Genomic DNA, 243,663 nt, shown 5'->3' on the forward strand with positions numbered 1-243,663 from the left:
TCTGCGCGCACGGGCGCGTGGCACTCTCTGCCCAAGGTCCGGGGACTTTCCCCTAGGCGCAAACAAGGAACTAGTCCTCCGTGTGTAGCCTAGGAAGCAGGCCTTCAGCACGAACCTCCTCTTTTCGCTCGCGTTCAAGCCCTTTATAGCGCGAGGAGGAAATTTATTTTACGGTTAGGGTGAGGAGATTGGTGGCGTAGCACTTAAAACCACTTCCCGGTATCACCTTCTAAGAATGCAGGCTTCTGGAGACATTCTGGCTAACCGAATACCTTTACAGGGATAAGGAATGAACTAGTTTCACAAATGAACTAAGTTAAGCCCACAGACCTATGCAAATAAGGCCTGGCCCCGCCCACACGCTAGGTGGGCGTGACCTCCCTGGGAGGCCCGGGGTGGGAATAGCTGGGGGACGCGCCTGCGTGCGCGTGCACGCGTGCGTCCGACCACGCCGGCGCCTCCCGCGTTCTCCCCCTGTTGGCCTGCGATGGCGAGCGCGGTGTCGCTCGCGGGTACGCTGGGGCTGCTACTTGTGTCAGCGCTGCCCGAGGTGCTCGGAGACCGCCGCAGCCCCGACCGCCGGGCCCACCCAGGTACCAGCGAGGGCTGCTGGAGGGAGGCTGGGACTGCCCCCGGGCCCCAAGCCCCAGCTGCACTGACCCGCCTCTGCCCTCCTCCTCAGGCGACGCCGCCCAGGTCGGCCCTGGGGCCGCGGAGCCCGGGCGGCACTCGCCGCCGTCCAAGAACCAGCGGGAGCGGGCTCGGTCCGGGCCGCTGCCCTTGGGGGCGCTGTACACCGCGGCCGCCGTGGCTTTTGTGCTGTACAAGTGTTTGCAGGTGCGGGACGGCCAGGGGTGGGGATGCCCGGCCCTGAATCTCGATGAGGGCGCCATGGTGCCGAGAACAAGACACGTTTTCCCGTCATTCAGTAAAATGAAGACAGGAGTTCCCTGACTTTCCAACATGATGGGGTTAGTTAAAGCATCCAGCGAGGTAATGGATGTGAAGGACTCTTGGTTAATTTTAAATAGTAACCATCACATTTAATCCTTCCAACAATCCATTGAAGAGGTTGTCACTTGCTCAAGGTCACGCAGAGATAGTGACTGGTGGCGCTAAGGTTTGAACCCAGCAAATGTCCATACTATAGTAAGTACGGTTCCTCGTGAGTTTCCAAGCTTGGCACGAGCAGTTGATTACTGTAGCCAGAGTTTTTAAGAGTTCAAGTAACTAAGTAGTCTCAAGTTATCCTTGGGAAGGAGGCCCTGAAATGTGAACTGACAGTACATTTTGGTTGATTAAAACTGTTGAAATGGAAAGTAGTACCTCCCAGGGCTTTCTCTTCAGCCCTGGCCCTATCACTTACATTGGGAAATAGAGGACTGAGCCAATTTGGAGATGACATGAAACTAGGAGGGCTAGCTAATCATGATCCATAGTAGACTTAACAGGCTAGGATGAGGGGCTGAATTTAATGGTGAAGTTTTACAAGGATAGATAAATTCTATTCTTGGACCCAAGTATAGTCTGAAAGAAACTTAATTCTCTTGAGGGCACTGTTTTAAAAGCATTGTTGTGGTTCAGTCACTAAGTTGTGTCTGACTCTCCGACCTCATGGACTGCAGCGTGTCAGGCTTCCCAGTCCTTCACCATCTCCCAGAGTTTGCTCAAACTCATGTCCATTGAGTCGGTAATGCCATCTCTTAAACCAGAGTAACGGAGAAGGCAATGGCGCCCCACTCCAGTACTCTTGCCTGGAAAATCCCATGGATGGAGGAGCCTGGTGGGCTGCGGTCCATGGGTTCACTAAGAGTTGGACACGACTGAGCAACTTCACTCTCACTTTTCACTGTCATGCATTGGAGAAGGAAATGGCAACCCACTCCAGTGTTCTTGCCTGGAGAATCCCAAGGACGAGGGAGCCTGGTGGGCTGACGCTGTGGGGTCACAGAGAGTCGGACACGACTGAAGTGACTTAGCAGCAGCAAACCAGAGTAAAGCACCCAGAGAAAACCATGTCAAATGAGCACTGACTGAAAAACATTGGTGCTGTTAAATCAGAGAAGACAGGGAGTTTGACCGTTGCCTTCAAATTCCTGAGGGGCTGTCATGTTGAAAAGATGATTTTGGAAGGCTCTACTCAGCACCATGAAAAGAAGATATGCGATGGATTGTGTCTGGCTTTGTGTATAAACTAAACCAGAGCTTTATCAAACAACAGAGCTTCTCCTCCCTGGAGGTGTTTTAGTAGATTGAACAGCAACCACACATGGGGGGTACTGACATATTGCTTCCTGTCCTGAGTGAGGAGCTGGAATAGATATGATTATGATTCTCTGAGATAAAAAACCCCACTAGCTTTGTCTATCTGAAATTATCCTTGGCCTTTATCTGGCTTTGGAGACTGAGGTTATTGAGGTCCTTGTTGCTGCAGTACCCCCCTTGCCTTTTTCCACAGCGGGGGAAAGATGAGGCTGCTGTTCTCCAAGAGGAGGAAGGCAAGAAGGATTCATTGCAGTCAGGTGGGTTTTGCAGAGGTCTGTGCTTGGTGGGGGATTAAGGGACAGCAGAAAGTAAGTAACCGTTGCTCTTTCCTCCCATACCCCCAGAGCAACAGCTGGCCCAGCTGACACAACAGCTTGTCCAGACAGAGCAACACCTGAACAGTCTGATGGCCCAGCTGGACCCCCTTTTTGAGCGGTAAGGAAAGCAATGACCCTGTGGCTAGAGAGAACTTGTGGTGGGTGGGAGAGGTGGGGACAGAGATGGGGCAGCCTCTGAACGGACATGTCTGCAGTGTGACTACCCTGGCTGGAGCCCAGCAGGAGCTTCTGCACATGAGGCTACAGACTATCCACCAGCTGGTACAAGACAGCAAACCGAACAAGGGTGTGGAGGTTCCAGAACCAGGTACAGGGTTGGGAGGTGACAGTCTGCTGGAGGTAGAGACAAAGCCTCTGAAACTGGAACATGCCTGATCTCCCCCCTCACAGAGGCCAGCATACCCTTTGCCGAGGACTTCTGTATAGAGGAGGATGAGGAAGAGGCTGGTGACAGTCAGGCCTGGGAGGAGCCCCTAAATCGGAACACAGGGACAAGGAACTTAGCTCCTCCCAGGGAAACGGAGCCCACGCTAAGGAGAAGATGCAGGAAGTCTGCAGCACAGGGCCGCAGTCACAGCCCCCATTGGAGAGAAGGAAAAACAGTGGATGGTTTAGTAAAACAGAGTCTGTTCCTGTGACTGGATGCTCCTGTGTGCTTTTTCCATTCCAGCTGTACACACACAGACACACACACCCACACCCACCCCCCCTTACTAGGTGCCTAAGAACAACCAGGCCTTCTTGAAAAGCTTCCCTTATTAGGACTTAAAGAGGCCGCCTTCCAGTGCAGGAGCCAAGAAGATAGAGGGAGCTCCAGTTCTTTTATTTGTATTCCTGAGGCCACAGTCATGCCAGCCTTGAGGGCACAAAAATCCCTTTTCTCGTATCGCATAGCTGAGACAAAATGGCTTCTCCAAAAAAGAAAAAACTTTACTGAAATTCGGTGGGAAAATAAATTATAGAAACTATATACAACATAAAAACAGCCACACTTGCAAAGCTGCAAGCTTGATAAACAGCTGTCCACAGACACAGCACCAAACTTATCAGCCCCAGATCCCCTCCTCTGTATTGGCTGGTTCAGCTGAGTTGGACTTGGTGTCCTGATCTTTAAGAGCTGGTCGGAGGACATGGTGTGTCTTGGTCTCAGGCAAACACAAAATGATTCTTCTTAAACCATGAAGAGTCTGTGTTTTGTTAGTGAGATTCCTTTGTACCCTGATTCTGACCTATCCCCATGGTATCCTGGACTCTGGAATTTGTAAGATTCCTCTAGTTCTTCTGGCTGCTGTGGAGAGAAAACAGTTCAGGCACTGGCATGAGCACTCTATTCCGACAAAATCACCTGGGGTGTTGGACAGGGTCGTGCTTGGGGGGTGGGGGTGGGTTCCAGATGTGAAATAGGCTCAGAAGTGCCATCTCCAGCTCCTGGGCCTCACCACAGCACTCTTCCTGGGGGAAAACAACTTACCTGATGGCCAAAGTCAGACTGTGGTACCAGTGCGACAGCTCCTCCTGGTCTGTGGACATAAGCAGTAGCTTCTCATGGGGAAAGGACAGCTAGAGAGAGATCACCTCTTAGCACATGGCTCAGAAAGGTCCAGCTTTAAGCCAAAGGCCCTGCTATTTCCATGGCAGTAATTTAGGGCTGAAGTGAGAACCAGGTATGAACCCCAAGCCCTGGTATCCTCTCAATGCAGGTGACTCAGTTCCTATGAGGGGGGCTTAGGCCAAGGAGATGAGTGGTACACAGGCGCCTGGTATAGTTTGGGCCTTTCCTACCCTGCCTAGGGCTCTTGCCTGTTACTTACGCTGAGCAGTCCACCACAAGGGCCTCCTGAGTGGCCAAAGACCCTGTGGAGTTGACACTCGGCCATGGGGTAGAGGGCCCGGCAGGCAAAGGTGCCACTCTGCAGCAGATGCAATGGGGGTCGAGGCTTGGCCATGAGGAGTGCATCAGAGAAGAGGAAGAACATTCGGGGCCGAGGCTCCCCTCGGGGAGGCACCACCAACAGCCATCCCTGGCGTAGGAACCAGCGACCTGAGAGGTGGGAGATCGTTATTCTGGTGCAGCTTCAGGAGTACAACCCACAGGATAAAAGGAAAGAGGCTGAGAAAATGAGAGGCGGCTGGTATGTGCTGGCAATAGAGAGGATGGGGGTGAGAAAAGGGCAGTTTGCAGACTGAGGGGAAGCATGCACATGGACTACCTGAAATAAGTCCCTTTGCTTGCCGTCCACTCAGCAGAGCCTGGACACGCTGGAGATGCTGTTCATTCTTCTGTTTCTGAGCGATGGTGTGGACTCTCTGGGCAGTCTCACTTATCAGCTGGGCAGCCCCTAGAATGATATTCCACGCCCCACTCCCAGCACAACTTTGACTTTGGGTGAACGGTGGTGGTGAAAGGCTAATCCAGACAGGACTAGGGTCAGAATCTAATTTCTGGAAGAGTAGAGGCAGGGCAATAGGAACATTGTATACACATTATTGGAAGACTGGGGCATATCATACATGGTTGGAGGCCAGAACCAGAAAGGGAACAGAAGCAATCTCCAAGAAATGCTGTGGAAGAGCAAGAACATACATACTTGTGAGCTGTTTGTGGTCAGGGCTGTTGGGACTTGTGTTTTCAGCCAAAGCAACAGCAAAATTCTCATACCTGGAATTAGAAGTCTATGAGGGGGAAGTAGAGCTAGGCACAGTTTCCTCTGCCTGACACAGATCACCCCCTGTACAAACTTCCACTGGGGAGCCAGGAAAGACCTGCCTGTGGCTGTTTTATCCCCCTCTTCCATCTGGGACTCAGAACCTGGGTTCACTCCATATGGCCCTCTTCTATCCCACACTGAACAGTCAGGGAGGCAGACCAGATCCCAAGGTGAAAGTTAATCAACCCAAGGAGGATGCTGCAAACAACGACTATAAGTTCTTAACTCATTTCCAGGGGCAGAAATGCTAAGCCTTTCATCTTCAGAAACCTTGTTAGTAGCCTTATCACAGACCCCTCACTTCAGCTTAAGTTAAACAATCCCAGCTAAGGGCCTGAGGCTGCACAGCCCAGGTACTCCTGTGGGTTCACATTTACTCTTGCAGAAAATTGTGAGGAGCAGTTTGTCCCAGGAGAGAGACAGTGGGACAGATCCCATGAAATCCCACAAAGACAGAGCAGCCATCATACAGACGCAGAGTTCTCAGAGAAGTCGGCTGAGTCTGGGTGAGTTCACTCACTGCTGGAGCCTCTGCAGAGGCAGAGGGAGCAGGTCCTGGAGCTGAAGGCCAGCAAACTCAGGGCGGCCTTCCTGAAGTCGCACAAATCTCCGGAAATGTTTGTTCTTCTTTAGTTGCTCCTAGAATGACGAGGAGAGGGTTGGCAGCAGGGAGAGAAGCCCCCTCCTTATACTGCATTCTTCTGTGTACACATCCCAGGTCCTCAGGAAGCTGTATGCTCCTGAGAACCCCGACTCCCTACTGGAAACTTAACATAGAGCTGGGCACCCACAGGGCTCTATAAATGCAAGAACAATATGAATGAAGTTTGGGTCTCCAGATAAAGAGGAAATGTACAAAGGACAAGGGGAAGGACTTGAAGTTATCAGGTTACCTGCAGGATGGTCTGGGACCTCTCAACATTGGCAGCAAATTGGGTGTAGAGCTCCAGGTGGTTGCAGAAGCCTTCCAACCCCTGTCCCCAGCGCCCTCCTTCGAGGTAAGGAAGCAGCTGTCTGTGCGGGTAAGGACAATAAAAGAGCAGCCCAAGAACTACTCAAGCACCACCTCTCTTAATTCTCATAACCCTGCTCCGGAGGTAGTACAGCCCCTTTTTGTGGGAGGAGACTCAGTGGATATGAATCTGAGCAAACTCGGAGATGGTGAAGAAAGGGGAGCCTGGCGTGCCGTAGTCCGTGGAGTCGCGAAGATTCCCACACGACTTAGCGACTGAACAGCAAGTGGCTGGAGAACTGGGGCAGATTAAGGCGCTGGGCCAAGGCCACAGGGGAGGTAACTGGCAGACTCTGGATCTCCCCTACTCTGAGCTCTCTGCACTGCCAGAAGCAGGTCTCCCCGCTTCTCTCCCCACTCCCCTTCTACTCACTGGCTGGCGCCGTAAATGAGTTCCCAGGGCCCAAAGAGGGCCTGGCGCTCCGGTGGTCGCAGGGTGCCTTTGGCTCTCAAAATTGCCACGAAGTACTGCGGAAGGAGAGAATGCCGGTATGTAGTCCGCAGAAAGAGAGGGCTGGTGCCAAGGCGCCGCTGGGTCACCGACCTCGCAGGCACGCTCCCTCTCCCTGGGGTCCCCGCCCCCTACGGGAGACGGGTCGCACCGTGGCCACCAGCCCCAGCTGTTCCTGGTAGCGCCGCTCGGTCTCCAGCAGCTCCCGCGCAGTGCAGGAGCGCTTCCGCTCCCAACGGGCACGCTGCTCTTGCACGGGGTACCGGGCGCCGGGCGCCGGGCTCTCCATGCCGGACTGAGGCGTCGCCGCTTCCGGACGCAGCCCGCCGGAGATTCAAATCCAAACGGACCCGGGGGCGGGCCCTTGGGGGAGTGCGCCCCCTGGCGCCTGGAGGCTGTGCGCAGGCGCGGGCGTGCGCAGCGGCTAGCTAAACCGCACCGGGTCCGCGCAGGGCGGCGCTGCAGGTATGCGCCTCCTGCCAGGGCCGGGCAGGGTGCGGCAAGTGGGCGGCCCTCCTTTGAGTGGCTCTAAGTTGGGACAGCAGCCGGGACTTTGGGTCAGGATGCTTGGGGTTTAGACACTGGCAGGGTCGCAGTGTCCCACCTGTAGAATTGAGCTGCTGTCGTGGACCCGTGCCAAACGCTGGGGTCCAGCGGTCCCCAGTCCTTTCATCATTAGGAATCCTCACGGGTCACCAGGTTTTGAATATTTTGGCCGCTGGACAAAAGCTCCTCGGTTTTAAGTCACTAACTCGTTTTCTCCTTTCATACTGATCCAAAGCCTGATCGCCAGTTAGCTGCAGGTCAGCAAATGTCAGTAACTAACGTGGTGGGTCGGAATTGCTAATTCTGGCCAAAGGTAAAAGCTTGCAGTTGATTAGTCTGTGTTACCTAGTCAGAGTTAAAAGGTACTATATTTTCCTTACTTAGTTAGGTGTTTGGAAAAACTGGCTGTAGGCCTGAAGGGTAAATTAGCAGCGCCATTTTGTCAGTACGTGTGAGATATCTTAAAATGTGCCTACTCTTATGACCCAGCAATTCCACTTCTAGTAATGCATCCTAAAAAAAACAGATATGCAGACAAAAATATATATATATATACTAGCATGGGTGGCGAAATGTTTGTGACAACAGAAAACTGGAAGTCACTTAAATGCCCCATGATAGAGAATTAGGTAGGAAAATTATGGTACAGCCATTTGAAGGAATAATATGAAAGCGTTGAAGATGATGTAAAAAAGCCATTAGTTTTGGGAAACACATAGTATATTGCCAAGAGGAAAAAAACAGGCCGTAAAACTGTAAATATGATCTATTTAGGTATAATCAGGGAAGCCTGGCGTGCTGCAGTCCATGGGGTGGCAGAGTCAAACATGACTAAGTGACTGAACAACAACAAAATGTATGACTAGGAGGATAAACAATCGAAAGGTAGTTGTGGTTTTTATCTCTGGGTGATGGGACCACAGATAATTTATTCAACAAATATTTATTAAGCACCTAAGCTGTAAGAGGTACTGGATCACTAAGGTTAAAGGGGTGAATGGGATAAAAAGGGTGATTTTTTAAATTCCCTTATACTTCTCTGCTTTTCCCAAGTTTTCTGCTTGAGCATGCATGTGTTACTTTGTAATTAGAAAAAAAAAAAAAAAAAGTGCTATTAAAAACCACAGTGTTAGTTAGAAACCTTAGGCCCCATTACTACCACTGAGGACTCATAGGAATCCAGGCCCAAAGCCAAGAACCAGGGTATTGTCAGGGTTCTGAGGTCACCTCTAGCTCTCTGACATTATAAGAATTCTGAGGAAGGAGAAATGCTGGACTTGGGTCAGGGAAAAACAACTTGAAGGGCTTGGTGGAGGTAAGAGAGTTTGGGTCAGACTGTACCTTGGACGGGTCACAGGGGAACTGGTGATACCATATAAGGTGGAGCACAGGTTCACTGTCTCAGGTGGATGTCGGACAGTCCACACTAAGAGCTGCAGGGTGGAAGGGGACAGGTCATCTCATGATAACTGGCATCACCATGAGCCCAGGTGATGAGAACAGAGCAGAGACCCTGGGGGTGCAGTTGGTGATGAGGGTGTCTGCGTGTCCTGCCAGTGTGTGAGTGTACTTTAGGTGGACGGAAGAGGTAATGGGAATAGAGGAAACTGTGAGCTCAGGTGGGGAAATCATTCAACTTTTGAGGCAGAGAAGGGCAAAGCTGAGCAAGACACATTGAGGACACTTGGTGACAACTGATTCCCTAGAGACCAAGTGTCCCACAGAGCAAGTCAGGCACACCATAGTCTGCCTGGAATTGACTCAACCTACAGTCTCCCCTAAAGCTAAAGGAAGGGGCAGGGGACAAGGAAGAGCATCGGAGAGCAGTCAACAACCTCTCTATCATTTAAAATTTATTTTTTTTTTTAAATAAAATCCTGTGGCATGTAGGATCTTACTTCCCAGACCAAGGATTGAACCTACACCCCCTGCATTGGAAGGCGGAGTTTTAACCACTAGACCACTGGGGAAGTCTTTCTATCCTTAAAAAAAAATATATATATATATATATATATATATATATAATTTTTTTAATTTAAAAAAATAAAAATAAAGGAGTGAAGGTGATTCTTTGGTGGTCCAGGGGTTAGGACTCAGTGCTTTTATTGCTGGAGCCCGGGTTCAATCCTTGGTCAGCGAACTAAAATTCTGTAAGCTATGTGGCACAGTCAAAAAAAAAAAACAATTTTTTTTTCTCTATCATTTAATTACCCTTAACCTCCGCTTTCAACTAACTGGCTGCTGGAGAAGGTCTCAGGATGCTTTAACAATAACCACCAGCCATTCCACAGAAATCAAATGCTTTGGGACTTCCCTGGTGGTCCAGTAGTTAAGAATCCACCATGCAATTCAGGGGACGCGGGTTCGATCCCTGGTTGGGGAACTAAGATCCCACATGCTGCAGGGCAACTAAACCTGAGCAGCAACTGCAAAGGGTGCACACCACAACTAGAGAGTTCATGAACCCCAATGGAAGATCCTACAAGAGGCAACAAAGACCCCACGTGCCACAACTGAGACCCAGAGCAGCCAAATAAATCAATATTGAAAAAATATTACATGCCTCTCATGCATCAGGTCCTATGCTAGGCATGAAGATGGGGAACAAGAGAAATGTGACCCGTGCTCGTGAATGCTTTTAGTCCAGCAGGAGAGACACGGTAAGGAACCACCACAAAGTGAGACACGCATCCAAAGGAAACACAGGCTTCTGCACGTGCAGGGGAAGGGGCTGACCCTAACCCAGGGCCAGGGGAGCTTCGCAGAGGAAGTAACATGGGAACTGAAGGGTGCCAGAAGGATAAAGGGGACAGAGCTTGACTAGGCAGAGCAGGCAGTGTGGGTGAGGTAGAAAGAGAAATAGCACGGATAAGGGATTGGAGATAACACACACACACACACACACACACACACACACGTGATTCAAGAAACTGCTAGAAGTTTAGTAAGACTGGAGCACAGATTGCAAAGGAAAGCGTGATGAGAGAGAAGGCTGGAGTCATAGACACAGGCTATAGAGGGAATTTATATTAGTAAGACTATGTCACAAATAATCAGTTCAAAGTGGCTTAACAATAATTTATTGGCTCATGTAACTGAAAAGTCCAGACGCAGGTTACAGTCCAGATACGGGCTCTAGGGTTAGTTAAGCTCCAAGGACTGCTTTCCACAGTCCCTCTCTATCTTCCATGGTTTTATCTTCATCTTAAGGCTGGCTTCCATTGAGGTTACAAGGTGGCTGCCCACAGTTCCAGAGGTTGTGTGCTTCCTTATCCATGTTTGGACAAAGTGAAAGTGAGCTTCCTCTGTCATCAAATATTTGAAACATAGAGCTTCATTCTGATTGGCCCCACCTAGGTTCAAACCCATCAAGGAAAACAAGGCAATGGCAGGCCTCTGAAGGCCATGTCAAATACTATGGACTTTATCCTAAGGGCAATGGGAAACATTCAAAGGTCTTAGAGCGTGAGATGATATGTGCATTTTAGAGAGATGACCCTGGCTAGCTGGGCTCAGCAAGACCCATTAGGAGGTAGATGTAGTTATCCAGGTAAGAGGTGATGGAATTTGTAGACTAGGATGAAACACAAGGATGAAAAGCTTAGAAGGTAGAATCCATAGGGCTTGATGACAATGTCAGAGGTGAAGGAAAAAATTAAAGAAAAGACGGAACCAGGTTTCTGACTTACACCACTTGGTAGAGGGTAGAAGAAGTAGCTTTGGGGACAGAGGAATTTCGCTAGAAGCCTGTTGAATTTGAGATATTTGTGGGAGATCCAAGTGGGGACATCCATTAGGCAGGTGGTTACATATCTGAGATGAGCAGAGTCCAACCTGGGGATACTTGGCTGTCATCAGTTTACAGAAGCCATGGGAGTAGATGAAATTGCCTACAACATGAAGAGAGAGATAGACAGAAGGCATGAAGTTCTCCAACACATCACCCTGTGTGTTCAGTTCCAAAATGGCTGATGGTACAGTGGGCTAAATGGTGACCCCCATAAAGATAAGTCCATGTCCTAACCCTTCGAACCTGTGAATGTGACCCTATTTGGAAAAAGGGTTTTTGTAGATGCAGTTAAATTAAGAATCTTAAGATCATCCTGGATTATCCTGGTGGGCCCTAAATCCAATGATAAATGTTCCTATAAGAGACAGCCAGGGCCTCTTTCACCTTCTGAGATGGCCCACACTCTGTGGAGTGTGTTGCCTCCAAGTAAACCTACTTCTTACCTGTCAAATAAAAAGAGAGAGACAGCCAGAAGAAGATGCACGGACAAGAGAAGGCCACGTGAAGTCGGAAGCACAGATTGCAGTTATGCAGCCACAAACCAAGGAATGCCTGGAGCTGCCAGAAGCTGAAAGAGGCCTTTGAACCTTCAGAGGGAGCAGGGGCCTACCAACACCTTAATTTCAGACTCCTCTCCTTCAGAACTGTGAGAGAATAAATCTTGGTTGCTTTAAGCCACCCAGTTTGTGGAAATTTGTTACAGCAGTCCTAGGAAAATAATATAGATGGTGAGGTGGGCTCGAACTACAGGGCAGTCCCCAGAGCCCCAGAAGGGCTGTGATTTGTCTTTGCTTCCGGTCTGGGGAATAGGGGGATTTTTCTCCTGCTTTACCGGTAAATAGCTCCCTTCTCTGCAGCCGTGGGATAAGCAGAGACATGGCTCTCGATGTCTTAAGACACAGACCCTAATGACCAAAGACTTGACCTTAAGCCACCACAGAGAAGTGTGTGCCAGACCAAGGCAGGAGAAGGGGGGTGACCTAGTCAATCAGCCCTGAGTACACTCTGTCCCAACCTAGGGAGATGCAGGAAACAAGACTCGGAGCTCAAACCTGTTCTAGAGTTTGGCAGACTCCCAGTTGCACAGGCTCGCTCCAGGATCAGAGTCCACATTCCCCACCCAGACCAGAGACACAGTCACACACAGAGACGGAGAGCTCAAGAGACAGCACCCATGGAGAATGGCACTTGGGAAATTAGGGGGCCGGGGCACAGGGCTGCACCTCGATGTAGATCTGGACCCTGAAATACTAAGAAAAACAGCAGAGACGGAGGGGAGGCGTGTGCAGACAGCACAGAGAAGTGTACAAGGAGACCCTGACAGAGATCTAAAACATACAAAGATGCAGACATTCAGAACATTTGGAAAGGGGATATGAAATAAAACTATGATTGGTGTTGGAGAAAATTCTAGATATGCAAACTCCAAACTTCAGGTAGCATGGTGTTCTTGTTCTTTGTCCTTCCCATGACCTCCCCCATCTCAGTTAGATTAGTCATTATCACCTTCTGTCTTATCCAGGCCTATCCAATTTAGATATTATCATGTACCTTCCATGTGTCTGGGTCCAACCACGGTTCTGACAACACAGCTGCCCAAGACAATGAGCTAGCTGACCATCAGGAGTGCCTGCTTGGATTGCCATGGATGGCTCTTAATTTAGCTCCAGAAACGGCAACCTAGACTGGTAAACTGACTACCTCCTGAGATGACTGCTTGGAGCACAGCTGTTGTTCAATCATACAAGTTTTGGCATACAGTATGACAGTCACTCTGACAAGGCACACAGTTTAGGGTGCTGTAGAAGTGTGATGTCCTACTCCTGGAATAATTGTGGTTTGACATACACAGGTCAATGTCACTGGGCTCCCTGAAGGCAGGGAAGCTATCTTAGTCTGGTTTTTCTTAAGCCCTGGACAGTGATCTGAAAAGAGAAAAATGATCAATGATAAAAGACTGTTGAATATAAGATGGACTCAGTCAAATACTGGACCCTGTCCTTATGAACCTCGAGGCTATTAGAGCAGATATAATGTCATAAATCACCTTAATATGAATTGGATGGTAAGCAAGATTATTAGGGCAGGCAAAGAAGTGTGGTGGTTCAGAGTCACCAGAAATCTCTTCCTGTGGTGTAGAGTTGGTCAAGCAAGACTTCCTGGAGGAGGTAGCCTTTGATCTGAGTCTTTTTTTTTTTTTTAATTTGGAGTATAGTTGATATACAGTGTTGTGTTAGTTTCAGATGTACAGCAAAGTGAATCAGTTATACATACACATATATCCATCCTTTTCCATACAGTAGTGTGCATATGTTAATCCCAACCTCCTATTTTATCCCTCCCCTATACCTTTCCCCTTTGGTAAGCATAAGTCTTTTCTAATTCTGTGAATCTGTTTCTGTTTTGTAAGTAAGTTAATTTTATCTTTTTTTTTTTTTTTTGGATTCCACATATAAATGATATCGTGGTATTTGTTTCTCTGACTTACTTAACTGTGACAATCTCTAGATACACCCATGTTGCTGCAAATGGTATTGTTTCTGTCTTTTTTATGGCTGTGTAGTATTACACACACACACACACACACACACACACACACACACACACACACACACACACACACACCCCATCTTCTTTATCTACTCATCTGTCAGTGGATATTTGGGTTACTTCCATGTGTTGGCTATTGTAAATAGTGCTTCAGTAAACATTGGAGTGGTGCATATATCTTTTTGAATTATGGTTTCCCCCAGACGTATGCTCAGGTGTGGGATTGCTGGATCATATGATGGTTCTATTTAGTTTTTTAAGGAAGCTCCATACTGTTCTCCGTAGTGGTTGTATGAGCTGAGTCTTGAATAATAAAAGGCATTTCCACAGAGCAAATAGTAAAACCATATAACACGGTAATGGGTATACAAGCACTGATCCAGAGTGGAAACTGGATGGGACGCTCAAGTGGTGTCCTGGAGCCTATGCTGGGCCAAGCATTACTTCCTTAGACAAGAACTCCTAAGGCCAGGGGTGTCCCCAGAGCGGAGTGGGGTAGCAGGAGCACCCTGGAGTCAGGGACTAGTTACAAACCAGATTATAGATGTTCAACATATCTAATTATGCAACCGCAATGGTGTACATACCTACTGAATATGAGCCCCAGAGAAGAATCTCCTGAGATGGGCTTCCTGTCTTCTGGTTTGTCGAAGTCACTGGCGTCTTACTAAAATGTGAGCTACGGAACAGCAGAGGCTGCTCTCCAGGTGACTGCTGCATCCCTAGGGCCTAGAACCGAGCCTGGAGGACTGGAGAGGGCTCACCAAATGTTACGTGACCAGGCAGACAGGGAACCCCCAGCCCATTCTTGGGGTCCTCTCACTCTTCACCTCTTTGCACCCACTTTCCCCCTCTAATCCGTGCTCCACACCACCTCTCAACGTAATCTAGTGTGAGATACGGATTCTGTCACTCTCCTGCTCAAAATATTTGATATCTCTCTTTTGCCCAGGATCCCATCCCCCCCCCCCCTTTTTTTTAACCAATTGAACTGCTACTTCTTTAAACCCTGATCAGATTTTGCCAACTTCTGTGTTACTTTCTGAGGAAGAATTCATCTCTGTCCTCCAATTATGATAGTTTTGCCCTCACTCACCAGACAGTGAGCTCCTCAGAACAGGGACTGTGTCTTGTTTCCATATCTCCAGCCTGACATAATTTGGCTAGAATATGAGGGAGAGTAGTAGGAAATAAGATGGAAAAGTCTCTTGGGTAAGATTTTGAAGGGACTTGAAGTCAGCTGGAGGGAGAAGGTAGGTAGATGCAAGATACTTTGCAGAGTATGGGAAGCCAATGAAGGTTTTTGAGCAGAGGTCTAATATGATGAATATTACATTCAGTTTTAACCCATCAGAGACTCAAGAATATATGCAGCTGTCCATTCATATTCAAATTCGCATCCCAACTACCCATCCATCCACTCTCCCATCCCTAGACTCCCCCGGGAGCTTTCCCTATCCCTTTCCCTGCTCCCTGGCCCAGCCAGGGATGTATATATGGGCAGCTTCCCCTCTCAGCCAGGGGATGTGGGGGCCCCAGCTGCCTGGGGCTGGGAAGCAGGCCAGGGTTAGCTGAAGCTGGCTGACTAGCAGTCGGGCGGTGCCAGGGAGAACCTGTATAGTGCCAGGTGGTGCCGTGGGTTCCAGGCTGAGCCCATGACCCCGATAACCTGCTGGCTGGGCACACACCTGCCCCTCACTCCACCCCATTCCCACCTTGCTATCGGGGAGGGGGCACAGGGCCAGTTAGACCCACAGGACTTTGGCTCCATCTCCAAAAGGGCCTTCTGTGAGTCAGCCTGCTCCCCTCCAGGCTTGCTCCTCCCCCCCCCACCTCCCGTTTCCGATGCACGTACAGCCCGTACACACCGTGTCCCAGGACACCCCACAGTCAGCCGCATGGCTCCCCCGTGCCCCAGCCCCCGGCTCGCTCTGTGGATCCCCGCCCCTGCCCCAGGCCCAGCTGCGCGATTGCTGCTATTCCTGCTCCTTCTGGTGCCTGCCCATCCCCAGAGCCTGCTCTGGATGCGGGGTGTGCCCACCGCGGGAGGAGATTCATCTGGGGAAGATGAGCCACTCGGTGAGGAGGACCTGCCCAGTGAAGAGGATATGCCTGGAGAGGAGGACTCACCTGGAGAAGAGGATCTACCTGGATTGAAGACGGACGCAGGAGAGGAGAATTCTCTGAAGTCAGAGGATCTGCCGACCGTTGAGGTACCCAGGGACACTCAAGGCCCCCAGAATAACGCCCACAGAGACGAAAAAGGTGAGTGGTCATCAGCTCTGCAAACCTGGCCTCCAGGAGGTTGGTGCTTCCTCTCATTAAACCCCAGCCCAGGGAGGGGTTATTCAGGGAAGAAGAGGAGCCTGTGCTGACAGTGATTTTTCCCAACCCCAGGAGCTCCTTTGCCACTAACCCCTTACCCCCTTTTCAGAACTCGATGAAAAGACAAAAAAAGGGGGGGGGGGGACACGGAGAGAGGTAAGCAGGAAGAGACAGAAAAGCAAGGGGGAGGCTGGGGAGCAGAAAGAGAGAGGAATGTGGAGAGCGAAGTATGAGGAGACAGAAGAGAAAGGATGGGGGGTTGGTACCAGAGGAGGAGCAGGAAGGGCTTGTAGGAATCACCGCATCTTCAGGCTACAGATGAGGAAAGTGAGACCTCGGAAGAAGGAAACAGCAGGTAGAGGAACCTGGTATCCTGATCCTCAAGCCAGGAACTTTGGAAAAGGAGGTGGAGATCAGAAAGGAAAGGGAGAGTAGGGAGGAGGGATTTCTAAAGGAGAAAGATGGTCTACTAATCTGGGCCTGGGAATGAGGTCTCCACCCATTTACAGACCCTATGACAGTGGTTGAAAGCGGGGCTAGCAGAACCTTTGTGTGCCCATCACGCTGTGGCATTTTTATTTGGCTGCAACCTATTGTGCGTGTTTCTGGCGCTTCTGTTACCTGCTATGCTTTTGTTAAGAATCCGAATTTGTGAACGCTGCTAGTGAGGAAGACCCGCCTCTTTTTGGCCGCTGGGGAGGGACTGGGCTCGAAGATCAGTCTCTTTATTCTTCTCGTTTATGCAGGGGATGGCCACAGTCATTGGCGCTATGGAGGTGAGACACCCACCCCCTACACAGACCCAATCTGAGCACCCAGCTCTGCTGATGCTCGCACGCGCATCCCTCTAACCCCGCATCCACGTCTGCCAGTCCCCGACATCACCCGCTGCCTGTCCCCCGCCCACCCCGACCCCCGCATCCTTTATCTCCGTGTCCCTCCGGGATGCCTCCTGACTCGACCGCATCACTTTTTCTACTCCGCTTCCCTAAAAGTTCCTGCTCTTGTCTTCAAACTTCCTGTGCACACTTGCCCACTCCAGGCGCTCCGCCGTGGCCCCAGGTGTCCCCAGCCTGCGCTGGCCGCTTTCAATCCCCGGTAGACATCCGCCCGGAGCTCACCGCCTTTTGTCCAGCCCTGCGACCCCTGGAACTCCTTGGCTTTGAGCTCCCGCCACGACCAAAACTGCGCCTGTGCAACAACGGCCACACCGGTGAGGCGGCCGCGGGCGGAGCCCCAGGGCAGGGGCGGAGTCTACCTGGAGGTTTGGGGACGGGGATTGGAAGTGAGGCTGAGGGTGGGCGGGCCCGGCTCACCTGCTTCTCACCGCACAGTGCAGCTGAGCCTGCCTTCCGGACTGAAGATGGCCTTGGGTCCCGGGCAGGAGTACCGGGCCCTGCAGTTACATCTGCACTGGGGGGCCCCAGGTCGCCCGGGCTCGGAGCACACGGTTGATGGTCACCGTTTTCCTGCCGAGGTGAGCGCGCAGCTGTCCGCGAAGGGTCCAAGTGGAGTGCCGGGTAAGGGATCTCGCCGACTCCTGCCGTGTCTTCTCCAGATTCACGTGGTTCACCTCAGCACTGCATTTGAGGAATTTGACGAGGCCTTGGGGCGCCCAGGGGGCCTGGCCGTCTTGGCCGCCTTTCTGCAGGTACCAGCCCTAGACACCCCCTACCTCTGCTGCTTTACGCCCTCGGGCTCAGAGTATCTTGCCCCAGAAACTCCCATCCCCGCACCTGGCTGTCATCTTCATTCACTCATTAATTCTTTCATTAACGCCCACTGTGAGCCAGGCTCTGGGCCACAAAAAAGATCCTGAAACCGTGGATCCTGTCTCCCCACAGCCAGTGAGGGAGGCTGACAGAGTAGACATACACACAGGACACATCGTCAAAGAGGTAGTCAGGGAAGGCCTCACAGAGGAGGTAAAACTTGAAGCCTTCGCTAGTGGGAAAGAAAGAGAGATACTCCATGCAGAGCCAAGAACACGAGAAGACTCAGAATATGGCCCATTTGGGGACTGGCAGATGTGGGGAATGGTCAAAAGGGAGAGTCATTTCTCTAATACCTTTATAACCCATAATTTCCTCTTTGCAAAATGCACTGAGTCTAGAGAAGCATTTGACATCTTTGGACCTGTACTGATCAAGGGTACAAACACAATGATTAGAATAGGCTAGTAGGAAGGAAGGATGGTGAGACAGCTGTGGATGGTGAAACATCTGTTAGACTCACTGCCTTCCTGATGATTCATTAACACCAGCCTCACAGCACTGCAGAGAAGCACCTTGGAAATAGTGTGTCCTGGGTCCAAAAGTCAAACTCATTAATTATTAAGGTGAATGCAGAGGTACCATGAATACAAAGGTTATTGGGGTTGTCTGTGGCAGGCCCATGGAATATGTATAGAGTTAGTGATAATCGAGCCTGGAAAAGTAAGTAGAGCCCATCATTGAGCCTTGTATCCTAGTAAAATGGCCCAGCATCCTCCTCCTCCTTGAATTTGCCACTGAAAATGAGTCCACCTAGTTAGGTCAGTTTGCAAAGTAGAAGTAAATGGATCTTGAGTAATAATACATAAGATTTTGTGTTTCCCAGCATTCTCAGAGCTGGGGAATGAGGGAGGATTATGGGAATCCACATCACCTACAGGCCTCCGGCCTGTAGATACAGGACTCTAGATACATGTATTCATTTATCTTGCACTGTCATCTCCTAGGAAGGCCCAGAAGAAAACAGTGCCTATGAACTGTTGCTGTCACATTTGGGAGAAATCACTGAGAAAGGTCAGTTTGTTTGTCTGGCTCCTACTCTTGATACCGTTGTCATAAAGAACCATCCTTGGGGAGCCTTAAGTCTGAGGATGGAGAAGGGCTCCCTCCCACAGAGAAGGGGGTTGAAGTGTGAACTGGCTTACTGTGACCTTGATAATAACTATGAAGCTGAACATAGCAAACAGGCAAAGCAAACTGCTGCCCACAGATTTTTTGTTTAAAAATCAAACAGAAACCATGATAAGATGAAAACCAAATAAAACCAAAACACAGTGTTTGAAGCTCCAGGGGTTGAGTCTGGAGAGCTAAAATTTTTCTGAGAACTATTACTCCTTTGAAGCATCAAATATTTGATTTTATTTTTTAAAATAATCTTATTTATTATTGGCTGCGCTGGGTCTTCACTGCTGTGCAGACTTTTTCTAGTTGCAGCGAGTGGGGGCTATTCTGTAGTTGCCGTATGCAGTCTTCTCACTGCAGTGGCTTCTCTTCTTGTGGAGCACGGGCTCTAGGGCATGCGGGCTTCAGTATTTGCAGCGTGCAGGTTCCGTAGTTGCAGTTCCAGGCTCTGAAGCACAGGCTTAATAGTTGTGGTGCGCCGGCTTAGTTGTTCTGCAGCATGTGGGATCTTTCCCGGGCAAGGGACTGAACCTGTGTCCTCTGCATGGGCAGGCATTCTTTTACCACTGAGCCACCAGGGAAGCGCAGCATCAAATATTTTAAATTTGTAAATAATGTTGTTGGAAATCTTCTTTTCCTTCTTAGTCACTCTAGCTCATTTTAAACCTCACCCAGCTGGATCTTACGTTTTGCTAAACTGAAGAAAATTGTGCCTTTTGAGCTTTTGTGTCTGTCTTTTATAGTTATAGGTATTTATTTACAAATTATTCAAATCACAAATTATTCAGAAAATTACTCATTTTCTCTTTTGATTCACTCTTGGCTTACATCTGCATTCCAGCGTGTTATCACAGTATGCAAAGTAAGAGTGAAGACCCAGAAGGAGGGCCAGGGGAGCAGTTCTCTTACTCTGAGCCCCAAAGCCTTTTACTTGCTACTGAGTCATGTCCTGTGCTGAGTTATGGGAAGGGATACATTCAGTGAAGAAACAGTTTCCGGGAGTTGGGTCAGCTTGGTTTCTGGGATTTAAAAACGTACCCCTCTACCCCAGAGCTTTGGTGTGTGTATGAGGGGAGGTCAAGAGAGGTTGGACCCCAGCACACATCCTCTCCACAGACTCTGAGACTTGGGTCCCAGGACTGGATGTATCTGCGCTGCTGCCCTCTGACCTCAGCCGCTACTTCCGATACGAGGGGTCTCTCACCACACCCCCCTGTGCCCAGGGGGTCATCTGGACTGTGTTCAACCAGACAGTAAAGCTGAGCGCTAAGCAGGTGGGGCTGGGGTATGGTGGTGACACTGGGGATGAGGATGCAGAGAGAGATGAAGGGCTGTGTGGGGGCAGTGGGGGACGGGGCCAGTGGACCCTTTTGCTTCCGTGTCATGAGCCCACCCCCCACTGTCTGCTGACCTCCCCAGCTCCACACCCTCTCTGACTCCCTGTGGGGACCTGACGACTCTCGGCTACAGCTGAACTTCCGAGCCGCGCAGCCTTTGAATGGGCGAATCATTGAGGCCTCCTTCCCCGCTGGCGTGGATGGCAGCCCTAGGACTGTTGAACCAGGTGCCGCTTTGTCTACTGATGCTGGGCCCCCCTCCAGCCACAGGGCCCTCATCCTCTCTTGTCTGTCACTGGTGGTCACAGGCCCCAGCTCTAACATCTGCTTTTTCTCTTCAGTCCACCTGAATTCCTGTCTCGCTGCTGGTGAGTCTGTGCCCCCTCCCTTGGCACTGTTCAGCCAGGGGCTAGTCAGGACCACCACTGCTACCTCTGCGATTCTGCAGAACAGACTCCAAGCCCAATACAATAGTGCTGGATCAAGGTGGGGCTTACCCTGTCATCCCCAGAGCAAGAGTTGGTCAGAATGAAGCTCAAGAAAACCCCTCCAATCCTCCTTCCCAAGCAACCTCTTTTGTCTTTAAGGAGGAAAAAGGTGCTTTTTTTCACCCCTCCTTGTGTCCCCACCCCATCCCTTAGCTGGCCCCTGCTGCAGACAGAGCTGGCGGGGTGGGGTGCAGGTGGAAGCGGCTCTGAGGGAATCCTCCAGGCTCTTCTGCACCCTCTGAGGCAGTCTCTTTCCTCCTCCCTCCAGGTGACATCCTGGCCCTGGTTTTTGGCCTCCTCTTTGCTGTTACCAGCATCGCCTTCCTTGTGCAAATGAGAAGGCAGCAAAGGTATTATACTGACCCTCTCCCTCAGGCCCAGCCCCCACCTCCCCAAGTGGAGTCCAGAGCTGCTCCATGCAAATTGCATGCAAATGAGCTCATCCCCGGTGAGATTTCTGATTAGGCTTCCCTGTTGTGTAGACACCCAAGTGAAACCAAAGGGAGTGTTAGCTACCACCCAGCAGAGGTCACAGAGACTGTTGCCTAGAGGCCTGCCAGTTGAAGAATATGCAGAGAAGCTGGTCAGAGGAATCTGAAGGGCAGCTGAAGACTCCGTCCTGTTCCCTATACCACTTCCTTTTAAACCTCCAAAGATTATTTTTAAAAATGAATATTTCTAATAAAACCTGTGGAAAGCAAATCCTTGTCTCCTAAATCAAAAAGATGGTGCATTCATTTCCTACTGCTGCTATAACAAACTAACCCAAACTTAATGGTAATGGAAATTTATTCTCTTAGAGTTCTAGAGGTCAGATGTCCAAAATGAATCTTATGGGCTAAAGTCAGGGTGTCTTCAGGGATGGTTCCCTCTGGACACTCTTGAGGGGAGAATATTTTCCTGCCTTTTTCAGCTTCTAGAAGGCAAGCATTCCTTGGCTTGTGACCCCTTCCTGCATCACTCCAATCTCTTGCTTCCATTGTCACATCACCTACAACTGCTTTGAACCTTCTTGCTGCCCTCTTATAAGTACCCTTGTGATTATGTTGGGCCCACCCAGTTAACCTAGAATAATCTCCCCACCTTAGAATCCTTAACTTGACTGCCAAGTCCCTTTTCCCATGTAAGGTGACATTTCACAGAACTAGGGTGTGGACATCTTTGATGAGGCAGCAGGAGTCTGCGTAACATAGATGTCATCAGGAAGCGGGCAGAAATGACCTAGTGTTGCAATGACCTTGTGTCTGTCTGTCTATAGGGCAGGCTCAGCCTCTAGGCTTAAAATCAGCGAGGCTCTGGGTTTTCACGCTGCTCCAGTAAAACCAATGGAGTTTTGTGGTTTTGCCTCAGCTGTGTTGCGCCCAGCCACCTGCTGGAATGGGGCAGTGCCGCGGACGGCAGCTCCTCTGCCCTGTGGGGAATGAGGGCCAGGCTCCTCTGCCCCACACAGCCCGTTCACAACCCCTCCTCGGTGACCCTCATGCCCCCATCCCTTGGGTTCACTCAGAGCTCCTTCCCGCTTCACTCTTCCCCTGAGGCATCCTCTCTGCCGTCTCCACTTTGGAAAACTACCACCACTGCCAACACCCAAGAAAGGCTTAAAGGCCCCATAATGCTGGTGACATCCGTTTATTGGTGGGGTGGCAGCTAGCCTGGCTGGGGCAGGGCCAGCCCTCAGAGGTTGTTGAGCTCCAGCAGTGTCTGGTCGAGGGTCTGGTGGATCTCCACGTTCTCCTCCTTGGCACTGGCCAAGGTCTCTGCGAGGGGAAGCAACCCGTGAGCAGGGGTGGGGAGGGGAGGCATGGACAGGGGGTGTGACGAACAGACACGGAGTGGGTTGGAGGCAGACAAAGACACAAACGTTCAGGGATCTGAGGACCCCTTGGGTGGGACAGAGAGACGGACTGACCAAGACAGGGATGCCTCACTCAAGGCTTCAGGGCCATGGAGGTGAAATGGGAAGGCCCGAGTCATAAACTAATTTACCCTCCTTCTTTAGAAGGTTCAAGAGAGTTGGAAACAGGAGGAAAGACAAAGACTGAGCCAGGAAAGGGAGTGTCAGACAAACTCGAGGCAGAAAACAGACCTGCAGCGAAAAGCCCCCATGTGGCTGGCACCCGGCGTCATTCCAGACGTCATCCCGGACCTGTCACAACCTTGCACCCCTCCCTTGCACCTCAGCAGCCCACTCCCCTTCCAGCCATTCCTTTATATCCTGGAATCTCAGCTGAGCGCTCCAAGGGCAGTGACATGCCTGGGTTTGCAGAAGGGCGTGTATCTCAGAGGCCCCAGAAGGCCCGCGGTGACTGACACAGTCTAACGTGCCCACCTGCGGCAGTGAGACTCATGCAGAGGGGGCTCTGGGCTGGGCCTCAGTGTTTTGTGGGTGAGCTCAGTGTGGGAGGGAGTCACAAGATTAGGGGTGCCCATAGGAGCCAGGGTCTCAGCAGTGAAGCAGTGCTCTTTAGAGGGCAGGAAGACAGCGTGGAGACCAAACGGAGTTTATTAAGCAGCAGAGAGTGGTGGAGGCCGGCGGGGAGAGGGAGGAGTGGACGGATATAGTAGGATGAAGCAAGTGCCAAGACGGGCAGCGGATGTGGCGGGGGCTCTCCGAGGCTGCACCCAGCCTGGCTGTGCAGTGTTGCCAATTTCTGCTCCTCCTGCTGGCCCTGCTTCCCAGAGAGAGAATGGAAAGGAGAAGAGAGAGGGGGCCGAGGGCCGCACTGGTGAGAGGCTCAGAGGGAGGTGATGTCGTTGAGCGCGTTGTCCAGCTCCTCACTGATGGCCTTGTACTTCATCTTCTGTGCATAGACTTCATCTGGTGGGGGTCCGGGGGAGGGGGGCCAGGCGGGAGTGTGGGGAGAAGGAATGGAGGGAAAGCGGAGTGGAAGGAGAGAGGGTAATGGAAAGAGAGAACAAGAATCAGAGAGAGAGGTGGATGAAGATGGAATAAGGGAGACAGGCCAGAGAACAGGCTGGACAGCCATCAGGGGCCCCTCCTCGCCTCTCTGTACCCCTGTGTCTTTTGTCCTTCTCTGTACCCCAAGTTGGTGCTTCCCCACGGAGCTCCTGCCTCCCCCCAGGGACCGGGGGACACCGTGCTTTGCGTAAGCAGGAGTGCCTGCTTCAAAGGGAGGACACTCAAGCTAGAAAGGCCTAAAGTTGGAGAGAAAATTGAGGCTTGCCTGAGAGGGCTGGAAGCAAGAGATGTGGGAGTGAAATAAAAGGGAAAGACAGTTTTAGGCACAACATTGTTGATAAGAATGAGAAGTAGCTACAGACTAGCAAATACCTGGATATTTGTTTTCATCAAATCTAGCTTAGAATAGTATTTTCCATTAATGTTTTCACAAAAACCTAGATATTAAACCAAACAGCTCTCTATTTAATCAGGAGGGTGTTGTACTTGGAGGTAGTGTTATCTAGATCAGTGCTACTCAGAGTATGGTCTGAGGACCAGCAGCATCTGCACTGTCAGGGCGCTTGTTAGACACAGATTCAGTCCAAAGTCAGCAGTCATTTCAGAGTAGGACCCAGGAATTTGTATTTTTTAAAAATTCTCTGAGGGGATTCTCATGCCTACTCAAGTTTGCGAAGCACTGGAGTTGATGGGGCTACATCATCTATCTACTTGGATGGGAGGCACAGACTGCCAAAACCTGTGGAGTCCTAGGGGGTCCAGTCCTCATTTACTGCTGGCAAGTCTCATGGGATAGGAAGATAAGTCATGGGTAGTACGGAGCTGTTGTGAAAGTCTCGGGGGTACAGAGGAATATGCTTTTTACCTTCCAGGTCATCGATGGTTTTCTCCAACTTGGCCACCGACCTTTCGGCAAACTCTGCTCGGGTCTCAGCCTGGGTGTAAAGGCAAGATGGGGAAAAACGACAGAAGTGTAGGCCCTCCCAGACACCATCACTTAAGTCAACCTTCTGTTCCGCCCCTGTGCCCAATTCCCTGCCACAGGGGGTCTCTGGTGGAGACTGGGGGGCTTGCGGGCCATTCGGACTGGAAGGACTCTCACCTCCTTTAGCTTCTCCTCCAGCAGTTTGATCTCCTCTTCATATTTATCTTCTTTGGTGGAATACTTTTAGGGACAGACACAGGCCATCAGTACAGCACCCCCGCAAAGCCTTCATTTCTCCACGGAGCCCCACAGGCGACTCCTGGGCCTGTCTCCGTGGAGCCCCGCGCTCCGCCCGCCTGGCCCGTGGCCTCCCTCCCCTGAAGGGCCGTCCTCACTGCCCCTCTGCCCCCTCTACCTTATCCGCTTGGGCTTCCAGGGATTTCAAGTTGTTGGTAACAATTTTCAGCTCCTCCTCAAGGTCCCCACATTTACTGCAGGGGGGTGTGTGGCAGGGCGGGGTGTGAAGGCGCAGTGGGGGAGCGGTGGAGGGGGCACAGCGGGGAAGGGGTGGAGGAGAGAAGAGAAGAGCAAAGTCGTGAGAGTGACAGCTGGCAGAGTCTGGAAGCCCCAGGCCCGTCCCGACCCCCAGCAGGTGGAGAGAGCGCAGCCTGAGGTGGAGGGGAAGGTGAGCCGAGAGAAGGTGCCATTGGCCAGAAAGGTCCAGAGAGGTGACTACCTCCTCCTCTGAGGCCATCAGGGACTTGAGGGCCTGATCCATGGTTCGAAGCTCCTCCTCCAGCTGCCTGGCTCGGCTGGGGGCAGCGGGCAGGGGTCAGAGGCAAGACCCGTCCCTGGGGTCCCCTGCTTGGGGAAGCACCTCCCCGCGGCACAGAGCGCCCCACAGCCCGGGCTCAGGCCGAGGTTCACTTGCCACCCGGGGGTGTCCTTACCTCTCAGCCACCTCAGCTCTCTCTTCAGAGCGCTCCAGCTCTCCTTCCAGGATCACCAGCTTCCTGGCCACCTGTGGGGACGGGGGAGCGAGGAGGAGATCCCTGGTGAATGATTGGGAGTGTCTGGGGTTCGGGTGTGAGAACAAAGTGGGGCAGGACGGTCACCTCCTCATATTTGCGGTCCGAATCCTCGGCGATGTGCTTGGCCTCCTTCAGCTGCATCTCCTGCAGCTCCATCTTCTCCTCATCCTTCATAGCTCGGTTTTCGATGACCTTCATTCCTCTGGGAGGCAGGGCGAGTGGTGGGGGTGCAGTTAGGACCAGCAGGGACAGGCTTCCGGCTCCTTCCCCGCCCCACCCTCTGAGGACACCCCTGCCCACCTCTCGCTCTCATCAGCTGCCTTCTCAGCCTCCTCCAGCTTCTGCAGGGCTGTGGCCAGACGCTCCTGCGCCCGGTCCAGCTCCTCTTCTACTAGCTGAATGCGGCGGTTCAGGGAGGCCACATCTGCCTCAGCCTGTGAGTCAAAGGTCAGAGGTCAGAAAGGCTGTGTCTGCCTTGGATGAGGATCAGAGAGGCATCAGAGGATGGTTATGCTTGTCAGAACAAAGCTAAGCTTTCTGGCCTCCAGACATTCAACCTATTTTGTTTTTTTTTTTCACCAAACCATCTTCTTCGCAGATCCTATGCTCCAGCCCAAAACATGCACTCTTGGACAAGCTCCATTCCCCTGCTGCAGGGCCTCTTCTAGCACTGTGCCCAGTCTCCAGTGGATATCTGCACACAAATCCCCCCCGGCCTGTCTGAGAGCACTCCAAGTGCTGGGATCAGGTCTGAGGTAGCCCTGACTCCTCAGCGGAGTCTGGCCCAGGCAAGGGGTGGGAAAGAATCAGGCCAACCAGGCCACAGTGCTGCTAAAATCCGCCAATCACAGAACCAAGCTCCGTGATGTCACTGGCTGCCAGGCAGACTCACAGCAGGAGGCTTAGGCAGACTCACAGCAGGAGGCTTAGGCAGCAAGTCTGGCTAAGGAACCCAGGGCTGTAGCAAGAGGCTCTTTGCCAGTGCTGGATGCAAGTGGGGGCAGTGCAAGGGCAGTGTGAGTGGCAGATCTGCCACTGATCCTGCAACATAGAGGCAAAATCGTGGAGGTTTTGGAGATGGTCCATAGAAATGGATGATACCTTGAGAAAAAGAGGACGGAGCAAGAGAGATCCCAAAAAGGCAAAGGAGAGAAGCAGTGCAATTTGGTGTTAAGAGCATCCGCTCTGAGTGAGACTGTTGTCTTTGAGCTACTTGTGTGACCTTGGGTAACTTATTTCGTCTCTCTAAGCCTTGGTTCCTCCTTTGCAGAATGATCTGAGATAATGCAGTGCATCTAATGCTGGATTGGTAACAGACCATCAGGGAGGTTAAAAAAAAATCCAGGTTCTTTAGCTCCATGCTAGAGCCACTGAACTGAGATCTCCAGGGCAGGGGCTTGGAAATCCTTCTATCTTTTTTTCTTTTTTAAGCTTTCAAGGGATTCTGAGGAGCCTGGCAGGTGGTCGCAGAGTCAGACACAACTGAGCGAGTATCACTCACTCACTCAAGGGATTCTGATGATAAGCAATCTTGGGAAATAGACAAATAACACAGAGAAAGCACTTGAGCACGTGCCTGCAGAGTCCCCATCCCATAAACGCTAGCTCATGCCTTGTCTCTCCCTCAAAGACAAAACATAGAGACGCTGAGGTTCAGGACTGGAAAGAAGGGACCAGTGCAGGGGAAGAAGAGAGTGAGAGGGGAGAGACGGTGGCAGCGCTGGGGGTAGGACGGGGGAACAACACCATATGTAGAAAGTGGTGTTGCCCTTAGACTCCAGGTGCTGAAGGCCACCTAGAGGGACAGGAGCCCATCCCGGGCACAGGGCCGGATGACTCAGTGTGGAAGGATTCTGGGGACAGCACTGGGGGTTGGGAAGAATGACTCTGAGGAATCCTGGAGGTCTAGGGAGAGGTGAGACTCTATAAAAGGGAAACTCTCTCTGTGGTCACGGGGTAACAAGCGACTCTGGAGAACCTGGGGAGTCCTGGGGCCTGCAGAACAGGACTGACTTGTGGCATTTTGTGCTTCTCCAGTTTTCCCCAGTTATGGACGCTGCTCTCTTAGCCACAGGCCAGGCAGTGCCATCCCCACTGCACACGCGGGAAGCAAGAGAGGAGGGAGAGACTGAGGCAGTGCACGGGTTCAGTGCTGTGTTCAAGGTCACAATGAGTCTGGGCAGCGCTTCCTCTCCGCTCCTGGCGCTGCTGCCTGCTTCCCCAGCTCGGTCCCTGTCCTCCCCGCCTCCTCTCCAGCCCCCACCCGGCTCCTTGGGTTTCCAGTCCTGCCTCCAGCTGCACTGGGCCGTAGTTATTTATAGAGTGTCAGATGCCCAGGGTCGCCTTCACCAGCAGCTGCAGGTCAGTTCCCTTCCAAGTGCCAGGGTGGGTGAAGAACCAAAACCAAAGACTGGAGGTCAGAGAAACCAACCTTGGGGGCAGGGGGGGATGGGGAACATGGATAATGGTCAACACAAACAGTAATGTCATTTCTGATCTTGCATGTTCAGACCATGCTTATGCTAATCCCCCCATCCATCCAAGTTGAAGCCTCATTTTAACCTTAATCCTGGGTGGAAGGCAAATGGGGAACAGGAGGCAGAGAAAGTACCAGGTCCAAAGTCTTGTGGCCATTCTCCTACCTCAAGGTGGGGGTTGGGACTGGCAGGAGGTGGAGACGTCTGGTTAGGAGGTGTGGGGCAGGCAGAGAAATCTCAGAGTGAGCAGGACTTGCCGAGGTGGCTGCCCTGGCATCTGTGGCCCTGTCCCTCTGCCCTGTGGCCTGGCATGATCTCGAGGCTGACAGCTTAATGAGGGTAAATAAGGGAGCGACAGAACCTGAGCTGGGGCCCTAGCGCACAGCAGGGCCACTGGAGCCAGAGGTCAAGGCCAGGGAATTTCTAATGGCCCCCCAGGGGTGTAACTCAAGTCAGGGCCCATCTTTGGACTCGTCTTCCCTCCCTCTGCCCACAACACCTACACCCACAGCCCACACCCCCAAAATGTAGCTGCAGTCTTCTCTCCGTGTTCAACTGGAGGATTAGTTGAGGTGGAGGGTAAATTCTTGTACCACCCACCCCCACTATGACTCATTGTTTGATCACTGTACATTCTAAAAGCTGGAAGCCAACGGAATTGCAATGCTCTGTCCTCTGGGGGAAGTGGTAAGTGGTTTTGATTTACCCACTGTCTTGAATTATTTGTGCCAGGTTGCTCTAGCCTGGGTTCCTGCAAGGAAACCCTTTCAGCCCTGGTGAAGAAGGTCCCCGCCATCCCCGTCTGGGACCCCTGGCAGTGCACCAGTTCCCCCACAGCCCAGGTCCACACTCACGTCAGTGGCTTTCTTCTCAGCCTGCTCCAGCTTCTCCTGGGCATCCTTCACTGACTCAGAATACTTCTCCACCTCGTCCTCCGTCCCTTTGAGCTTTTTCTGGAGGGCCTGCTGCTCCTCTTCCAGCTGGGAGAGAAAACCCTCAGTCAGCCAGGCCCAGGCCCAGGCCCGAGTCAGGGGTGTGTGTGAGGGGTACTGAGATATTTAGAGGCTGTCAGAGAGGAAGAGGGACATCTGAGGACAGCGGGGGACAGGGCAGCCAGGGGTGTGTGGGGACCTGGTGGGAGTGGAGAGAAAGCTCCCAGCCCCAAGGAGCAGGCCCATCAGGGCTCCAAGGGCAGGAGTGGAAATGTGGGGACTGGGGCTCCCCAGCCTAAGGTGGGTGGAATGAAGTGTGGGTCTGGCGAGGGACCCTCCGGGGTACTGTGAAGGCCCAGCAGCCCCCACGCTGGACGGTAGAGAGCATTGCAGACCAGGCCAGTGGCTGGGGGGCATAGGGCAGGGCCGCCCCTGCCCTCTTTGTGGGGTGGGGCAGGGGCTGCGCCGGGCCTGGGACCCCCCCACCTGCTTGCAGCGGTCCTCAGCTTGCTTCTTGTCGGCCTCGGCCTGCTCTGCGCGGTCGATGGCATTCTCCTTGTCCAGTTTTAACATCTGCATCTTCTTCTTGATGGCGTCCATGGTTGCGGTGGGGGACCGGCCGGCGGGCGGGCAGTGCGGACCGGGAGAACTGGGCTGGCCTCGCGGGCTGGGCGCACGGGTGGCGGGCGAGGAGCACCGAGCGGGACTGGGATGTCCCTGCCGCGCGGGCGCCTAAAAGGCGGGGAGGGACCGGGCGGAGCCGGGGGCCAAGACCCTCCCCCACTGCGTCCCAAACCTTGTAGGGGCAGAAGCGCTGCAGGGTCGGGGGGCGCGGCCACCCCCTGCGCCCACCCCCTGGGGACCGCCCCCGCGGGGCCCCGCCTCTCGCCTCCATCCCACCCCTCTCCTTCCCACCCCCACCCCGCCCGCAGCCGTCGGAAGGGAAAGGAGGTGGATAGTCCGCTGAAAAAGCTGGCGCGGCGGGGCGGAGGGGGGGGACTGGGGCTGGGGGCTCCGCGCTCCCGCTGAGTGACAGCGCGGCGCCGTGGCAGCTGCGGCTGGGGCCCCGGGGCTATTTCGGGGCTTGAGCTCACGGCAGCTGCCGGCCCAGGGACCCGAGTGCAGAGTGTCCCCCCCTCAACTGCGGCAGCCGCTGCCCTTAATTTAGAAGTTTCCTGTAAATCCCCTCGGATTAAATGTCTCTTGGGAGGCGGGGCTCCTCTGCCGCTTCAGTGCCTCAGTTTACCCTGAGTTCCAGACTCTGGCCTCGCGTTACCGACACGGCAGTGACAGCGATGAGTCTCACCAGGGACCTGGGGAAACTGAGGCAGGAGGGGAGCCCAGGAACCCGGTTGCAGCGCAGATCGAGGCCGCGTTCGCTGTCCCCGAGGGGGGCCTGACCTCTCTTCCCCTCGCTCCCCGCTTCCAGCCCCTACCCCCTGCTCTACTGTCGCCCGGCCGCGGATCGCAGCCCCGCGCGCCCGCCCCGCCCCCCACGTGCCCCGCATATTTTCCACGTGGCTTCTGCCAGGCTCCCCACCCCCATCCCCACCTCCACCCGGGACGCGTCCCTGCTGGGGACCTCCCCCGCCCCACCGGCCTCCACTCACCCCCACCGCCCCCGCTTTCCCCTGGCTGCCCCGGGCGCCCTCCCTTCTCCTCCCTTCTCCCGGCGGACTCTCCTCTCTTCCCCTGTGAGCCAACTTTACGCTGAAATTTCTTTTCTGCCCTTTTTTGGGATGTTTCCCGGGGGGAGGCGGGGCCAGGCTGGGGCGAGGAAGGCAGGGGCAAGGGTAAGAGTTCTGAGCGGCTGGGCGTCCGGAGCCGAGGCTGGGGGGAGCTGTCCCCCCCGACCGCGGGCGCCACAAACAGCTCTGGGAGCCGGGGCCCAGGGTCGGGAAATCTGGGGCACGGGCGTGAAGCTGTTTGTTTTTGTTTTCGTTTTTTCCTCGGGGTGGGGGGGGGGGTGGAAAGGAAGTGGAGAGCTGCCTTGGAGGGGGGAAGGGGAGACCAGGCGGAGGAAGCCTTGTTCCCCAGGGGCAGGCGGGTGGGAGGCCTGGCTTTTGCTGGTGGGGTGGAAGCCGTGGGAACCCTGGGTCCCCGGCTTGGGCGAGGTCCGGGCGGGGAGGTAGGGGGCGGGGAAATGTATAGATCTGCTTAGGCCGCTGCTGCTGCATATGGACTAAACTGACTCCGTTTCCCCCAAACTCTTAAAAAGTCGCTTCTAGCCACCCTGTAGCCAGGGTCAAACCCTTGGGAGTCATTAAGAGCTCCTCTGTCCCTCACTCCCCACATCCCCTTAATATCCTGTAGGTTCTTCTTCCTCCACATGAGGAAGACTTCCTCAGACTTCTCTGGAGTTGCCTTGGGCCTGTATTACCTCCTGCCTGAGTCTGTTGTGGTCTTGCTCCTGGTTCCCCAACTCTCCTGACATTGTTGCAGAAAAATCTTTTTTAAAGTTGATGCGAATAAAATAAAATAAAGTTGATGCGAGTGGGACCCTAAAATCCTTGCCAGTGCCTCCCTTGGCCCTCCCTCTTTTGATGTTAAGAATCCACATCTCTTAATATGGTATACCAGGCCCTTTGTTTTGGCTCCCGCCTGCTTCAGCTCTAACCTACCTCTTTCACTCCCAGACTCACCCCCAGTGCGCAGACTTGTACTTGTGTAGCACTCATGCTGAGGTCAGTGCAGGAGCAGGACATCGCCAGACTTTTCTTTTTTTTTTTTTTTTTTTTTTTTTTTAATATTATTTTATTAGTTGGAGGCCAATCACTTTACAACATTTCAGTGGGTTTTGTCATACATTGACATGAATCAGCCATATAGTTACATGTATTCCCCATCCCGATCCCCCCTCCCACCTCCCTCCCCACCCGACTCCTCAGGGTCCTCCCAGTGCACCAGGCCCGAGCACCTGACTCATGTATCCCACCTGGGCTGGTGGTCCGTTTCACCATAGATAATATACATGCTGTGAGGGTGGGATGTTTTGAAAGAACAGACTTTTCTTAAAGCTGCCACCTTTTAGCATCCTCTTCCCCCTCCCTTCCCCTGGCTGACTGCTGGTGGCTGTAAAGACAGACCAGGTGTCAACTTTTCTGAGAAGGCTTCTCTATCCACTCCTGCCTCCCACCCTTTCCACCTCAGAGGGGCCTGTTTTTCCTGCAGGCTCCTAACTAACATTCTCATCCCTGTTTGCTTCTCCACCTGTCTGTGACCCCTCCAGAGAAGGGATTCTGTTTCAGTTCTGAGTCCCCACTGTAGCATAGCATCAGGCATAGGGTTGGCACTTGATAAACATTTGCCAGGTGAATTTTTTGTGCACCAGGTTCAGAATACATGAATATACTTTGTGGATGACTCATGGTCTAGTGGGGGCAATTCTCAAACCTTTTCATTTTAGAACCCTACACTCTTAAAAATTGAGAGTGGGGTTTGAGGATTGAAAAAGCTTTTGTTGAAGTACGTTATATCTATCAATACTTATCATATTAAAACAAAAAATTCAGTGTTTGTTAATTCATTAAAAATAAAACAAACTCATTACTGTGCTAACATACGTTTAATGAAAAATAACTATAGTCACATCCCCAAATTAGAACATGGCAGTTGTTTTACACTTTTGCAAATCTCTTTAATATCTGGCTTAATAGACAGCTGGATTCTCAAAATCTACTTGTGCTGTCTATCTGTTGCTATGTGTTGGTTGTTTGAAGTGCTCTTTATGAAGAAAATCTAGTCTCACACAGATACGTAGTTGGAAAAGAGAATAGAATTCACTGACCCTTGAACATGACAGGGGTCTGTGGAGTTGCAAATCCATACCTTAACCCTCTATTTGCTTGCTTCCTCCATATACATGATTCTGCATCCCTGGATTCAACTAACCACTGATCATGTAGTACTGTAATTATCTATTGATCCCCATGTAAATGGAACAACCCATGCTGTTCAAGCGTCAGTGGCATGTGTAACCTTTTTGGGCAATTGTGGATATTCTTTGATACTACATCAACACTTAACTATTCTCTTAATGGTTAGCTGCAGTGAAGAACCTGACCGTATCAATAACCTTCCTGTACAATGTTTCATTAAAATCCATTGGTCTGTATTGACTTTGGATCATTTTTTTTTTTTTTTTTTACTCAGGAATAATTTTGTAACAGCATGTATGCATTGGTCATTTGGAAAATGATTCACTGAGCTATGCAGGTGTTCCAAATGTCAACACATTTCGTTACTTATTATTTAAAAAGTCCTGATGGTTTCAACAGAAAAGCTTGTTTTAAGTTTGGGGAAGCCATAAAGCTCATGGTGGCAGACATAAGTTTTCTAAAATTTTAGTTTTCACTTGAAACTTTGAACTGTATCATTGGCAACAAGTACTGGCAGGTTTTTCCTTGAAGTGACACCTTCTGTTTTTGAGAAGAATCTGCCAGCTACCCAAGTCTGTCAGTCATTCCTGCAGGTAAACGTGGTCTATGAAAAAAAGCAGCTAGTTCAGCTCCAAGAACTGTCGAGGTGCTGTCCTTGAGACACCATCCTACTTTGGTGTGCACCAGAGAAGTTCTACACGTGCTCCCCAGTTGATCACATGGAACAGTGAAACACTTGTTCCTGCAGCACTAAGATTTCACAAAATGAATATTTTTTGCTGCTTCCTCAAGGACATTCTTCAGTAAGAAGCCAGCATCTTACATTGTCAGTACCTGGTGGTGAAGAGTACAGTGACTATGGTAGTTTGGGCTACTGCCTTGGTTTGTATTAAGGCAGCTTACCCACCAAATGTTTTCACTGTCAGTGCAAATGCTGACACCCTGAAAAAGGAAAACAATGTCTTAGCATGACTATGAAAGTCATCTTTTTTCTGTTTATTTTTCACTGTGCTGGGTCTTCATTGCTGCGTGGCTTTCCTTGAGTTGCGGCGAGCGAGGGCCACTCGTCCTGCAGTGTCTGGGCTTCTCATCGCAGTGGCTTCTCTTGTGGCGCACGGGCTCTAGGGTGCGTGGGCTTCATTACTTGCGGCATGTGGGCTCAGTGGCTGGGGCTCGTGGACTCCAGGGTACAGGTTTGACAGCCGTGGTGCAGGGCTTAGGTGCTCTTTAGCGTCTGGGGTCTTTCCTGACCAGGGATCGAGCCTGTGTCATCTGCATTGGCTGGCAGACTCACCACTGAGCCACCAGGGAAGCCGCCATAAGGACCCCTGAAAGGATCCTGGGCACCCCCAGAGGCCCGAGGGTCAACCGCATTGTAAGAACTGCTGGTCTAATAGGTATTTGGGTCTCTCCCCAGAAGGCTCCCTGAGGCATCAGTATCGAGAGGAACGTGATTGGTCACAGTTCCTGAGGATATGGCAGGGAAGCGGTAGCAGGAGTCAGCAGCTGTCTGGGCTCTTAGCTGGAGGAGTTCAGACAGTCTGGACTACCACTTGTTGGGGAAGTGGTAAAAGGGATTTGATCTCTAAGGTCCTCAGTGATGCCAGGACATTGAATCTGGGGTTAGGGGGCCACAGCCACACAGACTGAGTTGCCAATCTGCGTCAGAGAGGTGATAATACGTCTCTGTTTTCCAGTGCTTAGCCTGGGCCTGGCTTAGTAAATATTGAATGAATTAATCACAGGTGACACGAGTGATAGTAGGAAGCTGGCACCTCCCATTATGGCTACCCTGGGGAGGACAAAGTCATTCTACTTTAAACCTACTGTAATGGGGTAGGAGTAGAAGATGTCATGCCTTTAAGGAGGTGACATGAGGTGAAGAGTAGCAGCAGACTGGGTGGTGTTTGTGTTCTACTTGGAGGGAGAAGCAAGGAAGTAACATGCTGAGCAATAGGGCTGGCTGGAGAATCGCACGTGGAAACGGGCAGAGCTGAGAGGGCTGCCAGGTGGTCCAGGCAGCGTGGGTAAGGCAGGTGGTCCAGGCAGATGTGGGGGGAAGTGGAAGCACACGGCACCCCCCACCTCGCCCACTCAACCTCCAGGTGAGCAGCTGGCACAGGGCTCCCAGCACCTGCCTGGCCATTAGGGGAGCTCTGGCCCGATGACGCGGCCTCACACTTGGGTCTGGCTCTTTCAGTTCCTTTGTGGTTCTGTTGTGGGCAGGAGTGGCAGCAAGGCCTGGGAGGGGCTGGAAGCGCCCAACCCGGTCAACGGTTGAGCCTCCCCAAGGCAGCCTCAGGTTGGAATTTTGGCCTGTTAACTGCATCAGCCAAATCTGGTCATAGTTCTCTTAGGCTCAGACACTTGTATCCATAGGCTTGTGTTCAGCAAAGCTGCTTCTTGAAAATTCAGACTTGGTGAGGGACTAGATTTGTTCATGTGAGCGGTGATGAAGAACAGTGTCCCTGGTAGCCACGAGGAGCACTGGCAGCTGCCGGCCCAGGAAGAGAAAAGTGACACTCGGTGTGGCGTGGGCGCGGCCGGAGAGGCAAGGGACACCAGGAGCGTGAGCGCGCAGGGGCAGCTTCCTGGCCAGGAGGGCTCTCGGGCTCTGCGTGGAGCGGGAGCAAGGGGCCTCGGGCAGACTTCTGAGCCCATGGAGCTGGGCCACAGCACCCCACCCCATTCTCTCCCCGCCTGCCCTCGGGGCGGGTGCCTCCTCATGAAGGCAGGCCGAGGCTGCAGGCAGAATCACCTTTATTGGAGCATGACCTGTTTGGGGCTTACACCCCCGGCCCCACAGGTAGCTGGGGGTGGGGGTGGATAGTATAAAAAGGGATGAGTGGAGTGGAGGCTGCGGGGACTGGCTGGAAGCTGCTGGCAGGGTGGCGCGGGCTGGGGCCCTGGCAGGTTCAGACGGAGGTACAGCAGCGTTAATAATACTCTGGGAACGTTAATACTCTGGGGAGGGGCAGGCACTTGGGGGCCCTAGGGCTTGAAGGCACTTGGAGTCCGGGAAGGGCCAGGGAGCGTGCGGCTTGGCAGGCACTTGGGGGTGCTGGGGTTGGGCCGGCTGGGCCCGCAGCCCTGGAGGCTTTGGTAGTGAGGCGCAGTCTCTGGGCTGGGTCTGTGACGCACACCAGCGGCTGTCTAGTGCTCGTCTCGCAGCTCTGAAGGTAGGAACTTGTACTGCTGCTGCCGGATCTGCGCCAGCTTCTTCCGTGCCTCCTCCAGCTCCCGTTCCTTCCGGAGCATCTCTTCCTGGGCAGCAATGATCTGAGGGACAGAGATGAGGGACTCGGTCAGTGAGTATGTGCCTTAGGGTCTGGGGGAGTGGGGACCAGGGCAGGCATTGCAACTGCCCCGCTGACGTCCCTCAGAGCTTACCTGGGCAATGCCCCCGACCATCTTCTCCTTCACCACCACGGTCTCATTCTCCTGTTCCTCGAAGGCTGCTGCCTTCTGGGCTGCCTTCACTAGGTTGTCTGAGGCTCGCTTCACTGCGTTGCCGGCAGCCTGGGTGGAGAGAGAGAGCAGGCAGTGTGAGGTGAGAACTTGGGAAGGTCCCCGATGAGCAAGGCCCTCATCTCCCTCGCAGAAAGCACGCTGGGGGTGACAGCTGAAAGCAGCGCAGCTCAAGGCACAAGAGATGGGCCAGGGGGCCTCACCTGAAGCCGCTTCATTGCCTCAGAGTCCTGGTCGGCCTTGACCTTGCAGGCTACGAGGAGCTGGGCTGTGGAGGCGGCGACCTGCTTGGCCGATGAGATGAGCTTCTCCTGGCTGGCGTGGCCTTGGACAGCTGCATTGGCTGCCTCACACAGGTTGTTGGTGGCCGCGGCCACCATCCGGGCCTGAGGCAGGGAGATTAGGTTAGGACGTGCCTCCAGCCCTGGTCCATCCCCTCTCCAGCCTCTCAAGTCCCCGAAGTGCAGAGGGGCACACGGGGAGTTGTGCACTCACAGCAGAGATGAGGCCCTGGGACCACTGTCCATCATCCAGTGCGTTGGCTGGAATGGCGCCCACCTGCGGAGGAGAGCAGGCATCCGCTCAGATGTGTGCCCTCCTGAGAGCCTCCCGGAGGAGACCATCATGCCATGTGGAAGGCAAAGCTGCTGGTATCCAAGTCCTTACCTTCCCCTGGGCCACCAGTTCCCTCTGGGCAGCTGAGGCAGCCTTCACCAGGGCGCTGGTGGCTGCTGCGATGGACTTGGCAGCTTCCAGTATCTGCTCCTCAAAGTTCAAGGACTCGTCCGCCTCCTGCAAAAAAGAGAAGTGGCAGAGAGAGATGCAGAGTAAGAGGAGGCCGAAGGAGCAGACATTCTGAGCGGAGGGGAGGAGAAGGGAGCAGGGCTGACCTTGGGTTTGGCCCGGGGCTTCAGCTGCTCCAGCTTCTTGGCCGCAGCCTCAATGGCAGCCGCGGCTCCTAGGAGTTCGTTCTCAGCAATGACTGTGGGGTCCTCTGGGTCCACCCATTCTGTTCCTGGTGGATGAAGCGAGGAGGGAAGGGGCTAAGGCAGGGCAAGGAGATCAGGAGCAGCGGGCAGCGTGCTTACTGTCCCCAGGCCCTGGCATCTGTGAGGACTCAGCGGAGGCCATCTCTGAGCAGCCTCCTGGAAGCAGAGCTCTCCCCAGAACAAGGGTTTCCCTTCCCTGCCTGCCCCTGGTCGCCCCTCACCCTTCATGGCCTCAGCAGCCTGGATGAGCTCAGTGACTGATCCAGCCACGCGCTTTGAGTGCCCCGTCAACTGCTGCTTCAGTTCTGGGCTTGGCTTCTGCAGGGTCTGGGGAAGATGGGGCAAGGGCAGAGAGCAGCAGATCTCAGCTTCTACCTTGACCCCTGAAACAGGGCAGACCCGCCCCCTCCCGCCACCCCCACCCTAAGCCTCTCCACGCCATAGTCTGGAACAGCACACAGCCTATCCAGGTGCACGCCAGACATCACACTGCATGCATGGTGAAGATAGTGGGGTTGTGCGTCACTCACCGGCTGACAAGTAGCCAGGAGGATGAAATGAGGAGAAAGAAGAGATGATGAGGTAGAGTGGGGGCGGTCAGGTGGGAAGAGAGGAGACAAGAAGAGAGGAAGAGATGAGTGGGAGAACCAAAGATGCTAAGACCGATGGAGCCCCAGCGGAAGGGAGACGTGGAAACAAGGACAGACTTGGAAATAGATGGTGGGGCGGGGAGGAGATCTGAACCAAAAGTTAGAGTGCAGGGCCTGAGGCCTGTGTATTCAGGGAGGCTGCTGTGAGGAGCAGACACCAAAGGTTAGAGTGCGGACCCTGAGGCCTGCGTATTCAGGGAGGCCGCTGTGAGGAGCAGACCCCTCCGCCTTACCAGCAGCACGTGGTCCAGCAGCTCCAGGTAGCCATTGGCACATTCCCGGCCGAAGTGTAGGGCTCGGAGCCGCACGTCTGGAGCCACTTCCGGGTGGTAGGCGGCTTCCTGTAGCACAGAGTATACGTTAGCCTTAGGGTCCCAAAGAGCTCCTAAGTCCCTGCAGGTTCTCCCCTACCGTGCTGCCCTCAAACTGCCTCACACTTCTGCCTCACCGCTGGGATTTCTACCTTGCAAGCCCGGAGCATATCTGCAATAGCACGGCGACTCAGATTGGCTGTAGCAATGACATCCTCCTGGCGACAGGAGTTCCCAGCGGCAACGGCCTTGGCGGTTGCCATGGTGATACCCTTGGTCATGCGGATGAAATCTTCAGGGGTAGAAGTCTTGGCAGGTGGCTCTGGGGAGCAGAAGACCTATTGGGGTAGAACAAGAAGAAAAACTCCACAGTGAGTGAGGCTGTGAGATGATGCAGCACTTGTGTGACTGGTTCATTCATCGGCGTGTTCCGTCAACAAGCAGCCACTGAGGAGTTATCGTAGGTCAGCGCTTGGAGACTTTCACACATTCACAGCTGATACAATAGAAGGCAGCTGGTCCTCATTTCTGACTAAAGTGATCGGGGAAAGTGTACTTGTTTGAAATTAAAGAAATACTTTTGCGCTGGCTTTTCATTCCTAACGAGAAGTCTGAATGTGGTGAGTGGCGAAGGTGGGTAAGGAGCTGGGTCTGAAGGATACGGATAACAGGAGTGCTCTGACATAAGTGGCAGAGCACAAATAACCAGGCTGTCAAGTGTGAGAGAGGACTGAGGAATGTTCCAGCACAGGGATGGCAGAGCAAAGGCTGCTGGGACCCTGGATATCAGGACAAGGAACTTAGACTTGTACACAGTAGGTAAAAGGTCATGAAAATATTGTGCCCTATGTGTTCACCCAACAAACTCAGTCCCGCTGAAGACCGGCTAGGTGGGAGGCTACGTGAGGTGCCGGGGCGCAGTGGGGGACAGGGCAGACGAGGTCCTTGTCCTCAGGGACCTTACCTTCTGGTTTTGGGCACAAATGATAAATAGGCGAACGAGCAGGGAAACTACACTGTGAAGGGAAGGGGGAAAAAAAAGTGTGCGCTGTGATGAGAAGGAAAAAGGAAGTTCTTTTTCAGAAAGGTGGTCAGGGAAGCCTCTGGCAGAGAGGATGTTTAAGCTGAAGCCTGAAGGATCAGAAGGGGCCGGATGTTCAAAAAACTAGTAAAGAGCAAGAGCAAGAACAAGGGTCTGCAGTGGGCGGAGCTGGGAATGCAGGGGCCTGGGCCCTGGCCAGGAGGAGGGAAGGGTGAGGAGAGACTGGGAAGGCAGCAGGGGCCCTGGAGCCTGGAAGGCCGTGGTAGGAGAGCGGACTTTACCACAGAGGCCAGGGCAGTCACAGGAGGGTCGTAAGCACTGACGTGACATAACCTGGTTTATATTTTTAAGAGCTTATTCTGGGAATTCCCTGGTGGTCCAGTGCTTAGGGCCCAGCACTTTCACTGCCATGGCCCTGGGTTCAATCCCTGGTTGAGGAGCTAAGATCCCACAAGCACCCCCCACCCCAAAAAATTATCCTCTGTGTAGAGAGGCTTGACTGTGGAGGGGGAGGTGAGTGGAGAAGCAGGGAGTTTCCACGGACACTGTCACATAAACACAGCTAAGGCCTGGCGATGGTCTGGACAGGTGCTGGCAGCAGAGGTGGGAAATGAGAAAATGAGGTCTCCTCGGAAGGACCACTGAAAGAACAGCTGATGAGCTCAGATGTGGGGAACAGCGAGAGAAAGGTGTTAAACGGAGCTTCTGGCTTCAGCAACCGAGTTGCTGAAAGGTGCTGTTTAGTGATACGGGAAAGAGGAGGGACTGAATGATCAGGTTTGGGAAGTAGAAAGGAATTTCAATTTGAACATCTTTGAGGAGAAGTGAAAACAGAAGATGAGAAAGACAAATTTAGAAGTTAGAAAGGTGGGGACGGCCCCAGTGGTCCAGTGGTTAAGGATCTGCCTGCCAGTGGAACATGGGTTGGATCCCTGGTCTGGGAAGATCCCGCATTTGGTGGAGGAACTAAGCCTGTGCACACAACTCCTGAGCACAGCTGAAGCCCATGCGCCTAGAGCCCGTGCTCCACAACAAGAGAAGCCACTGCAACGAGAAGCCTGTGCGCCTCGAGGAAGAGCAGCCCCTCTCGCCATAGCTAGAGAAAGCCCACGTGCAGCAAAGAACACCCAGCACAGCCAAAAAATACGTTAAAAAAAAAAAGATGGAAGTGACAAAGCCTGAAGCAAGAAGGCCGGGCAGAAGCCTGGCAGAGTGGTCACAGTGAGGGAGCGCTGCCTGTGGGCTGGGGAAGGAGTGCAGGGGGGCGGGCAGGACCTGGCGACGGCCGCAGGCTGTGTGTGAGGCAGTGAAGCCAAAGGGGCCTGGGAGGCGGCCTCCTGGACCGGGAGGCTGTGGCCACGCTTGGCGGGAAGCAGCACGTCAGGAAGAGAAGCTGGTGGGGAGGCACCGCGTCTCGGTGCTAAGGTCAAACGGGAGGCTGAAAATGACTGAACTCAGAACTGGAAGTCTACTTGTCAGAGAACAATGATGAGAGGGTTGAATCTGCCAAAAAGGAGTAAGAGGGCGATCGGTGCAGTTCCAGGAAGGCCTCTAAGATTTACCTGGCTGAAGGTGAGTGCAACTATAGAGATGTGGGCGGCAACAAAAAAGCCAGTGTCACAAAGACCAAAGGAAGAAAGGCTTCCAAAGGGAGGCTTGTTAGGGGGTCCGCTGTTTTGGAAATGAAGAAGATGCTGAAGATGAAGGCCAGGAAGTGGCAACTGAGAGGCCAGAGAAAGTGGGGGGTGACGAAGAGGGTAGGTGTCATGTGCCCAGGAGGAAACAGGTGAGCAAGGGCAGAACGCAGCACGCACAGGAGTCTGGCGGCGGGGAGGAGGCCGAGTGTGAGTGTGTGGGCGGCGCGTGTTCGGTCCCTCCAGACGCCGCTCTCCAGCCCCAGTCCCGCTGCACCAGACGCGCGCTCACCGCCAGCTCCTGCCGGATGTGCTCCGTGGTGGCCTCCAGGGCGCGGGTGCCCTTGGTGGCCTCGTCCTCCACAGCTTTCACCGTCTTGAGCAGGGACGTCACGTTGGTCACCATCACCTGCGGGCACCAGAGGAGGGAGGGCAGCCCCGTGTGAAGGGACGGGCAGAAGCACTCTGGCCCGCGCCCCTGGCAGCTGCTCTCCTTTCCTCCCACCTTGGCAGAGCTCTTGAGCTGCCACACGGCAGGGTCATCGCCGACTTTGCCAGCCGCGGCCTTGGTGGCACTGATGAGGTCTCCCAGCGCCTTGGCCACATCTTTCACGGCATTGATCAGCACCACCTGTGGGCGAGAGCAGAGGCTCCGGTCTGTGGGAGGAAACGGGGGAACAGGAAGTGGTTCTGGCCAGAGTGAGGCGTGTGGGGCGGATACCTGGGTCTCTGGGTCCTCAGCTCCCAGGCTGGCTGCACCCAGCTTGACCACATCGGCGAGGCGGGTGATGGTGGCCACGGAGGACTGGGCTGCCTGTGCCAACTTCTCCTGGCTCCCAGCTGCGTTCTGCACCAGGACCTTGGTGTCTTCCACCAGCACCTTGGCGGTCTTCAGAATGCCCTCCCTGAGGGACGGCCCAGCCCAGTCAGCCCTTCTCAGGCCTGCCCAACCCCGCTGGCCCCCCACCGCACAAGGCCCAGTCCCGCCTCACCGGTGGTCAGCGAAGGTCTCGGCGCCCTCGCGGTTGAGAGTGCCGGCAGTGGCGAACATGATGGTGGTGTCCAGGTCGGCGATGATGCCGGACACGGCGCTGGCGGCTGTGATGCAGGCCTGGGTGCCGCGGTTCCCAGCCTGGAGCGCGGCCAGCACGTGGGAGACCTGCGGGAGGCGAGCGACGTGGTGACCGGGGCAGGGGCCCCGCGAGGGGACAGGGCCCGGGTCTGGGAGACGGGGCAGGGGAAAGGGCTGGGGAGCGCAGCCCGCAGGCCGTGGGGACGGGCTCGGTCACCTTCTCAGAGACTCTCCGGGCACACTCTATGAGCTCCTTCTTGGTGTAGGCGTCACTGGGGCTGCACTGCAGGGCGCCTGCCTTGGTGACCAGGGCGGCGCAGCCGTGCCCCAGCTCCTGAACCCGGTGCTTGATGTGGGCGCCGATCTGCGGGAGGTCAAACAGCAGGTGCTTTTTACGAGGGGATTCGGGGATGTCCACTACACTCGGAGGAGGCACTAAGGCCTAAAACACGCACAGAGGACTAAAGCGCGAGTGCGAGTGCCCTGCACGGACTTGCCCTGTTCCACAGCCGTGAGTCAGGAGGTCTCCTCCCATACACGGGAAACACTAGCCTGTGGGCACCAGCTGTGGGGACCGTGCTAATCAGCGCAGCGAGCAGGAGCGGGAGAAGCCCTCATGCTGGGCTATCTGAAGCAGAGGCCATGGCTTACGGGTTGGCTTGTGTGGTTGTGGAGGGGTTTGGGTTGGGGATTAGGTGTGTCATGCTAAGATCCAATTACTTGCTTTCTTGGAAAGCCAGGGGCTTAGGGAAGGAAGTGCTTCAGGGCTTTGCAACATGGAAGAACTAGGAAGGGATCAAAGGCGCGCAGCAGAGCCGAGAAGCAGCCACAGGCAATCAGGGCCAGCAGGGGAAATAGTGGTAGCCCAGGCAATCTCTAGATCCTGGGCTACTCCTTATCCCTGTGATGGAGGCTTTGATCCCACCCTTTATGGAGCCCTGATCACTCTTTCATGGAGCAGCCCTGAGGATGAGTTCCCCTTCCTATGAAAGACCCAAGTGGCCGAGGATGGGACACTCCCAGAGGCTGACATCATGGGACAAGGGGCACGCCTTGGGTTTTCTGTCAGGGGCAGGGGGAAGTTACCTCTTCATTTTCAGCAGCCACAGCTGCAGGTTTGGCCTGGGAGGCCAGACGGCCATAGTCACTGGTCAGCTGGTTAGCGAGAGGACCCAGCTCCTCAGGGCTGGTGTTTGACTTGGTTACCTAGTGATAGGAAGAAGTGAATTGATGTCCAAACTCAATGTCCAAACTCTCCCAGAGCAGGCCTCTTATACTCTCCCAGACTCACCATCTCCTGGACGGTGACAGCAATGGCCTTAGCTGTCCGCACCATGGTGGTCTGGTAATCCACGAAGGAACCCTCTGGTTCACCCATTGGTCCTTCATCTAGCTGAGGGGGAGAATGGCGGAGTGGAAAGATGGTGGGCTCAGGGACAATGGTCCACAGGCACCTCCGTCCACAGGCACCTCTGTCTACAGGCTCCCCAAGGCTCCAACCTGGTTGATGGCCTGGGTGATGGAGTCCACCATGCCACCGACGACCCCGGCAGCACTGGCCGCCTCGTTGAGGGTGGTTGTCAGGTCCTCCACGGCCTCTGTCATCATCTGCACAGCCTCCTCCAGGGCTTCCTGGGTGTGAGCTGCTTGCTGTGGGGCAGAGTGAGTGAGGTGGGGCAGGGAGAAGTGGTTCCTGCTCCTCCTCCTGCAGCAGCGGCCCCCAGCTCAGTACCTTGGGGTTACCGCCGGCTTCCTTGGCTGTGTACAGCAGCTGCAGGGCAGACTCGGCCAAGGTTTTGGTCTGGTCCAGGAGCGCCATCTGCTGTGGGTGGCTCAGGGTTTTGGAGGCAGCACCCACGGCAGCCAGAGTGAGCGGCTCAAAGTACTGGGCCATCTGGGACACCTGCGGCAAGGGGTGGGGACGGGAGTCAGCCCGGGCGGGGACGGGAGTCAGCCTACCCAAGCCCACGTGGTAACCCAGGTACCTTGTGACCCAGCTGGGAGGCTTCAGCCCGGGCAGCGCTGGCCAGCGGCTCAATAAGATGGGAGATCTCCTGCACCGCAGTGAGCATCTGGGTGTGCAAGGCCTGGGGAGGAAGTGGACTTTAGCCCTGACTGTGACCCGCACAGGACCCCACTCTTCCTTCCACACCCAACCGACCCAGTACCCAGCATGTTCCATACCGTCCATGTGTCTATGAACTCACTCCCAGATCCCCCACCTTCCTTAAGCCTGCCCTCCCTCCTCCCCTTACCTCCTGAGAGATCCCCTCACGGGGAGCGAGCTGCTGGCTGACCGCAGCAAGAGAAGCCTGGTCAAGATCCCGCAGACAGCTGTTCAGAGCTGCGATGGCTGTCTCACACTCCAGCTGCCCTGGAGCCTTGTCCCTGCAGACGTATCACAGACTCCAACACCAAGTGCACGTCTTGCACACAAGGCTGGCCCAGTTTGCCCTGCACCCCCAATCTTGGGCCACAGGTGCCCTCCAAAACTGGCCCATCTCACCACACCACAGTGCCCATCCCACTGTTCTGGCAGAGGTGTGCGTCCCCCAGGGCAAGGTTTTCCACCCTCCCCCTACCTCATGCTTGTAATCAGCTTCTTGATGGAGTCCGAGACAGTGCGGGAGTGGCCGGCCAGCACGGACCAGCGAGGCGGGTCCCGCGGATTGACGGCCAGGGCGCGGGCCGTCTGAATGAGGCCCCCCGCGCTCTCCAGCATCGTCTTGGCAGAGACCACAATGGGCTCCATGGCAGCCCGGCCCTGGGGAGGGGGAGGCAGAGGGTGGGTCTCAAGTCTCCTGGAAAGAGGAAGAGGTGGCCGGCGGTCCATGCTTGCACCTTGCCTCACCTCGGGGCTGATCTGGGCAGGAACACTGGAGAACTCGGGGTTGGACGCAAAGGCGCTCAGATTGTCCACGGCCTCCAGCAAAGGGGCTGTTGCCGCTCGGCACTGGGCGCGGTTCTCCTCTGTGAAGGCCCCGTCCAGCGCCTGAGGCGGGGTGACAAGGGGGAGCTCAGGAAGCACTGCAGACAAAGGTGGCGAGGCCCAGGTCTCCCTCCTGAGCGCAGAGGGCTCGGGCGGGGCTGGTGGTGACCAGGGGGACTGGGTGAAGGCCTCGCGGTGACGGGGTGTAGGGGTCGGGCGGGGGGGGGGGAGACTGGACGGTCAGGGAGAGGTTGAGAATTCAAACGCTGGGAACCTTGATGGTCTTGACAAGATTGGCCGTGCTGTTGGCCACCTCCTTGGCTGACTGTACAAACTGGCGCTTGGCGGTGGGGTTGGCGGTTCGGGCAGAAGCTAGGCGGCAGCTGTTACACAGTGCAGACGTGTGTTTGGCCACAATGGTGGCTGCGGAGAGCACCTGAGAGAGAGATGTGCGAGAGCCATGTGAGGGCAGGGGCCGCGTCTACACGGGAGCAGCCCCTTCAGCTGGGGGATGGACAGCAACCTTTCGGAAGTCTCCTTAGGAAAGACAGTCATCGGAAAGTCAAGATCTGGGAGACAGATACCCAAAGATGCGCAGGGTCTAGGAGAAAGGAAAATGAAAAGCCAACACACTACTGGAGAAATCGTTAACAGGCTCAGGAGGAGGGTGAACTCAAACCTCCATGGAGAAGTGGTGAGCTTGGCAGTAATGGAAGGAATGATGAAAACACAGCCAGGGAAGACAACGACCCAGAGAAGCTGTGGGAAGGTCAGCGCTGGGGCTCCACCCTCCTTCCCCACACGCCCTGCCTCTCCTCCCGCCACGGGGGTGGTCTGTCCCGGCTCAGCAGTCTGTCCCAGGCTTGCTCACAGTGACTGCACCCCCAGGTTACCTGGGCCTGCGTGCAGCCAGGCTCCCCCAGACTCTGGCAGGCCATCTGAATCGCCTGGTTTGCTCGGGCAAACTGTGTGGGCTCCACCAGCCCCTGCTGTCCAGCTTGGCTGTTGGGGTCAGACACGCCAACCAGATACGCAGCCTGGAGGGAGAGAGGAGCGGGGTGAGGAATAAGGAACATTTCTGAGGGAGGAATGAACAGCCACGTGGGGACAAGGGGAGCAGGGGTAGGTTCAGTGGCCGGGGCTCTACGTGAGTGGAGACACATCAGCAAGCAGCGATCATACTATAAAAGAGGGAATAACCTCTCCTGTTTTGTTAAATGTGTTCAAACATTTCAGAAGATTAAAAAATGGAAAGAAAAGAAGGAAGAAGCACAGTAATGTTTTATCAAAATTCAGTTCACATGTTTATGTGTTTGTATGTTGGGTCTTAAGGTAAAAAGTAATGCCTCTTTTAAGTGTTGGTAAAAAAAAGGTTTGAAAGATACACTCACACACACACACAAAGCCTCTTTTAGAGATAGTTCTAATAAAACTGTGGGTGGTGTTAGGCTAATTAACACATAATACCTCCAAGCTTCAGAGATTTGGAAAGGGGGAAGGCATGGTTGCCAAAAACTGTTTCTGCTTGGAAGATCATCATTCTTTCTTCACCCAACACATGGTAGCTTTGCATTTTCTTCTTCATGCTTTTCCAGAAATACATCAAACCATATAGAGCAGGCCACCCAACAGAACAGGGCAGAGGGAGGTAGGGAGACTGAAGGAAAGGGGCTGAGAGGATGAGCTCTCAAGTCAGTTTGTTTTAAGGATTCATATACAAAAGCAAACTACTCTGAGCCAGTGGATCGTTTTATCCTTCATAATGTAGAAAAAGGCAAAGTCAGGTGGTGACTCAAGTAAGAGGGAATTTAGCCTCTGGTACTATTCTAATAGTGTAATTACATGCGGACTTCCCCGGTGGTCCAGTGGCTGGGACTGTGCAGTTCCACTGCAGGGTGCGCAAGTTTGATCCCTGACTGGGAAACTAAGCCAGCATGCCGTGTGGCTCAGCAAAAAAAAAAATACTAATTATATGAAAATAACTTGCTACCGAGAAAGCTGGGGCCAGATTCAGTGGCTGGACAGTGTAATCACAGCTGAAAGCCCCAGGGCTCAGCGGGAACAGTGATCAGAACTGTTGCTGTTCTATGCTTGCTGACAAACACCTCTACTTTGGGTGGGGAAGATCCCCTTTTCCACACGGCTGGCTTTGCAAGCGTAGCTTTCTCTTCTGTGCGTGTGCCAGGCTGCGAGGAGCTGGGGTAGGGACAGCAGGGCAGTCCCAGGGACCACCCCCGGAGAATAACCTGCGCAGCCGCCTCAGTGAAGCCGCAGAGGGCCTTGGAGGCTGTGGCGACAGCCTCCCCGAACTCCGGCAGGTTTCCGTTCTTGGCATTTTGGGAGATGCCGGTCATGGCCTCACCCAGCACCTGGGGGACAGAGGGTATCGGGAGAGTCAGATCTTGTCCTCAGAGGGAGAGGGCAGCCCCTGGCTGGCTTATCTTCCTACCCTCTCCCCTCCTCGGGAGGGGACTGGGTATACCTACCTTTGAGTTCTCCATGACGCTGTCCAGACAGCCAAAGTAGGACATGTCATTGATGGGCTGGACTGGGTTCTCCAGGAGTTCCCGGACCGTCTGTCGGGTGGGGGAAGGGGAAGCAGCTGGTGGTGAAGTGAGGTCCGAGACGCCCCTCCCTGCCCTGAGCCAAGAGCCCCTTCCTCAACCTCGACCCCACTTAGCCTGCCCAGCCCACCTCCAACTCCCGCAGGGCATTGTCACACTCCTTCTGGCCCGGCGCCTGCTGGGTGCACATGGTGATGAGCTGGTTGATGCTGTCGGTCACTGCCCTGGGAGGAACGGGAAGCCGAGCGAATGAGTGCATAGGTCATCACTTCTGCGTCCTGCTCACGTAGGAAGTAAGTCTCTAGCCATTTCTTTTTTGTCTGGAACAATTCCTGAGCCAGAGACTTCTTACGAAACGTCCCCTCCCCAGTCTGCTTAACATGCAAGGGCTTGGTTTCCCAGCTCCCACTTACCGGGCAGCTGCAGCCAGCTGACTCTTGAGGGTTGGGGCTGCAGGGTCTGTGGACAGGGCCTTGGCAGCGAGAAGAAGTTTGCTTGAAGACATGGAGATACCCTTCAAGTTGGACACGACCTGGGCACGATCCTCCTGGCTCTGTTGAGGGCAAGAAGGTCAATGCACTGTTCAGTCTTTTCCTGTCTGTCTCCAAAAGGGATTCCCTGTCCCAGACACCCAAGTACGGCTAGCGCCTGGGGAGGGGAGGGGGCCAAGAGCAGGTCAGGACGCCGTGGTCACAGAGATGCCTCTGACCCTTGCACCGGGCCCAGTGCCCCTTCATACCGGAGCCTGGCCCGCCATCTCCACGCCGGCTTCCAGGAAGGTGCTGAAGTCCTGTCCAAATCGACCTGAGGCTCGGGCCAGGTCCTGAGGGGTTCCCCGAGAGGCCTGCACCAGCTCTGTGGCTGCCTGATTCAGCCCGGCAGCGGCTTCATTCAGCCGGCTCTGAGCCTCCTGAAAGGTCCCAGTGCTGGGGGGAAGCTGCAGGATCAGAGAGAGAGTCAGGAGCAAGGACGGGAGGTGCCGTGTGGGCGAGCCTGGTGAAGGAGCTCGGGGAGGCGGGCACAGGCCTGGGGGAGCGGTGGGGGAGGGGTGCACCCGGGGAGTTAGGGTGACGGGGTGGAAAACTGGGGTCCTTTGCCCCGTGTCCCCTCACCCCCTCCTCCTACCGAGTCACTCAGGAGCCGCTTGCTGGCATCTCCCACCGCCCTCAGAGCATTGTCCACATCTCGCTGGCCAGGCAGGCAGCTGACGCAGCGGTTCAGGGCCTGGGTCACAGCTTTAGCCACCTGAGGGGGGGAAGGAGACAGGGTGGCCAAAGCAGAAACAACGGGGGGATCCCCGCCCGCACCCATGGGAGCCTCTGAAAGTGAAAGCGGAAAGGGGGTGCTGTAGCTGAACAGGCCAGAGTATCAAGTTAGGGTACCGAACTTCCCTAAATGCGCTGTTTGGCTAGGCCCAGGTCTCACTTTTGCTGAGACTCTTCTACTCAGACTGAGAAGGAAGGGTGAAATCCAGACAAGAGTCGCAACGCTGATGAGACACCCCCTCGAGACAGCCTTCTGAGGGGGTCGGGGGAGAGGGAGCAAGCAGCCCCGGCCCAAAACCGAACCTGGGCAAGCCGCTGCTGGCTCTCAGGGTCCCCTGGATGGCCGGCTGCTTTCTTTGCCTCCTCGATGAGGCTGCTGGCCTTGTCCAGGACATCGCTGGCTGTGTCGAGCACAATGGCTTGCACCGCAGGATCTGATGTCAGGGCAGCTACGCCTCTAGCAGCTTGGGCCAGTGACCGCAGCCCACCAGCCACATCCCGAGCTGCAATGCCTGTGGAGACGATGAGAGAGAAAGGAGGGAAAAGGCACCTTTACTGCCAAGCCCTGATGCTGGGGGCTTCCTGTGTCACCCCACCCCTCCTGCAGCTCCCACTTCCCCTCCTGCCCCCAAAGGCCCCATCCTGGCCCCGCTCATGTACCTGCGTAATTCTCATTGCCCTGGGCGACCTCCCCCAGCAGCTGGGCGATGGCGGAGCTCACGGCTTTGGTGCTGTTGCCCAGGTCCTGGGCACATTTCTCCATCTAGGGATGACAGGGAGACTCGGACTCAGCCACAGGAGGAACCGGGAAGAGAGAGCTTGAGAAGCTACTGAGAGTCAGCAGGCAGTTTCAACAAAGGTTCAGGGCAGCTCTGGTGAGAAGGAGACTTCAGATCTCACAAACACTTACCGTCTCCCCAGGCAAGGGCTTCAGCTTGCCGTCTCGAGCAGCTGCCTTCACTTCCTGCAGATCTCTCTCCAGATTCTGCACCACACTCAGAGCAGAATCCATTTCCAAAGGCCCACATGCTTCCTGAGCCTACAAACACACGGGGTGAGGGGGGAAGAGTTCGAGGGGTAGGCGGCACACAGGGTCTCACTCATGCCTCAGGTTAGTTATCCATCTGAGGATAGCCTGAACAGGTTCTCCATCATCCCAGGACACGCCCTTCATCTTCCAAAAGGACAGCCAGCTCCCGTACCTTCTGGGCAGCAGTACGGAGCTCAGCCAATGCGGTGCCAAGGTTTTTAGCACACTGACTCAGCTGCATGGCCGACGCCTGGTCCTGAATCGTTGGCACAGAGGCCTTTGCGGCTGCCACCATCTTCCCGCCTGGCTGTTGGGGGACAGGGGGGCACGTGAAGCACACCACATGCCCTCTGGGCGTGGGTACAGGATGGGTGAGGGTCAGGATGTGCTGAGCACTGGGGTTCGGTACAGCGAGAGAGACCACTGGCAGAGACTTAAACTGACGAGATCTAGAGGCCCTGAGCAGAGTGGGAAGGGTGTGGTCTGAGTGGTCAACGAGGAGGCCTTGCCTGCAGGAAGCTTTGGCTGGCGGCGATGAGGGCTAGCTGAGCACTGGGGCTGTCAGGCTGCGCTTGGCTCCCGCGGACGCCCTGCACCAGCAGTGGAATCTGCTCTGCCACAGCCTGTGGGTGAAAATGTCATAAGCACCACCTGCCCACAGGCTGGGGGAAAGTCCCCACCTCCCGTGCCGCCTCCGGCGCCCCTGTGCTTCCTGGCGTCTCACCTTGCAGCTCTGTACCAGCAGGGGCTGGGGGCCAGCAGAGGCCTTGGGGGTGGAGGTTGCGTGTTGGGCTGCCGCGATGGTCTGTGTAGCCGAGGCTGCAGCCTGCTTGGCTGCGTGCTTTGAGGACAGAACAGCAAGGACAAGGCTCAGACATTCCTGTTCCCCGTCCCTGGCTTACCCTGCCCCTGCTATTCCTGAGGAAATAATAACTGTTGGCACCGAGGATGCCAACACGCACTAAGGATGCCAGGCATGTCCCCGCACACGCCTCCTGATTTCATTCCTCCCAGAGCACCAACACGTGCCTACGTCCCAGCCTCACCTCAAGGCGCTGCACCAGCTTCTTCTTGATGGCGTTCTGTGCAGCGGCGTTGGTTGCCATGCGGAGACCCTCCGCTGCCTCCCGCAGCCGCTGCTGCTGCTCCTCACTGTCTGGATTGGCGGCTGCTCCCTGAGAGGTGGCGAGAGACAGTGACCACCCAGGATCCCTGTGGATCCTAAGTAAGCGCTTCTTTGACGTCTCCATGCTTACACTTTTTTTCTTGAAGTCACTTCTAACCACCCCCACTGAAAGGTAATCATGGTTGAGACAAGCTCCCTCAGGTGGGCAAATGGGGAGTCGTCTGGGCCCTGGCTTCCTTCTGGGATGCTGAAAGCCCTTCCTTAGGCAGGGCTGTTTCTGCTTCCCCCCGGGGAAGTGGCCATAGCTCTTCCCCACTCCCCACAAAATGCCACCAGCAAAGGGGAGTGAGCAGGGCTCCTGGGGACGAGGAGGACACGGTTTAGAGCAGGGATCTCAGAGCACTGGAGCAGGGGCCCCGGTTACTCTGCAAAGGGAAGAGTCCGGTGTCCAGGGACCCAAGAATCTTCTGGCGCTCCTGTGTCCCACTGCCTGGCCCTTCTCTGTGCTGCTAGCAAGGGATTCCTGGGACCGAATGCCCGTGTGCAGGCATGCAGGGAGCAGGCAGGCGGTGGCCGCACAGTAGGGAACAGTCGGAACCCCAGGCCCTGGACTCAGAGGAAGCAGAGGGGCACGGTCTGTCTGTCAGCAAGGACTCTGCGGGTCACGCTGGCTGAAAGCCTGGCGCCATCCGCTCACTGCCGAGAGGCGCGGCTACTTCCTCAGTGCTCCTGTATTTGTTCTCTTGTATCTTCTGCTTTTCCCAGGTTGCTCCCATAAATGAGGGTGATTATCTAGACCCTTTTACTTCCCACAGGGCCAGTCTGGCGGGGCTGCACAGAAGGCTCCCCACCTTGGCAGCCTCCACCATCTTGGCTGTGGCATCGGCCAGGATCTTGGCGGCACTTAACAGCTTGCGGGAATTCTCCAGATCACTCTCCCCCTCGGCATCAGCCTTGATGGCGTTCACCAGGTCAGAGGTGGCTTGGGCGAGGATGCGGGCCTGTCGTACCATCTCACCTGAGAGCATAGGTACAGTCAGCAAACAGAGCCAGAGACGCTGAGAGGGTGTCAGGGTGGGGAAAGAGATGCAGACAAGGTAGATGAGGGTTTTAGGGGCAGTAAGCAGATGCTGAAGTTCTTGAATTGATTTCCCTGGAGTTATTATTTTCTGGGTTCAGGATTTTGGAAAGGGAGAGATCTCTTGGTGAGTTTTAATGCAGACAGGGGTGATGGGGGTGGGGTGACAATGCGGAAGACAGTCTCCAGTGGGTATTTTCCGCAGTCTTAAGCGGATGAGGCTCTTTGTGAAGGATTTTGGGAGTGAGGGAGTGGAGGTGGGACAGCTATCTCTTAATACTGCCACTTTCCATCTATTTTTGTGGATACTCTGGTATGATCTTTAACTGCACCAAGGAAGGCAGGGCAGTAATTTTATTCCTAACAAACGGGGAACTGGAGGTTTCAGAGACTGAATGCCCAGCCCCGTGCTGAGTCCTCAGGGGGCTGGTGGCAGGTCTGCAAGGAAGAGTCCAGCAGGCTCAGAGAACCTCATCGGGGTTCTTTGTCTTCCCAGGGGGCGTCCTTACCAGCATCACCCATGGAGCTGAAGATGTTCTCGGTGACAGTGAGGATGGTGTCAGTGGCCTGGTCGTAGCGGCCAGCAGGCCCAGTCCCTGTGGCGTGGGCCCTCACGTGCTGCAGCAGCTCATTCAGGGCCTGGGTGACAGCTGTGGCCGCCGCACCTACCCCCCGCAACAGCTGCGCATCCTCTGTGGCGGCCTGGGAGGCGGACACACAGCCCTCCACGGCCTTGGCCACGAGTCGCCCAGCCTCCACCAGCTGCTCTTGGCAGACTGGGGAGCTGATAGTAGGAGCCACCACCTGCGGGCAGAGTGAGTGTCAGAGACGTAGGTGAGGGAGAGCAGTCGTGAGGTGTGGTGTCTGGTTCTGTGGTGTTCACAACAGTGACCAGGTTGGGCAATGAGGCCTTGGGGGCCAGAGGGATTAGATGAGAGGCTCTAGGGTGCATGGAAGCATCACCTCTTGGCGCGGGCTGGCGCACCTTCGGGGCTCACCTTGGTACAGGCCACCAGCTGGGAGGTGGACAGGGCACACTGTGTCGCCGCAGCGATGACCTGGGTCTGAAGCCCTGAGTCCTCCGTCCGCTGGGCCACACTCTTGGCCTTGAGGACCAGGGCAGCTGCGGCGCTTGCCACGGCCTTGGCTAGTTGCATGAGCACGTCCTGTGAGAAACCAGTGGTCAGCAGGGCCTGTGATCCAGCTTGGGGTCCAAGGGCCCTTCTCAGAGGCGTAAGCTGTTTCATTAGTCCCCCTGCCTCCAATCACAGAACTGTGTGCAGAAGCAACCAGAACCTACCCAAGCCCCTGCCTCGAGCACCACGTAGGACAGAACCCCCACCAAGGAACAAACCCACACCGAGAGGAACGGTACACCGAAGGGAGGCGGATACACTCGGCGGCGATGGGGAGGGAGGGCAGGCGGTGCTGGTACGACAGGATGGAGGGGGGTCCCCCCGCCCCCAGCATTTTTTCTCTATTCCTTCTCTGTCTTTGGTTGGATGCAGTCCCCCTGGCGTCTCGGGAACAAGTCCCTGTCCGACCCTCCGGGGTCCTGCCTGCGCCACGCCTCCCCAGCTCCCGTCGTGCTCTGCCCCCCGGAGGCCAGGGCAGGGGGCAGAGCGAGTGTATGCGGCTCAGAGAGGACAGAGCTGGGAAGGCCCAGGCCAGAGGCCGTTACCGTAGGGGGACCGGGGGGAGATGGAAACCCAGCCCCGCTGGGTGCACAGATCTGCATGGGAAATCCAGGATGACAAGTCAGCTGAGGAAACTGGCATGGGGTGGGAAGGGGGGCGCATCCTCTGGGTATGTGGTTAAAAGGACTAGAAGGGGGGTCAGGAGGCCCTCAAGTTGGGGTGAGGGCTACATATGGGGAAGCCTGGGAAAGATGACAGTGGCCAAAAAAAACTATCTCCAGTAAGGGCCAACGGTGAACTAATAGGTTAAGTTGGGATTCAGGGGTTCTGAATTCTTAGCCCCCCAGAAACAGACTGGGGGGGTGCCAGTGTGATTCCTGGAAAGAGGTTCAGGTTGGCTCTGAGGGGTCAATTTATAGTAGCTGGACTAGAGCTGGATTCAGGATCAGAGGTCACCTCCTAGAAGCTGGGGTTCTGGGGGCTGGGTGAGTCACCAACCTGGAAGTGGGGGTCAGTGTCACTTTCCCCAATTTGTTGCAACAGCTCCCCACTGGCCTGGCCCACGTTCCCAGCTGCTTGCAGCAGGTTCTGACGGGGCTGTGGAGAGTGAACACCGGTCAGAAGCTGCCCCGTCTCTGCCAAGATGACCCCGGGTCCTACACACCCATGGTTCCCCATCTCCACCCTGCAATCCCTGGGCTCGGAGCCTCTCCTCTCCCTCGGGCAGAGCCCTGGCCCCTGACCTCGGCACTGGCCGGCTGGGCGCTGCGCAGCAGCTCCGACACCGCCCCCGCCAGGCCCTTTGCCGCCTGCAGCAGGGGCCGGCCGCTGCCGCCTTCGTCCTCCAGCAGGGCGGCGAGCAGCTTCACGCCACGGGACATCTCCGTCAGGTTGGAGGAGATGGTGGTGACCGCACAGCCCACTGCCGTGTAGTCTGTCTCAGCAGGGTCCCCTTGGGGGAGGAGGAAGACGAGACCAGTCACAGGCAGTGAGTCACACACACACACAGACACAACCACTCACCCCCCTGCCCCCGACACTGAGGGAGACGCGCACACACAGCCCCTTCCATGAGTCAAGGTGCAGTCACATCCGAGCCAGTCACACTCACGCCTGCACACACTCGCCCTCCCACCCCCGTCATCCAGAGAGCTCAGCATCCAGCCTACCTGCGGTCAGGTTCACCACAGAGGCAGTACCGGCGGTGATGGCGTCTACCTGGGAGTGGATTTCATGCTTGGATTCATCCATCTTATTCTTACGCCAGGCCTTTGAGGCCTGAGGGAAAGAGAAACCAACCTCAGGATTGGCTCTGCTCCAGTCAACCCCAGCCCTGGTCCCTGGAGTTCCAGCTTCAGCACCGCTGGCCCTCCCCTATCGCACACTCACAGCGTCCTGGCCCAGAGGGGGCAGAGTGTCGAAGTCATCCAGGGTGGCCTGGGCGGCCTGCACGGCCTGCATGCTGGAGTTGATGGTTCCAGTGAGTGCCTGCTGGGCTGACGTCTGTAAGACAAGAAGAGTAACAGGGAGCCTCTAGAGAGAGGAGACAAAGGAGAGCCTGAGGCCAAGGAGAGGAAAACTCATCGGGACACAGGAAGAGACCGCCTAGCTCCCAGCTAGGCGCAGCAGAGGAGGGTCCGCCCGGAATTGCGGCCGCAGTGGGGCGCTCTTACCAAAGGAGGCATGTGTCCTCGGTGCATCTGGCCACTGGTAATCTGCTGCTGGGCAGGCGGCATGCTGCCCACCTGGAAATTTTCAGGACCCGAGGCTCCGGAGCGCATGATGGCGGGCAGGGCCACGGAGCCGTGCTCCACCTTCCCCACCCGGTTATACTGCTGCTGAAGCACGGTGGACCTGAAGAGCAGACGTTCAGGGAGCGCTCCGAGGGCCTCCGCTCATCCCCTGCCCACCTGCTCCACCGCCTCCGCCTGTCCTGTGCTCCGGGGGTGCGTGAGGCCTCATCACAGCCTGAGACTTACAGAGCCATCCTAAGGACCCCCACCCCCCAGTCCTGGGGGTCATGCCTTGCCTGCCCGAGGAATGGGGTCAGCCCCGCTCCCTTTGTACTTTTTGGGGGACACTGAGTCCTCCAGCATAGTAGACTCCTCGTCTCCCTCCAGCCCAAAGTGATCGCCTCCGCCTGTCCTGTGCTCCGGGGGTGCGTGAGGCCTCATCACAGCCTGAGACTTACAGAGCCATCCTAAGGACCCCCACCCCCCAGTCCTGGGGGTCATGCCTTGCCTGCCCGAGGAATGGGGTCAGCCCCGCTCCCTTCGTACTTTTTGGGGGACACCGAGTCCTCCAGCATAGTAGACTCCTCGTCTCCCTCCAGCCCAAAGTGATCCTTGCTTTTTTTCTGTAGGAGAAAAAAGGAACAAGTATCAAAGAAGAGGGAAGTGGAAAAGGCAGCCTCTTCTTTCCCCTCAGCCACCTTCCAAGCCTGGGTCCCAGTTTCTAGAGGACCCTGCGGGGGGCAAGGTACAGTAAGAGACGGAGGCGGCGGGGGTGCGGGAGGCGGTGCTCACCTTCTTCAGGATGATGTCAATGTAGCCAGCGATGAGCTGAGCGATCTGCTCCCCCTCGGTCGTCTGCACCGAGTAGTAGCCATCTTGGTAGTCCCCGAAATCCTAGGGGGGCAATGGGGCGGGGCTCAGCGGGGAGGCCTGAGTCAACCCGGGACAGGAACAGGTGGGGCAAGAGCCCAGGGCTGAGCTGTTGAGGCTGCCCTCCTGTGCGAGCCGCCTCTGGGACAACAGCCCTTCTTCAGTCTCCGAGTTCTCTATTTCCCTTGGGGGGAAATACTTCATTTCTAAGGAGTTTATCCTTTACCCTACACAGTTTCAAATACGTGACATTTAGGCAATCTCTCTTCTGTCACCCTGATGATAAAATTGGGAGGACAGATTCATCATTAAATGACCAGAGTGAAGGATGAGCACGAATAACCAAAGTGGAAAAATCGCCTCTGCTAATTCCCTTCCCAGCGGGGCACTTCCTCAAGGTGGGATCAGTCTTCAATTCGTGAAGCCGAAACAGGAAGCTAGAGGCCGGGCTACTCTAAGGAGTTGCTGCTGAAAGAAGGGAGGCTTATTTTTCTATCATCTTTTTCTTCCCTCACTCCAAGTGGCCTGTGATCTCAGCTTGCTGGTTACAGTTTGGTTCTGCTGATTTTTAAAAATGTTTCATTTTAGCTTCTCTCATTCTCCAGGACAGAGTATCTCCTCTATTCTAAACTCCAAGTTCCTATAATAGCTCCAAAGTTCTCCTTTGTTCTGGAATCACTTTCAGGGTACCTAGCCCTGCACAGAGGGGCTGGGGAGAGCTCTGCGGCTGCCCCTTCTCTGGGAACTACACAGCCCTTTGTCCCCCAAGACCCCAGCTCACCAGGGTGAAGCTCTTCGGAGACGCAGCCCAGCGTTTGATGTTGGTGAGGTTCCATTCCTGGATCACCTCCTTGGTCTTCTCATCCACCCGCATCACACACTCCTTAGTGATGCCCAGAAGCCTGGGCACCAACTTGTTCTTTCCTTTCATCTTCTCCTGTGAGGCAGAGGTCGTGGATGTTATTAGTCAGGGGGTCAGATCCAGACCACAAGGGGGTGCTGATGGAGGCAGGAGACATAACTGGATTGTCTATGAATGGACCTGGACAAGGCCACACTAGGATAAAGGGAAAGGGAGGAAAAACGCAGGGCCGGCGGGGAGTGCTGACAAGGGGAAGTTTTCACAAGGGACAAAATGAAACTCTTGGGGAATGGCAGAAAATGTGACTCAGGGCAGGGCTAGAGACTCAGAGAGCAAAGGGTGAGAGCAGAGGTAAGGGTGGGCAGGGAGAAGGGTCCGCAACCCACCTTGACCAGGAAGAAGGAGACGCCGTACGTCTTGAGGGAACGGGCCAGCTTCACATACCGTACCTTGGCCTCAATCTCACTCATCTGTCCACAGTTCTTGTGTGCCTTCGAGTATAAAATGGGGAAACTTTTAGCAAAATCTGAGTAAGATGACACAGCAGACTAGAAGTTAAGTTGGGATGTGAACTATGGTAGGAGAGTATTATGGGAACACAGTAAAGGTTAGGGGAGGCAGGCTATGAGAAATGAGAAGGTGACGGGATGCGTTGATATAGAATATGCGGAAGCACTGGTTCAAGAAGCGAAGGATACAGTTAAGGAACTTGCAGATGTTCTATAGATGTGAAGGAATAGTTAGGAAGTAGAAGGTCAAACAGAAGGCCTTTTGGGCTGAGGATTCAAAGAACTGAGATAACACCTTCCGTCTGTACAAAGATCTGCTCTTCACAGTGATTCCCTATCAGTCCTATTCAGGGAAGAGAGTTATCCCGTGTTAGAGGGAAAGGAAAGAAAACAAGATTATTGAACTGAGGTCCACAGCAGATGCAGTGACGCAGCCCAGGCCAGAAGCCCAGGTCTTTTGCTTTCCTGGTGCGAGAGAGGTAGGAGAACAGCTTGGAGGGTGGAAGCAGGGCAGGGGTGATGAGCAGAGGTCCATTCAGTCAGTAGGATTAGGCAGCAAAGCTCCCAGGTCATCCCAAACATGTCCCTTGCCCCCATTCACCTGGAAGATCTTACGCTCTCCCTTCTGCTTCACATACTCCTTGGGCAGGAAGTCCTTCAGGCTATACCAGAAAAGGGAGGGTCAGCATGTAGTGGACAGCATCAGGGCCATGTGGGCCACGGACTGTGGGCCTGGGGGTGTGAGGAGATGTCTAGGACAGTGTTATCTTTGGGGAGAAGGAAGATTCAAGGCACGAGAGTCTAGATTGTCCCTGAAATTGAAGTGACTTAGTACTAACTCTTGAATGCAGCCTGACTCTCTACAGAGAAAAAGACTGAGGGAACTTGAGTTGGAGGCTCATTTCTTGGGGAAAAGAAAGACTAGATCACAACTTTAGGGAAACAAGAGCAGAAGGGGCTCACTAGAAGGATGACCATGCTTGTAGGAAGCTGAGAAACACCAGTGGACGAGACCTATGAGACTTCCGAAATCTGAGGTTCCCTGTGACAAAAATGTACCCTGTTTGCCTCTGGCTATTGCAGCACAATTCTTCAGAGACTCTCAAAAAAGTGACATGCTTGCTTCAGAGGCAGGGGGCAGGGGCAGAGTCTGGACTACTTTCACATTCCACATGCGAAGAGACACGTGGAGGAGGGAGGCTGAAAAGGCCGCATGGGGGTCAGGCCCTGGGAACTCAGAAGAGGAAGCAGGGGAGAAGGCCTGGGACGGAGACAGGCGCCCTGTGCCAGGGCCGCAGGGGCAGGGAGTCCTGGGCCCTGACAGGTAAGGGGTGAGGGTCACTCACTCGAGGAAGCCGGCCTTGTGCTTCTGCTCATTGTGGGGCCCGAACTGGATCTGGCACTGGAAGCCAGCGAACTCACAGGCCTTGTCGAAGGAGACGGGGTGGGAGCCGTTCAGGATGTCGTCTCGTGCCTGAGGAGCACAGAGGAAGGCGACAAATGCCGTGTGGGGGGTGGGGGCGCCCCGCCACGCCCCTGCCTCTCTCCCTGCGGCCCACCACCGGGCCCCCCCTACCTGCACGTAGAGAAGGTTCAGCTGGACGGGGTCGCGGGAGTCCACGTTCTGGTCTGAGTAGAAGAACTTCCTCCGGAGCAGAAGCGTCTCGTGCTCCTCCACCCCCTGCTCCCTCAGGGTCCGGCCGTGGTCCAGCCAGTTCACTGGGGCACAGAGGGTCCCCTCAGTGCCCGGTCCCTGCAGCCCTTACACCGTCAGTCTTGCATCTTTTGCTTCTTCATGTCCCACCCTCTCCCACTAATACGTTCCGTTCCATGAGTGTAGGACTTGGTTTTGGCACAGATGCAGCCCCAGTGTGTAAACAGTGCCTTGCAAAAGAAGACTCAGAGAGAGACGCCCCCGTGGTTTGGGATGCCCCGCCGGCCCCCTTGCTCACGCTCGTCATCCGTGTGCAGCTTCTGCTTCAGCTTCTCCATCTTCTTCTCGTCTCGCAGCAGGGTCTTGTCCTTTCGCAAGGTCCCCGTCACCTCCTCCTTCTTCTCTTCCATAATCTCTCGGACCAGCGAATACTCATCGTGGTTGGTGATGCCTGGGGGAGGCGGCGGGTGGGTCGCAGCCCCGGCAGCGGTCTGAGGCCTCCCTCCGAGCCCCCGCCCCGCGCGCCCCTTACCAATGCGGGCACAGATGGTCATGAGCATGTCGGTGACGGTCTTCGAGTCGTCCACCATGACAGTCTTCACGGTGCCATCCAGCATGCGGATCTTCAGGGGCCTCTGTTTCTTCCTGTACTCCATGGTGTCCTGTCGGTGCAGGAAGAGGAGGGGCCCACTTTAAGCTAAGGATATTACTTTCCTTTCAGGCAGCCAGAGAGGGAAGGAAAGTAGATTACTAAAAGGAAGACTGTGGTGGCTTGCTTGAAAACAGGGTATTATGACTGCTTGTATTAGCATGGGAGAGCTCGAGGACAACAGATATGGGTGCTGAATAGGAGGCAGAAGGAGGGAAGTGATGGCAGAGGGTACTGGTGGTCCTTGTGAAGGGATACTCACCCCATTTCGGAGCATGTAGTAATCCAAAGCTTTCCCGGCCTCCAGCCATATACCCTTTTTGGGGTCATCATCTGACAGAAACAGCCCAAAGTCGCTGGCTAAAAGAGAAGATGGGTCAGCTTAGGCTTATAAAAACCCCAGTGGAGTTGAATGCTACACCACGACCCCTTATTATTTTCCCCGTGATCCTGGGCCTAAAGAGGAGGGCGGGGGCCAAGGAACACAGACCCGAGAGATGAGAAGACTTGGGGCCCAACAGTCATCTCCCAAGGCCAAGAGCCTGGGAACGAGAAGGGAACAAGGGCTCCCGTCCCAGGCACCCGGGCAGTCAGACTCACGAGGGCCAGCCAGGGCCTCCGGGATCCGCTCGCGGATGATCCGACAGGCGTCATACACCATGGTAGACGGCTCGAATTGCATCGTCTTCACCACATTCCCAATGCTGATCTTCAGCGAAAGTGCAACCATGGCGGCGGCTTCTTCTCTCCAGCCTGGCTACACCTGGCCCATGGCATCAGGGCATTAGAATACACCCTCGCTGGAGGAGAGGAGCCCCCCACATGGAGACCCAGGAAAGGGAGTTGCCAAAGCAGAAAACAGTGAACGTGTTTTTGTTTTATTTAATGATGTTAAAGAGTGAAAGATGAGCTGTATCAAAAGGACCAGTCTTAGGTGTCTGGGATCTCTGAAGGAGAGGCTGGTCTGCAAGGCACAAAGGCAGGTCTGAAACAGTGTTACCCGAGGACACCGCCCCACCCCCAGCACTGGAATCTGGGCCTCCCTTCTTTCTTCCAAGTGTTCCTCTCTCACCCTCGTCCCTGCTCACCTCCTTTCCCAGTCCTGTCTCCGCCCTATTTTCACCCCTCCTGGTTCAGTCTTTTTCTCTCTGTCTCTCACTAGATCCTTCTGGCTTCTCCCTGTCTGGGATTTCCAGAGCGCTGCCCTGACTCATCATGTGATCTTTCCTCTCACAGCTTTAGTCTCTTTCTCTGCAGAATGAAGACGTTATATTAGATCATCCCCAAGGGCTCTTGAGCCCTGCAAACACGGACTTGAGCTGGTCTGGCAGGGAGGCCCAACACTGCAGTTAAAGCCATCCTGGCTTACGCGTCTCCGCTCCCCAGTAACCTGACATGCTGGGGGCCTCCTGGAGCAGCTTGGTCCACATTTGGCTCCCCCCGCAGTCAAGCCAGAATCATGGTTTTTCTAATCCAAAGGGATCTCAAAAGTGATCTAGTCAACTCTTTAATTTTGCAGAAGGGGAATCAGACTGGATATGTGTGTTTCAAAGCAGCTCAGAGAGAGAGCCCAATCCCTCTTAACTCCTCAGGCCTTGCTCCTTCTAGACAGCAGGTTAATACCCAGTTCTCACCGTAACTCCTCCTATGCCCTGTCCTCTTCAGTAAGTCCTTCTCAAACACTGCCCTCCAGCTCAGCTGCCTCTCCTGGCAGTCTTCCTCACAACTGGGGACACCAGTCCCACGCAGCCCTCCCCGCCCTCCAGGCTCCACCCTCCATGGCGGTGGCAGGTGGCGCACAGCGCACCAGAAAGTCTGCCTGGCAGCTGATGATGAGACCGGCTCCGTCCAGGGATTGGTGCCTCTTACCCAGGCGAGGTGAGCAGGTCCAGGCAGCCCACTCCCCCTCTGCAAACTGCCAGCCCCAAGGGGGAGAAAGCACGGCTAGAGGGAAGCTTGGAAGCGGAGGTCGGGGTCTTAGAAGTTCTAAGAAGGTAGGAAATAGAAGGCAGCAGCTGAGAACCAGGGAAGCTGGGAAGGGGTATGTTTTTGGATGGCGAAGAGATGAGGAGAGATTGAAAATCTAGGTAGAAACAGGAGACAGGAGGCAGATGTGGCCAAGGTCTGGATCAGGAGTGTGACAGACAATTTCTGACCTTATAAATAATCTCGAGTCTCCAAAAAGAAGAAACCACAGCTCGCCCTCAATCCTTACTCCTGACAAGAGGGGACCCCCCCACTCTCCCCAGTTCTAGGTCTCTGCCCCCCTCCCCATCCCTGGCACACCTCTCCCGATTGCTGGACAGACCTGGCTGCTGGGTCGCTGCAAGGCTGGAAGGTCTGTCAAGCCGAGGACAGACTGAAAACACCTTCCAGCCTCAGCTGAAATTGCACATCTCCCCCCATTTCCTCCGGACACACGGACACCCCCCTTCCTCCTGAAGCACGGAAACCTCTGGTGAGACCCCGATAAGGGAGCTGACTCATGGCTACCCTCACTTTCAGGCTGGTCCTGAGTGGACACCCACACAGCTACAAGTGGGTGAAGGAGCATAAGCAATCAAATGAGCTGGGGGCAATGAGAGCACAGAAGTGGGCCCCTGGAAGTTAAGCGGAGAAGCTACCCAATTCCTGTTCTGGCTGGAGAACTTTGCTCCCCTTTCTACTTTCTGTCACGTTTTATGGAACAGCAACAACCTCCCCCCTCTGTCCCCCTCCCAGAGACCTCCTCCTCCCTCAAGACATTCCTGAGATGCATTCCAGAGGAGTTGGGCAATTGGGGGGGGGGGGATAGAGGACAGAGGTCAAATCCCAGCAAGGAATGGAATGTAAGTGTACTGGGGGTAAGGAATTTGGGGGACATAGAGAATATAGTCAGAGCAGATACCCACAAAGGGAGCTGCAGAGAGACAGGGAGTTACAGAGAGGGACAGAGGGAGAGAGAAAGCTGAAGATAGACTCAGAATGTAAGAGGGTTGGGGGGAGTAACACTTAAGTCTGTTACCAAATTTGGCCTCTGAGTCTGTAACCGCGGGGAGGGGGGAGGGCTGTGGGTGAGACTGACATATCCGGCCTCGGGCTGCGGCAGGCTCACTTAGGGCTGGACTGGGCAGCTGAAGGGCTGGACCTGACCTCCCCAGCACAACCCTTCCCTACCTCCATCCTGATCCATGCATGTGCATTCTCCCTAAATGCACCCCAGCCTATGCACAGAGCTCTTTCCCACAAAGTTACTTATAGTCTCTACACACACACATTATCTCAAGCACACAGCCCCTACACAGCTCTACCACAACAACGTTATCTTCTCATAAAGACTCCACCTCTGTTGTCAGGCACACAACACTCAGCCCCAACGTCTCTCTCGTGGGCATTCTCCTTCCAGTCTTCCAGGGAGCAGTTCTGACGGCCTGCTGGGGGAAGGCCCTGGTTCTGTGGCTGGGAACCAAGAAGGGTAAGCACTCGTGTCTGCCCTCAGCAGAGTGGATAGCTACATACAGAGTTATAATAGAAGGCAGGATGAGGTAAGAACCAAGCAGTACGTGCTCATGGGAGAGATCCCTTTCAGGCCAGGGAAAGGGGACTAAAATGTCTCCGTGAAAAGTGTCATTTGAAGTCAAGATTTAAACAAATAAAGATAATAAAAAAAACAATGATCTATCTTTTATTGACGATATGTCAATTGCTTTGTGTACACAATTTCATTTAATCCTTACAACAACCCTGCAAGGTAGGTGAGGTGTCGTTATTTCCATTTTTACAGATTAGGAAACTCAGGCTCAAAGAAGTTAAACACTTGCTCAAGGTGCTTGTCCAAAGTCACACAGCTAATAAGTTGTGAAGTCAGGATCCAAACCCAGGTCTTTCTGACTCCAAAGCCCAAGCTCTCTCCACTATTCCAGCCAGCCGGAGATGAGTCAGGGGTGGCATTCCAGGCAGAGAGAATAGCATAAGCAAAGGTGGAGAAGCAGGAAATCACGGAGGAGCATTCAGGGAAGTGAGGAGCAGGCTGGTTGAAGCACAGGGTACCTGCAAGTGAGCAGTGATGGGGAAGTCAAGGTTAGGATGGAAAGGCAGGCGTGGACGCAGGAGGATGATGCGGGATTTCCACCCACCAGAGGGCAACAGGAGGCCAAGGGAGGCTGTGATCAGAGAAGGGGCGCAAGCAGAACTAGACTTCAGGAAGCTCATTCTGGCAGCTACCTGGGAGGTTGGTTATAAAGACCCCGCACAGGCACAAGTAGGAGGCAATGAGGCCAGGGTTAGAACGGCGGAGAGGAGGACGTCACTCATCAGAAATCTGAAGAGGTAGAATCAACAAGATCTGATGACAGGCTGAACTCAGGAACCGGGGCACCAAGTGAGGCTGGAGGCCCACAGCTTCCAGTCGTCAGCAGGTACTCAAGAGTGCCTGAATTTAGGTAAGGTACTGGCGAGCGGGGAAAGAAAGGACAGGAGGAGGTAAGAATGCAAACATGAGGCTGCCTTAGGGGATGCAGTTAGCAGTCAGGTAGGGGCAGAAAGGATGGGCTTAGTGACTACTATCAGACTGGAAATGGGGGAAGAGAAAAATGCAAGGACAGGCTAGAGAAGATAACAGTAAGAAAAATATGGATATAATCAGCTACTGAATCAGCTTGGGGGAAGAGGAAGAATAATTACGTGGATGGAGGCTAAGACAGGGAATGAGGTCAGAGACCAGGTCAGGCTGTAGGAGGTTGAAAAGAGATGTGTGGTCAGTGGCTAAATCAGGTTAAATGAGTAGGATGGGGGACAGGGAAGAGATGCTGGCAGTGTCTAAGTAAAGATGGAGTTGAGGGGGATGGGCTGACGCCAGTGACTGGGTCAGGCTGGGTAGGGGACAGTGCTGTGGTCAGTGGCAGGGTCAGGCTGGGAGTGAAAGGGGGTGTGGTCAGTGGCCTGGTTGGGCGTGGGATCAGCAAGACCCAGTTTCCTCTTTGGGTCTCATTTCCTCTTTTCTGTTAGGGGAGTGGGGGAAGGGGATCTATAACTGGACCAAGAAATTAGGAGGCTTAGAATCAGGGAATGGCATATAGCAGGGACTGTGAGGACTTGGCAATAGCGTTGGGCTGGTGGTGGGGTATTTCACAGATAACCAGGAGGTATGCAGGTGAATGAGCGGGTGAATATGGTGGGAGAGGGCTTTAAAATGATGGGAAAGCTCAGGTGTGGATGAGGATAGATGAAGGTGGGATGTGTGGATTAAGAGGTGGAAAGGGAGGCAGAACTGAGGCTGAGAAGGTAACATGAACAGCATGGGAGAGCTAAAGGCAAGGAAAGTATTCTGTCAGTGGGTATGCCTGAGGGTGTGAAATGCAGGGCCAGGGAGGAGAGTTGGAGAGGAAGGCTTAATTTCGAGGGACTGAGGGACATTGGAGGCAGAAGGGTTGAACTTTCAGAGAATTAGGCCATCCTCTTCTTGCATGGGAACAGTTTCCTTGGTCTGCCTCCCCCTTAATCATCAGTCCCTTCTCCCCCAGGCAGTCCGCCACTATTACTAAGCCCTGTACATGTCCTGGGTCCCTAACTCTTTTCTAACTCCTACCTTGTAAACAACAGGATCCAAGAACCCCTCCCCCTCAACTGCGGCGGTCACAGTAAGAGCCTGAAGCTTAGAGAATACAATTAAACTGGAATCCCTGATGCCAGCAATATTCCAGCTAGTCCAGAACCCTAGCCTGAAATTAGTTTGTCATTTCCCTGGGCCAAAGAAGCCTTCCCCACAAAACGAGGGCATCTACCTTCTGCCAGTCTCTTAAATATCACCTGCCTGAGGTCAACTACCCTGACCTCAAGTACAACAGGGAAAACTGCCTGAAATTTATAACATTAACGCTGACCGTAATGTCTCCTGATTGCCAGTACTGGATTTGACAGGGATCCCTGTCCTACCACATATATGAATCCAATCCCTGGTCCCTAATTTTGATCTAATTTTTACCTGTAGCACCAACTCCGGACCTTTAACCCTAAATCTTCATCCCTAAACCTAAAGTTCATTTGTCACTTGATTCCTGATTCACCCCTTTCTTGTTTATCGCTTGTCCTGGCTATGTTAACCTTCTCTAATCCCCAAAACTGGACTTCTAACCTAGTTCCTGTCGTTGACCCTTACCCTGAACTCTGACATAATTTAACCTGAACCTGAACTCTAACTGATGTTGGTCGTTACAGAAAACAAAATAAAGCCCTTAATCCAATCTTCACCTACACAAAACGCACCTCACACTAACAAATCTAAAATTTAACCCCAGCTTTACACTCCTAAAGCTAACCTTAACTCCTAAAGCCCAACTCCACTTAATCCCCAACTCACCCGTCCCTACTCACGTACCCATCAGCTAACCTCAAAGCCGGTCCCCGCCCTGCGCCACAGTGCCACCCACTCCTCAGCGTCCCCCAAACCTACCCCAGGCCGAGGACGGCTCCAGGAAGGGGCTGGCTGCCGAAAAACGGCCTATGTAACTCAAGAGCACAAGCCGAGACACACCGGACGCGGACCTCTCCAACAGGACCCGAAACAGACGCCGAGGTCAGGGGCCCGGCCCGCCCGCCTCCCAGGCCCGGCGTCGCGGCCCCACCCTGAGGCCCCAGTTCGCCCGGTCCGGCCTACCTGCGCTGCCCGGCTCTGTGCCCCGCCCGCCGGCCCGCTAACCCGCTCGTTCTCCCGGTGGCTCTCGGGCTGCGGCCTCGCCCTCCCTTCGACACTCTCGGCCACTTCCGTCCCGGGAACGTCCCCCACCCGCGGGCGGCGCCCTGGGCCCGCGCTCTATGGTCGCGGGCACTGCAGGAAGCTGCTCTGGCCCCAGCTCTCGATGCCCGGGAGCCCGCCGACGACCGGCAGCCCCTCCCCAGCCGGAAGCGAGGGTGCGGCGCAGTCCCGAGGGAGCGCCCGAACTGCGCCCCTGTTCCCTTTTAGGCGCTAATCGGTCCTTTTTCTAGCCCGGGGCGGAGCCGCTTCCTCAGAAGGCCCGCCCTCAGGGCCTGCGGGGGCGGAAGGCACGTCCCGTTCATTTGCATAGCGCCCTGGACGTGGCGCCTACCGCGGCCGCGGCGGCGTCGGGGTGGGTGGGGGGACTCCAACTCCCCGCACGCCTCGCGGGGAGGTGCGTCACTCGTGTTCTGTTGGAAGTCTAGCGGGGAGCGGAGTCTGGGAGGCGTGTCCCGGTTTCAGAGCCATCGCCAGCAGCTAGGAGGACAACGCCGCTGGAAAGCCGATAGGTGGGGCCGGCTGACAGTCGGTCGCGGTTACGCCTGGTTGGGGATAGGGCCCGGGTGGCGAGGTGAACTTCTGTGTTTCTGCGCATCTTTTCCTTAAATGTCTCATATGGAGCTGGCGCTGGACCCGGGTGACCATGACCTGCTAGGCTTCCTGCTAGAGGAAAGCGGAGGTTTGGGTGCGGCGCCCGACGAGGCCTTGGCGTCTCCGCCGGATTGGGAACTGCCACTTTCTGAGGTGAGTGGGGGAGATCTGGGTCGGGGAGGCGTGAGGCGGGTTGGGGGGGGGGGTGTCCCTGAGGCAGGGGGTGGTGATGATCAAAGCCTGTTAATCTGAATCCTGTGCAGTCTCCGAGCGATTGGGACGTGGAGGATTTCCTGAGCTGCCTGCCGAGTCCCCCAGCATCGTTGAACGTTTTCAGCAGCTCTAATCCCTGTGTTGTCCTGCATGACCACACCTATTCTCTCTCACAAGAGCATGTCTCCATAGATCTAGGTAAGCCTGAAATAAGTGAAGTTTGGGAAAGGAGAGGACTCCGGAGTCTGACTATTCATATTTTCCCTTTTGCAGATAATGAGAGCTATGGAAACGAGGGGGCTCAGATGACTCCACTGCGTGTGGAGGAGCCGGCAGATCAGGTACTTGACTTGATTTACGGGAGGGTTATTCCCTTATTGCGCGGGTCGGGGCTGTATTCCGCGTTACTTTCTGAAATCTCTTTGCAACTCTGCTGCCCACCTCTCCGGAACCGCAGGAGTTTTCTAGGCTGATACTGACTGAGGAGGAGAAGAGGCTGTTGGAGAAGGAGGGACTTACTTTGCCTGGGATGCTTCCGCTCACTAAAGTAAGTCTCCCATTGTGGGGACGGGGGTTGGGAGTTCCAAGTAGGCCAGTTCTGTTAATTTTGTAACTTGAAAAGGAACTGAGGTGAGAGATTAGCACATTTGTGAGTAGGAAGCTGGAGCATGTGGTTAGTATACTACTTGCAAGGACAGATCCTGGTTTGTAGGGCTTGTATAAATTTTGGTGTTCTTTTTAACTAAGAATTCAAAATTATCAGGGTAATATTAGTAAAGGGATTTGGAAACTACTGTACAAGCACTTTACTGTACAAACTCTGATACTTATATTTCACTGGTTTCATGCTAATTTACCTGTAGCTGAATAGTAAATTAAGTATTAGAGTTCATCAAGGCTGGGTTAAGTAGTATAACAAGAATAAATGTAAAATTTGGAGTTTCAAGCAATGAGTGGCAACTTCACATAAAGGGTATTGTGATACTATGATGAAATCAATGTCCGTTAACAGAAAGGTTAACTGAATTTTAATTTCTTAAAAATATAAGTTGAGGCAATTCCCTTGCAATCCAGTGGTTAGGACTCTGTGCTTTCGCTGCTCAGGGTCAGGGTGCAATCCCTGGTCTGGGAGCTGAGATCCCACAAGCTTCGAGGCGTGGCCAAAAAAAGTACAAGTTGAGTCAACAGTGTGATATGGCTACTAAGGAAGTGAATGGGGTTTAGCAGCTGTATCATCAGATTTAGTTGTTGTTGTTGTTATTTGGTCACTAAGTCGTGTCCAACTCTTTGCAATTCCATGGACTATGGCTTGCCAGGCTCCTCTGTCCATGGGATTTCCCAGACAAGAATACTGGAGTAGGTCGCAATTTCCTTCTCCAGGGGATCATCCGGACCCAGGGATGGAACCTGTGTTTCCTGAGTCGCCTGCATTGTAGGCGGATTCCTTACTGCTGAGGCACTGGGGATGCCCAGTTGTATCATCAGATACCATTTATCTAATAATGTTGCCAGTTGAAGGGCAGTAACCATCTTGTTTTCCTTTATATTGGCCAAAAAGCTTCTTAAGTTTTGAGCCTATTATCTTTGACAGATATTAAGAAGATGCAGTCCATCCTGAGAAGAGATAAGATGATGAGTTAAATTTTTGCCCAGTTTGTTTTTTAAACACTGAAGAAATGTGAAGTGCTTTAAAATAGCTGAAGACCTTTGTTCTCTTATGGCCCCAGAGATTAGGTGCTGGGTAAGTCCAACAGGTAGAAAAAAACAGAGGTAGATGTTGGCTCATGATAAGGAAGTTTTTTTTAAAATTATTGTTTAATAAAATTGTTACAATGGTTTGGCCTGTGAGGGCATTAACACCTGGTCCTCAGAAGCATTCAGAGTGCCTATTGATCAGGGAAATTGTAGAAGGAATTTTGACTTTGAGAAGATTGAACTCAGTTGCCTTCAAACTCTTTGGTCTAATGTTCCTCTGATGGGATCCCTTTTCCTGTCTTCTCCCAGATGGAGGAACAAATTCTGAAACGAGTGCGGAGGAAGATTCGAAACAAAAAGTCTGCTCAAGAGAGCCGCAGGAAGAAGAAGGTGTATGTGGGGGGCTTAGAGAGCAGGTATGAAAGGGGCTGGACTCGGGGGCGGGAGAAACAGGTAATTGGAAGTGTGAGGTTTTTGAAGGGAGGATGCAGGCCATGTCCCCACATCCTTGTTATTCCTCCAGGGTCCTGAAATACACAGCCCAGAATCTGGAGCTACAGAACAAAGTACAGCTCCTGGAGGAACAGAATCTGTAAGCAACTCTTTCACATCAGGCTTTTCTCATCCCTCCCACTTAATACTGTCTCAGTCTTTTTCCTGCTCCATACTTCATTTCTCACCGGGCATCTCTCACGTATAATGTCTGATGCTTGGTCTTCAGTGGGTCTCTGATTCCATGAAGCTCACAAGTATGAAGTATCAAGAAGGAAGAGAGGAGTAAGACCTCATGTGGCAGATGGCGTTTGATAGTAGATAAAATTCTGGGGTGGGGGTGGGGAGCATTCTAGGCAGAGAGGACGCAGTCTCTAGTCCAGTCTGGCTGGAACCCTAACAATAGGTGAGTTGGGCCAGAAGACAGAGAATATAATCCCCAGTGAGGCTTGTGTACAGAGCTAATCAGGCAGTGGAGAACCACTGAAGGGGTTTGCAAAAGGAGTTTTAAGTCAGGGCAGGTGTGTGTTTGTGTTAATGAGGTCTGGTATTTTGTTCACAGAAAGAGATCACTCGCAGAAAGTAAGAGGATCCAGTGCGCACGTGGAGGGGGTGGCCTTCACAGGAGGGTTTTGTTGTATGGCAAGGTGCCAGGCTGGGGGTGCTCACTGTCCACTTCTCTAGGTCCCTTTTGGATCAGCTGAGGAGACTGCAGGCCATGGTGATTCAGACAGCAAACAAAGCCAGCAGCGGCAGCACGTGTGTCTTGGTGAGGACGGTGACGGAAGGAGATATTCTTCTCTCAGCTGGCAGGGAGAGGGGTGCGACGCAGAACCCTTCTTCATCTCTTTCCTCCTGTGTTTCTTCAGGTTCTGCTCTTCTCCTTCTGTCTCCTCCTCGTACCTGCTATGTACTCCTCGGACGCAAGGGGGAGCCTGCCGGCTGAACACAGAGGTGAGGGCCACGAGGACGCTACTAAGGACGGGCTGGGGAGAGCCCCAGCCGCCCCTGATCAGGCTTTGTCTCCTCAGTATTGTCCCGTCAGCTTCGGGCTCTTCGCAGCGAGGACCCCCGGCAGCTGGAGCCACCTGCCCTGCAGTCAGAGGTACCAAAGGACAGCTTGGACCGTGAGCTCCAGGCTCCTAGCAACTCTTGCTGCCTCTTGCATCTCATGCCTCAGGCTCCTAGAGCAGAGCCTCCCCTGCAGTTGCCACTGCCTGATGGTTTCTCAGAGTGCTCCTGCCCAGATTCCAAATCTCCCCTGCATGCAAATCTCACAGGAGAGGAAGGATGGCTCCCTACTCCCAGCCCCACATCTGTTATCTTGCAGGGCAGATACTCAGGCTAGATGTGAGGATGTGGGGGGGCCTCCGTCAGTCTGGTGCCCCCCAGTTTGTGTTCAGAGGAAAGGGAAGGGGAGAGGGCTAGCCTCAGGTCCTGTGCCCTGTCAGGAAGCCTGAGGACTCAAACACACCACACTTACTGGTTTTCTGGGTCTTTTATTTGAACCTGTGTATGTCTGTCACCCCATGAAAGGGCCTAGGAGAATCAGATGACCTCCCTGAACACTTCATGCAGTGAGGGGATGGGGTGAAGAAAGAAATAAATAAGTGATTCTCACCCTCAACCCCTCTTTACTGGCGCGGTGGGTAGGTAGGAGGGAGGGCATGATTGTCCCGGTGGCTCAGGGTTGCAGGAGACTGGGGGTGGGGTGGTGCAGAGGAAAAGTCAGGCTAAAGGCTGGGCTGTCAGCGCCCCCTTCCACAGCTCACACGGCTCACTCTGGGCTCGGCTTCGCTGTGGCTGCCTCTGGTCCCTGTTTGGGCCTGGTGCACGGTCCTGTGCCCCGTCTGGATATCGGCCCAGAGGCCTTTCGATGCTGCTGCTGCTGCAGGGCCAGCTGCATGGCCCAGATGCTCAGTGGCCGCATGTAGGCCAGTGAGCGGAACACCCGCCGCTGGCAGTAGGCCTCCGGGGTCTGGAAGGCCAGGCCCAGGCGCTCCCACACAGTACGATAGCAGCCTTCAGCTGTCCGGAAGCCCTCCCAAGTCAGGCCCTGTAAGGGAGAGAGGGAAGTCATTACTTGGCAACCCTTGAAGAGCTATTTCAGCTGGACAGATGGAGATAACAGGGTCTCTGCCCTCAGGGAGTTCCTGGCCAGTGGGGGAGATAACTTTGGCTTACAGGCAGAAGCCTGAAGACAGGCAATAGCATGCATGCCAAGGAAGGGGAGGCTCTCTGGATAGATAAGATAGCATTGAATTAGGTTATCAGAAGCCTGAGAGCCAAGGTACAGATGGCAGAGAGCCGGGGAAGGGAGTGAGTTACCTCTTGGATCATGGTGGCTGCCAGCCCGTAGACCACGCCCACCCAGACTTCATCAGACTGGACGCTGGATGTGTCAGGAACACCATGGGGCCGCATGCCATTCACAGCCCCCATGACCCCTCCTGCAAAGGCCTGGACGTTGAACTCGAAGATCGTTTGGAGAGCACGGACCACCTGCTGGGTAGGAAACACCTAGAGGGACAGGGAAGAAACATGGTCTTTTATACTTGCTTCCCACCCCCAGGAAAAACCCTTTCTCCAGGACTTCTCCTCCTAGCCTCTCACCTCACTGTCTCCTTCTCCCAGGCCACTGGCCCTTAGGAACCACTGGCCAGCACACTGGTCAGACATGATGCTGTAGGACTGAGGCTGCGAGCTGCAGTCGTAGTTGTAGTAGCGGCCTGGAGAGGAGGACAAAGTGAGTCTCCTGCCTCCCAGAGCCACCTTGCGATTCTTTAGGATCCCCCAGCTCACCATTCCACAGCAGCCGATCATAGGCTTCCTGGCCCCGGCTAAGGATGGAAGAAAACTTATTCCGGGCCTCCTGTGCCCCACACAGAGCAGCCATCTGGACCATCACAGCCACGGCCGCCAGCCACAGCCCTCCGCAGTAGGCGCTGATGAGGGACACGGGTTGGGGGAGTTAGCCGGCCATTCCAGCCACCTTCACACAGTGTCCTAGGCACAATGAGCCCACAGCCCCTCGATGCCCAGTCCCCACCGCAGGCCCTGGAAACCCCTGCCCCCCAACCTGGGGCCTGTGGTGACCCATCCATCATAGGTTTGGTCTGCATAGCCTCCATTCTCGATGAGTCCATCATGGTCCTTATCAAACTTCATTTCAGACTCCATCACGGCCTAGAGAGGGATGAAGATACTGAAGACCTAGATACTAAGAAAAGACCCCAGTAGCCAGCTGGGCTTTCCGCAGACACGCAGACCACTGCACACACGTCCCTCACCAGACACACAGGCCACATGTCCCTCAGGAAGCACTGGTCGCCCGTCAGGTGATAGTCCCGATAAACCTGCAGCACGAACTTCAGGTTCAGGTCCTTCCAGTCCCCAGTGTCGTGGATCTCGTACGCGTTGACCCGGAGCCATGGCTCGTCATCTGGGGAGGCGAGGAAATCCGGTCATCGGCACTGCGGGCCCAGGTGGAGGGCGCAGAAACCGAGCAAGAGAAGTGCCCTTGTGGCGGAGGGACTTGTACCTGGGTCCCCAACATCATGGGGGATGACATTCCTCCGCTTCACCGGTGCTGTGATCCCACTCATCAGGAACCGTCGCTGCGTCAGGTCCTCCCTGAGAGTGGCCAGAGCTGGGGGAGCAGATACACAAGGGGGGGTGCGGGGCAGGGCATGGGTAGGCTTGGGGTGGGGCACAGAACTGTGTGTGTGACTCGAGGGGAACCAGTGAGCAGGATCCACATGTCTGAGTGGAGGAGGTGCCAGGGACCACCAGGTTCAGGGCTGTGGGGAAGAAGCAGGAGGGGCACAGAAGGGGCCCTCACCCATGTCATACTGCAGGCTGAGCTCAAGTTTGGGCCAGAGCATGACGAGAGCGAAGGAAGCATAAAAGTGGACGTCGTATGTGTTGTACATGCGGTATTCCTGGCCTGGAGAAACGACGCAGAGAACGCCGTTGCCAGAACGCCTGCTGCTGCTTCCTACTGCCCTGCCTAGCCCCCCTCTAGAACTGGCGGGCAGGGCACCATCACACTCCACGTTCTAGCCCGTGCCCTGGGACAGGCAGAACCCGTCCTCCTGCCCGGCGCAGGGCAGACTGGCCTCGTGGGCACACACCACGCCCCCGGCAGCCCGTACCTTCAAGGTAGGCAAACCGGCCGTACTCCCGCAGCAGGGGGCGCAGCTGACCCATGCCGCCCGCCAGCTCCTCTGGCAGGCAGTCTTCAGGAACTTCCAGCCATACTGTGCCCCCGTCAGCCAGGAAGTAGAGCTCATTGAACAGTGCAGATTTGTACCAGGCAGGCAAGGATCTGGGGAGGCAGGAGGAGGGAACGGTCTCATGAGGGTGGCGCTTCCAGGAAAGGAAGGATTCTGCGGTTCGTGGAGTAGGGGTCCCAAGTGAAACCCAGACCAGTTCCGTTGACGGTGGTGGTGGAGCGTGAATCAAGCAGTCTTAGTGAGAGTGTGAGGGCCTGGGAGAAAGGCAAGGGATGGGCTGCACTGGCACCTGTCCTCCAGTACCGGGCTCTGCCAGGCCGAGATCTTCTCTTCCCAGTCGGCATAGTGGCTCAGGGCATAGTGACTGAGGGCGGGCGCTGCATCACCGTCTGGGCCAAAGAACCTCGTGTACCGCCTGGGTGGACAGAAGGGGAGGGATGAGGACATGGGCTCCGCTCAGAGCCCCAGCACCATGATCCGTGCGTGCTCATTCCCGTCACCTGTAGTAGACCTGGCCCTTTGCTCCAAACATGATTCTGGGCATGTCCCAAGCCAGTGAGAACTCGAAGCGGTGCCGGCCTCGCGGTGGCAGCTTGCCCGAAACACACACAGCCCCAGCGATGCCCACTCCTTTCTGCGAAGGGAGGCTTTTTCCTGAGAAGCACAGAATGAGTGAGGACCCACTTTGGCCACAGGAATCCCTGACATGGGAAGAAGGCCTGTTGTTACCAGGCCTCCCAGCCCTGTTCTGGAGACAGGGACATCCTCTCTTCCCTCCACCTCCCCGGGAGACCCCCGTCACCAGCGAGGGAGTCCAGCTGTCCATCCAGAAGTAGATCCTGCCACACCCGCTGCCCAGCGCTGTCAGGGTCAAAGGCTGTGAGGTGGGTTACCGTGGTGTCTGCCTGTCGGGGGGTCAAAGGCTGTGTGAGCAGAAGCCCCATGGGTGCGTGGCTCCTGACTAACGCCCCTCTACATCTTCCCGCCTCCACGCTCCACAGGGTCGAGAGCTATGGTGAGGGTGCGACTCAGGGGTTGTGAAGAGACCACAGTGGGATGGGATTGGGCTCGGGCCAGGCCGAGAGCAGGGCTGCAAGGCAACGCTACAGGGCAGGCTCCTCCGTACCGAGAGTCGCGCAGCCACAGCCATGGTGTAGGGGTTCGGGGGGGTTGGGTGATGCAGCAGCAGCCCCCGTACAGTCTCCCCATCACGCTCCAGGCAGAAGGGCTCATTCCACAACCCCCCGGCGGCATCGTCTTCACCACCAAGTCCGTTCCGCATGGAGAACATGATGGACACTTCCAGGGCTTCATCCCCTTCATTTTCCACATCCCACACAAAGACTCCTACAGGCAGGCTGCTGTCCTGGGAGCAGAAGGTCAGACTCAGATGGTCCCTGTGAAGCCCTTCTGGCCCCACTTCCCAGGATCAGTCCTTGGCACCGAGGAGCTGACTCAGACACCCGCTAATATAGTGTCTTCCACTTGCATCTCCCCATACTGCCTGGCAGGCTGTCTACTAGGAGACAGAGACCAGTCGGGTGGTGGTCCTAGGAAACCGGTGTGAAGTTCATGCCCCACCCCCTCTCTTGCACAAGTCATGACACTTGCAGGGGAGAGAGATCCTGGGGAAGGGAGAGCACAGAGGAAACCGAGGGGGAGCCTCACCTGGTAGTCATGGGGCAAGATGGGTGTGACCTGGCGGCAGGTGAGGGTGACGTTCTGGCCAGGCAGCTGATAGACAGTCCAGGCTCTGGGATAGAGGGCGTGGTAGAATGCAAAGTACCCACACAGACCCCAGTTCCAGCTGCGCAGGGCACTCGGGCGCTCCACCGACAGGACTTGCTGGTATACCGTCTGTCCTCTCCGGCGCAAACACACTGTGAACTAAACCAGGAAGGTACACGGGTTGGAATGGGGTAACAGGGATCCCAAATAAGACCCCTCTCCTCAGAGCAGCTCCTCCCCTGCCAGACCCCACAGTGGTGACCCGCGCCCCACAGCTTCACTCGGCTCCCACAGGCCGTCCCCCTACACTCAATGAATCGCTGCAAGCCGTGCCTTCTCCATCTTTCTCGCTGCTTGCTCTCCCTTCCCATGGCTCTGGTCTTAACTGCCCTAAGACAGGCACGCACCATCTCTGCCCCAACCCATCTGGATTTCAGACTGATCTTTCTTACAGAGAACTCAAGATGTGTTAGTCTGTGTTTGTAATGTTTCAATGACTCCTGTGGCCCTCAGGCTAAAATCTAAACTCACCTACCTGGCTTTCAAAGCTTCATTCTTGAGGTGGCCTCTCCCCGCCCATCAGATTCATGACTTGTTCAAGCCCTTATATTCTGGTCATATCAAATACTGTTCCTTGAGCACAATACATTTCCTCCTCCATGCTTTTGCTCGTGTTCATTCTCCATTTGGTAAAACCCCTCATGCTTCAAGGCCTAGATCAAATGCCATCTCTCCCCTCAAGCAGTGAGCCCTTCTCCTGTGTGTCCCCCTACCCTTCTAGTCCAGCATGTGATAATGTGTTTACATTCTGACTCCCTGACTGCTCTGGAGGGTACAGGCTGTGAGGGGTTAATATTTCCTCCCTTGGTTCAAAGTACGCCTAATATCTTTAATGCATACATCAAATAATTTTTTTATGTTGTTGGAATAGTAGGTAATGGTTAACATTACAGGCTTGTAACCACAGAGAAAACTAGTTCTGAATCCCAGTGCTTCCATTTACCAACCATGTGACCTTGGGCATGGTACTTAGTTGCCTCATGTGTAAAATGGGCATAATAATGGTACTTCCCTTATAGGACTGTCTTTACATATTAAATATTATATAAAAAAAGAGTCATGATTCTGGAAGGCATTTGCCTCAGGATACCTCAGGGATGAGCCAGAGAGGAAGCCTGGTGCCTTGGGCAGGGCTGGTGAACCTGAACTAGGAAGGGCAGTGTCATTAATAGGATTCAAGGTCTGCTAGTTATTTCTCCTTTGAAGATGAGCTGGAGGCCTCCCTCAGACAGGAAACAGGAACTTGGTGGACAGCTCAACATGGGAGGGCACTAGAGAGAGATGATGAAAGGTAGCCCACGTGCCTCTGGCAATCAAAGGCCTAGCAGTGACGAAGTGGCTGACGGCTGGCAGATCAGGGCAAGCAGTGGGTGCTCTGGGCATGCATCTGTTTCCCTGTGCATTTGCAGATTTTTGGTTTGTTTTCCCTTCTGATCTTTCAAGCAGGTTAAGTGATCCTGGAATTGTCTGACTCTCTGTGGCTGGGGACAGGCTCAACCAGTGGAGCTGGGGCAGCAAGGCAGGTAGGAGGCATTTACTAGAGAAATAAAGGGCACGGGGTACCTTTTCTCTTTCAAGGAACATGAACTCTGAGTGTCTCATTCCTATAGTACACCCCAGCACAGGGCTTGGCACACAGAGCGCATCCTAAAGATACTAGATGGAATCATGGACATCTCTAACTGCCACATCCTGCACTAGCCAAGAGACCCTTCCTGCCTGGGAAGTATTGTCCGGGACCTCTGCTCTACCTCCTGCCTCTTACTTGGTTAGCAATGACTGTCTGGTGCTGGTACATTCCAGGATTAAGCTGCCAACGACAGAACTGGCCTCTCCAGCCTCTGGTGATAGTGCCTCCCCCAATGCCGCCCAAGGGACAACCTAGAGAAAGAATCAAGATGTTAGAGGGGCATGGGAGACGAAAAAAAGCCCATTTATCACTTTCTAGACTATAGAGATGGGTTCCCCTAAACCTGGGGCGGGCGGTCAGGGGAGAATATCAAATTCACACGCTGTGCACTTTAAACTTATACAGTGTTCTATGCTAGTTATATCTCAATAAAGCTTGGGTGGGGGGAAACTCTAGGGAATGGGTCAGTGCAATTGAAAGAAGCTGAAGGCTTCTTTGCCTAGCTCCAAGTGGGCCTGGACGCTGCCCTCTCTGACTAGGCAGGGCTGGGGTGAGGCTCACCATAGATCTGTCTCAGGGGCACAGAGTTGATGAGGTCGATGAAAGGTTTCTTCTTTTCCACCTGGGTCTTCCGGTACCACCACTGCAAGTACCTGAGGGTCAGGGCGGGGCTGCAGTCACCTCTCGCTCTTTGGACGGCCAGCCGGGACTTCCCACATTTAACTGTTCCAAGGACCCACTGCCTTCACTTCCAAACTCCTCTCGACTTCTCTGTAGTTCAAGGCCCTCTTATCTTCCCAATCACCCCTGGTCATGGCATGGGGTTATCTTTGTTCTCTTCTCTACTCTCCTTAGAAGGAGCCTTCTGATCTTTCCTCACCTCTAACTCCACCACTGGTTTAATGTATTCCGGGAGCTTCCGTCTGAGGTGCTGAAAGGGCCAGTTAGTTTCCTGACTTATATTCACCCCCACCCCATAAACAGGCATAGGCTGCTGCGATAACTTTCTTCTTTTTGGAAATGATTTTTCTTCTGATTATGAAAGGTGAAAATCTGGAGAATGCACTAGGTGGAAGGTGAAAAAAATCCTACCCATATACATTTGGGGCCATTTTCTTTTAAGTCTTTTTTTTTTTCCCTTGTCCTTTTTCTGTCTCTCTTTTTAAGCTCAACATTTAAACTGTAAGCTTTCTAATTTGTTCTCTTATTATATCCCAGAAAAGCCTTCTAAAAACCCCAACATATCCTGGTCTTATCACAGTTCTGTATCCAATAGGCAAATGATTCTGTTTGGGATTCAAGGCTTTGACATCTGTCTCAGCCTATCTTGAGAGAGAGAGAGAGAGAGAGAGAGAGAGAGAGAGAGAGAGAGAGAGAGAGAGGGAGAGAGTGTGTGTGTGTGTGTGTGTGCGAGTTGCTCAGCTGTGTCGGACTCTGTGTGACCCCACGGACTGTAACTCTTCAGGCACTCTGTCGATGGGATTCTCCAGGCAAGAGTAGTGCAGTGGGTTGCCATTTCCTTCTCCAAGGGATCTTCCCACCCAGGGATTGAACCCAGGTCTCCTGCATTGCAGGCAGATCCTTTAGCATCTGAGCCACCGGGAAAGCCCCAGCCTATCTTACTTCCTACAGCTTCCATTCAGAGTGAGTCCTCACTAAGCAACCCCTTCCTGCCCGGCTCTCTCCCAATTCCACTTTCCCCCCTCGCCAGTTCTTTTATTCCCCTTGTTCAAGCACACTGCTTATAACCACGTAATGGGTTAAGTAACCCTGCTGAATCTCCAGTTTCCTCATCTATAAAATGGGGACACACGTGCCCTTCCTACCTCAAGGGATGGTTGGAAGGGCACAATAGATGCCCTTATATTGGCACATTTGTGCCCTTCTAAGGTCACAAATGACACGACAGGAAAGCTACAAAGTGGAATATCCGTGTCACATGTTATCATTACTTGTACGGACACTAGCTCAGCTCCCAATCAGACACTGTCCTTTTACTCTAGTGTTCCTCATGTGGGTCTGACATGCTTCTCAGTTCCCTGGGGAAAGGGATAGTGACAAAGACTTGTTGCTTATTACCCACAGCTTCAAGCACAGGGCAGGGCACCTCTCTGCAGTCAACAGGTATTTGCTGGATTTATAAAGAACATATGTACGAACAGTGGAGCATAAGAGAAATGAACAGGGACGGAGCAAGTGGAGGAGAAATATGACTAAAGAACAGGGAGGGTACGTTCTGGGAGTGACAGGAGGTGGAGGGAGGACGAACAATGAGATGGTGGGAAGGCAGCTCTTCTTTGCCAGCTTAGAGGAAACTGGACTTTGAAACTGGTGGCCAGAAAGGATTGCCAAAGGGAGGGAGGGCAGAGCTCCGATTAGGGCGGTGAGGGAGAAATGCAAGATGTGAAGATAGCAGAACAAAGAAGTATCTAGCGCAGAACAAGCACTCAGTACATATTTACTGAATGAATGGATTCTGGCTGAAAGGGAGAGCATCCAAAATTGAGTTCTTACCAATCTAAGGCCAAGAGAACTCTGTCTTGCTGGGGCTCCTGGTCAGTGCACCCCCAAGTCAGCTCCCTCTTAGGGCCTACGTTTCTCTCACACCATTGAGCAGCTGCTATTCCTGATCTATTTGTCCTTTTCCATGACTTCAACTTCAACTTATTCATTCAGAATTCTTCTCTCACGCCTGCATTCTCCTCAGTGCAGGACTTCATCTCATCTCAAAACCCCTGTGTCAGTGATCCCCACCCTGTGCTGGGATGCGGAGCTGAGTCCAGGCGGGTGAGGACAGCTTCAGGCATCTGTGATTCAGCTTATACTTAGGGATGGAGGGGCTAAGATGCCTATGGACAGGTTCTTGATCTCAGTGTTCCCACCACATGCACCCCAAGGTGCTTCTCTCAGTACCTTGGCCCCAGATCCTGTTTTGACCCAAAGCCTTTTAGGGTCAAAACAAGACAAGTCAGTTTCAGAAGCAGACTGGAGGAATTACAGTGCTCTGGTACAGGCCACCCAGAGGAACTGTCAAAGGAGTCAGACACCCAGGCGGCAACAGGCCCTCCCCACTGCCGAGGGCTTGGGTTAGGTCCATGGGCTCTCCACCCCAGCCCCACAGCGCTGACCGTGGAAGAGAAGGAACCTCTACTTAAGAGGCTGTCAAAGCTAGGTTTCCCATACCTGAAGCCTCCCTCCACACTGCTGTGTTTACTGGGGCAACTGACTCAGGGTGACCTCAGGGTGACGCTTTCTGTCCTCACAGGCACCTGGCCCTGTTACTGGGTCTTGGTCCCAACACTCAGTGAGGATCCAGAGGAGTCCTACAGCCCAGGATAAGCTCTCAGCCTGTCTGCAACCCCTTGCTGGGGTGGGGGACCAGGAAATCCTCTGGAAGATTATAACTAATCTCTAGGAACACCTAAGGCAGGGCCATTCTGGTCAAAGGTCTTCTTTGCTTTTTATATCAGGGGTCATCTATTCCCGAATAGAGTGAATATTACCTTTTATCACCCTCTCCTTAGGGTTGAGAGCAGGCAGGCTCTCAATCAATCCCTGGAGCCAGAGTTTGAGGAAAGAAGCCAAAGGGTGTTGGGACTGTTAAATGCTGTGCCTAAGTGAGGTTCAATGAATACTCCAGTTGCTTAGGAGGATCTGGAATTGAGAACCTTCCCCTCACAGAAGACAACATTGTATCAGTACAGAAACCACCAGAGTATCTTTCCTACCTTGTCACAAAGTATAACTAATCCCAAAGGGCAGTCTTCAGAGAAGAGAAAGCACTTGAGAGGGAGCCTAGATGTGTAAGGCTTCCTCCAAGGCTCAAATGCCCTTTCTTGCTAAAAAGGCAAGCTACTGGAAGGAAGTGAGTTGCAAAGAGACCTGACCTGGTCTCACCCTCCAAAACTACGGGCTTAGATGATGGGAATAGGGGCCACCTGAGCAGGACAAGGCACCCTGCTGCTTTCTCACCCTTTCCTGCCTCCTCTGGAACAAAGTGAGGTGCAAGATCCTCTAGGCAAGGGGATCGACTCACCTCAAGCCCATGCCCAAGTGCTTCATCAGGTTGCTCAGCGAGATGTCGTTGGCATTAAAGGGTTTCCTCTTCTCTGCAAACTCGTGAGCCAGGCAGATGCGCCAGCCAAAGGGAGGCACCTGGTAGCCCTTAGCTTTCCCCTCGTAGGAAGCCATCAGCTGCCCGGAGTCCTCCGGACTGCTGTAACCCTGTTCATGCTGGGGTTGACTGTCCTCAGGGATCGGACAGTCTGTAACCTGCACAGCCTCCGTGCCATTTTCAGGGCAAGAAGCCTGTGGATCCCCTTTGGCACAGCTGGTCTGCTCCGAGGCTGGGACTCCGGTTCCCATATTCCCTGGATCCTGGGTCTCCAGGACCTCGGTGGCTTCCGTTCCCGAGCTTTCTGGTACCAAGTATCTGGCCAGCCAAGCCCAGATGCGGGCGTGGATGGTCGTTAGGTGTTGTCTCGGAGAGCCGGCCACTGGGGAAAGCTGAGGCGAGCTGACGTCTCCGTGCAACCTGGTAGCTGTTGCTGCTGCGGCAGCGGCGGCGACAGCAATAAAGCCGCCACGGTCTCACCCTCGGTTGTCTCTCTGGGTCCTGGGCGGGAAGGATCGGGCCTCGACGTCATTGGGCCGCGGTGATTAGCTGGCCCGGCAAAAGGGCGACTGGGCCCGCGGAGAGGGGAGGAGCCCCGGGGCCGGCCCTCCAGGCACCGCCCCCGGGGCCGGCCAGGGAGTTCGCGGCAGCCCAGGCCCCGTCCCCGGGCCGCGGCACCAGGCCCCCAGTGGTGGGCGCCGGGCCCCGCCGGCCGGTGTCCGGGGCGGCGCCCGCGCCCGGGTACCAGCCCGTGGGAAGGTGACCCAGGGCGGCCGGCCCCCCCGAGCCCCTTCCGGCCTAGCCGGCCCGGCGCTTCCGGCCGGAAGGGGCTCGGGGGGAAGTCCCGCCTCCGCCGCGGCCGCAGCCACGCACTTGGCCCGGGCCCGGGCCCGGAGGGGCGGGCGGCCGGGGCCCTCGAGGCACCGAGTGCCCTGTTTCAGCCCGGCCCCCCGTTTCGATCTGAGGGGTATCCGGGCTTGGGCGCGGGGCGCCGGGCGGCCGGGGCCCCGGGCTGGGACGTGGAACCTCCAGGGAAGGGGTCGGGGGCGGCCCGGGGGTCCCGGCGGGGAAGAGGGGGAATGACCTGGCGCCATAGGGGCGGGGGCTGGGACCCCAAGCGGCGCCGTCTCCCTCTGCGGTGCCCGGTCCGCTGCCGCCGCACCTGCCTTCCGCCTTCCCGCACCCCAAACCTGGGCGCTTCCCTCTGACCCCGTGGTGCTGAACGCCCGTTCCCTCGGTCCTCGCCCCCAGGCTCGCCCGAGACGCCCTTCGCTGCCGTGGTACCGACCCCTGACACCCCTTGTTTCCTTCTAGATCCGATCCCGGAGCTGCCATGATTGAGGTGGTGGCGGAGCTGAGCAGAGGTCCTGTGTTTCTGGCAGGGGAGGCCCTGGAGTGTGTGGTGACCGTCACCAACCCCCTGCCCCCGACGGCCACTTCTGCGTCCAGGTGGGGACTCTGGTACTGAGGAAGGCGGCCCTGCGGGGAGGAAGCCTGGGGTCTGTGGTGCTGAGCCAGGGCTCAGGCTGTGCTGTGGCTGCATCACCACCACCTTGCTCATTGTGCCCTCATCGTGGGGAAGGGCTAGTTAACAGAAGGTGCGGGTGACATAGCCGTCGGCTCGCCTTTCCTCTCTCCTCCCCCGGCTACCCATGGCACACTTCTCTTTGTGTAATGGTTTCTCTTTGGGGTTCCGGATTCTCTGATCCAAAGGACAGCCAGCTCACTGCGTTGGTCTTCTCAGTGTGGTAGGGAGTTTGGGAGAGCGTTGTTGAGGTCAGGAACTGCCCTCTGATGCCCTCTTTTCCCCCTCCCGTAGTGAGGCTCTGGCCTGGGCCAGCGCCCAAATCCACTGCCAGTTCCACGCCAGTGAGAGTCGAGTGGCAGTACCTCCGCCCGACTCCAGCCAGCCGGATGCCCAGCCCGAGAGCCAGACTGTCTTTCTTCCACACCGAGGTTAGAGGCGGGGCTTTGGCTTCAGAGGGGGACGGCATCATTGTTACCTACGGGTGAAGTTGTCAGATTGTTGCGGTGGGTCGTTCCAGTCTGTCCTACTGGGGATGTGGGAGTGTAATTATTGCTTTGGGGGCGTAAAGCTGTTCCTGTCGCAGCCTGAGCAAAGAGGGGTGGCTTAGTTAGGGTTGCCCCCACTTGCTGTGCTAGCCTTCTCCAGTGCTAGGCAATGCGGATATTACGTTGCAGTCTTCTGTTTTTTAGGTGAGAGGGGTCAGTGTATCCTGTCCACTCCACCAAAAATCCTCTTCTGTGACCTGAGGCTAGACCCTGGGGAGTCCAAATCATGTGAGTGACTGCCCCCTGGCCCCTGGATTGCCTTCTATGGCTCCTGGAGGGAGGATTTCTCCGGCTCCTTCCAGCTGCCCTGACTCCTGCTTTCCCACCAGACTCCTACAGTGAAGTGCTGCCTGTGGAGGGACCACCCTCGTTTCGGGGTCAGTCAGTCAAGTATGTCTACAAACTGACCATCGGCTGCCAGCGTGTCAACTCACCCATCACTTTACTCAGGGTCCCTCTGAGGGTTCTTGTGCTCACTGGTAAGCAAGGGTTCCTGGAGCGAGGGGCTGGGGAAGAGCCTCACCAAAGCAGTAAGGCTCTTTAGAGAGCTTGTGAAAGGGGCTGGAGGGAGGCTTCCTGATCTTAGTCAAGGTGTGAGGGAGTTGGGGAAATAAAGTCCTGGAGTGCAGGTGAGATGCCTGCCCCTCAGTTGTGGCGCCCTGTACCTTCAGCCCTGTTAGGTTGGCGTCTAAAACCCTAACCACTGCCCTTCTCTCCCACCACCCCTCCACTCACTCTCTCTCTAGGCCTTCAAGATGTCCGGTTTCCCCAGGATGAGGCTGTAGCCCCGTCCAGCCCATTCCTGGAGGAGGACGAAGGTGGGAAGAAGGATTCGTGGCTCACCGAGCTCGCTGGGGAGCGTCTCATGGCCGCCACGTCCTGCCGCAGCCTCCGTGAGCATCCTTCCAGAGCTGCCCCGCCCCTTCCTCCCCCATAGTGCTCCTGTCTCAGAGCCAGACTCTCCTAACCGCCACATTCTTCTGAGGACCCACAGATAGCTCATGATTATAAAGGAAGACCCACCTCTTGGACTCCCCAGTATGGACCCCAGGCTTACTCTGTTCCTCTCTCCCCAGATCTGTACAACATCAGTGATGGCCGAGGAAAAGTTGGGACATTTGGCATCTTCAAATCTGTATACAGACTTGGCGAGGACGTGGTGGGGACCTTAAACTTAGGGGAAGGAACTGTAGCTTGTTTGCAGGTGAGAGAGGAGCAGGAGCTTTGGGGGAACTGGGCCTGAAGGGTCAGGGTGGAAGGAGCGGGCCTGCATAAAGACAGGCGGCATGGAGAGGTGGGCATCACCCAGGGCCCTCTGGGGAAACAGCGTGCGGTTGGGCTGCCCTCCTGCCCAGAGTCGGCGTGTCCCTGCGCCTGCCTGCACACCCTTGTCTTCTTGATCGCAGTTCTCGGTGAGCTTACAGACGGAGGAGCGTGTGCAGCCTGATTACCAGCGGCGTCGCGGGGCCGGAGGTGCCCCCTCGGTGTCCCACGTCACTCATGCCCGGCACCAGGAGTCCTGCCTACACACGACCAGAACCAGCTTCTCTCTCCCCATCCCGCTCAGCTCCACCCCAGGCTTCTGCACAGCCATTGGTGAGACCCTGACCATCGCTGGGCATCGCTGGGGCCGAGGGTAAAACGCGTGCTTTGGTACACTATAATGGACCCTGGTTCCTAACACACACCCAGAAGTTTCCACATCCATCCTCTGACCCTTAACACTTCCTCAGACCTTCAGCCTGTTTCTTGGGTGCACGGACCCCTAAATGCTTAACAGCTGCGCAGCTTTCCTCTCCCCCTGCCCACTGGGACCCTGTGGTGCACTTATGTCGGATTCTGCAGAGCATTTGCTTCAAGCTACCAAGTCCTGACTGTCCCCCACTTGGGTTCTTAGGTACTTGATGCTCTTGTCCTTATTGTCACATTTCCAGTGACAACACACTAGATTTCTTCAGCGAAATCCTCTCTCCTGGCTCCCTGCCCCATGACCTCCCTGCTCTTCCTGAACACAGGGTTTTGTTTTTTGTTTTCCAATTTGCTAACCACATTCTGTCACTGGCTTTTATTCCTGGCCTCTCAATACTTCTGCCTTTATCTTTTACCCCCCACCCCGCAGTGTCCTTGAAGTGGCGTTTGCATTTTGAGTTTGTCACCTCCCGAGAACCTGGTTTGGTGCTCTTACCTCCCATGGAACAGCCCGAGCCCGCCACCTGGACGGGGCCTGAGCAAGTGCCCGTGGACACCTTCAGCTGGGACCTGCCCATCAAGGTGCTGCCGACAAGCCCCACCCTGGCCTCCTACGCGGCCCCCGGCCCCAGCACCAGCACTATAACCATCTGACCCTGGCCCACAGCCTTCTTCAGGATCCTGAGAACTCAGCCCCTGGGCTCTGGTAGGGCCCGTTGTTTCCACCTGGGGTCCAGTGGCACAGATAACGAGAGGCGGGCTTTCAGCTGGAGCGTTAACTTATTTATTCAGAATAAATCGGCAGCTGCTAGTGGTTTCCCTGGAAGTGGCAGCAGCAGTGGGCGGTCAGCAGCAGGGCAGTCAGTCGCGTTTAGCTGGAGTGGGGAGCTGGCACAGGGGTGTTAGCTGAGCCCCACTCTGGGTCGGGCCCTCCCCCTTTGCAGGGCAGCCGAGGGTCAGATTTTTGCACGAGGGAGAACTGGCATGTTCCTGCCTCCTGGCGTACCTCACAGCCCGCAGGGAAGTCGATAGGATGCTGGGACCTGGGGAACCGAAGGACGGGAAAGGGTCAGGACAGGGAAGGTCCACCTGTGTCCCCGCCCCGCGTCCTCTGCCCAGCGCTCCTCCCGTGTCTCCCCAGTGCCCCCGGCTCTGCAGGATTTCTCTTGCCTGCCATATATGGATTTTTTCATTTCATAGCAGGAATAGTTTCCCTCCAGATCCACCTAGCTCCCCTCACTCTGTAACCTGAAGCCTCTCACCCCTTCTTGTCGGTACCGTCAAGTTCAGCCTCTAGCTGCTTCTCCATTCATTCTCACATCAGAGCAGTCTAGTCACACCCTGGCCAGCTCTCCGTCCCTCACACTGGAGCCATTCTCTCTGGCCACCTTTGGTCACTCACGTGTCACAGCAGCCCACACCGACCGGATGCAGACAGGTGCAGTGGAAGCAGTCCTTGCGGAGCCAAGACTCGCCCAGGGTGAAATACTTCCCCTCATAGTGGCAGGGGGCTGGGGAAGAACAGGAGATGTTAGTGCCGGAGCCGAGGGGTAAGGGCACGCTGCCCCCACGTGTGGCCTCTTCTGCGTCCCAGCGCCAGGGAGTCTGGGTTTGCTGCCAGGGGACCATCTCAGAGCCCTTCCTCCCGGTGCCCTCGGCATGCATCTTTCCTTACGCCTCGTCCAGCTTTACCTTGAGCTTGGAAGTAGCACTTGCTGTGGACGCCCGGGTGCTGGAGGAGCAGAGATACCACCAAGCAGATGACCCCCCAGCCTCCCCGCGTTCCCGTAGCCTGTCCCGCCCAGAGCGTCCTTGGGGCCATCCCGGCAGCACAGCTCTCTCGGACCCTCTTGGTTTCCGTTCCAGCTGCTCTGGCCTCGTCTCCTCGGCTCTCCTCTGTTCCTCTCTTTGAGCCTTAGCGTCTGTCTCTCTCCCCTGGGCGCCTGTCTCACACCATCTCCGTGCCCTCTGTTCTCGCAGGCTTGGGGATGTTTATAAAGTGAGGACCCTGGCCCCCTGCTGAGTGGAGCTGGAAAAGCCGTAACTCTGTTTCCTGGGGTGAGGGCATGAAAACAAGAGGTCTAGCTTTAACAAGCTGTGAGAGCTGATTCATGCCCCCGCACAGCCAGGGGGAGGAGGGTGGCCGGGGAAGGGGCGCTGGACTCGGCACTTCCCCAGCAAGGAGGGGGCGGGGTGAGGGCCCCCAGGTGGTCCCCAGAACTCTCCCTGGCCTGGAGAGAAGGAAGCATTCCACCATCTCCCCCCGCCCCGTAATACACACACACACACACACTCTCCAGGGGTGTGTACGCTGGGATCCCTGCCTGGACCGGAGGGAGGCATTTCCTGGGGATGGCTAATCCTGTGCCCCAGCCAAACCAAGGAGATGCAGTAGGGTGCGACGGCCAGAGGCTCCAGGAGAGCAAGCGGGCACCTGGTGTGGAGAATGTTTCTCTCAGACCCTCGGGCAGGGTCTCCTTGCCATGTCCTAGAGACATGGCTGCCCCTCAGAGGCTAGGGGTGGGGGGCTGGGGGCAGGTGTCTCTTGTTTTTTATAGGCATCCCAGAGATAAGACTATCCATTGTTCATCACCCCAAACACACAGCAAATAAAAGATCTCGCCATACCTGGGAATGGTTCTTTTCAAAGAGGAACATCTCTAAGTACCCTCACGGTATGGGTCATTCCAGCTTTCACAAGGGAGGCCCCTCTTTTCTCCTGTACGTTACGGAATGAGGATTTAGGAACGTATCCTCTGACATCCTCTTTTGGATTTCCTGTAGGTTCTGGAGAACCTGAAGAGAGGTGATTAAGAGCATAGGTTGTAGAGTCAGACTCTGGATTTAGATCCTAAAGAGCTGTGTGTCATTGAGTAAGTTAGTTCACCTCTCTAAACCTGTTCCCTTATCTATAAATTGGGATAGTGATACCAACTCATAAGATCATCAAGAGGATTCCGTGAGATAATGCATGTCATGCTCCTAGCGCTGTGCCTGGCACATAGCCCTCCGGAAAGAGTAAACTGCTGTGGTTGGTGCTAGACGTTCCATTCTTTGAGTGATGTGGAGTCCTGTGTGCACGGCCCGCGGCTTCTGCTGGGACTGCTATAGACTTCTTTCACTTGCACACATATGCTCCTTGCAACCTACCACTTCCTTCAAAAATTACCTCCAGGATGGTTTTGGTCCTTGTGTCCTTGAAACTCTAAATGTCCACTTTGAGAAACAGTGTTGCTGATAAGCCTCCTTTTCCTAGGTCAGTACCCCCACTTCTTCCCTGGGAAGACATATCCTTTCTCCATCCTTCCAGCTAACTATGGGACTCCTGCTTTTTCTCATAAGGGTTCTGAACAATTTCTTCCCATTCTCCTGTGAACTCAAGTTTTCCTTTCTGACGAGGCTAATGCCGGCCTTTGGTATTAATTGCCCCAGCCACACCGGATTTCTTTCACTATTTCACACTCCGAAGACCCCTGTTCCAGCAATCACTCTCCTACCTACAGGGTCAATCACTTTGGCATTTATTCTATTCTCCTTCTAAGTCTCCAGTTACATTTACCTCTAGACTCCCACTGTAACCCAGGGGTTCCAATCCAACTACTTCCGGCTGACTTCTAGAGGACTGCCCTTCCCCTCACCTTGTCACCATTCAAAAACAGCTTCATCAGTCCTCCGAATTCCCTATCCTTTTCCAAGAAGACAGCTTACATGGCTGGAGATGAGGACTGTACCGCACCTTCGCCCTAGTCAGGTCTGATACACTTTCCATCTCAGAGGAGCAGCAAGAGGGGGAAAAAAAAAACAACAAGGGAGCAGGATGCCCAGATGTAGGCTGGCACGTGGGAGGCATGACCTTGGAATTCTCTGGGCTGGAGCAGGTGGGTGCAGAGGCTTGACCAACACAAGGGCCCAGAAATCCTGTCAGTGGCCAGTAGTGCTGCTGCTGCCTTTGTGGGGACACCAGCTGACACTCTTGATGCTTGGACCATAGACTTCCTTCTGCTCCTGAAACCTAGAGCCAACCCCATGGGGAGTAGACACTAGTGAGAGAGCTAGAGAGCTTGAAGGGAGTGGTGGTCGTGCTGTAGGCAGAGGGGACCCAGTGGGGGTTGGTGTGTGTGAGGTCACGGGACAGGGGTGAGTTCCGGCCTGTAGTGAAGAGGTAGGCAGGCATAGAGGGGCAGGAGTAGGGGGCTGCTTCTGCAGGAGTCTGGGGCGGAGACAGGAGCCCTCTTCAAGAAGTTGCGGGGTAGGTGCGTGGCGGGGAGGTGTTGGTTGAACCGGTTTCTCGCAAGCCTGCTGGTGTGCGGGCTCGTGCGTGCATCTGTGGAGCTTCTCAGGACCAGGGCCACCATGCGCGCGTGCGTGCATGCCTGGGGCATGGCTGGCGGGGATGCCAGTTGTGGGGGGCGCGGCGGTTGGCTTTCGGGCCGGGAGCAACGGCTGGCTCGCGCTGCCCACGCGGGGACAGAAAAACATCCGCCGGAGGCCCGGCCGGGCGGCGCTCCAACCGCGCCGGGCAGGTGCGCGGCGGGAGGAAGTGAGCGCATTCCGACGCCCCAGCCGGGCAGGACCGGAGGGACTGGCAGCGGCCGCGGGGAGATTCCGGGGCCAGCGCCCCAAGGGGCGGCTGGGAGTGAGGAGCCCGGGGAGGGTCGTGTAAGCGCCGCGAGAGAGCTGGGGGGAGGGCCCCGAGGGGTCGGGGTCTGGGGTTCGCCCAGGGCTTGAACACCTAAGAGACGCCCACCGCCGGCCCCCGCCAGCCGAGGGAGAGGGGCCCCGGGGAGGAGGGCCCGGGAAGGGCAGCGAGGGGTGCGGGGCTGTGGAGCGAGAGCGCTGCTGGCTGGGGCGAGGGACAGGCTCGCCAGAGCGTTAGATGGAGGACACCCCCCTCCACCCCCGGTGGGAAGGGCAAATGGGCACCCCCAGATGCCGGTGCACCCCGAGAGTGAGAAGAAGGTTAGAGACGAGTGGGAGTTAGGGCTCTCAGGGTCCCATGGTGACCTTGACTAAGGCATGGAGATAAGGAGTGCGGATTGGCCTCCTGGGTAGTAGAATCCATGGTCACAAGTAATAATGAGGAGCTTAGAGCCGAGGTTATCTGTGTCCAGTGCTACTACCATCTTTGGTCTTCGCCAAAGGGCTAGGCATTGATCCTCTAATTTTTATAGTCATTTAAAATTGCATGGCTACATTTGCCAGACAGCTTAAGTTATTTGAATTTTTAAAGCTAGAAAAGTTGAAGAATCTGATTCAGTATTTGATTTAAAACTCAAAGGTCAGTTACATGGGATCGAGTCTTTTCCTTTGTCTTGCTTTTGCGCCTCATTCCTGTCACCGGCATGTGGGAATCCTTGTGTTGTTAATGCCCCAGTTCTGTGTCAGTGGCATAGAACTTCTGCTTTTCCTGTCCCCCATCTTATGGTCTTTATTCTTAACTCTAACTTTTGTCTGTGCAGCCCTTTAACCTGCACTATATAGCCTAAATCCATTAAAACACTTCCTTGGCATTCAGTACAGAAAGACAAGTAACAACTTTACCATGTATGTTAGGTTACTTACTATCTTCTGGGGATGTGTGTGTAACTATAAAGTTTCTATATTTACCTTGTGGCTGATAAAGAGAGATAGAGCTAAAGTTGTGTTATTCAACAATATTTCCATAAACATAGCAATTTATTAGTCTGATTTGTCTTCTAAAATCAACTCTACAGTGTCAGAAACTTACACTAATTCTATCATGATCTTTTATTTTATCCTGGGCCAAAGGCAATTGCAAGGATTAGGATCGTTGTGACTTATTTTAAAGATCCTTAAATTCCAGTTACTTTTGGCCCCAAACAAGGAAATCTGGGTCGGTTAGTTTTTTTTAAAAGAAAACAGTTTCCTACTTTGGGCTCTGTTCCTCTCTCTCGTGCTGTTTCAGCCCCAGCCCCACCTTATTCCCAGTGGCTTTTACCTTCATTCCTTCTTTGCTCTGCTGGGCGTCTTTAGAGGAAAACTTCACACCAACTTCCTCTACCATAAATTCTCTCCCTCCTCTCACCTCTACACTTCTCTTTGCCAACATACACTGCTACTTCTTCATTGATTTTTTTTTTTTAAAGCCTACAGCCCTTTCTGGCTCTTTTCCATCTTAAACTCTAAACTCTCTCGTACTGAAAATCTTTTTCTTCCTTTCTCTTTGGTAAAACCTGGGATTTTTAAAGGGTTAGGCCTTATTTATTCTGCATGATCCACTTCTGTCTTCTTTCCTCTTCTATCACCTTTTTCTTACTCTAAATTCTGTACACTCTTATTATGCTTACTTTCAGCACGGGTTCAGCCCTCTCCTTGTGACTAAACATTCTTCCAGTAGATATAGCACACGATTCTTTTTTCCCCCATTTTATTTCCTGCAAGAAAAAACAAAGTTTTCAAATTCACTTCTACTTCGGTCTCATCCTCCCACGTTTTGCACCCAGAAGCATGACTGGGCTGTTACTGGAAAGTCCCCTGAGTGACCACTTCAGCTTGGCGTTGTGCTAGGCAGTGTATAGTGCATTTCATTAGCCCGGTGCCAGATTCCTAAATTCCTACCAGTAACAGGTGTTATCGTGTGTGTGTGCGTGAATGTTCTCATATACATGTACATACCAAAGTACACAGACAATAGAACCATAACTCAGTATGTGGCTATGAATATGTCTACTCAGTATATTTTACATTATGAGCAAGCCAAATACATTTGGGAGTGAAAGATGAAAGTGGGTAGATTCATAGCTAGGATAGAAGGTTAAGAGACAATATCCTTTGCCATTCTATATTCAGATGAGGAGGAGAGGAATCATTCTTCTGGAGATGAAGGGACAGTTTGGAGGCGACTGAGTTTCAAGAGTTGAGAGACATGACTTGTAAGGCTGTGGTGAATGGCGAGAGGATGGGATGAAGGGGCCAGAGTCCCAAGAATAGATGGTTTTTATACCCAGCCAACTCATATTCTCTCTGGCAGAGAACATAAAAGACTCTTTGGTTGTAGTACCAATTTCAACCATAGTCAGGTTTTCATTGATAACCTATATTGAAATTGCCCTGTGTTGTCGCTGTACCATTGGAACTATTACCAAATTTTTCTTTTTAACTTTTTCTGCTTACGAATTGCTATGTAAATGATATCCCCTACTGCTAATAATTAACCCCCAGTTAAACACTGTTAATTCTGATTGAGTTCCTTATCTATTTAGATGGTTTAATTTTTCATGCTTGTCCCACAGTCTACTTGTGATAGTAGTAACCTTTGAAATTCCATTTATGACTTTCATTTTTATCTCACTTGTAAATTACTCTTTTCTTAAAGTTATAGACCCAACACTAGATACTGAGAAGGCATCTACTTCTTTATTATCTCTGAAATATGACCAAGGAGGTCTTTGCTTGACTGTCTCTACTGCATGGGATGGATTACTGCCATCTGCAGTGGAGGCGGCCCATAATGTGCTCAGCTAGCTTTAAGTTACTTGTGTTGTTCAGCAGAAGTCTGCTTTGCTAGCATCTCATCCATTCCCACAGTTCTGCTCTTTGAAACAGTATGGGGAAATTGACTTATTTTTCAATGCAGCAGCTCTTTAAAAATTTGAAATAGTTTGTTTTTTGTTAGCTATTTAAGCTTTTTTCCTTTCCTCTCACACAGTTCAATAGAACTTTTCTATTATGATGGAAGTGTTCTCTCCCTGTCCTGCCTAATCAGTAGCCACTGGCCACATGTGCCTGTTGAACACTTGAAATGTGGCTAGTGTGATTGAGGGCTGGAGTTTTAAAGTTTAGTTAATTTCAATTTAAATGGCCAGATGTGACTCTCCTGTTAGTGTAGCTCCAAACTCCACTGCCCTTCTCCAGGGGATCTTCCTGACCCAGGTAACGAACCTGTGTCTCTTATGACTCCTGCACTGACAGGCGGATTCTTTACTACTGGCACCATCTGCGGGTGCCCCCCCCCCCAATCTGTATTCTTTTTAAACCACTATTTAAAATAATCATTTAGGGCTCTCAAGTGGTTTCCAGGGGATCTCATATAAGTCTCTGTACCATGACCTAAGAATATGTAGGTAACACTGATCTCTGTGGATTGGGAGGTGATGGGGTTGAGGGGCAGAATATCCTTTCAACCGTGGCATTACTCATGCTTTGGGCTGGATAACCCCTGGCTGCAGGGGCAGTTCTGTATACTTTAGGATGTTCAGCAGCATCCCTAGCCTCTACCCCCTGCATGTCAGAGGTACCTTCTCAGATGTGACAGTCTAAAGCATCTCCAGACGTTGCCAAGTGTTCCCTGGAGGGAAATTCTGTCCCCTGCCCCTACCACATTCAGAACTACCATGCTAGAATATCAACTTTCAGAAATTGATCGATGGTGATACTTTTTCTCCTCAACTGCTGATGTGTTTGCTTAGCCTGAGTTTTCAAAAGTGTGATCTTTGTCTTAGGAGGTAGCTTCTTAAAATTTCAGGTTCCTGAGCTCGTCCTATATCTCCTGAATCAGAAACGCTTGAAGCAGAGTCTGGAAATCTGATTTTTATAAGATACTACCCCCCCCTTCCCCAAAGTCTGGTAATTCTTATGCCCTAGGCCTGACCCTCTGTGGCATAACTGCTGCATTACCGGCATTTTTTCCCTGCAAGTCTTCCTGGTACTTCAGCTTTTCTTCCGCTCTTGGCCCCACAATGCCAACACAAATAGGGAGGCCTCAGGTTACTAGGACAACCAGGGCACAGGAAGCCATAAAGTCTCAGTACTCCCACAGGCATCACAGACCGGCTATGCCAGCTTGCTTTCTCCTTAGGGACTCGGTCCTGCTTCCTAGTCCCCATCCCCAGATTACCCAGACTGGAAGAAACACAGGCCTAAGCCACACACCCTGATTTTGCAGACCTCATGGTGGAATATGGAATGGATGGGATGAAGAATTGTGAATGAAGCTTTCTTACTAACAATGATATTCCAGGTCACCTTGGTGATAATTAAATTTTGTTACCTGTGAGAATTACATTCCCCTGAGAACTGATGAGATTACAAGCTTGGAGTCAGGCTGCTTCCATTTATTTGTATTATTTATACTTGTTTCTTTGGAACTTGAGTCTTAGATCTTTTTGAATCCCTAGCTAGATGTTTTCACAGTTTGCTTTGGGTTAAAAGATTTAGCAATCTACTTCTGATACACTGGCACCAGCTAATGTTTCAGTTCAGTTCAGTTCAGTCGCTCAGTCGTGTCCAACTCTTTGAGACCCCATGGACTGCAGCATACCAGGCCTCCCTGTCCATCACCAACTCCTGGAGCTTACCCAAACTCATGTCCTTTGAGTCACTGATGCCATTTAACCATCTTATCCTCTGTTGTCACCTTGTCCTCCTGCCCTCAATCTTTCCCAAGATCAGGGTCTTTTCAAATGAGTCAGCTCTTCGCATCAGGTGGCCAAAGTGCTGGAGTTTCAGCTTCAGCATCAGTCCTTCCAATGAACACCCAGGGCTAATTTCCTTTAGGATGGACTGGTTGGATCTCCTTGCAGTCCAAGGGACTCTCAAGAGTCTTCTCCAACACTGCAGTTCAAAAGCATCAATTCTTCAGTGCTCAGCTTTCTTTATAGTCCACTCTCACATCCATACATGACCACTGGAAAAACCATAGTGTTAACTAGATGGACCTTTGTTGACAAAGTAATGTCTCTGCTTTTTAATATGCTGTCAAGGCTGGTCATAACTTTCCTTCCAAGTTTAGTAAGAAAATAATGGTTTCCAGATAATGAATGTAGGTTCTATCTACACTTTATTATAAAGCTAGTCATTTGTTTCAAGGAAGACCATCTGATTTGATTAACTCTTTAAAGCCTTGAAGAAGTGCAGATCTCCTTTTAGGTAGATGCTTAGAAAATGCTGATTTGATCTGGAAGTGGAGCTGGCCACCTTTGTGGAACATTCCTGGCAGGCCAGAGCAAGAGAGAATAAGGGGGGTGGGGGGGGCGGGAATAAAGTAGACTTGAGAGCTCTTCTCAAACAATTGAAGGACTGTCCTGTGGAAGAGAGCTTAGATTTACTTGGTTTAGCTTCACAAGGTGGAATAAGGACCTTCATTTCGGATGACAGTGATGGGGAACCAGTTTTGACTTAACAGGGAAGAACATTTGAACAGTTAGAGGACCTCAAGTGGGAGTGAGCTGAATTGTTAGCAGTGAATTATTTGTGACTGTATTGCTTGCATAGAGGTTAGATTACCATTTGCACAAGATTTAGATGAGATTTTGGAAATTAAGCTGGATTTGACCTGTAAAGAGAAACAGGTAGATTTATCAGAAGTCAGTTCATCCTTTCTAATTTGATTCTGTGGTAACTATTAAAATCATTACTGTTTTTCTAGACATCTCTGCCTAACTTACCCCCTTGAGTCATTGAATATTAGAGTTGATAATAGAGCCTTTACAGATTTCTCAAATGTTGTATCCTAGTCCTCTTTTGATTCCTCAAGAATGCCTCAGAGTTGTAATGAAGTGGCTGGGAGGTATAATGAAGGAGAGCTGGGGCTCTGAACCTTGTCCCTATGTGAGGAGCAGGAAAAAAATCCCTGAAACTTAAAGCCCTGATATTCCAGGTTCTTCATTTTATTGACAGAGAAAAAGATATGGAGCAAGGAAGTATATTACCAAATATCACACAGCTAATAAATTTCAGTCTTGGAATTGAAATCTAGCTCTTCTAACTGCAATCATTGTTTTTTTCCACTCTACTAGTCTACCTTCTTAAAAATTCAGTAAAGTTTCTCTCCATTTTTCTGACCACCACTGTAATCTAGAGTGTTATTTCTTTAGATCTACTCCTCTATTAGCCACTGAACTAGTCTCCCTGCTGTCCAGGGTCTCTGTCTTGTCTCTTATACTCACTGTTGCGATGTTATTCTTCATGAAACATTGTCTTCATCATGAGATTTCTCTGCTCAAGAACCCTTATGTTGCCTGTAAGAACTTCAGAGCCTCACACATAGTTGGCATTCTTTAGAATCCTTGTTCAGCCAGATGAACTTGAGCCCATTCTCTTATTAGTAATAAATGGGCTATGTAATAGATTAACTGAGTCCCACCCTGTCCATAGATTCCAACTTTGGTAAGATTTTTGTGTACATCTTTAATCAGAAATGACGAGACAATACAAAAGAAGTAGAAGATCACAACTCAGGAAAAGCATGTTGTGTAACAACATGTATAATATAATCCAATTTATATGACACATACATGCATTTTTTAATATAGAAAATGGGATATATCGAAATTGGAAAAACAACACCACCACCAACAAACTGGTAACAGACATTAACTCTGATGGGGGGTGGGGATTAAAAAAGGATGAGGGGTAGGGGAGGGAGGTGGGAAACTTAAAATATGTATTTCTCCACGGAGGAAAGCCTCACAGGATGGATGGGAAACCTAAGGATCCAGGCTTGGAACTGACAAGAGAAAGAAACTGCTTGGTTGTCTTGCCTGGCTCCACTGCAAGCCATGTCTTTGCCTCTTGCATCACTCTGAAGGAAATAAATTTCCATGAGATTGTTTGATTGGCCAAGCTTAAGTCAAGGGCCATCTATGGCTCCATCAGGATAGAGAGAGAAAGGTCTAGGGGAAGGAGTCCCTAGGATGTCCCTTGGTTTCTGGCAAGGGAGGTCCGACGTTTCATTTTGTTCTCCCGACAGGGCTTTGCACAGAGCAGAAGCGTTAATCGCTGGACAGGACACGAGTGTGCTGTTAAGATGCTGGAACTAGAAATGACGAGAGTTCATTGGATGCAGCCACCCTCCCCCACTGCTTACCTGTCAGTGCATCCAGGTCCTAGACCTGCCTTTTCTTCTGGTTCAGCCAAGCCCCCTGGTGTGGTTTCAACCTTTGCTAGTGGTTGAGGGGCACTGAGTTAAGGGGATGGGGAAGCAGAAGGGTGAGGGAAGGCAGGCGGAGAGGGAAGTCGGCAGATTTACTCTGCTTTCTTCCGTTTCTCTGTTTGCAGAGAGAGCCTTTTCAGTGACTGACAGTTAAAAAAAAAAAAAAGACCATAATAAACGTTTGTGAGCCCACTTACAAATAAAAACCTCATCCCTCTGGCTGTTCTAACAACCTGCTCCTCTGATGGAGAGGCTATTCTTCCACTGTGTGCCTCGTAGAGTGTGGTCAGGGAGGCATCTCTGTCCATCTGCCTGCATGCCTGTGTGCTGCCCTCTTTGGAAGGTCCAGACGCCAGAGTACAGGCCAGAAGTTCTTTGTTTTCTCACAGTGGGAATTCTTTACTTTTGAGGCTTTAACCTGATAAAAAATACCTTTATTCCCTTTTTAACATGGGCTTCCCTGGTGGCTCAGCTGATAAGGAATCTACCCGCAATGCAGGTGACCTGGGTTCGATCCCTGGGTTGGGAAGACAGATCCCTTAAAGAAGGGAAAGGCTACACCCCAGTATTCTGGCCTGGAGAATTCCATGGACTCTATAGTCCATGGGGTCGCAAAGAGTTGGACATGACTGAGCGACTTTCACTTTCACTTTAGGCCTGACTTTTTGAAAATTAACTCCAGTTAATCACAAGAGGGTGTACAAATTCACACTCTTAACCTCTGTGAATTGCAAAGCAAATTCCTTGATTTTCTGCTGGTAAGAGAATCTGTTCCTCTGATGTTTCAGAGGCTGATGGATCAAGGATACTCTTATCCTACAATGGACTGATTAACCTTTGTAGTGACTTGTTGGCCAGCCACTATTGATAACAAAAAAGACTTAACTCCTTAACTGTTGTAAAGTAATTATTTTTTCAATTTTATTGAAATATAATTTACATAGAAGATGCGCCCATTTTATTTATTTTTTAATTTTATTTTTTGGCTTAAAATTTTTTGAATTGTCTATCAGGTGAGTTTGACAGAATTATTATTAACTTTGTGACAAAAGCATGCTAGTAATATCTGGTGGCTCATAGCCAACTTTTAGTGACTATAGTCTCTTCATATAATTACTCACAGTAATCCCTTTTACATAAGCATCTTAAAAACCTGCTTCTCTCACTAACCAAGCCTGCCCAGTTAGAAGAGTTTTAAAAGGACAACAGATCTTTTTAAACTACAGAAGTAATACACATCTGTGAAAAATTCAAACAAGATGAACCCATTTGAAATGTGTGATCAGTGAGTTTTGACTGGTATCTGCATCTGTGTAATCATCTCTGCAGTCAATATGTAGAACATTTCTGTCACCCTCCCCAAATCCCCCTTTGCCCGTTGCAGTGTCTCTCTCTGCCCCACCCCAGACATCCAGTGATCAGATTTCTCCGTAGATCAGTTTTGCCTACTGTAGAGCTTCGTATAAATGGAATCGTATGGTACATATCCTGTATGTGGCTTCTTTAATTCAGCGTTGTTTTTGATATCCATGTTTCTGGGTATATCAGTAGTTCATCCCTTCTGTTGTGGGGTAGTATTTCATTGTTGAATATTCCATAGTTTATCCATTCACCTGTTGATGGACATTTGTTTCCACCTTCCAGTTTTGAACATTCCCATACAAGTCTCTGTAGATATGTATGCACTTTCCTTCGACAGATACCTTGGAGTTAAATCTTAGGTCCTGTGGTAAGTGAATGTTTAACTTGATAAAGGAAACACTGCCAAGTTTTTCCAAAGTGGTTGTACGATTTTATAGTTACCAGCATTCTGTGAAAATTCCAGGTTTCTGCATCTCCTTCAGCACTTGGTATTGTCAGTTAAAAAAAGATTATTTTAGTAGGCGTGCAGTGGTATCTCAGTGTGGTTTTAGTTTGCATTTTCTCAATGACTAATGATACTACACATCTTTTCATGCGCTTGGTTGCCACCTATCTTAAATTTGGTGAAGTCTTCTTAAATCTTTTGCCCATTTAAAGAATTGGAATGTTTGGCTTCTTGTTATTGCATTGTAACAGTTGTTCATATATTCTTTTTATTATAAAGGTTTTAAAATAGTTTGGGTACAAGTCTTCTGTGAGTATATGAATTGAAAGTATTTGCCCATGTTAATGACTTGCCTTTTTTTTTTTTTTATGGTATCTTTTGAAGAGCAGAAGTTTAAATTTTTGATGAAGTCTAATTTCTTACTTTTTCCTTATCTAGTTAGTCCTTTTAGTGCCCTGCATAAAAATTTTTTGTTTAGACCAAAGTCACAAGGATTTTCTCCTGTGTTTTCCTCTATATGTAGAAGTTTTATAGTTTTAACTTTGACATTTGGGTCTGTTTATGTTTATGATCCATTTTGGTCACTTAGCTTTGTCCTCACTGCACAGCAGATGCAGTAGGAAAGGAAGAATCTAAAATAAAGACCTCTCTCAAAAACTGATGTACTCTAGAACAGAATTATTAAACTTTTCTCCTGTGTCTTGTCTTCTTCTAATATTGTGTACTATCTGTTCACTAGTAAAATATGTATCATCACCTGCTGTGTGAATCGGGCACAGAGATACATTAGTAAACACGCTAGACAACGTCCTTGCTCCTCAGAGTTCACGTATTAATGGGAGAGGCTGTGTTTTAGTGAGTAGCCACTGCATGGCAAAGTCAAGAAAACATTACTGCCTCTCTCTCTGATTCCCCAAGTATTAGATCCTTGGCAATAAACTTATTATATGATTGAGCAAGAACCTCTTTCCACAAAGGGTCACTGATCTGTAGAGGAAAGGGAATCTCAGGCTGTGTACAGCCTGCTATAATGCAATACAGGAAGCGGCGTCGCAGTACCGGATGGAAAATCATAAGTGGGCTCGTGCTCCTGGTACTGCTAAGGTGCAGTGACTGTGCTTAACGTTATCTCCCTTGGTTTAAGCTAAACAGTATCTTGGAGTATCTTTGTCTCCAGTCCTACTTCTGATGTCTTTGCCAAAAGAGTTCAGTAATTGTATCTTCAAAGGACTCCTCAATCTCTTTCCTGATAACCAGAGAGCCAGATATCTTCTATAACGAACCATTCATATGTTCTTTAAAACTAGGCATAGTTTATTTGTGTTAACTGTTTCACCATTGCTCAACCCCCGCAAACATCAGTAATAATCACTGCTTACTATGAACATTTATAAACTAGTACTAACCCTGGATAACCAGAGAGGAAGTGGTGTTAGTCCAGAGCGGAATGAGATCGCTGTGGCTTGTTGTTGTTTAGTCACCCAGTCATGTCTGACTCTTTGCGACTCCATGGACTGTAGCACGCCAGGCCTCCCTCCCTCACCATCTCCCGAAGTTTGCCCAAGTTCACGTCCATTGCATCAGTGATGCCATCCATCCATTGCATCCTCTGACACCCCATTCTCCTCCTGCCCTCAATCTCTCCCAGCATCAGGGACTTTTCCAATGAGTTGGCTGTTCACATCAGGTAACCAAAACACTGTAGCTTCAGCTTCAGCATCAGTCCTTCCAATGAGTGTTCAGGGTTGATTTCCCTTAAGATCGACTAGTTTGATCTTCTTGCAGTCCAAGGGACTCTCAGGAGTCTTCTCCAGCACCACAGTTCAAAAGCATCAATTCTTTGGCACTCTGCCTTCTTTATGGACCAGTGGCTTAGGCTGATCTTTAAAGAAGAAACAAATCTTGAACTAGACCTGAAAGGTAAGTTGGAATTTGGCAGATATGAATAAGGAGGGTTGATTAATTTGGATTAAAGGATTCAAGAAAGAAGAGATTAAGGACCAGCACACACATCGTGTGTATCATCAGTCACCTTCATCTATCAATAGCAGATGTCTAGACCATCGTGACCCTCGTTCTTACTGAGCCTGGACACAGCCCAGTAAGACTGGAACTGGATAATAAGTGGGGAAATGTACACATTAAGTGGAGAGAAGCATCAGTGAAAATGTTTGACCCTGGAGGTTAAGATGTGGGTCATCTCCATGTGGGACAGGGAAGCCCTTGGTACAGAGACTGTGAAGGGTTCCTGTTGCATCTGTGCTGAAAATACAAGCATCTGAGAAGTGTGATAGGCTTTACAACGAGGCTCAGGAAGGTAGTGCTGGGAAAGACAGTGCGATTTCGTCTGCCAGAGGGTGCTACTCAGGCTATTTCTAGGTTCAGGATGACCCAGGAGTTGTACCAGCCAGCAGAATATGCAGCAAACAGAGGCAAAGGAACGCTGTCCTAAAGATGCAGGAAGCCAGAGGATCATCTGCTCAAGGAGTTCACCTCTACCCTGCTGCTACGAAGTCCCCTTCCCATCTAGCATCCAGATCCATCCCTGATTAGAGAAGCCGGGTGAGGCAACTGTGTGAGAGATGGAGATATTTTCATTCAAGAGAGTCTCAGCAGTATCTTTGTCATTGCTCAGTCGCTAAGTCGTGTCTGACTCTTGCAAACCCGTGGACTGTAGCCCACCAGACAAGAATACTGGAGTGGGGTGCCATTATCTGCTCCAGGGGATCTTCCCCATCAAACCCGTGTCTCCTGCAGGCCTGTGCACGTGTTTCCGAGAGGGGCTGGTGCGGCCCATCCGAGGGAGGTTAGGATGGATGCTCTGTGCACTCAGGTGCAACGGGACTGCCTTTCCATGTGCGCCTGCAACATCGCCACCAGTGACTCAGCCCTGGGGCACCCATCTCCAAGGGGGAACCAGACAGCTGGAACACATCCGCTCACCTAGCCTGGTCAGACACGGAGGACAGAGCCCTGGGATCTGCTGTTTCCCCTGGCATCTGCCTTTGATCTGATCTGACTCACCTTGAGGAGCCCATTTTTTGAGGAGTCATATCCAAATTACTTGGATTTTGTCACTGACTCATTTTCTCACTTATTCTAATACTAACTGAGTCTTCTATGCCATACAGTGTGCGGGGCGCTGAGGATATAACCTTGAGTAAGAAATAAGGGAATAAGCACAAGTAACTATAATAAAGTTTGAGCAATACTAGGTTTGGAAAATATTACTGAGAAAACACAGAACATTACTGGAAAACACATATTTTGGGGGGGATCTTGTCCACAAAGGAAGCAGTGATGTTTACTCTGTGACCTTAGGAGAGATTCTGAGGTGATCCAGTGAGAGGTGGGAAGAATGTTTCAGGAAGAGGGAACAGTATGCGCAAAGGTGACAGCTATGTAAGGAATGTTCAGTGCATCTGGAGCCTAGACGGGGAGGGAAGGGATGTGATGTGAGATGAGGCTGAAGAGATAGGCAGGGGTGTGCAGTGAAATCCATGAGTAGGTGTTTGTAGTTCATCCTTGCTCTACACAGAGGAAGGACGTTGCCAGCACTGCATTTTGGCTGTTTTACAGAGGACTGGAGAGGATCAACACTAGATGCTGGGAGACAAGCTGAGGGGCTGTTACATCAGTCCATGTGAAAGATGGTGGTGGTTTGGACTCTATAGGGTAGAAGCAATGGGGAAGTGGGTGGATTTGAGGATATATTTGAGGGTCTATCCAGCAAGACATGGATTTGGAAAGTAAGGGAAGTGGAGAATTCAAGGATGAATTGGGTTTTTGGTTTGAGCATGGGAGTGGCTGAGAGTAAAAGAACCATCCTTTCTTTTACTGAGTAAAAGAGCACTGTGGTGGGAAGAAATCTGGGGAAGAAATCACATGTCAGGTTTTGGACATCAGAGTTCAAGGTGCTTGCAAGGCCATCAAGTGAAGAGATGCAGTATACAACTGGATATGTTCATTTAGATCTGTCAGAAATGGACTGGTGATTCATCCTTAACATGTAGAAATGGTCATTGGATTTATGACTATAGATATAATTGTAGACAGAGGGTTGGGTAGAGAAAACCCAGAGTAGAGCCTCAAGAAATGCTAATTGACCCGAGAGAAGGAAGAGTCAGAAACTGGGAGAGAACTGCCTGTCAGTTGGAAGAAGCTCGCAGTGTGGTGTCACAGAAGGTGTGCTATTATAGTTTACTCTAGAGACGTGTTAGCATTTGGCTGGACTTGTGATGGTGCTGAAGCTACCTATGATGTTTGAAGGTGTAGGTGGCCGACAGAGGACCAGAGGAGCACAGCTGGAGCTTCTTGGCTGCCTCAGTGACCTGGCAGCCTTCTCCCTGCCAAATCTGAAGAAACCTGAACTCCGGGAGATAGCAGGGACTCAGGAGAAGGAAATCATTCCCACACAGATGTGTTCCTCTCAAGGCTCTGCCTTTAACCTGGTGAGACGTTCAGAAGAATCAGAGTGAATCCCAGTCAATGGACCTGAGACCTCCCACAGATTTTGTTGCGTTTCTTATCACTTTCTAGAATTGTATTCTCATGTTTTTCTCTGTCTTCACCACTCTGATTCTAATGCCCAGTTGGTTCCCCTTGATTCTTTTTTTTTTTTTTTAATAATTTTATTTATTTATTTTGCACACGGGCTTAGTTGCTCTGTGACATGTGGGATCTTCCCAGATCTGGGATCAAACCTGAGTCTCCCGCATTGGCAGGCAGATTCTTTACCACTGAGGCACCAGTGAAGTCCTCGCCTTGGTTCTTGATCTTTAGTTTAGTTTAGCTAGCTTGCCCTTTCTGAGAAGTAGCCTCCAATATACATACTTCCCTTTTTTAAGAAAAAATTATTTTATATTGGAGTATAGTTGACTCACAATGTTGTATTAGTTTCAAGTGTACGGCATTCACTTATACACATACATGTATCCTTTTTCAAATTCTTTTCTCATTAGGTTATTAACAGCGAGCAGAGTTCCCTGTGCTGGACAGTAGGTACTGTTGGTAGTCTATTTTAAATGCAGCAGTGTGTGCAGATATACATATTTCTAATAACCCCTCTGCTTGGCTGGCCAGCCCTGGAAGGCACCCCCTTAACGCACCCCTAATGAGCAGTCACCCGGGCACTGCCCAGCTTCATAGGCCGAGGTGATGTAGGTGTTTCCTTTACCCTCTCTGGGGCGCTGGTGGCTCTGGGCCTTGACAGTTCTACTCTCAGTCATCTCCTTCTCTTGCTTGACTGAAACATATTTATTATGTTAAAGTGGTTCTACCTTTCAGTGAAGCTTGGCTTTTATATCTGTTATTCTGGACTCGTATCTGGGCCGAGTCTTCATTTCTTTTTTCATTTATTTCCGCTCTGATCTTTGTGGGGGGTGGTGGTGTGCTCTTTCTAACTGCTTTAGGTGCAAGGTTAGGTGGGCTCAGTCTTGCTCATGGCCTTAAGGCTTTTGACGACTTTTCCTGTGTAGTGGTATTCTATGGCACTTTCTATCATATGCTTTCTTTCCTGCCAGGATTATTCAAAAATTGGCCCCAAATTGCCATCCTCCTATTCCAAAAGTCTATAACCTCTATGTTCCATGTACTGGGTCTGAGGGATGCTTGTAACCCTTAGCTTATTTCAGGACCTATGATCTATACATACTCTGGGTCTAAATAATGAATCTATAAGCCAAGTGGTGGCTTGCAGTTTCTATATAGAACCTTCAGGGAAGAAATCTGATTGGAAGGGGAGGGAGGCAGTTAAGGAGATTTGTTTTGAAGCTGAATCCATAACAGTAAGGTGGTCAGCCAACTAGGACCAACCACCAGAAAAATAAAAAACAGAGTTATGATTAATAAAAATATATACTTTGTTCATATAAGTGAGTTTTATAAATAGAGAATCTAAGGCCTTTAAAAAATATTTTGTTGGCTAATTGTTTTGTTTACTTAGTTTCTTTCTTCTCCAAACAAAGTATGATACCATTATCCTGAGAGTTTTAAACACATGCTTTGCTGACCTCTTCTATTTGTGTATTGTTATTTGGTTTACTTTATGGCATGGAGGAAGGAGTTTACGGCCATTGATGCCAACAACTCCTCTTCAGATCCTCCAAACAGTCTTCCCCTTGGTGAGTTACACTTTAAAATTCTAATCCTTACTGTTGCGCAATATCAAAATGCCTTGTATATGTAACAATGACAGCATACTAGCGCACACCCAGGGAAACAAGGTCACGTTCCTCCTGATACTCAGGTGGTAGATGCCATGACTGTGGATGAACTCACCGAGGAAATGATTTATGGGGAGAAGAATGCAGACAGCGGCAGGCCAGTGCATGGGGGTAGTGTGGAGGGGACGACCACAGTCCCCAGGAGGAAGAGGATCCCCAGCACGGTGAGTGATCAGTGGACACTGAAACGGAAGGATGACTGGGAGGATGAGCTGCGATGGAAGCCATGGTAAGAGATTTAACAAGAAGGTGATGCTGACGGACAGTGCCAAGTGTGTTTGAAGTAGAATGGAGGAACTTGCTTCATCTGTAAAGTATGAACTTCACTGGGCTCTTCCTCCTCTCAACTATTTATAAAAATTTTACACTAGATGATTCAGTTCTAGTCAACAAGTATTTATTGAACTGCATACTAACTGTGGTGGGGTTGTATAAAAGAGGCAGAAGGTGCCCTAAAGTAATATGTCTTTTTTTTTTTTTAAAGGTTATTTTTACTTATTTATGGGCTGTGCCAGGTCTTAGTTGTGGCATGCGGGATCTTTAGTTGTGGCATGTGGGATCTAGTTCCCAGACCAGGGATCGAACCCACACTCCCTGCATTGAGAGCTCGGAGTCTTAACCACTGCACCTCCAGGGAAGTCCCAAACATATGTCTTTATAAATAAATCTCCTGGTTAACTTGTAAATTAAAAACTCCATCAATTTTGACTGGTGTATTGGTTAAATGCAAACTACAGACATAGTTCAGTGACATTTAAATAACATCTTTTGATATCCTTTCATCCCTATGATACCTTTTTTTTTTTTTAAAGAAAAGCCCTCATATAATTTTTTCTTACTACAAAAGTGACACATAATCATTGAAAATTGTTATACATAAACTTATAAATTATAACATAGTATCCCCCCAAAATAGTCATCCTTAACATTTTGATTTATTCATCCCAGGTTTCTACTAGGTATGTACATGTGAGCATGTTTAATGAAACTGGGCTCATTGCATACATTTTTCAACTCTGTTTTCATGTAATGATGTATGGTGAACAATTTTGGTGTCATACATCTCTGAAACAGTGTTTAGTGGGCTGAGTGGATTTTAATGTTTGAGTATAGTATACTTTTAAAAATTTTTATAGGAGTATAGTTGATTTACAATGTTGTGTTAGTTTCAGGTATAGAGCAAAGTGAATCGGTTACACATGTATCTACTCTTCTTTAGATTCTTTTCCCATTTAGTTCATTACAGAGTATTGAGAAGAGTTCTCTGTGTTATACCGTAAATCACTATTAGTTACATACTTCATGTTTTAATGTATTATATTATACTATTATATTAATAGTATTGTATATATGTCAACCCCAATCTCCCAATTTACCCCTCCTCCCTCCTTTCCCTCCTGGTAACCATGAGTTTGCTTTCTACATCTGTGACTCTGTTTCTGTTTTGTAAGTAGTTCATGTGTCCAGCTGTGTTTTAGATTTCTCATATAAGCGATATGATATGATCTTTGTCTGTCTCTGTCTGACCCACTCCACTCAGCGTGACACTCTCTGGGACCATCCATGTTGCTGCAAATGGGACTGTTTCATTCTTTTTACGGCTGAGTACCTGTAGCTGATTCTGAGAAGATGACGGTCAGTGGTGGTTTGGTGGATGGTGCGTGGATAACCTCTTGGAGACACAGCCACTGTCCACCTCGCCACCAGCGGGTGAACCCGTGCATCCTCCTGCTCTTTCAGAGACTCCTAGGGTTAGTGCTCCAGCTCACTTTCCCTTCTAAAGCCTTCAGTTTTCCTGGGCACATATGAATTTAAGAATTCTCTACACTCCTGGGTCCTCAGGACACTCAGCCTCCAGCATCCTGCACCCCCATAATAGCACATGTACCATCCCTGAGAGGCTGGCCACTGGAGCTCCGGACAAGGCAGGCTGCCCAGGCCCATCACTGGATGGGCCACATCCAGTGGGCCCACTAGGTGTGTGCCTGGGACAAAGCAGGGCCCCCAAACAGATTTGAAGGAAATGATTTATATATATATATATATATATATATATATATATACATATATATATATTTTTTTTTTTTTTTTTTTTTTTTTTTTTTAATGTGCAAGCAGTTACTCTGGGAAAAAGTCAAATTTATTGTACTCAATATTTACACTTACATTGTGTTGTATTATAAGTATAAAGGATTAACTTTACTTTCATTGATTTTTTGGCAGGTGGAATACCATAGTCTAAATTTTAGTTTCTAAAGACCCTAAGCTAGCTGTATGCAAGTCCATTCTCCTCTTTAATTTATCGGAATTTTAGGAGGGGGGAGGATATTCCTTGTCCTTGTCAGCAGCCTTTTCCCCATATTATCCTGAAGACAGGGAAGTAGTCAGTCCATAATGCTTCTTCCTCTCTCTTTCCCCCAATTCTTTTTCTCTCTTACTCTTGTGTGTTCTTTTGGGAGAAGAGGAAAGTCAATTCTGTCTGCTCGTTCCTCTGTGTAATTCAGTCTGAACCTGTACCAATAGCAGTGGGCTTTGAATTTAGCAATGGTGACATCAGGGTCTTTGCTCTCGATAGCAGTCAGTTCACTTTTGGTTTAGCTGCCACATGTCATGTTCAGCCAGGAGAACAGAAACTACTGTAAGTATTTAAATTAGAAGGAATTTCATCCAGAGAACTAGCTATACAAGTGAAGGAAGACCTGGGAAGTTATTCAAGGGAAGGCAAGGCAAGCCAGAGATTAGCAACAGCAGGAATCTTCTGTCATCCCTAGGCTGGGGAACAAGGATGAGTTAGAAGCTGGAACTCGGGAGCGTCTACCTGAGGGCAGCAGCAGCACCGGGAACACACAGCTTCTGCAGGAGATGCTGGCCAAGGTGGAAGGAGAAGGGGAGGCAATACTCTCGCGCTCTCACTTCCGACTGAGTTCTGTTCTTCTGCCAGTGCCCTTTGTTGACGGGATTCAGCGGGGACTCCAGGAGCCAAGGGCCCAGTCTGTGAGTGTCAGACTTGCTGGAGAGGGGGCGGCGTGGATCTGATAAGAAACAGGCCAAGGACCAAGGGGTGGGTAGGGCAGGAACGAGCATATCAACACTTTGCCACGGCAACTGGTGTTTGTCCTTCCTGGTCAGTACACTTCTTGGGGGGGTGTGGTCAGGCAGGGAGCTATATTCTGACTTATTTTTATGTCCTCTGAAGACCTCTCAATAAAATATTTGTTATACTGAACCAAATTTAAACTAGAGTTTCTAACTCCTGGTCACATATCACTGACTGGCTCCTCTTCTTAGGCTTTTCAATGAAGAGATGAAAATTTTGAAAACCTTTGCACATTTGTTATGAAAACAAGCAGACACATTCTTTTCAAAGATTTCACCTTTCCAGAATATGACCTCAAACTGCTGATGCCGGGGTCTTGTTCCTCTTCTCTGGGTAAGAAATATCTGTAATGATTACATAATAATGAACACGTATATCGTGTTGTACAACTTACAACACACTTCTACATTTATTTTCATCGTGAGTAGGTTTTAATCTGGGGATCCTGGAATCCGCTTATTTGTCCTCTGTCAGATTACCATAAAGTTTGGGTTTGAAAGGAAAACAGCAGGGTTCTCTTCTTGTTTTCTTCTGAATCACAGGTACTGGACCATCTTCTTGCCCTCTTGGATAGACAATCTGGTTACTCTCAGTAGTTGGTGGGTCAGGTCCTCAGCTGCTGTTTGGTGGGAGAGACTGGCATCACATTACCGCTCCATCTTTCTCTCTCAGATCTAGCAGGTGTTTGAGGACAGTGACTGTCTCATATACTCACATAGAGTCTCTGCAGTCATATATAGCACACCTGTTGTTTTTAGAGCCCTATTCTCATCCAAATATGTATCTATGCTGACCCTTGAATAATGTGGGTCTTTTGAGCGCCAACCCTGCAGTCAGTCTAAAATTCATGCATAACTATATAGTTGGCCCTCCGTATGTGGTTCCTCATCTGTGGTTTCAACCAACTGCGTAGTACTGTAGTACCGATATAATTGAAAAAAAAAATCTGCGTGTAAGTGGATATCATGGCATGATACTGAAAAATAAGTTGAATAGTGTTAAGCAATCAGAATAGTTTGGATTAAACATTTCATTTAGAAAACTGACATCTAGCACAGACTGCTTCTGAGTGTATGCCTGTCGCTAAATGTCTGACCTTCCAGGATTTGCTTTATCTGCGCAGATACTACTCCTTCCTCTTACAACAGTGAACTGTCTCTTCCTGACTGCTTTCTCTTAGCTTAAGGCTTGTTAATCTGGCGTCCTTTGGCCTTCAAGGGTTTCAGAAGATCCTGGGTCCATGTGTCCCCAAAATGATAATGCAAAATTTTGTGTGTAATATGTTTATGTGCCTTTTTGGGGAGGGTGGGGTGAGGAGAGAAAGTGTCCATGGCTTTCATCCAGCGTTCTGCCCCCAACCTAGCTCTGTCTTCTTTCTTTATTCTGCCTAAACCGTCAACTCCCAGTTCTTTCCCTCACTCAGAAGATAGCTTTGCATCTTCATCTTGGAATGCAGTTGCATTCTTTCTTTCGTATAACTTTTCCTTCACTTCAGCATTCTGTAGAAGATATTGAGTTCCTATTGCCCTGGAGTTGGTGACGAGGGTCTAAAAATGAGGACAGAGAAACACTAAGCATCACACATTCTGGAGAGAGCTGCTAATCGCCTGGGTCAGTCACCTTCTCGAGGTAGCAGAACTGGTCCTGGTACCTCTAAGCACTAACCCCACCCATCCTTCATCACCTCATCACCTCACCTCGTTTCCAGTCGGTGCAAATTGTACGATGACTCAAGGGAGGGAGTCATGAGCCTAGCAGCCAGTACCTCCCCCTTCTTTTGCCCCCCAGACCAAGCAGGAGGGTATCAAAGAGAGTCTACAGAAAGAGACTAATTTCTGTTTCCCTGGCTAGACTCTCTGTTTGGACAATGGACTTATTTAGCTCTGCATTTATCTAAGAAGAAAGGCAATTAAGTGTGGACAGACAGAAGGGGCTTAGCAGCAGAATAGCCTGCCTTCCTCCTGTTTGTCTTAGCATGGGAATGTGAGTTTCTTGTGGTTCTGGGGACATGGAGGAAGGTAGCTGGACTTGAGCCATTCTGCTGGTAGTCCATGCAAGAGGCTCCCTGCTGGACAGGGCTAAGAGGGTTAAAGGGGCAGGATGGTCTACACTGGGGCACAGCTCAGTGGAGGCCTCGCAAGTACCGTAAGAGATCTGGCATTTTGGTGTCTGTCAAACAACAAGCTGGGCTGGCCTGTCACCCACAGCCGACAGTGGTTTGTAGTAACGATTACCTAGAGGCTAGATCCCCTTCTAGAGAACCTTCTAGAGAAGCAGAAGAGAAGATGGAGAAGCCATAGGAGGGAACAGGCTCTCCACTTCAGGCTCCTTCAGCCATGGCTCAGGTTGGGCTAGAAGAGGGAAGGACATGATTTCTGTGTTGGATCTGAGACTGGAGTTTAAATGAGTTGGGTTGGACCAAGCTTTCACATAACTAAAAGGGAGCAGAGAGACGTGGAATCCGTTTGTGCTGTTGTGAGGCATGTCAAGGCACAGAGGAAGACTCTTATGGGGTGGGTGTGAGTGTTTATACCCATCTGAGTTCAATGCTCAACCAACAGTTACATTGATCTATCACTAAACCCATCCCTGAATCCACTGTCCCATCTTCCCCTGCAGTCTAAGAGGAAATAATTCTTTTCCTGTAAAGTGAGTTCCTTCACCTGTACTCTTGTTTATTCATTGAGAGAACATTTATTTGATGTCTTAAATTTATTGCCAGTGTTGAGGTACAAAGGTTGAACATGAAGGAATTCTTTCCCTTGTGGAATGGACATATTAGTGGGGTAGAGTACAAGGTAACTACCTGCTGTAAAAACAATGTATTAAGGGTTATTAAAAGGGGCCTGGAAGGTCTCAAAGAAGAATAGTAGTCAGAAAACAAAAGAAGACAAGACATTTCAGGCTGATGGAAAAACAGTGGGTATGGACTACATGGACTGTGTCCACCTGGGGAACAACAGACGGCTCTGTGTGTTGGGAAGGTAGACTTGGCAGCAGACGAGGATGGGGAGAAAGGCAGGAGGCAGATCCTGATGGGCTGACCTGCTTGTTCTCTATCCTGTAGATGATGGTGCTTCTTAGCAATGGTATTGCCCCGGGAGGGGTGTCATGGACATTTGTGGGTCATTTTTCACTGTGATGTGATAGAAGGTGGGTGCTACTGGCATTTCAGTAGTTAGGGGCCACAGATGCTAGACTCTACAATGTGAGAATAGTTCCACATAGTTAAGAATATATTGTTTTAAGGTAGATATCTGCTTATCTCGCTAGGTCATATATTTTATGAGAGAAGTACCTTTTTTTTTTTTTTTTTTTTGCCACACTACACAGCATGTGGGATCTTAGTTCCTGACCAGGGATCAAACATTTGCCCCCTGCAGTGGAAGCCTGGAGTCTTAAGCACCAGGTCACTAGCACAGTCTGAGAAGGACTTTTATCCTGTTAATCTTTGTACTTCAACACTAGCAATCTGTTTTTGATGTCAAATGTGCTAAGTTCAGCATAATTTTTGAATCTGGGCTATTGTTACTAATTCTAATATTGATGTATAATCTAGTACATTTTTTAAATGATATGGTTTCTAATCTTACTTCTTTTAAACCCTAACTTACTCATTCCGTACAATTAGGTACAAGAAACTGAGTGTTTCAGTAAGTCTTCTGTATTTCATTATAAGCTATTGTTTTTTATGTCTCTTTTGTATTAGATTTAGGGCATTGTAATGGTGTTTTGAAATTATGTGTATAGACCACTTATGTATTCCATTCTAGGATAGTAAGGGTGCTATTATTTAAAATGTTTACTAGAAGAAGGGGGACTTAGGTCTGATAGGATCAAGAGCCACTATCATTGGTAGCCATTGGTTTCCAAAGTATTGTTTGAAGCCACAGAGCTCAGATGTTTTGCTCACAAGCTCCCTAAAATAGCAATAACCTCCTCACACCACTTTACACTGAAATCTAACATTTACTATTCAAGTTAACAGGAGACAGAAAATGTTAATCACTTCATAAGTTGAGGACTGATTGTAATCATAAAAAATATTTCATGATGATTTGATGAAGTAGATTATAACTATCTTATGGAATAATGCATGCCAAATATAAAATAAGTTACTGGATTTTTTATCCATGGATATTTTTCAGTGTATCTGCATTTTTTGGTGGCCCATAAAACTTTCCAATTACATTTTTTTTAAGTCAGGTTATTGAGGTATAATTTATAGATGGTAAAACCCAAATGTGTGCTCTGGTTACTTTTAAAAGAAAGTATGTCACTAATGTATTTTCCTTTGGCTATGCCAATTGTAGGAAATCCCAGAATGGGCTTAACACCCCATTTCTAATGCCAGGTTTTACCCATAATAGAAGTCTGTATCTGGTGGGGAAGACAGGAAGCCCCAGTAGTTTAAGGCATTAGCTAGCCTTTACATGTCTCCCTAGACCAATGTGTTCATTTATATATCTGTTTGTTGGGTGTATTGACACTCTAGAACAATTCATCCTAGTAAAGTTTGGTGGGGTGAGGAACAGGCCTTTCTTTTGTCAAGTGAGGGAAGGACTGTGTGAGTACCAGTTCATTCTCCGGCAGGTGAATTTTTGGCAACAGTACGTGTGCAAGACGAGGATCTGGAAATGAGTTCCCTTGAAACCATCTGTACATACATGGCCCGTGGAACATCCTTCTGTTCTCTCCCTGTTCGGAAGCTTCTGCCCAGAGGTTCAGGGCCCAGGAGCTCTGTCTGAGAGAGCGCCAAGGGCAGAGGGTAAGGATTGGGGGCTCACCTCTGCTACTTCACCTGGGGCATCTGGGCTTCTTTTCTGTTTTACATTTAAACTTGTGTTTGAAGGCAGGGTTTTGCTGCTAAAAACAACACTTTGCAAAGCACAGCTTCCATGGAGAATCAGAGATCAAAGTGCATGGTGACTTCTCCTGACAATTCTTAAATGGCTTCTTAGGAAATCACTGGCTCTCCATGAAAAAAACTACTCTTCTGCACCATCTTTTCACAAAATTTGTGTTTGTGACCCTCACAGTATGTACCATTTCAGCTTTTAGGATACATATCCTGATAGGTAAGTTAGAAGCCGGGATTTGATTTGAAACTATTTTAAAACATTTAACTTAGAAAATTGTGTGTAAACTCAAAGAAAAACCTTTGACCCTTTAAACAATAATAGCAGCTGTTTGAGAATATTGAATATGATGAGAAGGTGACCTCAAAGTCTAGAACCATGCTGTATGGAGGGGCAGGGGAGTCAGGAGGGGGATGGGAGTGGGCCACATGAGCAACAATGGGGGTTTGACTTGTTTTCCGGATTGTCTCTTTCCCTCACTGGGGCTATAAGAAATAATGTAGAATTTTAGTGAGGTCTTTTTTTGCCTTTAATATGTTTCACTATTATTTTTTTTTCTTTTTTGGTTTTTCACTGCAGCCACAAGGCGTGTGGGGTCTTGTGGGATCTTTGTTCCCTGACCAGGGACTGAACCCACACCCTTGCAGTGAAAGTGCGGAGTCCTAACCATTGGACTCCCAGGGAATTTCCACCATGTTTCTTTTTTTATACTGCCTCTCCTCTCCCTTACTGAAATGCTGCATTTGCAAATGCATCTTTCCTGTCTTGTTTTATCTTACTTTCCATAACTGCTCTCTGTCCGCCGTTGGCAAGTTCCCTCAGACCTGTCTTGTGTGTAAGCAACAAGCACGTATAAGTCAAAGCCTTTTTCCGCAAGTGAGGTTGGTTAAGCAGAGAAAAGACGGCAAGGTGTTTCATTTCTCTGGAATCCTATGGGCTTGGAGGCACAGTCTGGTGTATAGCAAGCCAGAGAGTCCAGAGTTAACTGTGAAATCAGGTAAGTTACAAGTGTTACAAGTTCAGTACTAAACCGGGAGTCTGTTTGGGGCATCAAGGCTTAACACGGAGATTGTCATGAGCCCGAATCCCATGTTGGTCTCAGAACTCAGCAAGGGTCTTGAGGCTCCTTTGGCCAGAGTGTGACAGGCCTCAGGATTTCTTCGTGCTAAGAACAGAGCAACTTGGAAACTACTGTAGCTTCTGTTGCTGTTTAGTTGCTAAATCATGTCTGACTCTTTGCGACCCCGTGGACTGTAACCCACCAGGTTTCTCTGTCCATGGGATTTCCCAGGGAAGAATACTGGAGTGGGTTGCCATTTCCTTAGTAGTTAAGCTAATTTGATGCTCCATAGTTTAGTTCTGGATCAGATACGAGTCGTTTCGGCTGGCCCTGTCCCAGGAGAAATTATAGAGGGTGTCTTCGAAGTAGTATGAGACATTACCAACCCTCCAGAGAGAAAGTTGACTCCTAGCTGGGTGCTCCTCAGGCCAGCAGGACCTTTAGGCTTCCAAGGCTTTGTATGATTAGCAGTGTGACCACCAAATAGTCAAAATCTTATTGTCCATATCAGGGAGAACATAATTAGATGATTAGACTCTATAGATAATCAAAGTTCTCATTTATCTAACATTTTTGGCCTCTTCCGGCAAATGAAAAAACAAAAACCAAAAAATTTTCACTGGATGTTAATTAGAAACAGCATTGCGGACTTCCCTGGTGGTCCAGTGGTTAAGAATAAGCCTTGCAATGCAGGGGATGTGGCTTGGATCCCTAGTCAGGGGATGAAGATCTCACATGCTATAGAGCCACTAAGTCTGTGCTCTGCAACTACTGAGCCTGCATGCCCCAACTAGACAGTCCATGCACTGCAAGGCAAGATCCCTCATGATGCAGCAAAGATCTTGCATGCTGTGACTAAGACCCAAGGCAACAAAAAAAACAAATCAGTTTTTTAAAAAAGGGGAAAAAAAAAAAAGAAACAGCATTAGCAGTTAACTTTATTTCCCTGCCAGTCCCACTTTCTAGTCTTAGTGGCAAGTTGGAAGGAAGAGTGAAGGGGCAAGATGCCTGAAATGATATATCATGTATTTGAACTCATCTGGAGAGTCTGGGCAACAGTGGTGTCTGATCCTCCCTCACCTGGGTCTGCTGGTGTTCTAGAGACTCGTCTGGGTCTTTGGTGGCCATTACCCTCTGAGCACTGCTTCACCTCCTAAGTTCCATGAGTCAGCAAATATCTGTACAGAGCCCACCTTAGAGACCAGGAAACCTGTATTCTAGTGTCTGATCTGCTATTAAGAAGCCACATAGGGGACTTCCCTGGTGGTCCATTGGCTAAGACTCCGAGCTCCCAGGGCAGGAGGCCCAGGTTCAATTCCTAGCCAGGGAGTGTAGTGTAGTGTACTGTTAGTCACTCAGTCGTGTCCGACTCTTTGCGACCCCATGGACTGTAGCCCACCAGACTCCTCTGTCCATGGGATTCTCCAGGCAAGAATACTGGAGTGGATTGCCATTTCCTCCTCCACTAGTCGGGGAGCTAGATCCCATATGCCATGCTAAGAGTTCACATGCTGCAACTAAAGATCCCACATACTGCAAGGAAGATGAAAGATCCTGTGTGCCTCAGCTAAGACCCTGAGCAGAAAATTTAAAAAAACCCAAAAACCATGTAGGGTTTGGGGAGAGGGGCAGGAGAGGAAGCTATGGAATTTCTCTCTCAGAGACTCAGTTTTCAATTATCTTTAAATGAGAGGAGTGAACAATATATTTATAAGATTCCTCCTAGCACTGAAATTCTGTGATTCTGGCAGAGGCTGTGTCATTTGGATTTGCTTCTCTGATTAAAATGTGTGTTGTTGCTTGAAAAGTATTTGGTTGATTGTATGTGAGTTAGAGTCATGTCTTCTTCGGGTTGTCCCATTACCCGTTTGTCTGGTCTATCCTTCTTTTCCTTGCTCAGATAGGATGAAGTTTCTTTGCACTAACAGTGTCAGGCGCTGGAACTGGAGTTACATGTCTGTATTAAAGAGCTATCCAAAGGTTTCCATTTCTACTGGCTTGAGGGCAAAAGAGGTTGTTGGGGGGCTTGCCTTTGGCCTCTGAGCCCAAGGGGTTCCAAATGAATGCTCCTCAAAGGTGAGCCTGTATCATTCAGCTTTGTGCATTCACCCCCATAGCTTGTGCAAGGCAAGCTGTTCAATAAAGTAATATTGTACCTGAGAATAAAATGGCATTGTTCTTTAGTTCCGCCCCCAAACCACTAGGTGTCGCCTCCACCTCAGAGAAACTGGGCCCCTCCTCCCCCTGCACAGCCACCCTTCTGGCTCGTCTCCGGGAGCTCTCAGCTTCTTGGCTTTGTGATTGCTGGAGAAGTGGCCTGAAGCAGGAGATGCCCTGTGGCTCTCGGCAGGGGGGAGGGAAATGGGTTGATGTGCATCTCCTTAAAGACAATTTGAGGAAAACTCCCTAAGGTCCCGTGGTAGTTCCTCCCAGCAACCGTGATTTCACCCCTCCCAAGCTGGTCCTCGCAATCAGATCAGCTCCTCCAGATCTGGGGTGTCTGGGGTGAGCCTTCCACGCTGGACGCTTAGGAGGGAGGGTGGAACCCGAAGGGGACACGGTGGGCTTCTACTGCTGGAAACGCTCTGCTGAGTCATCCCCTGAGGTTTCCTCGGGTGCGAGCCTGGGCCGTGAAGGGAGACAAAGAGAAGAGGCTGTTCTGGGGTCCTGCCCAGGAGCAGATGGTGCGATGGAAGCCCCGTGGGCTGTGGTGGCCTCGGAGGACCCGGGAGCGCACGGACGGGGCGTAGGGCCAGCAAGAGAGAGATTGGAGAGTTGAGCCTTAAGGAAAAGGGCGACTTGTGGACTTCGTAAGGACTCGGGAAAGATCGGTCCTTGGGACGCCTTGGTCCTGGAGGGGCCTGCTCTTCCAGGGAGCAAGCATGTTTTGCTGGTGCCGGGGAGAGAGCGTTCCCGGCAGTGAGAAGGGTGGTGTGGCCCGCTAGGTGGAGGACAAGTGAGGATACCAAATACGTGGGGGTTCCAGACTTCTTCCTGAGACTGGAGTGTCTGAGGGACTCGGGGGAACTGAGAGAGGAGACCCCAAGAAGAGCGGGATGCGCGAGGGCCGTGTGGAGAGGCCCCGGCTCCCGGGAGTGCGATGGACAGCGCGCGCGGGGTGGCCCGGGGGGCCTGGAGGAGACCCGGCAGGCCTCGGAGTGAGGGGACGCCCGGAACCTCGCCGGCCTGGGAGGCCCTCGCGCGGCGCCCCCGGGTGGGTGTGGGACCTGGGAGGGCCCCGGCGGCCGGGCGGGGGCCCGGGGGTGCGGGCCGGGGGAGACAGCAGGCGCCGGAGGGTGGGGCCGGGCGGGAGAAGGAGGGGCCGCGGGGCGGGGCGGGGACGGCGCGGGGCGGGGGCGGGCGGCCTGCCCGGGGAGTCGCACTCGGCCGCCGCCGGCGCAGCGAGCGGAGACGGCCGGGCCGCGGCGACCTGACCCGGACGAGCGGCGCGCCCGGGGGCCCCGGCAGGGGGCGGGAGGAAGCGCGGGGCTGCGCGGGCCGCCCGGGCCCAGGAGAAGCGGAGCAGAGCGGCGCTGGGACACGGGCGGGGCCGCCGCAGCTCCGGACGGGACCTGCGCCCTGGGCCCGTTAGTCCCAGCAGGAGCTTCGGGAGAAGCCTTCTCGGGGAGACTCGCCCCTGCCTGCCTCCCCCGCCGGCCCAGGCCTCGCTTCGCTCCCCGCCGCCCATGTCCCAGTCCTTCCGCCGCGCCAGCCCCCTCCCACCTTACCCCCCTGGTCCTCCTCTCCGCAGCCCTCTGCCCTCCTAGCCCCTTGGGCTGTGAGGCGCCCCCAGGCCTGCTCTCGGTGCCAGCCTGCCCCGCACCCCCACCCCGTCCCAGTCGCGGACCCCCGTTTCCTTCTCAGCTCCAGATTCACCAGCCGACTTCGCCCCTCACTGTCCACATCCCAGTCACAGGCCCCCGCGGCCCCTCCGGCCCCCTGCCACCCTACCCGTAGCCCTCCTCAGCCGTGCCCGGGGCCGCGGGACCCGGTCCTCACCCGCTCCCCGGGGCTGCCTTCCTCCGCCCTCTCCCTCGCCCATCGCTGCCCCTCTCCCGAGTCCCAGCCCCGCTGGCTCACCATCACTTCTCTCCCGGCGGTCTTCCCCTGGTTCCAGGCTGGGTGGCGCTGGGGCCTCCCCCGTGGGCCCGCCTGGCCCCGGCTTCTGGGGGCGGTGGGGCCGCCGCTCTCTCCCCATGGCACTGCCATCTCTCCTGCTGGTCGTGGCAGCCCTGGCAGGTGGGGTGCGCCCTCCCGGGGCGCGCAACCTGACGCTGGCGGTGGTGCTGCCGGAACACAACCTGAGCTACGCCTGGGCCTGGCCGCGCGTGGGTCCCGCTGTGGCCCTTGCCGTGGAGGCGCTGGGCCGCGCGCTGCCCGTGGACCTCCGCTTCGTCAGCTCGGAGCTGGACGGCGCCTGCTCCGAGTACCTGGCCCCCCTGCGCGCTGTGGATCTCAAGTTGTACCATGACCCCGACCTTCTCTTGGGCCCCGGTTGCGTGTACCCCGCGGCCTCTGTGGCTCGCTTTGCCTCACACTGGCGTCTTCCCCTGCTGACCGCCGGTGCTGTGGCCTCTGGGTTTTCAGCTAAGAGCGAGCATTACCGAACCCTGGTGCGCACTGGCCCCTCTGCTCCCAAACTGGGTGAGTTTGTAGTGATGCTCCACGGGCACTTCAACTGGACCGCCCGTGCTGCCTTGCTGTATCTGGACGCCCGCACAGATGACCGGCCTCACTACTTCACCATCGAGGGCGTCTTTGAGGCCCTGCAGGGCATCAACCTCAGTGTGCAGCACCAGGTGTATGCCCGTGAGCCGGGGGGCCCTGAGCAGGCCACCCACTTCATCCGGGCCAACGGGCGCAGTGAGTGTGGCCGAGGCTGTGTTAGGGCTGGGGAGGAGGGTCGCGGTGTCCCTGGGGCTTGGCACTGGGAGGCTGTAGATGGAGACGGGTGTTGAGGGGCTGATTGATGCTGGTGGTTGGGATCAAGAAGCAGACGTGGATGGAGCCCCTGGGAGAGGCCCGAGGCATTGTATTGGGGCAGGGGGTTGCTGGTGGCCGTTCACAGGTAGATGTGAACAAGGAAGAAGATAGCATGGAGGGTGAAGCTTGGGTCAGGGAGAGTGTGGGGCTGGGGGAAGTTGAATCTGGAGAGCAGTGTGAGTGCCCCGGACTAGTGAATGTAGTTGATGGTCACTCCAAAATGTGTGCCTGTCTGTGAGCAGAGACTTCTCAGACTGGGCTGCCAGGACCCTTTGGAGGCATAAGAAGAGTGAGGACTCTGTTAATGGGCTTTGAGGTACAGCAGATTTGGTGGGGAAAGACAGGTAAAGCCCACACTGAGAGAAATTCTGAGCCATCAGTGGCTTTGAGCCTAGGGAGAGGCAGGGCAGAGTGGGGGAGTGAGGAGGTCGGGTGGGAGGCAGACGGCAGGGCTCTGGGAAGAGGAGGGGCTTGAGGGATGTAGCTCCCTTCCTTTGGAGCCTGGAGTCAGGCTCTGACTTCTGCCAGATGGTCCTTATGGCCCCAGGGTACTTATGACATAGACTCCCAAGGGGAGGGATGGGGGACATCTGGTGGGTGGTTGATAGGTCAGGGCCTCTGTTCCTCGCTAAGGACGGAGATACAGCTGGTCAGATGGGGCTGTTCGGGGTCCTGGCCCCTCTCTCAGGGGGCCCCTCTCTCATGTACCTGCTCCCAGTTGTGTACATCTGTGGCCCTCTGGAGATGCTGCATGAGATCCTGCTGCAGGCGCAGAGGGAGAACCTGACCAACGGGGATTACGTCTTCTTTTACCTGGATGTCTTTGGGGAGAGTCTCCGCGCGGGCCCCACACGCTCCGTGGGCCGGCCCTGGCAGGATAATCGCACCCGGGAACAGGCCCAGGCCCTCAGAGAAGCATTTCAGGTATCATCTGAACCAAACTCGAAGGAAGGGGGAGAGGAACTTTTGGGGGAATTCTCTTTCACAAAACCCCACAGAAGCCCCAGCAATAGGGCGAGAATTGTAAACTATGAAGGTGAAATGGATAGGGGATTTTCTAGCCTAGCCTCACCTTTGTGGCTCTTTCTCTATGTCTGCCAAGGCCACCTCTTAAGATCCTGGAATGGCTGGCTTTCCTAAGTACCAATGGTAGATATACTGTCAGGGAGAAAAGTTCAGGAGAAGACTTAGTCCCAGCCCCTAGGAGGGCTTCCACCCTTTCTGCAGAGGTGAGGCATGATTGCAGTACGGTTAGATATAAGTATGAGATAGGATGTGATTACGGGTCCTGGAAGAGATGCTAAGAACATGAGTGGTTCAGAGGAGAGAGTCACTGTGGGCTGGGTTTAGGGAAGGCTTTTTATAAAGGAAGCAAGACTCTATTGTGACTTTAAAGACAGATGTTGTTTTCCTAGTTAGAGTGGGAAAGAGGATCCAGGCAGCTAAGAGAAAAAGACAGGAATGGATCTGTTTGAGGGTTCAAGGCAAACTGACCTGACAAGAAGGAGTGGTTCACTTGGGGACAGATTATAAGAAATAATGTTGAGGGGTAGCCTCAGATTAAGAAGAGCCCTGAACCTAAGACTGAGGTGCTTGGACTTGAATGGCCAAGTTTTCGAGTTTTTTCGGTGTGTGTATGATGAGAAGTATACTGACAGAATTCAGGTTGGATTGGAAGAGGAGAAGACTGGACGCAGTGAGACCACCTGTATGTAACAGGTTAGAACGAGGCACAGAGGTGTGGCTTGAACTGTGATGATGCGTGTGTGCTCGTTTGTGTCTGACTCTTTGCGACCCCATGGGCTGCAGCCCGATAGGTTCCTCTGTCCACAGGGTTTTCCAGGGCAGGAATACTGGAGTGAGTTGCCATTTCCTTCTCCAGGGAGTGAAAGAAATGGATGTGAGAAACAACTTGTAGGGAGAACTGACATGACTCTGTTCACGTCTCTGCTCAAAACTTTAAATGACTGATTTCCCACTGAATGAAGTCCTGACTCCTTATCATGACCTTTAAGATTTCCTACAATCTGGTCTCAACCCACTTTTAAAATCTTAACTTTCCAGTACTGCTGAGTACGTCAGCGGCTAGACCTCTCTCAAACCCGAGACCAAAAGCTGCCCCTTGTCTTGATGCTCCCTGCTTCTTCTGTTCACAGGGCTCTTCCTGCCTTCACCCCAAATCTCTGCCTGTTAAAATCATACCCATGAGCTGCTCCCCTCTCCTCCCACCAATTTTTCACTGATTTGTGTGCATAAGTATTTTTTTAAACTTATTTATGCATAGCCCTCCTTTTCCCAAAAGGATTTGAGGTGGCATATGGGATAACCTTAAGGTCCTTTCAACCCTTAGATTGTTTGACTCTAAGTAGGTATGTATAAGTGCTGGACTTGTTTGGCCACCTTCTCCAGTAAGTGAGGTTTTAATATGACTGTTTTTTTTTTTTTTAATTGGAGGATGGCTGCTTACGATATTTGTGTTGGTATCTGCCACACATCAGTAGGAATCAGTCACAGGCATACATGTGTCCCCTCCCTCCTGAACCCCGCTCCCATCTCCCTTCTCAGCCCACCCATCTCGGTGGTCACTGAGCGCTGGGTTGAGCGCCCCGTGGCTGTGGCTGTGATTTTGTATTTGGTTGTGTCTGACTGTGAATGACATATCTGTGTGCACTGCTGAGCATGAGTTTGTGACTGTCACACGTGAACACAGGCAGGGACAGGACAGGTTTTGTTGATGCTATAACTTTTGCCTAAAATGACCCTCTCATCTTTTGTCTGTCTGAATAAGGCATTCTTTAGGACTCTGATCAGTTATCTTCCCTTCTGGAAACAATCCCTGAATCCTCAGGCTGGACAGAATTTCCCACTCTTGTGACTAACTTTATCTCCTCTGAAACTTACTCTTCAGCCCATGTTTGATTCATTTGAAGACTGACTCATTCTATTAGAGTTTACTGAGCACCTGTTATGTCCCAGTCACTGTGCTAGGTACTAGTATACAGCAGAGGACATAACCGATATAGTCCCTGCCTTTTTGGAGTCTACATTCAGTAGAGTAGACCAACATAAACAAATAAGCAACAATACTAGCATAGAACAAATTGTGATGTAGTATGGTACTTAAAAAAAAACGAATGGAGTGGTTTGAGAAGAGAGTGACAAGGGAATTGTGCTTTAGCTACCGTGGTCAAGGAACGTCTCCCCGACCCTCCCAGATAGCAAGATTCCACAGCCTTCTGGGCCACATTTTCTTTGTGGAGGGAACAACTTTCTCTCTTGTGAGAGAATTTCTACCAGCCAAGAGGCCCCAGCGTTTAGGATAGGGGAGGAGGGATATAGTCCACTAACAATTAGTTATAGACAATTGATCTTTGAACATTGTGGGAATCAGGGACACCCACCCCTCCATGCAGTCAAAAATCTGAGCATCACATTACAGTCGGGCCTCCCCATCAGAAGTTCCACGTCTGTGGATTCAGCTGACCATGGATCATACAGTCCTGTGGTCTGTGTTTACTGGGGGGGAAAAAAAAGCCGCATTATCAGTGGACCCATGCAGTTCATACCCATGTTGCTCAAGGGCTGACTATAAATTAATTCTCAGCTCTCCCGCTCACTGTAGGCGTTATTCAGACAGAAAAGCAAAGAGGGAGGTTTTGTTACAGTACGAGAGAAGAGGCAGTCAAGAACATGCCGAAGGGACAATCAAGGTGGTGAGGTGGGGAGCGGGGGTGATGGGGTATCCTCTGACAAAGCTGTTCTTAGCCTTTTCTGATCCCAAAGCCGGGCAGGGGGTTAGGGAGGTTGTGTGGTCAGTTTCAGACAAGGATGAAAGAGCAGAGAGGCCTCACCCCAGACATACCTGGCCCACTGTGGTCCCAGACTGGGCTAGCCTGGAGAAGGTGGCAGCAGAGATGAGGAGTCCCTGATACAGATGTCCACAGCCTTTCCAGGTGGCTGTCGTGCCCGAGGAAAGGGTCCCAGCTCGTGCCGGATACTAGCTAGCGTGGGGGAGAGGACCCTAAAATTAAGTCTGTTGCTATGATTTTTCTCCCTCATAAACCATAGCTGCTAAAGGGCAGGGATCATGCTTACCTGTGTAGTCTGTGTGCCCAGCACATGTTTGCTGAGTTAAATCAAGGTGTGTGTTGGGAAGAGGGGGACAGAGTCAGGAATTCTAGATAGAAGTAAAGCTGGCAGATACTATAAACTGAGATGATCAGTCAGGAGAGGGGAAAGATAAGTAGATATGGTAGAGCTAAACAAGTGACTTAGCTCTAAGGACCCAGAGCCTCTGTCTGGACATTTTTGAACATTGGACAGACTGGCCCAGAAACCCAGGCAAAAAGCCACCGCCTAGGTGACCAGCGTGAGACTGGGTTACAGAGCGGGGACTCCAGCATCTAGAATGGACGTCAGCACTAAACCAAGGGCTGTGTGGGGCAGCATCTCCTCTGGAGACCACCATTCTGTCCATTGATTGGGTTAGGTGTGGGTGGGCCCACCGGCTGGGCCTGGGGTCTGCTGCGCTTCCACGTTTCCTGAGTGCCCTTCGGGCTTCCATCACTGCTGCACTCACTTTTGGCAGCCTTTGCTTGTTTTTTTTTTCCCCAGCTGGAGTCCCCTATGAAACGGGACAGTGACCTACCTTTACCTTCTCTCTAGCCCCTGAGCAAGAACAGCAATTCTTCGGCGGTTCTTCTGCTTCTCTCTCTCTTTTTTAGTAGCTAGTAACCACAGCAGAAGAGTCTAGCAGAGCAGTTTTCAATGTGTGGTCTTGGGATCCTGGGGGCCCCTGGAATCCTTTTATGGGGACCATGAGGTCAAAACTATTTTAAAAATACTGAGATGTTATTTGTCACTCTCATTCTTCCATGATTGTACAGTGGAGTTTTCCAGAGGCTACGTGATGTGAGATGATGTCATCACTCTGGCAGCTATAGAAGGTGTGCTTGTGTATTCTTGCGCTTTAGAACTTTGTCAGTTTTTATTTCTCCTCTGGTAAATATTGATAGATGTAGTCCAAATTACGGACTCCTGGGGGTCCTCCGTAATTTCTAGCAGTGAGGGGTTGTGAGACGAAAAGCATTTGAGAACTGCTGCTCTAGCAAACAAACCAACCTAGGGAATTACTTTTTAAAACAGCACTGGAAATCTATCATCAGCATTGGTATTGAAATATAAATTGTGTGAAGCCTGATCTTTTCAAGGTTTTTTTTGGTAATGTTTAAAAAATTGTATTTATTTATTATCTTTGGCTGTGCTGGGTCTTCATTGCTGCGAGTGGGCTTTCTCTCGCTGTGGGAGTCGGGGCTGCTGTTGTTGTCGTGTGCAGGCTTCTCATTGCGGTGGTTTCTCTTGTTGAGGAGCACGGGCTCTAGAGCGTAGGCTCTGTAGTCGTGGCGCATGGACTCAGCTGCTCTGTGGCACGTGGGGTCTTCTCGGACCAGGGCTCAAACCTGTATCTTTTGCATTGGCAGGTGGATTCTTAACAACTGGACCTCCAGGGAAAGTCCCTTGAGTCTTTTAACTATCTTTTTACATTGTCAGCCATGTCCTACCTTTCTGTTCTTATTTTATTCATTGAATACGTGTTCCTGAATGAACCCTTCCAGCCCCACCCTCAGTCTCCCTCTCCTTTTTAATTCTGCCCGACAGTGGGAGAGTATTAGCAATGTGTGGTCAAGCATCCACACACTCCAGTAAGAATGACTACCTCAGTAGGCAAACTCTAGTCTGTATACTGAATATGTGTTATGAACCGACTTCACTATTTCGTACCTGGAGTGAATTGATCTAGAATAGATCATAAGTAATATATCTAGTATCTCTATGGTACTTAAGGGATTAAAGACACAGATTAACACAATTGCTAGAAATGACTAGTTTTAACCTACCATTTCACAAAATACATTGATCTGCAGTCTTTCCCCAAAGTTGTCATGCCAGTTTTCTGACCAAGGCAGAGAGGCTAGTGATTGTGGAGGCCCGAGGTGCAGGCAGCGGCCAAGAAGGGGGAAGTGTGTGAGGGCGGTGGGAGCCAGGCAGGCACCCCCGTGGAAGATGGAGAAATGCTGACTGTGGCCAGGGAGAAGGGTGCACAGCTAAGACCACACGTGTCACTGGCTTACCTGTGAGGTGTGTGTGGGCGTGGGCCCGTGTGCTTTCCTTGTGACTCATGCCTTGTGGGACTAGGTTGGTATGCAGGGCAGCACTGCACACAGTGGGTGTCCTACACACGTTAAAGGGATGGGCTCGTGGCTTTTTGCAGAGGGAATCACTCTCTCAAAGTATTTCCCCCACTTGTCATAGGACCTGAAATCTCTTTAGCTCGCTGGGTGGAAGCGCTGGGCCAACATTCTGCTGATAGCATTAGCAGCATTAACACCTGAGCCGTTGCTCAGGGTTGTCCTTGCCGGTAACAGGTACCCAGAGGGGAAGGGACCGAGGAGCTGTGAGGGACAGCAGGGGCTTCAGGGAGATGAAGAGCCCGTCTGGTGGGTGGAGCTGGCTTTGTCTGTTTCTTAGTCTCCACGTTCCGGGAACCATCCACAGACATGGTTCTATCTATCTTGTGTGAGGAGCGCCCCCCTTCTCCCAGATGTATTAACCACACACACACACAGTGTTTAGTATCCTCTCAGCCTTCAGGGTCACCCACGTACGTTTTATATCATGTGTATTTCACCACGTTTCTCTCTCCTGCCTCCTGTCTTCCCCTAATTCCCATCTTGAATTCTTTTCACTCTCCCATGTGCTGTGGGTCCAGACGGTATTGGTCATCACATACCGAGAACCCCCGAATCCTGAGTACCAGGAATTCCAGAATCGTCTTCTGATAAGAGCGCGGGAGGATTTTGGTGTGGAGCTGGCCCCTTCCTTGGTAAGCAGATCTCTCTTTCCCCGAGAGTCAGGCCAGGCTTTGAGGAAAGGCTCTTCTCCCCTACTCAGAATACAGCCTTGGCCACAGAGCCAGCCATCCTGTGGGGTTCCATCCTGACAGCTTCCATCTGGGTTTTTCCCTTCTGCCCTGGCGAGGCAGGGATGGCCCTTAGCTATGGGAGGAGGGGAGAAAGCGAACCAGGAGGAGGGGAAGAAGGAGACCCCAGAGATGGGAGGGGGCTGGAGAAGGGGCCTGGCGGGACCTTTGGAGAGCGCTGCTGAGGTTACCACCCCCAGATGAACCTCATTGCTGGCTGCTTCTACGATGGGATCCTTCTGTATGCCGAAGTCCTGAACGAGACCATACGGGAGGGAGGCGCCCGGGAAGATGGACTCCGAATTGTCGAGAAGATGCAGGGACGAAGATACCGTGGTAATGGAGAGGGTTGGATGAGGGCCGGAGCGCGGCTGGCAGGCTCAGCAGTGGAGCGGGCAGAGGCAGACAGACACCAGGGGCAGGAGAGAAAGTCAGCTGGGGTCAGAGCACCCGGCTGAGGTGGACACGTGCTAGGAACGGGGGCAGGGGCGGACGGCCAGGTAACTAGAGGGCTTGGGAAGATAGGAGAGGGGCCAAGGGCAGATCTCCAAGTCAGGGGTGCTCCTTTCTGTCTTAGGTGTAACTGGACTGGTCGTTATGGACAAGAACAACGACCGGGAGACCGATTTTGTCCTGTGGGCCATGGGAGACCTGGTTTCCGGGGACTTTCAGGTGATGGGGGAGGAGGCAGGGAAGAGAGTGTGGGGCCCACAAGCCCAGCTTTTAGGGTTCTTCCGGGGGCAGAACCAAAGGCATTGGAGGCAGGGCCTTACTTTCTCTCCTGGAGCTGCATGACGGTGGTGGGGGGAGCGGCAGGCTGGGGAGAAGAGCAGCCGAGGGGCTGGGGATCGGGGGAGGAGGCTGGTGGGAGCAGGCCCGTGGGCCCCGTTCTCTCCATCCTCACAGCCTGCAGCCCACTACTCGGGAGCCGAGAAGCAGATCTGGTGGACAGGACGGCCCATCCCCTGGGTGAAGGGGGCCCCCCCCTTGGACAATCCCCCCTGTGCCTTTGACCTGGACGACCCGTCCTGTGATAAAAGTGGGTGTGTGCAGGGACTGGGAGCAGCCCTCCTCTCTCTGCTTTCCGTCCTGCATCTCCTGCTCATGCCCGCCTGCCCCGACTCTCAGCTCTGCCTCCCCCACCCCCTCCCTCCTTCTCTACCTCGAGAGATGGGTCTGCTCCCTGCACCCAGGAGCCTCGCCCCCATCTGGCTCACAAGGCCACACACAGTTTTTCTCAGGGACCCCCCTCTCCCCTTCAGCTCCACTTTCAACTCTGGCAATCGTGGCGCTGGGCGCAGGAATCACCTTCATCATGTTTGGTGTCTCCAGCTTCCTCATCTTCAGGTGAGTTCTGCGCTTTCCGCCGACAGGCCCCCTTAGCTGCAACTCCGCTGCCTCTAGCCTCTCTTGTCAGTTGTCTTTCAGCCCTGGTCTTGTTTCCCCCTCCCCGACTTTGGTTCTAGACGGGGTGCACTAGCCTAGAATTAGTGACTTTGAGTGGGATCTTCTATGGGCAAAGGTGAACTTTCCACGGATGCTTCCATGGCACTAGTGGTAGAGAACGCACCTGTCAGTGCAGGAGACGTAAGAGATGTGGGTTCGAGCCCCTGGAGGAGGGTATGGCTACCCACTCCAGTATTCTTGCCTCGAGAACTCCATGGACAGAGGAGCCTGGTGGGCTACAGTCCATAGGGTTGCACAGAGTCGGGCAGCATTTTAAGAAGGTACTTTCTCTTCAGCCTCTGTGTTTTTACCGAAGCACAGGGCTTGTGTCCGACCCACAGAGAGCGCTTCGCTCTCTCTCTGTCCTGTCTCTTGGGTGTGACAACTGCAGCCTCGAGAGCTGCCGGGAAGTCCCCGCCACCCCGCAGCTGGCTTCTGGGGTGGTAGGATCGGGCTTGCCAGTCAGCTGAGGGGTGCAGTCCTTACAGAAAACTGATGCTGGAGAAGGAGCTGGCCAGCATGTTGTGGCGCATCCGCTGGGAGGAGCTGCAGTTCGGCAATTCAGAGCGATGCCACAAAGGTGCAGGCAGCCGCCTCACGCTGTCGCTGGTGAGCCCTGGTCTCAGCTGTCCCCCCGCTTCCCTCTGAGTGCCTGTCCTTTCGTCCCCTGGACCTTCCCCAGCACATCAGCCTGTAATGATAGCGCCTGCACTGCCACCACCTCCTAACGCTCCTTTCATCCTTCCGCCTCCATGATGCCCTTGGCCCCAGCGGGGATCCAGTTACGGCTCGCTCATGACAGCCCATGGGAAATACCAGATCTTTGCCAACACCGGTCACTTCAAGGTGAACAGTCATCCGCTTATTCTGGTCCCCACCATTTCATCCTGTCTCATCCGCATCCTTCACCTCTTCCCGTGGCCCTCTGCCCCTCGCCAGCCTCCTCTCTCTGTCTGGCTGAGCTCCTGGGTGCTCCCACAGTCCTCTAGTCTTTCCCAGCACCCGGAGGCTCCTTCGGAGGTTAACGTTCCTCTTCCCCTTTCACTCCCACCCTCAGGGAAATGTTGTGGCCATCAAACATGTGAATAAGAAGCGCATCGAGCTGACCCGGCAGGTTCTGTTTGAACTCAAACATGTAAGTCACAGTGTATGGATTGAGGGCCCAGGATAAACACGGATGTGGAAGGGGAAGGAGAGGACTAGGGAATGGTAATACTGGCTGGGAGGGCAAGTGGGTCATTTATAAATGACTTTGAGTTGTGAGTACAATTAAGAGAAAGGTCCTCTCCTGTAGTGGTAGATTTCTGTATCTAATTTTTAGCTCTTTTAATTCTCTTTTCTTCCTTTCTTTTTTCCCCCTTTGGCTAGATGAGAGATGTTCAGTTTAACCATCTCACTCGCTTCATTGGCGCCTGCATAGACCCTCCCAACATCTGCATTGTCACCGAGTATTGTCCTCGTGGGAGTTTACAGGTGTGGGATCTAGGTGGGGATTATGGGGGCAAGGGACGCAGACCCAAGATTACATCAACTGTGCGGGTGACAGTGGGCTGGGATAGTCACATCATCTATTCCATGTCACTCACCAGGATATTCTGGAAAATGACAGCATCAACCTGGACTGGATGTTTCGTTATTCACTCATTAATGACCTTGTTAAGGTGAGTCTTCCCCACTCCTTGAGTTCATCCACTTTAATAATACCTCCTTTTTTCTGTCTTTGCTTAGGATTTCTCTTCCTGGTCCTCTAAAAATTCCATTCTCTCCACTTCCCCTTATTCTGAAGGTTGGGTAATAATGGGTAAACAAGGGATCTGGGGCTTTTAAATTGGGAGGAATGAGTTTTATTTGCCACAGAGAGTCTTTGTAGCAAATTTTTGTTTTCCTACACTAGACACCTCAAATCTCTCTCCATCGTACTTTTATTTTTTTAACCTCCAACAGTTTATATTAAAATCTCTTAGCAGGGAAAAATGAATGCGGTCTCCAAACATACTTATCTTCTGGGTTTTTTACCTTCATTTTTTCTCTGTCATTTACTCTCTAGCCAATATTTGGCATATCTGCTGTTTTGTTCAGAAAAACTGAACATTTTCAAAAAGAACATTTTACTAAGTAAATGTAAAGTTTACATTTACATAAAAAAGTAAGTTTTACTTACTTCTCTAAATAAAACTGAGAAGCCAAGGAAAACTATGCTGATCATTTGGTATCTTCTAAGATACTAGGCCGGAGAAGGCAATGGCACCCCACCCAGTACTCTTGGCTGGAAAATCCCATGGATGGAGGAGCCTGGTGGGCTGCAGTCCATGGGGTCGCTAGGAGTCAGACACGACTGAGCGACTTCACTTTCACTTTTCACTTTCATGCATTGGAGAAGGAAATGGCAACCCACTCCAGTGTTCTTGCCTGGAGAATCCCAGGGACGGGGGAGCCTGGTGGGCTGCCATCTCTGGGGTCGCACAGAGTCGGACACGACTGAAGCGACTTAGCAGCAGCAGCAGCAGCAAGATACTAGGCTTCAGCTATTTTCAAGTGACCCAGAGGCCCATGGATTTGTGGAGGTATAAATTTACATCTTACCCAGGTGTTTAGAAGCAAGTCCCTGGGTCAGTGAGCTAGCCTAGTGGATCACCTGTACCACACCTGAAGCTGGCTTTGGTTATTCTGCTTAGTTCTAATGAAGTTATTTTAAAAATTTTGTGTGTAATGTAAAGTTTGCCATCAAATGAGAGAGAAATTATTAGGTAACGTTGATGTGGTACTCAACTGGAGGTGTGATGATAAATTATAAGAAAAACTTGATTCTAAAGAGAACAGTGATTTGATGGAAAGGTTTTATAACAAATCCAGAAGCCTAATCATATCTACATTCACGAATTTGGAGATTTCCAAAGGTTTGTTGATGTCAAGATGAAACAAATAAGAAGAAAGAGTTGACAGAGACTAGAGTTTTGAATTGTTTAGGCCCAGAGCTAACCATTTAGAGGAGTTTTGGTTAGCACTGTGTCCTTTTTCTATTCCACCCGAACTGACTTCCCAGGGGAAGCACCACTCTGTCCTCTAAGGACCTGCCTTAGAGTCCTTCACAGGCAAAGGTTCTCTCCACTCTGGCCCTGTGGGGTCAGAAGTTTCAGGCTTCTGCATTGACTTGGCAGCTACCTCCTGCCTTGGTCCGTTTTCCAGGGTTTTTTAAAAAAAACTATTTATTTATTTTTGGTTGTGCTAGGTCTTCGTTGCTGCCTGTAGGCTTTCTCTAGTTGCCGTAAGCAGGGGCTACTCTTTATCGCAACTGAAACCTTCTCGTTGCAGTAGCTTCTCTTGTTGTAGGGCCCAGGCCCTGGGTGCTCAGGTTTCACTAGTTGCGGTTCACAGGCTTAGTTGCTCTGGGTCATGTGGGATCTTCCTGTACCAGGGATTGAGTCTGTGTCCCCTGCCTTGGCAGGCAGATTCCCATCCACTATGCCACCAGGGAAGTCCTAGGTTTTCCTAATTTACCATCCTCTCCACTTTCTCTCTGGTCCACATTCCCTCCAGTAGATCACTTTTCTCCTCCATCTCGACCTGCCAGCCTGTTCACGGTTATACGTTAAAGTTTCCAACTGCCTTATCTTCCTTGGTGCATCTAGGTACTCTTAATATCTGGATCTCAAAGCACACCTTCCTGAGCAGTGGCCAAGCATTTGAGGCCATCGTGGGTTCACCCTCATAGTTCTGTTCCCTTCTTTGCTCGGAAGACAGACTGCCCTTTCCAGGGTAATGGCTGACAGCTCCCTGTGTCCCTCTCCTTGCGCATGTCTCCTGCCCCTGGTGCTTAGGTGCTGACATACTGCCTAAGGTACCAGGAAGACACGGTGATGGTTTAGTTGCTAAGTTTTGTTGGACTCTTGCAGCCTTATGGACTATAGCCTGCCAGGCTCTCTGTCCATGGGATCTCCCAGGCAAGAATACTGGAGTGAGTTGCCATGCCCTCCTCCAGGGGATCTTCCCAACTCAGGGATCAAACCCAGGTCTCCTGCATTGCAGGCAGATTCTTTACCATCTAAACCACCAGGGAAGCCCATGGAAGAGATGACTCTCCTATTTTTGCCTGCTTCCTTGAGTGGAAACTGTACAAAGGATGCCTTCCCAAATTAGCATATTGTTTTTATGACCCCGAGGTCTTTAGACAGCTAGCTAATGCCCATCTCGTGGAGAGGGGGTATCCTAAGCCAGATGTGATCCGATCCTATGATTTGATCTGTGTCCTGCAGGGCATGGCCTTTCTCCATAACAGCATTATTGCATCCCATGGGAGTCTCAAGTCCTCCAACTGTGTGGTGGATAGTCGTTTCGTGCTCAAAATCACAGACTATGGCCTGGCCAGCTTCCGATCAACTGCTGAACCTGATGACAGCCATGCCCTCTATGCCAGTGAGGCCTTTTCCCACAACCCACTTCTGCATTGCCCTCCCCCGGCCCTGATCGTTTCCACTTAGGGAGGGTGGCAGAGGGAGATGGAGTGACAGTACTGTGGCGAGCATTATGCGAATGAGCCCACGTGGGCTTGGGGATTCCATCTTTGAAGACCTGGTTTCCTCTTTTCAGAGAAGCTGTGGACTGCCCCAGAACTGCTCAGTGGGAACCCCCTGCCGACCACAGGCATGCAGAAGGCTGATGTCTATAGCTTTGGGATCATCTTACAGGAGATAGCACTTCGCAGTGGGCCTTTCTACTTGGAGGGCCTGGATCTCAGCCCCAAAGGTAAGAGTCAATCTACTACCCAGCGCTTCCCCTACCTGGAGGACCTGTTCTTCAACCAAGCCTTTGATCACCCTCAGAGATTGTCCAGAAGGTCCGGAATAGTCAGCGGCCTTATTTCCGGCCAAGTATTGACCGGACCCAACTGAATGAAGAGCTAGTTTTGCTGATGGAGCGATGTTGGGCCCAGGACCCTGCTGAACGACCAGATTTTGGACAGATTAAGGGCTTCATTCGCCGCTTTAACAAGTAAGAGGGCATGACGGGGCAGGGGCTCCCCAGGGATAGAAGCCTCATCAGTCTTAGTGGATGAGGTGGGGCTGGTGGGGCCAAGAGGGTGGGCTGGGTAGAAAGCCCTGGGAGTCTTGAACATCTTGGAGCAGGTACCATATCCTGGCCTCCTTCCAGGGAAGGTGGCACCAGCATATTGGACAACCTCCTGCTGCGCATGGAGCAGTATGCCAACAACCTGGAGAAGCTGGTGGAGGAGCGCACACAGGCCTACCTGGAGGAGAAACGCAAGGCTGAGGCTCTGCTCTACCAAATTCTACCCCAGTGAGACTTCTGACCCCTTCCTGAATTTTCCTTTGGTATCTGCTCTATTGCTTTCTACCTCATCCGGCTTCTGACAATGCCCTTCCCAACCCTCAGAACCCTGCTTTGTCACAGCTTGCTACTGGGAGCCCATTCTGGCTCTAGACCATGTTTTTCATTCTGTCTCCAATGAGCTGTGCTGCCTTCTTCCTGTCTTCCTATCCCTTCTTCTTAGGATGCTGCTCTACCAGGGCTTCGCTCCAGTGAATGTAGGTAGAACAGTCCCATCTTAGGACATCTGGCCTGCAGCCCAGGGATCCTCTTCCAACCCCCACCACGTGTCTACCCTATCTTGCTCTGGACTGTCATGACTTCCCAGCCACCTTCCTTCTCCTCCTCAAGGCTCAACTTTCACGTTAGAACCCATCTCTGCTCCAGCCATACACTCCTTTCCTCTCCCTTTGCCCCCTTCTCTGAGTCTGGCTTGGACTGTACCCTTGCCTCCTAGTTCAGTGGCAGAGCAGTTAAAACGGGGAGAGACTGTACAGGCTGAGGCCTTTGACAGCGTTACCATTTACTTCAGTGACATCGTTGGCTTCACGGCTTTGTCGGCAGAGAGCACCCCCATGCAGGTGAGAGACGGGTTAGGGGCCGGGGCGGTGGGGGGGCACCTAGGGGAGCGTAACTGGGGCATGAGATCCTTGATAATAGGATAGACTAGCTTGTTCTGGAGTTTCCGTATCTTGTCACGGCTCGTATGTTAAGAATTCTTAGAAAGTCAGGCACAAGTTTTAAGGCCTCTTCTTTCCCGTCCCTGTTAGGTGGTGACACTTCTTAACGATCTGTATACGTGTTTCGATGCCATAATTGACAACTTTGACGTCTACAAGGTGAGAGCTGGGGCTGCCCTTCCACTGACACCCCTTTAAAACCCAGTCTCCCGAACCCCACGTGCCTTACCTGCCCCGTGGTCAGTTTTCCCGCTTGAGTCTCTGGCATTCTAGTGCTGGAGTGCCCTTTATAGACTGCTGAGGCTCTGGCACTGTAGTTGTACATCCCAGTCTAATCCCTTGTGAATCCTTGAGCCTCCCCTAATCAGAACCATCACAAGATCTAGTCTGCCACTTTTTGACTGAGGGTATGGTCAGTCTAGCCATCTTTTCTCTTCATCCCCTCCAGACATGGAGGAAGTATACAGGATGTGGGTGCGGAATGATATATTGGGGTGAAGGACAAGACATGTAGTGAAGGCTTCTTGTTGAAGTCATTGAGTCATTTAAGGTAGGCTTTATGGTGCTTGCGAATAAAAAACGATCTGACTTTGTGGCTGTGTGGCCTTGGGCAAGCAAGAGAAGCTCCTTGAGCCTCAGATGTTTTATCTGTATGATGGGAATAATAGACTTATTGTGAATAAGTGCCTAACATTGTGTAGATAATAAATACCCACTCTTGTCCCTTCCCTTTGGATTCACTCTGCCATCTCTTATTTACCATAACGAAGAATTCCCAGAAACCCTTTATTTGGATTTACCAATTGTATTTCCCATTTGCTTTATTAAAAAAAAAAATCTATCTGTATATCCATATAATTATTTTCTGAACCTTGTGCAAGTAAGTGTCAGACACAGAGGCCCTTCACTCCTAAATAAGCCTCTGTGTAGTTCCTAAAAACCAGGGCCTTCTCTTATACAGCTTCAGTACAGTTAACAAAGCCAAGTGCCTGCTTTCTTTCCTTTGACACTTTGGGCCATGTAGGGCTCATTTCATTGGGCCTGCTTCTCCCAGATTCTCAGGACCGGGGCACTTATTTGCCAGTCAGTGTCTGGCTTCCCGGCTGCCAGGATGACTCATGGTGGTACTCAGCTTGTCTCCTCTTACTCTTCCCCACCCCCACTGATACAGATAGAGATGACCTTTTTATCCCCCTCTCAATCAGGTAGAGACGATTGGAGATGCCTACATGGTGGTATCTGGTCTCCCAGGCAGAAATGGCCAGCGTCATGCCCCAGAAATTGCTCGTATGGCCCTGGCGTTACTGGATGCAGTTTCTTCCTTCCGCATCCGCCACCGACCCCACGACCAACTGCGGCTGCGCATAGGGGTCCATACAGGTAGCGCTGACTCTTCCTCCTGCCCTCCTACCCACCTTCCCCAGGCTCTTCCAGCCTGTTTCTTCTAACAGGGCCCGTCTGTGCTGGGGTCGTCGGCCTGAAGATGCCCCGCTATTGTCTCTTTGGAGACACAGTGAACACTGCTTCCCGAATGGAGTCTAACGGTCAAGGTGAGACATCAGCCTCAGCCTCCATCTGGGTTGGCCTTTTCTTCCTTTCAGACTTCCTTCAAATCTCTCAATTGGATAGACCGCAGTTCCTGATTGCCCTGCCCCTGGACATATTTTGGTTCTAGTGCATGTGCCCCAGGAACACTGAGACCCCCCTGAGGGATGGTGGTCGGGTAAAGCTCTCTGATACTGCATTCTCCGGTTGCCTTTTCTTTGATTCTTCTTTCCGTCATCTCTCCTGTCCTGCCCCAGCCCTGAAGATTCATGTCTCCTCTACCACCAAGGATGCCCTGGATGAGCTCGGATGCTTCCAGCTAGAGCTTCGAGGGGATGTGGAGATGAAGGTGATGGCAGGCCACAGGGAGGGAGCCATGGAAAGGGAGGAGCAATGTGACTGTGGAGGCCATGGGGGAATAGAGGGAGGTATGAGGAATAACAGAAGAATCTGAATTATCTCTGCTCCCCCAATTCCAGGGAAAAGGAAAGATGCGAACTTACTGGCTCCTAGGAGAGCGGAAAGGACCTGCTGGGCTCCTATAAACCCTACTTCTTCCCAAGTCAGACAATCCGCTGCTGCTGGTACCTGGGTGGGCAGCAGCCATCATCTCTCCACACATCAGAAGTGGACACTGTCACATGAGATGGAAACCGACATGCATAAAACCCCCACCTTACATGGAAACTGTTGCCCTTTGCAGCTCAGTCTTGTACATATACCTGTCCCTCTCTGGCCTGGTCCCCTTCCTCCCTACCTTCTGTAAATATCTGTATCTAAACCAGAATATTTTGGCCAAATATAAAACAAACAAACAAAACCAGTTATGGGTGACACAGTCTGCGTTAGGGGCGGCTCCAAGGAAAGGTTCTGGGGTATGGACACAGCAGCTCACAGAATCACTGAATCAGCAGTCTCAGGATGAGAGAGAACACTTTTTATGTAAAACCCTGTCACCAAGTACAGACCAAATTCACTTCCTCCCCGCCTCTCCAGCACAGAGAGAAGGAGATTCTGTATTCCACAGCTTCCTGCCTCCTCAGCCCTTAGACAGGAGTAGTTCAACCCCCTCCACCACCCTGCCCCGCTCCCTGACAGGCAAGGGAAGATACTTCTCCCTGGTGGGAATAACTCTCAGGTTCAAAGGGCAACGGCTGCCCCAGCGACAGAGGCACGGGCGTTGAGAAACTGCAGTTCTTCCGGAACGGCGTGTCTAGGGTCCTGATGTTACTGACACCCTGGAGGGGTGCCAGAGTGAGGACGGGGCCCGCTCTGCACCACGCCAGGACAGAACAGCCTCCTCCCCTCCTCTCAGCCGCCCCCAGCACCCGGTCACCCTCACACACCGGCAGCTGTGGTGCCCTCTCCAGCCAGAAGGTTTCAGGCTGCTCTGTCCGGTAGTCGTGGAGCTGTGAGGGAAATGCCCATAACTCTCCAGCGTCGGGGCTGGCTGCTTTCCCACAGCCTGTCAGGGCCCGGCTGTGCGGGGGTGGGCGGTGGCAGTGGGGTGCGTGCGCTCTCACCTTTGTGGGCGCAGGAGGCCCTGCCCGCACCAGCTCCTTCTTGTAGTCGTGGTGTGTCACAGACTCGACCTCAGGCTCCTTCCTTGTGGGTTCCTGCTCTGCCTGCACCTCTTTACTACACAGGCCTGGGGAGTGTCAAGGGCATTCTCCCCTGACTTTTGTCCTCCCCCTCCCCATTTCCCTTCACCCAGCCTCTCACCAGATTTGTTGGCGCAAGAGCATCTCCAGTATGGCTTCACGCTTCCCTGGGGGAGGTCAGGGAATGGACAGAATAGAGGAGGCTGCTTAAGAAACAGGCCCAGGAGAAACAAAGTTGGGGAAATGAGGAAAAATTGGGTTTTGTCCTTATACCCCTCGGACAACCATAGGCCCACCTGATATTCCTCTCTTTTTTTCTCTACTGGACTCAGTCTTGCCCATTCTCTCACGTTTCATACCTCGAATTGGCTGAGAGTGGCTTGTTGGGGGCTGGTATGAGTCTTTCTGGGTGGTGCAGGAGCACATAGGTGACTGTGGCTGCAGGGTCAGCAGTCCTCGGTGTCCGTGTCGGAAAAAGAAACTCTCAGAGCCATCCTGCATGACTGGGACTTGATCCAGGTAGTTGGTGGCTCTCTGTAGGCCCCAAGTTGAGTGACAATGATATCCTTCCTTGTACCCACCCCCATCAACTGGGGGCAGCCTTCAAGAAAAGGGAGCAGGTCAAACCTTAATACCTCCTCCTCCCAGTTGTAGAGAAGGCACTGGCCCCGTGGCAGCGTTTCACTCAGAACCGTACTCTTCCCTTCAACTTCGGGGGGCTTCCACAGCCCTCGGGCACCAGGTTCTGAGACTTTCAAAAATTTCCAGGATTGTTTCTGCGGCTCCCAGTGACAATGGTGTTTGCAGCCGATATAATTAGGGATAAGATCTCCCCTGGGGTTTCTGAAGCCTACAGGAGCAGAGAAATTGAACCCAGGGCCATGGCCATGGCCTGGGCTATGCCTAGAATCAACAGCAGGACCAAGATCAGTGCCTTGACCAGAGCCACCACCAGGACCCTGACCTGTGCCACCACCAGGACCCTGACCTGAGCCACCACCAGGGGTACCACCAGGGCCAGAACTGAAGCTAGGTCCAGGCTCAGAGCTGGAGTCAGGACCAGGGCTAGAGCTGGAGCCAGGAACAGGGCCAGAACTGGAGCCAGGAATGGGGCCACGGCTAGAGGAAAGGTCATTTGTAGTATAGGGATTCCGAGCAATACGGGAAACACCGACAGGTTGAAAACCGAGTCTCCCATGGCTTGTCTTGTAGGTAAATCTGGGTGCAGTGTAGCGCTCTGTCTGACTGTCAGAGGAGGGCTCCGCGAGCAGGTTCCCATGAGAGTAGGGGGCTGGGCTCCTGGTCGATAATGCAGCTGCTCTGGCAGTGGAGGCGGCTGTAGCAGCTGCTGAAGCCGCGGCGGATGCAGCTACCAGGGCCGATCTATGACGGCCATCCCAAGAAGAAAAGGGATCGGAACTGGACCCTACTCCGTCCGAGCTGGGCTGTAAGTCTAAAGATCTGAAAAAAAAAAAAAAAGTTAAAGCGGCAAAGCTGTCAGAAGCGCAGCAAAGTCTGTTAACTTTCCTTGTCCCCTTCCACCCGCAGCCAAAGCTGTGGCTCTCACCGCGACTGCGATCTGTCAGTAGACTCAGAGGTCTCCATCTTCCGACGCCAGCTACCGGGTTGCCATAGAGACGGCAAATCACGCCAGGAGCCTGCGCAGAACTAGAGCTGGGCGGACGTGGAGGGTGTAGAGTGCTGGCAAGTTCTCTGCGGGGCGGAAGTCTTAAACCCGCTGTGGTTTGGAAGGGCTGCCTTCCGTCCGGATTACCTTCCGCGTCAGCCCTGCTCTTAAAGTTCCGCTGGCTTCCGTACCTAAGCAGACCTTTTTAAGGTTTTCTAAGGTGGTTCTTTCGGAGAAGGCAATGGCAACCCACCCCAGGACTCTTGCCTGGAAAATCCTATGGACGGAGGAGCCTGGTAGGCTGCAGTCCATGGGGTCGCTAAGAGTCGGACACGACTGAGCGACTTCACTTTCACTTTCATGCAGTGGAGCAGGAAATGGCAAACCTCTCCAGTGTTCTTGCCTGGAGAATCCCAGGGACCGGGGAGCCTGATGGGCTGCCGTCTATGGGGTCGCACAGAGTCGGACACGACTGAAGCGACTTAGCAGCAGCAGCAAGGTGGTTCTTTGTGTTTTAGAACAAGCACAGGGCTATGGTATCAGTCAAAAGCCTACTTCGTGTGTTTATGCAGGGGCATTTTTTCAAAGCTTTTAAGGATGAAGAGACATCAGACAGTAGCTCAAAAACAAAATGGTGAGACATGGGGATTAGCCAAAGGGTTGCCACTTTTTTTTTTTTGGTGTGATTATTTCTCTTCCAGTAAAAGGTTCTCACATTGATAATCCTCCTTACAGACCCCCCCCCTTAGAATGTGGCTTGGCATGTGAATTGAGCAAGTCTTGGGGTTCAATCTCTTTCTATTCATTCAGGCGTATTCTACCACTACTTTTCTAGAAGCCTGACCCAGGTAGCCCACGAGTCTTGAGCTCACACATATATACGCAAATGCTCCTTTACAGAATGGGCTTCCTTAAGTGTCTCAGACCATAGTCAAGGGGGATCATAGTCTTGAATCAGTTTTCTTTCCTATTTATAGTAGTATAAATCTTCTTATATTTAAGACAAGGATCCAGAATTGACAGAGAGCGAGTTTATTAGCATCACAGGGTGCTATTTTCCCCCATCCCATCCAAGCATCCAGGTCTGGGGTCCCTGGTCATTTGGTAGGTTCAACCTGGAGGCCACTGGAGCTGTCGGCCCCCAAGTACGTGAATGTGTAGGTGGTACACAGACTGTGCACCCAGCTTGCCATCGTTGATCACTGAAATGGGGTTTTGGGTTAGGGGGTGAGGATCACGGGAAGGTCAAAGAAAGGTCACAGAGAGGGGCAGGTATGAGAATTCACCGTCGAGGGAGGGGCTCAGGGGCCAAACATCACTCACCAAGTCGGTATCCATCACCCAGCCCCTCAGCCTTTGCTGTTTTCTTGGCCACAAGGAGAAGGTGTCCGAGAAGCTACAGGGGAACGGGAGGGAGATAGGTTGCTTCATTTACAGGGAGCAAAATTTCTAGAGGAATACAGGGCTCCCCCAGCCAAACCCTGGCCCTGTCCTTCCCACCTGTTGGTCTTCCTCTTCAGCCTGGCTAATCCGAGGAATGGGCTTCTTAGGAATGACCAGAAAGTGCACAGGAGCCTGAGGGGCCACATCCCGGAATACGAGACACTGGGAGCAGTGACAGGCCAGAGGCCACCATGTTACTTCCACAGGCTGGATGGGATTTATGAAATTCCTAGGGAGTGGCTCCTAAGGGCACCGCACCTGCTGGTCCTCATACAGGATGTCAGCTGGGAGGCTCCGATCCAGGATCCGGGAGAAGATGGTTGGGGCTGCCCCCCCAGGAGCTGCCTGCTGGGCCTTGGCAACTTCATTCCCATCAGTCACACCTGCAGCTCCTCGGACCTGCAGGCGGGTGAGACACACCCAAAGGAAGAAGTTGGCAATACCTCTCTCGTGTCCTTAGGTGGGGCTGGCAGAGGCTGGACTCTGACAGCCATTAACTTCACCCTTCTAAGAACCTATTAGTGGTTCCCACTCAAGGGGAGAGTTGCTCACTTTCAGAGTATCAGCAGCAGGGAGTAGGTCCAGATAGTGCTGGGCCTGGTTAGATAACAGGCAGAATGACAGGGCAGGACTCAGCAGTGTGATTGAGTGCTACTCCTGAAGCACTAAGGAAATCTATCCCAGTTCAGGGGAAAGGGTGCAGAGTGAGAACCCCGGAGGCTTACGTCCTGGTTCCTATTTTACTGCTTTTTTTGTGTTTAGTAGTGTGTGTTTAATTGTGTGTCTAGTCACTCAGTCCTGTTCGACTGTTTGCGACCCCATGGACTATTGAATTATCTTAGCTAAATCCCTTCTCTTAGCGTCAGATATAAAGGGGGTGATTTGTATCATCTCTTAAGACTACTTTGGATCTCTTTGTAATAAGTTTCTACTTCCATTACTTTTTGTCTGATCTTTATGCTGTGTTACCTGTTTTATTTAGGTTTAATACAACTGCCCTGTTTGACACAAGGGCGTCTGGGTGTCACACCTGACCTCTTACTGTGAATTTTGCCTCCAGTCTTCCGGAGGCAGTGGAGGGAGGAGTTGAGGGCACACAACCCCAGCCCCAGGGAACTGAGGGTAAGTCCCAGGTTCCCAGGGGCTGAGAGAAGGCTGAAGTCAGCGGTATCACACTGTGGGAGAAAGGGACGAGGTGCATCTGACTCCTTGAAGCGTTCTAGTAAATGGGGAGGAGAATGGTTCCCAGGAGATAAAACAAATGGCTCCCTCTAATTCTGCAGGGCGCACTGAGGAGCTGCGGGCGGGTAGGCCTTCGGTTGGCTGGGAGAGGGCAGCACATGGTGCAGTGACCTTGTGTCGGCCTCGGGGTCAGGGCCTGTGTACGGCATCGGCCATCGCCGGCTCGTTTCTCCCGCGGCGAGGTTTTAAGGGAGGCCACCGCGACCATCAGTCCGACCTCAGCGCAGAGCCCTGGAGCCTGCGCTTCGGGAGGGGCAACGTACCCCGCCGGGCACTCAGGAGGCGGTCCCGCGAGGCCTTAGGGCTGCGCAAGCCGGGGGGAGCCGAGGAGGAATGCAGCCCCCGGCCCTGGAGGGAGTCAGAGCTCGCGGGACCCCGTCCTCGCCCCGCAGCCGCCTCTCACCTGCACCCCCCGAGGCCCCGCCACCGCCACCGCCCGACGCGCCACGCAGAGCCCGGCGGCCAGCACCGCGGCCGCTGCCATCTTCCCCTCGGCCGCGGGAACCTCCCACCTGGGCCAGCACTCGCGCTCTGCAGCCTGCTGAGGTGGGGCGGCGGGGAGCCGGCGAGCGACTGCCATTGGCTGCGGCCGAGGCCGGAAGGGAACTCCGCCATCCCATTGGGTAGCGTTCCTGGGCGCACTCCACTGGCTCCGCCGCCACGGTCGACGCGGGATCTTTCCCTCCCATTGGCTTCTTGTGCCAACTCGAGGGTGAACTTTTTACTCCACTGGCGTCGTCCTCTAGTCAGAGTGAAAGTTCATTTACCATTGGGTCCCCTCAGTAGTTTTCGCTGTGAGATAGTTTCTCGCTCTATTGGAAGGACTGAGACACCTGGAGGTGGGATTTGCCTCCAATTGGCTCTCAACACAAACTCGGCCCATCCTAGGTTGCGGCTCCCGGGTAGTGGGGGTTTTTACCGTATTGACGCTACCTATTCGGGGCGGGCCCCTATTGGTGGGCTGAGAGGAAGGGGGCGGTGCTCCGTCACCTGCCGCTCAGAAGCTCATTGGCCAGTAGGAGGGCGGGGTTTGGAGAGGTGGCCACTCGGTGCTTATTGGCTCCAGGACGCTAGTCCGGAAGTTCCAGCCCGCAGGAGTACCGGGGAGAGAAGCGGGTGGGGGACGCCTGGCGAATTAGGGCTGAAGGTGGATAGGGACGTGGTCTTTTTTAACTGGTGGGATAATTACCCAGCATTTCCTCCACATACAGTTTCAGCCCCTTGACCATTTCGAAGATTAAAAAAATTTTTTTCCTTTATTTTTATTAGTTGGAGGCTAATTAAAGTATTATAGTGGTTTTTGCCATACAGTGTCATGAATCAGCCATGGATTTACATGTGTTCCCCATCCTGAACCCCCCTCCCACCTCCCTCAAAAATGTTAACTTACTCGTCTGAGGGCAATTCCTCCTTAGTTTATGTGCTTGTTCACTTCAAGACTAAAGGTTCTGCAGTTTGTTTTCAGAGCGGTTTTGCATTTTGCTTTCTTTTTTTTTTAACGGGCGGGGCCGGAATGTCCTGTCTTTGTTGCACGACTAATAGGCAAAGGAATATGTGCCCAATGTCCTTTCCTGTTCAGAATAAGTATGTGATACGGTTCGCTCCGTGCCTGGCATTTTCAGTGAGTCAGGCGTGTTCGAAGGACGAGGGGAATTGCCTTAGGGCTAGGTTAGAAGTATATTTTGCTCTGCTGGAATATATATTTTTTGACATCAGAAACATGAGATCACAAAATGCTAATATACTCTAATATACTCAAACCAAGTAAGTTTTAGTCTGATGTTTAATACAGGGCAAAAGTCACACGGTGTCTTTTTTGTTTTAAAGCGGATGGCCTGAATTATTTGTGGAATGGATAACATTTGGTGTTTTCTTTCATTTCCTTTTCCATAATATATAATACCTATGTATTACATATTACATTCTTATTCTCCTTTTCACAATTTCCCATAGTATTACATAGTCTATATAAATGCTTTGTAATGCCTGCATAATATTATTACTTCTTTAAATGAGTTTATCGCAGTAACCATTCTTTTATTGTTGACTGCTAGTTGAATTGATTTTAGTTAATGGTCATCATGGTGCTAGTTCCATAATAAATAGTAATAAGAAATTCTACTTCTGGAGATAGTAATGGTTTCTTTTGAATAGCCATATTAGAGAGTCTTTTCTCCTTCCAAAGGCAGATGTTTGACTCTGCGATTGCCCCCAGGAGTTCTAGCAGTCAAAGTTGCATTTCTTTCCTTGGAAGAATAGATGGCCACACTAAATGTGGAAATGTACATTGGCCTTTTCTGTGCCCTGGAGGCTGCAGTAGTCTGTGTGCCCATGGAGACCAGCAGGAGATAAGAGGTGCTGGGATGCAGGAAGAGGAAACCAACTAGGACTGGTAACGTGAGTACAAAATACTTTGAAACTGGTTATTTCTTTGGGTTCTTAAAGACACAGGTAGCACATAGGTTATCCTATTTTATAGACCCAGAAACAGAGGCTCTGAGAGGGAAAGTGACTTGCCTAAGATCATAGAGCCCATTACTGTCAGAATCTGCTATTCTCCATTAGAGTCATGTATGGGCTTCCTAGTCTCTCCCACACACTTACCCATTCTGGCCCCTGGCCCCTGGATTCTCTGCTTTCAGGCTCTTGTGATCACTTGTAGCTGCTCTCTGAAAGCTGCAGCACTCTGTGGGTTCTGGCCACTGTCTCCTGTACTTTGATCCCTACCACTGCATCTGCTACTGGGCCTCATTAGAGACTTCTGTTCCTTTTTTAAAAAATCTGTTGATTGCATCCTGGCTTTACTTTTTTTTCTTATTTGTGTGATCACCTCCCTCCACATCCTCAAGCCTTCTTTTGGCTTTTTTTCTTCCTCCCTGATGCTCTTCCCATCACCACCATTAATCTAAATATTTTGCTTCTCTGCTTCTCTGACTTGGTTCCAGTTTCCAACTATACCTGAATCCTCAGTTACCCACTCATCAGATTTTTCTCCAGTTCCCTTCATTAACCTTCCCAAGCCTTTATCCCTCTTCCTGTCTTCTACTGCCCCCCTCCACTCTTATCCCTTTCCTCCCCCACCAGAAACTGACCTTGTCTCCTACGTTCACAGGGGAACTTCCACAGAATTCTACTCCCTGCAACTCAGTGAGGGCCCCATCCTTTCTTCCTTCTCCCTGGTCCCAGGAAGTGGTGCTTCTCCTGTCCAGACTGAATCCCTTCACCTCTGCCTTTATCTCATCCTCTCCTTCTGTCTTTGGGATCTGGCTTCCCTAGGCATCTCTCTTTTTCTACTGTATCCTTCAAGGTCTTTTTCTCTACTGGTCTCTCCTAACTACAAAAAATGCTTTTTTCCTAACTAAAAATTGCTTCCTTGATTCCACATCCCCCTGTAGATATTGTCTGACTTCTTCCCTACTCTTTTCATCTAAGCTTCTTACAGAAATTCCTTCACACTTACTGTTGTTTGGTTCCTCTCTCCACTGCACCACCGAAACTGCACTTTCTGAAGTCACCAGACTTTCTAATTGCAGATCTGATAGACATTTTCAGTATTTATCTTCCTGGAGCCCCCAGCTATATCTGACATCACTGCTCCTTCTTGAAATCCCTCCCTCCTTGGCTTCCTTGAAGCCATTCTCTCTTCCTGATGCCAGAAATAGCCTTTTGAATGAAGGTGTGGTGGAGGCAGATGGTTAGATCTACCCTGTCTCCTGCCTGGAGCTCTCTCTTGCCCCCCTGGAGGTGCTAACTCCAAGGTCCTAGGGTGTCTGCCCCACGCTGGGCTCTCTCTGCCTCAGACAGAGTCAGTCAGATTCCAGTGGTTTTCTCTTTATTGCTGATCTGGGCCAGGCTCACAGAGGCCTGCGCCAGGTGTTGACAGTGCCTATCCCTGGAGGAGGGAAGAGCAGAGGTGAAAGGGTCAGATACGGGGCTTAGATGGAGGGCCAGGCTGGACGTCGCGTGGGCTAGGGAGCCCTGGGGGACTAGGGTGAGAGCTGGGATGGCCAGAAAGCCCCTGCTTCTGGAGGGTCTCGAAGTCAGAGTTGTTGATGACAGCTTCTCGGAGGGTAGGCATCTCTGCAAAAGGCACATAGTCTGCTCCTGGGGGTATAAGTCAGTGCAAGCGTGGGCTGCAGGAAGGAGGGGCAAAGTAGTCCTGGGTGGGATGGCGGAGGGCAGGAGTGCCTTCAGCTTGGCTGATTACAGACCCTTGAGTGGGCCCTGATCCTAGGTGTCCCTCTCACCGTGTGGCCTCCCTCCTCGCCGCCGGGTCTCCTCAGTCTCAAAGAAAGTCTCGTGTTCCTCCCAGCGCCGGTCACAGGCCGCACAGAGGAAATTAGACTCAAAGCAGCTGCAGCAACAGCCTAAGGCGCGGGGGCAGCCAAGGAGGGTGCAGGGAATTGGGGCTTCCCCAGGGGCTGCCCACATCCTCACATCCTCCTCCCCAGCTGCATGCCCAAGTCTCTCCTCCCAGCTCCCCATCTGCATCCCCAAACTACGTGCAGCTTATCCCACCCCTGCACTCCGCTTGCTTGAGAAGGTACCTTTGACCCTGCAGGAATGGGACCCGGTAGCTGTGTGGTCTTCGTGGCTGTGTTTGCAGCGACACTGGGCCCTCCAAGCCTTGGGGTCAAAAGTGGCCCGTCTCTTGAGCCAGAACTCACCCACCTCCTCTGGGCGTGACGGGATGAAGCAGAACATGAGGCAGCGGCACTGGCCCACGTTGCAGGGCACGGATATGTCTGTGAAGAGGGTTAGACCAGCAACTGACAGGGCTTGGCCTTCCCATGTCAACCTCTCCCCAAATCAACACACACACACATGCTCTCACACAGCTCAACACAGGACAGAAGACAGTTACCCTCCACACCTGAGATGATCTGGTGCTCTCTCAGCAAGTGTCCACAAAAGCACCTGGACTCATCCCCAATCCGGAAACAGTCCCATAGATAATGGGGGCAGCGCCAGCCAATATAGAGACCTGGGTATGGAGGGATTGAGTACTAAGGGAAAGTAACAGGGAAAAATAGCCTAAGCTCCTCCCAAATTATTCTTACCTCTCCCCCGATGTGTCTCTGTCACCACCCACACATCCTCCTCCCTGCCCCTTAAGACTTTTTATTCAAGGTTTGCTCGTCAGCCTGCGAGTGTCTTCAGAGCCCGTCCCACCCGAGGATCCGCTCCACCTGTGTCGGCCTGTGACTGCAGACAGCCTTCATTTCTGAGCAGGAAGATTATTATAAGTGAGCTTCTGTGTGATGATGCCCATGTATCTAGCTGTGTTCTCTGTGACTGTGGGATTCTCATCTCCTCCCCCCTCCCAATGCTAGAGCCCACCTTTGCTTAGCTTCCTTGAAGTGTCTAAGGCGAGAGAAAAGGAAGATGATGGGCCAGGTGCAGAGCAGGTGGTGGGGATTGGCTCCTAAGGAGCATGGTGTTGAAAGGACCTGAAGAGGAGGAGGTGAGGCCGCCCCAGTGCCACAAGGAGGCGGGCTTCCCTCACTTCTGCAGGCTGGCACCATCATACGTCCCTTCCACATTCCTGAGGTTACTGAGCAAATGCCCTCTGTGAACTTGAGAAGGGCTGCCTCTGGTTCTCCAAGGTTCAGGAGAAAACAGGAGGCCAGAAGTCATGAGTGGGGTGAAGAGCAGAAACAGAGGCTTGTGAGGCTAAGAAAGGAGGCGTGGGAAGGAAGAGGAGCCCAGGATGTATCCCTGAGAGCGGACACCAGCCAGAGGCTGCTGCCCTTGAGATGAGAAGCTGTCTGGCTTCACAGTTAGTCTTACCACCAGGCAAGGGTGGTGCTGAGTAAATGTGGGAGGAGACCCAGAGCATTTCCCACTCAGGTTTTCTCATCCTCTGTGAGAACTGAGAGTATCCCAACTTGAAGTCAACAATCCTGGGTTCCCCCACCCCCCACCCCCCAGGAGTGGGGCCTTCAGCTCTAGGACTCTTAATCCTATTCAAAAGCTCCAGTGAACTGTCATCTCAATCAAAAAGTTGTCCCTGACTTCCCCTTCTGTCTAGGAGTCCCTCCTCCTGCCTTCCATGACTCTTGTCAGAGTACAGTGCTTTCTGGTGGACCTGTTCACTTGTATTCTCCTTCAACTGTGAGTTCCTCTAAGGAAAGGTCAGTGTTTTCATCACTGTCTTGAATCCTCACACAGGACCTGGTACAAAATAGGTGCTCAGAGAACATAGAAACTTGACTGAATAAGTGATTGAGCAAATACCTTTAGGAGGGAAGAGAGACCCAGTATTCCAGGTAAAGCCCTGAAGTTCCATAAGGAGAATGAAAAAGAGTCAAGTGTCCTCTGGTCTTTGACTCTGGCCAGGACCACAATCCACAATTCTGCGCCTGTCACACTAGGTTTTCCTGTCTTACCCATGGTCTCTTAGGATCTGAAGCCTGTCCAGATGTGGCTTTTGGCTTTGATGCTTCTGACTTATACCGCCAGCCCGTGGTATTCGTGCCCCATCACACCAGGGAAGCTTGGTTGAAAGGGAGCAGAATTTAGACCGAGTCACAATGGGGTTGGTGGAGGCCGGGATTCCACTGGAGGAATTCTGAGCTCTGTTTAGAATAGCAGGATCCAGTGCATGAACAGGTGAGGTGCAGAGTTGAACAAGGGTTAGTGCCCCATAGATCAAGGCCTGGCCTGAGGGCCTGGGAGAGTCAAGCTTAAGCACTGTTGTTGGAGTCATTGCTCATTTTTCAGATGAAGAAGACTGACGTTTGAGCTAGAGGAATGGCAATTATACCTCAGACTATAATCCCCTTAAAGTGGGACAATGCAGAGTGGGCTGTGCATTCCAGAGTAGGGCCTTCTACTCTGCCTTGATTCCACACCCTCTTCCCGTTATAAATGGATGAGGACTGGGGAGGAGACATTATCAGGGATGGCATTTTCACTGCACAACACATTCATTTCCATGATCACACAGTCTCATTTGCATGATAACATCTCTTATGGTTAGAACATAACTCTATTCCCATCATTAGGGAAAGTGAAGTATAAACCCCCTTCCTCCAAAGGCAGTGATACCTATTGAATTCAGTCTAGAAATCCCAGAATCCTCATAACAGTTCAGGTGGCCTTCTTACCCAGTACCTATAGATGTGAAGTTCAGTGACACATGCACGTGCTCACACACAGAATGGTGTGTGTTCACATGGTTCATATGCACACCCTTTATATACAGACACAGAGAAGCCCGGCATGCCATTAACAGGACTGTCTACAATACTACTTCTGGGCCGAGACTTGGAGTTGATGGGACTAGAAGCCATGGTTCTCTTTGGTGAGGAGACTCAGAGCTTTGGATTTCCAGGTGATCATGGGTCTGGCATGCAGGGATCACAGCCTTTTCTTAAAAAAATTTTTAACTGTACCATGTGGCGGGATCCTTGTTCCCCCATATCAGTGTCAGCAGTCAAACCTGCACCCCCTGCAGTGGAAGTGCAGAGTCTTAACCACTGGACTGCCAGGGAAGTCCCCATTACAGCCTTTTAATACATTTCCACCAAGGGGACTAAGGCCTTTTGCCTTGTTAGAGCAGCAAGCCACCTGGAAACTGTCCAGGGTCCTGGGCCATCTCTGCTTTAGGATCTGTTTGGTGCAGGCTACCTGAGCCCTAGTTCAGCCACCTGTTCCTGCCTGGCTTTATATGAATATCCTCACTTTTTGTCTGCATCCACCCTCATCTGCTTTGGACTACCCATTTGCTCCCGTCCCAGATTCCAGGAAAATTGCCATTTTCCACAAGGGCTATCCACTGAAGGAGCAGGTTCCTAGATCCCACTGGATAGAGGGATGGCCATGGTCCTATCACAGGCTCCCTGGGCTCACCTGTTTGGATGGCATTCAGGGCTGCATCCTTCTCCCATTGGAAAAGATAATTCACTTTTGTACCAAACTTCTCTCTGTGCATCGCCTTAGCCACGTCCACCACGTCTGCCTGCTTAGCAGGGACCACTGGGTGGATGGTGTAACCTGGGGGGGGAAGGCGGAGTAACTAAGGGGAAGTGAGGAGGCCCCAAACCTAAGAGAAGGGGCCAGGTCACAGAGTAACCCAACCTCCTCCTCCTGAGGCAAGTCAAAGACGGTGCTGAGACAGGGGGAATGGGCAGGAGCAATTACGGCTGACTCCTTTCTTCCCCTTCTTCTTGCCCAGCTGGTGTTCAGGCTGAGCTGCATGAGCGTTGCTGGCAGTGGCATCCATCTCTTTCTCGCCCTCTTCTTCCTCTTCCTTCACTTTTGTAAATGTGTCCAGGTGGACCTGGGATGGAGAGCCTGAAAGGGAGTGCTTTGGAGAGCCTTCGAATTCAGAGGTCTGGATGGGCCTCTTTACCCATGAGCCCTCGCTGGAGGAAGACTCAGAGAAATCTTCCTTTGGATTATCAGAGGGAGACCCAGGGGCACAGCTTAGTGACGAAGTCTGAAAAGCAAGTGGTTGATCTAGGACCTTGGGGATGTGGGTTTCCAACTGGGTCTCAGGCGTAAGGGTCTCCAAAGGGACCTCAGAGGCAGAGTGTTCTAAAGGGGCGGTGGAGGTGGAAGGCTCTACAGGGGTTTCAGAGGTTTGGATGTCTAAAGTGGTCTGGGAAGTGGAGGGCAACACAGGAGATTCAGAGGCAAGGGACTCTAACAGGGCTTCAGAGAGGGCGGGCTCTAAGGGGCTTTCAGGGATGGGGGGCTCCTGTGCGTCCTCAGGAGAGGGGTCCTTCGAAGGAAGGCTCTCTTCTGCATCCAGGGTGGTATGAGGCTCTTCTGTGATCTTGTCTGCTTCCATCTAGTGGTAGAACAGGGTACATGTTTCATTAGGTTGGGATTAGAGGGTCTTTGAGTCAGGATTCGCAGGGGGCTATGGAATTTATATAAAGTTTTTAGTGCACCTGAGATATTACTCGGGGGAATCCAGATGAGCTCTGGGCCAGGGCTTGGTGCTTGGAGTTTCACCCATGTGCCTAGACCCAAACTGCGTACTGAAAGTCTGAAGCAGTCAGAATCCCATCAGTAGATGGTAACAGAGAAGGGATCCTGAACATAGCATCTTGGCTAGTCCAAGAGCAGGGTTCTGGGTGTAATTTAGGACCATGGAGGTCAGGCTGTGAAGTTCTAGAGACTGGGAAGACCAAGGCAAAGTGGGGGTTTGCTCCCGAGAGTGCAGAAGGATGCAATGACCACAGTCTAGTCTTGTCTAAGGACCCCTCCCTGCCCTTGGTAATGTCGTTCATGTTCAGTGCTTCAGCTACTTCCAGTTGTATGTTGATGACCCCTAAATCCATATTTCCAGCTCAGACCCTGAACTTCACAGTCATACCCAACTGTCTGCTAAACATTGCTAAATCGATGTCCCACAGGTCATCAAAACTGAACTCTGGGAATTATCGTGGTCGTCTCCTTTCCTCTCAGCCCACATCTTAGAATGGGCACCAAAGACTATATTTCCTATCTTCTAAATATGGCATGAGTTTGAGTAAACTCTGGGAGTTGGTGATGGACAGGGAGGCCTGGCGTGCTGTGATTCATGGGGTCGCAAAGAGTCGGACATGACTGAGCGACTGAACTGAACTGAAATATCCCACAAGTCCATTCTCTCCTCTCCTCTCCCTCCAATTTGGTTCAAATTCTCATTATTTTCTACCTGGATTATGTAATACCCTTGCTGCTCTGCTGCCCTTCCTAGCATATTAATCCACTTGTCCATCCTTTCGTTGGTTTATGTAACTTATGCTTTTAAAGAGCCTAATCTTAACACTTTTACTCAGGCACTGGACTCAGCTGAAAGAATTTGGAAAGGAAACCAATTAACCAAAATGACAATACAAATGAGTTGGTGTTGTGCTGGGGTAAGCCCAGGATGCTGTGGGGACTGGGGTGTGCCTAATTTATCTTGGAAGGATGTCCAAAAGGGGTCATGCATGCTAAGTCACTTCAGTCATGTCTGACTCTGTGTGACCCTACAGACTGCCAGGGTCCTCTGTCTGTGGGATTCTTCAGACAAGAATACTGCAGTGGGTTGCCATGCCCTCCTCCAGGGGATCTTCCCAACCCAGGGATTGAACCCACATCTCCTACGTCTACCTGTATCAGCAAGTGGGTTCTTTACCACTAGTACCACCTGGGAAGCCCAGGTCCAAAGGGTATCAGTCCTTCTTAATGACCCAGGTGAGACCTTTCTGAAATGGCATTCCTTTGCCTAAAAACAATCAAGTGACTCAATCTAAGGATTAGGTCCAAATTTCTTGGCCCTGACATTCAAGGCCTGTCATCACTTGCAGCACTGCCTAAGGTAATTCCAGCCTTACCTTCTCCTGCTCTCTACTTTGGTCTATGCTCCCCAAATACTACATTTATCATTTCTTAAACTCATTAAGGTCTTTCCAAAGAGGAAGTTTGTGTCAGAAAGTAGGGGGAGAAGTAGGATGACGGAGAGGAAGATAGCCAGACATTCAGCAAGAGGAGAAAGGGGGCCTGAGGGTGAAGAACCACAGGATGGGAGGAGACCAAAGGGAAAAAGGGGGAGGAGGGAACTGAGTGGAGAAAAATGGGGGAGGGAGAGGATAAAGATGAAAAGCAGAGGACGGGAGGGGGCTGGAGTGAGGTGGGAAGGGACAGGAAGGTATAAGGAGGGAGTGGGATGTGGATTTGCAGGAGGGGCCATTTGAGAGACTGCATACCTCTAGGCTTTGTCTTACAAGTCCTTAGGTTGGGATCTTGTCTGAAGCGGGCCCGGGAAGTGTTTGCCCCGGGGGAGAGAAGGCTTGGTTGTGGGCTAGCCCTGGCAGCAGGCACTGTATGCTGAGGCCTTGCCTGCAAGTTACAGCTTGGGGAAGGGACTTGGACACCTGCAGAAATTCGTGAAGGAGTTCGGGTCGGGAGGAACGGGGGGGAGGGGAAGGGACGAGGCGGTCCAGGGCCGAATAAGGGAGAGGCTTGATTGAAGCCTCTGGAACCCTGGCCGGGAGTGGAGGACCCGTCACCAGGGCAACCGGAACGTTTGGTAGTCTCCGTGGCAACAGCAGTCTCGTCACCCCCTCGGTGAGTGAGGTCTCCTAAGGGGGCTGCGTTGATCCGGAGGACATAAACCTAGAGGGTTCGCTTCTGCTGAGGGGGCTTTGCCGGATCGCTGTGAGTGGTTTTTTGCGGGATCTTTGTGAGACTCAGAGTCTCTGGGTACGGTCTGCGGATATCTGTGGGGACGTCCGTGGGTGTCTGGGTTCGTGAAGGTCTCTGCGGGGTTCCTGTGAGATGTCAGTGAGGCTTGTGAGGACGTTATGGGGGCGTCTGGACTCGGTGGTTGGGGTGAGAAAGGCGGGGACTCGGGCGGCGGGGACGGGGGCGGAGTCTGTCCTCGAGCCCCGCGGGGCCAGGTAGGAGACCAATAGAATAGGGCCGGGGGCGGGCTTTCGTGAGAAGGACCAATCGACCTAACCGGAGGGCGGAGCGTCGTACCGCGTCAGGCCGAGGCCGCAGCCGCGGGGCCTGGTTATCGCCTGTCCAGCGCAGCCCGGAGTCGCCCAGGCCTGAACTCCCACCCAGTCCCCGGCCTGGCCCCCGCTGGCTCGACTCCGGCCCTAGGCCCGCGAGGACACCGGAGGCCGCCCCCGGGGGGTGGGAGCGGAGCCGCGGGTCAGCTCAGCGAGCGCCCGCGCTGGCCTGTCCGGCCCCGCCCCCGCCCCGGGCCATGGCTCAGCCCTTGTCCCGGCCCCTTGTCCTATCCCGTTCTGGGCCTTGGCCCCCGACCCCGCCCTCGCCCCGCTTCCCAAATCGGTTCCAGTTCCCGCCTGGGTCCCAGCGAATGCCCAGATCCGGGTCCCAGCTCAGGCGCCCCCTCCAGTCCCTGACCTGGGCCCCATCCCAGTCCCAGCCCCTGTTTCACCTCTTTCCCCAAATCCCAGCCCGGCCCCTGTGCCAACCCCATTCTCAAAATTTGCTTAAGCCCGGGGCCCCACGCCTGCCCTTGTTCCGGTCCCCACCACAGCCCCTCCGTCCATCACACCCCGTACCCTTGCATAAGCCCCTGAGTCCGGCCCTGCCCAACTCTTTATCCCCGTCCGTGCCCTCATCGCTGAGTTTACCCGAGTCTCTCCCGCCGCCCACCCCTCTCTCTCATACCCCGCCCCTCTGCCAGCCTCGACTCAGGTCTGGGCTCCAGCTGCCGTCAGCCTTACTGCTGCTGTTGCTGTTGTCTGTCCTTGGCCCAGGGGCTGGTGAGTGCAGAGCAGGAGAGAATGAGGCAGGGATGGGGTTCTGGCAGGGAGGGGTGGACTGGAGGGATTCAGGAGAGGTGGGATGTTGGCACCTAGATGGCTGGGGAAGAAGCAGAGAGAAATAGGGAGGAGGAGAGAAGTCTTACATAACTAATAGGAACTGACAGGGTCAGAAGAGTGGTAGCTGTGGGCTTGAGGCTCAGCAGGTGACCGACAGAGACTGCAAGGTTTTCTTTCTGGGGGTCTGTCTGGACTCCACTTTGACTCTTCTCCAAGGAAGTCTGGAGTGCTTTGTATCTGCTTGTGAAGTTTGATGGGGGTGAGAGTGCCCCACCCGAGAACTGCTAGTCAAGTGTGGGAAGATCTGGCCTAAACCTTTCACGTACTGGGCATACATTGAAGCAGGGTTAAGAAAGCAGTTTTGAAAATAGCATGTAGCAAACAGATGGCCATGGGTTAGTTGCCATTATAATGCATTTTCTTCTTGTAGTGAAATTTGTTCCAAATAAGCTTGATTTGCTGAGGAATTATTTCTGACACTTTTAGAGCAGGGTTGAAACTTGGAGACTATTTTACAGATGGGGAAACTGAGGCACAGCAAGGGATCAGTTGGCCCGAGGTCATACATGTTGTAAGCGACCGTGTGGGGCTAGAAAAAGGCTTCCTGATTCCTACCCTACCCTAGCGGTGTTGTTGTTTTTTACTGTAATCTATGCCCAATAGGAAAACAGATCCTAGTGTGGAAAGGCTACAAGCACAACCTGTCCTCTCCCGTCTGCCCACAAGGGGGCTTCATCCACAAACTTCCCTCATTTGCCAGCAGTCTGCCCAGGGCCACCATCTAGTGAGGTGACTGGGACAGGAGAAGGAGATAACCAGCTTCCTAATGGGTGGAAGGCGGATGGAGGAAGGGGTCCCGGCTGTAGGACATGTGCCATAAAGATGACCCCGTAATAAAGAGTCTTCATGGCCCCAGCCCCCAGCCGTCTCTGGTGGGTAGCACTCTAGAGGGGATGCGGAGGTGCCTGAGAAAGTCTTTGACAAAAACAGCTAGCAGAGCAGTTGGAGGTAGCGGGCTGCATTCAGGGTATAATCTCGAGGAGACGGATGCACGCCAAAGGTCACTGCTCCCGCAGAGGTTCGAGCTATGCATGGATTCTCACGGGTATCTGGTGCTTATGTGTCTGTATGTGTACCTGAGGGATCTGTGGGAATGCTGGGCATGTGTAGTGTATACATGCTTGTGTGCTGGTAAGCACAGGCATATGTTTGTTGTGTGGTGTGAGCCTGTGTGTCCTGGTGTCTGTGTTATTGTGTGAGGGAGAGGTATGTGTTGTGGCCCATGCATGTTCCTCTTCAGCTCTTCTTGCTCCTCCTGCAGACAGATCACCGAAGGGTCACCCCCAAGTGGATAGTTCCTTGGTCGGAGGCGGTGTTGGGTGCCTCCTACAATGTGTATAAGTAATCCATCTGCCCCCAGCCAGGTTCCTTGAAGGGCTCAGTGCTGGTAGCTGCTCAGTGTTGATTACTGCTGCTGGCAGAGCGGGCACTCAGCCGAGACAGAAACCAGGTCAGTTTTTCAGTTTGGGTGAGGGGGAGTCCACTCTGTTGAGCCCAGTTCATAGTTTCATGGGTTTCAAGAACCCCAGGTTCTTTGTTCGTGAGCCCATTAGGAGAGGAAGGTGATTATCAGTCACAGAGCTATAGAAAGTTGAAAGATGTGGATTAAAACATGATTGCCCAGAAGCAGTTCAAGTGCTTCGGGAGGATGGTAATGAGGCTGAAAAAGAGCACTGACGGCCGCGCCGCAGGCAGGGCCACCCTGAGTACAGTTAGTGGTCACTGGCCCGCAGCGGTGCTCTGTGACCTGGTGCGGGGGGGGTTTCCCTGAGGAGACAGTGGCAGTGTCACGGGCCTGTGATGGCACTCAGTCTCGGCACACCCTCAGATCTTTTCCTTGGACTTGTCTGACTGCAGTTGCATAACCCAGGCACGCCTTGCCATTACAGGAAATGACCTTTTTGTTCTACTGAGTGCTGTCACTAGCAGGGCCAGCCTGAACCCACGGGTGTGTGTCTGTGTGTGTTTCAGGTGGTGATGGAAAATCACCCTAGCCTCATTTGGAAGTGCTGGTGCATCCAGGACAGGTTCATCTGAGCTTGGTGAGGGCCTTCCTCCTGCTTCCTCTGGGTCACAGAGCTGTAGGCCTAGTGACACCCCAAACCAAAGCCTGCAGTGAACAGGGCTCTAGGTGCTTTCTCAAACATCTGCCCTCAGAACTTCTTGTTTCCTCCTAGCATCCCCAGCTTCTTTTTACTCCCCTTTCCTACCAGCCTATTCTGTGACCTCTGTAGGCCCTAGCCACTTGTGGGTGGCTTAACTAGTTCCCCAGTTTTGCAGGCCATGCCATTGTTCCTTTAACCACAGGGCTCTTTGCGCATATCTGTCCATTATTTCCTAAAGGTCACTAGCTACTTTCACCATCAACTCTCTGAGAACCTGCCCTGGGGGGCCTGGCCACCATTTTTTCTAACACTGGCAATGGCCCATCCAATGACCCGTCCCTGGTACCAGCCTTGAGAAGGGGGAGGAGCCCTTTCCTAATTCCAGCAGGGGGTGCTCAGTACTCCGCTTTCCTGTGATAATAGTATCCAGGCTGTTCAGCTCTTGGCTTTCTGCCTCACCATTGTCACTGGCAGGGCTCCTAGGAGACCTTTCTTCCCCATCACTTGTTTCATTTCCCTTCATCGCTTTTGAATACATCACCGCTGCTCTATGAGCCTCTTTGGTTCCTGGGCAGTGCTCAGCTTGCAAGGTGTTAGGTCTTTCTTGCTGACAGTTGAGAGCGATTATGTGATCTGAACTGCACAGACTAGCCTTGGGTGTGACTGTGACTTTTGAAGATCACAGGCCCATCTCGGGCCAGTGACCTCCACCTACAGAGGACGGCTCTCTGCAGGGTGACTTGAGGTTGTTGAAATTCAGTAGGGCCAACCTGGACCCGTGCTCCCTCCATCAGCAGCCTCCCTTTCCAGATGCTTCTTTCTCTGTTATTTCACCTGCTTCATTTTGGAGTTATATCTCCCATCTCCAGAGGGAGAGACCGTCAGCATAGGCAGGCCCATGGGTATTTCCTCCGTGGCTAAAAAATCCACTTCAGGGTCTCCCGTACCCACTGCCCTTACTCTTGCTCTGAAGCTGCTAAAGTCCCCGACCTTCTCATCTGTCCTGAAGGCATCCTTCAGGGCTTCGCTGGGGCTGGTGTTCAGCCTGCAGAGCAGTCGGATTCCCCAGAACTTTTTGTCCCTTGGGGCCCTTTTTGTCCTCTTGGACCCTCTTCTATCCAGCTGAGCCACTGGGTTCTTCTCATTGTGATAGCAGCCCTGGTGCCTGCGTGTTTGCCTGGCAGTTGCTTATACCAGACTGTCCTGCCCACCAGTTGCACTCTGCTCCTAACGGCCACGATCAGCTACCTAGGCATTTCAGCTATGAGCACCACATCCTCCCCACCTCCCGTCCCTGGCTTCGCTGGATATGAATATCCCCAAGCAGTTTGAGCTTCCATTGTCTCACCACCTGACTGCCTCCTGGGGCCTCCCTCCGGGAAGCGCCCCCAGCCCCGCCTTCTGAATCCTGGAGGCCCTGCGGCCCTCTCCTTTACTCCTCTTCCAGGGCTCTTGTGTGGCCTGCCAGCTCCTGTCCTTGCCTCTGCCACCCAAGCAGGCCCCTTGCAGCCTCACCACACTTTTCCCCTCCCCACTGCCACCCTGAGCCAGTGTACAGACAGCTCTTGTGAAGCTTCTGAGAGTTTTTATTGTTTCTGACCACAGGGGAACAGAAAGGGGAAGAGAATAAAAAAGGAAGTTTCACAGTTCCATGCTGACTCCCAAGCCCACAGGTGGCGTTCCAGGCCGCTCAGTAGCCCGGGAACCCACGTCACTGTGTGCACGCACACGCATGTGCATAATGCACGGACTCATGCCCACCATCCACACCTGCTTTGTTAGGCTTGGTAAGAGGAGTGCAATGGCTTCTAAGTGAGGGGCAACTGTGGGGATTGTAAAAAGGGTTCCGGTTTTGGACTGAGACAGATCAAGGTTGGAGTCCTCAGTTTGATCTAGGTTTGAGCCTCAGTTTCCTTACCTATAAAGAGAGGTCACTTCCCCCAAGGTCAGTGTAAGGGTTAAAGCAAATGATGGCAAGGGCAGCACAAGACCCTTGAGTGGGTGCCATGGGGGGTGCAGCCGGGTGGGCCTGGGGGTGGCTGGGAATGGCCTGTCCTACTTTGCTCCTTTCTCTACTATCTGCTCCCCAGGAGGCCTCTTCCTGACCGACTACTCCACCTGCTCACCCCGCAAGCTGAGTCCCTTCCGCTCCTTTGCCAGCACCGAGCTCTTCCACTTCCATGTGCCTGAAGACACGTTCCTGGCCGTGTGGAATCTCATCATCTTCAAAGAGCAGGGAGGGACCTTTGGGGACCACTGCCCAGACCAAAGTGTGACCGTGTGAGTGTCTGAGTTAACCTCCTGACCCTGTGCCAACCCCAGGCCACTCTCCACACTAAAATGAGACCTTATGAGTATCTAAGCTGCCCTCCTGACCCCTGGCCTTTGTCCAGATTGAAGTGTGGCTGGCTGAAGGTCAAGACCTCTGTCTGCTGACCATTCCTGAGTTCTGCATGACTACATGAATGCCCAAGCTGATCTTTTCCCCCTTATGTCTGACCCCTGACCTGGAACCATTTTATTGTGTGGGTCAGTAGAGGGAGTCCATTTCTTGTGCTGGAGATGAGTGACATTTCTTTCTTTTTCCCGTTTCCCGTCTCCCACCCCGTTGCCTGCTCTCCCTCTCTCTCCGTTCTGGCCCCCCAGGTACTTCCGGTCTGGAGCACCCCCAGTCATCAATCCCCTGCACACACACTTCCCAGGGGACACAGCTGTGCCTGGGGTCTTCTCACTGACTCTCAGCTGGACACTGCCCAACCGCACCTCCGGCATCTTTAACGTCAGCAGCCCCTTACCTGGGGACTGGTTCTTGGCTGCCCACCTTCCCCAGGCCCATGGCCACATCTCTGTCAAGGTGGGTTGATGCTGTCCAGGGCAGGAGGGGCCAGAGCTGCTTCTCCATCTCTGGGCTGCTTGGCACTCCAGCCTTGTGCCAGGGTGGAAAATAGCCTCAGGGTGGCTGGGTTGGGGCACAGCTAGAGGTCAGCAGGTCACCTGGTGGGCCAGAGGCCATGATCTGCAGGAGGCACTTTGGGAGCCTTAGGAGACACCGTGGGTCCAGGTAAGCTAGAGGGAAAGTCCAGAGCCTGCCGCCAGAAGCCTGGTACCGGGGAGTGGTGTCCCTTCCTATTGGAAGATGCAGGGTTAATCACGGCGGTCAGAAGCCAGCCAGGGACCGGTCAGATGCTGCGGCACAAACCCGAGGCTAGTCTTGTTCTACGTACGTCTTGGTTGGTGATAGCTCTGCAGAGTCTTGGAGGCTGCAGCCCAGTCATTAGGCCCTCTGGGAGTACGTGTTCCTCTTCTATCATAATTTCAGTCCCTACACCTTAGGGAAGAGGGTAAGAGAACACTCTGTGGTAGGCAAGCCCTTTCCTGTTAAGAGGAAGCTTTGGGCAACTGGTGTCCAACCTGACTGTTACCCTCCTTTCCCCCAAATACCAGTGACTGCATAGATCAGAGCCTCTTAAAGTCTGTAGTATTGTGGGGTCAAGGTCAGGTCGCTTCTCTGTTCTCGTTTGAAGGAAAGGAAATGCTGCTGGGTTTTCCTGCCACTCTCAGATACTGGGCACACTGGCCCTCTTCATCACAGGGAGAGGATTTCTTATTCCTGTCTGTTAGCAGGGAGGGAGGTTGGGACTCAGTGGCCATGTCGGAGTGGGATGGCCAGGTGTGTGGCGCCCGCGGTAACGGCAGGGGACCATGTGCCAGCGTGAGCTGGGCAGGATTTAAAGAACAGGACACAGACCAAGACAGGGAGTGGCGTGTGGCCTCTGAGAATGGGGAGGAACGGAAATCCCCGGTCAGGAGAGGATTTGACCAGATGTCTGTCTCCAGGGTGAGTTCCTTGAGGACAGGCGCTCTGGACTGTGTCAGACTCCCCTTCCCCTCCCGCTGAGGCCCGGCATTCAGAGGTGTTAGAGTGCTTTTGAATGAGCTGAGAATTACCAGGGACAAGTGTGCTGGCCCTGCTGTTGCCAGAGATGGGAACTCAGGCTGAGGGAGTGTCTCAAGCCCTCAAGTGATAGGTTTTCCAGACAGTGAAGGACAGGAGAACTTCCTCTCCAGGCCTGGCAGCCGTCTGGGTGAGAACATGCTGGGAACTTGCCCAGGAGTGGCTCTGGGCTCTAAGTTCTGGACCCCCATCAGATCCAAGGACTCTTATATTAGGAGGAATATCTTCTTAGGTCTTTGGCCAAATCCCAGAGAGCCTGTTTGTGATCCCAGCTGTGATCCTGGACTCTCTCCGTGAGAAGAGAAAATCCTCCAGGAGCCATGCTGTAGTTACCCAACCACCTTCCTGATTAAGCCAGAGGAACCTGGCGCCTCGCCTGGCCGCGATAGTGGGAGCCGAAGCCTGGTTAGGCGAGGTCAGAACCGGGCCTGATGTGCCCGTGTGCATCTAGATACAGCCAGTGGGGCCTGAGGGACTTGGTACTGCAAGCTGGAGTCCTCGCCAGGAGAGACCTCGGTGCGGTGAGATGAGAGGAGAGGGCACAGCTCCACCTTGCCTGGGGGTGCAGCTGTGAGTGGCCCCATGACAGACGGGGCTCTCCGGTCAGCCCTGTGTTAGAGCTTGGGGGAGGCGGGGCAAGGATCTGCTGTATGTTTCCTCTAAAATTTGATTATCTTTTGGAATCTCACTTGGGCCTGTAGGATTCTTTTTTCAAAAGTATACTTTAAAAACATTTTTACTCATTTTGGTCGTGCTGGGTCTTGGCTGCTGCTCACGGGCTTTCTCGAGTCGCGGAGAGCGGAGGCCGCACACTGTCGCTGGGCGTGGGCCCCTCTTGCTGCGGCGGCTTCTGTTGCAGAGCACAGGCTTCGGCAGCTGTGGCTCTTGCGCTCAGGAGCTGTGCACAGGATTAGTTGCTCTGAGGCATGTGGAATCTTCTGGGACCAGACTGAGCCCATGTCCTCTGCATCGGCAGGTGGATTCTTATCCATTGGACCACCAGGGAAGTCCTGGGCCTGTAAGGATTCTTAAGTTCTCTGGTTAATTCTCTAGAAGCAAGCCTATTGGAGGGTTGTCCAGGGCATTCCGCCAGAGCTCCAGCTTCTCACCTTGCCTCCTCCTTGTCCCGTGGTCCTGACTGCCCATGACGCTTGGCAACCCCAGGAAATTATGTGGTTTCAGAAATATCCTTGGGTGGGTACTGAAGGGTGTCAGCAGTAAGAAGGCAGCAGTGTTCCTCAGTTTTGGGGATGAGCTCCATTTAGACCTTAGTCTTTGCACACCGGCTTTATCCCTGGCCTTGGGTTGGGTGCTAGGGACACAAATAAGATGTATATTAGTGAGATATGGAAGGCATTTTTTTTTTCTTAATGGAAGGCATTTTAAGAGGACAAAGGAGAGGTTTATAACTCAGCTGAGTGGGGTGGTGGAGAGATGGCTTTAGGTTTTAAGAAACTGTTAGGAAGTGAGATCTGATGTTGAGAAAGCAGGGAAGGGGTCACTCCAGGTGCTGGGAGTGGCATGGGCTGCAGGTGAGAAGGGAGAACTGAAGTGGTTCAGTGTGAGGGTGAGGGAGGGGGCTGGGGTGGTGAACAGGGGCCAGATCAGCAAGGGTCTAGAAGTTAGAGCTTTATCCTGAGAGCGATAGGGAGCCTTAACCTGTTGTAGAAGGGAGGTGGCTTATGTGGCCCAGGCCGCTCTCCTGGGCTCTGGTCCCACACTTCTGTGGGCCTTCGTGTGTGTTATTTTTACTTTGTTACTGTGTTCCTAGCACCCAGCACAGAGCGTGGCACATAGTAGGGGCTTGGCAAATTTTTGTTGCCCTTCTGCCATCTTCTCAAACTCATGTTTCCGAAACTGGTTATCATTTCTCCTTCTTTCCGTCCACCTCTTCTGTCTTAGCCTCTGCCTTCCATCTCCTGGCCTGTCTTGTGTTGGAGCATGTGTTCATCCTGTGGTGTCCAGCTGCCAGTCTTCCTGAAAGGCTGGCCTTTGGGTTTGGGTAACATCTGACACCCAAATGCCTTATTAGGAGAAGTTCTCCAAATGCTTGGGGGCACAGCTCTTTTATGCTTCCTCTTCCCAGCTTCAAGATTTGAAAGCAAATGAAAGCAGATAAAATAATGAAAACAACCATAAGGAAAGAAAAGGAGCAGATTCAGTTGACTCCACCAGCTCAGACTTAAGCGTGGCTCACTCAGCATCTCAACTGAAGGGGTTCAGATCTGTTAACCGTCTTCCTTCTGCTCTTCCTCCTCCTTCTAAATTATTTTATTTGTATTTCAAATAGGTAATATATGCACCTGGTACAACATTCAAAAGGTACAAAAGGCATACAGTGAAAAGTAAGTCTTCCTCTTCCCTTCATCCCCTTTCGGTTCCCATGTTCTCTCTCCAGAGTTAACTAGTAACTAGCTGTTACCTAGTACCTCTTTCCTCTTGAAATATTTTCTCCTCTTGCCCTTTGTGACTTTATAGAACTGTCCTGGTTTTCTTCCTGCCCACCACCCCCTCCTCTGTCTCCTTTCCTGGCTTCTCCTCTGCTTGATCTGTTTGTGTTGTGGTACCAAAAGCTTGGTCCCGGGATAACTCCTTTTTATTTCTCCATTCTCTTACTAGGTGTCTCCAGCAGAGTAGTTTTAAATATCACCTATAAGTTCATGTCTTCCAAGAGTTTTAAGTGAGCCCTAAGTTATTTGAATCTCAGATTTTACACCCAGTGGCTTACTTGACATCTCCGATGTCTAAGACCTGTCTCAAACTTAACAAGTACATATCCAAACAAAGCCTGAAATCAGGAATCTCTTTAATTCCTAATTCACGTCTCCCAAGTCTAAGCCTCTGCATTCTCTAATCTTCTCAGTAAATGGCACAGCCAGTCCCCAGTTGCTCAAAGCCCCACGTTTAGGGGTCATACTTGATTCTTCTTTTCCCCTTATTTCCACACAACTAATCCATAAAGAAAAAGTCTTGAGACTCTCTTTCTAAAGCATGCCTGGGTACATCTACTTCTCTGCCCACTCTTAGCACCTTCCCTCAGCCGTCTGTGGGCCGTCACAGTCACCTCCTGAGTGGCCTCTTTGCTCCCACTCCTGCCCCCTGCCATCTGTCCAGCGCTCATTTACTTCCATGGTGATTGGTGCCAGCTAACTGTGGGCTGGAGCTGTCCTGAATGCTGGAATATTCCCACAGAGATGGCCACAGAGACCAAGATCTTTGGGCATCTTCAGCCTGCAAGCCTCACCCAGAGGCTCAGGCGCTTCTACAGAAACTTAGCCCACCCATACAGTCTAGGAATCAACCGAAGGCCTTCCATGCCAGCTTCTTTCAGATCACTTCTCACTCCACTTCCCACTCTGGGCCCTCCTGGTTTCTCAGGCTGCCTCGCTTTGGCCCGGTTCCTCCCACGACTGCGGCTGTTCACCGAGCGTGGGTGCTCTCGCTCAACTTCTGCCTTGGCAGCTCCTGAGACCTGACTTCCGGCGCCCTTTCTGCGGTTCTGTGTCAGGGTGAAGGTTCGTACACCTTCCCTGGTCTCCACTGATCGAACACTTGCATCCACAATAAGGGAGGTGTTGGACATGCCCATAATACAGTTTCAGGAAGAAGCACACCTTAACCAAAGAGGTCATGTCCATGGATCCTTTGTTAGGCCAACAGCAAGCAAGACATGGAACAAGGTGTTTCCTCCTTCTGGACCGTCTAGTAAGGGTGGGGGCTATCTCCTGAGTGAGTCCCCACCCTCAGGGTCATTAACCACAAGATTATTACGGTGGTGATTCCTCCCTTAGGAAGTGGGGCCAGTAAAATAACTCATGAGAGTATTTCTGGTCCTCACCAAAGATGAGGGACATCTGCTTTGTATATCAGAGATGGAGGTTTCTGAGCAACAAGGTGGGTTCAGGAGCTTTCTGAAGGGACCTCTTTTGACACTTGTTCTTTAACTCAGCAGATATTTTCTAGCACCTAGTATGTGCCAGGTGGTGTGATAGGTGTTGGGAATGCAGTGATAAGAAAGGCACAGGAAAATTCCAGGCACAGGGTAAAAAGGTGTTCCGGCCTGGCACCCATCAAGGCCTCCTTCCAGCCTTGTGGAGTTTTGCTACAAGTCAGCAAACAAGCCTTGGCTGACTTGTTCCATGGCAAGGAACTCAGTGGGATGTCAGAGCCTGGAATTCTTGTCCCAGATCAAGGCTAATGGTTTGTCTTGGTCAGAAGAGCCAGAAAAGTGAACAGTGGCCTCTAGTTTATTGGGCTAGTGTAAGGCCGTTTGTCCAGAAGATGAGAGAAACCTAGTAAGCCCCGCCCCCCCCCCCCCCCCACTCTGCTCCCCTGAACTACTGGGACTGAGGGCCCAGAGACGTGCAAATGCTGGAACTAATGAGCCCGTCCTCACTGGAGATGCTGCGGCTGCCTGGGCCCTGGTGGTGTCCCCCAAGATTTTACCCAGAAGAGCAGCTCGGGGAGACGTGGTGGTTCTCCTCCAGTGACAGAAGGAACCCAGGCTTAGACAGAAGAAGCAGATGTATCCAGGGCCCCTGAGGCAGAGCAATATGGGGAGACAGAAGATAGGCTTTGGCTTCAGAAAGGTCACAGCTGCCCCAGCTGGGTTGATTCATTTATTCAGCAAACATTCATTTGTGAGGTGTGCACTTTACATTAGGCTTTGTGTCTGTCTGGAGTTTGCCTGGGGAGGTAGGGTGACTCTTCCCTGGGGGTATTAAAGCAGAGGCTGGACAGGTAATACTTGGGAAGGGCAGGTGGAAAATAGAGGAAATGAGAGATTCAGGTGGGGGAAGTGGGGCGGTTTGGACTGGAGGCCTTTAAGGAACTTTACTGGGGGGCATGCTAGTGCTCAAAGAGTGATTGCTGGTTCCTCTGGGCTTGGTAGGGGAATGGGCTGGTTTGAAATGACCTTAATGGGCTGGCCCGGGGTGTGCAGGAGGGGTTACTGGAGGAGGAGCAGGCGGGGCTTCTCAGGAGGGGCTTGGATTTGAGCCCCCAAACCTCAGTGGGGTTTGAGGCCCTCAAAGCCCCAATCCTCAGCCAATGCTGAGAATCACAGCAGACCCTGCAGACCGAGGAAGGACCCAGAGCTTAGAGAGGCCGCAGCACAGCCCCAGAAGCAGGAGTGCCAGAGGAGGTCTGTCCCGCCTCCGCAGGCTGTTGGCCTTGCCTTAGTAGCGCATTGCTGTCTCTCCCCTCCCGCCACCCCTGCTTGTGCCCCAGGGTCTCCAGGATGAGTGTCAGTACCTCCTCCAGCCGCAGCTGATTGTCCGGCGTCTGCTGGACGTGGCCGTGCTGGTGCCTGGGAGGCCCTCCGAGCAGACCCTCTCCGTCCACAATCGCTCAGCCCTGTACAAGTAAGTCGAGTGCTCCCCCAACCCGGGCCCTTCCCGTCTTCCCTCCCTGGCCTCAGCTGCCTGCTGGTCCTGCGCACCTCCCCCCCCCCCCCCCCCCCCCCCCGCCAGCCTGGACTGCCGGGCCACCCAGAACTCCAGGGTGGGTCTGACCCCTGCCTCCCTCTCTCCTAGCATGGAGGGGAAGACCAGAAAAGGTCTCCTGTTCTCCTCTGTCCCCCCGCCCCTCCATTCTTCCCAGTGTTCCCCTCATCCTCTGTCCCTCCACCTCTATGTACCCTGTCTTTTCTCATGTCCACCCTCCCCTCTGCCCAGGGTCTTCGTGCCCAGCTTCACTTACAGGGTTTCAGCACAGCTGGTGTGTGTGGGGGGCCGAGGGGCATCCACCTGCCCCCTGACCCTGCGCCTACGTCCCAAGGCCCCACCCCTGCACAACTCAAGCTCTGTGGCCTGTGGAGGAGCCTCGGTATGCCAGCTGGAGCTGGCACTGCCCCCCTGGGGGCACTGGGTCTACGTGCGCGTGGAGACACCATCCCGGGGCCCCGGCAGGACCGTCCGCTTCCAGCTGTGCGTGTGGCTGCAAGGTCAGAAGCCCCATGCCTGCCCCAGCCAGCTGGCCTGTGCTGGCATCTGTGGCTGGAAGAGGCGGGCGTGAGGGCTGTGCTCATTGGCCCTCGGCCATGTCCCTGTGACCTCCCTGACACCACCCGGCTCCCTTATTCCCCAAAGCCCTCCCACGTGGAGCTTCAAGTCATGGGAAGGCCTTCAGGTCACTTCTGGTACCTAACTTAGGCTTACGAAGGGACTTACTCTCCTTGATCTAACCTCCCAGTGTAATGGGGCAGGCAGGAACAGCTAGGACCTTTGGGACATGGTTCTTGCCAGAGCCCTCGCAGATCAGTGAGAGGGTCCATCCTCTGCTTCAGCAGTGCCCTCACTGCCACTGGGGAGGGAGAGATGACCTTCAGTCCCTCCAACATGACAGTCCACTAGCTGTGACCACTAGGAAGTGCCTGGACCCAGTCCTGTGACCTTAGATGCCAAACTACACAGGGGTGTTTGATTCGAGTTCTCTCCTTCCCCACCTTCTCTTAAACCCTGTGTGGCTCAGATCCCGTGTGTGGTGGGCTGCAGGACTGGGAGGGCAGCAGGCCACAGCTCCGACTTTCTCTGCCCCACAGAGTGCCCGCAGCCCAGCCTGTCCCGTGCCCTGGTCCCTGGAGCTGCCATGAACATGCCCCAGTCGCTGGGCAACCAGCCGCTGCCCCCAGAGCCACCATCCCTCGGGGCCCCTGCCGAGGGGCCTGGGGCCACCTCCCCGCCCGAGCACTGCTGGCCGGTCCGCCCGACACTGCGCAACGAGCTGGACACCTTCTCCGTGCACTTCTACATCTTCTTCGGCCCCAGCGTGGCCCTCCCGCCCGAGCGCCCGGCCGTGTTTGCCCTGAGGCTGCTGCCACTGCTGGACAGCGGCGGTGTGCTCAGCCTGGAGCTCCAGCTCAACGCGGTACTCTTTGTGGAGGGCAGGGAGGTCGCCCTGTGGGGGACCTGAAGGAGAAGGTGTTGGGGTGAAGGGGCCCTGGCCTCCTCCAGGAAGCCCGTCCAGGTTGCTTCCAGCTTATGGTTTAGAGACCATGCCTCAGCCCCCTTCTGGTCAACAAATGTGCTCCGAGCAGTTACTGCAAACGGGCTGGGTCAGCCAGGGCAGCTCAGAGGGGTCCAGATTTCCCGTTTTATAGGCTCCCTGCCGCTCACTAAAGGCCTCTCTCTGGCACGTGTTCATTGTTTCTCACAAATCTCTTCTGAGCTTACTACCCATTGAAGCCATGCAGTCCATGTTTAGACAGCTCTGATTGCTAGAGGCATTCTTGGCATTCCATCAAAATTTGTCTCGTGGATTTTTATCCACTGATCTTTGTTTTGTCCTAGAAGCTATATCCAGTAGTCTACTCCTGTCCTTTTATAAAAAAAATTAATAGACTTTATTTTTCAAAGTAGTTTTAGGCTTACAGGAAAATTGAGGAGAGTAAATCGAGTCCCCCTCTTTCCCCCTGCAGTTTCCCCCTATTACTCACATTTTATATTATTGTGGTACATTTGTTGCATCGCTGTCCAGTCTTTCAGATGCCTCTCAACCTTGCCAAAGCTGAACAACCTCCACATCTGAGACTTCTCTTCCTCTGCTGTCTCCTCTGGTCATACTTCTGGTCATCATGCCTCTGAAACAGGTGATCCCAGGTGGTCTGACCTGGGTGGCAGGCAGCGTTTGTGCAGCCTGAGATCAAGGTACCTCTTTCAGCTACTGCCTCACCTGAGGCTTGTGGTAGACTAAGACCTCTGGATTGTTTTTCTTTATTTCCTTTTTTTGCTTCAAAACAATTACATACATTTGCTTTTTTATTATAAAAATGATAGGATCACATATAAAAGCTTTGGAAAATAGAGGAAGATATCTCCTGTAACACAACTGCTTAGCTTTTTGATTATATGTCCTCCTAGTCCTTATCCACAGTAACTGATGTGTGTATCTAGTTGTAACCAAGGACCAGGCACATTTTCATGCTCTGAGCATGGTTCATGTGACCAGCTGCCAATTCCTATCTTGTATTTTTGCAGTGCACTTTTTAACCTGAGTGGAAGAATTTATGTTCATCTTTGAGGCATTGCCTAACATTGGTGTGAACTGTGGGTCTTCACTACTTTGTGTAACTCGCACACTTCTAAGCTTCTTAGTCATTATTTTCAGCGCTGAACAAGACTGGGCTGAGAGCAGAGCCCTTTCAGGCCTTTGGCAACTGTCTTGGGTTGGCATCGATCTAGTTATTTATCTGATAGCTGGCCTGTGACTTGAGGTGGTAGCTTGTGGGACATGGCTCAGAACTTTCTAGTGGCCCTGCTGGTTAGGACAGAGCTGATTCTTCAGCCCCGGACAGTGCTTGTTTTCATACTCAGTTTTCTCTGATGGCGCTCTCGCTAAGACTGTACTTGTACTTGTTTTGTGTTGGCTTATTCCCATGCCTTCGGGCACTGACGGTGAAGCCTTGATTTGACCTTGAAACTGTAGAGCCTGTGTCAGAGCCCAGCCTCACCCATTCTCTTCCTCCGTCTCTGCAAAGGAGAGGCCTGCCTCCCCTTTTTCTTGTGCTGTCACTCTCTGCATTATTGTTTATTTTCTCTAAAGGGCATCTGCTTACATTCTATCATCTGCCTGCTATGACACTGCTACATACCTCAGAGCATCTGTTCTATTTATTCTGAGAGGTATATTGGCACACTTACTCTGATCTTTCCCTCCTAGCATTTTGATGTTTTCCCTTGCATCAAGAACTGGACATTTGGAACAGAGAACTGCATACCTAGAGGACATTTTCTGGTTCCTGCCAGAGTGGCTTTTGCTGAATAAAACTTTGGCATGTTGTTCTGGGCTTGCATTGAGGGAAATCAGGAGCAAGTTGTATGAAATTCACACTTGCAGCTAAGCATTGGAGACAGGGCGGCACACAGTGCTTCTCTGATATGAATTTAACTGAGAACCATCCCTTTGGGTGCAGTGCTTCTCCCAAGACCCTGATTAACTTATCGCGTGGACTCACAAATGTGGTAACTCACGTTTCCTTGCTTTGGTTGCTTGAAAGTCAGCGTCAAATATATGGCCCACATCTAGGTACAGACCTTCTTTTCCTATCCTGATGTATAAATTTCCCTCATGCATTTATTCTGTCCTGTTACTTGTATTTAATAAGCTGCCCCAAATCCTTCTTGAATGATGTGAGCTTATGGAATCCTGTTACCTTTATTCTTGTACACAGCCCTTTTCATTTAGTCCTGTGGATATCCAGTTTCTTTTAATCCCAGCCAGGTTGCTACATTCAATCCTACAGGTGTTCTCTTACCACTAGTACCTGGAATCATTTCACCCGAGGAAGTGTGCATATCTTTACACACCTCCTGCTTTCAGGTTTATGTGAAGATGTGATGATGATTGATGAGCCGTACAATTGCAGACCTTTTTTTACAGCTAGTTTCTACATCCAGCAACTGTGCTCTTCCTCTCCACCCACCCCCCAAAAAGCTAGGTAGGACTGGAAAAGTGGGTGTTGTCTTTTACCTAGACAGAATTTAAACAATTCTGCCCAAAGAAAGGGTTTAGAAGTGGCCTTGGCTTCTCATCAGTCTTTGAAAGATCTCTGCTATGGAAGATCTGGTGATGGTGTTTCCCCGCTTTTTGGTCGTAAGAATGAAGGGGGTGGGTGTGCTTCCTGTGGGAGCACCTACAGGAGCAGGGGTGTTAGGTGAGGGCCCGGAGGAGCTTCTAGGGAAGGGTTAAGAGGTGGAGGAACCTGGGGGTGGTGGTGGGAAGGCCTGGGGGATGTGACAGCCTCATGTTTCTATCTGCCTGCCCAGAGCTCCCTGCGCCAGGAAAATGTGACAGTGTTTGGATGCCTGACTCATGAGGTGCCCTTGAGCCTGGGGGATGCCGCAGTGACCTGTGCCAAAGGTAGGGTGAGGAACTGGGGAAGAAGCGGGGCTGGAAGACCGGGGCAGGGGTAGGTTATGGAGGACAGATGGGCTAGGGCGTCTGGGAACTGGCGGCCGGCGGGTGAGGGTTCTTCAGGCCCTGACCCCACACTGGCTTCTCCCTTCTCCCCTCAGAGTCCCTGGCCGGCTTCCTCCTCACGGTCAGTGCCGCCTCCAGAGTGGCCAGGCTGAGAATCCCGTTTCCGCAGACAGGGACATGGTTCCTGACCCTGCGCTCCTTGTGCGGGGCGGGGCCTCGGTGAGCAGGGCGGGGCCTCGGTGAGCGGGGCGGGGCCTCGACGAGCGGGGCGGGGCCTCGGCGAGCGGGGCGTGGTCTCGGCGAGCGGGGCGGGGCCTCGGTGAGTGGGGCGGGGCCTCGGCGAGCGGGACGGGGCCTCGGTGGCGGGGCCTCGGTGGCGGCCGGGAAGGATGCGCCTGAGCGCCAGGTGACCGCGAGTTTGCGCGCAGGTTCGTGCGATGCCGAAACGCGACCGCAGAGGTGCGGCTGCGAACTTTCCTGTCCCCGTGCGTAGATGACTGCGGGCCCTACGGCCAGTGCAAGCTGCTGCGCACGCACAACTACCTGTACGCGGCCTGCGAGTGCAAGGCCGGTGAGCAGGCGGGGCTGGCGAGGGAGCCACCTGGGGCGCGGGGGAGGGAGGTGGCCACCTCTGTAGCAGGGTGTGGAGAGGGTGGTGCGGGGTCAGGGTACCCTTCCCTGGCGGTGACGTAGGGCCTGACCAGAGGGGCCAGCAGGAGGGTCTGCTGAACCCTGGGCTGCCTCTGACCCCTTCCGCCCTGTGCCCGTGCCATTGCAGGGTGGCGGGGCTGGGGCTGCACGGACAGTGCGGACGCGCTCACCTACGGGTTCCAGCTGCTGTCCACACTTCTGCTCTGCCTGAGCAACCTCATGTTTTTGCCACCCGTGGTCCTGGCCATTCGGAGCCGATATGTGCTGGAAGCGGCTGTCTACACCTTCACCATGTTCTTCTCCACGGTATGCAGTGCCGTTCATGTCTGCACCGAGTCCTTAGCGGTGGTGGTGGGTGAGGGTCTACATCTCCACCATGGGCCTCCCCGGGTTTGGAGCTGTCTCTCTTCGCTGTTCTCTACAGCAGGGCTTCCCCACCGCTTCCTATCATGGCATGCATAGAACACGATAATTTTTAGAAGACACATGGGAATAAATGAGCAAGGCTGTTTGCGACTTAAGATAACAGCCACTGCAGGCAGCATGGGGTCTTCAGCATCCCGCACCCTACCTGTCCACTCTAAGGGCTAAGGGGCCTTTACCTCAACACGCTGGCCAAGAAGCTCTGACCTACAATATGGAATTGTACTACACAGTTCCCCTGAGTTGCTTACATCTCAGGATCTGTTCACCTCATTTGTGGGCTCTTGGCATCTTGTGATGTCAGTGTCTGCCTATGAGCACTGCAAACGTCTTAGATGGATTCAGACTTCCACATTTCTTAGGAACAAGGATATCACAGAAACCAGTACATGCCTCCCTGTTGTCCAGTATTAATAGATCAGTGTGTTAATCACTCAGTCGTGTCCGATTCTTTGCGACCCCATGGACTATAGCCTGCCGGGCTTCTCTGTCCATGGAATTCTCCAGGCAAGAATACTAGAGTGGATTGCCATTCCCTTCTCTAGAGATTAATAGATCAGACCTCTGTCCAAATCACAAGAACTCTACCTGTCATCTTAGGAGGAAGTGGGGCCTGGGGGTCATGTTCTAGGGTCCTGGATGCTTCTCCACAGGTGAGGAACAGCGGTTGTAACTGTGCCATGCAGTGAGACCTTGGCCCCTTAAGCTGCGTGAGAACAGTACACCCCAGTTTTGTCTGAATGCCCCCCTTTAGACCTGTTCCTACAATGCTCCATTATACTTTTATTTTCAGTATTCTCCTCTCTCTTTTTTTTATTGCCAGATGCCTTTTATACTGTTGCTCACCAAATCCTCTAGCAACAGCAGTTTCACCAGTTTATTCTTAGTTGTGTGCAGATATAATGTGGTTCACAAGTAGTAAGAACATCTAAGTGAGTCAGGAGCCTAGAGCATGTGAGGAGAGTTTATCCAGTCTCCTGCACTTCACAAGGCATCCTGAAAATTGGCTCCAGGGCATTCAGTACCAGATAACTCCTCATCATCTGGGTTTGGTGGCATATCATCCTGAAAAGAAAAGACCTTCCCCCAGAAGGAACACTGTCAGAGCCAAAAGTGCCTGGTTCCACGTACAGTGCCTCCACTTTTATAAATAAGGCAGTAAGCAAATGATCACGGAGAAGATACTGGCTCTGAGGGGTTGCCTAAAGTCCTGTTCTTTTCCCATTTGTGCCAAAGTGTAGAGCTACTTGTGATTCTGTTTTCCCAGGCAGGATCCTTGTCCCTCTTTCCTGTTCTTTATTTAGTGTAGACTTCATTCATTTCTCAGCAGTCTCTGTGTAAGGTCCTACTGCAGGTGTCAGCACCAGCACCAGAGGCGGCAGTCTTCTCCCATCTTTAAATCCAAGACGGTCTACACCTGGGAGTAGTGTGTTGATTCCTGTCCAGGGCCTGGGAGCAGATAGTAGGTTTGTTATCCAGGAGTTTAAAATTAAAAATGTAAATGTGTTAAAAAAAAAAAAAACAAAACAGTCTACAAACCCAGCACTTGATTTTGTATGTAGCTGATAGTTCAGATAACGATAACAGAAAAACCGCATCTGCTGATAACATGCTGTGTGTCAGACACTGCTCTTCGAATCCTTCCCATAGCACTGTAATAGTGGAGAAGTATTGCTATTATTATTATCATCCCTTTTTTGCAGATGAGGAAAGTTTAAATACTCTGGTTAAGACCTGAGCTGAGCGGAGGAACCGGACTTGTCACTCAGCCTGCCATCTGGTCCCTCTCATGTCATCACTGAGCTGTAGGGCTCTCCTTGCCCCAGGCAATGAGCATGCGTGCATACATTCCCAGCCTGAATTTAGCTTCTCAGAAGTCCAGGAGTATGTGGAGATACTAATGACCTCAGGTTAGTAGTTCTTATTGAAGGAGAGCCAGCCAAAAGGTCAGAAATTATAACCAAGCCTCGTATCAGAAAGGACAGGGGAAATGTATCAGACATGGAGGTTGTACATCTCTCACTCAAGCCCAAGCCACGTGTCCTTTCTGGTGCTAGAGACCTCATAACTGGATCCCGTGAGACCCGGACAGAGCTGGCATTCTGGGGTCCCCGCAGCCTTCCTTGCTGATGACTGAGATCCTGGCTGAAAGCCCGCCTCCTCATTATTCCACCCCCTCTTCTATTCCTCACATCAGCACAGTCATTTTCAGTGGCCCTTGGCAAAATGCCATGATGTTTCCAAGAGGAAACAGAAGCAGAAAATAAGAGAACAGCAGTAAGATTCAGTCTATCCTGAGTACAAATATTCCAGTCTTCATACAGATTGAATATATTTGCATCTCCAATTTAAAATTCTGTAGTGCCAGGATACTCTATTTGGAGCATTAGATGAGCTATATAGTTATGTTATAAAAATATAAAATTCCACAGAAAAGAACAATTTAGGATAATTTTCCAAAATTACCTTATGAGTAAAGAAATGGCCAAAATTGAGGAAGATGTCAAATTAGATTATGTTAATGGAAGCCAGTTTGTAGTCTGAATTTGTTTTCTTAAATCTCCCAGTCTTTCTGTGTTATTTCTACCACTTTTTTTTATTGGTAATGCAAAAGGAATACTAACCTAAAAATTAGTCCACAATTTTCTGTGAGACAGCAGTAGTGCTATATAAATATATATATATTTTTTGTATAGGGGAAAGTCTGTTAGTGTGGGGATATTATCCCATGAATGTACATGATATAAAGTGTAAGATGACTAACATTTATTGAGCACATACTGTGCGCCAAACATATAGGAGAATATTCCAGACTTTCAGGGTAGTCTGTCCTTGGTGCCACCATACATAACCCAGCCTTCAGTTCAGTTCAGTCGCTCAGTCGTGTCCAACTCTTTGTGATCCCACGAACTGCAGCACACCAGGCCTCCTGTCCATCACCAACTCCCGGAGCTTGCTCAAACTCATGTCCATTGAGTCAGTGATGCCATCCAACCATCTCATCCTCTGTCGTCCCCTTCTCCTCCTACCTTCAATCTTTCCCAGCATCAGGGTCTTTTCCAATGAGTCAGTTCTTTGCATCAGGTGGCCAGGCTATTGGCATTTCAGCTTCAGCATCAGTCTTTCCCACGTATATTCAGGACTGATCTTTAGGGTTGACTGATTTGATCTCCTGCTGTCCAAGGGACTCTCAAGAATCTTCTCCAACACCACAGTTCAAAAGCATCAATTTTTCGGGACTCAACTATCTTTGTGGTCCGGCTCTCACATCCATACATGGACTACTGGAAAACCATAGCTTTGACTAGATGGACCTTTGTTGGCAAAGTAATGTCTCTGCTTTTTAATATGCTGTCTAGGTTGGCCACAGCTTTTCTTCCAAGGAGCAAACATCTTTTAATTTCATGGCTGCAGTCACCATCTGCAGTGATTTTGGAGCCCAAGAAAATAAAGTCTGTCACTGTTTCCATTGTTTCCCCATCTATTTGCCATGAAGTGATGGGACCAATGCTATGATCTTAGTTTTTTGAATGTTGTAGCTCATTCCAATATTTGGTACAGCCAGTTGCTTCTAGGTGATGGGTAAATGGTTACACCAGTGAAGTTTGCTTAACCTTATTTGCTATAAATTGTGTCTCCTGGTTAGACATGGCAATGAATGGGTGCCATGGCAATTGATAATGGATTCTGCTCCATGAATAACAAAGCAGGCTGAAGCACTGCAGGTAGAAGAGACAGATATATGCCTAGAATATATGATGACAAGATGCTGTCTTCTCCAGGTTGAGGAGTTTTAATGAAGTGAGCTGCCACAAGTTATTGGCTTGTTCCTCTAACAAATTGCACTGCATGATGGAGTCAGTGATGGACTTTACTGACGGCATTTTGGACATTGAGAGGTGACAGTGGCCTGGTGAAATGTAGATGATGTTGTTCACCTCACCCTGAAGCTTTAACTCTAGCCCCATGGGTTTTCTGCAACTTAAACAATCTCTTTGACCTTTTGGTGTACTTGGATCAGTCATAGATCAGTCCTAGAGTATTAGAGAGCTCATTCCAGCTCTACTTGTGTCCCCAGCATGCTCCCCTCTCAAACTCCTCAGCACTGTATTCTCTGCTGTCTTTCCACAGTATAGGGTAGGTGCGCACTGTCCCTTCCCCATGGTGTAAAGTGCCATGCCCTTCTCCACGGCTTTAGAGACTGCCCTTTTTATTACTGCCTCCTCCTCCATGTTATTGGGTGGGAAGGGATGCAGAGGACCAGTTAGTCCAAGATCTGAAGGTGCAACATAACTCAAGAGTCTGAGCTATCAAATGAGGCTTGGGGTTTGGATTGGCCAAGAGATCAGAGTCTAGCCCCAGAGCTTGGGTCAGGCTGAGGATTACCCGCCAGCCCCCCCCCCCCCCCCCCATGCCTGGTGCTCTCACAGGACATTCTGGAAGCAGGAAGATTAGGAAGGTGAGGCGAGGTTCAGGGCTGCCAGGTACATGCAGAGTAGAACACGGACTGGGCCTCTTTACCGCACTCTCAGGGCCTGGGAGTCAGGCATTTCCCAGTGCTGCTCAGCTGGCACCCTGTCCCTCTGCTCTTCTGACAAGAGAATCCCACCCCACGGCCTGCTTCTCCAGCGTTGTGGACTGGCCCCCTGCCCCGGGTTCTCTCAATGCTTGTCCTTTCCTCCTCCAGTTCTACCATGCCTGTGACCAGCCTGGCATTGTGGTTTTCTGCATCATGGACTATGACGTGCTGCAGTTCTGTGACTTCCTGGGCTCCTTAATGTCCGTGTGGGTCACTGTCATTGCCATGGCTCGCTTACAGCCTGTGGTCAAGCAGGTCAGTCTGGAGAGGGCCCAGGGGAGCAACCATTGCCCAAATCTACTTTAAATTCACTTCCCGACCTCTCCCGGGGGGCATGGCCAAGCACCCTCACCACCCTGGCGCAGCCCCTGGAGACCTCTTTCTCTAGGTGCTATACTTGCTGGGGGCGATGCTGCTGTCCATGGCTCTGCAGCTTGACCGGCATGGACTCTGGAACCTGCTTGGACCGAGTCTCTTTGCTCTGGGGATCTTGGCCACGGCCTGGGTAAGGCTGGGAGGGTTGGGGGAGGGGAGGTCCCAGCAGGACTTGGGGACAGGGACTTGGGTACCTGCTTTCCAGTTGAAGGTGGGCTCGGACCTTGTTGTCACCACTGTGCTGCTCACAGGGCCGAACTCCAGTCTCGGCAGACGCTGAGGGTCACCACCGGGGCTCAGGGCACACCTGAGAGCGACCGGCTCTGGCCTGGGTTCCAGAGTCGTTCCTGAGCCCCGCTTCTCTGCCTCCCCCAGACAGTGCGCAGCGTCCGCCGCCGGCACTGCTACCCACCCACGTGGCGCCGCTGGCTGTTCTGCCTGTGCCCGGGCAGCCTCATCGCGGGCAGTGCCATCCTGCTCTATGCTTTCGTGGAGACCCGAGACAACTACTTCTACATTCACAGCATCTGGCACATGCTCATCGCCGGCAGCGTGGGCTTCCTGCTGCCCCCTCGTGCCAAGACTGACCGCCGGGTCCCCTCCGGAGCCCGGGCTCGGGGCTGCGGCTACCAGCTGTGCATCAATGAGCAGGAGGAGCTGGGCCTTGTGGGCCCGGGAGGGGCCACTGTCAGCAGCATCTGTGCCAGCTGAGAGGGGCTTCGGGCCGGCCCTGGGAGGACTGGAACCCTTCCTCAGGGCACAGAGCCCTTCCTGGGGTTCCTCCTGGGAGCATGGGGTCCGCTCAGGGCTAAGAGACAAGTTGTGTTTCTTGAGGACATGGAGTCTTTCTTAAGGACATGGAACTCTTCCGGGGACCTGGCAACTTCCTGAGGGCCAGGAGGCCTCAGCATCTTCAGGACTGGAGCCTGTGCAGGGCCCCCGAGCCCCCTCAGGACCGAGGGTCCTGCCAAGGGTGTGGAACCTGCTGAGGATGTGGAGACAGAGCCCTGGCAGGACACAGCCTTGTCCCTAAGGAGATGGAGTCCGTCTTGGGGAAGCTGAGTCCCCACGTCTCCTGGCCGCTCAGCCTCCCTGGCCTTAGCTTCCTTCCCGGGAGCAGGGTCAGGGCCGTGCGGCCCTGCGAGGGGGTGCGGGACCGACAGGGCGGGGGCTGGGCTGGGGGTGCTGGGATCCTGGCGCGATACAGTGGAGTCTGGTGTCTCCAATGAAGAATCTCCTGGTTCCGTGCTGCCCTTCTTCCTGCGGGCGAGGGTGTGGGGAAGAGGAGGGGAAGGTGGACCCTGAGGAGATGGGCACAGGTGAGGCAGTCAGCTGGCGTGAGCCGCTGGAGCATCTCCGGAGGCTGTTGCTTTGTTGTGTCAGGCTGCGGCAGCTTGGAGGACAGAGCTGGGAGTGTGTGTGTGTGTACGTGCCGAGACGATACAAATCAGTGAGACAGACCTCCTCTGTGGTGGCCACACTCCACAGGGAGGGAAGCTGAGGGCTCAGGAGATGGGACGAGCTGGTACGAATCGCAGATGTGCAAGAAATGTCACAAGACTGTAAATCCTTTTTCAGCCCCTATTTTGCCCCAGTGCCAGAAACGTAATCTTTTGTCATTTTGAATATACTTATCTTTCCACAAAGGTTACAGCCAAGTCCCAAGGGTTTTGTATAATGCTGAGATGTGGAGAGGGTGTACTCTCTGGTCGGAAGTGTCCATATCCCATACGTCCCCTGAGATTTCATCACCCCATCTGATCCCCCGCCGGTAAAGCTCTCAGAACTCTAGTATAGGGCCTAGCCTGGTGTGTGATGAGTCATATCATATCCAATATATGATAGCTAAAGATCCAGAGGTGTTTGAAAGTGAGAGGCAACAGCAAGGGGAGGCAGAGGGGAGGGAAAGACTGATACTCACGGGGAACTGGGTCTGGAAGGTGTCCGTGGGTGGAGTGGGGTGGAGATAAGCAGCCAGTGATGAGGTTGGGCAGGAGGATGGGATCTGGCTTTTATCCTAGGGGAGACGAGCAATGGTGTCATTGGAGGGGTTTAAGCAGATGAGTATCATGATAAGATTGGTGTGGTTTTTTGTTTTCTTTTTTTCAGACAGGGTTTTTTTGTTTTTTTTTTTAAGTTAGTGTAGAGGATGGATTTTAGAGTTTGGCACAACTCTTGCACCATCTGAGAGAGAGAGAGAGAGAGAGAGAGAGAGAGAGAGAGAGAGAAGGTGATGGCAGCATCAGAGGAAGGAGACGGCTGACCAGGAGCTGCTGTGAGGTGCAGGCTCTGGGCCGTGGTGACTGATTGGCTGTGTGGGGCGGGGAGGGTGAGAGGACGCCTGAGATGACTGCCCGGTTTCTGGCTGGGGACTTAGGGAGAGTGTGCGCTGTTCCCTGAGAGGGTGACAGAGCTTTGGGGGCACAGGGGTGAGTTCAGCTGTGGGCAGTTTATGTGAGGTGCCCTTGAGGTTCCTGGAGGGGAAGGGCCAGCAGGACGACATCGCCGGGCAGAGCAGCTGAACCAGGTCTGGAAGCCTGGTCTCCTGGCTGCACACATGGGGGTCCTTTGTGTCTCCTCACTTGTTTCGGTGATGTCCTGGAAGGCAGGGCCGTGGCCACGGGATCCTGCTGCTCCCCACTCGTGTCTGTCCACACTTTCAGACTAAGCCCCTGACTGCCTGGAGCAGCACAGGATCCAGACCCCAGGTGTGACAGTGGATGGCTCCTGAGTGACAGTCAGTTCAGTTCAGTAACCCTCTCTCAGGAAAGCTCTGTATGAGCTGAGGAGACAGGCCCTCCAGAGCCCTGCCCTCGAAGCACCCACGTTGTTGTGAAATATCATGGATGCAAAGGAGACCGGGATAGATACCGAGAGAAAGGTTCCAGCAAAGTGCAGTGGGACGCAAAGGAGAGATCCGCTTTAAAGGGCCAGGAAAGGCTGTATGGGAGAGACGGGGTCTAAGCTGCCTTGACAACAAAGTCCCAGGTCTCACCAGAGAACAGCATGAGCAACAAACCAAGATGCAACACAGTTAGACACGAGCGAGGGGTCGCCTGCGTGCAGAGGTGAGTGGGATGTCGGGCTGAGAAAGCAGAGAGCCCGGTTTTTGAGTTCTGAGCACCCAGCTGAAGAATTTGGGCTTCCTGCTCTGATAATGGGGAGCAAACGTAGGTTCTGGAGCAGTGAGTCGGCCAGGGTCTGGCCAAAGGAGCAGGACCAATGAGAGTGACGTAAGGCTTCGCTGTGGAGAGCAGGGCTGCCGCCCGTGGGAGCTGCAGGAGACGCCTGAGCCAGGCTCGGCCTCTGCACCTGGGGTCGGGGCTGAAGCTGCTCGCAGTGGCGTGAAAGGGGAGGTGAGGACAGGCCAGAACCAGGGGGAACCACGGAACCCGTGTCTGGCCTTCACCACGGTGGAGTCACCGACACTGGTGACCTGCGGGAGGAGCTGGCACTCGCTGCATTGGAGGGCCCCTCGCTCGGGGCTTGGAGCAGCTGCAGGTGGCCTGGCAGGAGCCTGGGAGCTGCAGTGACAGCGGGGGAGGCTCCATCGCCTCAGCGCTGCCTTGCCTCGGCCTTCCCGTCTCCTCCAGACTCTCTCGTGCTCAACCCGAGCCAGAACCTGAGAGCAAAGAGAGCTCTGTGAGGCCTGGATCCGACCTCGTTGGAACGCCCCAGTCCAGAGCCTCCACAGGCCTGCTTACCAGCACTCTCTGTGGTGGATAAGTTGACAGCAGCCAGTGAGGGACAACTGAGCAGAAAATGGAAGCTCTAGCAATCTCCAGTAGCTCCTGGGTGAACTGTAAGTTTTGGGGTCCTCACCAGCCCGCTCAGGATTCCTCAGTCTTTCCCCTCCTTCCAGATGTGTGGGGGGTGGGCATCCCCTTCCCTCGTGATCCTCCCTGGCCTGTGCTTGCATTAGCGTGTGTGCTGGAAGAGGGAGTAACACCTCACTTCTGAGTGGAAGCTTTAAGAATCCTCACAGGCTTTGTCATTTTTCCCTTCCTTTTTGCCATTTTTACCAGTAATGTGGTAGTTACTTTATCACCCTGAGGGCCAAAGGATGAAGATGAGGTACATGCCCCAAACAACCTCTGAGGACCTGCAGCGTAAGCGAGAAGAAAAATCTTTGTGGTTTTAAGCCACTGAAATTTTGAAGTCATGACCACAGTGTAACTAGCCTGTCCCGCCTGGCGCACTTAGAGGACAAGACGAAAGCGGGACATCTTCCTGGAGAGGAGGTCTCCCCTCAGCAGAGCTATGGTGGCAGCTTTCACCTCCGCGTTCCTCAGGCTGTAGATGATGGGGTTCAGCGAGGGCGTCACGACCCCATAGAACAATGCAATAAGCTTATCCAGGTTGAGGTCCTTGCCTTTGGGCTTGAAGTACATGAAGGAGATAGTCCCATAGAAAATCACCACCACTGTGAGGTGGGCAGAGCAGGTAGAGAAGGCTTTGTGCCGGCCGGCAGCAGAGGGCACCCTCAGGATGGCAGTGAGGATGAACACGTAGGACAGGAGGATGAGCAGCAGCGGGGCCAGCGTCAGGACAGCTGCAGACACCACTGTTAGCAGCGTGTTGAGAGATATGTCCCCACAGGCTAGTTTCAGCACCGCCAAGATCTCACAGAAGAAGTGGTTGATGACATTGTGGCCACAGAACGGGAGGCTCCAGGTGAGACTGGAATGGAGAAGGGAGTTGGCAAAGGCTGTCCCCCAGCTCAGCGCCGCCATCCACATGCAGGTCTCCCGGTTCATGAGCTCCGAGTAGCGAAGTGGCTGGCAGATGGCCACGTACCGGTCACACGCCATCATGGCCAGGAGCACGCACTCCGTGGAGCCCAGCGCCAGGGTCAGGTACATTTGCAGGGCACAGCCAGGGAAGGAGATGGTGCTCTGGGTTTCCAGGAAGTGGGCCAGCATGAGAGGCACGACGGAGGACGTGGCAGAGATGTCTATGAGGGCGAGGTTGCTGAGGAAGAAGTACATGGGAGTGTGCAGGCGGGGGTCCAGCATGTTCAGCCCGATGAGGAGGGCGTTCCCCAGCACGTTCATGGAGTAGATGCCCAGGCAGAGCACAAACAGGACCATCTCTGCGTCGTGGTGGTCGTGTAGCCCCAGCAGGACCAACTCCGTCACGACCGACTGGTTCTCCCCATTCATCTCAGTCTGCATCCATCTCATTCTCCCTCTTTTCCCACCTGCACCATGAAGGTGTTAGATAAAGCATAGTGGGCCTGGGAGCCAAGCAGCATGGATGTGTGGCCTGGGGCCGGTCAGCCCTGTGTCTGGAACTCCGGTTCACGATCAGAACATTGAGAGAGGGGACTTCATTTCTTCAAGCCAGCCCCTCAGTTCTATAGTTCTGGTGTAACTTACAGGAGATGGGGTCCATTCTAATCTCCTTGGTTCTCCTCTCTTTTCCCCAGGAGGGCTCTGTGGAGACAATAGAGTGGAATTCAAGTTACCCATACTCCTTTTGAATCTACAGTGTTCTTGGCTGTTAAGAGGAAGCATGTTTACTAGGTTATGACTTCATGTGACTGAATGATGCCAATAGGACTTCAGATGCATTCACTCACTGAGGATTTGATGAGTACCTGCCTTTTGCTGGGTGTTCTTTAGATGCTGGACTATAGCAGTAAGAGAAATACATGGACAAAAAGAGGCCACAATTGTGACAAGGGCTGCTCCTCTTTCTCGAATTAAGTGAGATGAAGTTGGGAACGCAGGTGGGTGATGAATGATGGTCACCTCATTCCTTCGGGCATAAAGGTTGAACATTTCTATTGCATAGGATGCACAAGCCTTATTTCTGGTATCCCTCCTTAAGATCAGAGACCATGCATTGATTTTTAAAAGAATATACAAGAATCTACATATCCCAATAGAGCCACAGGCCACAACATGTAACCCTGGTCCTAAAAGACGAGTGAGTCTCCTCTTGGCCTCCAGATAGCTTTTTAGGATAAATGATACTGACAGTAATATTACACAGAAGGGAAAGGCAGGTTGTCATCTGGCAGAGGTGTCCTGGGTCACTGACCAGCTCTACAAAGGGAGGAGGGGAAGAGGCTTCAACTTTGCCCAGGAGCCTCCATCTCTCTACTGAGCTGGTCCCAGCCCCTTGGGAAATGCCAGTGTCAGGAGGGAGCCATGTGTCAAGTGTTAGATGGAAAGCTGTCTTGTGGTCCCTGTGATCCCTGGTCTGAGGGACACATAAGACCCCTCCCTCCGTCCCTTCACAGCCACCCCGCCTGTGAGGCCAGTGTCCTGTCAGCATGAAAGTCCTCTCTGTCCTCAGGGCAGGACCTTTCCCCCACCATGTGTGTGCTCAGTCATCCAGTCGTGTCCCACTCCTTGTGACCCCATGGACTGTATCCCTCCAAGCTCCTCTGTCCATGGCATTTTCCAGGCAAGAGTACTGAGGCAGGTTGCCATTTCCTCCTCCAGCTCCCCTTCAGTCCTCTTGCTCAATTGCATCTATCACTGTAGGGCCCGATGGGCTCACCCTCTTCTGAATAAACCACATGGTTTCCCAGAGCTCCATCTTTGCCCAAGAAGTTCCCTTCTGCAGGCAGGACCCACTGGAGGGGCTGCTTCCCCTCTTCAGAGCGCGGTGCATCTCGTCTCCTCTCCCCTTGAGCCCTGCCGAGTTACCTCTCCCTCCCTCCTCCCACAGCCCTTGGCCATCCTCTGTTCCCAGGCTGCACACCTGTCTCCTCTGCCACACGTGAGAGCTGACTCCATCACCTCCTTCCAGCGTCTCACACAGTGATGCTGCCATGGGCAGTCCTGCAACAGATCGTCAGCACCCGATCCAAGCCCAGCATTGCATGACAGGTTCAGGACTAACCAGACGTGTGATGGTGACCAAGTCACTTGGGCTTTGAGACTCAGTTTCCTTTGAAGCAATGGCGATTCTGTGTAGTCCAGATGAGACACACAGAGAAAAGGTCTGGGGAGCCTCCTAGCATTGCTGCAGATCAGACACTACACCTTCAACCACCGGCACATGCTGGATCTGCCTCCCCGCCTCCCAGACAAGACCTCCAACATCTCTCATGACCCCCTTCTCCCTGGAGCCTATGCTGATTTTTCCTCTCCAACCTAAATCAAGGTCATTGTTAAGGGAGTTCATGAAACATACAAGGGTAGTTGCTTAATCTGGGTCAGTCATTAACCATAAATCTAATCCGTGTAAACATTTTAAGGTAGGGATTCTCCTGCTGAAGTTTGGCAAAAAGGTAAGTAACTGCCTGTGTGATGGCTTCTTCATTCACTCATTCAGGAAATTATTATTGAGCACCTACTATGTGCTGGATGCTGGGATCACAGAAGAGGCAGATGTACCTTCTGCCCACACAGTCTTAACAGTCATCCCCTTGCCTCATGGTGACCTTGGTCATATCCCTCTCTCTGGGCTTTAGAAACTTCTAGATTTTCTTTGAATCTGGCATATAATGACAAAATTCAACTTGAGGTCAGGAAAGCAGAAGTTCAAAGGAAGCATCTCTCCTAGGTCATGACTTCATGTGGCTGGATTAAGCCTGCAGCTTAATTTAAGATTTCATGATAAGAACTTGGTGTTTATTGGGTGTGTTGCTACAGAAAGAACTGGCAACCTCCAATTGTGACCCTGGATACAGGTGTGGGGAGAGTGTTCAGGCAGATAAAAGACGGGATACCACCTGACTCTGCTTTTCTCTTCCCCACGCTTGTCTCCATCAGAGAGACCAGGAGAGAAAGTCATGGACATGAGAGGGCTTTGTCATCAGCCTCTGGCCTGCCTGCCCTCACCTCCTACACATCCCTCTGTGCGGCCTGCTCCAGCCTCAGCAGACCAGTCCCCGCTGGTGGACAAACCCCACGGCTCCTGTCACCTCCCTCTTCTCCTGCTTTCCTCAGAGTGGAACACCCTTTCTCTCCCACCCTTCCTCCAAGTCTCAGCTCATACACACCTCCTCCGTGGAGCTGCCTTCTGAGACGTCTCCACAGCACTGACCATCCTTCACCATGACGCTCACACAGCCATTAGCACAGTTGGTTTCTTGTGTTGTCGTTCCCTCTCACACGATAGACTGTGAGCCACGGAAATCCAAGGGCTGCGTCCAATTTACCCCCAACCTCTTCCGTGCCCCACCCAGGAGCTGCCGTTTGGGATTCAGTGCTTTCCTGCTGCTACAGTCCTGAGCCCAGATTTCTGACCTTAAACTCAGCCTCCTTTCCTTTTCCCCACATGCACACGCAGGATGTGATTGCCGGGAGGACTAAAACAACCTCCTGTCATGAGTGCAGGTTCCCACGGCACCATTGCCAGGATACACCCCATTTCAGGGCCCAGGATGCCCACCTGGGGTCACAGGGTCCCAGCCATGGGGCTGCCATCTCCTGCATGCAAGAACTTCTCTCTGAAGAGCTAAATGAGGCGAGCAGTGGGTTTCCTTGCAATTTAAGAATATTATCAGAAGACATTCTTTCAGAACTTAGGAAGAGCCCATGAGGCAATAGGCTTATGACCCCAAAGAAATGCGATTCTGTGTTTAGGAAATACCATGCTTCCAGGTTACTGACAGATCGGACTGCAACATGGGCTCAGTCTGGGACCAGAGACAGCAGCTGTAGTTCATTCAGTCCATCAGTGAGGATGAACTGAGTTTTGGCTATATTCAAAACGGATAACCAACAAGGACAGATTGCAGAGCACATGGAACTCTCCTCAATGTTCCGCGACAGCCGGGATGACAGATAGGGGCTGGGGATGAAAGGCTACATGTGTGTGTATGGCAGAGTCACTTCTCTGTTCACCCACGACTGCCAGGATATTGTTTATCGGCTCTACCCCACTACAGAAGTTTAAGGTTTCAAAATAAAAAAGGATTTTACAGTAGATGACAAAAAATGAGCACAGTTTTCCTACAGGAACACACAACCTCATGATTTTAGTGACTTAGCGGGCCAGAGGTTTAGTTCTCACCCTTGTGGCATGGCAGGTTTCAGGGGGCTCTGTTCCAGGTTGTCACCCTCAGAGACGCTGGCTCCACCCTCTGGGGCATCGCCAGTTCTCCCAGCTGGGGAAGAACACAGCAGAGCTTCGCACACCAGCAGGTCACTGCGCTGACCCAGAAGCGAGATGGGTCCCCTCTGTCCACAGTCCACTGCCCTGTGTAATCCTACCACACACCCAGAGGCAGACCAGACACTGCAGGGCGTTGGGTACGATGGAGTTTGCAGTAGACTCAGGCCACTACTCTCCCATCTGTCTGACAGGTCTCACGCTCCATCATAGTCTGGATAATCAGGTTTAGAGAGTGATAGGAGATTGCGTATCTCTGAGGATCACTAATTCTCTCTCCAGTGTTACTCCTCCTGAGAGGCAGGGTGATGCCATGGAAGGAGCCCTGACCCGGGAGTGAGGATCCAGGTTTGATTCTTGCCCTTATTCCCTTTCTCCTGAATGACCTTGGTTGAGTTTCTCCTTGTGTGAAATGGAGCCATTCATTATGTGATCTCTGGTACTCTGCACCTTCTCCAAAACATTCCCTCATCTTTCTAAGAACATCCGACCCAGTAAATATCATGTCAGTTTCATTGGCTGGTAAATCTAGTTTAAACAATTTAATATTCATTTTAAGCTTCAGAAATGATTTTAAAGGAAGGTGAGGGGCGCAAGAATCAGAGCTCCTGTTATGACGTCCCAGAAGTGCCCGCATCTGCATTCCCCCATCACTCCTCCTCACTGTGATGGCAGAGCCTGTGAGGGTGGGCTTTGGAGTCAGACCACCAAGCCCAGGTCTGAGACCTGCCACTTGCTCACGGCTTTCTCAGCCTCAGCCTCCTTACCTGTAGAAATAAGAGTAGCATTTCCTCATGGGATGATTTTGAGGATCCAGTGAAAGGTCTTACCACAGAGCTTGGCACAGGGTGAGTATTCAGTGAGTGGCAACCGATATTAATATCATTGTGTTCCCTTCTCCAAGCAGATACTCTGGTTTCTGTATGTTTAAAAAATCATGAGATGAGTCAACATGCTAGATGAATTCTCCTTGCCTCCTACCTGTTGTCCCAGTGACCTGGGTGTCAGCAGGTGGCTGAGCAGATGACAGGTGTGGTGACCCAAGGCTGGGGAAAGCAGAGTGAGGAGTGCTGAGTGTATTCCCAGCAGACACGCTGTGCTGGGGTGGGCCAGGATCGAGGCCACAACCCCCCGAGGCCCAGCCTCCTGGTCCCCTGCCGCGGAGACATCTCTCCTGCTCCCTGCCTTCAGGGACCTAACTGTCCCTGTCCAATTTAAGGTTCAGACTCTGTAACAACACAGGTTTGTAGACAGCATAATGGAACTTCAGACACCCTAGGTTTCCTGTGCTGCCCCAGGAGGGCCCGGCTGGTTGAGGCGGGCACAGGAGAGACCCTTGACAGGAATCTGAAGACCGGGTCTCCCTGCAGCCCTGGCCCTTGGACCTGAGGCTCAGGGCCTGTGACCCCTGTGTCCCTCAGGTCGGCATCCAGGGCTATGAAATGGGGTGTCTGCTCACAAGAGTGCTGTGGGAACCTGCACTCATGAAAGGTTGTTGTTATATTTAGTTGCTAAGTTGTGTCTGGCTCTTATGGGACCCATGAACTGTAGCCCACAGGCTACTCTGTCCACGGGATTTCCTACACAGAAATACTGGATTGAGTTGCCATTCCCTTCTCAGGGCATCTTCCCGACCCAGGGATGGAGTCTGTGTCTCCTGCATTGGCAGGCGGGTTCTGTACCACTGAGCCAGCAGCGAAGGTTAAGGAAAGGGATTGCTCTCAGGGTGAGCCCTGGACCCTCGTGGCGGCGTGAAGTGGGGGTTTATGGTCATGTGAGTGTCTGCAGCTCCCTTTCCGTTCCCTTCCCGTGCCAATCTCTCTCCTTCACAAGAAACATGACAACCTGAGGCAGCGCAGGGACCAAGGATCAGCCTCAAATAACACAGCCGCCGTTGCAGATTCTCCCACCAGACTATGATTTGTCTCTTGGAACATTTTCTCAGGAGCACAGGTCAGAATCAAATATTGGAGGATTGTCACAACTCATTCTCCAGGAGCTCAGCACTGGGGCCGTCTTGCTGCCCTGTGGATGCCCCAGACAGGCTCCTCGCCAGCCCTCCCACCTCCACCAACCTGCTTGTCTCGTCTTGCCCATCTACAGGGCGTCTCTCAGGGTGGTGCAATATCTACCCAAAGACCCAGGAAGTTCAAGTGCCAAACCATAGTCTCCTCCTTCCTCAACCATCTCTGCCATCAGCCCAACGTCCCCAGGAGCTCTCAGCTCCACCCTCTCTGCCGGACCACCCATCTGGGTCAGGGTCCATCCCGGCCGCCTCACTTCCTGCTCTTGGGCAGGGGCCCTTCTCTGCGCTCTATCTGGAGCCATGTGATCTTCCATTTCTCAAAAATACTACTACTTTTAAGTTCAAAGTCATGTTCATTTTAGAAGTATTAAACAATGTTGGAAAGAATAATTAAGAAAACAGTATTTATCCATAATCTCATGTCCCAGAGGAAATAATTGTTAGCTAACATATTGCCCGATTTTTCTAGCATTTTCTATATATATATACTTAATCATATATCCTAAGAAGAATTCCTTTAAAATTAGGATTATACTGAGTACAAGGTACATGTACTACTTTTTTCTATTAATTACAGTGGGAGCATTTCAAATTATCAAATATTCTTCAAAAAGTAAGATGTCTCCTAGCTGTGTCACAGTCTACCATTGGACTCCATCAAGACTTAGTTAAACATTCTGCTGTGGTTGCCCTTTAAGAATTACCAGTTTTTGTTGCCACAGATAACTCTGTGAGTAACATCCATATATATACTTTACATACATCTTTGCACCTCTAGTAATTTTGTCAAGTAATTCCTAGAAGTAAAGGTGTCGGGTCGAAAGGTATGACGTTTAAAACCTCTTGATTCATGCCCATAATTTAAACAGCTGGGATTCAGGACAGAGTTAGCTGAGCACAGAAGGCCCTGAAGAGGGAGAGAGAGCTGAGACAGGCCCTGCTCGGGAAGGAGGGGTCAGAAGGGGCCTCTGGAAGGGGGCTGGTGGAGGCACTGAGGGAGGGTTGAATGAGTCATCAGAACGCTACGATGCTGAGGGCCTGGTCTCCATGGTCCCCAGTGTCCATAGTGCATTCCTCACCTGTGATTTCCATCACCCCAGCTGATCCCCCGCCAGGAGAGCTCTCAGATCTCTAATAGAGTGCCTGGCCTGGTGTGTGATAAGTGTCCAATATATGTTCGCTAAAGGTCCAGAGGTGTTTGGACTTGAGAGGCATGAGCAAGGGGAAGACAGAGGGACGGGAAAGACCTATATTTACGGGGAACTGGGTCTGGAAGGTGTCTGTGGTGGAGTGCGGTAGAGATAAGCAGCCAGTGATGAGGCTGGGCAGGTAGGTGGGATCTGGCTTTTATCCTAGGAGAGATGAGCAATGGTGACCTTTATGGATTTAAGCAGATGAGTAGTAATATTGGATTGGTGTCGTTTCTTGTTTTCTTTCCTCAGACAGGTATTTTGCTTTTTAGTTTTTCATTTTTCTTAGTGTGGAGGATGGATTTTAGAGTCTGGCACAGCTGTTGCACTATCTGAGAGAGAGAGGAGGTGATGGCGGCATCAGAGGAAGGAGACGGCTGACCAGGAGCTGCTGTGAGGTGCAGGCTCTGGGCCGTGGTGACTGATTGGCTGTGTGGGGCGGGGAGGGTGAGAGGACGCCTGAGATGACTGCCTGGTTTCTGGCTGGGGACTTACGGAGAGTGTGCGCTGTTCCCTGAGAGGGTGACAGAGCTTTGGGGGCAGAGGGGTGAGTTCAGCTGTGGGCAGTTTATGTGAGGTGCCCTTGAGGAGGGGAAGGGCCAGTAGGAAGACCTCTCCGGGCAGAGCAGCTGAACCAGGTCTGGAAGCCTGGTCTCCTGGCTCCACACATGGGGGTCCTTTGTGTCTCCTCACTAGTTTCGGTGACTTCCTGGAAGGCAAGGCCATGGCCACGAGATCCTGCTGCACCCACTCGTGTCTGTCCACACGTTCAGACTAAGCCCCTGACTGCCTGGAGCAGCACAGGATCCAGTCCTCAGGTGTAACAGGTGAGGGCTTCTGAGTGACAGTTCAGTTCAATAACCCTCTCTCGGGAAAGCTCTGTGTGAGCTGAGGAGACAGGCCCCCACAGAGTCCTGCCCTCTAAGTGCCCACATTGTTGTGAAATATCATGGATGCAAAGGAGACAGGGATAGATACCGAGGGAAATGTTCCAGCAAAGTACAGTGGGACGCAAAGGAAAGATCCGCTTTAAAGGGCCAGGTACGCCTGGGTCAGAGAGACGGGGTCTAAGCTGCCTTGACAACAAAGTCCCAGGTCTCACCAGAGAACAGCATGAGCAACAAACCAAGATGCCACACAGTCAGACACGAGCGAGGGGTCGACTGCGTGCAGAGGTGAGTGGGATATCGGGCTGAGAAAGGAGAGAGCCTGGTTTTCGAGTTCTGAGAACTCAGCTGAAGAATTTGGGCTTCCTGCTCTGATAATGGGGAGCAAACCTAGGTTCTGGAATCGTGAATCCGCCAGGTCTGGCCAAAGGAGCAGGACCAGTGGGAGTGATGTAAAGCTTCGCTGTGGAGAGCAGGGCTGCCGTCCGTGGGAGCCGCATTGAAGCCTGAGCCAGGCTCGGCCTCTGCACCTGGGGTCGGGGCTGAAGCTGCTTGTGGTGGCATGAAGGGGGAGGTGAGGACAGGCCAGAACCAGGGGGAACCATGGAACCTGTGTCTGGCCTTCACCACCGTGGACTCACCGACACTGGTGACATGTGGGAGGAGCTGGCACTCGCTGCATTGGAGGGGCCCTTGCTCGGGTCTCGGAGCAGCTGCAGGTGGCCTGGCAAGAACCCGGGGGCTGCATTGACAGGGGGTGAGGCCCCGCAGCCTCAGCGCTGCCTTGCCTCGGCCTTCCCGTCTCCTTCAGACTCTCTCGTGGTCAATCTGAGCCAGAACCTGAGAGCATCTAAGCTCTAGGCGGGCCGGTTCTAACCTAGCTGGATACTCCAGTCCAGAGATTCACAAGCCTGCTAACCAGTGCTCCCCAGGGTGATTAACCTGGACACAGCCAGTGAGGGATGGCTGGCCAGAAAATTAAAGCTCTAGAAATCTCTAGTAGCTCCTGGGTTGACTGTAGGGTAGTGGCATTGTCACCAGGCTCTTCAGGAAATCCTCAGTCTTACCCCTCCCTTCAGATGTGGGGTCGTTGGTCATGCCCAAACTTTGGTGTCAGCTCTGGGCTGTGCCCTGAATGATTGGCCAAGGAGGTAGAAGTGGAAGCAAGAGGTCATTTCTGGGTGGAAGCTGCAAGAATCTACAGAGGCTTTCTCATCTTCTCTTTTTCTTTTGCCATTTGACCAGCAGTGTGCCATATGGCAGATGCTTTATCAACTTGAAGCCTACAGGATGAAAAGATGAAGTAGATCCCTCATCCAAGCTCTGATGGACATGCAGCATAAGCAAGAAAATCAACTTTGTGTTTTTAAGCCTCTCCAATTTTGAAGTCACACACAGTACAACTAGTTTCTCAGGTGGTGCTAGTGGTAAAGAACACCCCTGCCAATACAGGACATATAAGAGGTCCTGGATCGATACCTGGGTCAGGAAGATCCTCTGGAGGAGGACGCAGCAACCTATTTGAGTATTCTTGCCTGGAGAATGCCATGGACAAAGAAGTCTGGTGCACTACAGTCCATAGATTCCCAAAGGGTTGGACAGGACAAAAGCAACTGAGCACGCACGCACCTGCCTGATGGACTTAGAGAACAACAGAAAAGCGGGACATCTTCCTGGAGAGGAGGTCTCCCCTCAGCAGAGCTATGGTGGCAACTTTCACCTCCGCGTTCCTCAGGCTGTAGATGATGGGGTTCAGCGAGGGGGTCACGACCCCGTAGAACAATGCAATAAGCTTATCCAGGTTGAGGTCCTTGGTCTTGGGCTTGAAGTACATGAAGGAGAGAGTTCCATAGAAAATCACCACCACTGAGAGGTGGGCAGAGCAGGTAGAGAAGGCTTTGTGCCGGCCGTCAGCAGAGGGCACCCTCAGGATGGCAGTGAGGATGAACACGTAGGACAGGAGGATGAGCAGCAGCGGGGCCAGCGTCAGGACAGTGGAAGCCGCCATTAATAGCAGTGCATTGAGAGAGATGTCCCCACAGGCTAGTTTCAGCACTGCCAAGATCTCACAGAAGAAGTGGTTGATGACCTTGTGGCCACAGAAGGGGAGGATCCAGGTGAGACTGGAATGGAGAAAGGAGTTGACAAAGCCTGCCCCCCAGCTCAGCGCGACCATCCACATGCAGGTCTGCCGGTTCATGAGCTCTGAGTAGCGAAGCGGCTGGCAGATGGCCACGTACCGGTCACACGCCATCGTGGCCAGGAGCACGCACTCCGTGGAGCCCAGCGCCAGGGTCAGGTACATTTGCAGGGCACAGACAGGGGAGGAGATCGTGGTCTGGGTTTCCAGGAAGTGGACCAGCATGAGAGGCACGACCGAGGACGTGCCGCAGATGTCAATGAGGGCGAGGTTGCTGAGGAAGAAGTACATGGGATTGTGCAAGCGGGGGTCCAGCATGTTCAGCCCGATGAGGAGGGCGTTCCCCAGCACGTTCATGGAGTAGATGCCCAGGCAGAGCACAAACAGGACCATCTCTGCGTCGTGGTGGTCGTGTAGCCCCAGCAGGACAAACTCCGTCACAACCGTCTGGTTTGCCCCATTCATCTCAGTCTGCATCCATCTCATTCTGCCTCTTTTCCCATCTGTACCACGATGATGTTGGATAAAGCACCAGTCGGCCTGGATCCAAGCAGCGTGGATTGTGACCTGGAGGCGGTCAGCCCTGCGTCTGGAGCTCAGTTTCACCCTGGGTACAATGAGAGGGGGACATCAGGTCTGCAAGCCAGCCCCCTCAGTTCTGTAGTTCTGGTGTAACTTACAGGAGATGGGGTTCATTCTAATCTAAGCTGTTCTCTCTTCTCCCCAGGCTGAGCTAGGGGAGACAAGAGAAAAAATTCATGTATGTTGAGCTCTTTTTGAATCTGCAGTTTTCTTGCCTGTTAAGAGGAAGCACGTTTCCTAGGTTATGACTTCTCGTGGCTAATGATGCCAGTAGGATTTCAGATGCATCACTCACTGAGGATTTGTTGAGTCCTTACCCTGTGCAGGCTTTTTAGGTGCTCGGTGATAGCAGAAAGAAAACTATGTGGACAAAAAGATGCCACATTTATAACAAAGACTGGCCTCTTTCTCAAATTAAGTGGGATGAGCTTGGGAGGGCAGGTGGGTGATGAGTGATGGTAACCTCATTCCTTAGGGCTTGAACATTTCTACTGGTTAAGATGTACAAGCCTTATCCAGGTGTCTCTCCTTAAGATCAGAGACCATGCATTGATGTTTACAAGAGTATATTAGAACATATGAACCCCAGTAGAACCAATGGTCACAACATTTAACCCTCGTCCTAAAGGCCAAGTGAGTCTCCTCCTGGCATCCGTTTTTAGGATAAATGATATAGACAATAATATTTCACAGGAGGAAAAGGCAGGTTCTAATCTGGCAGAGGTGTCCTGGGTCACTGACCAGCTCCATAACGGGAGGGTTGGAAGCGGCCACAGTCTTTGCCCAGCAGCCTCCATGTCTCTTCTGAGCTGGTCTCAGCCGCTTGGGAAATGTCAGTGTCTGGAGGGAGCCAAGTGTCAAGTGTTAGATGGAAAGCTGTCTTGTAGCCCATGTGATCCCTGGTCTAAGGGAGGAATTGGAACTGATGGTGAATTTTAATCTGTCAGAAGATGTATTGACGCTTCCCTCCATCCCCTCACACCTAGATGACTTGGAGTCAGTGTCCTGTGAAAACATCAGACCCCCGTCTCTCCTTCAGGGCTGGATATATCCCTGAATTCTCCTGCTAATTGTATTTATCATTCATATAGGCCCATGGGCCCACCCTTTTCTGAATAAACCATGCCCTTTCCCAGAGCTACATCTTTGCCAAGAAGTTCCCCTCTGAAGGCATGACCTTCCTTGCTTCCCCAGGAGGGGGTCTCCTCCTCCTCCTCTTCAGAGCCAAGTTCATCTCTCTTCCTCTCCCACCTGGTCCCATCTCCTCCCACAGCCCTTGGCCATCCCCCCTGTCCCTGGGCTGCACACCCGTCTCCTCACCACAGTGCAGAGCAGACCCTCTCTGCCTGCCTCCATCCTTGGTTTCATACAGCGAGTGCTGCCAATGGCCGTCCCACCACAGAGAGTCAGCACGCGATTCAAACACCCATTGTGACATAGAAAACCCTAAAGATGGTATCAGAAAATTACTAGATCCTATCAGTCAATTTAGCAAAGTTTCAGGATATAAAATCAATAACAGAAATCACTTGCATTTCTATATACTAACAATGAAAAGTCAGAAAGAGAAATTAAGAAATCAATCCTATTCACCATGTAAGAAAAAGAATTAAATATTTAGGAATAAACTTACCTAAGGAGAGAGAAGAACCATACACAGAAAATTAAAAGGCACTGATGAAAGAAATCAAAGATGACATAAACAGATGGAGAGACATTCCATGTTCCTGGATAGGAAGAATCAATATTGTGAAAAGGACAATACTACCAAATGCAATCTACATATTCAGTGCGATCCCTATCAAACTACCAATGACATTTTTCATAGAACTAGAACAAAAAATTTCAGATCTCATGTGAAACCCATATATATAAAAAGCCCTAGATAGCCAAAGCAGTCTTGAGAAAGAAAATGGAGCCGGAGGAATCAACCTTCCTGACTTCAGATGATATTACAAAGCTACAGTCATCAAGACAGTATAGTACTGGTACAAAAACAGAAATATAGACCAATGGAACAAGATAGAAAGCCCAGAAATACACCCATACACCTATGGGTTCCTTATTTTGGACAAAGGATGCAAAAATATACAATGGGGCAAAGACAGCCTCTTCAATAAATGGTGCTGGGAAAACTGAACAGCTACATGTAAAAGAATGAAATTAGAACACTTCCTAACACCATACACAAAGATTAACTCAAAATGGATTGAAGATCTAAATAGAAGACCAGAAACTATAAAACTCGTAGAGGAAAACATAGGCAGAACAATCGATGACATAAATCAAAGCAAGATCCTCTATGACCCACATCCTAGAGTAACAGAAACAAGAACAAAAGTAAACAAGTGAACCTGATGAAACTTAAAAGCTTTTGCACAGCAAAGGAAACAATAAGCAAGGTGAAAAGACAAGCCTCAGAATGGGAGAACAGATTAGAAAATGAAACAACTGACAAAGGATTAATTTCCAAAATATACAAGCCACTCATACAACTCAATACCAGAAAAGCAAACAACCCAATCAAAAAGTGGTAAAAACACTAAACAGACATTTCTCCAAAGAAGACATACAGATGGCTAACAAACACATGAATAGATGATCAACTTTGCTCATTATTAGAGAAATGCAAATCAAAACTACAATGAGATACCTACCCACACTGGTCAGAATGGCCATCATCAAAAAGTCTACAAACAATAAATCTGGAGAGGGTGTGGAGAAAAGGGAATACTCTTGCACTATTGGTGGGAATGTAAATGGATACAGCCACTATGGAAGATGGTAAGAAGATTCCTTAAAAACCTAGGGATAATACCACCAAATGACCCAAAAATTCCACTCCTAGGCATATACCCTGAGGAAATCAAAAGTGAAAAAGACACATGTACCCCATTGATTATTGCAGCACTATTTACAATAGCTAGAACATGGAAACAACCTAGATGTCCATTAACAGATGAATGGCTAAAGAAGTTGTGGTACATATACACAAAGAAATATTCAGTTCAGTTCAGTTCAGTTGCTCAGTCATGTCCAGCTCTTTGACCCCAAGAAGTGCAGCACGTCAGGCCTCCCTGTCCATCACCAACTCCTGGAGATTTACCCAAACTCATGTCCATTGAGTCGGTGATGCCATCCAACCATCTCATCGTCTGCCATCCCCTTCTCCTCCTTCCCTTAATCTTTCCCAGCATCAGGGTCTTTTCAAATGATTCAGCTCTTCACATCAGTTGGCCAAAGTACTGGAGTTTCAGCTTCAACATCAGTCCTTCTAATGAACATATTACTCAACCATAAAAAGGAATGCATTTGAGTCAGTCCTAATGAGGTGGGTGAACCTTGAACCTATTATACAGAGTGAAGTAAGTCAGAAATAGAAAGAGAAATATCATATTCTAGCACATATATACGGAATCTAGAGAAATGGTACTGAAGATTTTATTTACAGGGCAGCAGTGGAGAAACAGACAGAGAGAACAGACTTATGGACATGGGGAGAGGGGAGGAGAGGGTGAGATGGATGGAAGGAGTAACATGGAGACTTACATTACCGTATGTAAAATAGATGGCCAACAAGAATTCTCTGTATGGCTCAGGAAACTCAAACAGGAGCTCTGTATCAACCTAGAAGGGTGGGATGGGGAGGAAGATGGGAGGGAGGTTCAAAAAGGAGAAGATATATGTATACCTATGGCTGATTCATGTTGAGGTTTGACAGAAAACAACAAAATTCTATAAAGCAATTCTCCTTCCATAAAAAAAAAAACCAAAGAAACCAATCATTGCTTCATCACCAGCCTGTGTAATGTTGACCAAGTCACCACGGCTTTGAGACTCAACTTCCTTCTGAAAAAAGGGGATTCTGTGTAGTGCAGATCAGATTCACAGAGTAAAAGTCTGCTGATCCGTCCAGCAGCAAGGCTCCAGATCAGAGATTGTGCCTTCAGCGATCGACACCTGCTAAACCTGTGCTCCCTGCCTCCCCGACAAGAGCTCCAGCATCTGCCATGACCCTCTCTCTCCCCATAGGCAATGCTGATTTTCCCTCCTCCATCCTAAATCAGGATGATTGTTAAGGGAGTTTGTGAAACATACAGGGGTAGTTGTTTAATCTGGGTTAATCATTGACCATAAATCTTATCCATATAAACATTAAAGGTAGGAATTCTCTTGCCGAAGTTTGGCAAAAATGGTGTAGAATTGCCTGAGTGCGACGGCTCATTCATCCACACTTCCTGCAAATTATTGTTGAGCACCTCCTATGTGCTAGGTGTTGCGAACACAGCCGAGGCAAATAGGGCCTTCTGTCCTTGCAGGGTTTATAGTCATCCCCTTGTCCCTTGGTGGCCTTGGTCCTATACCTTCCCCTCTGTGGGCTTTAGAAACCTCTAGAACCTCTTTGAGTCTAGGATGTAAAGACAAAATAAACCTGAAGTCTCGGAAGCAGAGGTTAAAAGGAGCCTAGGGTAGCTGGTTGACCTTGAACCTTCAGGAGCGACACGCCGACTCTCTGGAGGCTGAGTGTCCTTTGCGGCGCCAGAGGGAGTGAGCTCTGTTCCTCCGAACCCCAGTGGTCAGACCAGCTCCTGTTTCAGCATTTCTCCTGGACCGACCTGCCCAACGATGGTGTGGAACACCGCATATTCACCTGTCAGCCAGTCACCATGCTGGTTCCAAGGCTGCATCTCTCCACTGGACTGGTGAGAGGGTGGTCAGTGTTTTGCTCCTGGGCCTACTTCCAGCTGCTTATTTGAATCCTTGTTCTGGATGGACTACTCTCTGGCTGCAACCCTCACTCTTCACAGTCACTGGGGCATTGGACAACTTGTTACTGACCATGGTCAGGGGGATGCAGTGCAGAAGGCTGCCAAGACAGCCCTTTTGGTGCTCTCGGCTTTCACCTTTGCTGGACTCTGTTATGTCAACTATCATGGCGTGGGCATCTGCAAAGCTGTGCCTATGCTGGTGAAACTCTGACCTTTTAGACTTAATACCTTGAGAATTGATTGTACACCTCCTTGCCTCTGCTCTGTCATGCCATTTCAACTCACAATAAGAAGGAAAAACATTGGTGAGACAAACCTCTTCTCGTTATCACCTGATTATGTTTAACATTTAATTTTTGAAGAAAGATTGAGAGAAGTTGGATCTTAAGAAATTATAAGGCTGAATTCTGTATTCTGGGGAGCTAATGGAGTGTTTCAGCTTTTCACAAGTCTCATAGTATAACTGAACATTATATAAGAGCTTTTTGCCTTTTAATTTATCAAACTCTTAAACGGAATTCAGCTTTCTCAATATCTGATCAAACATCTATATTTGTGCTAGGATGATGGACAAAGGGAAAGACTTAATTCATAAGTAAAGACTGCAGAAAATTAGGCAGTGTTTAGTTTTTGTAAACCTTCCCCTCTGTTCAGTTGATACCAGTTACTGAGTGTTACATGTCTTAGGGAAATTTGAAAATTAGAAATGCTGATATTTCACATTACTGATTTCTAAATCCTAGGAAGAAGAGCCTGGAGAGTTTCTGAATGTATAGAAGTTCCATTTAGGGAAGAGGTCCCTTTATAGATACTTCATATTTTATAGATTCTAAACCAAGACTTAATACTCAAATGTGTTTATTTTACTTGTCGTAAAATAATCTGTCCACAAATATAAAATTATAAGTGATAAGCTGTTGTTTTCCCACTGGGAATTTCTGATGTGAAAATGTATTCCATAAAGATAATTTTTAAAGAAATAAAATGCTGCATAATGAAACAAACAAAAAAGGAACCTAGGTCATGCCTTCATGTGGCTAGATTAATCCTGCCGCTTGAAATGGCAGCCCACTCCAGTACTCTTGCCTGGAAAATCCCGTGGATGGAGAAGCCTAGTAGGCTTCTGTCCATGGGGTAACAAAGAGTCGAACCTGACTGAGCGACTTCATGTTTCAGGTTAAGATTCAATTCTAAGAACTTGGTCTTTCTTGGTGTGTTGGTACAGAAGGAACTGGCAACCTCTAGGAGTGACCCCGGATACAGGTGTAGGGAGAGTTTTCAGGCAGATAAAAGATGGGATACCACCAGACTCTGCTTTTCTCTTCCCCACACTTGTCTCCATCAGAGAGGCCAGGTGGGAACGGCATGGACATGGGAGGGCTTTGTCACCATCCTCTGGCCTATGCCTGCCCTCACCTCCTACACATACCTTTGTGCGGGCTGCTCCAACCTCAGCAGACCAGTCCCCGCTGGTGGATAAACCCCACAGCTCTTGTTACCTCTCTCTTCTCCTGCTTTCCTCAGGCCGTAGCCCCTTTGTCTCCCACCCATCCTCCAAGGCTCCGCTCACACCCACCTCTGCTGCGAGGTCACCTTCTCAGACGTCCCCACAGCACTGACCGTCCTGACACACGATGCTCACAGCTGTGAGCTCGATCAATCTGCTGTGTTTGTGGGACGTCTCACTGTGAGCTGCAGAAATCACAGGCTGTGTGCGATTTTCCCCCATCTCCTCCAGCACCCCACACAGGAGCTGCCATTTGAGATCCAGTGATTTCCTTCTGCTAAAATCCTGATCCCGGATTTCCTACCTTGAAATCATCCTCCTTCCCCTTCCCCCCGTGTGCACTGACGTAAGGGAAGAGAGATTTGGGGGATCCATTTTCTCCTTGCAAGAACAACCGCCCTCTGTCAAGAGCTGAATGAGGAGACAGGTGGGTTTCCTTGCAATTGAAGCAAATCTGATCAGAACACATTCGTGGGAATCAGGAACAGCCTATGAAGCTGTAGGCTTGTGACTCAGAGAAATAAGGCTGTGTCTAGGCAATACCATGACTCCAGGTTACTTACAGCTTGGACTGCAACATGGGCTCAGGCTGGCACCACAGAGAGCAGCTGTAGTTCTCTTGGTCCATCGATTAAGATGAGCTGAGTTTTGTCTATTTTCAAAATGGATAATCAACAAGGACGTATTGCACAACACATGGAGCTCTACCCAGTGTTCTGTGCCAGCCTGGATGGTGGGGAGGGGTAGGAGGAGAACGGGCCCATGCATCTGTATGACGGAGTCCCTTCCCTGCTCACCTGAAACTACCTCAATATTGTTAATCAGCTATACCCCAAGACAAAACCAAAAGCTTAAGTTTAAAAATAAAAAAGATCTTGCAGTGACAAAAAATAGATGATCAGAGTCTTGCTGCAGTCACACACAGCCTCATGATTTTAGCGGCTTACCAGGACAGAGGTTTAGTCTCACCCTCCGTGTGGATTGCAGGGGGCTCTGTCCCAAGTTTTATTCCTCAGAGACCCTGGCTCCACCCTCTGGGACATCACCAGTTCTTCCAGCTGGGGAGGAACCCAGCACAACATTTCACACTGACAGGTCACTGCTCTGACCCAGAAGTGAGATGTGTCCCATCAGTCCACAGCCTGCTGCCCTGTGTAATCCTCCCGAACGCCCAGAGGAGGAGGACCAGACACGCTGTGGAGCATTTTGGTAAAATGGTGTTTTGCAGTAGACTCAGGAAAACACTCTAGCCTCTGTCTGACAGGTCTCTCATTCCGTCATGTCCTGGAAAGTCAGGTTTACAGAGTGATAGGAGATTGTGTGTCTCTGAGAAACACTGTCTAATTTTCTCCCCAGTTTTACTCCTCCTAAAAGGCGGGGTGATGCCATGGAGGAGCCCCGGACTGAGAGTGAGGATCCAGGTTTGATTCTTGCCCTTGTTCCCTTTCTTCTGAGAGACCTTGGTTGAGTTTCTCCTTGTGTGAAATGGAGCCATTCAATATGTGATCTCTGGTACTCTGGACCATCTCCAAAATATTCCCTCATCTTTCTAGGAAATTTAGACCCAGGTCAACATCATATCAGTTTCATTGGCTGGTAAATCTAGTTTGAACAATATTAATTTTAAGCTTCAGAAATGATTTTAAAGGAAGGTGAGGGGCACAAGAAGAAGCAGCTCATGTTACTGTGTCCCAGAATTCCCCACATCTGCATACCCGTGTCACTCGAACTCACCGTGATGGCAGAGCCTGTGAGGGTGGCTTTGGAGTCAGACCACCAAGCCCAGGTCTGAGACCTGCCACTTGCTAATGGCTTTCTCAGCCTCAGCCTCGTTACCTGTAGAGATAAGAGTAGCACTTCCTCATGGGATGATTTTGAGGATCCAATGAAAGGTCTTAGCACAGAGCCTGGCCCAGGGTGAATATTCAGTAAGTGGCAACTGATATTATTAATATCATTATGTTCCCTTCTCCAGGCAGATATTCTGGTTTCTATAGGGAGATTTCTTAAAAAACTGGAAATAGAACTGCCATATGACCCAGCAATACCACTTCTGGGCATACACACTGAGGAATCCAGATCTGAAAGAGACATGTGCACCCCAATGTTCATCGCAGCACTGTTTATAATAGCCAGGACATGGAAGCAACCTAGATGCCCATCAGCAGATGAATGGATAAGGAAGCTGTGGTACATATACACCATGGAATATTACTCAGCCGTTAAAAAGAATTCATTTGAATCAGTTCTAATGAGATGGATGAAACTGGAGCCCATTATACAGAGTGAAGTAAGTCAGAAAGATAAAGAACATTACAATATACTAACACATATATACGGAATTTAGATAGATGGTGGCGATAACCCTATATGCAAAACAGAAAAAGAGACACAGAAATACAGAACAGACTTTTGAACTCTGGGGGAGAACGTGAGGGTGGGATGTTTTGAAAGAACAGCATGTATATTATCTATGGTGAAACGGACCACCAGCCCAGGTGGGATACAAGAGTCAGGTGCTCGGGCCTGGTGCACTGGGAGGACCCTGAGGAGTCGGGTGGGGAGGGAGGTGGGAGGGGGGATCGGGATGGGGAATACATGTAACTATATGGCTGATTCATGTCAATGTATGACAAAACCCACTGAAATGTTGTAAAGTGATTGGCCTCCAACTAATAAAATAATATTAAAAAAATAAAAAAATAAAAATAAAAAAAAAAAAAAAAAAAAAAGAATAAATAAAACCTAAAAAAAAAAAAAAAAAAAAAAAAAAAAAATCATGAGATGAGTCAACATGCCAGATGGATTCTCCTTGCCCCCTACCTGTTGATTCAGTGACCGGGGTGTCAGCAGGTGGCTGAGCAGATGACAGGTGTGGTGACCCAAGGCTGGGAGAGCAGAGTTAGGAGTGCTGAGTGCATTCCCAGCAGACACGCTGTGCTGGGGTGGGCCAGGATCGAGGCCCCAAGTCCCCGAGGAACAGCCTCCTGGTCCCCTGCCACCTAGACATCTCTCCTGCTCCCTGCCTTTGGGGATCTCACAGTCCCTGTCCAATTTAAGGCTCAGACTCTGCAATGACACAGGTCTGCAGTCTCGGCACGATGGGGCTTCAGAGACCCTAGGCTCCCCGTGCTGCCCCAGGAGGGCCCGGCTGGGTGAGGTGGGCACAGCAGAGACCCTGGACAGGCATCTGAAGACCGGGTCTCCCTGCAGCGCTGCCCCTTGGACCTGAGGCTCGAGGGTTGTGACTCTGTGGCCTCGGCCTGGGTGTCCTGGGTGTCTCCTGGCAAGAGAGCTGTGGGGACCTGCCCTCACGAACAGTTAAGGAAAGTCAATTGCTGTAGAGGGTGACGCGCCGAACACTTGCTGGGGACGTGAAGTCAGGGATGAGGGGGTGGGTGAGAATCTGCAGGTCCCCTGGCCTTTCACCCTTCCCCTGCCGCTCTCTCTCCTTCACATGAAACAATGAGACCTTGACAGAGCCCAGGGCTTAAAGAGCAGCCTTAAGTAACGCTGCAGCAACTGTCAACTCCCCATTTGCTGTGATTTCTCTCTTTAAAGTTTTCTTTTGTCTAAACACAGGTCCAACAAAACCCTGGCATTTTCACCACTTATTTCCCATCTGCTCAGGACCGGGCCCATCTTGGCACCTCATGGATGCCCACCAACATCCAAACAAGCTCCTTGACAGCACTCCCGCACCCCCAGCCTCTTTCTCGGATCTTCCCAATCTCTCAGGGTGTCTCTCAGGGTAGGACACTGGTCACCAAGATCAACCAGAAGCCTGTCAGGGCCCCTCAGTCCCCGCCTCCCTCAGCCACCTCCGCCATCGGGTGACTGTCCCCAAGATTCTCAGCGCCAGCCTCTCTGCCTGACCGCCCACCTGGGTCCCACCCCATCTGCGCCTCCTCACTTCCTGCCCTCGGGCGGGGGCCCTTCTCCTCTTTGCTCTATCTGAAGCCACATGATCCTCCAGTTCTCAAAAATAATATTTTTAAAAATTCAAAACCATGTTCTTCTTAGAACTATTGACCATTATTGGAAAGAATAATCAAGAAAACAGTATTTATCAGTAATCCCATCTCCTAGAGGAATCAATTGTTAGCTAATATTTTTTATAGTTTTCCACAATTATCTTTATACGTACTTATTCATATATCCATAAGAAAAATGCCTTTAAGAACTAGGAGTATCCTGAATACAAACTTATTTGTTCTGCCTTTTCCTATTAATTACAGTGTGAGCATTTGAAATCATCAAATATTCTTCAAAAGATAAGATTTCTAGTGACTGCATCACAAGCTGTCACTGGGCTCCACCAGGATTTACTTAAACATTCTGCTATGGTTGCTCTTGAAGAGTCTTACAAATTTTTTTATCCATAAATAACTCTTGGATAAATACCCATATATAAATCTTTGCACCTCTGGTAATTTTCTCAGAGTAATTCCTAGAAGTTTAGGGTTGGGTCAGGAGGTTTGATGTTTTTAAATCTCTTGATTCATACCCGTAGCTTAGAGAGCTGGGATTCAGGGCACAGCCAGCCCAGCACAGAAGGCCCTGAAGAGGGAGTCAGAGCTGAGACAGACCCCGCCCAGGAAGGGGGATCAGAAGGGCCTTCTGGACGGGGGGTGTGGGCACTGAGTGAGGACTGAGTGATTTCCATAATGCCATGATGCTGGGGAGGTGGTCTCTCTGGTCCCTGGTGTCCATGTTGCATTCCTCCCCTGAGATTTGCATCACCCCGTCTGGTTCCCAGCCAGTAAAGCCCTGAGCAGACTAGCACAGTGCCTAGCATGGTGTGTGATAAGTGTCCACTGTATGTAGGCAAAGGGCCAGAGGTGTTTGGACCCGAGAGGCAACAGCAAGGGGGAGACAGAGGGGCAGGAAAGACTGATATTCATGGGGAACTGGGACGAGGTCAGAGTGTCTGGAATGTGTGCGTGGGTGGAGTGGGGTGGAGATTAGCAGCCAGTGATGAGGTTGGGCAGGTGGATGGGATCTGGCTTTTATCTTAGGAGAGATGAGCAGTGGTGACCTTAAGGGATGTAAGCAGGTGAGTAGTATGAGCAGATTGCTGTGGTTTTTCGTTTTGTTTCTTTCAGACAGGTTTTTTTGTTCTTTCTTTTTTAGTTAGTGCAGAGGATGGATTTTAGAGTCTGGCATAGCTTTTGCACTCTCTGAGAGAGAGAGGAGGTGATGGAGGCATCAGAGGAAGGAGACGACTGACCAGGAGCTGCTGTGAGGTGGACGCTCTGGGCCGTGGTGAGTGATTGGCTGTGGGGGGTGGTGAGGGTGAGAGGACGCCCCTGATGACTGCCCGGTCTCTGGCTGGGGAGTTAGGGAGTGTGGGTGCTGTTCCCTGAGAGGGTGACAGCCCTTTGGGGGCAGAGGGGTGAGTTCAGCTGTGGGCAGTTTATGTGAGGTGCCTTTCAGGAGGGGAAGGTCCAGCAGGAAGACCTCACCGGGCAGAGCAGCTGAAGCAGGTCTGGAAGCCTGGTCTCCTGGCTCCACACATGGGGGTCCTTTGCTGTCTCCTCACTAGTTTCGGTGATGTCCTGGAAGGCAGGGCCGTGGCTACGAGATCCTGTTGTTCCCGACTCGTGTCTGTCCACACGTTCAGACTAAGCCCCTGACTGCCTGGAGCAGCACAGGATCCAGTCCCCAGGTGTGGCAGCTGGCGGCTTCTGAGTGACAGTCAGTTGAGTTCAGTTCAGTTTTTCAGTCGAGTCCAAGTGTTAGTGACTCCATGGACTGTGGCATGCAAGGCACCCCTGTCCATCACCAACTCCCAGAGCTTTCTCAAACTCACGTCCATTGAGTTGGTGATGCCATCCAACCATCTCACCCTCTGTCTTCCCCTTCTCCTCCTGCCTTCAAAGTTTCCCAGCATCAGGTCTTTTCCAGTGAATCAGTTCTTCGCATCAGGTGGCCAAAATATTGGAGCTTCAGCTTCAGCATCAGTTTTTCCAATGAATATTCAGGACTGATTTCCTTTAGAACGGACTGGTTTGATCTCCTTGCTGTCCAAGGGACTCTCAAGAGTCTTCTCCAACACCACAGTTCAAAAGCGTCAATTCTTTGGTGCTCAGCTTTCTTTATGGTACAACTGTCACATCCATACATGACCCCTGGAAAAACCACAGCTTTGACTAGACAGACCTTTGTCGGCAAAGTAATGTGTCTGCTTATAAATATGCTGTCTAGGTTTGTCATAGCTATTCTTCCAAGTAGCCATGCGTCTTTGAATTTCATGGCTGTGGTCACCACATACAGTGATTTTTGGAGCCCAAGAAGATAAAGTCTGTCACTGTTTCCATTGTTCCCTCATCTGTTTGCCAACAAGTGATCGGACTGGATGCCATGATCTTTGTTTCTTGAATGTTGAGTTTTAAACCAGTTTTTTCACTGTCCTCTTTCACCTTCATCAAGAGGCTCTTTATTTCCTCCTCACTGTCTGCCATCAGGGTGGTGTCATCTGCGTATTTGAGTGACAGTTCAATAACCTTCTTTAGGGAAAGCTCTGCGGAGATGTAGATACAAGCCCCTAAAGAGTCCTGCCCTCGAGGCACCCACAGTGTAGTGAAATATTGTGCACACAAAGCAGAAGGGATTCAGTTCAGTTCAGTCACTCAGTCGTGTTCTGCTCTCTGTGACCCCATGGACTGCAGCATGCCAGGCCTCCCTGTCCATCACCAACTCCTAGAGTTTACGGAAACTCATGCCATCCAACTATCTCATCCTCTGTCATCCCCTTCTCCTCCTGCCTTCAATCTTTACCAGCATCAGGGTCTTTTGAATTGTCAGTTCTTTGCATCAGGTGGCCAAAGTATTGGGGTTTCAGCTTCTACATCAGTCAGAAGGGCTTAGATACCAAACAAAACGTCCCAACAAAGTGTGGAGGGACAGAAAGGAGAGACCCCCTTTGAAGGGCTGGGAAAGTCTGTGTGCAAGTGATGGTGTCTGAGGTGGCTTGAGAACAAGTCCCAGATCTCCCCAGAGAACCGCATGAACAGCATACAGAGATGGGGGCAGTACAGACAGCGGAGAGAGGGGCCGCTGGAGTGCAGGGCTGGGTAGAACTCGGGCTGAAAAAGTGGGGGCTGTTTACCGGAGGCCCGAGGACTCAGGTGCAGAACGTGGTCTTCCTTCTGTGGTAAGAGGGTGGCATCCTAGGTTCTGGAGCAGTGAATTGGCCAGGGTCTGGCCAAAGGAGCAGGACCAGTGGGAGTGATGTAAGGTTTCGCTCTGGAGAGCAGGGCTGCCACCCGTGGGAACTGCAGGAGACGCCTGAGCTAGGCTCAGCCTCTGCTGGGGTCGGGCCTGAAGCGGCTTGCGGTGGCGTGAAGGGGGAGGTGAGGACAGGCCAGCACCAGGGGGACACACGGAACCCGTGTCTGGCCTTCACCGCCATGGAATCACTGACATTGGTGACCTGCGGGAGGAGCTGGCACTCTCTGCATTGGAGGGCCCCTCGCTCGGGGCTCGGAGCAGCTGCAGGTGGCCTGGCAGGAGCCCGGGGGCTGCACTGACAGCGGGGGAGGCTCTGCCACCTCAGCGCTGCTTGCCTCGGCCTTCCCGTCTCCTCCAGACTCTCTCGTGGTCAATACGAGCCAGAACCTGAGAGCAAAGAGAGCTCTAAGAGGGCCCGTTCTAACCTAGACGGATACTCCATCCAGAGACGCACAAGCCAGCTAACCAGTGCCCCCCGAGGTGATTAATCTGGACACAGCCAGTGAAAGACAGCTGCTCAGAAAATGGAAGCTCTAGCAATCGCTAGTAGCTCCTGGGTTGAGTGTAGGGTAGTGGCATTGTCACCAGGCTCTTCAGGAAATCCTCAGTCCTCCTCCTCCTTCCTGATCTGGGGTCAGTGGACATGCCCAACCCTTGGTGTCAGTTCCGGCCTGTACCTCACATTGGGCAATGAAGTAAGAGGTCTTTTCTGAGTGGAAGCTGCAAGAATCCACACAGGCTTTGTCATCTTCTATCCTTTTACCATTTGACAAGCAGTGTGCCACGTGGCAGATGCTTTGACATCTTGAGGCCTACAGGATGAAAACGATGAACTAGATTGCCCATTCAATATCTGATGGACCTGCAGCATAAGCAAGAAACAGAACCTTGAGTTTTTAAGCCTCTGCAGTTATGAAGTCACGCCACAGAGTAACTAGTTCCCCAGGTGTCGCTGGTGGTAAAGAATCCCCCTGCCAATACAGGAGACATAAGAAGTTCTGATTCAATACCTGTGTCAGGATGATCCCACGGAAGAGGACATGGAAACACACTTGAGTATTTTTGCCTGGAAAGTGCCATGGACCAAGAAGACTGGTGGCATTAGAGTCCATAGATTCCCAAAGACTTGGACAGGACTAAAGCAACTCTGCACGCACACACCTGCCTGACGGACTTAGAGGACAACAGGAAAGCGGGGCATCTTCCTGGAGAAGAGGTCTCCCCTCAGCAGAGCTATGGCTGCAGCTTTCACCTCCGCGTTCCTCAGGCTGTAGATGATGGGGTTCAGCGAGGGGGTCACGACCCCGTAGAACAATGCAAGAAGCTTATCCAGGTTGAGGTCCTTGCCTTTGGGCTTGAAGTACATGAAGGAGATAGTCCCATAGAAAATCACCACCACTGTGAGGTGGGCAGAGCAGGTAGAGAAGGCTTTGTGCCGGCCGGCAGCAGAGGGCACCCTCAGGATGGCAGTGAGGATGAACACGTAGGACAGGAGGATGAGCAGCAGCGGGGCCAGCGTCAGGACAGCTGCAGACACCACTGTTAGTAGCGTATTGAGAGATATGTCCCCACAGACTAGTTTCAGCACCGCCAAGATCTCACAGAAGAAGTGGTTGATGACATTGTGGCCACAGAAGGGGAGGCTCCAGGTGAGAATGGATTGGAGAAGGGAGTTGGCAAAGCCTGCCCCCCAGCTAAGCACTGCCATCCACATGCACATCTGCCAGCTCATGAGCTCTGAGTAGAGAAGTGGCTGGCAGATGGCCACGTACCGGTCACACGCCATCGTGGCCAGGAGCACGCACTCCGTGGAGCCCAGCGCCAGGGACAGGTACATTTGCAGGGCACAGCCAGGGAAGGAGATGGTGCTCTGGGTTTCCAGGAAGTGGACCAGCATGAGAGGCACGAAGGAGGATGTGCCACAGATGTCCATGAGGGCGAGGTTGCTGAGGAAGAAGTACATGGGGGTGTGCAGGCGGGGGTCCAGAATGTTCAGCCCGATGAGGAGGGCGTTCCCCAGCATGTTCATGGAGTAGATGCCCAGGCAGAGCACAAACAGGACCATCTCTAGGTCGTGGTGGTCGTGTAGCCCCAGCATTACAAACTCCGTCACAACCGTCTGGTTTGCCCCATTCATCTCAGTCTGCATCCATCTCATTCTCCCTCTTTTCCCACCTGCACCATGAAGGTGTTGGATAAAGCACCAGTGGGCCTGGGAGTCAAGCAGTGTGGATGTGTAATCTGGGGCCGGTCAGCCCTGCATCTGGAGGTCAGTTTCACCATGGGTACAATGAGAAGGGGACTTCAAGTCTGCAAGCCAGCCACCTAAGTTCTGTAGTTCTCGTGTAACTTACAGGAGATGAGGTCCATTCTAATCTCCTAAGCTCTTCTCTCTTCTCCCCAGGCTGACCTAGGGGAGACAAGAGAACAAATTCATGTTTCTTGAGCTCTTTTTGAATCTGCAGTTTTCTTGGCTGTTAAGAGGAAGAACATTTTCTAGGTTATGACTTCTTGTGGTTAATGACGCCAATAGGATTTCAGATGCATCACTCACTTAGGATTTGTTGAGTGCCTACCCTATACAGGGTGTTTAGGTGTTTGTTTATAGCAGTAAGAAAACTACGTGACACGTTTTGAAAGAACAGCATGTATATTATCTATGGTGAAACGGACCACCAGCCCAGGTGGGATACATGAGTCAGGTGCTCGGGCCTGGTGCACTGGGAGGACCCTGAGGAGTCGGGTGGGGAGGGAGGTGGGAGGGGGGATCGGGATGGGGAATACATGTAACTATATGGCTGATTCATGTCAATGTATGACAAAACCCACTGAAATGTTGTAAAGTGATTGGCCTCCAACTAATAAAATAATATTAAAAAAAAAAAAAAAAAAGAAAACTACGTGACAAAAAGATGCCACATTTGTAACAAAGTTTGCTTCTCTTTCTCAGACTAAGTGGGATGAGCTTGGGAGGGCAGGTGGGTGATGAGTAATGGTCACCTTGTTATGCCCGATGTCCGAATCCCCGAGGGGGAAGAGAGAAGGCTTCCAAGACAATGCAACTCGCAGGAAGGGAAGTTTATTACTGACTCGAGCCAGGACTCTCTGCCCGCAACCAACGCAGTGGTGAGGGTCAGAGAGCCCCGAGCCCAAGCTGTACACAAATTTATAGGGTGAGAAGCAGATTGGTTACACGTTTGCAAAGCAATTTATTGGTCAATACTTTTGAGCGCAGACTTTCCCGGGGGTTTCCGCCCCGTTCCTAATTTCCTAATTGGTAAACAGCGGTCAGTGTTAAGCAAAAGCTCCAGGTGGCCTGATAATCTTACCAAGTAGGAAGGCCTATTCCTAATCTAAGCTGCATTACTTCTGCTCGCCTCACAACCTCATTCCCTTGGGCGTAAAGGTTGAACATTTCTACTGCATAGGATGTACAAGCATCATTCAGGTGCCTCTCCTAAAGATCAGAGACCATGTATTGACTTTTACAAGAGCATATAAGAACATATGTACCCCAGTAGAGCCAATGGTCACAACATTTAACCCTGGTCCTAAAGGCCAAGTGAGTCTCCTCTTGGCATCCGTTTTTAGGATAAATGATATTGACAATAATATTTCACAGGAGGGAAAGGCAGGCTCTAATCTGGCAGAGGTGTCCTGGATCACGGACCAGCTCTATAAAGGGAGAGTGTGAAGCGGCCACAGTCTTTGCCTGGGAACCTCCATGTCTCTTCTGAGCTGGTCTCTGCCCCTTGGGAAATGTCAGTGTCTGGAGGGAGCCAAGTGTCAAGTGTTAGATGGAAAGCTCTCTTGTAGCCCCTGTGACCCCTGTTATAAGGGAGGAATGGGAACTGATGGTGAATTTTAACCTTTCAGATGATGTATTTATACTTCGTTCATCCCCTCACACCTAGATGACTTGAGGCCAGTATCCTGTGAAAACATCAGAGCCCGGTCTGACCTTCAGGGCTGGATATATCCCTGAATTCTCCTGCTAATTATATTTATCATTCATATAGGCCCATGGGCCCACCCTTTTCCGCATAAACCATGCCCTTTCCCAGAGCTACGTCTTTGCCCAAGAAGTCCATTTTGAAGACATGTCCTTCCTTGTTTCCTCCTCTTCAGAGTCCAATTCATCTCTCCTCCTCTCCCCCCTGTTCCCTTCTCCTCCCACAGCCCTTGGCCATCCCCCCTGTCCCTGGGCTGCACACCCGTCTCCTCACCACAGTGCAGAGCAGACTCTCTCTGTCTGCCTCCCTCCTGTGTTTCATACAGCGAGTGCTGCCAATGGCTGTCGTAACACAGAGAGTCAACACGGGATTCAAACACCCATTGTGACACAGAAAACCCTAAAGATGATATCAGAAAATTAATAGAGCCTATCAGTCAATTTAGCAAAGTTTCAGGATATAAAATCAATAACAGAAATCACTTGCATTTCTATATATTAACAATTGAAAAATCAAAAAGAGAAATTAAGGAATCAATCCCATTCACCATTGTAAGAAAAAGAATTAAGTATTTAGGAATAAACTTACCTAAGCAGAGAAAAGAACCATACACAGAAACTTATAAGGCACTGATGAAAGAAATCAAAGATGACATAAACAGATGGAGAGATATTTCATGTTCCTGGATAGGAAGAATCAATATTGTGAAAATGACAATACTACCAAATGCAATCTACAGATTCAGTGCAATCCCTATCAAATTACCAATGACATTTTTCATAGAAGTAGAACAAAAAATTTCAGGATTCATATGGAAACACAAAGACCCCAAATAGGCAAAGCAGTCTTGAGAAAGAAGAATGGAGCTGGAGGAATCAACCTGCTGACTTCAGATAATACTACAAAGCTACAGTCATCATGACAGTATGGTAGTAGCACAGAAACAGAAATATAGACCAATGGAACAAGCTAGAAAGGTCAGAAATAAACCCATGCACCTATGGGTTCCTATTTTTGACAAAGGAGGCAAAAATATACAATGGAGCAAAGACAGCCTCTTCAATAAATGGTGATGGGGAAACTGGATGGCTACATGTAAAAGTATGAATTTAGAGCACTTCCTAACACCATACACAAAGATAAACTCAAAATGGATTAAAGATCTAAATATAGGACCAGAAACTATAAAATTCTTAGAGGAAAACATAGGCAGAACAATTGAAGACATAAATCAAAGCAGGATCCTCTATGACCCACATCCTAGAGTAAGAAAAACAAGAACAAAAGTAAACAAGTGGACCTGATGAAACTTAAAAGCTTTTGCACAGCAAAGGAAACTATAAGCAAGGTGAAAAGACAACCCTCAGAATAGGAGAAAAGAATAGTAAATGAAACAACTGACAAAGGATTAATTTCCAAAATATACAAGCCACTCATCCAACTCAATACCAGAAAAACAAACAACCCAATCAAAAAGTGGGAAAAACCCTGAACAGACACTTCTCCAAAGAAGACATACAGATGGCTAATAAACACATGAAAAGAAGCTCAAAATTGCTCTTTATTAGAGAAATGCAAATCAAAACGACAATCAGATATCACCCCACACCGGTCAGAATGGCCATCATCAAAAAGTCTACAAACAATAAATCTGGAGAGGGTGTGGAGAAAAGGGAACGCTCTTGCACTGTTGGTGGGAATGTTAATGGATACAGCCACTATGAAGATGGTAAGAAGATTCCTTAAAAAACTAGGGATAATACCACCAAATGACCCAGCAATCCCACTCCTAGGCATATACCCTGAAGAAACCAAAAGTGAAAAAGACACATGTACCCCATGATCATTGCAGCAATATTTACAATAGCTAGAACATGGAAACAACCTAGATGTCCATTAACAGATGAATGGGTAAAGTTGTGGTACATATACACAAAGGAATATTCAGTTCAGTTCAGTTCAGTTGCTCAGTCATGTCCAACTCTTTGAGACCCTAAGAAGTGCAGCATGCCAGGCTTCCCTGTCCATCACCAACTCCTGGAGATTTACCCAAACTCAAGTCCATTGAGTTGGTGATGTTGTCTAACCATCTCATCGTCTGTCATCCCCTTCTCCTCCTGCCCTCAATCTTTCCCAGCAACAGGGTCTTTTCAAATGAGTCAGCTCTTCGTATCAGGTGGCCAAAGTACTGGAGTTTCAGCTTCAACACCAGTCCTTCCAATGAACATATTACTCTGCCATAAAAAAGAATGCATTTGAGTCAGTCCTAATGAGGTGGGTGAACATTGAACCTATTACACAGAGTGAAGTAAGTCAGAAAGAGAAAGAGAAACATTGTATTGTAACACATATATAGGGAATCTAGAAAACTGGTACTGAAGAATTTATTTCCAGGGCACCAGTGGAGAAACAGACATAGAGAACAGACTTATGGGCATGGGGAGAGGGGAGGAGAGGGTGAGATGGATGGAAGGAGTAACATGGAGACTTACATTACAATATGTAAAATAGATGGCCAACAAGAATTCGCTATATCGCTCAGGAAAGTCAAACAGGAGCTCTGTATCAACCTAGAAGGGTGGGATGGGGAGGAAGATGGGAGGGAGGTTCAAAAAGGAGGGGATATATGTATACCTATGGCTGATTCATGTTGAGGTTTGACAGAAAACAACAAAATTCTGTAAAGCAATTCTCCTTCCATAAAAAAATAATTTAAAAAACCCCCATCATTTCATAATAGCTTCATCACCAGCCTAACTGTGTGATGTTGACCAAGTCATTAGGCCTTTGAGACTCAATTTCCTTCTGAAAAAAAAGGGATTCTGTTTGGTGCAGATGAGACTCACAGAGAAAAAGCCTGCTGATCCGTCCAGCACCAAGGGTCCAGATCAGAGATTGCGCCTTCAGCTATCGACACCTGCTAAACCTGTGCTCCCTGCCTCCCGGACAAGAGCTCCAGCATCTGCCATGACCCTCTCTCTCACCAGAGGCAATGCTGATTTTCCCTCCTCCAGCCTAAATCAGAATGCTTGTTAAGGGAGTTTATGAAACATATGGGGTAGGTTTTAATCTGGGTCAAGCATTGACTGTCAATCTTACCCATGTAATCATTAAAGGTAGGAATTCTCTTGCTGTAGTTTGGCAAAAATGGTGAAGAGTTGCCTGAGTACGATGACTTATTCATCCACACATCCTGCAAATTATTGTTGAGCACCTCCTATGTGCTAGGTGCTGGGAACACAGCCGAGGCAAATAGGGCCTTCTGCCTTGCAGGGTTTATAGTCATCCCCTTGTCCCTTGGTCACCTTGGCCCTATCCCTTCATCTCTCTGGGCTTTAGAAACCTCTAGATTCTCTTTGAGTCTAGGATATAAAGACAAAATAAAACCTGAGGTCTGGGAAACAGAGGGTAAAAGGGAGCCTAGGTCATGACTTCATGTGGCTAGATCAATTCTGCCGCTTGAAATGGCAGCCCACTCCAATAGTCTTGCCTGGAAAATCCCATGGATGGAGAAGCCTCGTAGGCTTCTGTACATGGGGTCAAAAAGAGTCAGACCTGACTGAACGACTTCATGTTTCATGTTTCAACTTAAGATTCAATTCTAAGAACTTGGTCTTTCTTGGCGTGTTTGCTACAGGAAAAACTGGTAACGTCCAAGAGTGACCCAGTATACAGGTGTGGGGAGAGTTTTCAGGCAGATAAAAGACGGGATACCGCCTCACTCTACTCTTCTCTTCCCCACCCTTGTCTCCATCAGAGAGGCCAGGTGGGAACGGCATGGACATGGGAGGGCTTTCTCATCAGCCTCTGGCCTGTGCCTGCCCTCACCTCCTACACATCCCTTTGTGCGGGCTGCTCTAGCCTCAGCAGACCAGTCCCCGCTGGTGGACAATCCCCACATCTCCTGTTCCCTCCCTCTTCTCCTGCTTTCCTCAGGCTGGAGCCCCTTTGTTTCCCACCCATCCTCCAAGGCTCCACTCACACCCAACTCTGCTGCGCGGTCACCTTCTCAGACGTCCCCACAGCACTGACCGTCCTGACACACGATGCTCACATCTGTGAGCTCGATCAATCTGCTGTGTTTGTGGGACGTCTCACTGTGAGCTGCAGAAATCACAGGCTGTGTGTGATTTACACCATCTCCTCCAGCACCCCACACAGGAGCTGCCATTTGAGATCTAGTGCTTTCCTTCTGCTGAAATCCTGATCCCGGAATTCCTACCTTGAAATCACCCTCCTTCCCCTTTCCCCGTGTGCACCCACAGGATGAGACTTCAGGGACAAGAGATTTGGGGGTTCCATTTTCTCCGTGCAAGAACAACTGGTCTCTCTCAAGAGCTGAATGAGGAGACAGGTGGGTTTCCTTGCAATTGAAGCAAATCTGATCAGAACACATTCGTGGGAATCAGGAACAGCCTATGAAGCTGTAAGCTTGTGACCTCAGAGAAATAAGGCTGTGTCTAGACAATACCATGCTTCCAGGTTACTGACCGCTTGGACTGCAACATGGGCTCAGCTGGCACCACAGAGAGCAGCTGTAGTTCTCTTGGTCCATCGATTAAGATGAGCTGAGTTTTGTCTATTTTCAAAATGGATAACCAACAAGGACGTATTGCACAACACATGGAACTCTACCCAATGTTCTGTGCCAGCCTGGATGGTTGGGAGGGGTAGGAGGAGAACGGGCCATGCATCTGTATGACGGAGGCCCTTCCCTGCTCACCTGAAACTACCTCAATATTGTTAATCATCTATACACCAAGACAAAACAAAAAGCTTAAAGTTTGAAAATAAAAAAGACTTTTCAGTTAAAAAAAAAAAAAAAAAGATGAGCAGAGTCTTGCTGCAGTAACTCACAGCCTCGTGATTTTAGCGGCTTACCAGGACAGAGCTTTAGTTCTCACCCTCCGTGTGGATTGCAGGGGGCTCTGTCCCAGGTTGTCATCCTCAGAGACCCTGGCTCCACCCCCTGGGACATCACCAGTTCTTCCAGCTGGGGAAGAACCCAGCACAACATCTGACACTGACAGGTCACTGCTCTGACCCAGATGTAGGATGTGCCCCATCTGTCCACAGCTCACTGCCACGTGTCATCCCCTCGTACCTTCAACAGAGGAGGACCAGACATGCTGTGGAGCATTTTGGTACAATGGTGTTTTGCAGTAGTCTCAGGAAATCACTCTAGCATCTGTCTGACAGGGCTCTCATTCCATCATGTTCTGGAAAGTCAGGTTTACAGAATGATAGGAGATTGCCTGTCTCTGAGAATCACTGTCTAATTCTCTCCCCAGTTTTACTCCTCATGAGAGGCAGGGTGATGCAGAGGAGGAGCCCCGGGCTGAGAGAGAGGATCCAGATTTGATTCTTGCCCTTATTCCCTTTCTCCTGAGTGACCTTGGTTGAGTTTCTCCTTGTGTGAAATGGAACCGTTCAATGTGTGACCTCTGGTATTCTGGACAATCTATACAACATTCCCTCATCTTTCTCGCAACTTCCAGCCCAGGTAAATATCATGTCAGTTTCATTGGCTGGTAAATCTAGTTTGAACAATTTAATACTCATTTTAAGCTTCAAAAATGATTTTAAAGGAAGTTGAGGGGAACAGGAGAAGCAGCTCCTGTTATGATGTCCCAGAAGTGCCCGCATCTGCATTCCCCCATCACTCCTCCTCACTGTGATGGCAGAACCTGTGAGGGTGGGCTTGGAGTCCGACCTCCAAGCACAGGTCTGAGACCTGCCACTTGCTAACGGCTTTCTCAGCCTCAGACTCCTTACCTGTAGAAATAAGAGTAGCATTTCTTCATTGGATAATTTTGAGGATCCAGTGAAAGTTCTTAGCCCGGAGCTTGGCACAAGGAGAATATTTAGTAAATGGCAATGGATATTATTAATATCACTATGTTCCCATCTCCAAGCAGATATTCTGGTTTCTGTATGCTTAAAAAAGTTTTCATGAGACAAGTCAACATTGCAGATGGATTCTCCTTGCCTCCTACCTGTTGGCCCAGTGACCTGATATCGGCAGTTGGCTGAGCAGATGACAGGTGTGGTGACCCAAGGCTGGGGAGAGCAGAGTGAGAGAGTGCTGCGTGCATTCCCAGCAGAGACGCTGTGCTGGGGTGGGCCAGGATCGAGACCCCGAGCCCCCGAGGCCCAGCCTCCTGGTCCCCTGCCACGGAGACATCTCTCTTGCCGCCTGCCTTCGGGGACCTCACAGTCCCTCTCCAATTTAAGGTTCAGAGTCTGCAATGACACAAGTCTGCAGACGTGGCACGATGGGGCTTCAGAGACCCCAGGCTCCCTGTGCTGCCCCAGGAGCGCCTGGCTGGGTGAGACAGGCACAGGAGAGACCCTGGACAGGCATCTGAAGACCGGGTCTCCCTGCAGCCCTGCCCCTTGGACCTGAGGCTCGAGGGTTGTGACTCCGTGTCCTGGGTGTCTCCTGGGAAGAGAGCTGCTGGGACCTGCCCTCATGAATGGTTAACGAAAGTGAATTGCTGTAGAGGGTGACGCGCCGAACACTTGCTGGGGACGTGAAGTCAGGGATGAGGGGGTGGGTGAGATTCTGCAGGTCCCTGGCCTTTCTCCCTTCCCCTGCCATTCTCTCTCCTTCACATGAAACAATGAGACCTTGACAGAGCCCATGGCTTAAAGAGCAGCTTTATGCAACGCTGCAGCAATTTAAACTCCCCATTTGCTGTGATTTGTGTCTTGGAACGTTTATTTTTTGTCCAAACACAGGTCAAATAAAATATTGGCATTTTCACCGCTTATTTTCCATCTGCTCAGGACCGGGCCCATCTTGGCACCCCATGGATGCCCACAAACATCCAAACAAGCTCCTTGACAGCACTTCCGCACCCCCAGCCTCCTTCTCGGATCTTCCCAATCTCTCAGGGTGTCTCTCAGGGTAGGACACTGGTCACCCAGCTCAGCCAGAAGCCTGTCAGGGCCCCTCAGTCCCCGCCTCCCTCAGCCACCTCTGCCAACAGGTGACTGTCCCCAAGATTCTCAGCTCCAGCCTCTCTGCCTGACCACCCACCTGGGTCCCGCCCCACCCGCGCCTCCTCACTTCCTGCCCTCGGGCGGGGGCCCTTCTCCTCTGCGCTCTATCTGAAGCCACATGATCTTCCATTTCTCAAGAATAATATTTTTAAAAATTCAAAACCATGTTCATCTTAGAAGTATTGACCATTATTGGAAAGAATAATCAAGAAAACAGTATTTATCAGTAATCCCATCTGCCAGAGGAATCAATTGTTAGCTAATATTTTTTATAGTTTTCCACAATTCTCTATATACATACTTATTCATATATCCAAAAGAAAAAATGTCTTTAAGAACTAGGAATATGCTGAATACAAACTTATTTGTTCTGCCTTTTCCTGTTAATTACAGTGTGAGTATTTCAAATCATCAAATATTCTTCGAAAGGTAAGATTTCTAGTGACTGCATCACAATCTGTCACTGGACTCCACCAGGATTTATTTAAACATTCTGCTATGGTTGCACTTGAAGAATCTTACAATTTTTTTTTTCCCATAAATAACTCTTGGATAAATACCCATATATAAATCTTTGCACCTCTGGTAATCTTCTCAGAGTAATTCCTAGAAGTAAAGGGTTGGATCAGAAGGTTTGATGTTTTTAAATCTCTTGATTCATAACCATAGCTTAGAAAGCTGGATTCAGGGCACAGCCAGCCCAGCACAGAAGGCCCTGAAGAGGGAGACAGGGCTGAGACAGACATCGCCCAGGAAGGGGGATCACAAGGGCCTTCTGGACGGGGGGTGTGGGCACCGAGTGAGCACTGAATGATTTCCATAATGCCATGATGCTGGGGAGGTGGTCTCTCTGGTCCCTGGTGTCCGTATTGCATTCCTCCCCTGAGATTTGCATCACCCCGTCTGGTTCCCAGCCAGTAAAGCCCTGAGCAGACTAGCACAGTGCCTAGCATCGTGTGTGATAAGTGTCCAGTGTATGTTAGCCAAAGGGCCAGAGGTGTTTGGACCCGAGAGGCAACATCAAGGGGCAGACAGAGGGGCAGGCAGGGGCATGACATTCATGGGAAACTGGGACGAGGTCAGAGTGTCTGGGATGTGTGTGTGGGTGGAGTGGGGTGGAGATAAGCAGCCAGGGCAGGTGGATGGAATCTGGCTTTCATCATCGGAGAGATGAGCAATGGTGACCTTGAGGGATGTAAGCAGGTGAGTAGTATGAGCAGAATGCTGTGGTTTTTCGTTTTGTTTTTTTCAGACAGGTTTTGTTGTGTTTTGTTTTTTTTAGTTTTCCGGAGGACAGATTTCAGAATCTGGCACAGCTGTTGCACTCTCTGAGAGAGAGAGGAGGTGATGGCGGCATCAGAGGAAGGAGACGACTGACCAGGAGCTGCTGTGAGGTGGACGCTCTGGGCCGTGGTGACTGATTGGCTGTGTGGGGAGGTGAGGGTGAGAGGACGCCCCCGATGACTGCCCGGTTTCTGGCTGGGGACGTAGGGAGAGTGTGCGCTGTTCCCTGAGAGGGTGACAGAGCTTTGGGGGCAGAGGGGTGAGTTCAGCTGTGGGTGGTTTAAGTGTGAGGTGCCTTTGAGGAGGGGGAGTGCCAGCAGGAAGACCTCTCCGGGCAGAGCAGCTGAAGCAGGTCTGGAAGCCTGGTCTCCTGGCTGCACACATGGGGGTCCTTTGTGTCTCATGATTTGTTTCACTGACTTCATAGAAGGCAGGGCTGTGGCCATAAGATCCTGCTGCTCCCCACTCTTGTCTGTCCACACGTTCAGACTAAGCCCCTGACTGCCTGCAGCAGCAGAGGATCCAGTCCACAGGTGTGACAGGTGAGGGCTTCTGAGTGACAGTTTACTTCAGTTCAGTTCAGTCACTGGGTCATGTCCAACTCATTGTGACTCCATGGACTGCAGCATGCAAGGCTTCCCTGTCGTTCACCAACTCCCAGACCTTACTCAAACTCGTGTCCATTGAGTTGGTGATGCCATCCAACCATTTCATCCTGTGTCTTCCCCTTCTCCTCCTGCCTTCAATCTTTCCCAGCATCAATGTCTTTTGCAATGAGTCAGTTCTTTGCATCAGGTGGCCAAAATATTGGAGCTTCAGCTTCAGCATCAGATTTTCCAATGAATATTCAGGATCGATTTAATTTAGAATGGACTGGTTTGATCTCCTTGCTGTCCAAGGGACTCTCAAGAGTCTTCTCCAACACCACAGTTCAAAAGCATCAATTCTTTTGTGCTCAGCTTTCTTCATGGTACAACTCTCACATCCACACATGACTACTGGAAAACCACAGCTTTGACTGGACAGACCTCTGGTGACAAAGTAATGTGTCTGCTTTTTAATATGCTGTCTTAGTTTGTCATAGCTTCTCTCCCAAGTAGACAAGCATCTTGAATTTCATGGCTGTGATCACCATATACAGTGATTTTTGGAGCCCAAGAAAATAAAGTCTGTCACTGTTTCCACTGTTTCCTTATCGGTTTGCCATCAAGTGATCGGACTGGATTCCATGATCTTTGTTTCTTGAATGTTGACTTTTAAACCAGTTTTTTCACTCTCCTCTTTCACCTTCATCAAGAGGCTCTTTATTTCCTCCTCACTGTCTGCCAATAGGGTGCTGTCATCTCTATATCTGAGTGACAGTTCAATAACCATCTGTTGGGAAAGCCGTGTGGAGCTCTAGAAACAAGCCCCTAAAGAGTCCTGCCCTCGACGTACCCACAGTGTTGTGAAATATTGAGGACACAAAACAGAAGGGCTTCAGTCAGTTCAGTCACTCAGTCGTATGCGGGTCTTTATGAACCCATGGACTGCAGCATGCCAGGCTCCCCTGTCCAAGGAATTTTCCAGGCAGGAATACTGGAGTGGGTTGCCATTTCCTTCTCCAGGTGATCTTCCCAACCCAGGGATTGAACCCAGGTCTCCTGTATTGTAGGAAGGTGCTTTTACCATCTGAGGCACCAGGGAAGTTAATTTTGAAGTCACGCCACAGGATAACTAGTCCCCCAGGTGGCGCTAGTGGTAAAGAACCTCCCTGCCAATACAGGAGACATAAGAAATCCTGATTCAATACTTGGGTCAGGATGATCCCATGGAAGAGGACATGGAAACACATCTGAGTATTCCTGCCTGGAGAATGCCATGGACAAAGAAGCCTGGAGGGCTTGAGTCCATAGATTCCCAAAGACTTGGACAGGACTAAAGCAACTCAGCACGCACACACCTGCCTGACGAACTTAGAGAAAAACAGGGAAGCGGGGCATCTTCCTGGAGAGGAGGTCGCCCCTCAGCAGAGCTATGGCTGCAGCTTTCACCTCTGCCTTCCTCAGGCTGTAGATGATGGGGTTCAGCGAGGGGGTCACGACCCCGTAGAACAATGCAATAAGCTTATCCAGGTTGAGGTCCTTGCCTTTGGGCTTGAAGTACATCAAGGAGATAGTCCCATAGAAAATCACCACCACTGTGAGGTGGGCAGATCAGGTAGAGAAGGCTTTGTGCCGGCCGGCAGCAGAGGGCACCCTCAGGATGGCAGTGAGGATGAACACGTAGGACAGGAGGATGAGCAGCAGCGGGGTCAGCGTCAGGACAGTTCCAGACACCATTAATAGCAGCGCATTGAGAGAGATGTCCCCACAGGCTAGTTTCAGCCCCGCCAAGATCTCACAGAAGAAGTGGTTGATGACATTGTGGCCACAGAAGGGGAGGCTCCAGGTGAGAATGGATTGGAGAAGGGAGTTGGCAAAGCCTGCCCCCCAGGTCACCACTGCCATCCACATGCACATCTGCCAGCTCATGAGCTCTGAGTAGCGAAGTGACTGGCAGATGGCCACGTGCCGGTCACACGCCATCGTGGCCAGGAGCACGCACTCCGTGGAGCCCAGCGCCAGGGTCAGGTACATTTGCAGGGCACAGTCAGGGAAGGAGATGGTGCTCTGGGTTTCCAGGAAGTGGACCATTATGAGAGGCACGAAGGAGGATGTGCCACAGATGTCCATGAGGGCGAGGTTGCTGAGGAAGAAGTACATGGGGGTGTGCAGGCGGGGGTCCAGCATGTTCAGCCCGATGAGGAGGGCGTTCCCCAGCACGTTCATGGAGTAGATGCCGAGGCAGAGCACAAACAGGACCATCTCTAGGTCGTGGTGGTCGTGTAGCCCCAGCAGGACAAACTCCGTCACGACCGTCTGGTTTGCCCCATTCATCTCAGTCTGCATCCGTCTCACTCGCCCTCTTTTCCCACCTGCACCATGAAGGTGTTGGATAAAGCACCAGTGGGCCTGGGAGCCAAGCAGCGTGGATTGTGACCTGGGGTGAGTCAGCCCTGCGTTTGGAGCTCACCTTCACCATGGGTACAATGAGAGAGGGGACTTCAGGTCTGCAAGTCAGCCCCCTCATTTCTGTCGTTCTGGTGTAACTTATAGGAGATGAGGTCCATTCTATTCTCCTAAGCTCTTCTCTCTTCTCCCCAGGCTGACCTAGGGGAGACAAGAGAATAAATTCATGTATGTTGAGCTCTTTTTGAATCTGCACGTCTCTTGCCTGCAAGAGGAAGCATGTTTTCTAGGTTATGACTTCTCGTGGCTAATGACGCCAATAGGATTTCAGATGCATCACTCACTGAGGATTTGTTGAGTGCCTTCTGCATGCTGGGTGTTGTTTAGGTGCTGGGTTATAGCAGTAAGAAAACAACGTGGACAAAATGATGCCACATTTGTAACAAGTGCTGCTCCTCTTTCTCAAATGAAATGGGATGAGCTTGGGAGGGCAGGTGGGTGATGAGTGATGGTCACCTCATTCCCTTGGACATAAAGGTTGAATATGTCTACTGCATAGGATGTACAAGCATTCTTCGAGTGTCTCTCCTTAAGATCAGAGACCATGCATTGATGTTTACAAGAGTATATTAGAACATATGAACCCCCATAGAGCCATTTGTCACAACATTTAACCCTGGTCCTAAAGGCCAAGTGAGTCTCCTCCTGGCATCCGTATTTAGGATAAATGATATTGACAGTAATATTTCACAGGAGGGAAAGGCAGGTTCTAATCCAGCAGAGGTGTCCTGGGTCACTGACCAGCTTTATGAAGGGAGGGTGTGAAGCAGCCACAGTCTTTGCCCATGAGCCTCCATGTCTCTTCTGAGCTGGTCTCAGCGCCTTGGGAAATGCCAGTGTCAGGAGGAAACCTAGTGTCAAGTGTTAGATGGAAAGCTGTCTTGTAGCCCCTGTGATCCCTGTTCTAAGGGAGGAATGGGATCTGACAGTGAATTTTAACCTTTCAGAAAATGTATTTATACTTCCCTCCATCCCCTCACACCTAGATACTTGAGGCCAGTGTCCTGTGAAACATCAGAGCCCGGTTTGTCCTTCAGGGCTGGATATATCCCTGAATTCTCCTGCTAACTGTATTTATCATTCCCATAGGCCCGTGGGCCCAGCCTTTTCTGAATAAACCATGTCCTTTCCCAGAGCTACATCTTTGCCCAAGACGTTCCCTTTTGAAGTCATGTCCTTCCTTACTTCCTCCTCTTCACAGCCCAGGTCATCTCTCTTCCTCTCCCCCCTGTTCCCTTCTCCTCCCACAGCCCTCGGCCATCCCCCCTGTTCCTGGGCTGCACACCCGTCTCCTCACCACAGCGGACAGCAAACGCTCTCTGCCTGCCTCCCTCCTGCGTTTCATACAGCGAATGCTGCCAATGGCTGTCCCACCACAGAGAGTTAACATGCAATTCAAACGCCCATTGTGACATAGAAAACCCTAAAGATGGTATCAGAAAATTACTAGATCCTATCAGTCAATTTAGCAAAGTTGCAGGATGTAAAATCAATAACAGAAATCACTTGCATTTCTGTATACTACAATGAAAAATCAGAAAGAGAAAGTAAGGAATCAATCCCATTCACCATTGTAAGAAAAAGAATTAAATATTTAGGAATAAACTTACCTAAGGAGAGAAAAGAACCCCACACAAAAAATTATAAGGCACTGATGAAGGAAATCAAAGATGACATAAACAGATGGAGAGATATTCCATGTTCCTGGATAGGAAGTATCAATATTGTGAAAATTACAGTACTACCAAATACAAGCTACGTATTCAGTGTGATCCCTATCAAATTACCAATGACATTTTTCATAGAAGTAGAACAAAAAATTTCAGAATTCATATGGAAACAAAAAAGACCCCAGGAGCCAAAGCAGTCTTGAAAAAGAAGAATGGAGCTGGAGGAATCATCCTTCCTGACTTCAGATGATACTACAAAGCTACGGTCATCAAGACTGTATGGTCCTGGCACAGAAACAGAAATACAGGCCAATGGAATAAGCTAGAAAGCCCAGAAATAAACCCAAACACCTATGGCTTCCTTATTTTTGACAAAGGAGGCAAAAATATACAATGGAGCAAAGACAGCCTCTTCAATAAATGGTGCTGGGAAAACTGGATGGCTACATGTAAAAGTATGAATTTAGAACACTTCCTAACACCATACACAAAGATAAATTCAAAATGGATTAAAGATCTAAATATAAGACCAGAAATTATAAAACTCTTAGAGGAAAACATAGGCAGATAAATCGATGACATAAATCAGAGCAAGATCCACTATGACCCACATCCTAGAGTAATGGAAATAAAAACAAAAGTAAACAAGTGGATCTGATGTAACTTAAAAGCTTTTGCACAGCAAAGGAAACTATAAGCAAGGTGAAAAGATAACCCTCAGAATGGGAGAAAAGAATAGAAAATGAAACAACTGACAAAGGATTAATTTCCAAAATATACAAGCCACTCATCCAACTCAATACCAGAAAAGCAAACAACCCAATCAAAAAGTGGGAAAAACACTAAACAGACATTTCTCCAAAGAAGACATACAGATGGCTAACAAACACATGAAAAGGTGATCAACATTGCTCATTATTAGAGAAATGCAAGTCAAAACTGCAATGAGATATCACCCCACACCTGTCAGAATGGCCATCATCAAAACGTCTACAAACAATAAATCTGGAGAGGGTGTGGAGAAAAGGGAACGCTCTTGCACTGTTGGTGGGAATGTTAATGGATACAGCCACTATGGAAGATGGTAAGAAGATTCCTTAAAAAACTAGGGATAATACCACCAAATGACCCAAAAATCCCACTCGAGGCAGGTACCCTAAGGAAACCAAAAGTGAAAAAGACACATGTACCCCATTGATTATTGCAGCACTATTTACAATAGCTAGAGCATGGAAACAACCTAGATGTCCATTAACAGATGAATGGGTAAAGAAGTTGTGGTACATATACACAAAGGAATGATCAGTTCAGTTCAGTTCAGTTGCTCAGTCGTGTCCAACTCTTTGTGACCCCAAAAAGTGCAGCACGCCAGGCCTCCCTGTCCATCACCAACTCCTGGAGATTTACCCAAACTCATGTCCATTGAGTCGGTGATGCCACCCAACCATCTCATCATCTGTCTTCCCCTTCTCCTCCTGCCCTTAATCTTTCCCAGTGTCAGGGTCTTTTCAAATGAGTCAGCTCTTCACATCAGGTGGCCAATGTACTGGAGTTTCAGCTTCAACACCAGTCCTTCCAATGAACATATTACTCAGCCAAAAGAAGTAATGCATTTGAGTCAGTCCTAGTGAGGTTCGTGAACCTTGAACCTCTTATACAGAGTGAAGGAAGTCAGAAAGAAAAAGAGAAATATCATATTCTAATACATATATACGGAATCTAGAAAAATGGTACTGAAGAATTTATTTCCAGGGCAGCAATGGAGAAACAGACAGAGAGAACAGACACATGGACATGGGGCGAGGGGAGGAGAGGGTGAGATGGATGGAAGGAGTAACATGGAAACTTACATTACCATATGTAAAATAGTTGGCCAACAAGAATTCTCTGTATGGCTCAGGAAAGTCAAACAGGAGCTCTGTATCAACCTAGAAGGGCGGGATGGGGAGGAAGATGGGAGGGAGGTTCAAAAAGGAGGAGATATATGTATACCTATGGCTGATTCATGTTGAGGTTTGACAGAAAACAACAAAATTCTGTAAAGCAATTCTCCTTCCATAAAAAAATAATTTAAGAAAACCCCCATCGTTGCATAATAGCTTCATCACCAGCCTAACTGTGTGATGTTGACCAAGTCACTAGGCCTCTGAAACTCAATTTCCTTCTGAAAAAGGGGGATTCTGTTTGGTGCAGATGAGACTCAGATAGACAGAGGCTGCTGATCCGTCCATCAGCAAGGCTCCAGGTCAGAGATTGCGCCTTCACCTATCGACACCTGCTGAACCTGTGCTCCCTGCCTCCCAGACAAGAATTCAAGCATCTGCCATGACCCTCTCTCTCCCCATAGGCAATGCTGATTTTCCTGCCTCCAGCCTTAATCAGGATGATTGTTGAGGGAGTTATGCAACATACAGGGGAAGTTGTTTAATCTAGGTCAATCATTCACCATAAATATCCATGTAAACACTAAAGGTAGGAATTCTCTTGCCGAAGTTTGGCAAAAAAGGTGAAGAATTGCCTGAGTGCGATGGCTCATACATCCACGCATCCTGCAAATTATTGTTGACCACCTCCTATGTGCTAGGTGCTGGGAACACAGCCGAGGCAAATAGGGCCTTCTGCCCTTGCAGGGTTTATAGTCATCCCCTTCTCCCTTGGTGACCTGGGTCCTATCCTTTCCTCTCTGCGGGCTTTAGAAACCTCTAGAATCTGTGAGTCTAGGATGTAAAGACATAATAAACCTGAGGTCTCGGAAGCAGAGATGAAAAAGGAGCCTAGGGTTGCTGGTTGACCTTGAACCTTCAGGAGCGACACGCCGACTCTCTGGAGGCTGAGTGTCCCTTGCGGCGCCAGAGAGGGTGAGCTCTGCTCCTCCGAACCCCAGTGGTCAGACCAGCTCCTGTCTCAGCATTTCTCCAGGACCAACCTGCCCAAGGATGGTGTGGAACACCGCATATTCACCTGTCAGCCAGTCACCATGCTGGTTCCAAGGCTGCATCTCTCCACTGGACTGGTGAGAGGGTGGTCAGTGTTTTGCTCCTGGGCCTACTTCCAGCTGCTTATTTGAATCCTTGTTCTGGATGGACTACTCTCTGGCTGCAACCCTCACTCTTCACAGTCACTGGGGCATTGGACAACTTGTTACTGACCATGGTCAGGGGGATGCAGTGCAGAAGGCTGCCAAGACAGCCCTTTTGGTGCTCTCGGCTTTCACCTTTGCTGGACTCTGTTACGTCAACTATCATGACGTGGGCATCTGCAAAGCTGTGGCTATGCTGGTGAAACTCTGACCTTTTAGACTTCATACCTTGAAAATTGATTGTACACCTCCTTGCCTCTGCTCTGTCATGCCACTTCAACTCACAATAAGAAGGGAAAACATTGGTGAGACAAACCTCTTCTTGTAATCACTTGATTGTTTTTAACATTTAATCTTTGAGGAAAGATTGAGAGAAGTTGGATCTCAAGAAATTATAAGACTGAATTCTGTATTCTGGGGAGCTAATGGAGTGTCTCAGCTTTTCACAAGTCTCATAGTATAATTGAACATTATATATGAGCTTTTTGCCTTTTAATTTATCAAACTCTTAAAGGGAATTCAGCTTTATAACTCTCAATATCTGATCTTACATCTATCTTTGTCCTAGGATGATGGAGAAAGGGAAAGACTTAATTCATAAGTAAAGACTGCAGAAAATTAAGCAGTGTTTAGTTTTTGTAAACCTTCCCCTCTGTTCAGTTGATACCAGTTACTGAGGGTTACATGTCTTAGGGAAATTTGAAAATTAGAAATGCTGATATTTCATATTACTGATTTCTAAATCCTAGGAAGAAGAGCCTAGGATTTAGGCTCTTCTTCAGAGAGTTTCTGAATGTAGAGAAGCTCCATTTAGGGCAGAGGTCCCTTTATAGATGCTTCAAATTGTTACAGATTCTAAACCAAGACTTAATGCTCAAATGTGTTTATTTTACTTGTCCTAAAATAATCTGTCCACAAATATAAAATTATAAGTGATAAGTTGTTGTTTTCCCATTGGGAATTTCTAATGTGAAAATGTATTCCATGAAGGCAATTTTTTCAAAAAAAATAAAATGCAGTATAATAAAACAGAAAAAAAGGGGGGGCTGCCTAGGTCATGACGTCATGTGGCTAGATCAGTTCTGCCGCTTGAAATGGCAGCCCACTCCAGTACTCTTGTCTGGAAAATCCCATGGATGGAGAAGCCTGGTAGGCTTCTGTCCATGGGGTCACAAAGAGTCGAACCCGACTGAGCGACTTAATGTTTGATTTTCATCTTAAGATTCAGTTCTAAGAACTTGGTGTTTATTGGGTGTGTTGCTACAGAAAGAACTGGTAACATCCAAGAGTGACCCGGGATACAGGTGTGGGGAGAGTTTTCAGGCAGATAAAAGACGGGATACCACCAGACTCTGCTTTTCTCTTCCCCACCCTTGTCTCCATCAGAGAGGCCAGGTGGGAACGGTATGGACTTGGGAGGGCTTTGTCATCAGCCTCTGGCCTGTGCCTGCCCTCAACTCCTACACATCCCTTAGGGCAGGTTTCTCCAGCCTCAGCAGACTAGTCCCCGCTGGTGGACAATCACACACAGACTCCCTCTCTCTTCTCCTGCTTTCCTCAGGCTGGAGCCCCTTTGTCTCCCACCCATCCTCCAAGGCTCCGCTCACACCCAACTCCGCTGCGAGGTCACCTTCTCAGACGTCCCCACAGCACTGTCCATCCTGACACACGATGCTCACAGCTGTGAGCTTGATCAGTCTGCTGTGTTTGTGGGACGTCTCACTGTGAGCTGCAGAAATCACAGGTTGTGCGCGATTTACCCCGCAGCCCCTTCAGCACCCCACACAGGAGCTGCCATTTGAGATCCAGTGATTTCCTTCTGCTGAAATCCTGATCCCGGATTTCCTACCTTGAAATCACCCTCCTTCCCCTTCCCCCCGTGTGCACCCACAGGATGAGACTACCGGGACGAGAGATTTGGGGGATCCGTTTTCTCTGTGCAAGAACAACTGGTCTCTCTCAAGAGCTGATGAGGAGACAGGTGGGTTTCCTTGCAACTGAAGCAAATCTGATCAGAACACATTCATGGGAATCAGGAACAGCCTATGAAGCTGTAGGCTTGTGACTCAGAGAAATAAGGCTGTGTCTAGACAATACCATGATGCCAGGTTACTGACAGCTTGGACTGCAACATGGGCTCAGCTGGCACCACAGAGAGCAGCTGTAGTTCTCTTGGTCCATCGATTAAGATGAGCTGAGTTTTGTCTATTTTCAAAATGAAAACCAACAAGCACATGTTGCACAAAACATGGATCTCTACCCAATGTTATATGCCAGCCTGGATGGTCGGGAGGGGTAGGAGGAGAATGGGCCCATGCACCTGTATGACGGAGGCCCTTCCCTGATCACCTGAAACTACCTGTTATTGTTAATCAGCTATTCCCCAAGACAAAATAAAGAGCTTAAAGTTTGAAAATAAAAAGATCTTACAGTGGAAGAAAAAAGAGATGAGCAGAGTCTTGCTGCAGTAACTCACAGCCTCATCATTTTGGCAGCTTACCAGGACAGAGCTTTAGTTCTCACCCTTCATGTGGATTGCAGGGGTCTCTGTTCCAGGTTGTCATCCTCAGAGACCCTGTCTTCACCCCCTGGGACATCCCCAGTTCTTCCAGCTGGGGAAGAACCCAGCACAACATCTCACACTGACAGGTCACTGCTCTGACCCAGAAGTAGGATGTGCCCCATCTCTCACCAACTCACTGCCATGTGTCATCCCCCCGTACACTCAGCAGAGGAGGACCAGACATGCTGTGGAGCATTTTGGTACAATGGTACATTTTGGTACAATCAACTCAGGAAATCACTCTTGCATCTGTCTGACAGGGCTCTCATTCCATCATGCCCTGGAAAGTCAGGTTTACAGAGTGATAGGAGATTGCATGTCTCTGAGAATCACTGTCTATTTCTCTCCCCAGTTTTACTCCTCATCAGAGGCAGGGTGATGCCATGGAGGAGCCCCAGGCTGAGAGAGAGGATCCAGATTTGATTCTTGCCCTTATTCCCTTTCTCCTGAGTGACCTTGGTTGAGTTTCTCCTTGTGTGAAATGGAACCGTTCAATGTGTGATCTCTGGTATTCTGGACAATATATACAACATTCCCTCATCTTTCTCGCAACTTCCAGCCCAGGTAAATATCATGTCAGTTTCATTGGCTGGTAAATCTAGTTTGAACAATTTAATACTCATTTTAAGCTTCAGAAATGATTTTTTTTTTTTCAGAAATGATTTTAAAGGAAGTTGAGGGGAACAGGAAGAAGCAGCTCCTGTTACATGTCCCAGAAGTGCCCGCATCTGCATTCCCCCATCACTCCTCCTCACTGTGATGGCAGAGCCGGTGAGGGTGGGCTTTCGAGTCCGACCTCCAAGCCCAGGTCTGAGACCTGCCACTTGCTAACGGCTATCTTAGCCTCAGCCTCCTTACGTGTAGAAATAAGAGTAGCATTTCCTCATGGGATGATTTTGAGGATCCAGTGAAAGTTCTTAGCCCAGAGCTTGGCACAAGGAGAATTTTTAGCAGATGGCAATGGATATTATTAATATCACTATGTTCCCATCTCCAAGCAGATATTCTGGTTTCTGTATGCTTTAAAAAGTTTTCATGAGACAAGTCAACATGCCAGATGATTTCTCCTTGCCTCCTACCTGTTGGCCCAGTGACCTGGGTGTCAGCAGGTGGCTGAGCAGATGACAGGTGTGGTGACCCAAGGCTGGGGAGAGCAGAGTGAGGAGAGCTGAGGGCATTCCCAGCAGAGACGCTGTGCTGGGGTCGGCCAGAATCGAGGCCCTTAGCCCCCGAGGCCCGGCCTCCTGGTCCCCACCACGGAGACATCTCTCCTGCTCCCTGCCTTTGGGGACCTCACAGTCCCTGTCCAATTTAAGGTTCAGACTCTGCAATGACACAAGTCTGCAGTCTCGGCACGATGGGGCTTCAGAGATCCCTGGCTCCCTGTGCTGCCCCAGGAGGGCCTGGCTGGGTGAGGCGGGCACAGCAGAGACCCTGGACAGGCATCTGAAGACCGGGTCTCCCTGCAGCCCTGCCCCTTGGACCTGAGGCTCGAGGGTTGTGACTCCGTGGCCTCAGCCTGGGTGTCCTGGGTGTCTCCTGGGAAGAGTGCTGTGGGGACCTGCCCTCATGAATGGTTAACAAAAGTGAATTGGTGTAGAGGGTGACGCGCCAGACACTTGCTGGGGACGTGAAGTCAGGGATGAGGGGGCGGGTTAGTTTCTGCAGGTCCCCTGGCCTTTCACCCTTCCCCTGCCGCTCTCTCTCCTTCACATGAAACAAGGAGACCCTGACAGAGCCCAGGGCTTAAAGAGCAGCCGTAAGTAACGCTGCAGCAAGTGTGAACTCCGCATTGCTGTGATTTGTCTCTTGGAACGTTTTTATTGTCCAAACACAGGTCCAATAAAATCTTGGCATTTGTCTCCGCTTATTTTCCAGCTGCTCAGGACCGGGCCCATCTTGGCACCCCATGGATGCCCACAAACATCCAAACAAGCTCCTTGACAGCAATCCCGACCCCCAGCCTCCTTCTCGGATCTTCCCAATCTCTCAGGGTGTCTCTCAGGGCAGGACACTGTTCACCAAGATCAGCCAGAAGCCTGTCAGGGCCCCTCAGTCCCCACCTCTCTCAGCCACCTCTGCCATCAGGTGACTGTCCCCAAGAATCTCAGCGCCACCCTCTCTGCCTGACCGCCCACCTGGGTCCCGCCCCACCCGCGCCTCCTCACTTCCTGCCTTCGGGCGGGGGCCGTTCTCCTCTGCGCTCTATCTGAAGCCACATGATCTTCCATTTTTCAAAAATAATATTTTTAAAAATTCAAAACCATGTTCATCTTAGAAGTATTGACCATTATTGGAAAGAATAATCAAGAAAACAGTATTTATCAGTAATCCCATCTGCCAGAGGATTCAATTGTAGCTAATATTTTTTATAGTTTTCCACAATTCTCTCTATACATACTTATTCATATATCCATAAGAAAAATACCTTTAAAAACCAGGATTACACTGAATACAAACTTATTTGTTCTGCCTTTTCCTATTAATTACAGTGTTAGCATTTCAAACCATCAAATATCCTTCGAAAGATAAGATTTCTAATGGCTGTGTCACAATCTCTCATTGGGCTCCACCAGGGTTTATGTAAACATTCTGCTATGGTTGCACTTGAAGAGTCTTACAATTTTTTTTTTTCCCATAAATAACTCTTGGATAAATACCCATATATAAATCTTTGCAGCTCTGGTTATCTTCTCAGAGTAATTCCTAGAAGTATAGGGTTCGGTCAGGAGGTTTGATGTTTTTAAATATCTTGATTCATACCCATAACTTAGAGAGCTGGATTCAGGGCACAGCCAGCTTAGCACAGAGGCCCTAAAGAGGGAGACAGGGCTGAGACAGACCCCGCCCAGGAAGGGGGATCAGAAGGGCCTTCTGGACGGGGGTGTGGGCACTGAGTGAGGAATGCATGAATTTCCATAATGCCATGATGCTGGGGAGGTGGTCTCTCTGGTCCCTGGTGTCCGTATTGCATTCCTCCCCTGAGATTTGCATCACCCCGTCTGGTTCCCAGCCAGTAAAGCCCTGAGCAGACTAGCACAGTGCCCAGCATGGTGTGTGATAAGTGTCCAGTGTATGTAGCCAAAGGGCCAGAGGTGTTTGGACCCGAGAGGCAACAGCAAGTGGGAGACAGAGGGGCAGGCAGGGGCATGACATTCATGGGGAACTGGGACGAGGTCAGAGTGTCTGGGATGTGTGTGTGTGTGGAGTGGGGTGGAGATAAGCAGCCAGTGATGAGGTTATGCAGGTGGATGGGATCTGGCTTTTATCCTAGGAGAGATGAGCAGTGGTGACCTTGAGGGATGTAAGCAGGTGAGCAGTATGAGCAGATTGCTGTGGTATTTCGTTTTGTTTTTTTCAGACAGCTTTTGTTGTGTTTTATTTTTTTAGTTAGTGCAAGGATGGATTTTAGAGTCCGCATAGCTTTTGCACTATCTGAGAGAGAGAGGAGGTGATGGCGGCATCAGAGGAAGGAGACGGCTGACCAGGAGCTGCTGTGAGGTGCAGGCTCTGGGCCGTGGTGAGTGATTGGCTGTGGGGGGCGGTGAGGGTGAGAGGACGCCCCTGATGACTGCCCAGTTTCTGGCTGGGGACTTAGGGAGAGTGTGTGCTGTTCCCTGAGAGGGTGACAGCCCTTTGGGGGGCAGAGGGGTGAGTTCAGCTGTGGACAGTATATGTGAGGTGCCTTTGAGGAGGGAAAGGGCCAGCAGGAATACCTCGCCGGGCAGAGCAGCTGAACCAGGTCTGGAACCCTGGTCTCCTGACTCCACACATGGGTTTCCTTTGTGTCTCCTGACTTGTTTCAGTGACTTCTTAGAAGGCACTGCTGTGGCCATAAGATCCTGCTGCACCCACTCGTGTCTGTTCACACGTTCACACTAAGCCCCTGACTGCCTGGAGCAGCACAGGATCCAGTCCCCAGGTGTGACAGGTGAGGGCTTCTGAGTGACAGTTCACTTCAGTTCAGTTCAGTTGCTCAGCCGTGTCCAACTCTTTGTGATTCCATGGACTGCAGCATGCAAGGCCTCCCTGTCCATCACCAACTCCTAGACCTTACTCAAACTTATGTCCATTGACTTGGTGATGCCATCCTACCATCTCATCCTCTGTCTCCCCCTTCTCCTCCTGCCTTCAATCTTTCCCAGCATCAATGTCTTTTCCAATGAGTCAGTTCTCGCATCAGGTGGTTAAAATATTGGAGCTTCAGCTTCAACATCAGTTTTTCCAATGAATATTCAGGATTGATTTCCTTTAGAATGGACTGGTTTGATCTCCTTGCTGTCCAAGGGACTCTCAAGAGTCTTCTTCAACACCACAATTCAAAAGCATCAATTCTTTGATGCTCAGCTTTCTTCATGGTACAACTGTCATATCCATACATGACTACTGGAAACACCACAGCTTTGACTGGACAGACCTTTGTTGACAAAGTATTGTGTCTGCTTCTTAATATGCTGTCTAGGTTTGTTATAGCTTCTCTCCCAAGTAGACAAACGTCTTTTAATTTCATGGCTGTGGTCACCATATACAGTGATTTTTGGAGCCCAAGAAAATAAAGTCTGTCACTGTTTCCACTGTTTCCTCATTGGTTTGCCATCAAGTGATAGGACTGGATGCCATGATCTTTGTTTCTTGGATGTTGACATTTAAACCAGCTTTTTGAGGCTCCTCTTTGACCTTCATCAAGAGGCTCTTTATTTCCTCCTCACTGTCTGGCAATAGGGTGGTGTCATCTCTATATCTGAGTGACAGTTCAATAACCATCTGTTGGGAAAGCTCTGTGGAGCTCTATAAACAAGCCCCTAAAGAGTCCTGGCCTCGAGGCACTCCCAGTGTTGTAAAATATTGTGGACACAAAACAGAAGGGCTTCAGTCAGTTCAGTCACTCAGTCGTGTGCGGGTCTTTATAACCCCATGGACTGCAGCATGCCACGCTCCTCTGTCCAAGGAATTTTCCAGGCAAGAATACTGGAGTGGGTTGACATTCCTTCTCCAGGGGATTTGCCCAACCCAGGGATCAAACCCAGGTCTCCTGCATTGTAGGAAGGCGCTTTTACCATCTGAGCCACCAGGGAAGTCAATTTTGAAGTCACGCCACAGGAAAACTAGTTCCCCAGGTGGCGCTAGTGGCAAAGAACCCCCTGCCAATACAGGAGACAAAAGAAGTACTGGTTGGATACCTGGGTCAGGATGATCCCATGGAAGAGGACATGGAAACACACTTGAGTATTCTTGCCTGGAGAATGCCATGGACAAAGAAGCCTGGCGGGCTAGAGTCCATAGATTCCCAAAGACTTGGACAGGACTAAAGCGACTCAGAACACACACACCTGCCTGACGGACTTAGAGAACAACAGGGAAGCGGGGCATCTTCCTGGAGAGGAGGTCGCCCCTCAGCAGAGCTATGGTGGCAGCTTTCACCTCTGCGTTCCTCAGGCTGTAGATGATGGGGTTCAGCGAGGGGGTCACGACCCCGTAGAACAATGCAATAAGCTTATCCAGGTTGAGGTCCTTGCCTTTGGGCTTGAAGTACATGAAGGAGATAGTCCCATAGAAAATCACCACCACTGTGAGGTGGGCAGAGCAGGTAGAGAAGGCTTTGTGCCGGCCGGCAGCAGAGGGCACCCTCAGGATGGCAGTGAGGATGAACACGTAGGACAGGAGGATGAGCAGCAGTGGGGCCAGCGTCAGGATAGTTCCAGACACCATTAATAGCAGCGCATTGAGAGAGATGTCCCCACAGGCTAGTTTCAGCACCGCCAAGATCTCACAGAAGAAGTGGTTGATGACATTGTGGCCACAGAAGGGGAGGCTCCAGGTGAGACTGGAATGGAGAAGGGAGTTGGCTAAGCCTGCCCCCCAGGTCACCGCTGCCATCCACATGCAGGTCTGCCGGTTCATGAGCTCTGAGTAGCGAAGCGGCTGGCAGATGGCCACGTACCGGTCACACGCCATCGTGGCCAGGAGCATGCACTCCGTGGAGCCCAGCGCCAGGGTCAGGTACATTTGCAGGGCACAGCTGGGGAAGGAGATGGTGCTCTGGGTTTCCAGGAAGTGGGCCAGCATGAGAGGCACGACAGAGGACGTGGCAGAGATGTCTATGAGGGCGAGGTTGCTGAGGAAGAAGTACATGGGGGTGTGCAGGCGGGGGTCCAGCATGTTCAGCCCGATGAGGAGGGCGTTCCCCAGCACGTTCATGGAGTAGATGCCCAGGCAGAGCACAAACAGGACCATCTCTACGTCGTGGTGGTCGTGTAGCCCCAGCAGGACAAACTCCGTCACGACCGTCTGGTTTGCCCCATTCATCTCAGTCTGCATCCATCTCACTCTCCCTCTTTTCCCACCTGCAGCATGAAGGTGTTGGATAAAGTACCAGTGGGCCTGGGAGCCAAGCAGCATGGATTATGACCTGGGGCGAGTCAGTCATGCGTCTGGTGCTCACCTTCACCATGGGTACAATGAGAGAGGGGACTTCAGGTCTGCAAGCCAGCCCCCTCAGTTGTAGCTCTGGAGTAACTTACAGGAGATGGGGTCCATTCTGTTCCCCTAGGCCCTTCTGTCATCTCCCCCGGCTGGCCTATGGGAGACAAGAGAATAAATTCATGGTTCTCGAGCTCCTTTTCAATCTACAGTCTTCTTGGCTATTAAGAGGAAGCACGTTTTCTAGATTACGACTTCATGTGACTGAATGATGCCCGTCCGATTTCAGATTCATTCACTTACTGAGGATTTATTGAGTTCCTACCCTGTGCAGGGTGTTTAGGTGCTGGGCTATAGCAGAAAGAGGACCACGTGGACAAAAAGATGCCACAACTGTAACCAGTGCTATCCCTCTTTCTCTAATTAAGTGGGTTGAGCTTGGGAAGGCAGGTGGCTGATGAGTGATGGTCACCTCATTCCTTTGGGCATAAAGGTTGAACGTTTCTACTGCATAAGCTGTACCAGCCTTATTCCTGTGTCTCTACTTAAGATCAGAGACCATGCATTGCTTTTGAAAAGAATATACAAGAACATACTTATCCCAATGGAGCCACTGGTCACAACATTTAACTCTGGTCATAAAAGCCAATTGAGTCTCCTCTTGGCCTCCATAGAGCTTTTCAGGATAAATGATATTGCCAATAATATTACACAGGAAAGGCAGGTTCTAATCTGGCAGAGGTGTCCTGGGTCACCGACCCGCTCTATCAAGAGAGGGTGGGAAGCGGCCACAGTCTTTGCCCAGGAGCCTCCATGTCTCTTCTGAGCTGGTCTCAGCGCCTGGGGAAATGCCAGTGTCTGGAGGGAGACAAGGGTCAAGTATTTGATGGAAAGGTGTCTTCTGGCCCAAGTGACCCCCTGCTCTTAGGGATAAATAGGAGCTGACAATGAAATTTAACATGTCAAAAGATCAAATTACCCGTCCCTCCACCTATTCACACCTAGACTGACGAGAAGCCAATGTCCTATGACAACACTAGAGGCCTCTCTGTCCTTCAGCAATGGTTCCCTCCCTCTCATTCTTCCTGTAGATTTGCATCTATCATTCATATCAGCTGGTGAGCTTCCTCTTCCTGAATAAACCCTGTCTTTCCCCAGAGCTATAACTTTGCCCAAGAAGCTCCCTTCTGAAGGCTTGTCCTCCCTCTTCCCCAGTAGGGAGATGCTTCTTCTCCTCTGCAGAGCCAGCTCATGTGTCCTCCTCGCCCACCTGCCCCCTGCGCAGTTACCTGCTCCCTCCTTCCTCCCGCAGCCCTTGGCCATCCTTCCTCCTCTTGTGCTGCGTGCCTGTCTCCTCTGTTACACCTGAGAGCAAACTGTCTACTTCCTCCAGGAACCTCATCCTGCGAATGCTTCCAAGGCCAGTCAGTCTACAGTCAATTCAAAACCCAGCTCTGCAGAACAGCTTCATAACTAAGTGGAGCTGTGCAATATTGACCAAGTCTCTGGGCCTGTGAGACTCAATTTCCTTTTGAAACGGGGGGATTCTCTGCAGTCCAGATGAGACTCACAGAAAAAAGTACCAGTAAATGACCTAGTGGCAAGGCTTCAGGTCAGAGACTGCACCTTCAACCATGGCACCTGCTGGATCCGTGCTCCCCTCCTCCCAGACAAGACCTCCAGCATCTGTCGGGACTCCCTCTCTCCCCAGAGCCTGTGCTGGTTTTCCCTCCTCCACCCTAAATCAGGGTGATATTTTTAAGGAAGTTTCTGGATCATGGCGGGTAGGTGATTAATTTGGGTCCATCATTGACCATAAATGTTACCCACGTAAACACTTTAAGGTAGGGATTCTCTTGTTGAAGTTTGGCAAAAAGGTAAATAACTGCCTGAGAGTGATGGCTTATTAATTCACACATCCAAGATTTTATTACTGAGCACCTACTATGTATTGATGCTGGCAACACAGCAGAGGCTCATGTGCCTACTTCCCTCGCGGTGTTTACAGTCATCCCCTTGTCTCTTGATGACCTTGGCCTATTACTTCCTCTCACTTGGCTTTAGAAACATCTAGATTCTCTTTGAGTCTGGAATGTAAAGACAGAGTAAAACTTGAGGTCTGGAAAGCAGAAGTTAACAGGGCAGGTCTCTCCTAGGTTATGACTTCATGTGGCTGGATTAAGTCCACAGCTTCTTTTCAGATTCAAATATAAGGCCTTTGTCTATGTCCAAGAGTCCTGATAACCTCCAATTCTGGCACTGGACACAGGAGTGGGGTGTTTTCAGGCAAGTAAAAGCTGGGAGACCACCTCACTCTGCGTTTCTGTCCCGCCCTTGTCTCCATCAGAGAGACCAGGTGGGAATGGCATGGGCATCGGAGCGCTCTGTCATCAGCCCCCCCCAGCCCCGCCTCACCTTCTATACCTTCCCGCAAGCCTCCCCGCCTCAGCACACCAGTCCCCGCTGGTGGACAAACCCCACAGCTCCTGTCCCCTCCCTCTTCTCCTGCTTTCCTCAGGCTGGAGCCCCTTTCTCTCTGTACTCGTCCTCCCAGGCTCCGCTCACACCCCGCTCCTCCCTGGGGCTGCCTTCTGAGACGTCTCCACAGCACTGACATCCTGACACCATGGCGCGCACACAGTCGTTAGCACGCCGTGTTGTGTGTTCGGTCCCTCTCACCCAGGAGACTGTGAGCCACGGAAATCACAGGGCCGAGTCCAGTTTACCCTAGCCTCTCCAGCGCCCCATCCGGGAGCTGCAGTTTAAGATCCAGCGCTTTCCTTCTGCTAAAAACCTGACCCAGATGTCTGACCTTGAGATCACCCTCCTTCTTCTTCCCCCATGGGCACACACAGGATGAGATTCCAAGGACCAGAGCGCTGGGGGGGCATCTCCTCCATGCAAGGACAACTGCTCTCTCTGAAGAGCTAAATGAGGAGACAGGTGGGTTTCCTTGCAATTTAAGCCAGATCAGAACACATTCACGGGAATCAGGAACAGCCCATGAAGCTGTAGGCTTGTGACCCCAAAGAAATAAGACTCTGTCTAGAAAACACCACGTTTCCAGGTTATTGCCAGCTTGGACTGCAACAGGGGCTCAGGCTGGCACCAGAGACAGCGTCTGTAGTTCTCTTTTCCGCCAAGACGGGCTGAGTTTTGGCTACATTCAAAATGAATAACCACCGAGGACATATTGCACATAACAGGGAGCTCTACCCAATGTTTCGTGCCAGGCTGGATGGTGCGGTGGGGCAGGGGGAGAATGGATCCTTGTATCTGAATGACTGAGTCCCTTCCCTGCTCACCTGAAACTACCTCAATATTGTTCATCAGCGATACCCCAAGACAAAATAAAAAGATTAAAGTTTCAAATGAAAAGGATCTTACAGTGCAAAAAGATGAGCAGAGCCTTGCTGCCGTAACATACAACCTCAGGATATTAGTGACTTACCAGGTCAGAGTTTAGTTCTCACCCTTCACATCCACGGCAGGTTTTCAGGGGGCTCTGATACAGGTTGTCATCCTTAGAGACCCTGGCTCCACCATCTGGGACATCACCAGTTCTCACAGCTGGCGGAGAACCCAGCAGAGCCTCTCACACCGGCAGCTCACTGCTCCGACTCAGAAGTGAGATGTGTCCCGCCTGTCCACAGCCCGCTGCCCTGTGTCATCCTACAAATGCCCAGAGGAGGAGGACCAGACCCGCTGCGGGGCATTTTGCTGCAGTGGTGTTTTGCAGTAGACTCAGGAAAACACTCCAGCATCTCTCTGACAGGCCTTTCATTCCATCATGTCCTGGAAAGTCAGGTTTACAGAGAATCACTGTCTAACTCTCTCCCCACTTTTAGCCCTCCTGAGAGGCAATGTGATGCCCTGGAAGGAGCCCTAGACTGGGAGTGAGGGGTCCAGATTTGATTCTTGCCCTTGTTCCCATTCTGCTCCATGACCTTCGTTGAGTTTCTCCTTGTGTGAAATGGAATTATTCAATATGTGATTTCTTATACTCTGTACCATACCTGAAACATTCGCTCATCTTTCTAGCAACTTCCAACCCAGGTTAACGTTGTATCAGTTTCATTGGCTGGTAAATCTAGTTTGAACCATTTCATTCTTATTTTAAGCTTCAGACATGATTTTAAAAGGAAGCTGAGGAGCACAAGAAGAAGTTCCTCTTAAAAAGACCCAGAAGTTCCCGCATCTGGATTCCTGCATCACTCCACACTGTGATGGCAGAGCCGGTGAGTGTGGGCTTTGGAGTCAGACCGCCAAGCCCAGGTCTGAGACCTGCCACTTGCTAACGGCTTTCTCAGTCTCAGCCTCCTTACCTGTAGGGATAAGGATAGTATTTACTTGTGGGGCAATCTTGAGGATTCAGTGAAAGGTCTTAGCATTGAAGTTTGCACAGTGTAAGTATTCAGTAAGTGGTAGTGGATATTATAGTATCACTTTGGTCCCTTCTCCAAGCAGGTATTCTGGTTTCTGTATGATTAAAAAGATTTCAGGAGACGAGTCAACATGCCAGATGGATTCTCCTTGCCTCCTACCTGTTAGCCCAGTGATCTGGGTGTCAGCAGGTGGCTGAGCAGATGACAGGTGTGGTGACCCAAGGCTGGGGAGAGCAGAGTGAGGGAGTGCAGAGTTCATTCCCAGCAGAGACGCTGTGCTGGGGTGGGCCAGGATCGAGGTCCTGAGCCCCCGAGGCCCAGCCTCCTGGTCGTCTGCCACGGAGACATCTCTCCTGCTCCCTGCCTTCGGGGACCTCACAGTCCCTGTCCAATTTAAAGTTCAGACTCTGCATCGACACAAGTTTGCAGACATGGCAGATTGGGGCTTCAGAGACCCCCGGCTCCCTGTGCTGCCCCAGGAGGGCCCGGCTGGGAGAGGCGGGCACAGGAGAGACCCTGGACAGGCATCTGAAGACCGGGTCTCCCTACAGCCCTGCCCCTTGGACCTGAGTCTTGGGGGCTATGGAATGGGGTGTCTCCTGCCAAGAGTGCTGTGGGGACCTGTGCTCATGAGAGGTTGTTGGTATAGTTTAGTCACTAAGTTCTATCTGACTCTGTTGTGAGTTGTGTGACCCTGTGGACTGTACCCACCAGGCTATTCTGTCCATGGGTTTTCCTACAAAGTAATACTGGAGTTGCCATTCCCTTCTGCGGGGGATCTTCCCAACCCAAGGATGGAATCCATGTCTCCTGCATTGGCAGGTGGGTTCTTTACCACCGAGCCCGCAGAGGAGGTTAAGGAAAGGGATTGCTCCACAGGATGAGGCCTGGGCCCCGTGATGGATGTGAAGTCAGGGGCTGAGCCGGGTGTGAGTGTCTGCAGGTCCCCTTTTCTGTCTCCCTTCCCATGCCATTCTCCTTCCTTCACTAGAAAGAATGACAACTTGATAGAGCTTAAGGAATAAAAACAGCCTTCCATAATGCAGCAGCAATTGCAAATTTTCTGAATAAACTATGCTATGTCTCTTGGAATATACTTTTGTCAAAAACACAGGTCAAAATAAAACATTGGAAGATTGTCATCATGTGTTTTCTGACTGCAGAGGAACGGGAACTTCTTGCCCACAAACAAGCTCCCCCCTATCCCTCCTGCCACCTCCAGCCTATTCTTTTCTTCCCCATCTCTTAGGGCAGCTCTCAGGGTGATGTGATACCCACCCAAACATCCCAGAAGTTCAAGCACCAAACCACAGTCTCCTCCTTCCTCAGCCATCTCTGCCATCAGCCCAATGTCCCCAAGAGGTCTCAGCTCCACGCTGTCTGTCTGACCTCCCATCTGCGTCAGCCTCCATCTGTGCTTCCTCACTTCCTGTCCTCGGGCAGGGGCCCTTCTCCTCTGCGCTCTGTCTGGAGCCACGTGATCTTCCATTTCTCAAAAATAATACTATCTTTTAAGTTCAAAGTCATGTTCATTTTAGAAGTATTGAACAAGATTGGAAAGAATAATTAAGAAAGCAATATTTATCTCTAACTCCATCACCTCGAGGAAACAATTGTTAGTTAATATTTCGCCATAATTTTTGAGGAATTTCTATATACATACTTATTCATATATCCTTAAGAAAATGTCATTAAAAATTGAGATTATATTGAGTACAAAGTTACTTGTTCTACCTTTTTGAATGTTAATTACAGTGTGAGCATTTCCCATCATCAATTATTCTTCAAAAAATAAGATTTACAATGACTGTGTCACAGTCCATCATTGGTCTCCACCGGAATTTATTTACACATTCTGCCCCAGTTGGAGATTATGAGTCTTAACAATTTTTGTTACCAAAAATACCTCTGTGATTAAAATCATATAGATAGATAAAGAGATAAATCTTTGTACCTGTAGTAATTTTCTCCGAGTAATTCCTAAAATTAGAGGTGTTGGGTCAAAGGTTGTGAAGTTTTCAAGTCTCCTGATTCAGACCCACAACTCACTTGGCAGGAAGTTCATATAAATTTATTCCCACCCTTACCACCTGTGTATGATATTACCTGCCTCACTGCACTATAGCTACAGATATATGTTAGAAAAATTCTTGGCCAGTTTCATGGGTGAAGAATGGTGTCTAATCAGTGGTCCTGCTAAAAGTAAGTGTGATTGTAAACTCCCAGTCCCCACAGCTTAAGTCCAAACTCCAGTCATGGCATCAGAGGCCTGGCAGACATCTCTGCAGAAGCTTAGCCCTGGCTTGGTCAGCTGCGGGCTGCGGGCTCTGCTGCTCTCTGCGCCTCTGTTCTGACCAACAGAGGAGGCAGGAAGAGGGACTGGAGGGTACCTGAAGGCTCAGACAAGGACTGTGCTTACCTACGGGGCACCGGAGAGCGGGCCTGCTGCGCGGCGGCCGAGCTCTCCCATCACACAAGATGGTACCACTGAGGCCAGAGGGGGCAGGGAATGGAGATGCTCTCAAGTCTGAGTCTGTTTCCTCCATGTGTTCAAACCTAGGAGGAGGCTGAGCTCCAGGAAGACGTAGAAATGGCACGGTCTTAGTAGGTGGGGTGAAGACGGGTGAAGTAGTCTCTCCAAGGCCACATGAAGCCTGGATGCTCGGCAGGGAGGTGATGGAGGGGCTGCTGCTAACACGATAGAGGAAGCCAGACTCTCAGCTGCTCCGGGTGACCAGTGTCCCAGGGCCTGGGCTGGGCCGCAAATCTTGGAGGCTGGGCCTCATCACTGCCTCTGCGATCACCTCCCCAGGCTCCAGACTGTGCCTGTCATCTGCCAACTTCATCTCAGCCCTGCTCAGATTTGGGCAGGACCCCGGGCTCTGCCCTACGCTGAGTGTTTTCTGTCTGTTTAAGAAACCGGTGTGGGCTTGGGGTTGTGCAGGGCTGGACCCTGGGACAGAGTGAAACCCAGTACTACCAGCTCTTAGAGCAACACTGAAATAACGCAGGAGGAGAACAGTGAGAGGTGCAAAGTGGGGAGACTTCCTGGAGGAGGTGTCGTTCAGGATGGGCCTTAGGTGGGAAAGGGGTCAATTAGGAGCTGGGGGTTAACAGATTTACAGTACTACATATAAAAGAGGAAAACAACAAGGACCTCATGTGTAGCTCAGGGAACTACATTTTCAAAATAAAAAGACGGGCCTTAAGGATCAGGCAGTCCTTGTACACATGGAGCTGTGTGCTGGGTGGGGGCTGCCTTGTGGGAAGAAGGGCAGAGAGCTGGGCATTGCGGCACCGAGGCTCCTGCCGGGCCGGTGTGTGTGGCTGACAGGAGGAGTCTGTGGGTCACAGGGCGGGGGAGGGGGTTGGTCATGAGCTCCAGGGCCAGGTTGCAGGGGCCTGTAATGCCCCCAGTGAAGCCCTTTCACTTCATCCTGAGAGCTCTGGGAGCCATTCAGGGGTTTCAGTCAAGAGAGAGACATGATCAAATAGACTTTTCCAACATATCCCTCTGGATGACCCTTGGAGGATAGATTGGGACGAACAAGACTGAAATCTTGAGGCCAGTTGAAATCTTGATGATGAGAGCTGGCCCAGGGCTCTGCCTGGGGAAGAACAAAGGCAGAATTGTGAGCTGAGATCTGTGGCAGGATCAGCGGGAGGTGGTGCTGCCTTTCTGGGATGAAGATTCCAGACCCCCAACCCTGCGCCCTATCCCCCCTCTCTGTAGGCGAAGGCAGACCTGACCTGCTAAGATGCAGGAGCCCTGGCTTCCCTCACCTGGAGGCCTGCATCCTGCCCCACACCTTCCTGGCTGCCTCCTTCACCTCCTTGTTCCTCAGGCTGTAGATGATGGGGTTCAGCATGGGTGTGACCACAGCGTAGAGGACCATGAAGACCTCATCAGAGACACGGGCCTCCTTGCTCTTGGGTTTCATGTACATGAAGATGACGGTGCTGTAGAAAAGCATCACCACGACCAGGTGTGCTGAGCAAGTAGAGAAGGCTTTGCGGCGCCCAGCGGCCGAGGGTACCCTCAGGATGGTGGCCAGGATGAGCGTGTAGGACAGGCGGATGAAGGCCAGGGGCCCAGGCAGCAGCAAGATGGCACCCACCAGCAGGAAGACCTCACTGATGGACGTGTCAGCACAGGCCAGCTTCAGGACTGCCAGGATCTCGCAGGTGAAGTGACTGATCACACGGTGGCCACAGAAGGGCAGCCTCATGGCGATGACTGTCTCAGTCACCGACTTGGAGAGGCAGAGGACCCAGGCGGCTCCCGCCAGCACGCAGCAGAGCCGGCGGCTCATCAGCACGGGGTACCTAAGGGGCCGGCAGACGGCCAGGTAGCGATCGTAGGCCATGATGGCGAGCAGCAGACACTGTGGAGCCTGTAGACAGACTCAGACACATCTGCAGTGCGCAGCCGAGAAAGGAGATGGTCTTCTGGGCTGACAGCAGGTGGACGAGCATCAGGGGCACAAAAGCGGACCTGTAGCAGATGTCCAGGATGGAGAGGTTGCCCAGGAAGAAGTACATGGGTGTGTGCAGGCGGGCCTCCAGCACGCTGACTGCCACGATCCCTGTGTTCCCCAGCGGGGTCACCAGGTACATGGCTGAGCACAGAGGGAAGAGCAGGCGCTCCAGGGCAGGGTACCCTGAAAATCCTCTCAGGAAGAACTCAGACACCTCTGTGCTGTTGACGAGCTCCATATCTCAGAGCTCTGGCGGGACGCATGGCTGGGAGGCAGGGAAAGAGGGTGCAGGGTGGCGGGGAGCCCAGAGTCTCTTTAGGGGTGAAGCGTATTGCCAGGGCCTTTTTGAGCCCTGACCCACATTCTCTCTGAGACTTTGGGCAGTCCCCACACTTCTTCCAGTTTTCAATAGAGTCACGTGAGAAATGAGGATTGAGGTGGGTCAGAATTTCTCTAAGAGTGTTAATGGCAATGTGGGCAATCTGAAAAAGCAATTTGAAACAATGTTGGATTAATCTAAAGTAAATAATGTACTGCGGAACTTCTCAGAGTCATTAACACACCACTGTGATTTGTGACTTTCTGAAAGTGATGCAGAGAGGAGGTAGTTTCCAAACTTCTTTGACCATAGATCCTCCTTTTACAGAGCACCCGTTAACCTTCTGCAAATAAGTATTCTAGCAGCATCATTTCGGGAACAATGAGCTGGATGGAAGGTCTTCAGATCTTAGAATCACCTGTAAAGATGACATGAGAATCACCTGGGAAGTTTGTGAAAACACAGAGTTTCCATCTGATTAAGTCTGAGTGATGCTGTTCTGTTGGTCAGGGGACCACACTTGAGACTCACTGGGCTAGATGGTCTCTGAGGGTCCTCCTGGCTTTCAGGAAGCCTAGAGTTGTATCTCATTGTTCCCACTGATGGAGATGCCTATCTCTCTCATCCCCCAGCCTGCAAAACTCTGACTTGCCTCTGCGGTCAGCTCTAGTCTCCATGCATGAAGCACAGGTTGTACT

General features: G+C 51.4%; 19 protein-coding genes, 1 long non-coding RNA gene and 3 pseudogenes across 38 annotated transcripts; 8 read left to right on the plus strand and 15 right to left on the minus strand.

Moving 5' to 3' along the window:
- Positions 1 to 410: 410 nt before the first annotated feature.
- On the plus strand, positions 411 to 3,241 carry CCDC107 (coiled-coil domain containing 107). Its single transcript, XM_065907995.1, has 6 exons — positions 411 to 593; positions 683 to 837; positions 2,459 to 2,522; positions 2,610 to 2,700; positions 2,798 to 2,910; positions 2,994 to 3,241. Exons 1-6 carry the CDS (start codon positions 488 to 490, stop codon positions 3,239 to 3,241), a joined length of 777 nt encoding a protein of 258 aa, XP_065764067.1. The 5' UTR covers positions 411 to 487.
- Positions 3,242 to 3,405: 164 nt separating this feature from the next.
- ARHGEF39 (Rho guanine nucleotide exchange factor 39) lies at positions 3,406 to 7,095 on the minus strand. 3 transcript variants are annotated; one of them, XM_065908358.1, is made up of 9 exons: positions 6,926 to 7,095; positions 6,697 to 6,791; positions 6,205 to 6,325; positions 5,832 to 5,950; positions 5,192 to 5,262; positions 4,814 to 4,942; positions 4,415 to 4,644; positions 4,075 to 4,163; positions 3,406 to 3,891 (listed from the first exon to the last, which is right to left on the minus strand). In XM_065908358.1, the coding sequence occupies exons 1-9, from the start codon at positions 7,061 to 7,063 to the stop codon at positions 3,876 to 3,878; spliced, it is 1,008 nt and encodes a 335-aa protein (XP_065764430.1). In that variant the 5' UTR covers positions 7,064 to 7,095; the 3' UTR covers positions 3,406 to 3,875. The 3 variants fall into 3 exon arrangements, with proteins under 3 accessions (XP_065764430.1, XP_065764429.1, XP_065764432.1); XM_065908357.1 differs by lacking the exon at positions 4,075 to 4,163; XM_065908360.1 differs by lacking the exons at positions 4,075 to 4,163; positions 6,205 to 6,325 and having other exon boundaries at positions 6,868 to 7,095.
- Positions 7,096 to 10,145: 3,050 nt separating this feature from the next.
- LOC136148679 (uncharacterized) lies at positions 10,146 to 15,923 on the minus strand. The gene is made up of 4 exons (XR_010659549.1): positions 15,791 to 15,923; positions 14,757 to 14,823; positions 14,248 to 14,409; positions 10,146 to 11,818 (listed from the first exon to the last, which is right to left on the minus strand). It is a non-coding gene; the product is annotated as an uncharacterized lncRNA (long non-coding RNA).
- CA9 (carbonic anhydrase 9) lies at positions 15,545 to 21,406 on the plus strand. Its single transcript, XM_065908356.1, has 11 exons — positions 15,545 to 15,925; positions 16,732 to 16,761; positions 17,028 to 17,198; positions 17,320 to 17,462; positions 17,544 to 17,636; positions 18,705 to 18,771; positions 19,996 to 20,153; positions 20,299 to 20,443; positions 20,558 to 20,584; positions 20,973 to 21,054; positions 21,187 to 21,406. The coding sequence occupies exons 1-11, from the start codon at positions 15,559 to 15,561 to the stop codon at positions 21,251 to 21,253; spliced, it is 1,350 nt and encodes a 449-aa protein (XP_065764428.1). The 5' UTR covers positions 15,545 to 15,558; the 3' UTR covers positions 21,254 to 21,406.
- A 911-nt stretch (positions 21,407 to 22,317) lies between these two features.
- Positions 22,318 to 29,715, minus strand: TPM2 (tropomyosin 2). 4 transcript variants are annotated; one of them, XM_065908364.1, is made up of 9 exons: positions 29,476 to 29,715; positions 28,912 to 29,037; positions 25,881 to 26,014; positions 25,665 to 25,782; positions 25,500 to 25,570; positions 25,286 to 25,361; positions 24,727 to 24,789; positions 24,490 to 24,559; positions 22,318 to 22,461 (listed from the first exon to the last, which is right to left on the minus strand). In XM_065908364.1, exons 1-9 carry the CDS (start codon positions 29,587 to 29,589, stop codon positions 22,379 to 22,381), a joined length of 855 nt encoding a protein of 284 aa, XP_065764436.1. In that variant the 5' UTR covers positions 29,590 to 29,715; the 3' UTR covers positions 22,318 to 22,378. The 4 variants fall into 4 exon arrangements, with proteins under 4 accessions (XP_065764436.1, XP_065764434.1, XP_065764435.1 ...); XM_065908362.1 differs by lacking the exon at positions 25,286 to 25,361 and adding an exon at positions 24,965 to 25,040 and having other exon boundaries at positions 29,476 to 29,713; XM_065908363.1 differs by lacking the exon at positions 22,318 to 22,461 and adding an exon at positions 23,190 to 23,522 and having other exon boundaries at positions 29,476 to 29,713.
- Positions 29,716 to 32,535: 2,820 nt separating this feature from the next.
- On the minus strand, positions 32,536 to 66,823 carry TLN1 (talin 1). Of its 3 annotated transcripts, none has more exons than XM_065908368.1 (58): positions 66,574 to 66,823; positions 60,540 to 60,702; positions 60,202 to 60,299; positions 59,823 to 59,952; positions 59,589 to 59,741; positions 59,213 to 59,355; positions 58,983 to 59,110; positions 58,238 to 58,298; positions 57,514 to 57,618; positions 57,047 to 57,202; positions 56,188 to 56,289; positions 55,942 to 56,018; positions 55,336 to 55,516; positions 55,052 to 55,165; positions 54,832 to 54,940; positions 54,406 to 54,614; positions 54,161 to 54,259; positions 53,707 to 53,757; positions 53,024 to 53,191; positions 52,535 to 52,829; positions 51,799 to 51,965; positions 50,868 to 50,996; positions 50,546 to 50,662; positions 50,331 to 50,444; positions 49,994 to 50,128; positions 49,702 to 49,830; positions 49,452 to 49,554; positions 49,095 to 49,303; positions 48,652 to 48,771; positions 48,266 to 48,463; positions 47,940 to 48,079; positions 47,657 to 47,750; positions 47,449 to 47,538; positions 47,209 to 47,331; positions 45,856 to 45,999; positions 45,237 to 45,398; positions 44,885 to 45,025; positions 44,616 to 44,797; positions 44,289 to 44,421; positions 44,019 to 44,120; positions 43,766 to 43,936; positions 43,534 to 43,683; positions 43,325 to 43,426; positions 43,120 to 43,239; positions 42,251 to 42,397; positions 41,954 to 42,120; positions 41,683 to 41,866; positions 41,467 to 41,592; positions 41,254 to 41,370; positions 38,438 to 38,623; positions 38,208 to 38,315; positions 37,546 to 37,651; positions 37,226 to 37,350; positions 37,002 to 37,127; positions 36,831 to 36,893; positions 36,539 to 36,721; positions 36,258 to 36,386; positions 32,536 to 36,146 (listed from the first exon to the last, which is right to left on the minus strand). In XM_065908368.1, exons 2-58 carry the CDS (start codon positions 60,667 to 60,669, stop codon positions 36,021 to 36,023), a joined length of 7,677 nt encoding a protein of 2,558 aa, XP_065764440.1. In that variant the 5' UTR covers positions 60,670 to 60,702; positions 66,574 to 66,823; the 3' UTR covers positions 32,536 to 36,020. The 3 variants fall into 3 exon arrangements, with proteins under 3 accessions (XP_065764440.1, XP_065764441.1, XP_065764442.1); XM_065908369.1 differs by lacking the exon at positions 66,574 to 66,823 and adding an exon at positions 66,370 to 66,483; XM_065908370.1 differs by lacking the exon at positions 53,707 to 53,757 and having other exon boundaries at positions 66,574 to 66,822.
- A 237-nt stretch (positions 66,824 to 67,060) lies between these two features.
- On the plus strand, positions 67,061 to 71,283 carry CREB3 (cAMP responsive element binding protein 3). Its single transcript, XM_065908377.1, has 9 exons — positions 67,061 to 67,416; positions 67,527 to 67,674; positions 67,750 to 67,817; positions 67,934 to 68,023; positions 69,481 to 69,587; positions 69,695 to 69,763; positions 70,348 to 70,432; positions 70,533 to 70,617; positions 70,695 to 71,283. The coding sequence occupies exons 1-9, from the start codon at positions 67,279 to 67,281 to the stop codon at positions 71,009 to 71,011; spliced, it is 1,107 nt and encodes a 368-aa protein (XP_065764449.1). The 5' UTR covers positions 67,061 to 67,278; the 3' UTR covers positions 71,012 to 71,283.
- On the minus strand, positions 71,147 to 81,681 carry GBA2 (glucosylceramidase beta 2). 3 transcript variants are annotated; one of them, XM_065908372.1, is made up of 17 exons: positions 81,353 to 81,681; positions 77,878 to 77,969; positions 77,452 to 77,567; positions 75,567 to 75,785; positions 75,025 to 75,264; positions 74,701 to 74,803; positions 74,399 to 74,552; positions 74,188 to 74,313; positions 73,818 to 73,990; positions 73,505 to 73,609; positions 73,205 to 73,312; positions 72,954 to 73,105; positions 72,743 to 72,849; positions 72,466 to 72,608; positions 72,277 to 72,392; positions 71,992 to 72,183; positions 71,147 to 71,719 (listed from the first exon to the last, which is right to left on the minus strand). In XM_065908372.1, the coding sequence occupies exons 1-17, from the start codon at positions 81,679 to 81,681 to the stop codon at positions 71,441 to 71,443; spliced, it is 2,754 nt and encodes a 917-aa protein (XP_065764444.1). In that variant the 3' UTR covers positions 71,147 to 71,440. The 3 variants fall into 3 exon arrangements, with proteins under 3 accessions (XP_065764444.1, XP_065764445.1, XP_065764446.1); XM_065908373.1 differs by lacking the exon at positions 73,505 to 73,609; XM_065908374.1 differs by lacking the exons at positions 77,452 to 77,567; positions 77,878 to 77,969 and having other exon boundaries at positions 75,025 to 75,259.
- A 361-nt stretch (positions 81,682 to 82,042) lies between these two features.
- RGP1 (RGP1 homolog, RAB6A GEF complex partner 1) lies at positions 82,043 to 87,819 on the plus strand. Of its 2 annotated transcripts, none has more exons than XM_065908376.1 (9): positions 82,043 to 82,171; positions 82,745 to 82,879; positions 83,250 to 83,386; positions 83,648 to 83,731; positions 83,833 to 83,982; positions 84,250 to 84,396; positions 84,580 to 84,707; positions 84,910 to 85,099; positions 85,623 to 87,819. In XM_065908376.1, exons 2-9 carry the CDS (start codon positions 82,764 to 82,766, stop codon positions 85,844 to 85,846), a joined length of 1,176 nt encoding a protein of 391 aa, XP_065764448.1. In that variant the 5' UTR covers positions 82,043 to 82,171; positions 82,745 to 82,763; the 3' UTR covers positions 85,847 to 87,819. The 2 variants fall into 2 exon arrangements, with proteins under 2 accessions (XP_065764448.1, XP_065764447.1); XM_065908375.1 differs by lacking the exon at positions 82,043 to 82,171 and adding an exon at positions 82,217 to 82,397.
- Positions 86,064 to 87,014, minus strand: MSMP (microseminoprotein, prostate associated). The gene is made up of 3 exons (XM_065908378.1): positions 86,885 to 87,014; positions 86,595 to 86,703; positions 86,064 to 86,235 (listed from the first exon to the last, which is right to left on the minus strand). Exons 1-3 carry the CDS (start codon positions 87,012 to 87,014, stop codon positions 86,064 to 86,066), a joined length of 411 nt encoding a protein of 136 aa, XP_065764450.1.
- A 29,689-nt stretch (positions 87,820 to 117,508) lies between the features above and the next one.
- On the plus strand, positions 117,509 to 135,913 carry NPR2 (natriuretic peptide receptor 2). 3 transcript variants are annotated; one of them, XR_010659495.1, is made up of 22 exons: positions 117,509 to 118,995; positions 119,834 to 120,039; positions 125,885 to 125,998; positions 126,295 to 126,430; positions 126,672 to 126,766; positions 127,001 to 127,133; positions 127,357 to 127,441; positions 128,029 to 128,149; positions 128,312 to 128,386; positions 128,598 to 128,675; positions 128,909 to 129,013; positions 129,130 to 129,201; positions 131,794 to 131,953; positions 132,128 to 132,283; positions 132,361 to 132,529; positions 132,689 to 132,835; positions 133,323 to 133,446; positions 133,636 to 133,704; positions 134,751 to 134,925; positions 135,029 to 135,095; positions 135,348 to 135,439; positions 135,570 to 135,617. XR_010659495.1 is itself a non-coding variant. In XM_065907764.1 (22 exons), the coding sequence occupies exons 1-22, from the start codon at positions 118,329 to 118,331 to the stop codon at positions 135,633 to 135,635; spliced, it is 3,144 nt and encodes a 1,047-aa protein (XP_065763836.1). In that variant the 5' UTR covers positions 117,509 to 118,328; the 3' UTR covers positions 135,636 to 135,913. The 3 variants fall into 3 exon arrangements, 2 of the variants coding, with proteins under 2 accessions (XP_065763836.1, XP_065763837.1); XM_065907764.1 differs by having other exon boundaries at positions 134,997 to 135,095; positions 135,570 to 135,913; XM_065907765.1 differs by lacking the exon at positions 128,312 to 128,386 and having other exon boundaries at positions 134,997 to 135,095; positions 135,570 to 135,913.
- Positions 135,914 to 136,045: 132 nt separating this feature from the next.
- Positions 136,046 to 139,211, minus strand: SPAG8 (sperm associated antigen 8). 3 transcript variants are annotated; one of them, XM_065907768.1, is made up of 8 exons: positions 138,259 to 139,211; positions 137,680 to 138,152; positions 137,327 to 137,541; positions 137,051 to 137,225; positions 136,813 to 136,858; positions 136,614 to 136,728; positions 136,437 to 136,499; positions 136,046 to 136,328 (listed from the first exon to the last, which is right to left on the minus strand). In XM_065907768.1, the coding sequence occupies exons 1-8, from the start codon at positions 138,294 to 138,296 to the stop codon at positions 136,152 to 136,154; spliced, it is 1,302 nt and encodes a 433-aa protein (XP_065763840.1). In that variant the 5' UTR covers positions 138,297 to 139,211; the 3' UTR covers positions 136,046 to 136,151. The 3 variants fall into 3 exon arrangements, with proteins under 3 accessions (XP_065763840.1, XP_065763839.1, XP_065763838.1); XM_065907767.1 differs by having other exon boundaries at positions 137,327 to 138,152; XM_065907766.1 differs by having other exon boundaries at positions 136,046 to 136,499; positions 137,327 to 138,152.
- A 123-nt stretch (positions 139,212 to 139,334) lies between these two features.
- Positions 139,335 to 141,909, minus strand: HINT2 (histidine triad nucleotide binding protein 2). Of its 3 annotated transcripts, none has more exons than XM_065907771.1 (5): positions 141,516 to 141,908; positions 140,020 to 140,160; positions 139,819 to 139,923; positions 139,642 to 139,714; positions 139,335 to 139,520 (listed from the first exon to the last, which is right to left on the minus strand). In XM_065907771.1, the coding sequence occupies exons 1-5, from the start codon at positions 141,690 to 141,692 to the stop codon at positions 139,429 to 139,431; spliced, it is 588 nt and encodes a 195-aa protein (XP_065763843.1). In that variant the 5' UTR covers positions 141,693 to 141,908; the 3' UTR covers positions 139,335 to 139,428. The 3 variants fall into 3 exon arrangements, with proteins under 3 accessions (XP_065763843.1, XP_065763841.1, XP_065763844.1); XM_065907769.1 differs by having other exon boundaries at positions 141,407 to 141,903; XM_065907772.1 differs by lacking the exon at positions 139,819 to 139,923 and having other exon boundaries at positions 141,407 to 141,909.
- A 3,016-nt stretch (positions 141,910 to 144,925) lies between these two features.
- Positions 144,926 to 153,261, minus strand: FAM221B (family with sequence similarity 221 member B). Its single transcript, XM_065907866.1, has 7 exons — positions 153,186 to 153,261; positions 149,179 to 149,800; positions 148,858 to 149,001; positions 145,877 to 145,987; positions 145,551 to 145,748; positions 145,251 to 145,370; positions 144,926 to 145,107 (listed from the first exon to the last, which is right to left on the minus strand). Exons 2-7 carry the CDS (start codon positions 149,798 to 149,800, stop codon positions 144,926 to 144,928), a joined length of 1,377 nt encoding a protein of 458 aa, XP_065763938.1. The 5' UTR covers positions 153,186 to 153,261.
- On the plus strand, positions 152,493 to 176,986 carry TMEM8B (transmembrane protein 8B). Of its 3 annotated transcripts, none has more exons than XM_065907875.1 (13): positions 152,493 to 153,224; positions 157,540 to 157,729; positions 158,096 to 158,303; positions 164,634 to 164,767; positions 165,080 to 165,348; positions 165,946 to 166,271; positions 169,169 to 169,262; positions 169,418 to 169,541; positions 169,751 to 169,893; positions 170,101 to 170,279; positions 175,084 to 175,230; positions 175,364 to 175,480; positions 175,730 to 176,986. In XM_065907875.1, exons 1-13 carry the CDS (start codon positions 152,699 to 152,701, stop codon positions 176,201 to 176,203), a joined length of 2,931 nt encoding a protein of 976 aa, XP_065763947.1. In that variant the 5' UTR covers positions 152,493 to 152,698; the 3' UTR covers positions 176,204 to 176,986. The 3 variants fall into 3 exon arrangements, with proteins under 3 accessions (XP_065763947.1, XP_065763948.1, XP_065763949.1); XM_065907876.1 differs by having other exon boundaries at positions 175,726 to 176,202; XM_065907877.1 differs by lacking the exon at positions 175,364 to 175,480 and having other exon boundaries at positions 175,726 to 176,202.
- A 2,563-nt stretch (positions 176,987 to 179,549) lies between these two features.
- Positions 179,550 to 180,512, minus strand: LOC136148359 (olfactory receptor 2S2-like). The gene has a single exon (XM_065907867.1). It carries the CDS (start codon positions 180,510 to 180,512, stop codon positions 179,550 to 179,552), a length of 963 nt encoding a protein of 320 aa, XP_065763939.1.
- A 9,658-nt stretch (positions 180,513 to 190,170) lies between these two features.
- LOC136148361 (olfactory receptor 2S2-like) lies at positions 190,171 to 191,133 on the minus strand. The gene has a single exon (XM_065907868.1). The coding sequence runs from the start codon at positions 191,131 to 191,133 to the stop codon at positions 190,171 to 190,173; it is 963 nt and encodes a 320-aa protein (XP_065763940.1).
- Positions 191,134 to 191,181: 48 nt separating this feature from the next.
- Positions 191,182 to 196,434, plus strand: LOC136148362 (succinate dehydrogenase [ubiquinone] cytochrome b small subunit, mitochondrial pseudogene; annotated as a pseudogene).
- Positions 196,435 to 205,933: 9,499 nt separating this feature from the next.
- Positions 205,934 to 206,896, minus strand: LOC136148722 (olfactory receptor 2S2-like). Its single transcript, XM_065908411.1, has one exon. The coding sequence runs from the start codon at positions 206,894 to 206,896 to the stop codon at positions 205,934 to 205,936; it is 963 nt and encodes a 320-aa protein (XP_065764483.1).
- A 12,060-nt stretch (positions 206,897 to 218,956) lies between these two features.
- Positions 218,957 to 219,919, minus strand: LOC136148723 (olfactory receptor 2S2-like; annotated as a pseudogene).
- Positions 219,920 to 219,964: 45 nt separating this feature from the next.
- LOC136148724 (succinate dehydrogenase [ubiquinone] cytochrome b small subunit, mitochondrial pseudogene) lies at positions 219,965 to 225,551 on the plus strand (annotated as a pseudogene).
- A 7,155-nt stretch (positions 225,552 to 232,706) lies between these two features.
- Positions 232,707 to 233,669, minus strand: LOC136148363 (olfactory receptor 2S2-like). Its single transcript, XM_065907869.1, has one exon. It carries the CDS (start codon positions 233,667 to 233,669, stop codon positions 232,707 to 232,709), a length of 963 nt encoding a protein of 320 aa, XP_065763941.1.
- Positions 233,670 to 241,947: 8,278 nt separating this feature from the next.
- Positions 241,948 to 242,884, minus strand: LOC136148240 (olfactory receptor 13J1-like). The gene is given in 2 exon segments (XM_065907661.1): positions 241,948 to 242,554; positions 242,556 to 242,884. Coding segments are annotated over 2 exon segments (936 nt in total).
- Between the last annotated feature and the right edge of the window lie 779 nt (positions 242,885 to 243,663).

This window comes from Muntiacus reevesi, chromosome 17 (assembly GCF_963930625.1).
Source record: "Muntiacus reevesi chromosome 17, mMunRee1.1, whole genome shotgun sequence".
NCBI classification, from domain to species: Eukaryota; Metazoa; Chordata; class Mammalia; order Artiodactyla; family Cervidae; genus Muntiacus; species Muntiacus reevesi.

What these genes read in the sequence shown, in the direction of transcription:
- CCDC107 (XM_065907995.1), top strand. Translation starts at nt 488, where the DNA reads ATGGCGAGCGCGGTGTCGCTCGCGGGTACGCTGGGGCTGCTACTTGTG. An exon ending in TGCTGTACAAGTGTTTGCAG is followed by an intron (nt 838 to 2,458) that starts GTGCGGGACGGC and finishes CTTTTTCCACAG; the next exon opens with CGGGGGAAAGATGAGGCTGC. An exon ending in CTGGACCCCCTTTTTGAGCG is followed by an intron (nt 2,701 to 2,797) that starts GTAAGGAAAGCA and finishes ACATGTCTGCAG; the next exon opens with TGTGACTACCCTGGCTGGAG.
- ARHGEF39 (XM_065908357.1), bottom strand. Translation starts at nt 7,063, where the DNA reads ATGGAGAGCCCGGCGCCCGGCGCCCGGTACCCCGTGCAAGAGCAGCGT. An exon ending in AGCTGGGGCTGGTGGCCACG is followed by an intron (nt 6,792 to 6,925) that starts GTGCGACCCGTC and finishes CTCCTTCCGCAG; the next exon opens with TACTTCGTGGCAATTTTGAG. An exon ending in CTTGTGGTGGACTGCTCAGC is followed by an intron (nt 3,892 to 4,414) that starts GTAAGTAACAGG and finishes TTCTCTCCACAG; the next exon opens with CAGCCAGAAGAACTAGAGGA.
- CA9 (XM_065908356.1), top strand. Translation starts at nt 15,559, where the DNA reads ATGGCTCCCCCGTGCCCCAGCCCCCGGCTCGCTCTGTGGATCCCCGCC. An exon ending in CCCTAGGACTGTTGAACCAG is followed by an intron (nt 20,444 to 20,557) that starts GTGCCGCTTTGT and finishes TTTTCTCTTCAG; the next exon opens with TCCACCTGAATTCCTGTCTC. An exon ending in CAAATGAGAAGGCAGCAAAG is followed by an intron (nt 21,055 to 21,186) that starts GTATTATACTGA and finishes CCTGTTGTGTAG; the next exon opens with ACACCCAAGTGAAACCAAAG.
- TPM2 (XM_065908364.1), bottom strand. Translation starts at nt 29,589, where the DNA reads ATGGACGCCATCAAGAAGAAGATGCAGATGTTAAAACTGGACAAGGAG. An exon ending in CTGAGAAGAAAGCCACTGAC is followed by an intron (nt 26,015 to 28,911) that starts GTGAGTGTGGAC and finishes TTTGACTCACAG; the next exon opens with GCTGAGGCAGATGTGGCCTC. An exon ending in AGAGCTGAGGTGGCTGAGAG is followed by an intron (nt 25,362 to 25,499) that starts GTAAGGACACCC and finishes CGCTGCCCCCAG; the next exon opens with CCGAGCCAGGCAGCTGGAGG.
- TLN1 (XM_065908368.1), bottom strand. Translation starts at nt 60,669, where the DNA reads ATGGTTGCACTTTCGCTGAAGATCAGCATTGGGAATGTGGTGAAGACG. An exon ending in ACTACATGCTCCGAAATGGG is followed by an intron (nt 59,953 to 60,201) that starts GTGAGTATCCCT and finishes CTGCACCGACAG; the next exon opens with GACACCATGGAGTACAGGAA. An exon ending in CTGAGGACCCAGAGACCCAG is followed by an intron (nt 41,593 to 41,682) that starts GTATCCGCCCCA and finishes TCTCGCCCACAG; the next exon opens with GTGGTGCTGATCAATGCCGT.
- CREB3 (XM_065908377.1), top strand. Translation starts at nt 67,279, where the DNA reads ATGTCTCATATGGAGCTGGCGCTGGACCCGGGTGACCATGACCTGCTA. An exon ending in CTCCTGGAGGAACAGAATCT is followed by an intron (nt 69,764 to 70,347) that starts GTAAGCAACTCT and finishes CCACTTCTCTAG; the next exon opens with GTCCCTTTTGGATCAGCTGA. An exon ending in GCGGCAGCACGTGTGTCTTG is followed by an intron (nt 70,433 to 70,532) that starts GTGAGGACGGTG and finishes GTGTTTCTTCAG; the next exon opens with GTTCTGCTCTTCTCCTTCTG.
- GBA2 (XM_065908372.1), bottom strand. Translation starts at nt 81,681, where the DNA reads ATGGGAACCGGAGTCCCAGCCTCGGAGCAGACCAGCTGTGCCAAAGGG. An exon ending in CAGCCTGCAGTATGACATGG is followed by an intron (nt 73,313 to 73,504) that starts GTGAGGGCCCCT and finishes CTGCTCCCCCAG; the next exon opens with CTCTGGCCACTCTCAGGGAG. An exon ending in CCATGATGTTGGGGACCCAG is followed by an intron (nt 73,106 to 73,204) that starts GTACAAGTCCCT and finishes TCGCCTCCCCAG; the next exon opens with ATGACGAGCCATGGCTCCGG.
- RGP1 (XM_065908376.1), top strand. Translation starts at nt 82,764, where the DNA reads ATGATTGAGGTGGTGGCGGAGCTGAGCAGAGGTCCTGTGTTTCTGGCA. An exon ending in CCCTGGGGAGTCCAAATCAT is followed by an intron (nt 83,732 to 83,832) that starts GTGAGTGACTGC and finishes CTTTCCCACCAG; the next exon opens with ACTCCTACAGTGAAGTGCTG. An exon ending in AGGCTTCTGCACAGCCATTG is followed by an intron (nt 85,100 to 85,622) that starts GTGAGACCCTGA and finishes CCCACCCCGCAG; the next exon opens with TGTCCTTGAAGTGGCGTTTG.
- MSMP (XM_065908378.1), bottom strand. Translation starts at nt 87,014, where the DNA reads ATGGCCCCAAGGACGCTCTGGGCGGGACAGGCTACGGGAACGCGGGGA. An exon ending in GTGCTACTTCCAAGCTCAAG is followed by an intron (nt 86,704 to 86,884) that starts GTAAAGCTGGAC and finishes GTTCTTCCCCAG; the next exon opens with CCCCCTGCCACTATGAGGGG. An exon ending in GGTGTGGGCTGCTGTGACAC is followed by an intron (nt 86,236 to 86,594) that starts GTGAGTGACCAA and finishes TCGGTTCCCCAG; the next exon opens with GTCCCAGCATCCTATCGACT.
- NPR2 (XM_065907764.1), top strand. Translation starts at nt 118,329, where the DNA reads ATGGCACTGCCATCTCTCCTGCTGGTCGTGGCAGCCCTGGCAGGTGGG. An exon ending in TCCAGCTTCCTCATCTTCAG is followed by an intron (nt 127,442 to 128,028) that starts GTGAGTTCTGCG and finishes CAGTCCTTACAG; the next exon opens with AAAACTGATGCTGGAGAAGG. An exon ending in TCATTAATGACCTTGTTAAG is followed by an intron (nt 129,202 to 131,793) that starts GTGAGTCTTCCC and finishes TGTGTCCTGCAG; the next exon opens with GGCATGGCCTTTCTCCATAA.
- SPAG8 (XM_065907766.1), bottom strand. Translation starts at nt 138,296, where the DNA reads ATGGAGACCTCTGAGTCTACTGACAGATCGCAGTCGCG. An exon ending in CTCTTGCGCCAACAAATCTG is followed by an intron (nt 136,729 to 136,812) that starts GTGAGAGGCTGG and finishes AGGCCTGTGTAG; the next exon opens with TAAAGAGGTGCAGGCAGAGC. An exon ending in GGCCTCCTGCGCCCACAAAG is followed by an intron (nt 136,500 to 136,613) that starts GTGAGAGCGCAC and finishes TTTCCCTCACAG; the next exon opens with CTCCACGACTACCGGACAGA.
- HINT2 (XM_065907771.1), bottom strand. Translation starts at nt 141,692, where the DNA reads ATGGGAGGGAAAGATCCCGCGTCGACCGTGGCGGCGGAGCCAGTGGAG. An exon ending in TCCTGTATGAGGACCAGCAG is followed by an intron (nt 139,924 to 140,019) that starts GTGCGGTGCCCT and finishes CACTGCTCCCAG; the next exon opens with TGTCTCGTATTCCGGGATGT. An exon ending in CTGAAGAGGAAGACCAACAG is followed by an intron (nt 139,715 to 139,818) that starts GTGGGAAGGACA and finishes GTTCCCCTGTAG; the next exon opens with CTTCTCGGACACCTTCTCCT.
- FAM221B (XM_065907866.1), bottom strand. Translation starts at nt 149,800, where the DNA reads ATGGAAGCAGACAAGATCACAGAAGAGCCTCATACCACCCTGGATGCA. An exon ending in TCAGCCTGAACACCAGCTGG is followed by an intron (nt 149,002 to 149,178) that starts GCAAGAAGAAGG and finishes TTCCCCCCCCAG; the next exon opens with GTTACACCATCCACCCAGTG. An exon ending in CCTGAATGCCATCCAAACAG is followed by an intron (nt 145,988 to 148,857) that starts GTGAGCCCAGGG and finishes CTCCATACCCAG; the next exon opens with GTCTCTATATTGGCTGGCGC.
- TMEM8B (XM_065907875.1), top strand. Translation starts at nt 152,699, where the DNA reads ATGGCTCAGCCCTTGTCCCGGCCCCTTGTCCTATCCCGTTCTGGGCCT. An exon ending in GGCCTGCGAGTGCAAGGCCG is followed by an intron (nt 169,894 to 170,100) that starts GTGAGCAGGCGG and finishes GTGCCATTGCAG; the next exon opens with GGTGGCGGGGCTGGGGCTGC. An exon ending in TACAGCCTGTGGTCAAGCAG is followed by an intron (nt 175,231 to 175,363) that starts GTCAGTCTGGAG and finishes CTCTTTCTCTAG; the next exon opens with GTGCTATACTTGCTGGGGGC.
- LOC136148359 (XM_065907867.1), bottom strand. Translation starts at nt 180,512, where the DNA reads ATGAATGGGGAGAACCAGTCGGTCGTGACGGAGTTGGTCCTGCTGGGG.
- LOC136148361 (XM_065907868.1), bottom strand. Translation starts at nt 191,133, where the DNA reads ATGAATGGGGCAAACCAGACGGTTGTGACGGAGTTTGTCCTGCTGGGG.
- LOC136148722 (XM_065908411.1), bottom strand. Translation starts at nt 206,896, where the DNA reads ATGAATGGGGCAAACCAGACGGTTGTGACGGAGTTTGTAATGCTGGGG.
- LOC136148363 (XM_065907869.1), bottom strand. Translation starts at nt 233,669, where the DNA reads ATGAATGGGGCAAACCAGACGGTCGTGACGGAGTTTGTCCTGCTGGGG.